The 288,358-nt window shown below is 34.9% G+C and overlaps 1 long non-coding RNA gene across 3 annotated transcripts; it reads left to right on the forward strand.

Moving 5' to 3' along the window:
- The first annotated feature begins 11,314 nt into the window (after window positions 1–11,314).
- LOC105482711 (uncharacterized) lies at window positions 11,315–210,039 on the forward strand. Of its 3 annotated transcripts, XR_011619537.1 has the most exons (4): window positions 11,319–11,392; window positions 18,149–18,244; window positions 91,446–91,649; window positions 207,714–210,039. It is a non-coding gene; the product is annotated as an uncharacterized lncRNA (long non-coding RNA). The 3 variants fall into 3 exon arrangements; XR_011619533.1 differs by lacking the exon at window positions 18,149–18,244 and having other exon boundaries at window positions 11,315–11,392; XR_987797.3 differs by lacking the exon at window positions 11,319–11,392 and having other exon boundaries at window positions 14,594–18,244.
- The last annotated feature ends 78,319 nt before the right edge of the window (window positions 210,040–288,358 follow it).

Consider the following 288,358-nt stretch of genomic DNA (forward strand, 5'->3'; position numbering starts at 1 on the left):
GCTGGGAGGTGTCTCCCAGTCAGGAGGCATGGGGGTCAGGGACCCACTTGAGGAGGCAGTCTGTCTCTTAGCAGAGTTCGAGTGCTGTGCTGGAAGATCATCTGCTCTCTTCAGAGCAGGCAGGCAGGAATGTTTAAGTCAGCCAAACTGTGCCCACAGCTGCTACTTCCCCCCAGGTGCTCTGTCCCAGGGAGATACGAGTTTCATCTATCAGCTCTTGACTGACTGAGGCTGCTGCCTTTCTTTCAGAGATGCCCTGCTCAGAGAGGAGATATCTAGAGGGGCAGTCTGGCTACAGTGGCTTTGTCAAGCTGTGGTATGCTCTGCCCAGTTTGAACTTCCTGGTGGCTTTATTTACACTGTGAGGGGAAAGCCTCAGTAATGGTGGATGCCCCTCCTCACCGAGCTGAAGTGTCCCAGGTTAACTTCAGACTGTTGTCCTGGCAGTGAGAATTTCAAGCCAGTGGATCTTAGCTTGCTGGGCTCCATGGTGGTGGAATCCACTGAGCTAGACCACTTGGCTCCCTGGTTTCAGCCCCTTTTCCAGGGGAGTGAATGGTTCTGTCTCGCTGGTGTTCCAGGTGCCACAGAGGTATGAAAAAAACTCCTTCAGCTAGCTCGGTGTCTGCCCAAATGGCCACCCAGTTTTGTGCTTGAAACCCAGAGCCCTGGTGGTGTAGGCACCCAAGGGAATCTCCTGGTCTGTAGGTTGCAAAGACTGTGGGAAAAGCATTGTATCTGGACTGGAATGCACTGTTCCTCATGGCACAGTCCTTCACGGCATCCCTTGGCTAGGGGAGGGAGTTCCCTGACCCCTTGTGCTTCGGCTCACCCTCCGTGGGCTGCACCCACTGTCTAACCAGTCCCAATGAGATGAGCCAGGTACCTCGGTTGGAAATGCAGAAATCACCTGCCTTCTGCATTGATCTTGCTGGGAGCTACAGACTGGAGTAGTTCCTATTCAGTCATCTTGCCAGCCACCACATTTTATCGTTTCTAATGGCAATTGTGAATGGGCTTTCATTTTAGATTTGACCCTCAACTTGGGCACTATTGGTGTATAGAAATACTACTGATTTGTGCACATTGATATTGTAGCACAAACTTTGCTGAAGTTGTTTATCAGATCAAGGAGCTTTGGGGCAGATACTATACGATTTTCTAGGTAAAAAATTATATTGTCTTCAAATGCAGACAGTTTGACTTCTTCTCTTCCTCTTTGAATGCCTTTTATTTATTTCTCTTGACTGATTGCTCTGGGTAAGACTTCTAGTACTATGTTGAATAGGAGTGGTGAGAGTGGGCTTCTTTGTCTTGTTCTGGCTCTCAAAGGGAATGCTTCCAGGTTTTACCCATTCAGTTTGATGTTGGCTGTGGGTTTGTCATAGACAAGTTTTATTCTTTTGAGATATGTTTCTTCAATGCTTAGTTTGTTAAGGGTTTTTAATATGAGGTAATACTGAATTTTATCAAAAGCCTTTTATGTATCTATTGAGATAATAATGTGGTTTTTGTTTTTGCTTATGAGATTAATCACATTTATTGGTTTGCATATGTTGAACCAATCTTGCATCCCAGAGATAAAGCCTACTTGATTGTGATGGATTAGCTTTTTGATGTGCTACTAGATTTTGTTTGCTGGTCTATTGTCAAGGATTTTTGCATCTATTTTAATCAACGATACTGGCCTAAAGTTTTTTTTGTTGTTGTGTCTTTTATAGGTTTTGGTATCAGGATGATGCTGGCCTCATAGACTGAGTTAGGGAAGAGTCCCTCCTCTTCAATTTTTTGGTAGTTTCAGTAGAAATGGTATCAGTTCTTCCTCATATGTCTGGTAAAATTCATCTCAAATTTTCTTGTTGGTAGTGTTTTTATTACTGATTAAAATTCAGAACTTGTTATTGGTCTAAGAGTTTGAATTTATTCCTAGTTCAGTTTTGAGAGGGTGTATTTTTCAAAAAATGTATCCATTTCTTCTGGGTTTTCTAGTTTGTATGCATAGAGGTGTTTATAATAGTCTCTGATGATTTGTGTGAGTGTGTATTTCTGTGAGGTCAGTGGTAATGTCCCCTTTGTCATTTCTGATTGTGTTTGGATCTTCTGTCTTCTTTTGTTAGTCTAGCTGGTAGTATATGTATCTTATTTATTCTTTCAAATAACCAACTTCTAGTTTCCTTGATCTTTTCTATGGGTTTTGTGGTCTCAATTTCTTTAAATTCAGGTCTGATTTTGGTTATTTCTTGTCTTTTACTAGCTTTGGGGTTAGTTTGCTCTTGTTTTTCTAGTTTCTCTAGGTGTGATATTAGGTTGTTAATTTGAGATCTTTCGAACTTTTTAATGTAGGCACTTAGCACTATAAGCTTTCTTCTTAATGCCGCCTCGTGTCCCAGAGATTCTGGTATGTTGTATCTTTGTTTTCATTAGATTCAATGAATTTCTTGATTACTGACTCAATTTCATTGTTTACTCCGAAGTCACTCAGAAGTAGGTTGTTTAATTTCCGTGTACTCATATGGTTATAAATGATCTTGACATTTCTTTCTATTTTTATTGTGCTGTCATCCAGGAGGGAGTGTGGTCGGTATGATTTTGATATTTGGAATTAGCTTAGAATTGTTTTGTGGTTAATTGTGTGTTCAATTTTAGAAAATGTGCCACGTAGCAATGAGAATAATGTATATTCTGCTGTTTTGGGGCATAGAGTTCTGTAGATATTTGTTAGGTCCATTTGGTCAAGTATTGAGTTCAGGTCCCAAATATCTTTATTAGTTTCCAGCTTTGATCATTTGTCTAATACTGTCACTGGGGTGCTGAAGTCTCCCACTATAATTGTATGGTTATCTAAGTATCTTTATTGGTCTCTAAAATCTTTTTTTATAAATCTGGATGCTCCTGTTCTCCTGGGTGCATATATATTTAGGATAGTTAAATCTTGTTGAATTGAACATTTACTATTATGTAATGCCTTTCTTTGTCTTTTTTAATCATTGCTGGTTTAATGTGTTTTATCTAAAATTAGAATAGTAAATCCTGCTTTTTTTGTTTTCTGTCTGCCTGGTAGAGTTTTCAACATTTCTTTATTTTGAGCCTGTGGGTGTCATTTCATGTGAGATGGGTCACTAGAAGACAGCATAGAGTTGGGTCTTATTTCTCAAACCAACTTTCCACTTTGTGCCTTTTAATTGGGGCGTTTAGCTTGTTTACAATCACAGTTAATATTGATCCTGTCATTGTGTTGTTAACTGGTTATTTTTATGCAGACTTGATTGTATGGTTACTTTACAGTGTCAATAGTTTATGCACCTAATTATTATTATTATTATTTTTTGTGGTGGCCAGTAACAGTCTTTCATTTCCATATTCAACACTCCATTAAGAACCTCTTGTAAAGCAGGTCTGGTGGTAATGAATTTCCTTAGCACTTGTTTGTCTAAAAAGGATCTTATTTCTCCTTCACTTATTAAGCTTAGTTTGGGTGGATATAAAATGCTTTGTTGGAATTTTATTTATGAATACTGAATATAGGCCCCCAAACTCTTCTGTCTCGTATGGTTTCTGCTGAAATGTCTGCTGTTGCCTGCTGGGGTTTCCTTTGTAGGTGACCTGCCCCTTCCCTCTAGATGCCTTTAACATTTTTTCTTTCATATTAACCTTGGAGAACCTGAAGACTATATGTCTTGGGGATGGTCATCTTCAATAGTATATTGCAGGGGTTTGCTTCATTTCCTGGGTTTGAATGATGTTGGCCTCTGGAAAAAGGTTGGGGACATTTTCATAAATGATATCCTCAAATACGTTTTATAAGTTGCTCATTTTCTCTCCCTGTTTTCCAAGGATAGCAATGAGTCTTAGATTTGGTCTCTTTACATAATCCCATATTTCTCAGAGGTTTTGTTTATTCTTTTATTTTATTTTATTTTACTTTTATCTGACTGGTTTGGCAAACCAGTCTTTAAGCTCTGAGATTTTTTTCCTCAGCTTGGTCTATTTTGCTTTAATACTTGTGATTGCATTATGAAATTCTTACACCAAGTTTTTCAACTATATCAGATGAGCTTGGATTTTTCTTAAAGTGGCTATTTCATCTTTGAGCTCCTATATCATTGTATTGTAGTCCTTGGATTCCTTGAATTGGGTTTCAACTTTCTTCTGAATCTCAATGATCTTCATTCCTATTCATAATTTGAATTCTATGTTTGTCATTCCAGCCATTTCAGCCTGGTTAAGAACCATTGTTGGGGGACATTCTGGTTTTCTGAGTTGCCAGAGATTTTGCTGATTCTTTCCCATCTATGTAGGGTGATGTTCCTTTAACGGTGGCGTGATTTGAGTATAGCCAGTTGACTGCATTTCTGGATGTTTTCAGAGGGCAGAGTCTTTATGCAGGGTCTCTATTTGTAGTTGAATTATTACCCTTGGTTTCACTGGGGGTGGATATTAGCAAAGTATTTTTGGTGTTGATATTTGGGCTGTGATTTGGTAGATGGGTCTTAGGTGTAATGGCCAGTAGGTAGACTCTTGTTTAGCCATGTGGTTCTTTTGTATTTCCTCACAATTGCACATTGTTTCCTCTCAGTTGTCTGATGGTGTGCGTTCTTCTCCCATTGGAGTTCTTACTGCAGATCTCAGCTTGTCACTACTGGTCTACACACAACACTCCTGGAGTGAACTCAGGCTTTATGTTTCCTCCCCAGTTTGCGGGCTGCAGGGGCCTTGACCTTGGCAGTGGCAATGGCAGAGGGCCTTTCACTTGTTTCTTGAGGCTCCACCCCATAGAAACACAGAGTCACTACCAATCAGAATGACCAGCCAGGGCTGGGGTGACTGCATTGTAGGCTCAAGCTGAGATGCCATGCTTGGTGATAAGCAGGGGAGTCGGGGGCTCACAGGGAAGACAGGCTGGTCTCTTCTACTTAGGGTGACTTCAATGCGATGGTGGTCTAAGTAAAGCACTCAGGGTCTTTGTTACTTCCCCAGTCCAGGGGCAGCAAGGGCAGACCCAGTGCAGTGCCAGTGACAAAGGGGCTTTCAGTTGCCTTTGGGAGCTCCATCCCAGAGAAATGCAGAGCTGCTACCAGGGGGAAAGTTCCACCATGGGGTGTGGTGGTTGCTCTGCAGGCCTGAACCAGGGGCCCTGCTTTGTGAAGAGCAGGGAGTCAGAGGCTTACAGAGAGGACAGACTGGACTCCTTTCCATATGGCAACTGTGGTGTGCGTGAGTAGAACCCTCAGGCTCTTTTTTCCTACTCCGGTTCAAGGACAGCAAGGGAAGAACGGCTGAAGTGGCAGTGGTAGAGGGTTTGTTGGTTGCCTCTGGAAACTCCACCCCAGGGAATCAGGGAGCTACCACCAGTGGGAATGATCAGATGGGGGTGGGGCAGCTGTTCTGTGGTCCTGAGCCAGGATCCTTACCTGGTGAAGAGTAGGGGATGGAGGCTCACAGGGAAGAGAGACTGGCCTCCTCTCTGTATTGTTGCTGTGCTGTGTTGGAGGTGCCAGTGACGCAGGCAGGCCTTTTGTTCCTTTCCCAGCCTGTGGGCAGTAAGAGTGGTTCCACTGCAGCTGCAATGGGAGAGTGGCTGTAGGTTTTCTCTGGCATTTCCTTTGCAGAGAAATGCAGAGTGTCTACCAACTGAAGTGTTTAGGTAGTGGCAGGATGGTTGTGCTGGGGGCCCAGGTCAAGAGGCCCTGCCCAGCGAAGTTAAAAGGGGCAGGGATACACATGGAATACTGTCTGGCTACCTTTCCGTAAGACAGCTATGCTTGCTGGGGGCCCACTTTAGTTCTGAATCACTTTTCTCCCTCCCAAGACTCAGGGCAGTAGGGAACAAAGCTGAAGAGTAGAAAAAATGGCGGGCCTGTCTGCCACCACTGGGATCTCAGTCCTAGGGAAGTGCGGAGCTGCTGCCAGCCAGGTAGCAGTGGGTGGCTGGGGTGTCAGGTCGGGAGGCCTTGTTTAGTGACAAGTGGCGAGGACGTGAACCTGCATGGAAAACAGTCTGACTGCTTTCTCATAAGGCAGCTGCTCAGTGCTGGTGACCCATGTTAGTCATTAATCGTTTTGCTCCCTCAGGAGCCTGAGAGCAGTAGGGGTGGGAGCTGCAAAGCAGCAAAACTGGCAAGCACGTCTCCTCCGTCTGGGAGCTCCGTCCCAAGGACAGTGCAGGGCTGCTACCGGCGGAGAGCTCAGGAAGGCCTGGGATGGCCAGGCTAGGCTCCCAGGCCAGTGGGCCTTGTCTGGTGAGGTGCAGTGTAGGTGAGGCCTGCCTGTAGTCCGTCTGCTCCTCAGCCCCGTGGATTCAGCCTGTATCCTGGGGGTGTGTGAAAGACCCTGGCCTCATCTATTGCCGAAGCTGCAGCCCTTGGTGCCAGGATGTCCAGGGGTCCAATGACCCCCAGATTCAGTGTGTGCCCGAGAGTAGCTCTGCCCAGACTTTTTGTAGCTGTCTTTGTCAGTCTGGAAGCAACCGGGGTACTACAGGGGATCTCCAAAAGCCAGGGTTGCAAAGGTACTTGGCAGAGTGCCAGAGTATGGGTTCCTGGGGGCTTTCACTCACTCATCGTTTCCCTGCAGTGGGAAGACCCCTGACCCACACCAGTCCTGGGTAGGTTTGTCCTGTCTCATTTTACTCTGGTTTCCATGGTTCACGTTTCTACCTTGATGAATCCCAATGTGTCAAGTTGGAAGATCCAGTTGAAGAGCTGATGGTTTACTCACCACTCTTCCTCCTCTCCACAACAGCGGCACACACTAGCAGCTTCTAGTCAGACATCTGGGTCCCCTCCTTCTCTTTTGTTTATTAATGAAGTTGGTGAGTATTTAGAGGGCATCCCCATGAAGTTTGTAACTGACACATATATTAAAATGATGTCAAATCCAGGATCCAAAAATAAATCACAGCAGGCTGTATATATAGTTTTTACAAATCCCAACTTTTTATATTGGGTTTAAGTAACACAAAATTATGTATTGGATTAGATGTAATCTGAATGCCAAATTATCACAAAAGGTTCTAAGTGCTTGCTCTCAATGTCTTTATTTATCTTACTGTGGTCAAGTTACACATGGTCCATGGACCAACCTTGTTTTAGGAGATACCATTTCTATTTATATTTTTTATGGTAATATACCACTTTATTGGTCTTAGTTGGCTATTAGTTCTTGATTACTTTATATAGTGCCAAGTCCTTTTTGCTTTTTTCAGTCTGTGTTTCTTAAGGGGAAATTTAACAGGAGTGAATCAAATACTCTGCAAATGGACACTAAGGCCAATCATACAAGTAAAGGATAAAAAAAATCACAGTAACTTCTGTAAAAATATGTAAGGGTTTAGTGTATTAAAAGGTCAGTATAAGTCAGTGTGAATCAGTAGGAATAAATAATCAAATAGAAGTGGGAAGTAGATGAATATTTCATTTTGTTTTATTTTTCAGTAATATTTACTCTAGTATCATGTTTGGTTCTGTGTACGTTAAAAAGAAAGAAAGGTGCAGAGTAGAAGAGAAACTCAGCCATTGCAGAACTGAACAGGGTTTAAAATTTTGTAGCATAAATCAGGTAGCGTGATCCCTCCAGCTTTGTTCTTTTGACTTAGTATTGTCTTGGCATTGCGGGCTCTTTTTTGGTTCCATATGAACTTTAAAACAGTTTTTTCCAATTCTGTGAAGAAAGTCATTGGTAACTTGATGGGGATGGCATTGAATCTATAAATTACCTCGGGCAGTATGGCCATTGGCCAAAACAGCATGGTACTGGTACCAAAACAGAGATATAGACCAATGGAACAGAACAGAGTCCTCAGAAATAATACCACACATCTACAGCCATCTGATCTTTGACAAACCTGAGAAAAACAAGAAATGAGGAAAGGATTCCCTATTTAATAAATGGTGCTGGGAAAATTGGCTAGCCATAAGTAGAAAGCTGAAACTGGATCCCTTCCTTATTCCTTATACAAAAATTAATTCAAGATGGATTAGAGACTTAAATGTTAGACCTAATACCATAAAAACCCTAGAAGAAAACCTAGGTAGTACCATTCAGGACATAGGCATGGGCAAGGACTTCATGTCTAAAACACCAAAAGCAACGGCAACAAAAGCCAAAATTGACAAATGGGATCTAATTAAACTAAAGAGCTTCTGCACAGCAAAAGAAACTACCATCAGAGTGAACAGGCAACCTACAGAATGGGAGAAAGTTTTTGCAATCTACCCATCTGACAAAGGACTAATATCCAAAACCTACAAAGAACTCAAACAAATTTACAAGAAAAAAACAAACAACCCCATCAAAAAGTGGGCAAAGGATATGAATAGACACTTCTCAGAACAAGACATTCGTACAGCCAACAGACACATGCAAAAATGCTCATCATCACTGGCCATCAGAGAAATGCAAATCAAAACCGCAATGAGATACCATCTCACACCAGTTAGAATGGCGATCTTTAAAAAGTCAGGAAACAACAGGTGCTGGAGAGGATGTGGAGAAATAGGAACACTTTTACACTGTTGGGGGGATTGTAAACTAGTTCAACCATTGTGGAAAACAGTGCAGCGATTCCTCAAGGATCTAGAACTAGAAATACCATTTGACCCAGCCATCCCATTACTGGGTATATACCCAAAGGATTATAAATCATGCTGCTATAAAGACACATGCATACGTATGTTTATTGCGGCACTATTCACAATAGCAAAGACTTGGAATCAACCCAAATGTCCATCAGTGACATACTAGATTAAGAAAATGTGGCACATATACACCATGGAATACTATGCAGCCATAAAAAAGGATGAGTTTGTGTCCTTTGTAGGAACATGGATGCAGCTGGAAACCATCATTCTCAGCAAACTATCACAAGAACAGAAAACCAAACACCGCATGTTCTCACTCATAGGTGGGAATTGAACAATGAGATCACCTGGACTTGGGAAGGAGAACATCACACACCGGGGCCCATTATGGGGAGGGAGGAGGGATGGCATTGGGAGTTATACCTGATGTAAATGATGAGTTGATGGGTGCTGATGAGTTGATGGGTGCAGCACAGCAACATGGCACAAGTATACATATTTAACAAACCAGCACATTGTGTACATGTTCCCTAGAACTTAAACTATAATAATAATAATAATAATAATAATAATAATAAAAATTTGTAGCCTAAAATGCATGGATGGGTCTAGGGGAAAATAGAAACCAGATCAGAATGACATGATTAGTGTTTTCTTTTTTAAAAAATATTTTAGAACAATGACTCTTGGAGCCGTGGGCTAGAGGCTTGCAAGCAGGGAAACCTGTCTGCAGTCTGAGACAGATGATGGAGCAACTAACCGTGGAGAAGGAGAAGTGGAGACAAATCTGAGAGTAAGAAAAAAGCAAAATCTGCAGGACTTGGCTAGTTATATATGAAGTGAGAGTTATACTTAATTTTCCCCTTTCCCCAGGAAGAAAAATAGGAAAAAGTTGTTGATAAGCAACTCCAAGAAGAGTAAACACACATAGCTATTAATTACATTTAGTCATTATGTTTAAGCTTAGTTTTAATAAAAATAAGTGCAAATTAAAATAAGATACCAATTTTTCCAGCCATGAGAGTTCAGCAAGTACTGGAATCTGGTCAAATCTCAACTTGCAGATGACAGTATAAAGGTAAGAAACAGGAAATGCCTGGGCTGATTAGTAAATATGGCCCCTTTTAATTACCTAGACAAGATAGATAACAGCACCACTATACCTATTGCCAAACATTTGTAAAGTTCATGCTGAGTTTGAGATTAACTGCAGTGCTGAATCTAGACAAGCTGCCTCAGCTAGAGACAAATTGGACTAAAAATATGCATGCCATTGAAGAGATCTTTGGCTCATCTGGAGCATCTGGGGGAAATTTCCAACTTTTTTTCTCATGGTCTTCAGACAGTTTGAGACCTGGCTACGTGATGTATTACTCCCAGGGACAGACAACTTTTAGTAGTATGGTATTCCTGGCCTCAGTCTCAGAAAACCTCTATAAATGCTGACTCCTTGATCCCATTTCCTAAAAATGATCATAATCCATGCTAGGCAGCTGTGGGGATATGAGCATTCATGTACACTGATGAAGGAAGTAAACATTCAAACCAACTTTCTGCAAAGCACTGGTTTAATATGTGGAAGATACTTAAAAATAATATTCATTCCCTTATTCCCGGTGATTCCTCTTCTGGAAATCTATCTTGTGGCAATAAGCAGGAATGCAGTGATAAATGTTCAAAGATGCTCATTGGAGTTTTATTTATAATTATAGCTGAATATATAAAATATTATAAATAACCTACAATAGAGGAATGGTTAAAATGTCATGCACACTAATTTTTCAAGATGAGTATAATACATTAAAATATTAACAACATTTATCTCTGTTATAACTTTTTTATGTTTTGTATTCACTACACTGAGAATGCATTGCTTATATAATCAAGAAAAAAAAACCATATTTAAAAATTCCTTTAGATCAAGCTTTATTATCTTAGACTGTAATTCTCTATTTAACAAAATATTGTTAATCCATTTCAATTTTAAAACTTGTTTTTACATAGAGAAGACAGAAGCCAAAGGATGTGATAAGTTTAGCCTTGACTTTGTTGTTGGTAAATACTTCAGAATCTGTCCAAAATAAATTCTCTCTTGCAGCAGCTGCAATAGTGACTTGTAAGAAAGAAAAAAGAAAGTGATCTTGACTTGTATCATTTGCTGATTTTTCATGTTGTAAATGCTCTATGGTGGAAATGCAACCCTCAACATTTTAACACCCATCTTTCAAATTATCTGATGTTTAACAATTGGCCCTCCCAAGCAGTGCAAATCAGCTCCAGTGGTCCACTCACTCACATTTGATGTTCTGTCAAGTTTGTTGAGCTAAATGAGGATTGTTTTGGTTGCTTTCTTTCTATATCAAAAGCTTTTTTCCTGGTAGGCTTAACTTTCCTCATGCTGTTGTTACAATTTTGTGTCATTTATGTCATTTAAAAAATTTGTCTTTCATTAAGTGCCCTCTCCTTCAATATCTGTTTACCTGCAATTTAAAGTACATTCCATCTATTTCAGTATTAGTCATATTTAAAATTACTTATTTTTCATTGTGTCTTATTTCAAACTCTAAGCCGAGTGCTCACTTTCTCCAGGTTATTTATTTGTCATCAAACAGTTCTTTCCTTTTGGTCAGTTACACACCAGAGAAAAGATTTACTTGATCTGCCAATTATTCACCTCCCTTTTAAAGCTTCTTTACTGCATATTACTTATCCCTCCTAATCATCGATGCCTATTAACTTCTTCATGATTATTTAAAAGACAGTAGTTCATCAGTTATGCTCAATATTCCTCAGTGTTCATGGATTCAAGTACAGTAAGTCTGCTCACTTATACACGATTTTCAAAATTTCTCATACCTGCTCAGCAAGGAAAAGATCAGGGACATTTTTATTTATTTATTTATTTTGCATTCTTCATTATCCCTTGACTGTTTACATTTCTTTTCTCCATTTTTTTTTCTGTTGAAGTCTGATAAAGGGAAAGAATCAATATTTCAAGTGTGTTACAGCATCATTAATCTTGTTTCTCTACTTATTATTATAGAATTTATTTTCTCTTTGCTTTTTGCTTTTCGTTCTATATATTCGTGAAAATCATTCAATTTTAATTCACTTCTATAACTTTAATTATCTCATTTATCTTATTGATTTTTGGTTATGTTTTAACTGTGGAGATTGAGTTAAAAACTATTGGTTTTGTTTTCCTCTTTATTTTAAAATATAATATTTCACTATTAGTTTTAAAGGCAATATCTCTAGCTATTTTGAAGTTATTTTAAAAGTGATTATTTTAAAAAAGAATAATCAAAAGGAAATCAGCCCACAATAACTGTGACAAAAGTTACGTGCAAAATGTTTATTTTTATCTGTGTAAAGAAGCAGAGGATATAAAGGGGATGCGAAGAGTTGGACTTGCTTAGAATTTCAGGTGACTTCTCATCTTTAGAACAATGTTATTTAATGCTTCTTTTCTCTGAAAGGATATATAAACATTCTGAACTTATTTTTAGAAAGATTGTCAATCCCTTATTAAAATCACATTTTAGCTTCTCAAGTTTATATAAATAAGCTCTATATCTAACGAATAATAGTGATATTTCCCTTGGGGAAGTCTTCCAATGTCTTCTACATCATTGAGAGATAATTATCCATGGGTATCGCCTGTTTCTGCATATCTCGTGAGTACAGGCACTTATCGTCCTTTATTCTGAACTATCTTTTCAAGAATGTTTGTACAAAGTAAATCCTTAGATGACAGAGACAGTATCTTCCTATGGTGCAAAAAGAGGTTAGGTATTCTTACTGGTCATTATAAAACATCTGGGTTCCCTATGCTTAGTATTCTTCTCCTGTAATAAGATCTACTGTATGTGCGGGTAAATACCTGTCCATCTTTACACCTCCCCATGAGAACTGGGGCTCAGGGAGTCAACACAAAAATGCTGTTAACCTTATTACTGCTATTGATGTAATAAAATGTATGTTTTATCTCTTCCCTAGGAATCTTGTTTTTTTGACCCATATTCACGAAACTATGGAAGGTCAACTTTGTAACATGCAAGTTGGGTTAAAATCTGAGACCTTTTGCCATGCTTGACACAAATAATAGACCCTCATTGGCTATGAAATAAAATGATTTATTGTAACAAAAGTTCCAAACTTCCTAAATCACCTCATTACCTTCTTATCACTCCATTCCTGCTCTGTGATTAACCCAAATTTGATTTCATCCATAAAGAGTGAGATACTAAAAACTAACTGCAGTCAGTTGCTGCTATACAAGAGCAGGTGATCAGGTAAGTGTTGGATTGAGAACTACAAAACTAAATGATTTAAGAGGAAACTAAAGTCTCAGCTGTGTGCTAGTAAATAAAAATGGCACATGGAAACCCATGGTAATTTATAAATCAGAAATGGGGCAACTTCTTTGACTTCAGATGCAGAGTGGTTTACCAGGTTGAGAAACATTGCTATAATCAACGCTGCAATTGGAAAGACAGCTGGTGATCAGGACTGAGACAATACAGAACCTTTGTGAGAATCAGAACTCTACCTACCTAGGCAGATGCAGCTTGCCAGTTTGAATTGCTGAAGGTGCCTTTGTGTAGGCACATAGTGCTGCTCCAGGACTCAGAGTGTGATAACTCTGTAAGCAAATCTTGGTGATTTCAGCCAACACTCAGTTTCTCAGCTGAGAAACTGAGCATCATAGGGAAGATCACAGAAACCACACAGTCTCAAGCAGGAGCCATGTAATTTTCACTTTCTGTGTCTCTGTGACTTACTAATAACAATAGCTATATTTTATTTAGCATATGCTATGTGCCAGGCACTATTTAATTTTAGCCTCAAAACAACGGTATAAAAGAAGTATTGTTATTAACTTTATTTTACAAATGAAGAAAATGAGATTTCCAGTGACCACTTAGACTATAAGTAGCAAAGGCACCGCTAAACTCAGGTCTGTCTGACTCCAAAGTCCTTGTGAATAACGATCACACTCTACTGCCTTTAGTATCTACACCATCCAACCTGAAATAAAAAGCTTTTTTTGATTGTGGCTTTTTTGTGAACTTTTTTCTCCCCTTTCTCTTGCTCTCGAGTCTCTCTTTAATTAATACTTGTAAAGTAGTCCTTTATTGCCTTTTATTATCAATATAATGATGGTAGAATCCAACCAGCAGAGTTTAATTGTACTGCTAATCCCTTTGTTTTGTGCTGTTTGCTTTGTTATGCCTTTTTTTCCTGCTAGAATAAAAAGTTTGGCTGTTTCTAAAATTTAACATGTTTAAAAATTTTTATAGTTCCATTTGATATAACCACCTAGTATTTTGAAAATGACAAAATTCTTTATATAAATACTAATATTCTTAATTTTATGCTATTTTTTGTCAGTCTTTTTCTGTGCTTAGCATTTCTGACTTTTAATAATAAAACCAAATTGTCTCAATTAATTCTTTTGATTTTCTATTCTCATGTCTGGAAAAAACATACCTTTTTGAATTCTCTGCTTCCCAGAATTCAGTAAAAGCTCATTAAGTTTTGGTCTCTTGAATAAAGAATTAATAATAACTTGAAATTAAATAGGCTCAAATGATCTATATTTTAAAGTTAGGGCATGTGTCATGGGTGCAACTTGATTCTCCTAAATCCACCGAGTTTTTTTCTTATCCTCTCTATTTACATCCACTTGCTTCTGTGAAAAAGAATGAGGACGTCTTTTGAGGGAGTTTGTCCAATGTAGCTCTTTCTGCAACTAAAGGAAATTCAGCTACTACTGATGGACAAACCAAGCATAGACAGACATAAAGAATGAAACTCTACTACAGGGGTCTCTAGGGACATGTCCTTTTATGTTTATCAATAATCAGTATTGCTTTCTTTCCTTTGTAGAAAGAATCAGCTTTTCTTTTGACATTATATTTTTAGAACTTCAAAAGAAAAACCCTCTGTGTGTCTTTCTCTCTCTCCATCTCTCGTTCTCTCTATATATATATATATGTGTGTGTGTGTGTATGTATGTATGTATGTATAAAATGATTATTAGGATATTATGATTAATAAAGGTACTTTCACTTAAAAATGTATTTGAAAAGACTTTAGATTAATGAGCTCCTAACATTTTTATCTCTAGTGGCTGAATTCATATTCCAAATAATACATTTTTTACTCCTCTAATTAGTTTTTGGATCATCGTTAATAATGGACTATGGGAAAATTCAGAAATGAAATGCTAAGGGAACATTTTTAATCAGACAACAAAAGTCAAACATTCTTTTTGATCTCATAGTATTAAATGGTAAAATAAGCCATAATTTTCATTATTTACATTGACATTTTTGTTATTGAATGTCTAAGTTTCATTCACAGTGATTACTTTCTGTACTCTTTTATCAATATCTAAGTATTGTCTCATTAGATGCAATTGGCATAAAATTTATAAAAATGGAGCATTACTGCAGTACTTAAAATTATGACGTTCTAATAATAGTGGTATAATTAAGCCATCACATTCCAGATATTTACTGCTGCATCAAATTCTGTTAGCTTGATATATTAATAAAATTACTCCGCTTTGTGAGAAGGATACATATAAAATAAGCCTCAAAAGATTTTCACGTGAAAAGAATTTGATTCACATTTATTAGCTTTATGAGGCATAATAACCTCTAATGGTACAAGAAACCAAAAATATGCAATATTGCCATGGAGTTAAGAATCTTCTAGTTGTGACAGCAACCAACTTAACGAGCCGATTCTAGCAATAATTGAGTTTCTGTGCTTTTCTTTTAATTTCACTACCTGATGATACCTGAGAGCAGTAGACTTTATTTCAGAATCCCATTAGGTACCATTATGAGATCCTATTTCCTGGGGTTTTAAAATCTAATTGTCAGTCAATGTGTTACAGTAAGCCAAGCTTTCATTTGATTCTCATGGCTCTACACAGTGGGAAAAAAACAAAAGAAGTATGTTCCATCATCCTGTCAAGGAGGTTTCTTAACAAATTACCTTTCCCCTCAAAAGAAAACACAGAGAGACTTTTCTGTTGCTTTAACAATTCTCATAGTTCGTATCTTCCTTTCTAAGCTATTAAAGGGAACAAAAACTGAAAACCCATACACTAGCACAGACATCCTCACAACTGATGTCCTTAAGATATATGAAGAAATTTAAGTATTCAATAACTGTATGAGACTAAGCTGTGCTTCTTAAAAATATTTTAGATCTATTCATAAACCTATGCTTCATCTAAAAAAAGTATCCAACACATATTTTATTTGACCTGGAAGAACATTTGATTTAAAGTTTAAAAATAATTATTTCCTTTTCTTGTAGATATTTTGTGATGAACGATGTCTTCTGTATCTTTTTTGGGGGAAGAGTTTATCACTATTTTCTAGTTCTAGCACATTGCTGGATTTTGAAATTCACACATTTTGAGTGCAGTCCAATTAATGTTGTATTTCCATAAGTCTCACCATTGCTACAAATCCAGAGTAAGCGACTCAAAGTTAGGGGCAGATTAAGTTATATACTAAATTAGCTGGATATTTTTGTAAACCCTGGGTAGATATATTTAGGCTACAATTATTTCACATAAAAATAATTTTTACAAAGGTAAAAATTTATCTGCGGGCTGGTATAATTCATAGATTTCTTACTGCTTTTTCATTGCATGTAGAAACACTCCTCCAGTGGTTTTAAACAAAAGCCTTTCAAAGATTGCAGAAAGAACAAACTACTGCTTAAACATTATGACAGCAATTGCTTATTTATCACAATCCCCATTGGACTAAGAAATAAGGAATGAAGACATGCCTGTCTTCCTTCAAAATCTTAAAGATCTTGGTCATTTGCTTTTAGCTTGATGGGGAGAATTGGTTTATAAGAGGCCTCAAATTGATCTGTCAAAACATACTGAAGAGGCCCTGGGTTCTGGTGGAGGAGTCAGCACAGCATGTGTGTTTGTTTGTCATGTATGCAGCTGTCCTGCTGTGATTTCTCCAGGTTTCGTTGAATGCATTAAGTTATATAAGTATGAGCTCAGCACTCAGGTCCCTCAGACAGTCTGTCATAGACTCTCATGATCTATAGTTATAGTTCCCCTCCAGCAGCAGTAGGAACAGCAACACGCAAAAGCAAGATATGATGTGCACTCCGGGCAGGAGCTAGCCTTAACACAGGACTTTCAGTTACTGCATTTCCCATTTATCCACACAGATTTCTTAAGCCATTAAAGAGCTCAGACCAGTGAATTTTTTCCCAATGAATACATAAATAGAAGGGGAAAAAAAAAAACAAAAACCCAAACTTATAACACCAACAGAGCAACAGACCTTTGGAAATGGGAAATCTGGAGTGAAAGCAGTAACAGAGTAACTCCTAAAATAAACCTTCAGGCTTTCAGTAATTCTTAGATGTTAGGAATAAGGGTTAGTCATAGAGAAAAATGTTAATTTTTGAACAATCACTTGTATCAAGCACTGTGTTTTCTATTTTTTTTCGTTAACTATTTGCAATAGTCTAATGAGTGGACATTCCTTCTCCATGACACAAATAAAAAAGCTGTCATTGCCAGAGATTTTCAAGGTTACCTAGTCGGTAAATAGTTAACATGGTTTTAAACTCAGATCTTCAAGATTCCAAAGTCTGTGCTCACTATACCCAATGGCCCATTAAAACTCATATTCCTAAATCCATGAAAAATATAAGTACTATAAACCGTGGGGAAAGAAAAAAAAATTACATTTTATTATAATGCTTTTCTTCAGGTTTTAATACATCTCTGCTTACAGCACTTTTCATTGACTTCTTTGACTCCAAAGGCATTGATAAATGCTTAACCACAAGCATTTTATTTTGTATACTGTGCTGAACTCACTGTACTTTGGGCTGATGTCTTTGAAATATAAATAAAGTATAAATAGACTTGAAATATGCTGTGAGTCCCTGCTATACAAACAAAGATTTAGAACATCAGCATATCACATTATAAGAAAAACCAGACATGAATATCAGATCAGACTCTGTCCTTTAAAAGGCAGAAGGCAAATGGATGTTTAGTCACCACTTTTCTTACATTATTAGGCCGAATATAAGAATTCATGACAAGATGATACATTGATATTAACACTTGTTAGTTTACATCTACACATTTAATTCCATTGGGATGGTGATAGTATACACATAACTTTTTCTAAGCATCATTTTTGTCATTTGGCAGTGATTTATTAATTGATTGACCAAATAATTTACTATCCAAACTGGGACATTTTAAGAATTAACAAGGCTATTAATAGTATTCTGGAACAAAAGCCGTAAATGAGAATGTCCCAGGAAAACCGTGGTATATGGTTATTCTGTTTATGAAATGCCTATTTTGTGTTTAGGTTTATTTTAGGGATTGTGGAAGGACATAAAGAAATTGAAGAATGACCTCAGAAGTTAACCATATTGTTAGAGAAGCAAAATTTACCAATGGTATATCTAGAAGATGATCTAAAAGAGGATACGACTAACTGCTAAACACAAAGTACTTTCTAAAAGTACTGTTTTAATTTCAATAGAGGAAAGTTCCCCGTGGAAAGAATTCATGCCGGAAAAAAAAAGTGAATTTTGCTGAGTTTAGGAATCTGGATTAATACACAGAGAAAAGCTAAAATGTAAGTAGTATTAATTGAATACAGTTAACCTCTTTTTTATTTCCACAGCCTGATTAATAATTCCACTAGACCACAAAAGGGTTATGAATAGATATGAAAGGTGACAGTAATAGAAGAAAACTGGATTATTGTCCATGGTTGAAAATACGTTGGACTTAAGTGAGAGAACAGATTAATATCTTCTAACACTGTATCATAACTCTAAGTTTTTCAAAATGTTTCTTTTTGTATTCAATGAATTCACCCCAGAAGAGGCATATAAAAAACCTGGTGCCACAACTTGTTACATAAAAAAAATCACCCCAAAACTCAGTCTTTGAAACCGGAATGTGTTTTCATTGCCACAAAGTCTATGGAGTGACAGTGGTTCAGCCGATGTCGATAGGGCTTGCCTGTATGGTTCTGCTTCAGGTTGTGTATTGGTTACACTTGGATCCAGTCTGTGGTTCAATTCAGGTCTCACCTATGTTTGCTTGTTCTATGACCCAGAGGCACAGCAGCTACCTCGGGCATGTTATTTTCAAGGCAAGACACCGGAATAGATTGAACAAAACCACACACAAGTTTTTAAAACTTCTACTTGTGTCATGTCCACTAAGAATTCATCGGTTTAAACTAGTTACATAGTCTGGCCTAACAACATGGGATGGGAAAATATATGCCATCTACAGAGTAGTGTAATTCTTATTGAGCAAAAATTTAAATGATCACAGGAACTATCTATAGAATGGGATAGAATTATCCCTCATTCTATGTATATTATCTTTAAATAGAGTTTCCATCTTGCCATTTCTGATTCTGTTGTTGATTCTCCAGAACTAATTATTTTAGATACCTAATGATTACGTAAAGGACAGAAGAGTATCAATCAGAGGCTCCATATGTAAACAGGTTTTACATTTGGAGAAAGAATAAAAACTAATATTTACTATCTCCATCATATTGGAGAGTATGGGGAAACACTTTTCTGTTTAAATAAACATTTATTTATTCAAAACATTTTCTTTGAGCATCTACTCAATGCTGGACACTGTTACTAGTACCAGACTCTAAGAACAGAAACATAAAAGTTGCCCTGGAACAGCCCAGTCTATATCAGGAGGCAATGTATGAGCAAGCACAACCTCATGATATAAGTTTAACTTAGCTGTAGTGATATTGATAATGTTATTAGTAACTGCAAACCCACAGAGGGAGTACCATGGACATGACACTTTCTGGAACTAAAGTGAACCAGTTAAGTAATAGTGATACAGTTTGTAATAAAGCAGGCTCCAGGACAAGAGCTACAGATCCTCATTCTTCTTTTCAGTCACAGTACTAGAACTTTAAAAGAACTGATTATTTAATAATACCATTCAATCTGAAGAGTGATTTATTAAATATGTTTTTATTCTGTTTTAATGATTTGCCTGGTGTCCAGTGGTTATTTAAGATAGAAACGATAGGTTTTGTATTAACATTTTTATACAAAGGGGCTGAATGATTTAGGACACTGGTTGTCAAAGCTTAATGTAATTTTTATAAAATCACCCAGGGTAGCTTGTGAACAAATATAATGTTAAAGGCAAGTTCAAGGCTTACATTCCCATATTCCAGTATGGTATTATGGAGTGAGGCCAAGTACATTGCACTGTTAATAATCAATCCCTCCCTTCTCATTCCCCACGTCATTCTGAGGGAGAAAGAACTTGTTTCAAATGTGGATACATTACTTTATTCCAAGGCATTAGTGTTAATATTGGCAATGGAATTTGCAAAATTCTGCCTTATTATTATCCAGTATAATGATTTAGAATCACATGTTCGGTGTTGTAAATGAAGGTTCAGTTTCACAGGGGCCAGGAGGACCCATTAAAGGTTAAATGAAAAGTAAAAAATGACAACTGACCTTGCCTAGAGCAGAGAGTCTCCTTAATTGAATGGCATATGTGTAACTTCTTCTCACATTTAAATATATTTAAGAGTAATTAAAAGAAATCCAATTAAAATACATAGACACAAGTTAAGAAAATTTGACAAAATACATTTTAAATAGAAAATATTTAAGAGAATAAAAATAGTACAATGTAATAAAAGACAAATTTATTAAGAATGAGAGACAGGAAAATCTAAAAGTATAAGTAAACACCACAAGATAACACTTATACTGGTGAAAGTTTTAGGGAAAAAACTAGGTAAATGATGTATGCAAAACTAAGTATAAGGAAAAAAAGATAAATGGAAAAATAAGTTACTGAGAAAAGACAAAGCAGGCTAAGAAGTTTTAAGATATGGTAGAACAGTTAAGGCAATAAAATATGTTATTAAAAAAACACAGAATGACTAAGAGATTTAAAAAAAACATAATTGCAAAGGTAACCAAGATAATAAAATGGAAATATAAAAATATTGAGTGCAAAGAAAAAAAAAGCTAAAGGAGAAAAACATAAAAGCTAAAGAAGGCAATAATAGTAAATCTAAGACCCACTGTCTGCGTGAAGCGGCAACAGGGTGTTATATACCCGCTGAAGAAGCTTGCACATTTACAGTCACTGTTTGGGCCATTGTTTCAGAACCTAGAAACCTGTCTTCAGGGCCAGGGGTCAGAAAGCAAAACTCTGTTTTTTGTCTTTGCCCTCACACTCCTGGCATTCAGCTTGCTACATTATCTGTGGAGAAAGCTCAAGAACCAAACGCTTTCTGGGCCACAATTTTTAACCCCCTGCAGCAACTCCATACATTCCCTTCCGCTATTAAGCAGCGTGGTCCTTTGAGAAAGTCGTTTTGCTTTGTGTGCAAAATACCCAGTTTGTTGATGAGAATGGGAGAAGAGTACTTTCCTCTGCCAACTGGATAGCTTACTTATATCCCACCTACTCTATAGAGCTTATATGTATCTGAAAAATAAAAGGGTCTTATTGGTTTTCAGAAAAGAATTAAAAAGCTTTAGGTAACAATCTTAAATATTAATTGATAATAATTTTTTATTATTAATATGAAAAGACCCCTGAAGTAGCTCAGATAATCTCTGACAATATGGGTATAGAGGTTGTCTTGTACTTTGTCACTCAGAGTTATTTAGCTTACTTTAATATTCCTGACACTTAATAAATATTAGTTTTTTTCTTTCTTCCTTCGTTCAGTCACTGACTTGACAGATATTCACTGAGCACCAACCATGTGTCAGGAAATGTACTAAGTGCTGATATATAAAGGTAAACAGGATAAACCAGGGGATTATTTTAATGAAGCTAATATCTTGAAAGATGACTCAGATAACAAAAAACAATAAACAGCCACAATGGAGAGATTTAATTGTGTTGCTATGCTAGTGAGCAGCTGCTCTGCTGTAAGGTACAGAGTAGATACCTGTGAGAATACGATTTTGAGGCTGAGCTGTGAATCTCAAAACTATGCCACCCATTTGTAACTAAAGGAAAAAAGTTGTAAAAGGGGAATGAGCTCACCGTGCTCTAGGAACTGAAGGACAGCCAATGCGGCCGGAGCAGAGTGGGAAAAGAGAGGGGTACAAAATGACATTGGCAATGTATGCAGAGGCCAAATCAGAAAGGTCTTTCTGAATCTGATGAAAAGGCTGCATTTTATTTAAATGCAACAGGAAGTTGTTGGGGGGTTTTAAACAGGGGATTGCCATGACCCTTATTCACATGATTACGGCAATCTCGCTCTTGCTGCTGTGTGGGAATGACTCTGACAAGGACAGGAATGGAATCAGGAGATTAGTTCACTTTGAGACCTGTGGTAGCAGTTTCCTCAAAGAGATCATGTGGGGTGGAAAAGGTTGTGATGGGGAGAAGTGGTATGATCTGCATACATCTCAGATGGCAAAGTCCACAGGGCTTTCTGCTGGCTGGTATAGATAAACAGGAACTTAAAGTATTATTTTTTTAAGCAACCAAATGGATGATTGCTATTCTTGAGAGTGGGGAGCATTGGGAAAGGGAGAAGACTTGGTGGGAATCAAAGTGAGGTAAACAGGAAATTTCCCTTGGGCAGGTTGTGTTTAATATGCCTGAGTAGTTACATCTACCTAGTGATATGGGGTTCTGGGCAGAGAGAAACTATAGCTTAAATCATAACTGTGGGAACGTGTTAATTTGTTGATTGATTAGAAACTTCAGTTACTTTTTCGTCTCCTCTGATGTCACTGTTTTCTAAACAACTTCTAGTAGAATACATTCTTTGTAGTGATATTTCTGAAGAGTTAGGCCACACCTCTGTGTCTTCATTGTAATAACTCATTTTTGCCAATGAAGTTTGCTCATCTGTGTGACTCCCAAGGACATATCCAACTACTCTACATGACTTGTGCTCCAGAAACCTGGTTAATAATATTTCATGAATACTCTGCATCTTGCCTAGTCTAGCACATATTTTAGGTCTTCCTTTGTCTGTAAAAGTTTACAGTTTTCTGAAAGCTTCAGTTCTTCGCAACGGGTCCCCTTCCTAAAATTTAAATACAACAGTAAATTTCTTATCACAGTTTTTCTCTTTCTAAAAAGAGGACAAAATTATTATTGACCTCTTAGGATTATTATGAGATATGGTATTTTAATGCAACTTCAATATATATAGATTATTATTTTCAGTGTCACTGCTACTGCCAAAAACAGTCCCTGCTATCCATTTTATCGATATAAGAAAAAATAAAACATAAACAATATTATAAAGAGCTTTACCTTCAGTGATGTAATCATGTTTGTGTTTACCTTGGTTTGAGATCCTTTTTGTTGAGCTCATCTTAGCAAGAGGAAATTTAATGAAAGAATATTAGGGACTCTTACATAATTGACAGCCACCTGGGAGACAAATCTTGGGGGATGAGCAGGAATCAAAGGGGCTCTGATGGGAAGAAGACTCAGACAGCAGGGAGCTCAACAAATATCCTGAAGTTAATTGGGCCTTTCCCATGACTGCTGCTGCTGCTGCTGCTGAGCTATAATAAATACTTCCAAGGGCACTTGCTTGTCCTATTTTGGCTAGGTCAACTTCAAAAATTCTGGGAGGGAACTCTTTGCCTGAGCTCCTCTGGAGTATAGAACAGAGATATCGGGCTCTTCTTGTCACCTTCAACAATACAAATAAAGAACATGTCACTTCCAATAGAAAAGAAAGTTATTAAAGAAGGAGAACAAATGCTGGACTACTAAAACCTTACCAAATACTACCGTAGTCTCTTGTAAATAAAACCTTACCAAATACTACCGTAGTCTCTTGTAAATAGTGTCTTCTTCTCAACTATCAGTCCTTTACAAATATACATTATATATATATTTAAAAATATGTAAAATACATATATGTGTGTGTATAATAAATAATATGGGATATATAAAATATTAATAAATACAGTGCTTGAATAGTGTTTGGTAGACATAATGATTATCAATATTATTGCCAATATAAATATGACACAGGAAGTTTTTATCATCTATATAAAGTAAAACATTCACAATTTATTTTAGATTATATAGTAGCTTATTACCCTATTTTAAAAAAGTAACCCATGGCTATTGTAAACCCAATATCTTTCAATACATATTTGTTTAAATATATAGAATTAACTTTTTAATAAATGCAATTGAATTTTTAAGGAACCAAATATCTGAAATATAATTTGAAACATTTGTTCAAAGTGCAATAGTTCATTTCACCCTAATAACTCCCCCTTCTAGTTATTGCATTTTTATTTTAGTGCACTGTCAGTACCATAAAGTACTGTTCTCACAATTTCCCCAGCTAAGTAATGTACAGAAAGAGGAATACATTCTTATTAATCAACAAAAGTTTCTGTCAGTCTCAGCCCTCAAATGTTAAATTGTATTCTCTTTAACAAGCCACAAAGCCCTTTTTGATATTAAAATATCTTTAATCTCATCACGGCCTGTTACACAGTCCATTCCTTTAAGCTATTAATCTCATTATATAACCTCCCTGACCAAGTCACTCACTTTAAAAGGACTTCCCTTTTGCCATCAATTGTAAAGGCCCAAGGAAAAGAAGATAGCTCTTTCCAAACCTCAAAAGGGAAGAAAGTGATCTATTCTTTATTACACTTTATTATGTCCTTAAAAATCTTATCATGTATTAGCAGTAATATTCATGACACTGGAGTACACTTACAATAGTCAGCTCTCATGGTTATCAAAAAGCTTCACTTTAGCATTTAATCAACTCTAAAAGCCATTCATTGCTTTGGATATTCCCAGTGCAATGCACATTATCCATAAGCTTCGGGGGGGGGTGTGTGTGTGTGTGTGTGTGAGCGCATAGAGAAGCAAGATGGCATAGGGGATGAAACGAAACTCTAGTAGGGACTTATCTGGTTTTTAAAAGGGCATTTTAATTTCCATAATAGTTGCTCCAAAGAGACAACTGAGTGGCTGTTTAATCTACCGAGTTTAGAAAAACTTGAAAGCCGTCTTGCTTTCTGTATTTAGGGATCTTTCCAGGAAATGAGCATCTTGGTATAACCTCCAACAAAGCAGCACCCCAAAGGCTGAATTTTGTAGCTGTAGTAGAATCTTCTTCCTCTTATGATGGGTATTGAGACACAGACAGTTCTGTCAAATCCAAATGATCTTTTCTTTCAGTGGTGATGATATCTGTTGTTCTTCCAAAATGGAGTAGCTTCTTAGAAGCATATTCATTGAATCTAGGTTAGGAGATTTGAATTTCTGAAAGAGAATGAGACCTTTGAACCTCTACTTTTCACTTACTTCGTGAAACGTCTCTGAGGGCTTTGGGGAACAGATAAGCTGCTACTATTGTCTTGTTATTATTACCATATTTTTATTAGCCTAAATAAGAACTCAGTCCATAAAACTAACCCATGTATCAGCCTAGAGCTAACATCACTGAAGGAAAAAGGAGTCTTGGCTCTCTAAGCAACTCAACCCCAAATCCACAGTTGCTTTTTCTTTCTGTGTTTATTATATGTGACCTCTATGATGTGTTTAATACTTGATTAAACTGTATTCTTACCCTTTTTATTGTCTGTATTGCCTTTCTATATTTGTGACCACTCATTACATACTTCACTAATTCTATTTGTTCTTCTGAAATCTGTCTTGTGAATGTTTACCAAGCTCACAGTCTGAAAAATGAGCAAAACCTTTATTTTCTTGCTCTATGGACCTCAATTATTGCCTTTATGTCTGAGCTCTAATCTGAGATCATATTACTATTTTGATCATTATGCTTGAAATTCCTTTAAGAATATCCTATTAGCACTTTATATACAATATTTAAAATGCATATCCACACACAATTTTTAGTGTATGTATGTTTGCCTCTGCTTACATTATAAAATCTTTGAGAGAATAGACAATTTCTCTACTTCAGTTACCCCATTATAATTCCTCATTAGTTTTACATTACAGGTGCCATATAAAGATGCTATATACTCATAGTGAAGAAAATTACTCATTATAAAATAAAGTTTTGCAGCAAGCTTTGTGTTTATTTTATAATGATCTATGTCAATATCTTCTAAGAACTAATGCTGATAATGTTAAGAAAAGCAGGAGCTGCATAGTAGTTAAAACAGTAAAAATAAATTTTACTCAGGAGCTATTACAGTAGAGGCAGAGCTATCTGAATATATAATTGGGCTCAATTCTAAATACAACAAGGAAAAGTGGGGATGAATAACAAAGGAGCAAGTTTGTGGTAGTGGTAGAAGTGGTGGATGGAAAATGATTAAGAGGGAACATGGGAGATGAGGGTGGAATATTTGCTGAAGGCAGGTCAGAGTGATCAGATGTTGAGGGTAGGGGATGTGGAATTTCATTAGATATTGAGAGGATCAGATATCAAAAGTGGGGAATTCTCTCTAAACTGACTTGGCAGAATTCTTACTGAAACTGGACAATGAAGGCCAGATAAGGATGGACACTAAAGCCCAAGATTGAAGCGTAGTTGAGAAGAGGGCTTGGAGGAGCCTGACTAAGGTTTGATGAAGGAGAGAGTATTTGTCAGCAAATACACTTGTAGCTACCAAATAGCTAAAATTCATATGAATGTGCTTGACAGCATGTTAGGTCATTTGTATACATTATCTTATTTCAGTGTCACAACATTATCTTATTCAGGGCTCAGTCAGTCTGGTAATTTTCTTTATTATCTATATTAGAGTTGAAGAAATTCAGGCTCAGAATGATTAAGCCACTTGCACAAGGTCTGGCCACTAATAAGCAGTAGAGTGAAGGGTCAAACCCAGGTCTGGCTGACTCCAGAATTTTACTTCCTAACAACTTGTCAAGGAGATATCAAAGCTTCAGGGAGAAGAGCCCTAGTAATGTGGCATGATAAATTCATTGCTATCAGACCTGAAGGGAACATGTCAACTGGGATAATAATATTCATGAAACCCAGACAATATAGAGAATGGATGACACAGATGAAGAGAGGGCTTCCCCAGTATGTTGGCTTTGGATGTGGCCCAAGTGCTTTGCCTTCACTAGAGGATGGGCACTTTTGAAATGGCTAAGGCTAAATTTTCTCCAGCACTATGGGCTGGGGACTCAGTCTAAATTAATGTCATTTATATATGAAATGAGACATGTGTCATTTTTACCCATAGGTTTAGAAGGATAAAATTTTTGTATTTTCCCCTTTGTGTTATAGCATTGTTGTATTTAAAAAAAAAGCATCTATATATAGTCTTCAAATTTACAGAAAAATTTTGCAAAGTTGTACGTGTTAAAATTTGCAAATTCAGAGCTTCAATTAAAATGAAAGATTGCATATTTTCTTCTTTTTGTCTTACCATTTTGTTCTTCTGGTATAGAGGCTAAAAATCAGGAGTTGTATTCTACAAAGTTGTAAACATGCAAGCATTAACCTCATTTAAATTTCTGAATGATTTGGTGGTTGAATTTCCCAACAGTGAAGTTGCACCTAAAATTGATCGATTTCAGTGTCATCAACAGATGTCCCTAAAACCGTTAGCGACTAATGAATTGCTTAAAGGACCTTAATAGCTCATTTGTCTAGTCAAAACCCCATCAACTCAACCTTTGAAAACGTATTTTTTTGTCATTAGAAAATTGAGTCCATTGTCCTTTAATTTTTAAATGACATGTATTTCAAATCAATTAAGGCAGAAAGACCAATTATCTGGTGAATTTGTGACAAGCAAAGTGTTTTGAATAGCTGATGTAAAAAGATAGTTACAATACATAGCCAACCATGTACTGATGAATCAGGTAGAGAAAACAAAAAGGAGATACAAATATGTTAGTTCCTAAAGGCCTGTTAAGTAAGATGTGTGTGTCTTCTTCCAACAGTTCCAAGTGTTTTGTTTGTTTGTTTGTTTTGTTTTGTTTTGTTTTAAATAATGAAAGCTTTTATTTAAAGACGTCATCTTTTCTATACCTCTTTGAGGGATTTGAAAATATTCATGGCTTAAACGTTCTCAGTTGTAATTTATTGTTAAATACATTTTTTCTTTTTCATCCTTATCTTCCAATATCTTGGATTATAATCTGCAATTTATTCTGTAATTGAAACATAACACTTTAATTTATAAAATTCATTCTTAGAAAAAGGAACCAGAGATGTTTTCCTTTCGTGTTTCTGTATTATCTATACATCTGATCCAAATTATGGGTCAGATAAATACATAGCTATGCAAAATTTCAGTATGTTTATTGTAATTTTTGTAAAGGCTACCATCAAGGGATTTTAATGCACTTTTAATTGTCATAGTGGCACTGAAAAAGTGGATATATTTAGCAAGTTAAGAATAAGCCCTTTGCTTTCATTCTTGCAAAACAGTTACATGAATGCAAACATGTAGTGAGGAAACGTATATGTACTTGTAAGATACTCCAATTACATGATATATTATTGATAACATTTCCTTATTTTTATTCGTACTGACTTCATGTAATATATCTTATTGAAGAAAAACAAGATTTTTACTTAGAAATTATCTCATTTAGCAACAAAATAGATGAAAAATATCCTAGATTTAATTTATACCGCCAAGTTGTTTTACTCTTAATTTAATTAAGCCATTTTTTTGTTGGAGAGTAATCAAAAGGGCGATACGGTGGGAAATGCCTTGCTGAATAAAAGGCATTTTTTTTTTATCCTTGCTCCAATGTTAAAAGATATATATATAGTTTAAACATAGGAAAATAACATTTTTAATGTCCAATTGTGCAAGTTTTGACAAATGCATATGCTTGTGTCACTATCACCAAGATAAAAATATAGAATATTTCCATTGCACCACAAAATTTTCCTTGAGTCACTTTGTAGTCAACCTCCTATCTAATCCTTAGCTCCTGGACAGCACTAATCTATAATCTGTCCGTACAGTATAGCCCCTTCCAGATAGTATTATACAGGGAATTATTTAATATGTAGCATTTGGAGTCTTCTTGTAAATTGCATAATGCACTTTAGAATCACCTGTATTGTTGGGTTGATCAGTAGTTTGTTCCTCTTTACAGCTCAGTAGAATTCCATTTTCTAGATGCACTATGGTTTGTTCATCTTTTCCTCAATTGAGAGAAATTTAGATTGTTTCTAGGTTGGAACAATTCTGAATAAATCTGCTCTAAATATTCACATAAAGGTTTTTGTGGGAACATAGATTTTTCTTTACTTGTGTGAATACCTATGACTATGACGGTTGAGTCTTATAGTAAGGGTAAGTTTAATTTTATAAGAAAATGTCAAACTGTTTCCACAGTGGTTGTATAATTTGTCATTTCATACAAGCAATATATGAGAATTCAGATTGTGCTACCTCTTTGTCAGCTCTTGGTGGTCTCAAATAGGTCTGTTGTGGTATCTAGTTGCAATGTTAATTTGCACTTCTCTAGGGCTAATGGTGTTGGGCATCTTTTCATGTCTTGATTTGCTTTTCTTTTGTGGGTGATTTACTTATTTGTTTTTTAGTTATTAGTTTTCTTACTAAGTTTTAGAAGATGTTTATATATTCTGGATATGTGCTTGTTTTGTTTTGTTTGTTTGTTTATTTGTTTTTTGAGACGGAGTCTTGCTCTGTCGCCCAGGCTGGAGTGCAGTGGCGGGATCTCGGCTCGCTGCAAGCTCCGTCTCCTGGGTTCACGCCATTTTCTCGTCACAGCCTCCCGAGTAGCTGGGACTACAGGCGCCCACCACCACGCCCGGCTAATTTTTTGTATTTTTAGTAGAGACGGGGTTTCACCGTGTTAGCCAGGATGGTCTCCATCTCCTGACCTCGTGATCCGCGCACCTTGGCCTTCCAAAGTGCTGGGATTACAAGCGTGAGCCACCGCGCCCAGCCTGTGGTTCGTTGTATATGTGCTTTGAACTTATTTTCTCCTAGTCTGTCACTTTTACTTCTTTCAATAGTGTCTTTGAAAGAGCAAATGTTAATTTTTACGAAGTCCAACTTATTCATATTTTTTTGTTTTGATTCGTTCTTTTGATGTTCTATCCAAGAAGATCTCACATTAACTAGGCTCATAAATATATACTTCTTTGTCTTCTTTTAGATGTTTTATGGTTTTATGTATTGTGTTTAGGCGAGTGATAGATTTTGAGTTAAACTTTGTATGTGACGTGAGGCAGGAATAATGAGTAGATTTTTTGTATATGAATGCATACCTTTTTATCATTTTTCACTGAAGACTACCCTTTCTCCATTGAATTGCTGTTGTAACTTTGTCAAAAAATTGACCGTATATGTGTGGCTTCATGTTTAGGCTTTCAATTCTGTTCCATTGATCTATGGGTTTATCTTTTCTCTAATAAAATACTGTCTTGATTTCTGTAACTTTATCACAGGTCCAGATTTTTGGTAGTATGAGTCCTCTAACTTTGTTCTTATTTTTTGTTTTTCTAGTTCTTCTGCATTTTCATATATAATTCAGAACAGCTTATCAATATCTATGCAAAAAATCTGTTCAAATTTGGATTGGAATTGTGTCAAATCTATAGAACACTTTAGTAACTCACATATTAACTATATCGAGTCTTCCAATTCATAAATATAGTAAATCCCTCCATTAGGTCATTTTTATTTATTTAATCTGTATTTTGTTTAATCAGCAGATAGATCAGACATATATTTTTATTAGTTTTATGCATCAGTATTTCCTGTATTTTGCTCCTATTGTAAACGGTACGTTTAAATTTGAATTTTCAGTCGATCATTCCTTTTATACTTTATTGCAGCACTATTCACAATAACAAAGATGGAATCAACCTGTGTCCATCAATGAATGACTACATGAAGAAAATGTGCTATATATAAAATGTACTCATATACTATTCAGCCATTAAAAAAAATGAAATCGTGTCTTTTGCAGCAACATGTATGGGAATGGAAGTTATTACCTAAAGTGGAACAACTCAGAAACAGAAAATCAAATATCACATATTCTTACTTATAAGTGGTGGCTAAATAATGTGTATGCATGGATATAGGATGTGGAATAATAGACATTGGAGACTCAGGAGGTTGGGCGAGGGTTAGGGATGAGGAGTTACTCAATGGTACAATGTACATTATTTAGATGATGGTTGCATTAAAAGCCCAGACTTAGCCACTACACAATATAACCATGTAAAAAAACTTCACTTGTACTCATTACATTTATGCAAATAAAAAATAAAATGGGAAATATATTTATTTTGTGTATTGACCTTATATGTTACAGCCTTGCTAAACCCACTACTAGTTCTAATATACATTTCGTTCATTTCTTTTATTTTTGTAGATTCCCTAGAAATTTCTACAGAGGCAATCTTCTATTCTAATTTATATACATTTTAGTTATTCGTATTGCCTTATTGAACTCATATAGCCTCTGCTGTGATATTGAATAAGAATGGCACAGCAAATATTCTTGCTTTCTTTTTGGTCTTGGATCACTGAGCATTAAGTATGATGTCAGCTTGTATGTTGTTTTATAGATCACCTTTATTGATTTGGAGATGTTTGCTTCTCCTCCTAGTTTACTTAGACTCTTTATCATGCATGTGTGCTGAAATTTGTCTAGTGCTTTTTCCTAATTGCCTATGTTAAAATGATTATATAATTTTTTTCATCTTTTGTCTGTTCATCTGGTGAATTACCCTGATTACTAAGTTAAATGAATCTTGTATTCTTGGGGTAAACTTTATGCAGTCATATGTTTTATTCTTTTTAAAGATTGTTGTATTCAATTTGCTAATATTTTCTTTACGTTTTTTTTTTCCTCATGTACCTGAGCGATATGTGACTTTTGTTTGTCTTTAACGTCTTTGTCTTTAATGTCTTTGGTTTAGGTATGGGAGTAATGCTGGCCAAATAAAATGAGTTGAGAAGTATTAACACCTCTTTATATTCTGGGAGAATTTGTGTACAATTGAAATTACTGTATCCTTGAATATTTGCTATAATTCACTTAGATCAGAACATTTTATTTTTGTAATGTTTCCAATTGCAAATACAGTCTTTAATAGATACAAAAATAGTTAGATTGTTTATTTCTTCTAAACTGAACTTTAGCAGTTTGCATTTTTCAAGGTATTTGTCTATTTTATATAAATTGTCAACTTTGTGGGTGTAAAGTTGCTGTAGAATTCCAATGTCCGTTTTGCTTTTTGCAGGGTGTGTGTGATGAAGTGATGTCCCCTTTTTCTTTTCTGAAATTTGGAATTTGTGTCTCCTCCCCTGTCCCCTTTCTCCCACCCACATACCTCCTTTTAATTTTGTCAGTCTAGCTAGAATTTCATCAATCTTACTGATCTTCACAAAGAACCAGCTTTTCATTTGGTTTATATTTTTTGTTCTTAATTTCTCTAACTTCTGATTATTGTAATTTTTACCTTCTGATTGCTTTGGATTGAATTGCTCTTTTTTTTCTTGTTTCTAAACCTCAGCTATTTTATTTGTTATCTACCTTCTTTTTGAATACAGTCCTGTGCCACATAATGACGTTTTCAGTCAACAACAGATTGTATATAATACATCAGTGGTCCCAAAGATTATAATAGAACTAAAAAATTCCTATTAATTAGTGATATAATATCTGTTGTAACATCACACCACAATGTATTACTCATGTTTGTGGTGATGCTGATGTCAGCAGACCTCCTGGGCTGCTAGTCCTGTAAAAGTATAGCATATACATAGTACATAATACTTGATAAACTTCTATGTTACCAATTTATGTATTTACTATACTATACTTTTAGCAATTATTTTGGAGTCTACTGCTTCTGCACATAAAAAAAATTAATCATAAAACAGTCACAGGCAGGCCTTTCAGGAAGTATTTTAGAAGGCATTGTTGTCATAGAAGATGACAACTCCATGTATATTGCCCCTGAGGACTTTCCAGTGAGGTAAGAAGTGGAGGTAGAAGAAAGTAAAATTAATGATCCTGAACCCATGTAGGCCTAGGCTAATGTACATGTTTATGTCTTAGTTTATGACAAAAATGTTTAAAAAGTAAAAAAAAAAGAAAATTTCAAAAACAGAAAAACCTTATGAAATGAAGATATAAAAAAGAAATGTGTTTGTACAATGTGTACTCTAAGTGTTATTACAAAAGACTCAAAAATTTAAAAATTAAAAGTTTATAAAATAAAAAAGTTACAATAAGCTAAGGGTAATTACTGAAGAAATTTATAAATAAATTTAATATAGCCTCATCGTACAGTGTTTTTAAAGTCCATAGTAGTGCACAGTAATGTCCTAGGCCTCCACATTCACTCACTACTTAGTCACGGACTCATCCAGGGCAATTTCCAATCCTGATAGCTCCATTCATGAAACATGCCCTATATGAGTGTACCATTTTTTATCTTTTATTCCATATTTTGACTGTATCATTTTCTGTGCTTAGATGTGTTTAGATACACAAATAATACCATTGGGTTATAATTATCTACAGTATTCAGTACAGTACCATGGTGTACAGGTTTGTAACCTAGGAATAGGTTATACCATGTAGCCTAGGTGTATAGTGAGCTATACCACCAAGCTTAAGTAAATTGTATGATGTTTGCACAATGACAAAATCACCTAATGATGTTGATATGGTTTGGCTGTGTCCTCACCCAAATCTTATCTTCAATTGTAGCTCCCATAATCCCCATGTGTCATGGGAAGGGCCCAGTGTGAGGTAATTGAATTATGCGGGTGGGTTTTTCCCGTGCTGTTCTTGTGATTGTGAATAAGTCTCAGAAAATCTGACAGTTTTATAAAGGGCAGTTCCCCTGTACGTGCTCTCTTGCTTGTTGCCATGTAAGTCTTGCTTTTGCTCCTCCTTCGCCTTCCACGATGATCGTGAGGCCTCCCCACACATGTGGAACTGTGAGTCCAGTAAACCTCTTTCCTTTATAAATTACTGAGTTTCAAATATGTCTTCATTAGCAGTGTGAGAACAGGCTAATACAGGTGCATTTCTCAGAATATCCCCCTCATTAATCAACACTTGGTTGTATCAACATAAACTTTTTTTTGTTAACACTGCTTTAGTAGCACCCCTGGATTTTCTTCTCTTTTATTTTATTTTATTTTTTGTATAGAGACAGGGCCTCGCTCTGTTGTTCAGGCTGAATTGTAGTGACATAACCACAGCTCACTATATCCTCAAACTTTTGTGCTCAAGGGATCCTCCTGCCTCAGCCTCCCAAGTAGATAGGACTACAGGTGCATGCTACCATGACTAATTTTTTTTTTATTTAATTTTTTTTTGTAGAGACAGATCTTACTATGTTGCCCAGGCTGGTCTTAAACTCCTGGTCTCATGCTTCCTTCCACCTCAGCTTCCAAAGCACTGGAATTACAGGCAGGAGCTACTGTTCCCAGACTGAAATTTTTATATATACTATATTAATCATCATTTAATTAAATATTTTATGATTTAACTTTCTCATTTTTTTATCATGGTAAAATTTACATATAAAATTTACCATCTTCAGCATTTGAAAGTTTACAGTTTAGTGGTAATAAATACATTTATATTCTATTTTTCCTTTCATCTCCCCCTCCCTCCTCCCCTTCCTAGACTCTGGTAATCACCAGCCTACTCTCTATTTTCATGAAATCCAATTGTTTCAGCTTTCACATAGGAGTGAGAACACATGATATTTGTCTTTCTGTGTCTGACTTCCCCTTTCCCCACATCTTCACCAGCAACTGTTATTACCAGTCTTTTTGATACAAACTGTTTTTAACTAGTGTGAAATGGTATCTCATTGTGGTTTTAATGTGCATTTATCTGATGATTAGTGATGTCGAGCATTTCTTCATAAACTTGTTTCTAAGCCATTTGCTTAGAAATGGCTTCTACTTTTAAGAAAGTGTTTTACCACAGTATCTTCCCAATTTCCCTATTCTATTATTTGTGCTATTTTTATTACGCATTTAGCTCTTACGTATGCCATAAATGTGTGGTACATTGCTGTAATTTTCATTCTAAGCAGTCATTTACTGGAGCAATTACAAGAAGAAAATATTTATCTTTATTCTACTTTTAATATTCTTCATTTCTTTGTGTAGATACAGGGTTTTGCCTGATAGTACATTTTTTACGTCTGAAGAACTTCCATTAAAATTTCTTGTATTTAGATTTGCAGGTAAAGAACTCTGCTTTTCCATGTTTGGAAAAAAAATGTTTTATTCTCTTTCATTTTTGAAAAGTATGTTCACAGGTCTAGAATTTTGAGTTGACAATTTTTAATTTATTTTTAGCATATCAGGATGTTATTCTTCTGCATTTTCACTTTCATAGTTTCCAACAAAAAATTCAGATGTGACTCTTACCTTTGTTCCCCTGTATGTATTGTGTTGTGTTTGTGGCTGTCTTCAAGATTTCGTCTTACATTTGTAGCTATTTGAAAAGATATATGCTGCTTTCGTTTTTCTGTTTGCTTTTGTTTGTCCTGAAGGGTGTCCTCTCCAAGCTTATTGAAACTGTGCTTTTATTTTTTATTAATTTTACAAACTTATTGTACATTCTCATTTTTGAATATTTCTTTTGCCCCATTCTTTCACTCTTCTCCTTCAATTGATCCATTTGCATGCTTGTTAGACTCATATTGCCCCACAGTCCTTAGCTGCTCTGTTTTGTCCTAGATATTTTGTTTGGTTGGATTTTTTGTCTTTCAATCTCACTTTTCTTTTGCTATTTGTGAAATTTCTATTGATGTGTCTCCAATTCAGTGCTTATTTTCTTGTTCGTGTCACCTACTGAGAAGTCCATCAGAGACATCCTTCACTTGTTACTGTATTTCTTCTGTAGCATTTCTATTATATCCTTTATTTCAGTTGACCATCTGATAATGCATGTTGCTTACCATTTCCTCTACAGGCTTCAATTTATTAACTATATTTATTTTGAATTCCACACCTGGTAGTTCCCAAAGTTTTCTCATATCTAAATCTGGTTCTGTTGATTGCTTTGTCTCCTCTGAAACATGTCTTGTTTTTCTTGCTGCTTTATGTCTTTTAAAATTTGAATAAAAGTCAGACATCTTATTAGACTAGTAGAAACTGAGGCAAATAATATTTATTCCTAGAGATGCACATGTCTTTTTTCTAAATCTTTAGTGTCCGAGACTGAGTAAAGTTAATCAGAAACTGGGCTAGGTTTTCTGGACTTGTTTTGTTGTTGGTATGACTGCCTTTAGTGCACTACAGGCAACAACTGCCTCCTGAATTTCCTTGTGTTTAGGCCAACAACTTATCTTTCAGAACATTTTACACTGCTTATTCTACCTTTAGCTTTGGGTCTTCCCATTGCACCTATACTTCAGTGGCAGTCTCTCCTCCTTTGATATTTTTTCCAGATTAAATGGCTATTACTCATTGCATGACACTTGCTATGCTGGTAGTAGTGAATGGTGGAGAAAATCTCAGCTGTTCTGGTTCAGCCTCAGTATTAGGCAGGTATTAACATCCCTGGTTCTCAGGAATGGGGACTTCTCAGTGATCCTATCCCTCATCAAGCTGTAGGAGAACTCTCACGGCCTGGGCTCAAACTGTGTTTCTGCCCTTACCTCAGAAGTAGAGGGTGTTTTTCAGGTTCTCTTCCTTTTAGCTTTAATGGGTTTTTATCTATGGTCCAAGGATGATCGTTTTTCTTGCCATTCCTCTGGAAGCTTTAGTCTTTTTCTCCATGAGGAATATAAAAGGAGGATCCTGATGGTGATTTATGTGTTTTCTACAGTGGCTATTATTCTCTTCCCCAGACTTGCATTACAAATAATACTTTCTCCAGACACCTGTCCTGCAACCAGTCTTTCTTATGACACAATAAAGTCCCTAGAAAAGAGCCTTCAAGAAAGTGTCAATTCCTCTTGTGTCTGAAGCATCCCAAGTTTCTATACTCACGTGAACTGTCACACACAGTTTTGTAATTACAAGTAGTATAACATGAGTTAGAAATGTGGGTGAATCCATGTTAAAAAACATGTTAAGACAATTAGGGTTGTGTTATTTTATTTGGTGTGTATCTATTTCTGTGTGTATATGTAAAGAAGTATATGTGTTTATAATGTAATATGAAGTATAGAAAATATTGATAAATTTATAAAGTAAGAACATAGTGATATGTCTTTATTATTAAAGAGAGGCAATTCAATGATTCCCTGTCATCTAACCTAACAAAGCTCCTAGTTTACATACCAGAACAATAATTTTCTTATAAATACAAAAAGTGAGATTTCAGTACAGCAAGCATTGAACACTTGTAATCCATGGGAACAAGAGCTGCCGAGAATTTTAAATAAAAATCACTATGAAAATCCTAATCTGAGTATTTATAATGAAGCATATGTAGGTGATCCTGTATTTACAATGGGGTTACATGCTGGAAAACCCATCATAAGCTGAAAATATTGTAAGTCAAAAATGCATTTAATACATGTAACCTACTGTACATCATAGTTTAACTTATCCTGCCTTAAACATTACCATAATGGTTACATTAGCCTATAGTTAGTCAAAATTATTTAACACAAAGCCTATCTTACAATAAAGTGTTGAATATCTCATGTGCTGCATATCACTGACATGGCAAAAGATCAAAATTCAAAGTTTATTTAGATGATTTTGCGCCATCAAAAAGCTAAAAAAATCACTAAGTTAAACTGTCATAAGTTGGAGACCATCTGTACTGATATGTTTATATGGCCTCTCTGTTTTGAATATGATGGTTTTTCCTTTCTTTCAAAGAAGGTTCACTTGGTTGTTAGAAATTTAGTGTAAAATTTCCATTAAAGAAACATGCATAGTGTTTTCCAAGATGGGGCTTTGCTTTAAATATTTAAGAAGATTTTTAAAGGCTGTAGAATTACAAAAATTAATGTATTTTATCATTAAAATAAAAGATTATATGTTGTTACTCTGCTGAAAATACTGGTGACTGGATTGATTTGGGGTACACGTGTTGGACCTGCTTTTCTTGCTATGGGTGGTTCAAATTAGAAAATTTTAAACCTGAACCTTCTGGTTTTTATTCCAGAAATGGAAATATCAGAAATTAAATAGCTGTACTCCTTCCCTCATGTTACATAATACAAGATGTGTATAATGGGGCACAGCTTGGACTAGAATTTTGTTTATTGATAAAAACAAAGCCTTGTTATTCAAAGAGAAACAATAAAATAGCATAAAAGAGAGATATGGTATACAATAAAAATTATGAATGCTGGTGAGAAAAATAAAACCTCTCCCTCCGTACTCTTTTTAAAAGTTTTCTTTGAAGTGTAATAACCATGTAGAAAGCATCACATGTCATGAGTGTACATCTTGAAGAATTTTCACAGATAAACACCCTGGTCTGATCAGCTCTGAGATAAATTAAAAAACGAAACAAAGTCCTCAGATCATCCAACACCACAGAAGCCCCAATTCTTTTCCTTTCAGTTACTACTTCTGTGAGAGTAACGCCTTACTCTGACTTCTAACAGCATAGAGAGGCAATTAGGATTGTGTTATTTTATTTGGTGTATATCTATTTGTATGCTTTTGTGTTTTATATGTATGACATTTTCCTGCATCTCTTCCGTTCTTTCTGACTTCTTCTGCCCCACATCATGTTTGTTAGATTTATCCATGTTTTTCTATGTAGTTGAAAATCATCCATTCTCATTTTTGTAGGATGGCATTTCATTGTGTGAATATAATACACTTTATCTGATGTTAGGCATTTGGGTGATTGCCATTTATAAGGAATTATCATTAAGTGCTGCTATGAACATTCCAATACATATCTTTGGAAAGCAAATGCGTATTGTGTAGGTATACACCTGGAAGTGGAATTGCTCTCTTATCAGGTATACGTAGTTTTAACTTTGGTTGATCCTGTCATGCAGACTTAAGAAGTGGTTTCACCAATTTTTGCACCCACCAGTAGTTTATAAGTCTCAAGAACTCCATCTTCTTGCTAACCCTTTACCTTTTCCATCATTTTTACTTTAATAATTCTTTTGGGTATTTTATGGTATCATATTGTTATTTGATTTAAATTTTCTTAATATATAATGAAAGTAAGCATATTTTTGCATATTTATTGGTAATTTGTATATCCTCTGTTCTGAAATGTTTGTCCAAATTACTACCCATATCTATTGGATACTATGTTTTTCTTATTGAGGTATTGAAGAATTTGAGTTATTCAGAAATTTGTCCTTAATCAGTTATATTTAGTGAATATCTTCTTTCAATCTATGAAAATTCTTTACATTATTGAAGATGACTTCAAAAAGAAAGATGGTGTCAGATAAGCAGTTCTTAATTTAACATCATTTATTTTTTATTTCATGATTAGGACGTTTTGTGTCCAATTTGAGAAATTTTTTCCAATTCACTTTATAAATTTTTCTTCTATTCATCTCCCTAAAAGCTTTATTGATTTACCTTTCACATTTTGATCTGCTATCAATCTTTAATTGATTTTTCATAACATATGAGGTAGGAATCCATATACGTTTTGTTTTGCCTTATAATGGACTCAGCACCGTTTATTGAAAAGATCATTCATTCCTCAGAGAACCACAGTGTCACCTTTCTCATAAATCAGGTGAACACTGATATGTGGGTCTATTTCTTAACTTTTTATTCTATTCTCATGGTAAACTAGTCTATTGTGTCAATATCCCATTGTTCAAATTACTATAACTTTATATTACATATTGATATGTGAAGTAAGTTTTTTAACTTTGCTTTCTTCAGGATTGCTTTGAGTATTTTTATCACTGTCTTGATATGGATGTTAGAATCTGTCAATTTACACACACACACACACACACACATACACACCTTTGCTGGTATTTTAATTGAAACTACACTTAATCTATAAATCAATTTAGGAAGAATTGACATCTTTATAATTTTGAGTTTCCAAACCATGGGCATTTATTTTTAAATCTTTTTTTAATATCTCTCTTACTCTCTTCTACTTTTTAAACTAAAGTTATTGCACACCTTCTGTTATACATATTTAAGCATTTGATATATTTTGCTGTCACTGTAGTTAATATATTCTAAACTCCAATTTTACCTGTTCTGCTAATATACATAAATATAATTTAATTACGTTTAGCTCTACATACAGTCTCCGTGCTAAAATCTTTATTGATTCTAAAATTTAACTTTATATTCTTCTGAATTTTTAATGTAAACAATCATGTATTCAGATAATACAGTTTTATTTCTTTTTTTCAAACCTTATGCTGTCCCTGTCCTTTTTGCCCTTGCTTTATTGTACTGGCTAGTTATAGAACAAATAAAATTTTGAATAGGAGTGATGATAATATGCATCCTTGTTTCATTTCAAATGCCAGGGAGAAAAGCTTACAATAATTGAGTGTGATGATTGAATTTATATTTTCTATAATTTCAATTTCTTTGGCTTAATATTTTTACTCCACCAGGATATATTGAAATATTCAGTGGATCCATCAGACAAAGTTGGAAAGAGAGAAGGAAAAGCAATTCTGGAGAAAATGGACAAAGGAATTATAATGGTTTCTTTCACTGGTCCTTATTCTGCCTGTCTAGAGAATAAAAATATTTAAAGAAAACAGGAAAGAAGAAAAACAAATATGAGAATTCTGGAAAGCTGACATCCTCTCAGAACGGTGGTGTTAGGATGTGTAAAAGAAAATGTCAAAGGAAACCTGATTATATGACTTCCCCGTATCTAAAATACTTTTGAAATGGCTTCTATAATTGTTACTAAAAATTACAGTGGAGCAGTTTAATGCACAGTAAAGAGATGACATATTTTAAATAGTCTGTGTCTGTTGCAAAGTGAGATCATTCTCTAAATCCCCTATTTATTTATAATATTTCTATTCATCTGCCTAAAAGCTTTATTAGGGCATGTATTAATGTCTTGAGACTTTAAAAAAATATTTTCAGGGCTTAGAATAATTAGACAGCAACTTAGATACTGTATATTTATTAGAAAAACACAACATTTTTGGTTATTGTGGTATAACCCATGGGTTATATTATGATATAATCCAAAGGTGTATGTACATTCATTAATGCAAAAATATGTATTGAAATACGTACAAAATACTGTGATGTTCTATGGGAATACAAACATAAAGAAAACATACCAGCTTTCTATTCACATGGAGCTTATTTGATAGCACAGACATCATAATGTAATTTAATTTCAAGATTTTGTTCAAAACATTGTCGCAAATCAAGCAATTGTGTACTAGTAAATATTTAGCATCTGCATCTCTAGAGACAAAAGTCCTAATTTGTAGCATTTACCAATTCCCATAGTGTAAATACTCTCCCAATAGCCAATTTCGTGCTACCAGTGCTTCAAAAACTTGCTGATAAGATATCTGAAAATTTAAAAATTGGCTCTCTCAAATCAATATGATTTGACTTCAGCACATCACTAGATTTATCAGGTAACATAAAGTCACAAGTGAGAACGAAGCATAATGCCTAAGTTTCATACACAGGATTTTGACCTTGACAGTGTTGCAAATTGTGTTTTAGAAATGTCATCTAGTGGAATGGGAGGTGGTACGGCAAATTTCACATAAAACGCTACATTAGATTTTAAATAATAATACCTCCTTGCCCAAACACAATCTTTCTTTAGAGACTAGATAATATTGAGGATATTTGGGAGAGAGTTTTAGCCTAAATTTCATGTGTGTCATGTTAATTTATGTCCTTTATTAATAAAACTCCTTTGGGTGGCACCTGACCTAGATGAAAAAGAAGCAAAGGACACTGAAAAGAAATGGACATTGAAAAGGAATAGTCACAGAAAAAGTTAGAAAACCAACTTGGTATCCAGGTTAAAATATTTAAGGAGTATATGACCGACTATGTCAACTGTTGCTGATGGGACAAGTTGACTGAAGTTAACCATTACATTCAACAAGGTGGATCATTGGTGCCCTTAACAAGAACAACTTCAGAGTGAAGGCCTGACTCAGGAGGGTTTAAAAGATAAGAGTTAAGTTTCTAAAAGTGAGATTACAATCATGTGGAGATTTCCTATAAAAAGGAGAAAAAAAAATGTGACAGTAGCTAGAAAGAGAAGGGTGATAAAGAACTTTTATGATGGAAAAAATAACAGTATGTCAATGGGTTGATGATGATAATAAATAGCAAAGAAACATTGATGGTGTGGAAGAAATGGGTAGAAGAGCTAGAGAGATGTGCTTGAACAGATGAAAGGCATCTAGTTCAGGAGTTGTGGATCATAGAGAAACATGGAAATTGATCTATGGGCAACAGGAATGAAGGCCTATGATGTGGGTACAGATACTGCTAAACATGTCAATATGGTCTTGGGACTCTGTGAACATTGTTTTCTGAAAGTTTTGGTTTTCTCAGTGAAATCAAGGTCAGCTGCGTAAGGAAAAAGGAGAGACTGTAGAGTATAAGGAAGAAGAAAGTATCAAATACTACTCATCAATAATACTGGAAAAGGTTGTGGACTATGTTCTTATAATATACCGGGTCACAGCCAATGGGAGGCACCAGCAGATCAGTGGAGGGAGAGAGAGGGCTGAAGTTTTAGTCCACTAATTGACTTCTGCCAGGCTGCAGGTTGGCAGGGATTATGTTTCTAGTGGGTAGTCTTTTCCTAAAACTATAGCTTTCTCCAAAACTTAGTAGTTGTTCCTCTCTCTTGCCACTTTAAGCCTAAAGATGATAACAAGTTACCACTGCCTGGTAGCCCTGGGGTGCTTCATAGTCCCTGTTGGTTTACTTACCAAAAATGGTGTCCATATTAATCTTTCCTCAATTACCCCATTAGGATGTGCCATCTGTTTTCTGACTAAAAGAGTGACTGATACCAGGAGTAGCCCCCCCAGGAAGAACCATAAAATTAAGATTCCAGGATTCGGTTGTTTACATGTTTTAGAAGCACATGTATAACCTTATAGCCTCATCCAGGGTGAGGATGGTAATAAACAAATGTTGCCATCATATTCCAAAAAATGACCACCAGCAAAGACACATGAGAAAGTGATGAAAGAAGACATGGTTTTGTGACGAAGTGTCTATATAGTAACAATAGTGCTTACAAAGTTTGAAACAGGGATAGCTCCTCTGAGGGTCCTTGAGAATAATGAGGAAACAAAATGCTGATTGTCGTGGATGCCAATTGCAGTGTTCAGATGGAAATTTATTTATTTATTTATTTATTTATTCATTTATTTATTTATTTGAGACGGAGTCTCACACTGTTGCCAAGGCTAGAGTGCAGTGGCGTGATCTCAGCTCACTGCAAGCTCTGCCTCTTGGGTTCACGCCATTCTCCTGCCTCAGCCTCCAGAGTAGCTGGGACTATAGGTGCCGCCACCATGTCTGGCTAATTTTTTGTATTTTTAATAGAGACGGGGTTTCACCATGGTAGCCAGGATAGTCTCGATCTCCTGACCTTATGATTCACCTGCCTCGCACTCCCAAAGTGCTGGGATTACAGGCGTGAGCCACCGCACTCAGCTGGAAATTTGTTTTTAAAAGGTAATTATAATAGTTTCTTATGTCCTATAGACGTAGAGTCAAGCACAGAGCCTGATTATAATCACAGTAGAATTACAAACCAAACTAATATAATGTACAATTCTACTAGATCTTTATTCTAAGAAAAGGTCCTGGTTAGGAAAGAGTGGAAGAATGAGGTATGACATGAGCACATTAGAGAAGAAACAGATAAAACTGAGGAATTTGAATTCCCATATACACCTAAAACTTTGTTAATGGATGCAGCTTCTTTATTTATAAACTGGAACAGTTGCCTCTCTATGGAATTTCAGTTGTTCTCAGGACTCACTCCACCAGCCTACATGTCCTGCAGGTCTATAAGAAGAGTTCGATGCCAGCAGAGTTCAGATGGAGAAGTACAAATACTAACCTGAAATGAAATAGCCTATCTGCCGAAAGAAATGTAGTATCTTGCCGATCAGTGTCAGTAAAAGTCCAAAGAGCATGAGTGAGAGGGATTCTAAGATTGTTAGGTCCAGGAGCATGGAATATAAGACCAATATGGGTTTAATTTATTGAAATAAATCCACTCACTCAGCATCCAGGATCTGTGTTGGTTTAAACACACTGAAAGTAAACAGTAATAGTTTGCTTGGATGGAGAATTGAAGGCAGACCTATAGTCAATGAAATTGAGATGCTGGAATTTGCAGAGCATACTGAACAGGAAAGTTGCCTGAAGGCTTAGAAAATGTTGGAATGAATGTCTTATGTGCAATCTGCTTAACCAGTCCCTAACTTCAACTCTAGGGAAGCCTGAGGGATACATGTTTCTCTAAGCCTTCTTAGCAAATGTGGTGACTGTCTTTTTGCAAGCTAGAGATAAATTCTGCCATGGAATTGAGCTCCCCAATTTCTATGAGAGCAGTGGAATCTTGAGATCCTAGAGTTATAAAGGTACTTACCTGTGAGCACAAAAATAAGCACAATTATCATAATACACTTTAGAGAGACATCACAATCAGAGTACGCTCCCAAGCAGAAATATAGTTAATTGACCACAGGATCTCTAGAAATTAAATGGGTGAGGGGACTATTAAGAGGCTGTTTAAAATATGTAAGAGGGAAAATTCTAGGTCTGGAGAGCAGAAAGCACAATTCAAGTTGATATAGGGTATTTATGGTCTCTTACTCAAGTTCCAGCTAAAATCATTTCACAGAATTCAAGCTATTTGTTTATGGAGAAAGCCAGCTCTCTTTAAGTAACATTCTTCAATGAAGCCACAAGTGAATTTTTTAAAAATAATTTCTCTCAGAGAGACTAGCAGCATTTCTGAGAGTAAGTGTATAGTAGATAAAGAATACAACTCAGCCCTTAGATTTTTTTATACACTGGCTTTAGACTGATACTAATGCTCAGAGACTTGAGATAAACTGGAGATTGGGATTTATCGAGATCAGAAGACAAATGGAATCTTGCCCCAAGTCAGATTCATGGTGATTATTTTCTCAGTCACAGATTAAACAGTGAAAATAGTTATATTTAATAAATAACAAAATATATTATTTCCTTGACTGGTAGAATGTGGACTACTTTGGTGGAAATAACCTAGTAGAACCTGCTGGAACATCCCACCTCCCCCTTACATACTAAAGGCAAAATTACAATCTAGGGAAATTTTAGAGATTAGCTTCACTATCAAGGATTTGAAAAAAACAGGAATAATCATTCCTAGTACATTCCCATTTAACTCTCCTACTTGGCCAGCACAAAAGCCAGATAGATGCATCTTGAAGCATGATTGAATATTTGTATATTTAAAGAGTAAAGCCAAAAATACCTAAATATAATTATTGTATCCGATTGAAGCAAGTCAGTATGGCAACTGGCCCTACCAGGCAGCTTTTTTTTTCTTTTTCATTTCAATTTTTATAGGTACATAGTAGGCATATGAATTTATGGGGTACATTAGACACTTCGATACAGGCAGAAAATGTGTAATAATCACATCAGGAAAATAGGATATTTGTCACCTAAAGCATTCATCATTTCTTTGTTTTACAAACATTCCAATCATAGTCTTTCAGCTATTTTTAGATGTGCAATAAATTATTGTTGACTGTATTTGCTCTGTTGTGCTATCAAATACTAGATCTTACTCATTCCATCCAATATATGTTTTGTATCCATTAACCATTTCCACTTCCCCATCAGACCCCCATTACCTTTCCCAGGCTCAATCCACTCTCTATCTCCATGAGTTCATGGAGATGAACAATCATTCCACTCTCTATCTCCATGAATTCAATTGTTTTAATTTTTAGATTCCACCAGCAGATGAGAACGTGCAAAGTTTGTTTTTCTGTGCCTGGCTTATTTCCCTTAACATAATTTCTTCCAGTTACATCCATGTTGTTGCAAATGACAGCATCTCATTCTTTTTTATGGCCAATAGTACTTCATTGTGTATATGTCCCACGTTTTCTTTATCCAATCATCTGTTTATGAACACTTAGGTTGCTTCCAAATCTTGCCTACTGTGAACAGTGCTGCACCAAACATGGGAGTACAGATATTTCTTCAAAATACTGACTTCATGTCCTTTAGATACAGGAACATTAATGGAATTTCTGGATCATATGATAGTTCTATCTTTAGTTTTTTGAGGAACCTCCACACTGTTCTTCATAGTAGAAACAGTAATTCACATTCCCACTAACAATGTAAGAGGGTTCCTTTTGTATCCACATGTATGCTGGCATTCATTATTGCCTGTCTTTTGGATAAAAGCCATTTTTGTTGGGGTGAGATAATACCTCATTGTAGTTTTTATTTGCATTTCTCTGATGATGAGTGATGTTAAGTGCATTTTCACAAACCGATTTGCCATTTGTATGTCTTCTTTTGAGAAATGTCTATCCAGATGTTTTGCCCATTTTTAAATTGGGTTACTAGCTTTTTCCTATTTAGTGGTTTAAGCTCCTTATATACATCCTGGTTATAAATCCCTTGTCAGATGAATAATTTGCAAATATTTTCTCCCATTCTGTGAGTTTTCTTTTGACTTTGTTATTATTTCCTTTGCTGTGCCGAAGTTTTTAATTCTATATGATTCCCATTTGTCCATTTCTTTTTTTGGTTGCCTATGCTTTTGGGATATTACTCAAGAAATATTTGCCAAAACCAATGCTATAGTCTCTTTCTTCTGCATATGAATAAGTAGTTTTCTCAGTAACATTTATTGAAGAGAGTGTTTTTTCCTCCAATATATATTCTTGGCACCTTTGTTGAAAATGAGATCATCGTATGATATGGTTTGGCTGTGTGCCCACACAAATCTCATCTTGAATTGTAGCTCCCGTAATACCCATGTGTCAAGGGAGGGACTCCGTGGGAGGTAATTGAATCATGGGGGTGAGTTTTTCCCTGTTGTTCTCATGATAGTGAATAAGTCTCACTAGATCTATGGTTTTATAAAGGGGAGTTCCCCTGCATACAATCTCTTGCCTGGTGTTGTGTAAGACTTGCCTTGTTCTTCCTTCACCTTCTGCCATGATTGTGAGGCCTCCCAGCCATGTGGAACTATGAGTCCATTAAACCTCTTTCCTTTATAAATTACCCGGTCTCGGATATGTCTTTATTAGCAGTATGAGAACAGACTAATACACTGTAGATGTATGAAAATATTTCAAGATACTTCAGTCTGTTCCATTGTTCTATATGTATGATTTTATGCCAGTACCATACTGTTTTGGTTACTATATAGTATAGTACCTAAAGTTAGGTAATGTGATTCCTCCAATTTTGTTCTTTTTGTTCAGGATGGCGTTGAGTATTCTGGAGTTTTTGTGGTTCCATATAAATTTTAGGATTTTTTTTTTTTCATTTTAGTGAAGAAATGTCATTGGTGTTTTGAAAGGGATTACATTGAATCTGAAGATTGCTTTGGGTAGTATGGGCATTTTAATATTAATTTGTCCAATCCATGAACTCTATTCACAGTTTAAAAGCTATGGGTGTTTTATTGTCTTACATATTTCTTCTATACCAATTTTTTAGAGTTTATGATGAATGCATATTGAATTTTATCAAATGTTTTTTCAGCATCAATTGACATGATCATATGGTTTTTGCCTCTAATTCTGTTGATATGATGTATCATATTGATTGATTTGCATAGGCTGAACCATCCTTGCATCTCTGCAATGAATTCCACTTGGTCAAAATGAATGCTGTTTGTTTTTGATGAGTTGATGAGTTCAGTTTGCTATTCTTTTGTTGAGGATTTTTTTTATCAATATTTATCAGATATAGTTTTATTTTTTTGTTGTATCTTTGTCCAGTTTGGGGACCAGGGTAATACCGGTCTCATAAAATTGGTTTGGAAGTACTCCTCTCTCCTCTATTTTTAGAAATTGTTTGAGTGAGTTTGGTATTAATTCTTCTTTAAATATTTGGTAGAATGCAGTAGTGAAGGCAGAGATTCCCAGGCTTTGCTGGGAGACTTGATTATGGCTTTGATCTTGTTACTTGTTAATAGTCTGTTCATTTTTAAATTTCTTCATGGTTCAATCTTGGTAGGTTGTATGTATCTAGGAATTTATTTATTCTAGATTTTCCAATTTATTGGCATATAGTTGCTAACAGTAGCCTCTAATGATCCTTTACATTTCTGCAATAACATTTGTAATGTCTCCTTTTTCATCTTTTATTTTATTTATTTGAGTTCTTTCTGTTTTTTACTTAGTTAACCTAGCTAAAAAGTTGTCGGTTTTGTTTATCTTTTCAAAAACCACCTTTTCATATTGTTGATCCTTTGTATTTTTAAAATTTCAATTTTATTTATTTCTGCTCTACTCTTTATTATTTATTTAACTAATTTTGGATTTGGTTTGCTCTTGCTTTTCTAGTTCCTTAACATGTATTACTGAGTTGTTTATTTGAAGGTTTTTTTCTATTTTTTTTTTTAATGTAAGTGCTTACTGCTATAAACTTTACTCTTAATACTGCTTTCACTGTATTCCATAGGTCTTGGTATGTTGTGTTTTATTGTTTATTTCAAGAAAATTTTCAATTTTCCTAATTTCTTCATTTACCTACTGGTCATTCATGAGCACATTGATTAATTTTCATATAGTTTCCAAGTTTTCTCTTGTTGTTGATGTCTAGTTTTATTCCACTATGCTCAGAGAAGTTACTTGATATAATTTCATGCAAATGGAAGCCAAAAAAGAGCAGGAGTAGATATACTTCTATCAAACAAAGTAGATTTTAAGACAAAAAAAATCAAAAGATATGAAGAATGTCATTTCTGAAAAAAACTCTTGTTGAATGGACACTACTGAATGGATGTCCCATAAGCATCCCAATCTCAAGATGCTTAAAACTGGCCAGGTGTTGAGGCTCACACCTGTATTTCCAGCACTTTGGGAGACCAAGACAGATGAATCAATTGAGCCCATGAGTTCAAGATCAGCCTGGGCAACATGACAAAACTCCATCTCTACTAAAAATACAAAAGTTAGCAGGGTGTGGTGGCACACACCTGCAGTTCCAGCTACTTGGGAGGCAGAGGTGGGAGGATTGCTTAAGGCTGGGAGGTTAAGGCTGCAGTGAGCTGAGATCGTACCACTACACTCCAGCCTGGGTGACAGAGTGAGACCCTATCTTAATAATAATAGTGTCAAGTCAGCAAGAGGATACAACAATTTTAAATACATGTATACCCAACACTAGAGCATCCAGATATATAAAACAAATATTAGAGTTATTGAGATATATAGACCCCAAGACAATAATAACTGGAGATGTCAACACCCCACTTTCAGCATTAGACAGATCACCTAGACAGAAAATCAACAAAGAAACACCCAGACAGAAAATCAGCAAAGAAACTTCAGACTTAATGTGAACTATAGAACAAATGAACCTAATAAATATTTACAGAGTATTTCATGCAATGACTGAAAAGTACACATTCTTCTGCTCAGCACAAGGATCATTCTCAAGGACAGACCATATGTTAGTTCACAAAACACGACTTAAAAAATTCAAGAAAATTAAAATTCTACCTATTTATGTTACTATATATTCTTTATGTCTTAGAAAGTTTTATAGTTATTAGTTTTGATAGAGTCATATATTAATCTTTCTACTCAAGTTATGAGTAGTTTACACACCACAATTACTGTGTTATAATATTATGTATTTGTCTGTGCCTTTACTATTACCAGTGAGTTTTGTACCTTCAGACTTTTTAATTTATTTTTATTTATTTATTTATTTTTTATATTTTTTTCTCTCTTTTTTTGTATTTATTATTATTATTATACTTTAAGTTCTAGGGTACATGTGCATAATGTGTAGGTTTGTTACATATGTATATTTGTGCCATGTTGGTGTGCTGCACCCATCAACTCGTCAGCACCCATCAACTCGTCATTTACATCAGGTATAACTCCCAATGCAATCCCTCCCCTCTCCCCCCTCCCCATGATAGGCCCCAGTGTGTGATGTTCCCCTTCCCGAGTCCAAGTGATCTCATTGTTCAGTTCCCACCTATGAGTGAGAACATGTGGTGTTTGGTTTTCTGTTCTTGTGATAGTTTGCTAAGAATGATGGTTTCCAGCTGCATCCATGTCCCTACAAAGGACACAAACTCATCCTTTTTTATGGCTGCATAGTATTCCATGGTGTATATGTGCCACATTTTCTTAATCCAATCTGTCACTGATGGACATTTGGGTTGATTCCAAGTCTTTGCTATTGTGAATAGTGCCGCAATAAACATACATGTGCATGTGTCTTTATAGCAGCATGATTTATAGTCCTTTGGGTATATACCCAGTAATGGGATGGCTGGGTCATATGGTACATCTAGTTCTAGATCCTTGAGGAATCGCCATACTGTTTTCCATAATGGTTGAACTAGTTTACAATCCCACCAACAGTGTAAAAGTGTTCCTATTTCTCCACATCCTCTCCAGCACCTGTTGTTTCCTGACTTTTTAATGATCGTCATTCTAACTGGTGTGAGATGGTATCTCATTGTGGTTTTGATTTGCATTTCTCTGATGGCCAGTGATGATGAGTATTTTTTCATGTGTCTGTTGGCTGTATGAATGTCTTCTTTTGAGAAATGTCTGTTCATATCCTTTGCCCACTTTTTGACGGGGTTGTTTGTTTTTTTCTTGTAAATTTTTTTTCAGTTCTTTGTAGGTTCTGGATATTAGCCCTTTGTCAGATGAGTAGATTGCAAAAATTTTCTCCCATTCTGTAGGTTGCCTTTTCACTCTGATGGTAGTTTCTTTTGCTGTGCAGAAGCTCTTTAGTTTAATGAGATTCCATTTGTCAATTTTGGCTTTTGCTGCCGTTGCTTTTGGTGTTTTAGACATGAAGTCTTTGCCCATGCCTATGTCCTGAATGGTACTACCTAGCAGAGACACAACAAAAAAAGAGAATTTTAGACCAATATCCCTGATGAACATCGATGCAAAAATCCTCCATAAAATACTGGCAAACCGGATTCAGCAGCACATCAAAAAGCTTATCCACCATGATCAAGTGGGCTTCATCCCTGGGATGCAAGGCTGGTTCAACATTCGCAAATCAATAAGCATAATCCAGCATATAAACAGAACCAAAGACAAGAACCACATGATTATCTCAATAGATGCAGAAAAGGCTTTTGACAAAATTCAACAGCCCTTCATGCTAAAAACGCTCAATAAATTCGGTATTGATGGAACGTACCTCAAAATAATAAGAGCTATTTATGACAAACCCACAGCCAATATCATACTGAATGGGCAAAAACTGGAAAAATTCCCTTTGAAAACTGGCACAAGACAGGGATGCCCTCTCTCACCACTCCTATTCAACATAGTGTTGGAAGTTCTGGCTAGGGAAATCAGGCAAGAGAAAGAAATCAAGGGTATTCAGTTAGGAAAAGAAGAAGTCAAATTGTCCCTCTTTGCAGATGACATCATTGTATATTTAGAAAACCCCATCGTCTCAGCCCAAAATCTCCTTAAGCTGATAAGCAACTTCAGCAAAGTCTCAGGATACAAAATTAATGTACAAAAATCACAAGCATTCTTATACACCAGTAACAGACAAACAGAGAGCCAAATCAGGAATGAACTTCCATTCACAATAGCTTCAAAGAGAATAAAATATCTAGGAATCCAACTTACAAGGGATGTAAAGGACCTCTTCAAGGAGAACTACAAACCACTGCTCAGTGAAATAAAAGAGGACACAAACAAATGGAAGAACATACCATGCTCATGGATAGGAAGAATCAATATCGTGAAAATGGCCATACTGCCCAAGGTAATTTATAGATTCAATGCCATCCCCATCAAGCTACCAATGAGTTTCTTCACAGAATTGTAAAAAACTGCTTTATAGTTCATATGGAACCAAAAAAGAGCCCGCATCTCCAAGACAATCCTAAGTCAAAAGAACAAAGCTGGAGGCATCACGCTACCTGACTTCAAACTATACTACAAGGCTACAGTAACCAAAACAGCATGGTACTGGTACCAAAACAGAGATATTGACCAATGGAACAGAACAGAGTCCTCAGAAATAATACCACACATCTACAGCCATCTGATCTTTGACAAACCTGAGAGAAACAAGAAATGGGGAAAGGATTCCCTATTTAATAAATGGTGCTGGGAAAATTGGCTAGCCATAAGTAGAAAGCTGAAACTGGATCCTTTCCTTACTCCTTATACGAAAATTAATTCAAGATGGATTAGAGACTTAAATGTTAGACCTAATACCATAAAAATCCTAGAAGAAAACCTTCAGATTGTTTTATGGCTTCTTAATATCTTTTTCTTTCAGATTTAAGAATTCCCTTTAGCATTTCTTGTAGGACAGATATGGTAGTGACAATATTTCTCAGCTTTTGTTTGCCTGGGAAAGTATGTATCCTTCATGTTGGATGGATATTTGTGCTGGATGTAATTTTCTAGGGTAAAAGTATTTTTCTTTGAGTACTTGATATCGTCCCTTTCTCTCCTGACCTGCAAGGTGTCCACTGAGAAGTCTGTTGCCAGATGTATTGAAACTCCAGTGTATGTTTGTATTGTTTTTTTGTTTGTTTTTTTCTGTTGCTGTTCTTAAGATCATTTATTTATCCTTGATCTTTAGGAGATTGATTATTGAATGCCTTGAGGATGTCTTCTATGGGTCTAATCTGCTTGGTGTTCTATAATATTCTTATACTTGGATACTGATACCTTGCTCTAAGTTTAGGAATTTCTTTGTTATCCCTTTGTATAAACTTTCTACCTCTTTCACATTCTCTACTTCCTCTTTAAGGCCAATAACTGTTAGTTGAGGGTATTTTCTAGATCTGTAAGTATGCTTCATTGTTTCTTGTTCTTTTACCTTTTGTCTCTTCTGACTGTGTATTTTCAAGTATTTTCAAGTAGCCTGTCTTCAGGCTCACTAATTCTTTTTTTCTGGTTGATCAATTCTATTATTAAAAGACTCTGATGCATTCTTCAGTTTGTCAATTGAATTTTTTGCCTCTAAAATTTCTCCCTGATTCTTTTAAGTTATTTCAGTCTCTTTGTTATATTTCTCTGATAGGATTCTGAATTCCCTCTTTGTGTTATCTTGGATTTCATTGAACTTTAAAACAGCTTATTTTGAAATTTCTATCTGAAAGTTCACATATCTCTGTCACTCTGTAATTGGTAACTCTTGCCTTATTTAGTTCATTTGGTTGAGGTAATGTTTTCCTGGATGGTCTTGATGCTCTTGGATGTTAGTGTATGGGCATCAAAGAGTTAGGTATTCTAATCTTTCCAACCTGGGCTTGTTTGTACCTATCCAAGGAAATTTAGTATTGTGATCTAAGTATTTGGTCACTGCAGCCATATGTGCATTAGGAAGCACTTCAATCTCAGTAACACTGTGACTCTAGCAGACTCATAGACGCATTGCCCTGGTGGTCTTTGGTAAGATCAGGGAAAATTCCTTGGATTACCAGGCAGGGACTCTTGTTCTCACACTTTGCTTTTTCCCAAGCAAACAGTGTCTCTGTGCTGAGTAGCCTGGAGTTAGAGAAGCAGTGATGCAAGCACTCCTGTGGCCACCACCACTGGAACTCTGCTGGGTCACACCTGAATCCAGCACAGTACTGGGTCTTGCCCAAAGTCTATGGTGACTATTTCCTGGCTACTGCTGATGTTTTTTCAAGACCGAAGTGTTCTTTAGTCAGCAGATGATGAATTCTGCCAGAATTGAGTCTTTCTCTTTAGGGCTGTGGGTTCCCTTCTAGCCCATGGTGAGTCTAGAAATGTCATCCAGGAGCTAAGCACTCCTTTGTATGCCCTAGCACATGTTTCACTGGGTCATGTGCATGCCAAGTCCACTGGCTCTGAGCCCAGCACAGCACCTGGATTTGCCAAGAAATTGCAGGCCTTGTGGACTACCCTGCCTTTCAAGTTTCTTTAGGACCCCAGAGTACTTTGGCCCTAGGTAACAACGCTTTGCAGAACTCAGGTCCCAATTCTGGTATGGACGATTCTCCTCTAGCAGAGACTGGTTTAAATACTCCTACCAAATGGATGCCAGTGGAATTCTGTCCTGTTTTGCTTTTCACTATGACACAGCATCACTGAGTTCCAAGGCAAAGTCCCACAATCACTTTGCTCTTCCTACCTTATCCACCAAGATTCTCTCTCAATACACATGGCTGCAGGTAGTGGATGGAGGAGGCGTGACATAGGCAATTTAAGACTGCCTTTTCTACCTTCTTCAATGCCTCTTTCTTTGATATAAGATTAAAACCAGGTACTGTGATTGCTCAACCTAATTTTTGGTTCTATGAAAGTATTTTTGTGTGGATACTTGCTCAATTTGGTGTTGCTTTGTGTGCATGGGGGGAAATTCCTGGAGAGTTCTATTCAGCTATCTTGCTCTGCAGCTTTTGATAGAGCATTTTTCTCTTTAATTTCTATTAGTAAACATAATTAGAAGCAATTTTCTTTTTTATAGCAAGGGCAAAAGTACATTTTCACTATCTTACATGAGGATTTTTTTTTCTGATTTCCTGCCTTATAATAGACCAGCCACATCTTGATATTTTTGTGATTATACAAAATATCACATTTGACTTTATTATTTTGATGATATTATGCTAACTGGATATACCAGGCAGGTCATAGAAAAAAATTTTAATTGACTTAAACACATGATTGGTAGATGCCGGGAGAGTAACTCCAAACACCGCCTGCCAAATCAGTGAGATTTCTGGGAACACAGTGCTCTTGGCCATGTTAAAAGAGCCCCTGAAAAGTAAGAGATAAGTTGTGGAGCCATTTACAGCCCACAAAACAAGTGTCACATACTTGAAGAAACTCTGAGTGTTAGAGATAATATACATCACATCTAAGTATGCAGCTTCAGATATTTTGCTACGTAATCTAAAAGACAGTTTTAAATTGGACACAAATAAATAAAAGGTCTATACTACTCTAAAGCTGCCATACAAGTTAGCCCTGCAGTTGGACCTCATACTCAGCAAACCAAATAAAATAGAACATATCTGTAGCAGATTGAAATACTGAATGGATCTTCTGACAAATTCCCACAGGGGATTCTGTTATGGCAACAACTATTCTCCATTTCAAAACTAGACTTTAGATTTCTTCTACCTGATTGAATCTGAACACTTTAACATGGGGCATCATGTTACTATGCGACTTGAACTTCCAATTAAAAAGGATGTTATTTAATGTAAAGAATCAAAAAAGTGAATGTATATTACCGCATTTCATGCTATGTCAAGCATGTCTGCAAAGTATAGTTTCATAAACAGATGGTTCTGACTTCTGGAATGTGTTCTTTATTCCTACATCTTTATTTAGGAGCAAAGGAAAAGAAGGGAAGGGAAGGGAAGTGAAGGAAGAAGCCAGTGGCAAAGGAATAATCTTTCCTATGTTGACAACCTAATCGCCGATCTGATGGCATTAGGAGGTGGGACCTTAAAGAGGTGCTATGTTTTGAATATTTTTCCTCCAAAATTCAGGTGTTGCCAATGTGATGGTATTAAGAGGTGGGGCTTTTAACAGGTGATTAGGCCATACTAATTAATGAGGGCTTCTCCATCATTAATGGGATTAAGAGGCTTCATTCAATGTTTGCCTAGCTTGCTCCTCGCCCTTCTATCATCCATCATGTGAGGATGCAACAAGTAGGCCCTCACCAGGCACCAGATGCTGGCATACTGATGATCAACCTTCCTGCCTCCAGAACTGTGAGAAATAAATTTCTGTTCTTTGTAAATTACCCAGTTTTAGGTATTCTGTTAGAGCAGCACAAAATGATCTAAGGCAGGAGGTGATCAGATAATGAGGGCAGAGCCCTCATGAATGACGTTACTGCCCTTAGAAAAGAGGCCTCAGACAGCTGTCCTGACCCTTGCACTAGGTGAGAACAAAGCTAGAAGGTGCCATCTAGGAGGAACAGGCCCTCATTTGACAACGAATCTGTTGTACAAAATAATATTCTGTTGTTTAAAAGCTACACAGTACATACTGTTTTATTATAGCATATCAAATGGGCTAAGATAGATTGGCTAAAAAGAACAGGACTAGAAGAATTGTAATAAGGAAGTTGAAATTATGAAAATGTGAATGGACCTTTCTGAAACAACAGAATGTGAAGATATTCCCATGGAAATAGTCTCACGAAATATCTACTGCAGGGATACTTTTCAAACATTCATTTGATATCACAGCCCTTCCTCTGGATGCCAGCCGGTTTTCTCCTTTCATTCCCTATTCCCTTGCTTGCTCGATAGTCCTATTTACAAATTGGTAAAGATGGTGGCTATGCATTCGTTCAACAAAATAGACTTCTTACAATGGCTGGTTGGAATACCACCACTGCTTATTGCCCAATCTGCCAACAGCACAGGCCAATACTGAGCCTCGGATATAGAACTGTTTCCCTGGCTGACCAGCCAGCCATCAGATGAAAGTGTTAATACTTTCCATAATGAAGGAGAGAACAATTTGTCCTCATAAAAAAAATATGTATTTTCACATTAAATATGCTTTACCTTCAGCAGCATGTAGCTAGATAGAACATTGGAATGGCCTGCTGAAGGCTCAGTTAAGGTACCACTCGAGAGATAATGCCCTGCAATGCTATGGAACTTTCCTATAGGATGCAGCATATGCATGAAATCAAGGACCAAGATATGGTGTCTCCTTCCTCATAATTCATGAATTTAGGAATGAATGAGTAGAGGTAAAGTGGTCTCTATCTCACTATTATATACAATAACTATATTAAGGGGCACTATGAATTGTGTCCCCCCAAAATTTATATTTTGAAGACCTAACCCCCAATGTGACTGTATTTGGAGATAGGGCTTTTAGGAGGTAATTAATGTTAAGTGAGTGCATAGGGTGGCGCTCTAAGTTGATATGATTGGTGGTTTTGTAGGAAGAGGAAAAGAAAAATATCACTCTCTGTTTATACACGCTCCCCACCACACACACACACTGGGGAAAGGCCATGTGAGCACAAAACAAGAAGTCAGCTTTCTGCAAGCCAGAAAGACAGCCCTCACCAGAACCCAACAATGCTGGTATCCTGATCTTAGACGTCCGACTTTCATAACTATGAGAAAATAAATTTCTGTTGTTGAAGCCACCCAGTCTTTGTATTTATTTTTATGACACCCCAAGCAAACTAAGACAAGGAGATTTTGCTTCCATCTCATCATCTTTTACTATATGCACTTAGAGGTTTTAGTGTTTGTGGTAGAACACAGTACTTGTTTGATTAGATTGGAAGCTGGGACTGCTCCATAATCATTTTTGATGCTGCAAGCTGCTGAACAGGGAGAGAAAGAGTTCATTATATTGTTAGCCTGGTTGAGCTTAATTACATAGTGAAAATGAGTTGTTTCTATAGAATGTAAGCAAGAAAAACACAGAATTGAAGGGGGTTATTGGGTTTACTGAAGTTTTAGTACTTCACTGTGTAACAATTAGGTCAATGGGAAAAAAAAAGAAAAATAAAGGCAAGATCACAAAGCACTTAGATTTTGTGAGAATTAAAAATTGCATAATCCCACCAGTAAATAAATCCATCCATTTGGGATGCTGGTAGAGAGTAAAAGGAACATAGAATTGGAGGAGGACAAAGACAGGTATGATACCTACTGAGGCTTGCCTATGGTCAGCTACAGAGACAAGAACTAGAAAAACATAAATATATGTTATCAATTTTCTACTCATTTTTTCTTGATATCTTTAAAAAATAAAAGCACAGAGACATTAGCTAACATTTTAGGTTTGAAGTACAAGTGTGACTGAATTGATACCATGACATGCCAACCTGATAGGAAAGCTGAGGGTGTTTTATGCATTCCTTCTCTGGCGAACAGGAGGAAGAAACACAAGAGTAGGAGCTGAAGGGCAAAGAGGTAGATTGTCATTTGTCTTTCCATTTTCACTATTTCCATTCAATAGTTAACAGAACCCTATTGCTATTAACATTCGTTTTGCATCCCTCCTCACTCCTTGTTGACCCTGGGAGCCTTGCCTGTGCAGACAGGGTTCCCACAACCTTTGGTACTAATTGGAAATGACCAATGGAAAGCCTTGACAGTGTAGCCGTCAGAGGCAGGGAAGTGGGGTCAAGAGTTTCATTTGGTGTTCCACCACCTCCTAGTTCCACTTTTGAAAGTGTCTAGCATTCCACACACATGCTGTGTATTCTCTGTGCCTATTTATATAATATCTGAAATTTTCTTTCCTCTTTTGCCTTGGAAAATCATCCATCAGAGTAGATTCACATGTAGCCTTTTCAAAGAAACCTTCCCTGACCGTTCAAGTCATTCTTGCCACTCTTCTTTTGTACTTTCATTTTATTTTTGTATATATCAAGGTCATTGTTCTAAAGTAATATATTGTAACCACCAGCCTATGAAGCTCTCTCTTCCCCAAGACTGATGATCATGTTTTATTTATATTTGTATTACAAGCTATAAACACAATATCTGGCATTTAGTAGGTTCTCAAGAATACATGTTAAATTAAAGTGTCAATAAGAGAACAGAAGGAAAAGGGCACAGCATCACATTGGGAGATATTGGAAGGTGATTTACTAAGGTAGGCCTCAGGATATTGGGATGCTGCTGGTAAGTGCAAGGACAGATGTACAATAAAATATGTTGAAAACAAACTTCTTGAGTCATATGTTTTGTTTATAAATAGTTTTAAGTTCTAACACAAAGCCTTTGATGCAGTTGAGGTTTTTTTTTAAATATTCATCAGTTGAAGGTAAATAGAACAACAATAACAACAAAAAAAATGAGACAATGTCAATAAGCAATGGAATCCCAGAAATGTCCATACAGATCCAACACACATTTTGCCGCTGTGACTAGCTACTTCTAAGCCTGGAGCAAAACTGTTTTCCAAGGCATACTCCCAGTTGTAAATGCCCTAGCTAAATGCTGAAGGCGGTTTAAAATTGAACAATTAAGGGCTCAAGAGAAATTCTCATAAATACTTTAAAGACACTTACTGACTGAGCTGTCCTTAATTCTATTAAGCTCCTGATTTCATCTGTTCCCATTCTAAGCTATGACTGTAACTCTAGTACTTCACCACATACATTTTGGACAGCAGATATAATGAGCTCTCTTGATTTAAAATTATGTTATGAGTCAAATTTGCATATATAAATTTATCCTGAAAAATTAAGAAAAAGACATTGTTTCTAGGGAAGTGTTTTTTTTCTTCTTAAAAATTCTCTATGATGATCTAATTTAAGAAGTACTCATAAAGTGGTAGAATATTGAAAAAAATTCAAAATATAACATATTTCTAAAATAAATGTATATCTTAAAAATTGGCATGTAGAACACATTTAAAAAGGATTTGTTAAGTGCCTGAATCCTGGATTAAGTTTACTGAAATTGAAAATTAATGTAACTATTACTATTACCCATATTAACTAAAACCAGAAGCTTTTCTCTTACTCTGCCTTCTCCAGGTATCTAGAGCAGCATGTGGTAATGTGCTGTACATATACAGGTAAATATGGTGTAGTAGTCACTGCCTATAATTAACTATGAAACTACAAGTCATATGTATATGCCTGAAGTATTTTTAAGTACTTCCTTTCTGGGTGTTATAGTTCTGGTGTCTCTTTCAGCTAATGTGGTAAATTGGATTTGTTCTAAGATTACCATGTTCTGAAGATTTTTTCCTATACTCTGCTTGGAAGTAAGCACACTGTTGCAAGAAATATAGTGAGACATGTTTACTGAAAGCTTATCAATTTTCCACTTATTCCAATAGATAATGAGCCGTTCATTGTCTTCCATTTTGGCAACCTCTACAACCACGTAAGGAAATTATACCTTCAGATACTTCATAATGCATACATTTCTTTAAAAAAAACAATAAAAACAGTGAAACTTCAGCAAATAAGCATATTTTTACACTGGAAGAGTTGAAGAGCTACTGTCAAAACCATACTTAAGAGTCCTCCAGTCTCACAGCTATTAGTGATGTACAGTGAAGAAAAAAGATGTGTAATATGTGAATAATTGAAATGCCAGTTTATCTGCTTCTTTTTGGGGTTGGATGTTGGTTGTTATTTACTCCTCCAGATTTTCTTTCTTTTTTTCTTTTTTTATATTCCCGAGAATTTCCGTTGCTTCTTTACACAATTGAAAACTAGAGTAGCTGTTTTTTTTTTTTTTTGAAATATAATGAAAATACAAACACTGATTTTATATCAGACCAGTTTCAGATATGTGATTTACATATGGGTCAGTACAAAAAGATGTGCATTTTATTTCTCTTTGTAATTTCTGCACATTTTCACTGAATTCTTGAATATCATGACATCAGGAAAAGTATGTTTTATTTCTGTGTAAAGAAATTTGTTATTACTTCTTTGTCACTTTTTCTCCATCAAAACGAGAATTTCAAAATTGTCATGCCAGCAGGTCTGATGAGATGGAACAAATGAACTGACAAGTGAAATAGAAGTTTAAATACATCTTACATTTGTCTCATTAACCTCTTCCTCTCTATAGTCTAATTTATTCTTACAGAGAGAGTACAAGTTTTAAAATAACCTTGTAGTTCAATTTCAATGTCAAAAGCATTTGTAAATTGCCTTGTAAATAGTTACCTAAAGTTTTACATATACTCCTTGTTAGGGAGTAAGAAGACTACAGGAGAAATAAAGCAAAAAAAAAAAAATGTATTTGCTAACTCTATATGGGATATCCAATTTTTGAATAGGTAAATGTCACTTCTCAAAACTTTCATAAATGAGGAATAGTGTGGACCTTGCCTTAAATTTTATGACCAAATTATTATAACCATCGAGTCTAAAATTATGTACTATTTTAAAATCATCGTCAATTAAATCACAATTTATTATATAATTTTTCTTTGACTATTTTGAAATCAAAATCATCACATCTTATGTTGACATTTTAATCATGTGTCAAAACTATGCATACTGATAAAGGAAAATAAGCAAAATAAATTGGTTAGGATATCCTTAGAGTGATGTCAGCAAAATGACATCTAGAGACACTTGACATCTATCCCCCAACAAGAAAGGACCAAGGTAATGAATAAACAGGAAAGGTTTATCTGCAGTGGCAAAGGGGGATTGTTAGAATGCATTTAGGAAGTGGAGAGGCACCTCTGGTGACTGGAAGTTCAGGAAGACAGAGTGGAGGTATGCAGCCCCTGCAGCACCATCTTCCCCACATGGATTGAATTTGCCTGGAATCAGGAGTTACTTCCTGTTGGGAGAAAAAAAGTGTGCCCTCCTTGGGGGAGGCAGGAGCCACTGAACCTTTCCAGCACTGGGGCACCATCTTCATTATGCCAAGTCCACATTGGTAGTTGAATGCCACAACCTCAGAACTACAGAGCTTGGGCCCAGGATCAGCTGTGACTTTGAGTTGTGCATAGTAGGGAAACCAACTACTACTCCTCTTACTTCCAGCCAGAGGAACAGTCTGGTAGTCCTGCCCATTGGGAAACTGCCCTTAGTCAACCAAACCACTTCATACTCTTCTCTATGTGGGGGAAGGCCCTCAAGTCTCTGAGCAGCTGACATGGTCCTCAGCTGGTGAAGTGGCAACACACTTTTACCCGGGGTCTAAGAAATAGCCCCATGGTTATAGCCCCACCCCACTACTGATAAGTCCCTGGCCTGCCCAATGGCCCTGTACCTGCTTTAGGACTTGAGAAACAACTGTAAGGTCCCTTTGGCTGACCACCCCAGGCCAATCAAGCATCTGTGCACCCACAACCTTGGAGTGAGAAACAGCTCCACAAGCTGCCCCTGGAAGGCAAGTCCATAGCCAGTCAAGCAGCTGTGTCTGCTGGGCCCAAGAAACGGCCATAGAGCTGCCCCTGGCATGTCAGCCTCCAGGCCAGCTGAGTAGCACTGCACCCACTTCCTGCTCCTGAGAAACTTCCATATGGGCCACTCCAGCAGACACATTCCGGGGCCAGGTGAGCAGTTATGTGTCCATGTCCTGGGTCTGAGAAACATCCCCATGGGCTGTCCCTGGCAGATATGCCTCCAGGCCAGTCAAGCAACCATGTGCATGTGATCTTGGCCAGAGGAACAGACCCAATACCAGCCCCAAGTAGATTGAACCAGGGCAGGTCCATACCTCTGACCTGAAAAACAGCCTGGTGAGCCTACCCACAGCAAAGTCACACCATGGCCACTATAGCCTTTGTCTTTGAGATACTTGCAAACATCACTAGCATAGATTACAGCTGAAGAAATAACATAGAGATGATACTACTGCATCCACTTATAACCAAAGCCAATGCACCCCAGCAAACTGGTACTCCAAGACGTATTCTTAAAAATATCTTTCCCTAAGAAATTTACTCCATAAAACTGGAAGAGATGACTGTTACATCAGATGTATAGAAATCAGTGTAAGGACACATCAAACCTGAAACAGCAAAGAAATGTGACAACTCCAAAGGAACACAATAATTATCCAGCAACAGACACCAATAATGAGCAAATATACAAAATGCCAGAAAAAGAATTTAAAATAATAATCTTAATGAAATTCACTTAGATAGAAGAGAATACAGATAGATAATTGAGTGAAATCAGTAATATAATTCATAATTTAAATGAGAAATTCAACAAAAAATAGATATTATTAAAAAAAAATGAGAAACAGAAAAGAAGTCACCATAATGGATACCCCAGGATTACAAAGAATTATTAGAGACTACTATAAACAACTATAAGGAAACAAATTTGACAACCTAGAGGAAGTGAATAAATTCCTGAAAACATATTACTTACCAATAGTGAACAAAAAGAAATAGAAAACATCAACACAATAATAACAAGTAATGAGATTGAATCAGCAATAAAAAATTTCTCAACAATTAAATGTCCAGAAGCAGATGGCTTCAGCACTGAATTCTATTGAACCTTAAAAGAAAAATTAATGCCATTTTTCCTTAAACTATTCCAAAACATTGAAGGTGAAGGCATTTTTATAACTTATTTTATGAGGCCAGCATTATCCTGACAGCAAATCCAGACAAAGAAAACACAAGGAAACTGTAGGCCAATATCCCTGATTAACATAGATGCAAAAACCCTTGATAAGATACTAGCAAATTGAATCCAACAGAACATCAAAAGTTAGTACACTGTGATCAAGTGGGATTTATGTCAGAAATGCAAGTGTGACTTAACCCACACAAATCAATAAACATAATACATCACAGAATGAAGAACAAAAACCATATGATCTTCTCAATAGATACAGAAGAAAGCATTTGATAAAATTTAATATCCCTTTATGATACAAACTGTCAATAAATTAGGTGTAGAGGGAAAGTACCTTGACACAATAAAGGTTATATATGACAAAGTCACAGCTAATATACTGAACTGGGAAAAGCTTTTAGTTCTAAGAACTGAAAGAAGACAATGATGTGCACTCTAACCACGCTTATTCAGTATGGTACTGGAAGCCCTAGCTAGAGAAATTAAGCAAAACAAGAAAATAAAGGGAATTTAAATGGGAAAGCAAAAAGCTCAAATTGTCCCTATTTGCTGGTGACATGATCTTATGTGTAGAAAAACCTAGTCTCCACCAATCAACCATTAGAACTGATAGAAAAAAATACGGTAAAGCTGCAGGATACAAAATTCACATACAAAAAATCAATAGTGCTCCTCTACCCAAACCACAAACTACCTGAAAAAGAAATTAAGAAGTCAATCGCACTTACAATAGCTACAAAAAAAAAAAATAAAATATCTAGAAATAAATTTAACCAAGGAGGTGAAAAATCGCTACAAAATAAACTAAAAAACTCTAATGAAAGTAATTGAAGATACAAATAAATGAAAAAAAAACCATGTTTATTTATCAAAAGAATATTGTTAAAACAACCATACTAGCCAAGCTATCTACAGATTCAATGCAATCCTTATCAAAATACCAATGACATTCTTTACAGAAAAATAAAAAAAATCTAAAATTTGTGTGTTACCAGAAAAGACCCTGAATAGTCAAAACAATCTTAAACGAAGAAACAAACCTGGGGTCATGACACTATCAGACTTTGACATATATACTACAAAACTCTATTAACAGAACCATCATGGTGCTGGCATAAAAATGATCACTCACATTGATGGAACAGAATAGAGAATGCAGAAATAAATTCACATGTCTACAGCCAACTGATTTTTGACAAAGTCACTAAGAACATATGTTGGGGGAAAGGAGAGTCTCTTCAATAAATGATCTGGGGAAAAACTGGACATCTCACCCTGTACAAAAATTAATTCAAAATGAATTAAATGTAAGGTCCAAGACTATTAAGCTACTAGAAGGAAATACAGGGAAAACATTTTCAGACATTGGTATGGGAAAAGATTATATGAATGAGACCTCAAAAGCATAGGCAACAAAAGCAAAAATAAACAAATGGAATTATATCAAACCTAAAAGCTTGTGCACAGCAAGTGAAATAATCAAGAGAAAAGAAAGCCAACAGAATGGAAGAAAATACAAGCAAACTATTCATCCAACAGGGGATTAATATTCAGAATATACAAGTAATTTGAACATCTCAACAGAAAAGAAGAAAGAAGGAACGAGGAGGAATGGAAGGGAGGGAGAAAGGGAAGGAAGGAATAAGGAAAGGGAGGGAGGGAGGGAAGGAAGGTAGGAAGGAGAAACTATTCAATTTAAAAATGGACAGGCCAGGGGTGGTGGCTTACACCTGTAATCCCAACACTTTGGGAGGCCGAGATGGGCAAATCACTTGAGGTCAGGGATTCCAGACCAGCCTGTCCAACATGGTGAAACCCCATTTCTACTAAAAATACAAAAATTAGCCGGGTGTGTGGCATACCCCTGTAATCCCAGCTACTCAGGAGGCTGAGACATGAGAATCTCTTGAACCTGGGAGGAGGAGGTTGCAGTGAGCTCAGATCATGCCACTGGATTACAACCTGGGCAAGAGAATGAGACTCTGTCTCGGAAAAAAAAAAAAAAAAAAAGTCAACAAATATCAAAAGAATACATACAAATGTCCAAGAAATGAGTGAAAAAAATGCCCATTACTAATGATCAGGGAAATGCAAGTCAAAACCACAATGAGGTATTATGTTACCCAGTTAGAATGCCTGTTAACAATATAAAACAAAGCAAATGCTGGTGAAGATGTAGAGAAAAGAGAACTCTTTCACACTGTTGGTGGGAATATAAACTAGTCCAGTTTCTATGGAGAGGAGCATGGGGGTTTCTCAAAAAAACTACATATAGAACTACAATATGATCCAGCACTCCCACTACCGGGCATTTATCCAAAGGAAATGAAATCAGAATATCAAACAGACATTTGTATTCCCATGTTCACTGAAGTACTATTCACAATAGCCAAGATAGGGAATCAATCTACGTGTCCAACAACAGATGAATAAAGAAAGAAACTGTGTCTCATATACAAAATTGAATACTATTCAGCCATAAAAAAGATTAAATCCTGTCATTCACGGCAACATGGATGGAACTGGAGGACATCATGTCAAATAAAATAAGCCAGAAACCAGAAAGCTAAACAATGCATGTTCTCACTCATATGTGGAAGCTAAAAAAAGTTGATCTCATGGAAGTCAAAAGTAGAATGGAGGATATGAGAGGCCAGGAAGGATAGGGGAAAAGGGGAGATGGGGAGAGATTTGTTAAGGGATACAAAATTACAGCTACATAAGAAAAATAAATTCTATTTCTCTATAGCAATATAGAATGACTATAGTTAATAATATATAGTTTCAAATAGCTAGAAGGAGGTTATTGAATGTTTCCAACACAAAGAAATAATAGGTATTTGAATGATAGATATGATAACAACCCTGATCTAATCACTATATATTATATGTATCACAACATCACTATGTACCCCATAAATATGTACAATTATTATGGTCGTTTATAAAACCTAAAAAAGCCAAGTCACTTCACAACACTTTAAAATTCAGTGAATTGGCCAGACGCAGTGGCTCACGCCTGTAATCCTAGCACTTTGTGAGGCCAAGGTGGGCAGATCACAAGGTCAGGAGATTGAGACCATCCTGACTAACACAGTGAAACCCCATCTCTACTAAAAATACAAATAATTAGCCAGGCATGGTGGGGGTCGCCTGTAGTCCCAGCTACTAGGGAGACTGAGGCAAGAGTATCATTTGAACCTGGGAGGCGGAGGTTGCAGTGAACCAAGATGGCACCACTGCAGTCCAGTCTGGGTGACAGAGTGAGACTCTGTCTCTAAGAAAGAAAAATAACATACAATAAAAAATAAAATTCGGTGAATTATAGTTATTTCCAAGTGGAAGCTGTATATCAAACATAGGCACAAGGCAAAAAATATTTCTAAAATTTCTTCACATTCAAATTCTGACACTCCTGAATTACTTCTTAACTTGGAGTTGCAAAATTTTTGTCTACATAGTATCATTCTTTGTGTTTCTCTTAAGTACTGCTCTAGTGTTATTGCCAGAATTTTCTTCCAAGTTACTGATCCCCATTCTGTAAGCTTTGAGGCACATGCACAAAAAAAATGACAGCTGCAACATCATAGCATTCACCTGCTTTACAGTCTTTGTAATATACATCCTAATTTCAGACATACAGAAATATGAAAAAAAGTGACTTTGAATCAGCTACGTTAGAATAATAGCACAAGAGTATCTTATCTGTCCTGAACAATAAAATAATCATTGTGGCAAGGTCAGCTGCATTATTCCAAACATCCTGCAATTACATTATATCCTGGAAAATTAAGAGAGTTAAAAGTGATTCAAGGTAGAAGATGAAGTTTGGGAAAATGAAGTGAAATATTTAGTTTTTCTTTTAAAAAATATCTGTTGGACTGTTAAAAATACTATAGGCTATTCTACGATTCTGTGCCACTAAATTTGTAATTCCATAGATGTCATTCCAAAATGTTCTACTTCTATTTATCAAAATGTTAAATTGATCACGCTGCAGCTAATTCATTACAATTGCTTAATTACATCATAACTCATAAATAGCAATGTTTAAAATAATAAATTGTATGAACTTCTCTGAGAAATCCTTGTAATAGTCTGAAACAATGTTATGAACTTTTTAACTTTCATTTTTTAATCCTAAAACTGAGTACATTATTGCCAATAATCCAAAAAAAAATTAGTTGGATTTTGTTTGTCTTACTCAAGAATATCTATACCGTCATAAATATAAGACCTGGCATGATCATATATCTTAATAAGGTGGTTTGTGAATATCTGAAAAAAAAATCTTTCCACCAAATTGCCTGAGATCATCATATTTAATGTTTAATACTTCCAACACCATTATGATCAAATATTCACTTTGTCCATTTTTAAAAATCAAATTTAATTGCATTCGAATACATCCATCGTACTATGACATTATGTCTTCATTTGTATCACTTCAAAAATGTTTATTTACAAATACATTGTGTATCACTACGAATTAAGACAGTCACTGCATCATTTTTTCATTTTGTAGAGAAATGCAAATATAAAATATTCCCTTTATATGTTTAGATAACACAAAATGTGGTCAAGCTTCAGACTTTATTCAGGAAACAGCTTTTAAACTCAGAAAATCACAAAGCAACAGTACATTGGATGAATAAAAGAGAAAGAACAATGTGAACACACAAAAAAGGAGGAGTTGTTAGACTCATTGATATTTGAGAAAAACCAAAAAAACCCAAGCTTAAAAATTGGCTTCAAAATGTCGAGTGTCTGCCTGATATATTACAACTAAAGATCTTTGCTAAGAATTTTCCTGGTAAGTTTCAGACTTGAACTTAAATATGGACTGAAGTTAGCTACTCCATCCAAATGCTTAGCCTTCTTAAGGAAAGAAGATTGAAGACTTAGGTAAATGGAAAATAATGAAAGCATTTTAAAATTCCTTTATTTAACTGTATTTCCTTTTTAGAGTAGATTTAATAATGAAATGACAATATTTCTACACAAAACATCTAATATTTAGTAGCCTTTGTTTTCTTTGTGAATTAAAAGTTGTGTTCTAGGAAGAAAAAGACACAATCTGCAATATTACCAATAAAAGTAAATGACAGATGATTAATATCACAGTAACAGAATTTTAAGCTTTTAAATGATGCTGAATTATATTTAGACAATGTACTAAACAGAGAGTTTACATTTAAAATTTCCAAAGGGGCAAAATGTCATTCTGCCAGCTGTTTAAAGTTATTCAGAAAAAGAGATAGCATTTACACTTTCAGCAATTCCTCCAAATTAAAAACATCTTATGAAAAGTCAAACACTGGACTTTATGCTGTGGTTTGAGCTATTTTTCAGTGCCTTTATTAAAAATACCAAAAAATGTTTAATTACTCTTCTCAGTACAATGAAGATTGGAATCCTCATTTTAGAAACTCAATATTTTTGCTCATAGCATCTCATTTAATCCTTACCAAGTGGTCACATATACACAAACCCATACATATATACATACATATATGCAAGAATAATTTATGTTAGAGATAGAATTAAGGTTGCCAATTAGTTGATCTTAAAATAGGAAGATTATTCTGAATTGTCCGGTCAGGTTCAATGTAATAGCATTGGACCTTAAAAGTGAGACAAGAAAGCGGAAGAGTGGATCAGAGAGATGGGAGAAAAGAAGAAAGAGCAATTGCAAGTGTGAGAGGTACTTACCTACTGACTCTGCTGAAGGAATTGGACCATGAGCCAAGGATTACAGGTGGCCTTTAGAAGCCAGTAAAAGCCCTCAGACAGCCAGAAAGAAAACAGGATCCCAGTCCTATTAGGAAAACAAAACTGGATTCTGCTAACCACCTGCATGAACAAGGAGAGGAATCCTCCCAGAACGTCCAGAAAGGAACTCGGTCCTATCTACACCTCAAATTAATATTAACAAAAGAATTAACACATAAGTGTTTCATATGCAATTAAATATGTAGGTATATATAGATTATATATGATTATATTTAATGCCTCCTCATAGAAATGTATTTTGGAAATTGAGAATTGAATTAAGTATTAAGGAAGATTTCACATGTTATAGTGGACAGGAATACAAGCAATTTTGTTTAGCTTCTGGTTGCCTTGTCCATGAAATGAAATGAATTGCATTTTGAACTGGTAGAGAAGTGATAGTGGCACATTTTTCTCTGTAAGTGTCAATTTCTTCTAAATACAGGACATATAGCTTGTGTTAAATTCAGGAAATACCAACCTTTATTTCTTCCCTTTTTAAATGGACTCTTCTGTCACATTATTATGTAAATTTACACTGTTTTCAGCTTGGCTGCTCGCTATACTGCACCCGTCATTGAGTGAATATAAAATGGACAATATAAGAGACAAGTTTCTAAGCTGCAAGAAACATTATCTCTTCATTTCTGTTATATCTTCCTGTATCCTCTAGGATCGCTATGCTCATTGCTGTGCTGAAACATTTTCATATACCATAACCCTCTTTATTATCATCTTTACATCTACCATAGATCTAAGTTTTATTCAAATGTTGAGGTTGTAGTACTATAGTATGTAATGAATTGCTTTATTCTTCTATAATGTCTTAATTTGGTGGGTTAAAATATATCAAATCTTTCTCTCTGGGCAAAGTAATAGATATTTCATTTCATTACTTCTCCAATAATCTACCTTTACAACAAAGCACTAAAGCTCAGTTTTGACAAGATATCAACACAACATTATCATTTCCATTTTCATACATTTTCTGTTCAACATCATTTGTGAATTCTTATCTCCTCATTCATTGACCTAAACTTGGGACTTGCAATATAATTCTGTGTCTGAAATGTCAAACAACCAAAAAAAAGAGAATCCCCAAAAGAAATGTGGTCATAGCCACTTCTTTGGGTGCTTTTCTCTAGGCTCCAGCTCATCCCTGTAAACCTAAGCTAGACGTAACTATCCTCTTTCTTACTGCTGTCATAGGACAATCAAAACAATATTCTTTGAAAGTTTGCGTGGGGTATGAGTTAGCTCCCCATCTGGGAGTAACCGTAATCCACAGTCTAACTGCTCCATCTAATTTACCTTTCACCCTAGTCCTCACTTCTGTATTCCACTACTTCAAAGAATTCATTTCACATGCTAAGACAGCTACACAAATAAGAGCTGAGGACTTTGGAGGTAGATAAAATGCCACAGTTAGCGTTAAGAACAAATAATCCTCCTTTGGAGGGCACCTTCATTTTCTATGTTGCTTAATTAATAGTAAATTTAATTGCAACATGGAAACTTTAAATTTTGTAGATGTTTTTAAAATTTTTAGATGTTTCTATCTTGAAACATACAAAATTCTATATACTATAACCAATAATTTGAAGCCTCATATAAGAAACATTTTTTCCAGATCACAAACTCTTCTTTAATCAGAAAGTAGCAAAAGCTAAGTAAACAATATGATGTGTGAAGCAACTAAACAAAAAAACACCAACACGTATCACAAGACCAATTTTCAGACTATATAACTATCACATATCCATCCAGATCTCAGGCTGCTTTAGATAAATGGGGATTTTACTTCAGTCAGACCATATTTGGAAAACGCCCTTTAACAGGTGCCATATTTTAAGTTACTGTAATTCTTTATTACTCCATATCCTAAAAGAGTTTTGTGAATCATGCATTGACTATAAGGCCATATATATTAAATTATTCACTTACTGAATAAATATGTACTGATTACATAGTAGGACTATGTAGATATTAAGGCCATGTGACAAGTAAACCATAGATACTGCCATCAAGGAGCTTTGGGCATTGTTGTCAAACTGGAAATTGCTAGCCCTGCGATGGTGAGATTTATAAAAGGCAAAATAGCTGAATTCAACATTTGAAATGTTTTACAGCAAAGTAAGGTCGTGGTTGGGTGTACTGATAAGTCAAAAATAGCTATTGAAGATGAAATCAAATTGCTACATAAAATAAACCTGGAAAAATCACCAATATTTTAAAAATATTAAGTTAAACCCATATTTAAGAATATTTAAATGCATAAGATTTAGTGTTTCATTTTTTTGATTTTCTGAAAACTAAAATAAAAACCACTCTAAGAAAAGCGTATCTGCAGTAAAATGGGTATAATTCTAGATATTGGTTGAGCATCTTATTTATAGACCAAAGAGAAGAAATGAAATTTGTTAAATCAAAGCAAAAATATGTGAACAAATAGGATTTTATGATTATATTTTTAAATTTAATAACCTCATTACCTTATAGTTGAAAGTCAATAAAATATGTGTGTGTGTGTGTGTGTGTGTGTGTATATATATATATAGTACAATTTGATGTTATGATGTAGATATATAACCATGAAATCATTTATGTAATCAAGGTAAGATCCCAGTTTTCTTGTGTCTATCTAATCCTTTTATCTAACTCCTTTCCTCTCCATCCCATCCCCAAGCAACACTGATATTATTTCTGCCAATATATATTTGTCTGCATTTTCTAAAATGTAGTGAAATTGGAATCATTCAGTATGTACTCAGTTTTGATAGCTTCTTTCACTCAGCATAATTATTTTGAGACTCATCCATGTCCTCACACACATCATCTGTTCATTTCTTTCTATTGCAGAGAAGTGTTTTATTGCATAGAAACACCATTTGTATGGGAATAACATGGGAATAACTCATTTTGATGAAAATTTGGGTTGTTTCCAATTTTTGGCTATTACAAATAGAGCTATGAACATTCACTGGTGTGTTGATGTACATTTTCATTTCCCTGGGATAATTACTTAGATGTGGAATGGCTGGATATCTGATAGTGTAGGTTTGCAGTAAGGAACTGCAAAAACCATTTTCCAAAGCAATTGTACTGTTTTCCAGTTGCACCAGCTTTAAGAGAATTGTGGTTCTTCTATATCCTTATCAACACTTGGCATGGCCAGTCTGTAATTTTAGCTATTCTAATGACTGTGTAGTAATTTCTAATTGTGTTTCTAATTTGCATTTCCCTAATGATTAACAAGGTTGAGCATTATCTCATGGGCTTTTCATCTGTATATCTTTGGTGAAGGGTCTATTCAAACATTTTAATCATTTATATTGGGTTGTTTGTTTTCTTATTGTTGAACATAGAGAGTATTAGATATACTCTAGAAATGAGTTCTTCATCAGATACCTAATTTGCAAATGTTTTCTTTCAATCCATAGCTTCTTTTCATTCTCTTTAATAGTGACTTTTGAAACAGTGATTTTTTTATGAACACTAATTTATCTCTTTTTTTCTGGAATATACTTTTGATAGCATATCTAAGAAATATGTGCACAATTCAAAGTAAAGTTTTTCTATTTTTTTTCTGAAAGTGTTATGGTTTTAGGTTTTACATTTAGATCTGTGATCCATTTTCAATTGAGTTTTGTATATGATATTATAAAATAGTGATCAAAGTTCAATTTTTTTCTTTTTACATATGGACATCCAATATTTGCAAATTTGAAATGATTATCCTTTCTCTACTGAATTTCTTTTGCACTTGTGTCCAAAAAGGCTTTCCATATACATGTGGGTCTATTTCTGGACACTCTTTTATACCATTGTTCTATTTATCTGTCTAAAGCCAGTAGTACACTTATTTTAGCTTTATAATGAGTCTTAAAATCAGGGTGTATTAGTTCCCCTATTTTGTTCTTCCTCTTTCAAAGTTGTTTGGATTTTTCTAGTTCATTTGAATTCCCATATAAACTTTAGCTTGAGATGATGTCAAGTTTGACATAAACAACAACAACAACAACAAAAAGAACAACCTACTGCAGTCTTCACTGGTATCACACATAATTAAATTAGGGGAAATTAACATCTTAACAATAAAGAGTCTTTTTAAGCCATAAAAACAGTATATAACTTCATTTTTTTAGGCCTTCCTTAATTTCTCAATAATGTTCTGAAAGTTTCATTGTTCAAATCTTGCATATATTTTCTCAGATTTAGGTTTAAGTATTTTATATTAGAGAAAATGATATTTAAGCATTTTTTATTATTCCTAAGATATAAAAATAGAATTAATTTTTATATTGATTTTGTACCCTGAAGTCTTGCTAAACTCATTTATTAATTCTGTTAGCTTTTTTGTGGAGTCTTTTAAATTTTCTCTTTAGATGATCATGTTATCCTTGAATAAAGAAACTTTAATTTCTTTTCTATACTGGATGTATTTTATTTCTTTATTTCTTGCCATAATGCACAGGGTGGAAAAAAAAAGAACTCATTTCTAGAATGTATAAAGAACCTTCAATACTCAACAATATGAAAACAAACAGTTCCTTCCTATTAAGTATGACATAACTGCAGGTTTTTCATAGAATCCTTTTTTAAGGTTTAGGAAGTTCCCTTATATTCCTAGTTTTTAAAGTTTGTATAATGCATAGAATTAGATTTTGTCAGCTGCTTTCTCTGCTTCTATTGAGATGCTCATCTGATATAAAATTTTAGTTTATTGGTATGGTGATTTCTGAATATTAAATAAATCTTTCATTCCTGGGATAAATCCCACTTTGTTATGGTGAATTATCCCTTTAATATATTGCATTTGCTTTGCTAATATGTTGTTTATAATTCTTGGATTCTCTGTTCATGCAATGCATTGTTATAATTTGTTTGTCAGGTTTTAGTATTAGGATAATGCTGGCCTCATAGAATAAACTGGAAAGTATTATATACATTCAGTTTTTTGGAAGAGTTTTTAGATAGCTGATACAATTTATTTATTCTGTATTTTGTAGAATTTTCCAATTAAACCACTGGGGCCTAGAGTTTTCTTTGTGGAAATCTTATAACTGCATATTCAGTTTCTTTCATAGGTAGGGGGTTATTTAGACTACCTGTTTTTCTAAGAGTAAGTTTGTAAACTGTGTCTTTCAGGAAATCTAGTCATTTTATCTAAGTTGTCAAATCTACTAGCATAACATTTTAAAATAATATTCAGTTAGTAACCATTTAATATCTGTAGAATCTGTAGTAGCATCATTTATCTCAATCCACACATTAGCAATTTGTGGCTTCTCTCTATTTTTGTTAGTCAGCCTGGCTGAAGATTTGTTGACTTTTTGATTTTTCTCAAAGAACAAGTTTGTTTTCATTGATATTCCGTATTGTTTTCTGTCGTATTTCTTTCATTTTTCTTCTTTCTTCTGCTTACTTTGATTTTAATTTGCTGTTCTTTCTTCAGTTTTGAAGGTAGAATCAGGTCATTGATGTGGGACTTCTATTATCTCCTAATATAGAAATTGAAGGCGACAAATCCACCCCTCCTACCAGGTACTGCTTTATTAGCACCATTCAAATTTGGATGCCTGATATTAATTCTATTCAAAATATTTTAACTTTCTCTTTGATTTATGTTTTGAAATATGGGTTATAGCCTTTATATAGATACACTTTCTATCTGGAATCATTTTTCATCTCCTGAAGGACTTCCTTGGCGTTTCTTGTTTTAGTCTTCTGGCCAGGAATTCTTTCAGCTTTTGTATGTCAACAAGTCAATATTTTGCCTTCATTTTGAAGAGATGTTTTTTGGTATACAATTCTACATTGATATAATTTTCTTTTCATATTTGAAGGATGTTTTTCTACTATTTTCCTATTTACATCATGTCCACAAGAAAATAAATCTTAAGTCATCCTCTGTAGATAGTATGTTCTCTCTGCCTCTTTACTTTTAAGGTTTTCTCGCTATCACTGTTTTTGATAAATTAGATTATAGATATATCTTAGTGTAGTTTTCCTCAGGGTGTGTGTGTGTGTGTGTGTGTGTGTGTGTGTGTGTATTTCTGTGTGTGTTCTTGAGGTTCATTGGGCTTCTTGAATATGTGGATTTTCTAATTTTTGAAATCAAAATAATATTTTAGGCCATTATTTCTTTAACCTCATTCCTTCAGAGTTTAAAATTACACATAATTAGGCTGTATGAAATTGTTCTACAGCTCACTGACCCTCTTTTCATTGTTTCAGCTATTTTTTCCCTTCATGTGTTTCATTTGGATAGATTCTATTATTACACCAGACTTATTACTCTTTCTGTAGTCAATGTTTAATCTGAAATGACCTTAATCTACTTAGTGTTGCCATAACACAATAACACAGACTGGGAAATTATAAAGAAAATACATTTATTTCTCATGGTTCTGGAGGATGGGAAGTCCAACATCAAGATGCCAGCATCTGATGATGGCTTTGTTGATGCATCATCCCATGACAGATGATGAAAGAACAAGAGAGTGTGCATAAAACGGAGGTAGGGGGCCAAACTCAATCTCATTGTCAGAAGCCCACTCTTGCAATAATGACATTAATCTATTCATTAAAAAGTGATCTAGCCACCTCTTAAAAGTCTCACCTAGCCACATTGTTGCATTGGGAATTAAGTTTCTAACACATGAATTTAAGGGATACATTCAAACCATAGCAGTCATTAATCTCATCTGGTTTATTGTTTCATTCATTTTAATTATTATCTGTAGAAGTTTGATTTAGATCTTTTATAATATCTTTTATTCTCTACCTGAATTTTTTAACACGTGGAATATAGTATAATGACTTTCTTCATTTCCTTGTCTACTAATTCTAACCACTGTGTCTGTTCTGAGTTGTTTGATTGATTTTCTCCTCATCATAGAAGGTCATGTTTTCTTGCTTTGCATGCCTGGTAACATTTCATTGGATTGTAGTTATTGTACAACTGTACAATTTTGAGTACTGAATATTTTTGAATTCCTATGAATACTATTGAGTATTGTTTTAGGATACAGTTAAATTATTTGGAAACTGTTCAATACTCTAGGGTTTCACTTTGAAAATTTGTTAGATTACACCAGAGATATGTCCCACCTAATATGCAGAGCTAATTATGTCCACTACTGAGTATTCTGTGTGCACACTCCTGACTATCCTATATGATGCCCTGTGAATTATGAGGTTTTCTAGTTTGCTTGATAGAAACAGGGGCTATTCTCAATGCCCCGTGTGAGCATTGGATATTCCATGTAATCCTTTTGGATTGTTTTTCTCCAAGACTGGATAATTTCCTCACACACATGAGCTAATCAGTATTCTGCTGAATATACAAGGGAAATCTTCTGTAATTATCTGGCCTTCTTCCTCTCTGCAGCGGTCTCTCCCCTCAGTAGTTTGTCCTGTAATCTCTGGGTACTTTGTCCTTTCCAGATTCTCAGCTGCATCAATAGAATTCAGACAGCCTTCTGCTTGAGTTTTTCCTCCCTGCACATGATCTGGACATTCTCTTGAAGCAATACAATGGGAAATCATAGCCTCATCTGACATTTTTCCCATTTCTCTGGGATCACCATCTTGTATTGCCTGTCAAACCATTGTTAGATATATTTTCCTTGATTTTTGTTTGTTTCAGGCAGGAAACTATTACTGTATCCTGGATAGAAGTATAAGTCTGCATTAATTTTATAAACCCCACTGTGGATCATTTAATTCCGTCTCATCATAGAATATACCTTTGTGATGAATTATGTTTTCAATTTTCAATTCAAGGGAGATAATTTTCATAGCTTTCACTTTTGTGTACAAGTCATTATCATTGAAGATGGATTTCTTAAGGATTCATGACTTGCTTTTTTGTTTTTCTCCCTAGGAACTAGCAAAATGCCTAGAATATGGTAGATTGATTGATGGCCTAGATGAATAGAAGGCCGATTGAAAGCATGTTAAGATGAAAATAAAAAGTAGAGTGTGGTGTTGAATGTATATCTGTTATGAACTGAATGTTTGTCTTGTGTCCAAATTTACATGTCGAAACCCCATTCATTATAGCCAATACCTTTGTGTAAACTTCTTTTGGGTTACAAAGCACTCAGAGTTCACAAAGCCCTATCAAATCAACCTTCACATTAACTCTCAAATATACATGGCAAGTAACAGCCTCATTTTCCAAATAAGAGAACAGAAACTGACAGACAATAAATGACTTTCTCTGGCAACCCCATTAAAAAGTGGTGAGGTTAGGTTATAACTGAGATCGTGCTCAGGTCTTAGGAGTAGACCATCGACTTCTTAATTAGTATTTATCTTCTGGTTAAAGTGGCCAATTGGTGGTTTGTATAGTTACAAATCTAGGCTTAAGGTTTAATGCGTAATGTGAAAGGAGCCTATCATTCTTCATCTGACATTAAGAACATCATCCGAAGTAAACTCAATAATCTTTAGCATATTAATTTAAAACCAGAAAGGCAGAATTTTTTTGTCAGAATATTGGAACTGTGGTCTCACACAGATAGATATGTGCCAGAAATAAGACTTCAGTCCCTTATAACTGATTTGGTGAAGTTTTAAAAAACTTAAAAGTAGCTGAAAATAATAAAAATTATAGTATTTTGGAACAACTCTATTTCAGAAAATTTTCTGAAAGAAATCCCATTACTAATGGACAAATATAACAAATGGTTAGTGATACAAATAGGAGAAGATGGAAGGAATAATGAGATATCCTAGAGGAATCTTCTTTTAGTTATTAGTTTAAGCTGGTTGTAGACTTCAAACTCAGTTCTTGGCAGAGAGAAAAAAGATAAATCCTCTTTAATTCCCATAATGCTATTGTGACACTGGGTACTGTTTCTCTAAAAAAATATATAATGCAATATATCAAAGCTACATAGTATGTGGTTTGAAGTAAATGGAAGAATTGTCTAATGTAGAAAAAATAATTGGTTTAAAAGTTATGTTCACTTCTCCCCCTTCCCCCAAATCATTATATCTTCAAACAGTGATGGGTACCGAGTTACATAATATTTTTCATTTTATTTAAGGTAAGATTATTATTCTTAAGTGCTAGTTACAAATAAGGGCCATGTTTTAGAGCACATAAAGCATACACCGTGTGGTACTTTATCAATATCAACTCAAATGAAAGTTTCTCCTTTTTTCGTTGACTAGTACCTGGTTGGGACACTGTCTAGCACATGATTAACACTAAGGAAATGGTTGCAATTATTGTTATTATTTACTTTTCCTAAATGAGATTTTGGTCAATTTAGCACTTCACACAACTGCTAATCTGCAGTTTCTCAATTTTGTGAAACCTTCAATTTCATGTTCCCTGAAAAACACTCCTTTCAGAACTAGACAAGACACATGGCCACTAGAAAAATGTCATTCTTCTTGTAGCCAAGTGGAAAAATTTGTGACATTGTCTACCCATAAAGCTTAGGGACAAATGATGAAAGACTGGCCAATGTATTATAGAAAGGATTACTAGTCACATCTTCAATCTCTAACATTATTTCTCTAAAAAGCATAGAGTTTTCATGATTCAAATTTATTTACTATTTACCACAGTCCTTCATATTACGGTGTTATAACATTTTTGAGATTATTTTCTGAAAAACACCCCATCACGTTGTTTAAAACAATTTCTCTGAAAATTAGGTCTCTCTAGATCACATAGCATGAATGTAGGAAATGAGGTATTCAGGTTCTCAGTACCTGTGTCTGATGGACTGTTGATTCACCATATTGGCATGGTGGAGTATAAAAACAGTGTTCTATGTTCAAATTAAATGGAGATTGGTGTGTTAAACAAAGCAAAACAAGTTTCTATACTCCAGAATGTTTTAAAGCCTTGGCTATTCAAATACATTTGTAAATCTCCTAGAGGGAGCTACAGAACAGGCAGCATCTGCCAAACGTATTTGCCTGTGGGATCTATTTTTTAGGCACATTAGCAGAATCTCCCTAAGAAAAAACTATTAAGGATTTGCTGTTGCAGGAGTCAATTTTAGTGAACTTTTGTGACTAAATTATAGCTCAGATATAGAAATATTTTAACCAATCAATCAATACTAATAGGGATACAACTGAGAGGAAAATGCATTTCATTAATTCTTATTAGATCCCATCATTAGGTCTAAAAGGATCTAATAAATAGCTTTATTCAATTTTAATTTTTCATAGAAAGGCCATAAAATTGAAGGTAAATATTTTACATTCTATATTTGATTTATAAAATATAAATCATATTTTATTATAATAAATAAATGAGTTTTGATATATTCAAAGTGTATTTCAGTTTGGAAAGAGTCTGAATTATGGGTGAGATCCACAAGAAAGTAATGAAAATGATAAATGATGAGGGTATAGTCACCATTCACTATATTTCTTACTCTCTTGTAAAAGTTGTCAAAATGAACAATAGGAATTCAATAAGTGTACTATTCTCCAGAAAAAAAAAAAAACAATGAAAAATTGAATGAAATATCATAAAATAAAAGGGGTCTTGTGACCGAAAAGTGAACATGTATAAATGCGAGCTGGAGTCTTTTGTATTCAGGGTAAAATAATTCGTCATGATGAATTTTCCATGGGAAAGATTAGTATTAAGGAACTGGTTTTAGTTAGATATTTCAAAATTTAAGAAGATATGGAGATGTTGGTACTAAGTAATTCATAGGTTAAAAGTTTGAAAATAAGACCTAACAACAAAATATTAAGAAAACATAGTTGATTAACTTTGGGAACAGAAGAACCAAGGTAGAGTATCCGCAGGATGAGTTTCACAATCATGTTAAGGAATTAGAAATATAACCATTACCAACATTGGTAAAACAATAAGAATACAGCTTGGGACAATTTTTTTTTGATAGAAAAGAATACCATGAACTGTTACTTAACAGAAAGCTTAAGACATGGAAAGCAATTATTTATTACATTGAAATTATATACTGTTATGTTTTTTAAATATGAAGAAATTATATACATGAAATTATATTATATATTATATATCACATTAAAATGATATACCATTATGTTTTTTAACTATGAAGAAATTATATATATGAAATTATATATATTCTATATTATATATAATTATATACTCTATATTATGTATATATTATACATAATTATATATTCTATATTATGTATATATAATATATAATAGTGAAATTATATATTTCTGATTTTTACATATTATGAAATTATATATTACATATTATATATAATCACATATTATATATTATATATTTTATATATAAAACAGAAATTATATGCTGATCTGTTTTATAAATAAGAAATATGAAATTATATATAATGTATTAATATATAATATATAACATATAATATATAAATATATAATATATATTAATATATAACATATAACATTGAAATTATATACTGTTGTTTTTAAATATGAAGAAATTATATATATGAAATTATATATATTATATATAATTTATTATATATATATGGAAATTAGGATTTCCTTACACAAAGTGCTATTTTAAAGTTATTAAGGACCCTGCACAAATGAGAATGCTTGATAATCTAACGTATGGACAACTCAACCAGCCAAAGTTTTAATGATTTATTTGATAGTGGAAAATTAGATGAACCAGAGAAGCAAAGTTGTAATAAATAAAAACAGTAGCAGTTATGAACTTTAATGTATATTTTGCAGTGTGGGGTGATGCGTGGGTTAAGCATCAGATAAATTTGATTTCTAATTCTACTTTAGGCACTTATTGGTGGTCAGTTAAAAAGGTGAGGATTGTTGAGGATTTATATTTTTATCTATTATGTTTATTAATATAAGTTTTAAAGCCCATGCTTATTTATATCCCTCAATTTATTTCAAAACTACTTAATATAGCACAGATGTTTCCAAATGCTTACTGAATGAATAACAATGAATTAGGAATAGCTACAATAATTAAATTCCCTTACCATGGATCCAAGAACTCACTTAATTCTGGATTCTTCTTTGGTGAATACTACAGTGGTGTGAGGATGCAGCATTTAAAGCTCATTAAGAGTACTCCAACTTGGCCGGGCGCGGTGGCTCATGCCTGTAATCCCAGCACTTTGGGAGGCCAATGCAGGCGAACCACAAGGTCAGGAAATCGACACCACCCTGGCTAACACGGTGAAACCCTGTCTCTACTAAAAATACAAAAAAAATTAGCCGGGCGTGATAGTAGGTGCCTGTAGTCCCAGCTACTCAGGAGGCTGAGGCAGGAGAATGGCGTGAACCCAGGAGGCGGAGCTTGCAGTGAGCGGAGGCGGCGCCCCCGCACTCCAGCCTGGGCGACAGAGGGAGACCCAGTCTCAAACAAGCAAACAAACAAACAAAAACAAAAAAAAAGTACCCCAACTTTACCTTCTTTGGGCAAAACACTAGTAAGGTGTATCATCATGATGTTAATTTGAACTTTACATTTAATGTTTCTCAATAATTTTATTGCCGTGATAACTGCTCTAGTGTTTTCACACTACTTGTAAGTCTAAAACCTTTGTGAGTACTTAAAAATATTCACAGAAATAATTCAGTTTCATCTTTTTAGCATGATTTCATGCAGTTAGTTAATAAAATGCTGAAAACTATACTAAATGACATTTTGAAACAGAAATTAAAGGAATTTCTGTATGGACACATATTGCATATTTGGAAACCTAATTGAGATATTTAAAGTTGATCACTAAATGCAATAGAAAGACTAGAAAGTCATCTCTGGTTAGTAAGGAGATTGGTTTTCCGAAGGAGTTTGATATTATAATTTGCTCTTATGCTAGAAATAATAAATTACAAGTTTCAAACGACACCATTTAAGAAATAAACTTTAGAGTTTTGGAGAACTATTTTAAAGATGAGACAGAAAACAAAGTTTGCTTCTGATTTGTCAAAAGTTGCAAAATGCAAAGAAAGGAATCAGGCTAAATCATGTCTCTAACCTGCAATCTAAGGCTTGATGAGAAGCAGCTGAGTGATGAGATGACACCAAATGAAATGGACACATGAAAATACTGAAGCTCACACTGCAAAATGGTGGCATATGTAAATTCTACTGGAATCCTTGAAAGCTTATGATTAAGTGCTCAACCAGCACAGTAGCAAATGTTTTCCCCTCCTATAGTCCATGTTGAAATCCTCATTCTAATTAGTATTATGGACAAATGTCACATATGGGTTTAAGTGGAAATTTCTGAAAGCTATAAAATATAGATTCTGTATTTGTTTGAAAATAGTTGAAGAAAACCATGAGGAAATAAATTGCTGTATATGGAGATTATTAAGACAAAGTCAGTGGTCCTTTGGGGGACCTTATTAATTTTATTTTATCCAAGCTCATCTATAATACCTGGCGTTTTTGTGAAACTGCAGTCCTAACAATATATTAACAGAACCAATCAGTACATATGGGTGAAATATCGAATTTGAGAAGCCAGGCAGTTTCAAAATAAATTGTTATAACCAAATTCTCCCTAAGGGAGCCAACCAATATAAACATAATCAGGTTTTCCTTTAGCTACCTTTGTTATCCTTATGTATCTCCATTTACTTTTTAATTCCTTCAATTACAAAAAGTGCTTTAATAATTGTTCAATTTTTAGCTATTACTTTTTATTTGAGGGCAGAAATGCTAGCTCACGGAAGCTCAGAGAAGGTATTTTTTTTTTAAAAACTCAGGACTATCAGAATAAATGAGATATATTTAATCCATATGTAAGTATTATTCTATAACCAACAAAACATTCTATCTTAGGAATTGTGTGACTTTGAAGGGAGTATAATACAAAGCTTGCAACTATAAAGTGCTTGCAATTCTGTTAAGTATATGAGATCAAATGAGTCCTTCATCTAATAGTTCTAGCCAACAATTTTATCTACTCACTCTGCTTATCCACTCTATAGGTAAGGTCTCTTGGCATGACCTCCAAAATCCATTTCAAATCTTTTAATATATTTGCCAATAGTTCACTCTGAGTTTCCATCACTTTCTCCAGGACAAATGTAATAGCTTTCTAAAGGATGTCTATATCAACTGTCCCTCTTCTCCTTGTGTCCCTCTCTGTAGAATGTATTCTCTAAAAACAGCAAGAGTAAAAACTTTTAAGACAAACTCCTTGACTACAGAAAATCCATCACTGACTTTCCATCAAACTTGGAATAAATCAAAATTTGTGACAAATCTTTACAACTTTAAATAAATTGTCCTCTCTCTACTATTCAAATTCACTTTATACCACTTTTACTTTCTTCCACTCTGTGGAAGAAAGTAACACATAGGCCTTCTTTCTGGTTCTGAATACCATGTGCTGTGAGTACTTGAGTATATTTCCATCAGCTCTAAGCACTGTCTAGAATGTTCTTCACTTGATGTGTGTTTGGATGTCTCCTTATAATGTATGTCTCAGCTTAAACATTTTCTCAGGTAAGCTACATTATTACTATATTGCTGTGCAACAAATTATTCCATAACTCAGTGACTTAAAACAACAAACATTTATTGTATCACAAGTTCTGTGGGTCAGGAATAACTTACAATGACTTAGTCAAATACCCTTGGCTCAAGGTCTCCTACAAGATTATAATCAAAGTATCAGCCAATGCCACAGTGATCTCAAAGCTCCACTGGGGGAGGATTCACTTCCCAGCTCACGTATATGTCTGTTGACAGCCTTTAGACACTGATGGATATTGTTTTTTGATACTTGGGCCTCTTCATGGGGCTGCTTACAATATGGCAATTGGTTATCTTCAGAGTGAGCCAGCAAGAGAAGGAGAAAGGCTGCCTGACATAGAAATCATGGTCTTTTTATAAATACATTTCAGAAGTGACAACTTAGGGCTTCTTTTGTATTTTATTCATTAGAAACTGGTCAGTAAGTTTAAGGAACACACAATAAGAAGAAATTACACAAGGATGGGAACACTAGAAGGTGGGGATCAACCATCTTAAAGGCTGCCAAGATCAGTCTGTCCCAAGGTGTCCAATGATTCATGTCTGCTGCCCGTGCAAAACATACACCATCTCAAAGTTTTTCAGAAGTCTAATTCTACCATAATGGGAGTTGAAAATCTAGAGTTTCATCATTTAAATCAGGTCTAGATGTAGGTGAGGCCCCTCGAGCATAGTTTGTTAAGTATAACTAAGTAAGTATGCTTCTCCTTGATCCATAGAACTATGAACCTATGGAGGGAATATCTGCTTCCCCCACCCAAACACATTTAAAATGCAGTGATGAGGCAGGCATAGGACAATCACTACAGATCATCTTTAAAACTGAGACATAGAGAAGTCATTGATATAGTACTTCAAAAATCCAGCTAGGTGTAAATGTTGGAAGTTTCTGGATTAATTAATTTCAAGGCCTGAGAAATAATTCTTCAGGTTCTTAGCTCTATCCTGTGAGTATTCCTCCTTTTTCATGAAAAGTAGAATATGTTTTCAGATAAGTAGTTTTCTCAGTCCACTTTTGGCCAGTAGACTTGTGAAAGTCTAACTACCTCTTTGCCTTTTGTACTGTCTGTCTCTGTCACTCCATGCTAGTAGTTTTTCTGCTGCCGTAATAATTCTTTGAAAAACTTTGTGAGCCACTTGTGTATTTCATTGGAGTTTACTCAAAAATCACTTCTACAGATCTCTTCTAGGTGAGCCCTCTTGTACCTTGGGCTCCTCCTAAGATGACTGAAGGACAATGCCCTTAAACTTAGTTCAACCATTGTGGAAGACAGTGTGGCAATTCTTCAAGGATCTAGAACCAGAAATTCCATTTGATCCAGCAATCCCATTATTGGGTATACACCCAAAGGATTATAAATCACTCTACTTAAAGACACATGCAGATGTGAGTTTATTGCTATTGCAGTCGCAAAGACTTGGAACCAATTCAAAAGCCCATCAGTGATTGACTGGATAAAGAAAATGTAACTCCTATGCACAATGGACTACTACCCAGTCATAAAAAAGAGTGAGTTCATGTCCTTTGCAGGGACATGGATGAAGCTGGCAACCATCAAACTAACAAAGCAAATGAACACAGCAACAGAAAACCAAACACTGTGTGGTCTCACTCATAACTGAACAATGAGAACACATGGACACAGAGACATAGGGAGGGGAACATCACACACTGGGGTCTGTCAGGGGATCGGGGTAAAGGGGAAGGAGAGCATTTAGGACAAATACGTAAGGCATGTGGTGCTTAAAACGTAGATGATGGATTAATAGATGCAGCAAACCACCATGGCACATGTATACCTTTGTAACAAACCTGCACGTTCAGCACATGTATCCCAGAAGTTAAAGTAAAATTAAAAAAAATTCCTGGTGACCCTGTTGCTTAATTGAAAGAATCTGTGAGGCACATATTTAGTCTCTCTGCTGGTCTTTTGTGTGACTGAGTAGTACACTGAGCAAAACCTTTGATCTTTCTGAGGTCTTAACAAAAGTTTGAGAGTCACATCATCAACTTCATTGTTACATCATAATTTTCTGTCAGAACCATGGATTTCATGTTAGCTCAGAAGCCATTTCTTTACTTTTAGCATCATTTACTGTGGAGAGAGGCTAAGAATCTTCATAACCATCAAGTCCTGGCTTTTTATTTTTATTTTTATGTATTTTTTTTTTTTTGAGATGGAGTCTTGCTCTGTTGCCCAGGCTGGAGTGCGGTGGCGCGATCTCAGCTCACTGCAACCTCCACTTCCCGGGTTCAAGCAATTCTCCTGCCTCTGCCTCCCAGGTGACTGGGATTACAAGCACTCACCAGCACGCCAGGCTAATTTTTAGTATTTTTAGTTGAGACAGGGTTTCACCTTGTTAGCCAGGATGTTCCTGATCTCCTGGCCTTGTGATCTGCCCACCTTGGCCTCCCAAAGTGCTGGGATTATAGACGTGAGCCATTGCACCCAGCCAAGTCCTAACTCTTTTTTGTTTACTAGTCCTCACCTCTAGCTGTCTCATCTTGCATATTACTGTAAGTAGCAAGAAGAAACCAGGTGGCATCTTCAACATGTATTTTCAAAATGTCCTTAACCACATCACTCATCACAGTTCTTTAGGCATACTTTCTACATTATGTATAACTTCTCCCAGCAATGTTGCTAAATATTCTGCCAACACCTATCAAGTATCTGCTTTCCTTAACTTTTCAGTAAGGTTTTCCTTACTTTTATGCAAGCCCTCACCTGCAGTATTCTTAATGCCTAAAATCCTATGAACAGTGTGTTCAAGGCATTTTAAGCTTTTATTAAAACTCTTCTCAATACCTTCTCCTCAGCCCAAAGGTACTCTCACATTTTTGGTATTTGTTATGTTAGTATTCCAGTAGCAGCTACCCAAATATGAATTAGTTATCTATTGTTATATAACAAACACTCAAAACAACGCAGCTTAAAATAACAAACACTATCTGTAGTTTCTGTAAATCAGGAATCCAGGCACAGCTAACTGGATGCCTCTGGGTGAGTGTCTCTCAAAACTACAACCAAGCTGTTGGTCAGGACTGCAATCATCTCAGCATTTGGCTAGAGAAGAATCCTCTTACAAGCTCATCCATGTGCTTTTGTCAGGTTTCAGGTCCTCAATGGTTGTTGGCTAGAGACCTTGCCATGTTTGCTTCTCCATAGCTAGCTCCCCTAAAAGTGAGCTTAGCAAAAGAGCAACAGAAGAAGTCTAAGACAGAGCCACGGTCTTTTTGTAACCTAATCTCAGAAGTGGTATCCCACCACTTTTGCTGTACTCTGTTTATTATAAGTTAGTCCATAAGTCCAGCTCACATTCAAGGAGGGGCATTGTGTAAGGTTATGAATACTATGAGGTGGAGATCATTGGGAGACATCTTAGAGATAGTCACTCAGGGTCAGCTATAACTACTCACTCACTGCTCATACCACACTATGTTAATTCCACATGTAGTAATTTTTATGTGATAGTTTTGATGTTCCATTAAGGTCTGCACTCATTGTCACAAATTAGAAGCACAAGACACGACTTCCACAACAAACAAGAGCAAATTAATGTAAAACTTATAAAGTATATCAAAGGAAATGACATGATCAGATCTGCATTTTGGACTCAGAAAAGAAGGGCTAAGATATGTGCCAATTTAGACTGGCACCAAAGAGAGCTCATCAAAGATAAGGGTGGTTTGGCATAAAAGATAGAAATTAGGCCACACTTTATAAATGTGGATATCTAGATTTTAGAAGACATAGCAGTAGAAGAAAATTTTAGGTGAAGGAAATAATATGACAGAGGTTTGGAAAGCAGAAAGTCTCTTCCTGGATTTGTAAAGAGTTTGACAGGAGGAAGAATATTGGGAGACAAGATCTTAAATACAAAATTGATACATTAAATTTTAATTTCATAAGCAATTGGTATGAACATTTGGAAAACAGCTGATCAGCCTATCTATTCTCTTCAAAGCCACCCTGCCAAATTATCTCTAAATATGACTTGAAACATTATGATCTTGATTGGAATCCTTTTTCATATTCTGAAGGGCAAAGGTCCACGGCAAATCCAGATAACAAAGCACTCTAGGATTTACTCTGTGTGTCTACTTTTAATAAGTGTATCATAGAGAATTTTGGGAGGATTAGAAAAGACTCTTCGAACAAAATAAGAAGAGAAAGACATAGGTTATTTTGAGTGGTTTTAGAGCCGGCAATCCAACACCTTGAGAATATTGGAAAATATGGTCAGATAATCACCTTGGAAACCACAGAAAAGGTAAACCTTTTTGCCCTTAGTCCCACCTAAATGGAACCCAAGCTGTCTACAACTTGTTCTCAACAGCTCAACAATTCCCTTAATTTGTTCATATTAAAATCTCAGCACACATTTGTTAAACAGAATTAAGTTGTGCCTCTAGTTCCATAATGGATTCTTCAGTGTGACTGAAAGAGTTCTGCTGGGTACTATGATGTGACATATAATGTGACATGGAGGACTGACTTTAGTATTTCCTGAGTTGCAAAGTCATTCCTCTGTGCTCAATGTATAAAGAAAAGCAGGCCATTTAAAAAATTATCCCACAGACTGCTGTTTAGTCAAAACCACTGGCATCAATGAATTTTTTACCTTTTCTTCTAGCCCACAACACTTTGACATTATTACAAATCTGCATGAACAATTAAGAATATTCTAAAATTTATGCTGTTATAATGATATCTTAAATTGATACAGACTCAGTTGATAACATGTTCAATCTATAGAGTGAAAGATTGCTTTAGCAATACTTGTCACCCCATGTTTATCAACACGTATCATTTATAACATGGTAAAATTAAAAAATTCAGTAAATCATATAAGTTGAGTGAACAATGTGTGCAATGAATGAAGCATGTATCTACTTTTAGTGGTGACATTTTTGCACAGAAAATAAAATCAATATTTCATTCAAGTGTTAAATGTGTTAGTATTTTAAATACTCACTAAAATTTATATGTATACATTTGTAACAAGTATTCCATTGAGGAAGAATATTCTACTCCATCTCAGGTTTACTATTTGTAGAAACTTTAAAAAAGTTCATATATGCTGCATTTAAAAATATGTTGTTTAAGCAGACTGAAATAAGCTAAAAATAATATAAGAACAAGATTCCATAGAAAGTATAGTTGAGTATGATTAAAACAAACACAAAAATGCCCTAAGATATGTGTGTGAAGAATTTGAACAAACAAAAGCTCATAAAACAGATGCTTTTTAGACATACGTGTCTTGTAGAAATGAGAGATTTTTTAGTGAAACTGTAAAAGAGATTTTGTTCTATATATATTTTTTCTAAATATTATTAAAGATGTTAAAAGAATTTTTTAACGTGACAATTATCTATACATTACTTTAGAATAGTTTTAGGCATAACAGAAGACCAATATGTTCTTCCATAAATTCAGTCTTACAGATCTAGTTGTAACTATATCCACATTGGTAGATGCTATCAAATTGCAGTTATCAAAATAATCTTTAGTATTGTATCTTTGCTTAAAAGTAAAAATTTTTAAAAAGCACAGTAAGTTTGGTCAAGGACATGTCATATTGACTCATGTGATTACTTTCTCCACACTGTATTCTGAATTGTGTTACCATCATACTGTTCACAATTTTCTTCTTATATATAGGTGTGCAAACTCAGACTTACAATGAATCTAAAGAAATAATGTCAACCAAAACCACTTTGTACTGCTTTTCTGTGTAATTTATCTTTTCAGTTTCAAATAAAACTCTCTAACATTGTCAATATCACTCAGAAGATTTGGACAAAGACCCCGATGGGTACCATTACCTTATAGCTAAAGGAATCATCAGCGATCTTTGCTGACACTTCACTACTCTGGCCTTCTTCCCTCCTAACCACCTGTAAATCCCAATTTATTTGAAGTACCACCCTGCCTTTTGAGTTTTTAGCTTGGGCTCTGTCTATTTCTGTAATGAATTTATGAAGGATGTGTTGACATGATCTTAACAAAAACTGTGTTGTAGCAAGGGAGAAACTAAGAAGAAAAAAATAAGTTTCTTTGTTCAAAACAGGTCAAACCAGATGGTTTTACAAAGAACAGTAGCTAAATAGTATATCATTGATTTCAACATGAATAATAAAGGGGTTCAGAGGCTGCTCCTCTCATACATGAGGTTTTGGCTTCCAATATCTAACAATCTGGACACTTGCCATGGTAATGATTACTTCATGTGGGTCACAAACCCCACTTCAAAGTAAAGAAACAGTATAATGAAAAAGATTTTGAAGAGCAGATGATAAAACTGAGTAAATAAAATATGAATGTGTATCCTTTATCTTATAACTTTGAAGATCATGATTATTCTTTACAATTTCAGTGAACTGAACACTTCTGTTTTCAGCGTATCTTATCAAATTTATAGTGAGTAGTACTATTTTGCAATAGATTCCGCCATAATCACTTGTTGGACTGTCACTCGAGTAAAGTAGGTTTTGAAATTACCCATGAAACACATTTTGGTAGTTTATATAAAGGTGCATTTATTGTTCATTACTGAATGTTAAGCTGAAAGCTTTAAAGCATTCATTTAATTTTTTCTTCTGGAAATCATTTTTCAGTTTAGAGTCTGTCCTTATTGGAAATACTCCAGAAAATCCAATGCTATTATTTTCTTTAAATATCTCAGGCCAGTCATGGTGGCTTATGCCTGTAATCCTAACATTTTGGGAAGCTGAGATGGAAGGATCACTTGAGCTCAGGAATTCAAAACCAGCCTGGGCAACAGAGTGAGACCTCATCTCTAAAAAAATTTTTTTAAATGCTTTTTCAATACTTATATTGTCAACAATAATAAAGACTTCCCAATCTCTAACCAACATTGTTTGAATGTAATCATGCATTTCAAACTCAATGATGGCATGGTCGTACAGGTTACTTAAATGAGCAGAGCAAACTAGACATGCTAGGGAGTATAGAAATCCAAAAACCATGTCTTACCCAAAAGAAATTGAATTAACTTTTAAGAAAAAAAGAAGAAAAAAAAAAAAAACAGAAAAAAAGAAACCCCAGGTGGCCAAAGAGAATCAATCTAGGGGTTTAGTTGTGACTGGGGTGGGGGTCACCATGTTTTTACCCCTTATGTCTAGGAGAACTGTTTATGCCAGATTTAAAAGCAGACAAAGCTCTGAATAGCTATTTCTTATTATTCATGCACTTGAAGAAATGTTATATGTTACATTATAATGCTTTAATTAAAATATGAGATGTTTGGTTAATGCAGTATTTCTCAGCTCTCTTTTTTCTCAGTTCTTACTTGGAATTTATCATTTTATGGTGATAGATGGGAGATTTGTGAGAATAACATCTATTTTATCCATTTTTAAATTATAGACAAGGAAAAAACAAGACCCACAGAGGTTAAATACTTTACTCACATACCCTAGCCAGTTATAAGATTCAGAGACTTTAATTTACACATACTTCATGAATATATGTGAAGAATAAGGAGAAAACAGGCACAGAACATACATTCATGTGTCACATTAATTACTGTAAATCTCTCTCAGTCTACATCATACCTTAATCAATGTTTGAACTCTACATGCTATACTGAGCCTGACTAGTATTTATCAGGTAAACTCCAGATAAATTTTAATTGTATTTGAATTTTGTTTGAGTAAGTGACATTTTCAAAGAAATCAGAAGAGCTATTGGCAAAAATGAATTCCTTGGGATTGAAATTTTACTGCCTGAGTTATATAGTGATCTCTATAACCTAGCTCAAAGTAAAGTTAGTTTAACTTTTCTTCTTCCTTTTTTTATAACAGGCTTTGTTTCAATATGCAGGAGATAAAAGTTGTTCTGAAAACATCTGTAAATGCTTATAGTTTCATCAAACAAGCAGGATGGTCTAAGAGTTGATTCTATCTTTGGTGTTTAGAATAGCAGAAAGATGTTAAAGAGGAAATTAACACATTTATCCTAGGTAACAAGGGCTGTTCACTTCAACAGATGTTCCAGAGACCTTTATAATGATCTAGGGAAGCTTGTAAGTACAGGGAAATATAAGGCGATATTTATAGAGGTAGAGCTTAAACAATGGAATTAAAGCATGATTTAACTGAAATAGCACAAAACAGTATTTAAACAAGTGTTCAAATTCTGGCTCCATCTTGTGCCTCAGTTTCCTTATCTGAAAAAATGGCAATAATGACAGAACCTATCTATATTGGCCAAAATTCTAAGAATTGTCCCTGATGACTCTCACCCTTGTATAATGTCTTCTCTGCATATGAGTGGAACCTGTGAATATGATGAAATATCATTCTTACGATTACGTTAAGCTATACGGCAAAAGAAAGATTATTTGTTTGGGCTTAATCTAGTCATATGAGATAATAAATGCAGTTTTCTTCATCTGATGACAGAAAAGGAAATCAGAGATTCTGAACATGGAGGGATTTGATGAACCTTTGCTGGTTTTGAAAGAGGATGAAGCCACATGTAAAGAAATGTGAGAGGTGGGAGTAGCCCCCAGCTGACAGCCAGCAAGAAAAGGGAATCAACCACAAGAAACTGAATTTGTTCAGACTTGAATGATCTCAGAAGTGAATTCTTCCCCAGAGCCCCAGGTAAGAGCCTAGCCCAGCTGACACTTGATTTTGGCCTTGTGGGGCCCCAAGCAAAGTTTCTAGGTGAGCCAGCCAAGACTTCTGATCCTTCAATCTGTAAGATAGTAAATGAGTATTATTAAACACCAAATATGTTGTGCAACAATAGAAAATTAACACACTATCTCACAGGGTTGATATGTGGATTAAATACTATAATATCTGCAGAGTTCTTAATATATGTAACTTCTTGTCAAGTTGTAAACACTCAATAAGTGATAGCTGTTTTGTTCTTGTTGTTATTAGATACGTTATTCGGAGCAAACCTCAGAAACCCATAGACACTGGAAAACCTCAGACTTCTTTTTTTAAGATGATAATTGTTCTAGTCCACAAAATTCTTTAATGATAAATGATAAAGCATATTCAGGTGCTTGTACAGATTAATATGCTAATATTATCCTAAGAATCATTGCCTTAATTTCATAAGAGAGAAGGATTACAATAGAATAACCAGTGAAGATTTAACTTAAAAATCAAGACCTGAACTTGAAAAATGAGTTGGATTTATATGAGTGGGGAAGACAAAGAAAAGGGCTTGGGAGGAAGATGATATGGTTTGGCTCTGTGTCCCCACTCAGATCTCATGTTGAAATGTAATCCCCACGTGTCAGGGGAGGGAGCTACAGTGAGGTGATTGGATCTTGGAGGCAGATTTTCCTCCTTCTGTTATCATATTGAGTGAGTTATGAGTCCTGATGATTTAAAAGTGTGGCACTTTCTCCTTTGCTCTCTCTCCCCTGCTGCCATGTAAGAGATGCCTTTCTTCTCTTTTTCCTTACACCATGATTGTAAGTTTTCTGAGGTCTCCCCAGCCATGTGAAACTGTGCGTCAATTAAACTTATTTTTTTAAACAAATTACCCAGTTTTAAGTAGTTCTTTATAGCAGTGTGAAAAAAGACTAAAACAGAAAATTGGTACTCATGGTGGAGTATACTGCTATAAAGATACCTGAAAATGTGGGAGGACCTTTAGAACTGTGTAACAGGCAGAACTGGGAACAGTTTTGAGGGCTCAGAAGAAGACAGGGAGATGTGGGAAAGTTTGGAACTTCCTAGACACTTGCTGAGTGGTTTTGACCAAAATGCTAGCAGTGATATGAACAATGAAGTCCAGGCAGGGGTGGTCTCAGATGTAGATAAGGAAGTTATTGGAAACTGGAGTAAAGGCCCCTTTTGCTATGTTTTAGCAAAGGGACTAGCAGCATTTTTCCCCTACCCTATAGATCTGTGGGACTTTGAAATTGAGAGAGATGATTTAGAGTATCTGGCAGAAGAAATTTCTAAGCAACAAAGCATTGAAGAAGTGACGTGGGTTTTTCTAAAAGTTTAGGCTCATATATGTGAAGAAAGAGATGGTCCAAAATTGGAACTTACTTTTTAAAGGGAAGCAGAGCATAAAAGTTTGGAAAACGTGCAGCCTGATCCTGTGGTAGAAAAAAAATATATTTCTGGGGAGCAAGTCAAGCCAGCTGCAGAAATTTGCATCAAGAACAAGGAGATGCATGTTAATCACTAAGACAATGGAGAAAATGTCTCCAGGGCATATCACAGATCTTCACAGCAGTCCATCCCATCACAGGCATGGAGGCCTAAGAGGGAAAAATGGTTTCATGGGCCAGGTCCAGGGCCCTACTGGTCTGTGCAGTCTCAGGGTTTGGTGTCCTGCATCCCAGCCACTCCAGCTCCAGCTATGGCTAAAAGGGGCCAAGGTACAGCTTGAGCTGTTGCTTCAGAGGATGCAAACCCCAAGCCTGGCAGTTTCCACATGGTCCTGGGCCTACAGTTGTGCAGAAGGCAAGAATTGATGTTTGAGAACCTTCACCTAGATCTTAGAAGTATGGAAATGCCTGGATGTCCAGGCAGAAGTCTGCTGCAGGGGTGGAGCCCTCGTGGAGAACCTCTGCTAAGGTAGTGCAAAGGGGAAATGTGGATTTGGAGCTACCACACAGAGTCCCCACTGGGGCACTGCCTAGTGCAGCTGTGAGAAGAGGGCTGCTATCCTCCAAACCCCAGAATGGTAGATGCACTGACAGCTTTCACAGTGCCTTTGGAAAAGCTGCAAGACCCAACACCAACCAGTGAAAGTAGCTACAGGGGCTGTACCCTGCAGAGCTACAGGGGCAGAATTGCCCAAGCCTGTGGGAGCCCACCCCTTGCATCAGTGTTCCCTGGATGTGAGACACGGAGTCTGAGGAGATTTTAGAGCTTTAAGATTTAATGGCTGCCCTGCTAGGTTTTCGACTTGCATGAGGTCTGTAGCCTCTTTGTTTGGCCAATTTCTCCCTTTTGGAATGGAAGCATTTACCCAATGCCTGTACTTCCATTGTATCTTGGAAGTAATTAACTTGTTTTTGATTTTACAAGCTCATAGGCAGGAGGGACTTGTCTCAGATGAAACTTTGGACTTGGACTTTTCAGTTAATACTGCAATGAGTTAAGACTCCAAGGGATTGTTGAGAAGGCATGTTTGGTTTTGCAATGTGAAAAGGATAAAAGATTTGGGAGGGACTGGGGAAGATTGATATCATTTGGCTCTGTGTCTCCCAAATGTCATGTCAAATTGTAATCCCCATGTGTCAGGGGAGAGACCTTGAGGGAAGTGATTGGATCATGGGGACAGACTTCCCCCATGCTGTTCTTGTGACAGTGAGTGATTTCTCATGAGATCTGATAGTTTAATCTGATGGTTTAAAAGTGTAGCACCTCCCTCTTTGCTCTCTCTCTCTCTCCTGCTGCATTGTAAGACACACCTTGCTTCCCCTTTGCCTTCCGTCATTATTGTAAGTTTCCTGAGGCCTCCCAAGCCATGTGGAACTGTGAGTTAATTAAACCTCTTTTCTTTCTAAATTACCCACTCTCAGGTAGTTATTTATAGCAGTGTGACAATGAACTCATACAGTGGGGGACCAGAAGAATCAAGGCCTAAAGCAATATGGGCATTATTTTATTTTCTATTGCCAGCAAAAGAATGGTTGGACTTAACCAAATATTATCTTTATTGTTATTATTACTTACCAGAGGTCTTCTAGGAGATTATAATATGCTAAGTATGGTTAATGTGCAATTGGGAGTGAAGTTGTTTTGGTAAACTTATTTGATTATGAACCCCTCTATTTCTCTCTCTTCTTCTAATATCACCTCATTACTTTCTTTCATTCATTTAGCTTTTTTTTTTCTTTTAAATTTATGAGGCTCTAGGCACCATGCCAGGGCTGAAGATACAAAGACATGCAAAATCCATATAATTCTAATCTAAATAAAGAAAGTATATTTTTAGCTCTGTGGAGAAAACATGGACCAGGAGATCTCACTAGTTCTTTTGAGCTCTTCACGTCCAAAGTAGTTTTCTTATTTTAAGACTGTGTGTTAAGTTTGCTCTCTATCTAAAGCTTTTAGCAGAATTTGAATGTTTAATGAACCTGATATGTCTTCTAATAGCTGTGCCACTTACTGCCAGCAATGGGAGATATGGACTATTATTTCTGGATTCAGAAAAGTTTCCTTAGTAATTATATCCTTGTACAATACCTCAATATTCTGAACATAAATAAAGAGTTTTCTAGTCAACATTGTAGATTTTCTAGTAGCACAACTACAAGTGGATATCTTTTAGTCATTGTTTAAAACACAAATCTCTGCTATGAGTTTTGGCAGCTAGAAGTAATACCAATCAAAAAGAAATGTGGATATTTCTCTCCTGTCTAGTTTAAAGTTTATCAGTTATGAGCTTTATCAATAAAAGAGTTCATTGGAGGAAAATTACTTTTCTTGAAATGTGAGCATACATTGTGAACTAAGAATTGTTTATAAGCATTCCTAGAAGAAATTAGCTGATTATTTTCACTTTTTGATCAGTCATTTTACAGTTCTCATTTAGCAATATTTGCACTATAAAATATAGTAAAACTTGAAGTCTTAGTTTCAGAAAATTACTGAAAACATAAATAAATTCTTTTACAAAAGAATAATAAAAATGACCTCTAGCTTTGTTTCTATTTCCATGTGATTATTCATTATCTCCTACACCCATAAAGGTATATGGATGGTAGGATGTCTAAATTGTGTATATATCTTTTCATTTCAATGATATTTCACCATAATATTTGTGATAGTTTGAATTTCAGTTGGAAATAGCTCTTCTTTGAAAATTTTGGAAGGACTTTGTTAAACATGTTAATCATAGGATGTTTCTAAGATTAACCAGGTTGAAAGAACAAACACCTCAATGCTAGTAAATTCCTTAAGGGCATACCTTTATTTAAGACCAAATTAGGTCTGTTCCAAGAGAGCCAAATAGAAACAGCTCCAGTCTGCAGACTGCAGCTCCAGTCCCAGTGTGATTGATGCAGAAGACAGGTGATTTCTGCATTTCCAACTGAGTTATCTGGTTCATCTCATTGGGACTGATTGGACAGTGGGTTCAGCTGACAGAGGGTGAGCTGAAGCAGGGTGGGGCATCCCCTCACCTGGGAAGCACAAGAGGTCAGGGGATTTCCCTTTCCTAGTCAAGGGAAGCTGTGACAGACTGTACTGGGAAAATCAGGACTCTGCCATCTAAATACTGTGCATTTCCAATGGTCTTAGCAAATAGAACACCAGGAGATTATACCCCGTGCCTGGCTTAGCAGGTCACACACCCACGGAGCCTTGCTCACAGCTAGCGCAGCAGTCTGAGATTGAGCTGCAAGATGGCAAGCCTGGCTGGGGGAGGGGTGTCCACCATTGCTGAGGCTTGAGTAGGTAAACAAAGTGGCTAGGAAGCTCAAACTGGGTGGAGCCCACCACAGCTCAATAAGGCCTGCGTGCCTGCCTCTGTAGACTCCACCTCTGGGGACAGGGCATAGCTGAACAAAAGGCAGCAGAAACTTCTGCAGACTTAAATGTCCCTGTCTGACAGCTCTGAAGACAGCAGTGGTTCTCCCAGCATGGTGTTTGAGCTCTGAGAATGGACAGACTGCTGCCTCAAGTGGGTCCCCGACCCCCATGTAGCCTAACTTGGAAACACATCCCAGTAGGGGCCGAATGACACTTTATACAGCTGGGTGCCCCTCTGAGACGAAGCCTCCAGAGGAAGGATCAGGCAGCAATATTTGCTGTTCTGCAGCCTCCGCTGTTGATACCCAGGCAAACATGGTCTGGAGTGGACCTCCAGCAAACTCCAACAGACCTGGAGGGACCTGTTAGAAGGAAAACTAATGAACAGAAAGGAATAGCATCAACATCAACAAAAAGGACATCCACACCAAAACCTCATCTGTATGTTACCATTATCAAAGACCAAAGGTAGATATAACCACAAAGATGGGGAGAAATCAGAGCAGAAAAGCTGAAAATTCTGAAAAGCAGCGTGCCACTTCTCCTTAAAAGAATCACAGCTCCTCGCCAGCAATGGAACAAAGCTGGATGGAGAATGACTAGGACAAGTTGACAGAAGTAGGCTTCAGAAAGTCGGTAATAACAAACTTCTCCAACCTAAAGGAGGATGTTTGAACCCATTGCAAGGAAGCAAAAAACCTTGAAAAAAGATTAGATGAATAGCTAACTAGAATAAACAGTGTAGAGAAGACCTTTAATGAACCTGATGGAAATGAAAACCATGGCATGAGAACTACATGACACATGCACAAGTTTCAGTAGCTGATTCGATCAAGTGGAAGAAACGGTATCAGTGATCAAAGATCAAATTAATGAAATGAAGTGAGAGGAGAAGTTTAGAGAAGAAAAGAGTAAAAAGAAACGTACAAAGCCTTCAAAAAACATAAGACTATGTGAAAAGAGCAAACCTACGTTTGATTGGTGTACCCGAAAGTGACAGGGAGAATGGAACCAAGCTGGAAAAAACTCTTTAGGATATTATCCAGGAGAAATACCCCAACCTAGCAAGGCAGGCCAAAATTCAAATTCAGGAAATACAGAGAACACCACAAAGATACTCCACTGGAAGAGCAACCACAAGACTCATAATTGTTAGATTCACCAAGGTTGAAATGAAGGAAAAAATGTTAAGAGCAACCAGAGAGAAAGGTCGGCTTACCCACAAGGGAAGTCCATCAGACTGATAGCAGATCTCTCAGCAGAAACTCTACAAGCCAAAAGAGAGTGGGAGCCAATGTTCAACATTCTTAAAGAAAATAATTTTCATCACAGAATTTCATATCCAGCCAAACTAAGTTTCATAAGTGAAGGAGAAATAAAATCCTTCGCAGAGAAGCATATGCTGAGAGATTTTGTCACCACCAGGCCTGCCCTACAAGAGCTCCTGAAGGAAGCACTAAACATGGAAAGGAACAACCGGTACCAGCCACTGCAAAAACATGCCAAATTGTAAAGATCATTGATGTTAGACAGAAACTGCATCAACTAACGGGCAAAATCACCAGCCAACATCATAATTACAGGATCAAATTCACACATAATAATATTAACCTTAAATGTAAATGGGCAAAATGCCCCAATTAAAAGACACAGACTGGCAAATTGCATAAAGAGTTAAGACCCTTTGGTGCGCTGTATTTAGGAGACCTATCTCACATGCAGACACACACATAAGCTCAAAATAAAGAGATGGAGGAAGATCTACCAAGCAAATGGAAAGCAAAAAAAAACAGGGCTTGCAATCCTAGTCTCTGATAAAACAGACTTTAAACCAACAAAGGTCAAAAGAAACGAAGAAGGGTATTACATAATGGTAAAGTGATCAATTCAAGAAGAAGAGCCAACTATCCTAAATATATATGCACCCATACAGAAGCACCCAGATTCATAAAGCAAGTCCTTAGAGACTTACAAAGAGACTTAGACTCCCATACAATAATAATGGGAGACTTTAACACCCCACTGTCAATATTAGACAGATCAATGAGACAGAATGTTAACAAGGATATTCAGGACTTGAACTCAGATCTGCACCAAGCCAACCTGATAGACATCTACAGAAGTCTCCACCCCAAATCAACAGAATATACATTCTTCTCAGCACCATATCACGCTTATTCCAAAACTGACCACATAGTTGGAAGTAAAGTACTCCTCAGAAAATGTAAAAGAACAGAAATTACAACAAACGGTCTTGCAGACCACAGTGCAGTCAAACTAGAACTCAGGACCAAGAAACTCACTCAAAACCGCTCAACTACATGGAAACTGAACAACCTGCTCCTGAATGACTACTGGGTACATAATGAAATGAAGGCAGAAATAAAGATGTTCTTTGAAACCAATGAGAACAAAGACACAATGTACCAGAATCTCTGGGATACGTTTAAAGCAGTGTGTAGAGGGAAATTTATAGCACTAAATGCACACAAGAGAAAGCAGGAAAGATCTAAAATCAACACCCTAATATCACAGTTAAAATAACTAGAGAAGCAAGAGCAAACACATTCAAAGTTAGCAGAAGGCAATAAATCACTAAGATCAGAGAAGAACTGAAGGAGATAGAAACACAAAAAAACCCTTCAAAAAATCAATGAATCCAGGAGCTGGTTTTTTGAAAAGACCAACAAAATTGATAGACCACTAGCAAGACTAATAAAGAAGAAAAGAGAGAAGAATCAAATAGACACAATAAAAAATGATAAAAGCAATATCACCACTGAACCCACAGAAATGCCAAGTACTACCATCAGAGAATATTATAAACATCTCTATGCAAAGAAACTAGAAAATCTAGAAGAAATGGACAAATTCCTGGACACATACACCCTCCCAAGACTAAACCAGGAAGAAGTTGAATCTCTGAATAAACCAATAACAGGCTCTGAAATAGAGGCAATAATTAACAGCTTACCAACAAAAAAAAAGTTCAGGACCAAACAGATTCACAGCCGAATCCTACCAGAGGTACAAAGAGGAACTGGTGCCATTCCTTCTGAAACTATTACAATCAATAGAAAAAGAGGAAATCTTCCCTAACTCATTTTATGAGGCCAGCATCATCCTGATAATAAAACCTGGCAGAGACGCAACAAAAAAAGAATAATTTTAGACCAATATATCTGATGAACATTGATGTAAAAATCCTCAATAAAATACTGGCAAACCAAATCCACCAGCACATCAAAAAGCTTATCCACCAAGATCAAGTTGGCTTCATCCCTGGGATGCAAAGTTGGTTCATCATTGGCAAATCAATAAATGTAATCCATCACATAAACAGAACCAAAGACAAAAACCACATGATTATCTCAATAGATGCAGAAAAGGCCTTCAACAAAATCCAACAGCCCTTCATGCTAAAAACTCTCAGTAAACCAGGTATTGATGGAATGTATCTCGAAATATTAAGAGCTGTTTATGACAAACCCACAGCTAGTATCATACTGAATGGACAAAAACTGGAAGCATTCCTTTCGAAACTGGCACAAGACAGGGATGCCCTCTCTCACCACTCCTATTCAACATAGTGTTGGAATTTCTGGCCAGGGCAATCAGGCAAGAGAAAGAAATAAAGGGTATTCAATTTAGGAAAAGAGAAAGTCAAATTGTCCCTGTTTGCAGATGACATCATTGTATATTTAGAAAACCCCATCATCTCAGCCCCAATCTCCTTAAGCTGATAAGCAACTTCCGCAAAGTCTCAGGATACAAAATCAATGTGCAGAAATCACAAGCATCCCTGTACACCAGTAAAAGACAAACAGAGAGCCAAATCATGAGTGAACTCCCATTCACAATTGCTGCAAAGAGAATAAAATACCGAGGAATTCAACTTACAAGGGATGTGAAGGATCTATTCAAGGAGAACTACAAACCACTGCTTAATGAAATAAAAGAGGGCACAAACAAATAGAAGAACATTCCATGCTCATGGATAGGAAGAATCAATATCATGAAAATGGCCATACTGCCCAAGGTAATTTATAGATTCAATGCCATCCCCATCAAGTGACCAGTGACTTTCTTCACAGAATTGGAAAAAAAAAAAAACTACTTTAAAGTTCATATGGAACTAAAAAAGAGCCCATATTGCCAATACAATCCTAACCAAAAAGAACAAAGCTGGAGGCATCATGCTACCTGACTTCAAACTATACTACAAGGCTATAGTGACAAAAACAGCATATGCAGAGAACTGAAACTAGACCCCTTCCTTACACCTTATACAAAAAATAACTCAAGGTGAATTAAAGACTTAAACGTAAGACCTAAAACCATAAAAACTCTAGAAGAAAACCTAGCCAGTACCATTCAGGACATAGGCATGGTCAAAGACTTCGTGACTAAAACACCAGAAGCAATGGCAACAAAAGCCAAAATAGACAAATGGGATATAATTAAACTAAAGAGCTTCTGTACAGCAAAAGAAATTACCATCAGAGTGAACAGGCAACCTATGGAATGGGAGAAAATTTTTGCAATCTACCCATCTGACAAAGTGCTAGTATCCAGAATCTACAAATAACTTAAGCAAATTTTCAAGAAAAAAAATCAAACAACCCCATCAAAAAGTGGGCAAAGGATATGAACAGACACTTCTCAAAAGAAGATATTTATGCAGCCAACAGACACATGAAAAAATACTCATCATCACTGGCCATCAGAGAAATGCAAATCAAAACTACAATGAGATACCATCTTACACCAGTTAGAATGGCGATCATTAAAAAGTCAGGAAACAACAGATGCTGGAGAGGATGTGGAGAAATAGGAACGCTTTTACGCTGTTGGTGGGAATGTGAACTAGTTCATCCATTGTGAAAGACAGTGTGACGATTCCTCAAGGATCTCGAACTAGAAATACCATTTGACCCAGTGATCACATTACTAGGTATATACCCAAAGGATTATAAATCATGCTACTATAAAGACACATGCACATATATGTTTATTATGGCACTATTCACAATAGCAAAGACTTGGAATCAACTCAAATGTCCATCAATGATAGACTGGTTTAGGAAAATGTGGCACATATACAGCCGTGAATATGAATACTTTGCAGCCATAAAAAAGGATGAATTCATGTCCTTTGCAGGGACATGGATGAAGCTGGAAACCGTAATTCTGAGCAAACTATCGCAAGGACAGAAAACCAAACACCGCATGTTCTCACTCAGGTGAAAACTGAACAGTGAGAACACTTAGACACAGGGCAGGGAACGTCACACCACTGGGGCCTGTCATGGGGTGAGGGGGGGATAGCATTAGGAGATATACCTAACGTAAATGACGAGTTAATGGGTGTAGCACACCAACATGGCACATGTATACATATGTAATAAACATGCACGTTGTGCACATGTACCCTAGAACTTAAAGTGTAATTTTTTAAAAACCAAAGTAGTAATTTTGATTTATAAAGTGTGTATTAAAGCATTTTTCCATGACTTTATAAACAAATTTTTGATACACACAAGCTCTCTAGTGTATTTTCTTGTAAGAATATTAATTCTATCATATCATGGTCCTACTCTTTTAACCTCATTTAAAACTTAATTTCCTCCTTTATAGGGCCCATCTCCATATACAGTTTTCAAGTAATAAATTTGGCAAACAAAACAGAAGATTTTATTATCTTCTGTGAGTCACATCAGTCATCAAGCACTGGTTGTAAGAAAGACACTTGTTGAGATTCAATGGAATTTAGGTGAATAAGATTCTAACTACCTAACTAGAAAAGCAAATCTTCTAAACATTGAAATACTAACTAAATAAAACCAAAGGTGATAGGTGCTTACTTATACCAAAGAAAGGGTAAAGTGAGGGTAGATGTTTAAAAAACACACAGTCACATTCTTTAGATCAATCTTAAAGAAATCAGTATATCTATCATATAAAGTATGGCTTTATAATTTCTTAAAAAGATAACATACTACTTGATATATTTGACAGAAGTCAAATAAATATACACTTGTCAGTTCTTACGAAGTTGAAATTTTCATTAAAATTGTGGTAGACCATGTTATATTCCATGACTTAAAATGTATCTACATATGCAATTTATTTTTGCCTGTGATGTGTCTTTGCATTTTCTTCACTAATGTTCATTCCCTCTGCCAACTATCTACACCTTATCTGGGATATTGCAATAGTCTTCTATTGAATTTTCTCATCCCTTGCACACCAAGTCAAGAAAAACTCTATGCAATTAGTGCTTAAATTGAGATCTTTGGATTAGAAAAGCCTGAGTTTATATTCTGGATCTATCATTAGTTAGCCCTGTGGTATCAGGCAAATTACATAATATCTGCAAATTGAGGGTTGAGTATATTGCATATGTCATATAATTATGAATATTAAATGTCATGATGCAAGTTGAGTGCTTCATGCATGGCATGTAATAATGATTTATTCACTATCATTACTGTGTCATATGAAAATGAGAATATAATAAGCACATATGAGTAGGAGAGTAACATAGTCAGTGCTGTGCCTTGGAGTATCTGATCCCAATACCCTAAATAGATTGGTATAAAGAGGCCTGGTTATAATCCCAGTAGTTAAGCTCTATGCAAAGGATAATTGTCTTACCCAGGGCTGCCATAACAAAACAAAGCACTACAGGCTGGGTGGCCTAAGCGGCAGACATTCATTTTCTCACAATTCTGGAGGTTGGGAGTCTGAGACCAAAATGCCAGCATGGTTGGTTTCTGGTGTGGTTGTTCTCCCTGGCTTGCAGGCAGCCACAGTCTCCCTGTGTGTTCACATGATCTCTTTTTGTGTGTGTGTGTGCGCACACAGTGGTGGAGGAGGAAAGAAGGCAAGTGAGCTTTCTCATGTTTCTTCTTCTAAGAACATTAATCCTATTATATCAGGCCCTACTCTTATGACCTTATTTAACCTTAGTTACCTTCTATAGGCCCGATCTCCAAATATAATCACATTGTGGGCGAGAGTATCAACAAGTGAATTTTGGGGGAACACAATTCAGTGCATAGCATTAATGAAGACCTAAAATAGCATACTGACCATGAGAATGCCATGAAAGGATCAATGGAATTTGTGAGTCAGTTCTGTTAAAGATGGACAGAATTTGACATGTTTTTGGCAGAGATGAAGACAGATGTAGAATCTAGCTCACATAGGTGACTACAGAAAAGTAACACACTAACAAATATTTAAAAGGGAAAGAAGCAAATGAAAAATGAAAAGATGTAAGAAGGTGATGATTACAGTTATAGTTTTTCAGAAGTCAGTTGAAAATTCAGTCAATAATTCTTGTGTGCACTGATCCCTAATCATAAGCATTCTACTGAGGACTTACAAATGAACTGTGAATAAGCATTAGTCCTGTACTCAAGGACATCCTAGTCTGGTGAAATGTTAGAATAGAACCCAGTGACAAGGCCAGTGCCAGACTTTAGGGGCTATTACACATTAAAGTGTTCTTGGAAATTATATGTTTGGCAATGAACAAGTATCAGGATGAAACATGGGAGAATAATTAGTTTAACTATTTTACGTGTCACTGATCCACAGTAATTTTTACTACATAAAAAGTGTGTGTGTGCCAGGGCCTATCATGGGGAGGGGGGAGGGGGGAGGGATTGCATTGGGAGTTATACCTGATGTAAATGACGAGTTGATGGGTGCAGCACACCAACATGGCACAAGTATACATATGTAACAAACCTGCACGTTATGCACATGTACCCTACAACTTAAAGTATAATAATAATAATAATAATAACAAAATACATTAAAATAGCAATATTTATTTTTTTAAAAAAGTGTGTGTGTGTTTACCTAAAACTTTTTTTAAATTAACTATTTTTGTCTAATAAAAAGATTCCAAACAACTGTACTTAGAGGTCAGTGTAGAGATTTCACCCTTAGCAAAATAAAACAAAAACCCACAGTCCGTCCTGATTAACATTTATTCATAAAGGGTAGTGATGAGTGTTACACACTTCAGGAATGTTGTATATTGTGTGACTGTTAAATATCTGGTTAAACAATAATGAAGTAAATATTCTGCCACCTCTTCTTACACATGGCTTATATGTTCTTTGTCTTTTACCAATTAAGATGAAATTCACCCAACTATTGCCACAGACATGAAACAAAATAAAACTCCCCAGCGTGATCTCAGAAAATCTTGATTAGCACTTTGTGCAAAGTGGCATTCAAAGCAGTTCATGGGCACTTTTGGTTTTACTTAGCTTTCCAATAAAAATTCTTTGTGACCCTGGGCTTAAAAGAGAGGAAAACTGGAATTTTACAGCAAAGGGCAGAGAGAGCTCAGGGAGAGCAGGTCATAACTTTGTTTAAAATGAACTTGTCAATGGGAAGAGGAGGGGGCCGGTTTATACAGCTGCAATGGACACTGTGAGAAAGTCTCTAGCAACTTAATAAACATACTGTCTTCATACACAGTTTAATGAAAATTAGAACGTAGTTTAAAACATTCCTTTCCTCGTTCTCTTCTTCCTAAATGAAGAAAACAGTAACACATCTCTTCTAGTCACAGATCTGTGAGAATTTTCTCTTTTGGTCATGAAGGAAAAACATAGACAATCTTTCTTGCCATCTGCTTCATACACACAATAAAAAGAAGATATTAGACGTACGTTGTTTTGCTCAATGCTTTATAACTTAGGAGTTTTGACAGTTCAATGGTTTTATTAATGACTTCATTTTGTACTAACTTAAAAATTTATGATTTTCATTTAAATAGGTTCTATGAGTACCAAGGAATATTTTTAACAGGAAATTTAACCAAAACCTTTGGGAAAATTAAAATTTTTTCCAATTACAAAGGGCCTCAGTGCTGTTTTTGTGTGTGTGTGTGCATATTTCAAATAAACAAAAGGATTTAGTGATAATTTAAAATACATACATTCCAAACTAAAAGATAAATGATTACTTTGAATACTGTAGATCTGTGCTGCCCAGTACAGTAAACCACTAGTCATATGTGACTAAGTTGAAATGCTGTTTTTTTAAATTAAAAATTTAGGTCGTCCACTGCACTAGCTACATTTCATGCTCACACTAGCCATACCTATCTAGTGGCTTCTATACAGGACAACAGAATTTATACAGTATTTACATTGTCACAAGGAGTTATATTAAAGAGTGCTATGATTGTATAAACTTTATTTTAGACAAAGCCCTACCTTCCATCTGTTGACTGCCTAATAGGGATAACTGAGATTAACCAATTAACTAAAATATTTATGAAAAACTTTAAGACAGAGTAGGTGCTAGATTTCTAGGAGAAAATGAGAAAGGTAAGTTTTCTGTTCTTTCTGTGTTCACAATTCTCAAACTTAAATTTTTCTAAACATCTGAGTCTTTTAGGAATGTTTCTTCCTTAGAATTCATTATGACACATTAATTTTAATCTTGTTAAACTGTGGGTTTGTGGATAGGATTCTACATAGCCACATTAATCTGTTAAGGGTATTCCTCTAAACATAAAAAACCACAAGTATCTAAATAATTATCAAGCTATAATTTTTTAATAGATCTTGTTCTCTGTTTCCAAACCCTTATATAAAATCTATTTATGAGCCATAAATAAAACCAAGAAGAAAGATAAAATGATTCACACCTCGTGACGAACAGGGCACTCTGTGCTCCGTATACTGTTTGTTTAGACACTGAGTATTGGGTGACTGTAGAATTCCAAATAATTGAGGACAGAGGAATTGCTGTGAAGAAGACTCCAACTGAGTAGACAGAAGAAATGTTAACATGTTGCAACATAACTATCCACAGTCCCAAATTTGACAGCAGTAGACAGATTCACCTGGCATGTAACAAGACAACATCAGGTGGCTCTGTTTGAGGTAAGCCTCCATGCAGTCAGAGAGATGAAGAGACTAAGCCACAGAATGTGACGAGTCTTAAGTATGAGTGTCTGGCTAGGCTTCTATTTGTTGGCGCAAGGATTATCTGAAACACCCAAGGATTTTAGTTCCACCTTTATATATGCATCATGATACTGTCAATGACATTTAGAGACAACTTATGAACACTTGAAAGAGAGTGCACTTAATTACTGATTTGATAGAATCATTTTTCTTGTCCTTTAATTACAGTTATTTTATAGATTGTGGAAATAATGTAGAACATTATGAAGGGTCACAATCAAGTTGTAATTCTACTCAGTTGCTTCATTTTAGTTGATCCAGAGTTCCTGTATAAATAAGATTTGCATGATTATCTGAATCTTTGTGATGATTCCAGAAAGGCTCTATCCGCTGAGACTTACTAACCATTCATGAATGCTCTGTGCTATTTACACCTCCATGCACTTACCTACAGTACATTTCTGGAATGTCATTCATCCACTAAGTATTTTTTATTCGTCTTTCATGATAAACTCAGGAATCAACTCCTCTTTCATTCGTATGTCCCAAAAATGTTTATTGGGTGCTCATTGTGTTTCAAGCAAATTTCTAGGCTTGAGGAAACAGCAGTGAAAATAAGAAAGAAACAAATCCTTGCCCTTATGAAGCTTAATGTCTCTGGAAGAGGCAATAAAAATATAAAATAAATATATACTATTAAAGCCAAGACTGTGTTATATGAAGAAAACTAATACAGGATATAGAATGTGAGTGGGTTATCTTAGATAGGCAGTCAGGGATGCATCTCTGTGGAGAGGACCCTTTGGGAAATTTCTCAGTGGAATGAGGGAGTGAGCTCTATGACCGCCATGAGCAGAGCATGCCTGGCAAATGGAACAGCAAAACTTAAGCCTCTAAGTTAGCGCAAACACACAAGAGCAATAAAAGGTAGAAGTGGTGAAGAGGACAGAAGTGAGAGAGGAGTTTAGAGAGTGAGCCAGAAGTCAGATGAAGAGGGCACTGTAGGGCCATAGTGTTGAGTTTAACTTTGTGTAACCAGAAAGTATCACAAATGTTGAAAAGTCAAGTCACAAGATCTGTTTTGAGATTACTTGACTGCCAAGTTGGGGCTAAAGGGTCGGGAAGAGAAGCCTGAGACCAGCTGGAAGGTTATTGAAGTGGATGGGTGAAAAATAATGAAAGTTTAAACAAAAGTGAGAGCAGTAGATATTATAAAAACTGGTCAAGTTCAAGATCAATTTTAAAGGTATAGGCTACAGTATTTGCTGATATATTGAACATGAGCATATGAGGGGAAAAAAAAAAAAAAAAAAAGCAGCAAAGAAAATCTCTTAAATTTTTGGCCTGAGAAACCAGGTGAATGCAGACGATTAAGAAAGGAGCAGTTTGCATGTGTGTGTCAGTCGGGGGGCGGGATTCATATATTGAAAGTTGTTTTAGTTATGAAAAGCTTGAGACACTTACTAAGCATACAGGAGGAAATGTCAAGTTGTTGATTGAACACATACATTTGGAGGTTGCGAGTCATCAATGTATTGATGACCCTGAGAAGCCAAGGAATAAACTGAGGACCTATAAAAAGAATATTGAGAAGAGGGGAAGTTCAAGGACTATATCGTTGAGCCCTAAATCATTTAGAAATTGGCAAGAAAAGGACCTGGCATAGAAGTAATCACTTTCTCCACTGACTTACCCCCAAAATAGCTCTATTATAGTAGCAAGCCACATCACGCTGTGTTTATTTTACTTTTATTACTTACATCCACTTAATAGTTTTCTTAATTATTTATTTTTCTATCAAAAATGTCCCTCCCTGAGTTTAACACATAGTAACACTCAAATGTATTTGTGGAATTAATATATATTTGAATAAATTTTTCATAACTTGGCCAAGAAAATTTTGAAATATTTTTATGGGAAAAATATAAATGTTACAAAGCAACACTTTGTACCAACACTACTATTCTTGGAAAACAGTAATAGTGAATTCTTCTGCAAATCAGATACTTTGTTTCTTTTCTCTAAATTCCCTCTATTTGCTATAGACATCTCAACTACCTTTCGATTTGCTTTTACCTCATTGATTCCGTATTTATAATTCCTTCATATCCTGTTACTAATTATTTTTTTTTTTAGACACCATGCTCCTTTTCCATCATCAACTTGATTTCTATCACTGAGTGTGATAGAAATTCATCCACTGCAAATAAAGGCCAGTTTCCATTAAGGACTTGCAGTCATAAGTCCATTGGATCAGTGAGTCATGCTTTATGTTGTACACCACATATATGACTAAACACAGCAGCTAGAGAGTCTACAGGCTCTCTGGTAGCACACCTATGCCTGTAGGCAGGTATCTGCAGATGATTGGCTTCAGGTGTTTGCCTGCAGGAGCTTATTGAAAGTCAATGCAAATGAGGCCATTTTCTCTAGCAGAAGACATTAACCTGCAGGAACCTTGTAGGCATGGATGTATTTTGGGACCATAACAGTGCACTTCTTAAATGTATGTTTAACATTATACATTAATCATGAATACCAGGTCAATAAAGTGAAGAGCACTTCATAAAATAGGTGAAAGAGGAAATAATACAATAAGTGGCATGGTACAATTGGAAATAATGCTTTTATATACCTCTTTGCATTGTATATTTCATGTCTGCCGCCATTCTAGCTCTCATTCTGCCATGATTTTGAGAAAAATAATTTAAAAACAATCTTGAGGCCTGTTGATAAAAGGACATTGAAAGAGAACCAAATGAAACTTATTTGGAATTACGCTGTGTTTTAATACAGAAAATTCATTAAGTTTAAGCTAAGCCACATAAGGTTCAAAAGTTTTTCCTGTTTTTAGATGAGACTAAGTATTCAATGCTAAAGCTTAGTAATTCTGTAAGGTCACGTCGAGCGACATAACTGGATAGTAATTGAAAGGATATTCTAGATTTTCTGCTTTTGAAAATCGTTAAAACTTTTAGACACATTTTATCAGTGAAAGCATAAAAGAAACTCACCACCTTCTCTAACTAACAACCTCCTGGTGATCTTTTCCTAACCAAGAATCTCTTTAGTATTTTCACAGTTTGCACTTCTTCATTACAGACATGCTGAAATGTTGCCCTAGGAACCAACGATTTTACTTATGTAAGTTCTTTCCCCGTCATCACTTACATTCTAACTTTCCTCAAATTAAGATATGTATTCTCCATTTATTACACATCTTCCCATCCCTGCCTCCACAAGATGTGTTCTTAACTGAATTGAATTGTATAGCAAATTCTTTAAAATAAACTGTTTCTTTGAATGTATAATGGAGTTGAATTACTGGGATGCAAGACAGTTTTGGTGGGGATGGAAGGGAAGTTTCAATGCTTTATGTGTATCATGCAACATTCAAATTAAAACATATATTTGACATTTACAGGGGATTTAGTTCTGCTATAATTTCGTGTGCAGGTGGGTTCTTAATAAATAGTTTTTGGTGACAAGCCAATAATGTGCTGTATATAGGATTTGAACATATGCTCTATGATATTAATGATAAAACATATGTTTAAAAACATTTTTATCCAAGCCTGGGACATATTGCCTCCATCCTTTACTGAACATCTCCTCCAAAAAGGCCTCCTCGTCTTGAAATAAAAATGCTTTAAAATCTAGGAACATTCCCCTGCTCTAGTTCTTCTTACTGTTTGCCAATAACGTGACCTTCAAACATGTAAGTCTGAGATTGCCTGCCTTGCTTAGAAACTATATAATCTACAGCATGGCACCTGGGACCCTTCACACACTTACAGTCTGATCCTTACATGCTTTCTCTGTCTTGTTTTTCACTATGCTCCCACCCACCCTATTAAACAGCTATATTTTTCACCGTTCTCTGAACACATCATGAAGTTTCACACTTCTGTGCTCTTTTTCACTATGTTGTAATCATCCTGGAATGTGTTTTCCAACCAACTCTGCGTGGTAAGCTCAACTCAAACTCTTACTCCTTTCTAAAAGTTTTCTCCTCTGAGAATCCTTCCGGTATTTCCTGATCTTTCTCTGCCCTGTCCTATTTCACCTCTCAGCTAACTTTTCCAAATGGTGGCTCTCTTGTCTGTATGTTCACACTCCCTGTGGCTTATCTTTACTGGGTATGGGGAATAGCTCAGGCAACAAGAATAACCATGGTTAAATAACATTCTTTAGGAGATTCTTCCAATCTATTTGATTCATTCTAAATACTTCATTTTACTGATGTTTTTAGTAAATAGCTTTTAAATTTTAGAAACCATATGTTTTTGTAGAAAGAATTTAAACATTAAAGTTGTACATGATAAAGATCGTGTTGTACATGTAAAGATGTAGAAAATATATAAAGTAAAAATTATTTAATTCCCCTAGTTTCCTAGTTCAGAAGTAAACATTTTAAACAGCTTGATGTACATTCTGTCAGAGCTCTTTTGCTACACATAGTCTCAGATATAGAAAGTCAGTTGGAATTTTTTAGAAAAATCATATTTTTTAATATACGGCTTTATTTTATCTAGTTGTAATTCTTTTTGCACATCAGAACAGTCAGATCTGCCCTATATCTTTATAACTTATCTTATATCTTAAACCTCTAATGTCTGCACAGATGATCTATAGATTACTTATTTATTGTTTTTTATTGACATTTAGACTGTTTTCAATAGCCAAAATATGCTTCAGTGTACTTCCTTGGATATATGTCTTTCTCTGTATAGGACACCAAAACATAGGGTCCCTCTTGTTGAGCTCCCTACCCATAAGAATATTAAGAGTCATGGCCAGGCGCGGTGGCTCAAGCCTGTAATCCCAGCACTTTGGGAGGCCAAGACGGGTGGATCATGAGGTCAGGAGATCGAGACCATCCTGGCTAACATGATGAAACCCTGTCTCTACTAAAAAAAATACAAAAAAAAAAACTAGCCGGGTGAGGTGGCAGGCACCTGTAGTCCTGGCTACTCGGAAGGCTGAGGCAGGAGAATGGCGTAAACCCAGGAGATGGAGCTGCAGTGAGCTGAGATACGGCCACTGCACTCTAGCCTGGGCGACAGAGCAAGACTCTGTCTCAAAAAAAAAAAAAAAAAAAAAAAGAATATTAAGAGTTATACGTAAGGAAAAATTAAGTGCAAAAGGGGATTGGTTAGTCACATAGTATGAAACAAAAGTTGCATATATGACTTATTCATTTAAGCATGATTATATATAACAAAGCATACATATTAAGTAGCAGAGTTCTCATTCTATTTTCCAATACCCCCTAACTTAATCTTTGAAACTGTTAGCCTGTGTGACTGAAGTAACTGTCTTTGATCTAATTTGGAGCATTTCTTTTCCTTAACAATCAACAATCAATAGTCTCCCCCAGTCCTCCTGTTTTGTTTTGTTTTCAATTCCATGAGATACTTATTCTGCACCCTTCCAAACTGGGGTAATCTTTATAAAAAAATATTTAGGTTATTACTTATTAAAGATTATTCCCAGTTCCTGCATCACTACTGCCAGGGGCTAAATGCATAGTTTCCAGTCACTGCATATAACAGGAGTTACCTTCCTATGCTGCATTGCAAATTGCTAGTTTATTTTCATCAGATTATGAAGGTCGTAACTATTTGCAGGACTCTGAGGCATTCTGCTTTGGTTTTTAGCTGTATTTATGTCTTTAAACAGTTGTATCTTTGGGTGGACAGCTACTTTTAGTTTCTTTGTTGCTGATATTTGCCACTGTTCGGGCAGAGAAAATCTTGCTATTTTTCAGAGGAAAGAAAAACTCCCAGAGTGGGGATTCTCCATGAGACAGATCCTTGTGGAGAAACACTATTCTACACCCCTCTGACTACAGCAGCCTCTGTTTTTACTATTTAACCATTTCTTACCACCCTATTCTAGGCTTTAATATGACATATATCAGAGTGTATTGTGTCTATGTGAACATGTCTTTCTCCCCAGCAGAAATGTGAGCTACTTGTAGAAACGGTGAATTCATCATTGTTCCCCTCTCCTGGGCAGAGTATCTGACCCAAATTATTCAATCATTCTTTGATGAAAGAAAAAAAAAAGTATATACAAATGAATAGGGTTAGTTTTTATTAAGGATGGGATTTTAAACACAGTGCATTTTTATGTTAGAGGTATCGATAAGATTGATTCAGTTGGAATTGTATGTGTTATTTGGCAAGAAAACAGTAACCATAGCTCAGAATTTTTAGTCTAAAATACAATGTTTAAAGTTTCTCCTAAGCATTGAACAACCTTTTTTGGGGGTGTGTCTTTTTTAAGAATAAAGAAGAGAAGAAAAAGAAAAAGAAGGAAGAGAAGAAAGGAGAAAAACTTCTTGCAATGATATACTGAAAATCCAAGGGCAGATTTTTTTTTAACCTCTTGCACAGAAGCAAGATGTTATTTTCTGAAGGAGAAAGAAGATGTGCATGAAAAAAAGTTACAGGCAAATTAATATTTGGAGGAAATAATGCTTATTTGGAAAAAGAAGACTTTTTATGCTTATGCTTCAAGTTGAGGAATAATTTCCCTCCTCATAATTAGAGCTTATTCTTTACAGTTATGTTCTTCATCTTTATCTTAGAAGACAAATTAGAGGGCGACTAGAAGGGGCAATCTACAATTTTGTCAAAACCAGCTGTTCAGCCATGTTCTCTGTGAATATGTTGACCATCTGATGATAGAATGAACACATAATGGAGGCAGCAAACCAGGAAGGCTATTCAAATCCGTTATTTTCATTTGTGCTAGTTTCCTCAGCCATCCTTCTGCAAATAATTATATTTTTCTGTAGGAACAATTTTGACTGTCATTGCTCCTAGATGCTTTCTTTAAATGTACTCTTTGAAAAACATGACTGGAAATGATTTCTGAAGCCATGTATACAATGCCTTAACCTCAGAGCTTGAATGTGCTGATGGCTCTCTTTAATGAGTGTAGAAACTAGCAAATGATGTTTCCCCTGAATTCAGTCTCCTGTATAAGTTTGAGAATAATCCATATTTAACTTCCCAGAATTTATTTCTGGTTACCAGTAGTAGTTTGTACCACATACAAATTCTATACATATCTACTGACTTTTGGAAAACACTCTCCAATTAGCTTGTATATTTTAACATTTTCTATTAAATGTATAAGTAGCTATTTGTATGGTTTCATACAGTCATAAGGAATTATGAAATTACTTTCATAATTTTTTTTGTGGTATGCTTTCTCGATCTAATTTTTTGGGTAAGTAAACTGTAGAAATGTAAACAATAACCTCCAAATCAATTAGGTAGAAAATGTTATAGGTAAGTTTCTTTTATGATTTCTTTGTCCAGAGGGCTACTAATGTTTTATTATTTATTTTGAATCATTTCCCCACCATGCTAATTTTGAGTAAAAGACAGTCAGAATCCTCTATGTCTGCTTAAAGACATATGGCCCACTGAAATTTGTAATACTCTATAACTGGCATTTTATAGTGATATATTTATAGCATTTTCCTTCCCCTGTCTCTTTCCATACTGGAAAATGAACACATGTAGGAATACAGTAGATTCACCACACAGTAATAGGTTGAAAAATATGTAAATAACACATTTGGATAATACCAAACTTTTTAGCCTTTATGATAAGCATTTTATCAGTATGCATAAATCTTCAGAATAGAAAGCAATTATATATCTTTAGTGAAGCATTTTTTTTATTATACTTTAAGTTCTAGGGTACATGTGCATAACGTGCAGGTTTGTTATATATGTATACTTGTGCCATGTTGGTGTGCTGCACCCATCAACTCGTCAACACCCATCAACTCGTCATTTACATCAGGTATAACTCCCAATGCAATCCCTCCCCCGCCCCCCACCCCATGATAGGCCCCAGTGTGTGATGTTCCCCTTCCCAAGTCCAAGTGATCTCATTGTTCAGTTCCCACCTATGAGTGAAAACATGCAGTGTTTAGTTTTCTGTTCTTGTGATAGTTTGCTAAGAATGATGGTTTCCAGCTGCATCCATGTCCCTACAAAGGACACAAACTCATCCTTTTTTATGGCTGCATAGTATTCCATGGTGTATATGTGCTACATTTTCTTAATCCAATCTGCCACTGATGAACATTTGGGTTGATTACAAGTCTTTGCTATTGTGAATAGTGCCACAATAAACATACATGTGCATGTGTCTTTATAGCAGCATGATTTATAATCCTTTGGGTATATACCCAGTAATGGGATGGCTGGGTCAAATGGTACATCTAGTTCTAGATCCTTGAGGAATCGCCATACTGTTTTCCATAATGGTTGAACTAGTTTACAATCCCACCAACAGTGTAAAAGTGTTCCAATTTCTCCACATCCTCTCCAGCACCTATTGTTTCCTGACTTTTTAATGTTGCCATTCTAACTGGTGTGAGATGGTATCTCATTGTGGTTTTGATTTGCATTTCTCTGATGGCCAGTGATGATGAGCATTTTTTCATGTGTCTGTTGGCTGTATGAATGTCTTCTTTTGAGAAATGTCTCTTCATATCCTTTGCCCACTTTTTGACGGGGTTGTTTGTTTTTTTCTTGTAAATTTTTTTCAGTTCTTTGTAGGTTCTGGATATTAGCCCTTTGTCAGATGAGTAGATTGCAAAAATTTTCTCCCCTTCTGTAGGTTGCCTGTTCACTCTGATGGTAGTTTCTTTTGCTGTGCAGAAGCTCATTAGTTTAATGAGATCCCATTTGTCAATTTTGGCTTTTGCTGCCGCTGCTTTTGGTGTTTTAGACATGAAGTCTTTGCCCATGCCTATGTCCTGAATGGTACTACCTAGGTTTTCTTCTAGGGTTTTTATGGTATTAGGTCTAACATTTAAGTCTCTAATCCATCTTGAATTAATTTTTGTATAAGGAGTAAGGAAGGGATCCAATTTCAGCTTTCTACTTATGGCTAGCCAATTTTCCCAGCACCATTTATTAAATAGGGAATCCTTTCCCCATTTCTTGTTTCTCTCAGGTTTGTCAAAGATCACATGGCTGTAGATGTGTGGTATTATTTCTGAGGACTCTGTTCTGTTCCATTGGTCAATATCTCTGTTTTGGTACCAGTACCATGCTGTTTTGGTTACTGTAGCCTTGTAGTATAGTTTGAAGTCAGGTAGCATGATGCCTCCAGCTTTGTTCTTTTGACTTAGGATTGTCTTGGCAATGCGGGCTCTTTTTTGGTTCCATATGAACTTTAAAGCAGTTTTTTCCAATTCTGTGAAAAAACTCATTGGTAGCTTGATGGGGATGGCATTGAATCTATAAATAACCTTGGGCAGTATGGCCATTTTCACGATATTGATTCTTCCTATCCATGAGCATGGTATGTTCTTCCTTTTGTTTGTGTCCTCTTTTATTTCACTGAGCAGTGGTTTGTAGTTCTCCTTGAAGAGGTCCTTTACATCCCTTGTAAGTTGGATTCCTAGATATTTTATTCTCTTTGAAGCAACTGTGAATGGAAGTTCATTCCTGATTTGGCTCTCTGTTTGTCTGTTACTGGTGTATAAGAATGCTTGTGATTTTTGTACATTAATTTTGTATCCTGAGACTTTGCTGAAGTTGCTTATCAGCTTAAGGAGATTTTGGGCTGAGACAATGGGGTTTTCTAAATATACAATCATGTCATCTGCAAAGAGGGACAATTTGACTTCTTCTTTTCCTAACTGAATACTCTTGATTTCTTTCTCTTGCCTGATTGCCCTAACCAGAACTTCCAACACTATGTTGAATAGGAGTGGTGAGAGAGGGCATCCCTGTCTTGTGCTAGTTTTGAAAGGGAATTTTTACAGTATTTGCCCATTCAGTATGATATTGGCTGTGGGTTTGTCATAAATAGCTCTTATTATTTTGAGGTACGTTCCATCAATACCGAATTTATTGAGCGTTTTTAGCATGAAGGGCTGTTGAATTTTGTCAAAAGCCTTTTCTGCATCTATTGAGATAATCATGTGGTTCTTGTCTTTGGTTCTGTTTATATGCTGGATTATGTTTATTGATTTGCGAATGTTGAACCAGCCTTGCATCCCAGGGATGAAGCCCACTGGATCATAGTGGATAAGCTTTTTGATGTGCTGCTGAATCCGGTTTGCCAGTATTTTATGGAGGATTTTTGCATCGATGTTCATCAGGAATATTGGTCTAAAATTCTCTTTTTTTGTTGTGTCTCTGCCAGGCTTTGATATCAGGATGATGTTGGCCTCATAAAATGAGTTAGGGAGGATTCCCTCTTTTTCTATTGATTGGAATAGTTTCAGAAGGAATGGTACCAGCTCTTCCTTGTACCTCTGATAGAATTCAGCTGTGAATCCATCTGGTCCTGGACTGTTTTTGGTTGGTAGGCTATTAATTATTGCCTCAATTTCAGAGCCTGCTATTGGTCTATTCAGGGAATCAACTTCTTCCTGGTTTAGTCTTGGGAGAGTGTAAGTGTCCAGGAAATTATCCATTTCTTCTAGATTTTCTAGTTTATTTGCGTAGAGGTGTTTATAGTATTCTCTGATGGTAGTTTGTATTTCTGTGGGATCAGTGGTGATATCCCCTTTATCATTTTTTATTACATGTATTTAATTCTTCTCTCTTTTCTTGTTTTTTAGTCTTGCTAGTGTTCTATCAATTTTGTTGATCTTTTCAAAAAACCAGCTCCTGGATTCATTGATTTCTTGAAGGGTTTTTTGTGTCGCTATCTCCTTCAGTTCTGCTCTGATCTTAGTTATTTCTTGCCTTCTGCTAGCTTTTGAATGTGTTTGCTCTTGCTTCCCTAGTTCTTTTAATTGTGATGTTAGAGTGTCAATTTTAGATCTTTCCAGCTTTCTCTTATGGGCATTTAGTGCTATAAATATCCCTCTACACACTGCTTTAAACGTGTCCCAGAGATTCTGGTATGTTGTATCTTTGTTCTCATTGGTTTCAAAGAACATCTTTATTTCTGCCTTCATTTCGTTATGTACCCAGTAGTCATTCAGGAGCAGGTTGTTCAGTTTCCATGTAGTTGAGCGGTTTTGATTGAGTTTCTGAGTTCTAGTTTGATTGCACTTTGGTCTGAGAGACAGTTTGTTACAATTTCTGTTCTTGTACATTTGCTGAGGAGTGCTCTACTTCCAATTATGTGGTCAATTTTGGAATAAGTGTGATGTGGTGCTGAGAAGAATGTATATTCTGTTGATTTGGGGTGGAGAATTCTATAGAGGTCTATTAGGTCTGCTTGCTGCAGAGATGAGTTCAATTCCTGGATATCCTTGTTAACTTTCTGTCTCGTTGATCTGTCTAATGTTGACAGTGGAGTGTTGAAGTCTCCCATTATTATTGTATGGGAGTCTAAGTCTCTTTGTAAGTCTCTAAGGACTTGCTTTATGAATCTGGGTGCTTCTGTATTGGGTGCATATATATTTAGGATAGTTAGCTCTTCCTGTTGAATTGATCCCTTTACCATTATGTAATGGCCTTCTTTGTCTCTTTTGATCTTTGATGGTTTAAAGTCTGTTTTATCAGAGACTAGTATTGCAACCCTGCTTTTTTTTGTTCTCCATTTGCTTGGTAGATCTTCCTCCATCCCTTTATTTTGAGCCTATGTATGTCTCTGCATGTGAGATGGGTCTCCTGAATACAGCAGACTGATGGGTCTTGACTCTTTATCCAGTTTGCCAGTCTGTGTCTTTTAATTGGAGCATTTAGTCCATTTACATTTAAGGTTAAGATTGTTATGTGTGAACTTGATCCTGCCATTATGATATTAACTGGTTATTTTGCTCGTTAGTTGATGCAGTTTCTTCCTAGCCTTGATGGTCTTTACATTTTGGCATGTTTTTGCAATGGCTGGTACCGGTTGTTCCTTTCCATGTTTAGTGCTTCCTTCAGGGTCTCTTGTAAGGCAGGCCTGGTGGTGACAAAATCTCTAAGCATTTGCTTATCTGTAAAGGATTTTATTTCTCCTTCACTTATGAAACTTAGTTTGGCTGGATATGAAATTCTGGGTTTAAAATTCTTTTCTTTAGGAATGTTGAATATTGGCCCCCACTCTCTTCTGGCTTGGAGAGTTTCTGCCTAGAGATCTGCTGTTAGTCTGATGGGCTTCCCTTTGTGGGTAACCCGACCTTTCTCTCTGGCTGCCCTTAAGATTTTTTCCTTCATTTCAACTTTGGTGAATCTAGCAATTATGTGCCTTGGAGTTGCTCTTCTCGAGGAGTATCTTTGTGGCATTCTCTGTATTTCCTGGGTTTGAATGTTGGCCTGCCCTACTAGGTTGGGGAAGTTCTCCTGGATGATATCCTGAAGAGTGTTTTCCAACTTGGTTCCATTTTCCCCCTCACTTTCAGGCACCCCAATCAGACGTAGATTTGGTCTTTTTACATAATCCCGTACTTCTTGCAGGCTTTGTTCATTTCTTTTTCTTCTTTTTTCTTTTGGTTTCTCTTCTCGCTTCATTTCATTCATTTGATCCTCAATCGCTGATACTCTTTCTTCCAGTTGATCGAGTCGGTTACTGAAGCTTGTGCATTTGTCACGTATTTCTCGTGTCATGGTTTTCATCTCTGTCATTTCGTTTATGACCTTCTCTGCATTAATTACTCTAGCTATCAATTCTTCCACTCTTTTTTCAAGATTTTTAGTTTCTTTGCGCTGGGTACGTAATTCCTCCTTTAGCTCTGAGAAGTTTGATGGACTGAAGCCTTCTTCTCTCATCTCATCAAAGTCATTCTCCATCAAGCTTTGATCCGTTGCTGGCAATGAGCTGCGCTCCTTTGCCGGGGGAGATGTGCTCTTATTTTTTGAATTTCCAGCTTTTCTGCCCTGCTTTTTCCCCATCTTTGTGATTTTATCTGCCTCTGGTCTTTGATGATGGTGACGTACTGATGGGGTTTTGGTGTAGGTGTCCTTCCTGTTTGATAGTTTTCCTTCTAACAGTCAGGACCCTCAGCTGTAGGTCTGTTGCAGATTGCTTGAGGTCCACTCCAGAACCTGTTTGCCTGGGTATCAGCAGCAGAGGCTGCAGAAGATAGAATATTGCTGAACAGCGAGTGTACCTGTCTGATTCTTACTTTGGAAGCTTCCTCTCAGGGGTGTACTCCACCCTGTGAGGTGTGGGGTGTCAGACTGCCCCTAGTGGGGGATGTCTCCCAGTTAGGCTACTCAGGGGTCAGGGACCCACTTGAGCAGGCAGTCTGTCCCTTCTCAGATCTCAGCCTCCGTGTTGGGAGATCCACTGCTCTCTTCAAAGCTGTCAGAGAGAGTTGTTTGTCGAAGCATTTTTTTTTTACTGACTAAAGTAATTCACCTAGTGGTCCTAAAACCCCATGGAATTATATCAAACTGGCGCAAGACATCCAATCGTCAATTTTAGTTGACGTATTAATCCATCTATCCCTTGGGTATGCTTTGGTAAGTGTACTGCATTGTATTAATCTGAAGGCTAGTGGGTGGAATTGAATAACAACTGTGTAAAAGGGGAAAGTGTGGGAAAATTGCATAAATTCATGTCTGTCTTAGGACTGAAGTACAAATGTATAAATAAATCTATGAGTTGGTTATTAATTTAAATGGATTAATATCAGAAAGCAACACTCTATGAAGATACTAGCTAAATGAATTAATATATTTTCAAAAAATCTGGAAATGTAACAGGAACTTATGAACTGACATTTCATATCTATGCACAGTCTTATATATTACATAAAAACAATAAAAATTGTCTGCACTTTCATTCGTTAGGGTGGCCAATGTGAAACTGGTCAGTCGTTCTAAGCTAAACCCAAACTCTACTGGTTGCTTATTACTGAATGTGATTTGGGAATCTATTTGCTAACATATTATTATGTTCTGGTTTATAGCATATTTCCAGAGGGTTAACACTTTTCATGTCATTATTAATTCAAAACATTTATTAATTCTAGTTAAGAATTTAGTAGTGCTTTCACTAGCTTTGCCTCTCTAACTCCCAAAAGAGAGGTATTGTGTGGATTTATCAGATAAGTGCATGTTTATGACTTATTCATTCTGAAGTGATAGAACATTCAAATTATGTTTAAGAAAATGACAACAGTAAGAAATTTTATATATTTTTCTCTTTTTCTAGTCTCCTGGTATTGTTTTCTAATCTTGTTCTCTCCAAGAAGTTTTAAAGTATAGACCAGGTTAAATGATACATTAAAATTCGCAAGGTTTTTTTTATCCCTGATAATAACTTGTGGTGAGAAATGAATTTGGGATGGATATGAAAAGATGTAAGGAGAACTTGACACACTAGTATGGTTGAAACTTACATTATAATTGCTCTTCATAAAGGTACTTTAAAATGACTTTTAAGGTTTGGGATCTGAGTTTTACCCAAGAGTATTTTTTACTCAGAAGACAGAAAACAATTTAACTTATGATAATTGTACCTAATTAGAAGACATTTAGCCATTTAAATTTTACAAATGGATTTTCCAGAATGATATGTTTAGAATCTTTCTATATGTCTGTAAAAAAGAAAGAAAATAGAAGTAGTCAGAGCTCAATTATAAGCTATATTTGTCACCATGTAATCATAAACCTTCTCATTTATGTTTCAATTGCAAATGTCATTTCCACTCTTTAGAGATTTTTATGAAGTTGTTAATAACATCACATCTAGAATTTAGGCCTGGAAAGCAGAGGAACATATTGAATAAATGGAAAGGAATATCTCTGTAAACCATGGCCACTAAAATGCACATATATTGCTCAAATTCTAAGAATGCTGTCTTTAATCAAATTTTATGGTACAACAATATTATTGATAAATTCTAGAATAAAGTTTACAAAACAGCAGCCCTTATACGTGTAGCATTTGAAAGTTCTGTGTTTGCAGATATAGAGTTTGTGCATTTTTATGTGACAGGGAAAGCTTTTCAGCAACAAAGTAATGGTGGATGGAAACAGTCTAGCTCATTAAGAGGCTTCAAGACTCTGAGGAGGGGGTGGTTAGAGCCAATTCCAAATGGACAGTAGAGTATCTCTTAAAAATAAAGCTCTAAAATTGTTGTGAACTTAGAAGTGGATGCCATAGGCTATTATCATCTTGCAAATAAACACTTGTCTTTGAGGACACTATTATTTTACAGTGAGCAAATAATCCACAATTTAGATAGATAAAAAGAGAGATACATAATATTCTCTGATGCTTGAAGGGAAATTTAAAACAATCTTATTGGTAATTTTTTTGTGTCTATGTGCAGGACTTCAACATTCCTTGGCTTTAGATAAAGCATTAACATCAGTCCAAATCACTAAGGAAAGTCTAATTTTCAACAGGGATTTTAAACCACATGATAGTTTTAAACCTCAGGATTAGCCCATATTCAACAGTATACCTAAAGTGTCTGCAGGGATTGTTTTGGATGTTTACATAGTAGCTGTGTCTTCACTTTTCAAGGTAGTGTTTCACACTACATTGATTTAAATAATATGTCTCATCCAAAATAAAATTGAATTCAGCTTTTTTGTTCTTTTCACCATATAACTTTAAATAGTGTATCGGAAATGATTGGTCACTTGATTTCAAATTTTGTATATTTCATTTCAGAGGGAAATCAAATTCCTTCTTGTTGAACCATGCATTTTCCATGAACTTATGCATTTAATTTGTTAGATCCTTTTCCTTCTGCTGCGACACATAGATTTTGGTTTTCTTTTCTTGATTGTTGTTAATGTTGCTCTGATTTTTTTTTTCCTCTCAATTACTGATACCTCATAATAGGACAACCAATACCATTATCAGGATACGTAAGATGTGTTACAGCCACAGACAATGTTTTTAGAATGATAAAATCAGTAAAAAGAATGCCAGAGTGAGAGAGGAGTGACCATCCAAAAAAAAAAGAAAAAATACACACACACAAGTTAAATAAAGTAGTGCTATTGGACACTTATTGCACGTAATGTACAAAATTTAAGATGCTTGTATTCAAATATCCATACTTTATTCCTTAGAAAGGAAATGAAAGTAAATATAATGCAGTTAGGAAAGCAGGTTACATGATTATAAAAGTGAATCCATTTAAACATTTTCAGGCTACTCACTGGTTGTCATACTTGTGAAATACCAATCCAGCCAAACAAAATGACCAATCACCAAGGCTTTGCTTCCTATGCTTCTTGTCTCAGAGTACTTTATGATTTCATTTGGATTTTCTTTGCTTATCTTTCCCTTGCTCTTCTCAGAATATAAGTTGTCTAAGTTCTATTCGGTTACAATTACATAAAGAAAAAATCAGTGCTAAGTAAGGATTTTTAATAATTACCTGTGAGCTTAATCTCAACCATGTAATTCATAGTACATAAAACCTGAGTTTAAATTAAATAATATGGTTTCATAAAGGATATTCTGTGAGGCTTTTGTCTTTCAGGTACTTTATAACAATTAAATTAGATAGCACAAAAAATTAAAAGAAGCATTTTCCATAAAGTCTATGATCAAATTAAGAAAACTAGCTCTTATTATGTTTTTAAAATCAAATTGTATTACAGCTAATTTTCTTTGTTCTTATTTATTCAATGACTATATGATTAAATCCAGCCTTCTCTATTGTGCCATTAATTATTCATAATAAATACTGTCACAGTAACATTTTTGTAACATCCAACTAAAATGTCTAAGAAAAGATGTATTCTGAGACTGAATTGACAGAGATTGTAAAGCTATTGCTGAATCAGCTAAACATGCCATACTGATTAAAGTAAGCATTTAGGTTTCACACACACAAAAAAACCTCTAGTTTTCTTTTTTCAAGTTACTGTCATTTTTTTTAAAATGACATGTTTAACTGCTGCCTCTGCTCTTTTAAAAAAAATGTTTATAGGAGAATGATTGAGTATTGCTAATTAAAATTTTTCAGGGAAAAACTTTACCTATGAAAAATACTATGCTATTATATTAATTTGTACCTAACATTTTAAAATCTTACATTATCATATATGTTTAAAGATTTGCTGCTGATAGATGATCATTATAATGAATGCATATGGGACTCTATAGACTTTAGGAAAGTAAATTTACTATGATCATAAAAATGGACTTTGCTTTCTGACTGTTTTGGGCTCTTTCACTTCAATAACCACTAGATAGGGCTAACCTGGAATTTATTTATCATATTAGGTTCCAATGTGCCTCCAAAGCACATGCTGTTTCCTACTGATTTCCACTGACTTCCTTTCCAACTTTTCTTTTTCCAATATCTTTCTGTCTCAGTTCCAATTCCTAGGCATACCCTAAACATGCTCCTTTGCCTGAATATTTCCATCTCTGGTATTTCCATCTCATCTCTATTCCTCTAAAATATCCAAAGTTATATTCTGCATAAGTCATCCAGAAGATCAGATACACATGCAAGGAACCTACTCTACTCTTCATTGTTTCTGGCCCTTCAAACCATCAAATTTAGTAATAAACATGAAAATTTCCAAGTTTTCTATTAGGACTCTTATTGCTATGCTTAACATTTTAATATTGCATATAAAGTTTCTGACATTTTAGTTCCATTTATTTCAAAAAGTCTAAATTAATTTTGCTTTACTTTAAACAGATTTGACTAGTCTATCACATCTATAGCCAATGTAGGATTATAACAGTCTTTAAAATTAGAGACACTATGAATGTTTGAGGCATGTCAACTCTATGGTACACAGCAATGGGTGTCCAGCTGAGGTTTTTATAAATATCGGATTCATACTTTACTATAATTTTAAAGTTTAGATGGGCTTTCTAAAATCCTATAAATTATTCACGAGAGTGATTAAAACCTTGAAGTAGAAAAACTATAAGGAAACAGAGAAAGGATCATTTGTAATATATTAGTACCTATTCACACACTTCTTTTCAGTCCTTCTTTTATGTGTTTTTAGTATCGTAAGGTAATGAATGCTGAATACGCAAGCTAGTATCTTGCCTTTAAAAATTTATTTTTATTCATGTAGTTTTATATCACAGGCACTTCTTTACATTCTATATAGATATTTTCTGTAATATTTAGAATTTTGACTCCAGAGGCTACCAACTTAAACTTCATTACTGGCTTTGCTCCTTGTAGCTGCATAACTTTGTACAAACTCAAGTTCTATGAACCTCTGTTCTTATATATATGCCATGGAGGTAATTATAAGACTATGATGGCTAATTTTATATGTCTATTTGAAGGGCATTTTGGATGAGATTAACATTTATATCAGTGAACTTTGAGAAATCAAATCGCCCTCCAAGGTGTGAATGGACCTCATCTAATCAGCTGGAGAACTGAAAAGAAACAAAAAAACAGACCACCCCAAGTGAGAGGGAATCCCCCCATAGAATATCTTTGGACTGGGTCTGCAACATTGGCTCTCCTGGGTCCTCAGCCTACTGGCTCTCACTGCAGATGTTAGAGTTGTCAGCCTTCATAATTGTGCAAGTTATTTTTTTATAGTCAATCTCCGTGTGTGTGTGTGTGTGTGTGTGTGTGTGTGTGTGTGTACATGTGTATCTTAATGATTCTGTTTCTCTGGAGAACCCTGAATAATACGAGTGCCTACTACTTTGAGTTCTAAAAATTAAATGAAATAATAAAGGTAAAGTGCTGAGTTCTTGTCATGTAATTAATGCTATATAAGAATAAGCTAGTTTTCCTTATAATGCTTTTCACAATATTTAAAAGGCTATATATACATTTATATTACAAATCATGCTGCAATGAACATCTGAAGGCATCTTTTTTTATTTTTCTAAATTTTTTGTTGTTTCCCTATGAAAAGATTCATAGATGTGGAATTATTGAGTCAATAGAAGCAGCTATTTAAATTCTCCTGCAACAGTTTGGCAAATTAATTTCTAGAGAAGTCGCCACATTATTCTCAAGCCATATATGAAGGGGCCGCACTCACTGCACTCATGTCACATGCTGTTGTTTTGAAGTGATGCTCTTTCCTGTTTCTGTATTGACATAAATTATGCTTCTCAGATTTAGAAAGGGTTTTCAGGAAATAACTATGTGTTACTGTATCATATACAGCATACAGTGTGCTGGTCCTGCATCTGGAAATCCTCTGGTAAGCTTGCGTTGCTTCCCACATTACAAACAAAAAGCTCTTATTACTATGCATGGTTGCTCACATGAATAAATAAAGCATATTTCTACATCAGAAGTACTTGGAGGTATGCAGGGCAATAGTTCTGTCCCATATACCCATTTCACAATTACATGGTTAACCTTAACAGTTCTTCTTACTTGCCAAACTTCTGCTTCTCATTGAAGATTCATCTTCCTCATAAACCATTAGTTGAGTTTACCAAACACTTTGATCAGGATTTTCTTATTGTGTGCTCTCTCTCTCTCTCTGTGTGTGTGTGTGTGTGTGTGTGTATGTGAACATGTTTTGTGGTAAGATCAGTTCCCTGTGATCTAACCTCCAGCTTCTGCTGGAAAGTAAGCTACTCAAATACTCAAAGGCAGATATGAGATCACATTTATTTTACATTAGAACATGATTAAAATAAAAAATATACAGGTGTTTACAAGTAAGTATGGACTAAAATTGTCAATACTTTCTACATTCTCAGCAGGCACTGAAACATGCTGATGGGTGAATTGATTGTTTCAAGGATTATCTTATGAATTGGCAGACATTTGAAACCAAAGAAAGATTAAGGTCTCTAAAGTAATGTCCTGACCGCAGGAAAGAATGACTAAAGAGATCTTTTTCTTAATTTACTACTGATTTTATCTTCCATGATTTTAGAGACCGTTACTTCTCTGAGCATTAAAACAAAGCAATAGAAAAAGCCAAAAAAAAAAAAAAATAGCAAGGAGTATAGACAAGCAGATTTGAGAATTCTAAAAATTAACTTGACGTTCATTTCTTTAGCTTTAGCTTATAAAGTATATTTCTAGACATAAGTTGCAGGTAATGGAGCTCCATATTCCCCAAAGTTTTTGTTGCTTTCTAGAAACATTTTTGACTTTAGAAATGTTTAATGTTCAGCAGAATTTTTTTTAAGATTACAAACAAAAATTCCAAAGGAGAGTTCGTTGTTTTAAATGACAACTAAGTTAGCTTAGAAAAAAAAAAAAAAATGAAGAAAGTTGGTGTAGGGGATGCTTCTGGATAACCATTGCTGTATAATGAGTCGAGCCAGGATGAGGCAACAAAATATTGCAGGATTCAGGTAATGGAAGAATGGGAGTTGGCTGTGTGTGTCTTTCAGCTTATTCATGTCAAAGAATATTACCTTTATTGGTCCACCTCTCTTTATTCCAAGAGCAGTACCAGGTTTTCTGACTCCTTAGTAAATTTTAATTAAATCACAGTAAAAGAAAACAAATTTAACTGAGTGAAAGAATCTTTGTAGTTTCTTCTACTGTATTGTTTATAAGGTACATCATTGTCTCAATTAAGAAACATATCACTGTGAATCATAATGTAGTAACTAGCAATATTTTAGTGTTTTCTAGGTGTCATGCACAATAGTCAGCATTTTATGTAGATTATTTTTTAATCATCTCTCTCTCAATGATCCCATGAAGTAGGCTGTTATGATATAAATGAGAAAATTGTGTTTAACTTGCACATAGCAGAACTGGGTTGCAAAAATATGCAATAAAAGCTAGCAAAAGTTATTTTAAATTATCTTGTAAAAATACGTGTTTAGGATAAAAGTCCACTTTCAGTGTTAAGAAGCATTCCTTTGTTCTCTGCATTTCTTCACAGAACACTGTTTTTAGGTAAAATTTTCTCCATCTTCACTTGCAGGCGGTCACTTGATCTGTCCAAATTAGAAAAGAATGGCACCTATATGGTCTCTAGACTTTCTAAGTTGATGGTACTCTTGATATTTCAATAACTATTTCACACACCCTGAGGCCAAAATACATATTTGTTTCATTTATTAAGTAATTAAGTTCAAACAATTTAATAAGCATTTGAAAAAATGCACAGAATTTGGAAGAAAACATATTATTTTATTTTAGATGAATACAATTCCATCCAAATGGGATGCCTATGTCTACTGAGTACTGCACACTCAAACAGTATAATTTGATCAAATACCACCATCTTAATTTCCTGTGACACATTGTTTTTTGCATGAGACTTGTTTTTTTATCACAGCAATTGCCAAAATCCTAGCTTTGCAAATACACAACACCACTACAAATAATGTAACAATCTAATGTTGAAATTTTGAACTACCTCTAAATAGCAATTCGGATTATATTTGACAGAAATTGAATAGAATATTTCAAAATTTAAACATTTCTTACAGTGGTTCTGTGAGTTTCTCATAGCACCCAAGGCACCTAAGAGAAAGTTTGGAAACCATGGGGCTATATATTTTGTACTGGCCTCCAAAGCACATTATTTACATGGGAACCTTTTTTTTTTTTTTTTGTATTGGCAGAGAATGTTCAGCAATTGACATTTTTATATATAAATATTTCCAATTATGGCTGAGAGAAAAAAAGTCATTAAATCTTGACTCTATCACAAATTTCTAACTCTCAGTTGTTTTCTTTGAAATTAAGAGAGAAAAGCAGACAATAAATACTGACCTGTATAGGTTATTATAAGTTCTCAATTAAGTAGTAGATCCACTCTTATTTCTTCCATCTGACACTAATAGCCATAAAACCACGGGCAATCACTTTGCCTGTCTAGCATTAAGTTTCCTCATGAATGAAATGAGGGGATTGAGCTATGTTGCCTCTGAGAAAAGTTCTAGCTCTAAAAGCCTTTTTTTCAGGACACTAAGTAGATTTCTTTGACTTTGTTCTTCTAACACAAAGTACTTTGCTAGTATTCTGTACCTACTGTATTTACTATATATTGGCATTTAATTAAAAGCACACCCACAACACTGATTCATATTATCATATTTTATTTTTTGATAACACTCATTAATTGTTTTCCTTTCTTTGCAATTTCTTTTGATTGGAATATTATCACAGGTAGCAGTTGTATGTGAGTGGTGTGTTTATCTATTGAACTGCTATACACACACAAAAAACTATCAAAATCTTCAATGACAGAAAAATCAACAGTTTGGAACTATGATTTTTCTTTTCACAGTAAGTTATGTGGATCAAATTTCTTTTTGAATAAAAATTTCAAAGCTTAGTGTTAACTCATATGTGAGTAAATCATCAGACAATTTTGTCTTCAAAATTTTGTTGTTTGACTGTGTTTTCTTTGGAATGTTTATGAAGGAGCAACTGAGAAACATAATCTCAGTCTATTTTATCAAGAAATGAAGAGGAAGAGATAAAAGAGCAGATGTATCTTAGGGAAGAGAAAAAAAAGATGGGTATCTCTAAAGAGGATGGGTTGTAACAAGATTTACTTTCTAGCATAACCAAATTGGAAGAAGCGATTTAAATGTATATGGCAATGTGAGTTTACTACCATTTCAAAAATCCTATCAATTTTGTAAGCTTGATGAAATCCATTGGCTTATTCAGAATGAGAACGTGTTTAGGAGAAAAAAATTGCCCATAAAAAATTTTTAAGTAAGACTTTTTGATATTTAATACTTTGAGTTTTCCAAACCTCCTCAAGTATTAAGTAAAAAGAGGTTGATATTAACAGGAATAACTAAATTTTTTTCTGACCTTCCCCTAAATCTCAACCAATATAGAGTAGGAGTCCCCAGGAGCATCTCGGTGAGCTAAAAAAAAAATACTTTGTTCATACTTATCAACTTACCATTTTAGAAGCTACGTAGATGTCATTCCTAACTGTTGCAAAAATTGCTGGTGCAGTATGAGGCCCACTGTGACAAACAGCAATAGTGGGGATTGGCATTATTTAACGCCACCTCGAATTCCTAAATATGGCTCTGAAATCTGCGTCTATAATCTTTGCTTCAATTTTAACTTCAAGACTTTAACAATCTGCAAGGCATCTCTGGCTAGATTGTATAAACTATACTAATTTCTAGTGCAACAAACCAGAAGAGAAGTCTATAAATTTCCAGTCACACCCACATGGCCCTGCCCCTCATGGCCTTGCCCCTGTGCTTCCCATTGCAGCCACCAGCATCTTCATGCCTCCCGGGATTCAAAAAGCCATTTTCAAGTCCAAATATTTCATCAACGTTCACATTTAATAGGAAACCAAGCCCTGTTCATTTTTGTTCCATGATATTTATAAAGTCTATCTGCTAGTCTTCATTCCCACATTATTGCCTTAGTTATATCCTTTTTTTTTTTTTTCTTTTTTTTTTTTTCTTTTTTTGAGACGGAGTGTCTCTCTGTCGCCCAGGCTGGAGTGCGGTGGCGCAATCTCGGCTCACTGCATGCTCCACCTCCCAGGTTCACGCCATTCTCCTGCCTCAGCCTCCCGAGTAGCTGGAACTACAGGCGCCCGCCACCTTGCCCGGCTAATTTTTTGTATATTTAGTAGAGACGGGGTTTCACCGTGTTAGCTAGGATGGTGTCAATCTCCTGACCTCGTGATCTGCCCGCCTCGGCCTCCCAAAGTGTTGGGATTACAGGCGTGAGCCACAGCGCCCCGCCTGTCTTAGTTATATCCTTTCCTATTGTGATAATGTCCTAATTAGTCTCCTCAATACTCCTCTCCTTTTCACATTTAATTTAATCTATATGGTAGCTCCATAATTTCCTTTCTGCAACTGAGCTTTGTAATTTTTGTTGCCTACAAAATAAACCAAAAAAATACCCCCACTCCACAAAACAAAATGTAAACTCCCATTGCATTTAAGACTCAATGCAACCTGATCTCCAGCCTATTTTTCTGGATTTATTCCCCTAGATCTCCCATTCACGCTCACACTTTGGGTTTTCCAGTAATAGAAAAACTCACTTTTCATCTGTATTCGTCTGATGGTCACTTAGCCTAACCACGGAATTCCAGTACCTGAGCCTGAAATGCTGTACCACCTAAATTCTTTGTTAAAATTCTGCTCAGTTTACTCTAATTAGGGCCCAAAGAGTATGGAACCTTAACCAATAACAAACAGAACTACTTGCAATGTTCCTATAGCATGTAATTTTTAATTCTATTATATTACAGTCTGATTTGCAACATAGTGACTGTATCTCTTCCTATGAGAGTGTGAGTTCCTTGAACAGAGGAATCACATCATCTTCATCTTTGTATTAATATTTCAATTTCATGGGGGCAGATGCAGAATGAATAGTTGTTATGATGAAGTTAATTAAATTATAGATTGACCATATAGAATTATTTTAAGATTGAGTGAGTGGATCAAGCTCAGAGAGGACAAATATTCCCCCCAGATCCTTTGATCACAGTGCCAATGACATCAGCAGGAAAGCTGTTCCCACAACTATAAGAAGCCACTGAATCTGGAAGGGGCAGAACACAGAGCCCCACTGTTTTTGCCCCAATGGGGAATTCTTCCCACACCACGGCACGGAGTCATCTAGTTAGGATCCTTGATGCTTCTGCTACAAACTTTATCATCAAAAATGATTGTATCAGGTTCTTTATCTCTTACCATAACTCAGTTTCAAATCTAAAACTTACAAAATGTGTTTGGCAGACACTACATTACAACAGAACTCCCGAGATGAGAATATTGGGAAATACAGTTTGGATTTTCTAGCCTCTTCAGTACAGGATAGCACACAAAAAGTGATTGGAATGGAGATTCTGTGGGAGCCAAGGCACAGTATCTACAAATCTTCTGTTGGAAATATTTATCATCCATACACACCCTTCATCCCAAATTTAAGCTTCCAAACAGGAGCATTTGGAAACACAATATGATGCCAGCTAACATGATGCAACATCTCTCTATAAATTAAAATGAGTTCTATCAAGCACTGATTTCATCTCTGTGTGATCATTTCTCCTCTAATTCTGTCACAACCCTGAACCAAGGATAAAATTTTAAAGTTAACCACCACCCACACTGAATATAAAATTATAGGAGAAAAAAAGAGATGAAGGAAAAAAGTAAAGTTAGCTAATAAAAATATACACATAACAGAACAAGGAACAATATGTTAGCTACTGAAGACCTCATTTGTACAGCTGGTAGTGATATCATAGTTGGTATTTATAATTTTGGTCCTGCTCCTTCAAGTCCATTTTCTACTTGCTTCTCATCCAGTGCCTAACAGGATTTTTTATTTGGGTGGGTGATTCAAACATTCATATCTGAATGGTCTGAGTTCTTAGAAGACCTCCTTATATTGAAATGCTATAGTTTTTCCATTATTATTATTATTTGCAATGGATATGGCAGTTCTATCAGGCACACAAAAGAATGCACTGGGTTCCAAATCTTTCCTATGTCCCTAATGCACAATGGTCACCTTATTTTCCCTGATTAATGAGGATCAATCACACTCACCCACCCTGTAACATTCTTTGTAAATATTGAATAAATATCACGAGAAACCTGCAATGGCCAGGTGGCAAGCTCAAGTCTGACTCCAATTGAGCTATCATTGTGTTCCCTGATGGAACAATTTCTTCCTTGAGTACTAAGATCTCCAAGCCAGGAGAGGTCAAGATCACAGGTATTGAAAGCAGCATTTTGTAAATGGGTCATAAAGTGGAATAGTGAGAGGTGCCCCTCCTACCCCATTCTTACCTCCCAGACTCATGTATTTCACCTGTGACAAAAACAAACAAGTAAAAAACACCATTATGCTTGTTAGTTAAGAAGATAATTCGTATGTACACATCAACAAATCATATGAGATTATTTTCTAGTTAGTAACATTACTGAGCAGAGTCTTCCACTCTCTTAAAGGCCTCCCTGACTCTGGATGATGGAGTACATGATATGACTCTTTAGTGTAGTGACAATTATCCCCTTGCTCTGCTTCTTTTGCTGTAAAGCAAAATTCTCCGTCAGAAGGAATCATATGCGGATATATTAGGGTGAAGAATGAATGCAGTAAACATAGGAATGTTGTTTGTAGAATCACTGTGGGCAAAGAAGACAAATCTGTATTCAGAATAAGTGTGTATTTCACTATGGGCAAATTGTTACTTATTCCATTATCCAAAAAAAAAAAAAAAATACACGTAAGCAACATTTTACCGGGAGGTAGGTGTTTTTTCCAAGTTATGGTGTTATAGTAGAGGTTCAACATTACTTTCTCTGCTAGTAAACAGGGTACTTAGGCCATGAAATATAACATTTATTCCAGATGTCCATGTGGCTAGCTAAAAATCAGGAGTTCTATTACTAAGAAAGGGAGAAACAGATGTCAGGAAGAAACTCATAGGCTCTGCCAAAACACCCAATCCAATGATGCAGATGTGAGTCTCGTCTCAGTTTAAATTCGGGTTATTTTAAAATTGTTACTATAGTTTAAAAATAACCTGAATTTAAACTGAGGCTAGACACAACGTTGATAAAGCATTACAAATTCAATTTTAAATAACTTTATTGAGAAATGGTGCTAGGTCATCTCACATTTTCATAATTCAAAGAACCTATTTTAATATAAGCATTTAAAATATTTGCTTTAATATAGGCCTTTAAAAGACTAAGATATTTTAAGGATGTTGCCTGGGATCAGAGAGTCAGAACGAGAAGATAAGCCCAACAATTTTCAAACTCTACAGCCATTTCTTAGGCTGAGATACTGTTTGACTTGTTATGTGATTGGATGGAGTAGCTAAAATTTTGTAAATGTTTGCAATGTACTCAGTACTGTGGTGCCAGGCACTGTGTTAGTACATCATATATTTTCTTATTTAGTCATATTGACCAAATGAAACAGATATTGTTGTCATCATCTCCATTTTATAGTTGAGGAAATTAAATAATTTAAAAATTTAAATTTACCCAAGATCATATAGCTAATATGCAGGACTCATACCAAGACCATAGGATATCAGAGTATGTATGGCTAAATACACACAACTCCACTTTTGGAGGTAAGATTAGATGGCACCAGTAACAGCTGAAATACTGGAATAATTTAAGAGTTAGGAGAATGTAAATCTGGACTATTATCATAAAGAAATACCTATTTCTCATGAATAATTGGATGAATAGTATAAAAATAGTCTAAACACAAATTCAATGTAATTTATATCCTGCAGAAGTATTGAAGCATGAATTTCAATAAATTCTTTTAAAATCGAATTATAGTGAAAGCGAGCACTAGACATCATGTGGATCGTGACCCTAAAGAGGAAAGGCATTCACTTTTCTATAAATATATCTTTATAAATTATTCTTTTTAATAGCCAATTTGTGAACTAGATTTGTACTTGGCAAACAATTGAGAATTGGCATTTAAATCAGACATTTGTGTTTAGAATTACAATTTTTAAAAATAATTCAACATCATTTCTGTGCAATAAAACTCTAAATAAATATTCTGACTCATTCCAGGGGTTTTTAAAAGATTAAGGAGATCTTATTGTACTCTAAATGTAGAATAGACTCATGTACAACACAGATCAGAGCAAATATTTTATATAAAAAAAAAAGTCAGTGAAGCAGCACTCTAAGAATAGTAAAATGCTTAGTTTCCATGGAATGTGTTTGACAGTAAGATTTTTAAAAGATCTAAGAGGCTGACCTTTCTCCCCCACAAACTAAGTAGACTTTTTAAAATGAGCACATCTGGTTTATGTTCCTAAACCTCTGGCCTTTAAAAGCTTTGTTCCCAATTCACACAAAATACCATTCAGGATTGCTTGACATAGTGACCCTTCCCTGTAGGTGGTTAGGCGAATAAAGTGATTAAGTTGATTCAGGAATTTAGCATATACGTAGCAAGTTAACATTTGCATCCTGAAGTGATTACTAAACAGTACTGTTCATTGGTGTATTTTAAGCAATTTTATTTTTTGAAGTTCTAATTATAAAATATTATTGTTTCTCAAAAACCAAATTTATCTTTCTTGTAAACAGTTATACTGGTGCTATTATCTGGTAATTTAGAACAAAGCACATACTGTTATAAACTAAAGGTATTTTGTTTTATTTCAAAGCTCCAATGCTGTTACTAGAAAAAAAAAATACTGAAAGGGTGGTCAGGTTGGATCCATAAATCTAGATCGCCATTCAACATTTAACCAATTCTTTGGTACTCAATTGAGTTAAGCATTAAATGGTGCATTGGCAAGGAAGATTTTATTTCTATGAGGCCCACTAATAAAATTTGTGTAGAATGTAATTCCTTCTGACTTTGCCTTCCATTTGCCTTGAGGATATACCAGTTTAAAAGTGTTCAGCACACTACACCATGCATAACAGGTAATCTGCCTAATTAAATCCTATAAGGATGTTCTCAGTAAAATGCTGAAGAGCTCCCATAACCTCTGCTTCACCCTCCCCATGCACCAGAGCTTCTGAGATTGAGAAACCCCAGCCATTAACTGAAGTGTTTACACTTGAAGCTCAAAGTCTACTTTGCCAGAATGGCTCATTTCACATTTTACAAATCTGTTTTCTCATTTATAAGCAGAAAGTAATTTGTCAATTTTTTAATATTATAATTCTCAACTTGTTCTGAGAGAAAATGATCTAACATACAACTGCAATTCATATTGCAAAAATCATACTGTGACTGGGACTGCTATATTCAGAGATCTAATAAGATTTACATCTATATTTTGAGTGCATTCATTTGGTATATTTCAATGAATTATTAATTATGACCAACAATAAAATATTATTTTGCTCAGATGCACAGCAATAGGAAAGATGCCCAAGAGAAATTTATCTGACAGCTCAAAACAAAATGGCCAAAATTCACTCATAGGTTACTCATCCAACGCAGCATGATGCATATTTGCCCATCAAAAGCACTCAGGGTGTGTTTTTCTCAGCTTGTCAATGTTTTGTCAAGAGAATAAAAGACAAACTTTAGCCTTCAGATAAAAAAAAAAAAAATTAAATTTAATGATTAAAATAAGATAGATGAATAATTTTTTGGAAAGCTCTTCAATTATACTGGAAATTGATAACAATGATTTTTATTCAACTAGCATCAATATGGCCAGAATCAGCACCCCATATAACCAAACTACAGGTTATAGCTTTTATTGACCTGTTTCTGTTGACACAAAAATACTACCTCTTATTATATTCCCTTCTAATCATCCTTTCTATTCTACTGAGTAAAATCCTAAGAGAGAAACCTCATGCAAATTACTGATTCATCTTTTTTCTTTTATTGTACACATTGGACTGAGTGCCAAACCAGTCCGACATATTTACTCAGTGTACCTCTTTCAAGTTTGTTCCTTCTTTTTTAATCCTTAGGCTGTTTCAGACTGGGCTTTTGGCAGTATCTTTGTTCTCAACTGTACAAACAGCACACTAATAAATCCTCCAGTCTGTTGCCTGGCAGGTATTTTAGGGATATTTCAGAGATGGCCACTAGGGCAATGGCTAGTTCCTGGTAAGCTTCTTCAAACCACTTCAGCAGAGTTGCCAGCATCTAGCTACTAGTCACTAGTTTCTCGATCCCAGAAAAAAGTTAATCATAAACCTCAAGAGATAATGAACTCTGTGAAGGGCAGATGCCAGCTGAACATACATATACCTGATTTTAAATCCAAATAATTGGAGAAAGATTAGTGTGTTTGCTAGGAACACTAACATTCTAGTACAAAAGAGCTGGGTTTAATTTCCTGCCATGCAAGGATCTCAGAGAAGTTGCTTAATTTTGTGTCTCAGTTTCTTCATCTGAAATAATGATACCATTAGGCTTTATACAGAAGACTTACAAAATGTTTGTACAACGTTCACAATGCTAACAAAGATCAACTCTCAAAAGTTATAATTAGATCAACTCTCAAAAGTCAGAAATCAACCTTTTATGTCAATATAGTTATCTCATGTCATTAGACTATCTCTGCTATTATTCTGTATTTAACTTTTCACAAATCACTCATGATCTTCAACCTGTACTTCAAAACAGGTATACTAGATTTTCCACTTCTCTCTAACTGCTGCATTTAATTTTGCTTGTCTCTCTCTCTTCAATCACCTTTTATAAGAGCCTTTGAACAGAAGTCACAGACTGCTAATTAATTATGAGATTCTTTGAATCTTTAGATTTTTTCAAGAGAAGGTAAAAACCCAGAGTTTTGTGTGAAAACTCATGTAAAAATGGACAAATAATGCAAAAAAAAAAAAAAAAGATTAAGTTTGGTACTATTGGCCCACATTAGCTCATGGCAAAACTCAATTTATTCCCTTTATTAGCAGGTTACCCATCATAACTCAAATTGCATACACATCTCTGTCACCTATGTACCTCTTAGAGGCATTTAACTTTGTGTTGTTTGCTTCAGAACCTTGTCCTAAGGCTAAATTACATGTCTAAAATGCCTGTATATTAGGTTTCTTCTCCTGTTTTTCTGCCTACTTTGAAAATATATATTGGCATAGCTTAGCATAGTCCTATTTAGGTATGAAATATTCACAAATATCCTGCCTTAATTCCCTAATAAAGATTTTTGTTTTAACCTCAATATCTAATATATGCATATTCATATTCAACACAAATCAACAGACTTGGTCTGATAGTGAATGATCTATGCAATATGAACTGCAATTCATATTGCAAAAATCACACGGCAACTGGATCTGGGTCTGCTATAGTCAGAGATCTAATAAAACCTGCAAGTGTATTTTGTATGCATTCATTTGGTATATTTCAATGAATTATTAATTTTGACCAACAATAAAACATTATTTTCTTCAGAAGTACGATAGGAAAAACACAATGTGAAAGGTAATACAATTTATAGAAATATAAACACAACACAAGCCCTAATAATAATGGGGAGAAGGGCAGTTTAAACTACAATTTGAATACAAGGCTAAATATACTGAGATATAATAGTCATGGGAACAAGAACACTGGAAGAACAGAGGAAAAAAGAGAAAAACCTGGGAAGACACCTGGAGAAAGTGACATTTGAGCCAGGCCTTGAAAAGTGGTGTTAATTTGGAGAAGACAATACAGAAGGGGAATGGTAATAGGAGGTCATGTGGTTTATCTGTGCCTGCACCCAAATCTCATCTTGAATTATAGCTCCCATAATCCCCATATTTCGTGGGAGGGACCCAATGGGAGGTAATTGAATCATGGAGGCGTGTTTTTCCCTTGCTGTTCTCATGATAGTGAGTAAGTCTCATGAGATCTGATGGTTTTATAAGGGGCAGTTTCCCTGCACATGCTCTCTTGCCTGCTGCCATGTAAGACATGCGTTTGTTTGTCTTCACCTTCCACCACGATTGTGAGGCCTCCCCAGCCATGTGGAACTGTGAGTTCATTAAACCTCTTTTTCTTTATAAACTACCCAGCCTCAGATATGTCTTTATTAGCAGCGTGAGAACAGAATAATACAGCTGGATACATGTGGAGAAAGGCATACATGCAAGATATACATGAAAGTCAGGAGAATCAGATGTTGATGAGGAGGTAGGTTGAGGAGAGTAGAAGATAACTGTGTTAAGAAGATGGCCACTAGAAATACCATGTGCTTGACTGTGGCCAAAGTTAAAGAACTTCATTTTGAAGGCAAGTAGGAAATCACTGCAGGTTTCTGAACAAAATAGCCAAGAGACATGATTTTATTACAGAGTGGTACAGTAAAATTCCATAGGCATAAGGTAACAATGAACAGGATGAAGGTACTTGAACCCTTTCCAGTACAAATGTCCACTGATTTAGAAACAAATATGTATCTGCCAGCATTGACAAGATAGCCATTCTTCACCAGCTGTGAGAAATATAAAAAAGTAAAAATGTTGTAGTGTCAGGACCTGGCATAATAATTGAATGCCATTTTCCCGTTATGTTACATAATTTGAAAATTTTGTAATGAGAATCCATTCTCCTCAATGTTTGTTAATGATATAAGTGTGCCAAGGTACAGTACCACATTAAACATTAGCCTTTCTGTGCACTACAAAAATGTCCACGGCTGTTCAACAGCCTTTCCAAATCTGATCATTTGTCTTCTATTTTTAATTGTGAATATCTGACTTTTAATTCATACTGTTTACAAAACTTTTTAAATGTTGTGATAATATATTAATATGCATCTCTCTTTATTATGTTAAAACTATTTCTTTTATCAAGATCACAGAAAATATTATTATTCATATAGTTTATCTCTTTGACATTAACATTTGCAGGATCAACATAACTAATAAATGTTCCATCAAAAATAAACAGACTTTCTTACTTTCAAGGTTACTATAAGAGGTGTTTTCCAACTTGCTATGTACAAGTAATACTAGCCAAAGGGTTTGAAGCTTTTCTTATTACAGGTAAAAAAGACAAAAGCAAAAACCAGGGAAGTGAGATATTCTAAAGATGGGTCATATGTGTAGCTCCAAATGTCTACCTTTGATATAGATCAGTTTTTAAAAAAATTATTTCAGAATGTAAAATAACTTTTACTCCTATTTTTTAATTACTCAAAAACTAATTACATGCTCTTGATATCTTTGTTTGATATCATCCTCATAATCCATGTGCTAGTTCTGCTTTACATTTGAACTAATTTTATAATAAATCCTCATGGTTGGGATCTTAAAGAGACACATCTTGTATCAAAATTTAATGAAAAAATGTGTTATGATTTTTCTACAGTTCAAAATTTTAAGATATTTGGTCCTGTTTATCCTTAATTTCCACCATTGACCAGTCATGGTTTAACATAAACCTCATCCACAAGAAAATCTGTGGCATAGTTAAAGCTGTTAGAATTATGGGAAGAGTAGGCTCATCTAAATTAACTAAATTAACATCTAAATCAGAATATATCAGTCATTAATATCACCCATTCATTATTCAGCTGCTCTGCATCTTCAAAAGGTGTGTTTTCTTTTGCCTTATGCTATGTAAGTACTCCATAAACATATATGTTCCTAGGCATAATTAAATGAAATATTTTCTATAAGGACAGATAGTCATCAGTCTTTATCAAGACATGTGGATACCTCATGGTCATCTAAGTTGCTTCAGTATGTACTACTTGTCTCTTGCCTTGCTTCTTCATCTTGGCACATAAGACATTTTTTGTTCAGTTGTCTGTTTTTAGCTATAGGCACTACCTTTGGTTTATACATCTGTAGCAAGAGACACAGTCATTCTTTAACATACATTAACCTAATACTACAGTGTTTAATATTAGAAACTTTGGACCCAGATCTCCACTAAAATATTCACTTCAGGAGAGAGAAAAAGTCATAACCTATCTTGCTTATTGCTGTATCTTCAGCATTTTAGCTGGCTTTCATTGACACCACCCCAATAGAAGAAGTGGGTGTATTCCCTCATTTCTTCCCTGTATGTATGAAAGTCTAGGTTCTTCAGTCAGCCTCCAGTAATACTTGAAACCTTTATATAACACCACATTGGAGAGGGTACTGGGGTACCTCATTATAGCCTGAAGAGTGTCAAAATCTCAGCTCACCATTCAGCCTTTGCTGTCATGGGTGATGGGGGAGCCATATTTTTTCTGTGGTGTTTGACTGAAGTAGAGTGGTCTAAAATTTATGTCATTCTGGGTTGCCCAATTCCTAGTTATTTGGTTAGAGAGAGAGAGAGAACATACTTTTGACGGCGATGGTGGGTTTTTTGTTTGTTAAGTGTGCATTTTTTTGTTTGTTTGTTTTTTGTTTTTGTTTTTTCTTTTTGTTCTGCACGGATTGGTGTTTCAGGGTTGCCAACTTCTTCTGCTCTAAGCCTGGGATATAGGAAGGAAGAGGAAAACAGAGCAAAATCACCACTCTGCTGTTTCCTTGGTCCCAAAGTCCACAGCCAATCTGCCTTCTTATCTTCACTTTGTAGAACTTTCTTATGTTCTATATATATATAATGTCTTGATTTTAAGCTATACGTAGATGAAGGAATAGGAAAAAAGTGTGTCTACTCCATCTTCTACATACTTGGGAACTAACACAGTCCTAAACAATCCATGGATGAAAGAGGAAATCTCAAGGATAATTTTAAAATATGCATTAAGACATGAATAAACCTACCTGAGTCAAATGACAGGGCAATGTATGAGAATTGTTGTCTCAATGGCATCTGAGGCTGCCAAGAGTGGACTAATAGCTAAACTACATATGGGACTTCAACTAAGAGATGTTGTTGCTAATAAGACTATCGAAAGCAGCCTGTCAGTCATCGCCAAGATGTGCCCAGAAGCTCCCAGAAGTTGGAGCCAACAGAAAACACCATGGAGAATCACAAATTGAAACATAATGGAAGAGAATATAATAATATATTTCTTAAAGAAAGTTCTAATTTTCTACCATAACCACAATAGGGTAGCTATTATGGATTTTTTGGGGATCAAGTATGCTTTTCACCGAAGAAAAAGAATATACTTTTGGCAGTGCTATAGTCTCAGTGTTAAAGATAACCCTTGGTAGTGTCTAAGGCCCAGTATTTATTCAGTGCACAAATTATACATATTAAAAGTTTAATATACAATTTCTACATAATTTACACATTGATCAATAATATATAAAATAAAATAGAGATTATATGCCTCCAAAAGTAATTTGATATTAAAATTTAATTTTTTGTTTTATGCATTTTACATTTTATTTTTTGTTTTAAAGTTGGTTTATAAATGCTAAGATCACTTTCCAATGATTGTTATATAATAAGATTTCTTTCTCAACTGATATGCCTTTAAGCTTTCTTTTCTATAGATTCACATACAGCAAAGGAATCCACTATGCTCCAAGTCCTAGAAATGGCCTGAACTGCTTCTGAGGAAAACGGTCTTGCCTAAAGTCATGAGGATTGGAACAATTTCTCTAGTCAGCTCTTTACGTACTTTCTCTACCAAATCACCCTGTCTGTACTCATAGCTGTTTGGACCAAGAATAGAGGCTGATTAACAAAAGTAGGAAATTTGATGGTTCATGACTTCAAAACCAGCAAGAGATAAGGTTTAATTGCTTGAGAATGTAATTTTCTGGCTGATATACTAACAGAAAATTGTCAATATATTAAGCTGCTATTGGATTTCCAGAACCATTGCTGTGTCCTGATGATGCTATTCACTATTAAACTTCTTCTATCTGAACAGGCCTAAACTCCAGGGCTTATGGCCAGGGAAGTGCTATGACTATTTGGATCACTATAATTCCAGAAAATAAGAAAGAAAAGGCTATGCTTATTTTCACAGTCTATAGTTTCTTTTATGCAACTAAGCAGATAGGTAAGGCAAAATGGAATTATAATGACATCAATTATAAACATATTGACTTGTCCAAATCCAGCCATCAAAGCAAGTCATTTGTAGATATCGCCAGAGTTGTTAAATGTATATATTTGAATTTAGATATTTGTGTAAAACTCAAAATCATGCCTTTATTTCTACCTTTAACTACATATAGCTTTTTTTTTTTTTTTTTTTTTAGTGCCTGTCTGTGTGCCTTCTCAGTACGATCTCCGTGTGGCCCACATTGCTCATTATTTCTATATCAAAATTAGGCCTATACATATAATATGCATGGTATCACAATGTAGGAGGTGAAGGAGTGTCCTGGGTCACCTTATTTGACATGGCTTATATGGTACTTCCTTAATGCTAACTCTAAAGCTAATTGCCTTTATTTTCAAATATATGCAAATTATAACATTCTTTTTGTAAAAAAGCAAACTTTCACTTTCAATTATATGTTATGGAGAGCCCTGAAATTAAAATGAACTATTATTTTTTCTCTTGCTGTCTTTGGGCTATTGATTCTGTTTCAGTTTTACACCTGTTTTTCTTCAAAAAGTCAACTACTTATTTCTCTTATTCTATTTGGATGTTGTATTAACCCATAGTCACGCTGCTGATAAAGAAATACCTGAGACTGGGAAGAAAAGGAGGTTTAATTGGACTTACAGTTCCAGATGGCTGGGGAGCCCTCGGAATAATGGTGGAAGGTGAAAGGCACTTCTTACATGGTGGCAGCAAGAGAAAAGTGAGAAAGAAGCAAAAACAGAAACCTCTGATAAACCCATCAGATCTTGTGAGACGTATTCATTATCACGAGAATAGCTTGAGAAAGACAGGCCCCCATGATTCAATTACCTACCCCTGGGTTTCTCCCACAACACAGGGGAATTCTGGGAGACACAATTCAAGTTGAGATTTGGGTGAGGACACAGCCAAACCATATTAGATGTCAACATGCTAATATATGTTATTATTAATTTTCTGCTCTATCAGTGGGATGAAAGAGTTCAAACAATGTAAGTAAAAGCAATGACTATGTTATAGAAGGAAAATATGAGACCACTTACTTAGCTCTTCTTTCCAACAAGATATCCCATCACAAACTCCTGCAATATGAAAATTCTGGTGATCTTTAAAATGGAGTATTAAAACTCCATTACTTAAGGTAACCTAAGGAAAGCTTTTATTTCTTGTACCCCAAAGTTCTTAACCTATGCAATTTTTAATTCCAGAAAGATCCTTTCTTGCTAGAACTTTACTATTATTTTTATAAAACTTATAGACTTGCTGGGAAAGATTCTAGCGGTAAAATTCTTCCTTAAATCATTAGTAATACCTACATTTTATATGTATAAGATTAATGTTTGCCTTTGAAATTTCTAGTACTTAGCTGATACTAGAAATAATTCGTGTTGTTTTTAACATTTTCAAAATAATCATCAAAACATTTCATATAACCTATGTCTTGACTTCTCAAAATATTGATTCTATAATTATACCTGGATAATACTTTGGGATGTTAACTTATGTTTAATTCTTCTGCTTTTAATTTTTTTTCCCTTCACTCCACTAAGATAGTTGGTTAGCTCTGTGCTTTAGTGCCTCAAAAGAGGTATGTGGTAAATCTGAACACAGTAGTAATTTATAAAATGTCCTGTAATTTGTCTTCTAATAATTTTAGTATATGACAAAGATAGGCATCTTAGGTGAAACAGGAAGGAGAAAGGGCTCCTTCAGGCTCAAAAGACATTCTCTTAGCTGTCAAGAGGAGAGAGTTATATATGCTCTGGAGTGATAGAAGCTGAGGTCCTATTTTCTGACAATGTTCTGGTGAAGACAGTAAGATCCCAGAAAGATACACTCCAAAAGACACCTCAGGCTGTAGTAATGGAAGCACCAATGATTCTGTCTCATATATTGTCATCATAGCTTAAGGGCCACTGTATGAAGTCAGCAAGTCTCCCAGACCTGATGAACAGGCACAAATAAGTGAATGGAAGATTTTCACAGTCAAGTTGGTAAACTGTTGACTGATGAACACAGACTGCGACACACGACCCAATTGTTTTGATGCTGTGTAAGATCCAAGAACCTGGAACATGTTGTCAAGTGGAGGACTGGATAGAAGTTCAAATAATAATTAAGGTTAATTATATTCTTAGGGACATAGAATAAACAGCAGAAGACAACTTGCTTTAAAAAATCAAGAAAATGCATTTTCCACATATCTTAGTTTGCGAACTGAGATTTACTTTGTCTGCAAACTTTCATGCACTAGTCACATTCATACCATAAAACATGACTCTATTTGATATTACACTATTTTAAATTTTCAATTATTTAATAATATTTTAGGAGGATAGTAGCATTTAAAATACTATTCACATTTTATCTTTTTATCCAGGTTCACAGGGAGATCACCACTTTAAAGATAAAATTTATGTCTTATTAAAAATAAGAGTATTGTTTTGTTACATAGTATGAGTTGCTGTAAAACTTAGGATTTAGACCTAAATCCACTAATTAATTCTATAAAAATGAGATCTTAAGAAATTTACACTTAAAGTGCCAAAGGATTTCAAGGAGAATCTTAGATTCTTTTCTTGATTTCAAAGTGTCAACCGTTGATGGTCTCCCATATTCCTTTCTCATGAGACCAAATGCTTCAGAGGAGTGACCTTCTAATGTGGTAAGTGGAGATCTAACTACTAATTACTAATTGTTATTGCAATTTTTGACCTGATCTCCAGAGCTGGAAATCAAATCCCTATCTCTGGAGTGTAACTAGATCTAATAGGCAGCCTCTGAGTTGACATAGAGAGAGCTTATTAGCAACTGAGTGACTTTCAAAGTGTTACCTTAATAAACACCATTGGATGTAATGTTTTGAAGCAAACTAGGTGAATGTACTTTCCTTTTCTCTGACAGTAGTTAAGTATAAAATTTCTCTATTCCTTTATTTAGAGTGAAGAAGCACATTCGTGAAAAAAGTATAAGAAAGTTTTCCACTGGTACATTTTTAATAGCTTCAAGCTGTTAACAGTTACATTGGCCCTAGGTATGGGGTGGCACATGTTATGGTTAACTGATTAGTACAGAGTCTCTTGACATACAGACATTTTTCTGTTACTTGTATCAGCCATGAAAATGTATTTCCAAGCAATTAAGCCTTAACTCCTGCTGGTTTGGAAGCCATGAACCTTCAAATTCCCATTCAAATTATTCAACACCTACCACGGGTAGAAAAAAATACAACTTCATTAGTAAAAGCCACAAAGAAATCTATTGATAAGTTTTTAAAATTTCTTTAACATGAGAAAAATGCAAAAACGTTCAGATTGTAAATTAGCCACACAACTTTAAAATGACCTCAGTTTCTTTTTTCATAACTCCAAGGATTTACTTTATGAGGTCTTAGGTTTAACAACATACTTCAAAAAGAATGTGGATAACAAAATAAACACGTGAAAGGTTACATGTAGGGGAGCAGGGAGAAAGGGCAAAGAAAGCAGGATCATAACTGTGTGGTTTTCGCTCATTTCCAATTCTTATCTGAACTAGATATCAACTTTGGCAATTCTAAAATTAGAACAACTGGATACTGGACAAGTAGATTGAGTAATTGCCAAGTGATCCCCATTATGTTTATGAACAATTTCTTCTTCCCTCTCTCACTCTCACAAAAGTTTCATAAGCCCTGAGGAGACATTTTTATAGAAGGTCTATTTTCTTATCTCTAAATGGAATAGAGCAGGAGAGCAATATAAGACAGGAATGAAGAGGCATTCTCATCAGTAATAGTTTTGCATAATATTGCGGGTTGTTTTGTATGTTTTATTCTAGAGGGTTGGATTATCATTTTCAGTGCCTTATGAATCAACTTGTTCCAATATCTCATAAGCAGAGTTGCCTCTACAAAGGTAGCATTATACTTTCAAAACGTTTATGATAATGAGAATTAGACTTCACACATGTCAGTTAGTGGAAACTGGAGTATGTAACTTTACCAAACTATTTAAAGTGGAAAGCTCTGTTATGGCTCTGTTACTGATTTCCCTTGTATTTTGTTCATACTATACTTCTTAAGAGTAGTTTACTATTTTCGTTCCAAATGTAAACTCAGAAAGTTTCCATTGTTAAAAGAAGTTAAATCTATCATTATAATGCAAAGCTCTACATAGATAAGTGACCTCCTTTTTTTTTTTTTTTTTTTTTTTTTTTTTTTTTTTTTTTTTTGCCTCTGCAGCATATTACTAGGCAATCTAGGGTCATTCTGTTAAATATTCTCTCATCTGGTTTTAACTTTGGATTTTTAATTGTTAGTTGTTCTAACAAGAATTAGATGTTATGTTTTGAGCTTTTCAGATGGAAGTTATTACATATATGCTACCAAATTATCTTGAGAACTTTGTGGGATTTAATGGGTCAATCTTTCTAGGGTAAGAAAGGACAATGAGCCAAGTAGAAGATCTAAGATGAAACGAACTACAACAATGGAATTATATCTGGAGAAGTAAATTTCTATTTCAAGTGTGTGTTTTCAGCTCACTATCAGGAATTACATTATTACATCAGCATGAAGATAAACCTCACTAGTGAGTTAATTGATTTTTATTAGGGTTCATCAGAGCAGATTTAGAAAATGGTCAAGGTTTGTCATCTGTTGCCACTTTTCTTGTTGTTGCTTTTATTCCTGCTCTTTTAAATGTTTTATAAAAATGTTTATTGAAATCTACCAATGGTACTTTGTAGAATTTAATATAAAAAAGAAAGGAGGCCGGGCGCGGTGGCTCAAGCCTGTAATCCCAGCACTTTGGGAGGCCGAGACGGGCGGATCACGAGTTCAGGAGATTGAGACCATCCTGGCTAATACGGTGAAACCTCGTCTCTACTAAAAATACAAAAAAAAAAAAAAAAAATAGCAGGGCGAGGTAGTGGGCGCCTATAGTCCCAGCTACTCTGGAGGCTGAGGCAGGAGAATGGCCTAAACCCGGGAGGTGGAGCTTGCAGTGCGCTGAGATGCCTGAGTGACAGAGCGAGACTCCATCTCAAAAAAAAAAAAAAAAAAAAAAAAAAAAAAGAAAAGAGTATTCTTCTCCAGGACCTTAAAGTCTCCTTGGGGAGATTAAGAAGGTTTACTAAATTTTAAGTAATAGCAACCCACCAAATGGAAACTGTAAGTATGAGTGGTAAGAACAGTGAAGACTTAAAAGAAGAACTAACTTATAGATCAGTTGTTGGAGTGACAGTTCACCAGGCAAATGGGATTTGAGCTGTGTTTTGGATGGTGGATATAATTGCCCCCCTGAGAATGATTAAGTCTAAGGATGTAGGGGGAGGTGGTAAGGAGCACACAAATTATTTGAGATACATTTTTTACTCTAGTAATAAATGAGTAGTTCACTGAAGCCTGATTATGGCAGGAACTGAATATCAGTTTAAAGCATTTGACTTTATTCTTATAAACAAAGGAGAGCATTTAATTATTTTGAGCCTGGTCAAATATTTTGGCTCACCAGATTAATCTTCTGGAGGACACATACGAAGGCAAGACTATGGTAGTAGGAAAGGCTATGAAGGTATTCTAGATACAAAATAATAAGGTTCTGAACTAAAACAATGGCAGGGAGAATGGAAAAGATGAGATATTTGGAAGATGACTTATCTGAAAAGAGTCTACAATACTTAGTAATTGATTTTATAGAAGAGTTAGAGAAACTAGCCAACATGATTTTAAATTTATGATTTTTTTGCAACTGAGGGAAAACTAGTACCTTTAGAGATATAGAGGCCAGGAATGGTGGCTCACACTTGTAATCCCAGCACTTTGGGAGGCTGAGGCAGGTGAATCGCTTGAGCTCACGAGTTCAAGACCAGCCTGGGCTACATGGCAAAACCCCATCTCTACAAAAAAGACAAAAATCAGCCTAACACGGTGATGCATGCCTGTAGTTCCAGCTACTGTGGAGGCTGGGGTGGGAAAATGACTTGAGCTGAGGAGGCGGAGGTTGCAGTGAGCTGAGATGATGCCACTGCACTTCAGCCTGGGCAAGAGTCAGACCCTTGTCTCAAAAAAAAAAAGAAAGAAAGAAAAGAAAAAATATTCATTATTAAATGTGCATTGGCTCCAGAACACCAACCTAGCACGCTGTAGAAAGATATAAAACCATCCGTCATTGGGTGTGCTGTTAAAAACAGCATATATTTTTTTTAAGCAAAATATCAAGGTAATGTTCCTGTAGGTGGTAGGTGTATGTCAAACCTATTGACAAACATTTCCATTTCATTATGGGAGGAACATTAGCCCTGTTCACTTGTGTGTCACCAGATGTGATAGCAAACAATACTCCATTTCCTTCTCAAATTATGACAAATTCATTTGCACTCTCTGTCTCTCCATAGGTATTTCAAATTAGTTTGGAATCATTATCTTTAGTTGCCTGGAAGTATACATGCAGGAAAAGAAAGTTTTATGTTGGTGAGACTTTTTTTAACCTGTTTTACTATGTGTCTTTTAGAAAGCAATATACCGCCATCATTACTGCAACAATAAAAACAGTAGAGTACAAATATGAACACTTTTATTCTATGAAGGTCATCATGAAGTTGCATTTGAAATTTCAGAGAGAAGTAATGTATGAGAAACATTTTACAACTTCTTTCTATAGGTCACATCTCTTTTGGAAAGTGATCACAATATCACAAAGTGTCATGTAGAAATAACTTTGAAAAAACTGAATACAACAAAAAAATGTTGCACAAGTTATTTTGTATACCTTACTCCCTCTTTATATGGTTCTTGGAAGCACCTTGTAGCCTCTATCATTCTTGAAGCTCTTTGGAAAATTTTAAGGAAAAAACTGGGGTAAGTAGTAGAGGACGTATGACCAAGATACACCTGACTCAAGAACATAAAACTATCTGAGGTTACAGTTTGCGAAAATAAGTAATAGTCTGGTTTTTAAAGTAGCTTTAGTCATAAAACAAAATTATGTGATTGGTAAAGCAGCAATTTTTCCTTCAATTTTAAAGATCCAAGACAAACATATGTGTTATTTCAGTTGATGTCTTTTCAAATTTCTACTGTAACCTAGGTTTTATATTTGTCTAGGGAGAGAATAGTTTTGCTATGTACTAAGTAGTTCTCCAGAAAAATAAAATAAATAAAAACTCTCTGTTACACTATATGACATGAAATGAATATATACCCAATCACTCACTCATTGTTCTGGGAAGAAATAGAAAAAAAAAAAATGAAGAAAAAGCACAAAAATTTCCAATATTCATTCCTACAATCATTCCATTTAAACATTTCATTAACAATAGTCAACTTTGGTACTCAGAATTTGAGACATAAAATACTTTGTTATAAAATTGATTATTTCTTGCTCTTCACATTTATATTTACATATGGTACTGAGAAATTTCCGAGCTTTCTGGAATTTCTCTGAAAATTTTAGATATTATAGTAAAATTTCAGGTTGCTAAAATGTCTGATAATAAAGCAAGCTTGAATAAAAAAGGTAACAGACTAAACCATTTAAAAATTTCCATTTGGTTCATAATGCTTTATTTTCAAGGGTCATGTACACACTCTCTTTTTCCATGAATATTTAAATTTCCTTTATTTTCTAAAATGGCCTGAATAACCAAATTTCCCTAATAAGCTTTAGTGAGAAATAGCTAATGAAATTAGACAGTACACTGCTACACAATTGCTTAAGAGAAACATTTTTCTTGTTAAAACATCTATATTGAATTCTCTTTAATGTTCTAGAATTCTTGCCTCATTCTGTCAAACTACACCACACTATTCTCATTATTTCTCAGAGCAACCCTATGAGACTTTAAAGTGGCAACCATTATAATTTTATTTCAGTAATGGGAGAAACTGAGGCAAAGAGAATATAAGGGCATCACACAGCATACCAGTGGCAGGCTGAGAACAAAACAAGTATCTTTAATTTTTCTGCCAAAAGCATGCTCTAAAACACTGAAGAAATTTCTTTTTTCTTAAGAAAAAAAAAAGGGGAGTAGATGGGAGACAAAAAAAATCCTACAGTAGTAGAATATCACAATTGCTGGATGTTATTAGGCCTAATTAATGTTTCTGAAAAATGTCTATGAGGTTTATTCTTTGCAAATAATACATTTATTATTTCACAACTTTGTAGAAAGTTCAAGAGCTTAGATGTAAAACAACTACAGAGAGAAAAGCACATATAGAATGAATTCATTATCTTGAGCTACTTAAGTCTTTACGCCTCAATCTAGAAATTATCACTTTATATAATAATTGCATTATTTTCCCCAATCCCTCTCAAATACGCGCGCGCGCACACACACACACACACACACACCCCTAATTACTTTGCTTAAAACATATGGTAGTTGTCAACAATGAAGAGTTTTAAAATAAAAATTAAATCATTAATTTTGCTTATCGCTTATGGACAAGCAGGAAGATGTCTTTGCAAACTGATTAACATACAGTAATGAATAAGCTTAATATAATTTCTATTTAAGTGAAAAATAAAATGTTTGAAGTGTACAGTTTGGGGTTAATGCTATATGTGAAATATTTCCAAAGATTGATCTTTAGTAAAGATATGTTAATAAAGCATTACTGGCTGCTCACTTAATAGAAGTTGCCTTGCCCTGCTGGGCATTAATAACATATGGATGGTAAAAGAGTTCCTTTCTTCAGAGAGTAATTGCCTATATTTCTCATATTTTCCAGAGCCGAAAGTCAAAATTCTCATAATTGATAAGCATATGGACTGCCATAGCATATTGCAGAAACTCTCCGTCAATAAACGTACACAATTCTTTTCAATTTCATTCTACTTCTTTATTTATGCAAAACTCAACATTGTTTCTTCAAAACATCTTGGTTTCATTTCCTCCTCCCTGAAAAGCAGTTACACTTTAATCAGCATCACTGAAGCATTTGTACTCCCTCACTCTTGTTATTTCGTTATGAGACTCTATTTTTGGCATATCAAATAATTATATTACTTATGAGCTTACTATTTTAATGTTTATCAAACATTTTGTTATTATCTATGAAAACTTAAATATGATAGAATACTTTATTTTTAGTTGAACTTTTAATATTCTTCATACAAATGTTAGCTGCATGTTGTGAGTAATGATATCACCAAATATGAATTCTTGGTGAGATTTCACATTCACTTTTCATTATTTTTGTTTACTTGTTTAACAATTAAAACTAATAACTAACAATTATTTTGTTTACTTGTTTAACAATTACAACTAATTCGCACTTAAATAATTCAGGTTATGAGAAAATTCAACATATAACTTAGAATTTAATTTGTACTTACATGAAGTTTTCTTTCTTACTTAATAGCAAAAACTTGTTTCCATAACCTTGTCTGTGATATTGTAGAGACTTCAAGCATCAGACAGGGGGTTATCCTCAATTACTTTCAGAGTCACTTTCAACCCTGATATTCTCTGATATCACGATGCTATCTATAGAATAATAATATAGACACCTTTTATAGATCCTCATAGATAGTTTTATGAAACTAATATTACTCAAACTAGAACTCCTTGGAATAACCGAAATTTTATCAAGTATTATTCCCAAAAAGTTATGTTGAGATTTAACCAAAAAAACATAATAATAATAATAATATATCACATGCACAATCATTGTTAAACAGAGAGAATACCATAGGCACTGAACAATTCTGGGAAACCTCAGGCTGTGGACATTTACACTGGTTTCTTTGATCAGTCACCCTTAATACATTAAACATCATTGCCCCAAACAAAATACCTAGCTTGACTGATATCCAGGTTTATTTCCTGGTTTGCTGCAGGCAAACAAGCTTTCACCAAAGGAACTAACTTAGCTTCTTTGACTAGTGATTTCCATCTTTTTTCTTAAGTTTTTATTTCCATTGTTTTGAAATGGTGTGTAAATAGCTGATCCAAATCTGTATTCCCTTGACCCCTTTTCATGCCACAGTGATTTTTTTCATTGTGGTTAAAAAAATATACAGCATGAGAACTACCCTCTTAGCAAATTTTTAAGCGTGTAATAATTGTCAACTATAAGCATCATATTGTACTGTAGATCTATAGAACTGTTTTTATTTTGCATGTCTGAAACCTTATGCCCATTAAACTGCATCTCTTCAGTTTGACTTCCCCACTATTGGTTTAAACCCCCTTTTATGTCCTCTTCTTTACTTTTTTTCTTCCACTGTCGTTTCTCGTTAGGTCTTTCAGTACTTTTTGTGTCTTCAGTCTTCCAATGCTTATACACCACTGCTGCTGATTTGTTTAACATAATGAAGAAAACACAGTGTTATCATGTATTGTAAGATCCTTAGATATTAATGCACAAGTGGTCACAGCATCTTCTCATGTAGTATTGGGATTCCAAACCCAATCCCTGTTTTGCCACCATTATTCTATGAAGGATTTGTCAAGCCCCGTTTCCCCTGAATATTATTATGAAGTTCAAGGTTAATGTGTGAGAACAAAAACCAGAAGAGATGAAAGTCTATGATTTGCAACTGAAAAGAACAATTAGGAAACACATCTAGAAACAGGAGAGAAATTGGTCAGGAGTGCCAAAAGGTAAAGTGGACTTAGTAACAGTAGAGTTTTTGAGATGTTTAGAGAGAGTCTTAAGACGGGAGTTAAAAATATTTTGTCATCAACTCATATTTGAATTTTTTCAAGAGAGATGAAAATAAAAATTCAAATTGCTTTCATTTAGTTTTGGTTGATAGACTATTGTCTAATGGATTTGAATAGGTGTCTAAATTTGGGGAATAATTATTTGGGATTTAACAAATAAGATAATTACTGTACACCATATATGTTTAAATGAAGCAAAAACTTACTTTCACAATGACTACCAAACTGCTAGTAACCAGAGTGCAAGTTGATTTTTAAAAACAGCCATAATCTCACGCCTGTAATCTCAGCACTTTGGGAGGCCAAGACAGGCAGCTCATGAGGTCAGGAGTTCAAGACCAGCCTGACCAACATGGTGAAACCCCGTTTCTACTAAAAAACACAAAAATTAGAAAGGCGTGATGGCACACGCCTGTAATCACAGCTACTAAGGAGACTGAGGCAGGAGAATAGCTTGAACCTGGTAGGGCAAAGTTGCAGTGAGTTGAGATGCTGCCACTGCACTCCAGCCTGGCGACAGAGCAAGACTGCATCTCAAAAAGCAAAACAAAACAAAACGAAACAAAAACAAAACAGCCATAATGTTTCTTGGAATATGACAGCATTTTCAGAAGAAATTTCAGAAATTTGAATAAAATCAACATTAGTTTTTAACTCATCCTCAACAGACCCTAACCTTCATAGAAGGTAGATCCTACTGGATGTGTTGCACGACTTTTCCTTAGTTCAGCTAAAGCAGGGTTCTTGTCCATCCCACGGCCACAAAAATTTAAGCTCACAGATAGTTGCAGAGGGTGAGTAAAGCAGGATTTTACTGGGTGAAAAAGAAGAAAAGCAGGATTTTATTGGGTAAGCAGGCAATCTCTACAAGGCTAGAGTCCCATGCTCGAGTGCTTCCAACCCTCAGCTTGAATCCCAAGTTCCACACAGGAAGAGGAGGGGCCAGGCTCTGCCCTGCTGCAAATGTCCTGGAACCTTCCTGAGGCTCCACCTCAGTGGGCAGGCTGGAAGGAGTTTCTCCAGGGACGCTCACCCATCTAGCTGTCTCATTCGCCCCTCTAAAGAAGTACATCTAACTGCCCTTAGCATAAGGATACGGCCAAAGACCAGTATTAACTGCTTCCTGCTGCCAGGGAGTGTTTTGGGGAAACAACAGTCAGAGCTCTTTCAGAGGCCGATCTAAGAGTTCCCAGCAGAAGGGGCCATCATCAGAAGTTCCAGTTGCATGACTGGAATTTGATGACCTGAAGGCAAGAACAGACGGGGTTATTAGGAAACATGTATCAAAACAAAACAAGCACTAGGGCAAGGACAGCTCAAAAATTCTGAAGCCTTTTACCAGTTTGCACTGGGAGAGGGAGGCCAAAAGCCCAACTGGTTAAAAAAACTTTGAAGGCACGTCAGGCTTCTGGGTTCCTTTCCCCTGAGCCCTATCCTAAGCCAACCAGTTTAAGGTTTGGGAAATTAACTCTTACCAGTTTGGAAGATGCATGTGAGGGGAGTGTCCCATAGTACTAAGACGGTTACCTATTAGTGAAGAGAGAATAGAGGAGGAGAAAGGAATACAAAAAAAGTCATTTTTTCAAAGGAGTTCCATGGGTTCAGGATGCATTCAAAAGGGGTACAGACTGAAGATGAGAAAGAGGGGAGCAGGCATCCCTGATTCCCTTCTCTTCCTAGCAGATACCCGGGTGAGGGGGAGAGAGAAGAGCGTCCTCTTTCCCTCTTCTGTCCTTGCATCCCCGAGTTCCGTCGACCTTGGCGGGTGCCACCATAGGTGTCAAAGCGACTTGCACCCATGAAGCAGGGGGGCCTAGAGAATAGGAATCATCTGTTCTCACCTATGTCTCTTTCTCACCTACTGTCAGTAGCCTTAGAGTTCCCTAGACCTGGTTTATGCCATTGATATTAATGTGGTCTTCATTCGTGAAACAGGAGGCTTGGGGTTGGCTTCATCGGCAGTGCTGAGCTGTGCCTTTTAACCTCTGTTGTCACCTGTGCTGTGCCTTTTAATCTCTGTCGTCATTTGCCTCTGGATCCCTCAGATCCAGTTTTCCTTCCTAGGGCTTTGACCTGAAGTGTGGAATTGAGTTTGGGACAAAAATGTGTCCTGAGGGGTTACATGGACTCATTATAAGCTGAATGCTAAAGTGAAACTGTGGAACTGAGTCCTCCTCCACCAAGGAAGAGGAAGGAATGTCTTGTGACACATCCAGAAAACTGCTAGCTAGAGTTATGCTTGCTAGAATTCTGGTGCATGGTGCTTGGCTTTGGTTGGTTCCCTTGGTTTTACATTCCCAAAAAGGAAACCTCTGGGTGGTGGGCACCGTATTTATTCCCTATTTATTCTATCACCTGGCAGGATTTGCAGGATAATTGCTCAGAACTAGAGTATTGCCGAGACCAGCTCAGTCAGACGATAGCGGAATTAATGACACACACACACAAATATAGAGGTGTGAAGTGGGGAATCAGGGGTCTCACAGCCTTCAGAGCTGAAAGCCCCAAACAGAGATTTACCCACATGTTTATTAACAGCAAACCAGTCTATAGATATAGATATAACCAGTCTATAGCATTGTTTCTATAGATATTAAATTAACTAAAAGTATCCCTTAAGCTAAACCAAGGGATGGGCCGAATTAATTGCAGCAGGAACATGCCCTTAAGACACAGATCGCTCAGGCTTTTGTTTGTGGCTTAAGAATGCCTTTAAGCAATTTTCCACCCTGGGCTGGCCAGGTGTTCCTTGCCCTCATTCCCTTAAACCCACAACCTTCCAGCTTGGGCGTTACTGCTGTTATGGACATGTTACATTGCTGCAGAGATTTTATTTATGGCCAGTCTTGGGGACAGTTTATGGCCAGACTTTGGGGGGCTTGCTCCCAACAGAATATCTATCCAGATTTCTACATTGCCCATCTCTTTTGTTCTTTCTGAGCTGCAGCCAGGGATTGCTGGTTGGTTCACAGAATCAAGCAGGGTTACTCTAAAATGTAGATGAAAACTTAAAAACAACCAGTGAGTTTAGAATTGAATGACAAAGATATAAGTTTTGAACATAATTTCTCTCTCTCCAGTCCTCACGTCTGTTAAAAAATAAATCATTGTAGGACTGAGTTGTTTGCAAAATAGACTTTAGTTTTATACTTGACCTGATTATTTGCATAAAGTGCAGCAAAAATAATGATTTCTACATAGGCCTTTTGGATTGGCTTTGATGGAATTCTGTTCCACAAGGAGTCTCAGATAAGACCTTTTAAAGCTGAGCCCAGCCATGGGTTAGTATCCTCAAACACCTGTGAGTTGGGTAATCCTCTCCTCTTAAGGTCTCAAGATAAACATGGAGGTCCTAGACCAGTTAGAAAGTACACTCTTTACTAAATACAGGTCAGGAACCCTCTACAGGGACTGTGTAGGCAAAGGTATGAGGCCAGTTTGCCCACTGGGGTTTTATTGACTTTGCAAGTAGAGATTGACTCCTTAAAGGGAAGCATACCCTTGCAGTCAAAGCCTTGGTAAAATTACCAGATTCTCCAATTGTGTCCTGTGGCAAAAGAAAAATGAATTCTTCTTGCACTGATGCAAACAACTATATTGCCATAAGTTAAGAATACTCACAGTTTCCAAAGTTCAGAGGAATCAGGCAGAAAAAAAACAAACATGCTCCAAATTTTGATCCCAAGAGTAAAACTTACATAATTATTAAAGGCCATAAATAGTTTAAATAAATAGCTTAAGTAAATAGTGTAAATTTCCTTGACTCTGAAAAAAAAAAAAAAAAAAAGATCAGCAATATTCCAAACAAAGGTTAAAAGGTTGCTTCAGTTTTCTGAGTTCAGTCCATTTGCTTAACTCTTGTTTTGCTTGATATTCATGGACATTTTAGCTCTTCATGAGTCCTGTACATTTTCCTTTAACATCATAGTCTCTAAAGGTACCAGAAGCCTGCATTTGAGAGAACCTGTTTGAGCCCTACAGCTTATTATAAACCATATTCTTGAAAAGGATTAACATAATACAACAATTTTCTGTGAATAGCAAAACATCCAGGTTAGTTACAGTTAGAAACACAATTGAGAAAGAAGTTTGGTTATCTCTGTGGTTTACAATAACTTAAACATAGCAACCTTAATTAGGATTGATAGCATATACTCAGACATTAGAATTTGAGACATCCCATAAATTTTGGAACATATATTAGCATTATTCACCAAGACATAACCTAAAGAAGATTGAGCATCATGTTGGCAATCCCATGTACCTAAATATGTGAAATAATCCTGTTTACCTCTCCTTTCTGGACATTTCAGGGACCCTATGAAGTATTCGAAAAGCCAGATGCCAGGGAAGACAATTTTGAAACTGAAGTTTGATTTGGGGAAGGCTGTCAAATACGTTCGATAAACACTTGATATTATGAAATAGAATTCCAGATTACCATAAGTTATTTATTTTGCCAAAATCATGACTCGGGAAATTTTAAAGAAGTAGAAAGCTTTTATAATCCTTTACAAATTGTGTGAAAGAGCAGATTAGCACCTTAAGAAAACTTTGTTATGCTTTTATTTCAATGCTCAATTTACAGAAAAACCATATAATACTTTTTTGAATTTAGCTAGTATGTTCACATAGATAACCTCTTCTGCAAGACGAATTCCCACAATTCTTCCACTGCTTCTTTGAACTTTCAGCTTTTTTCTAATTTAACTCAAAACAATCTTTGAACCCCAGCAAAAGTTTACATTTCCATGCCTTCTTATAACCTTTTACTAAAAAACACACTGTACTGTTCTTACACACCTTTCGTGGAAATCTATTTCTAGTAGTTTCAATTAGCTCCTAGCAATTTTTAACTTTAAGGAAAACTTGGTAAGTTGTTTAAGTTGTGTGATAAGTGCAGCCAAGGTTTGCCTTCTTAATTAAGGGCGTGGTTAGTTCCATATGGCCCCAGGCCCTAGCAATTGTGAAGCTGGCAGGTGAAATAGTTCTCAAAACCCTAAAAGCAGTTTGCGCCCTCAAAACACTTAGCAAACCTTGTATCTGACCTGCATTTTACTAATAATCTTTAAGGCTCTTTTTATTTCTTAAAGATTAAAGTCACATGAACTGAAAGTTCCCACAGCTTTTAACTTCCCTTTAAAAAATATTAGATCCAAGTGCTTGTCTTTCTTTAGGCCAAATTAATTAGAGGTCTTTTGACAGACATTACATACAGTATAGACACCGACAGGCAGAGGAAAACCCAGTCGCTGGGTAAGACCCTTGAAGACACAGGGCTAGGAAAATGTGCAGATATGGAGTCTGAGAGGGCTCATCCCCTAAGGTAAGGTTGCCCAACAAAGCCTTGCCAAGGGTTACCACCCATGACCTCAGGATGTAAAACAAGATGGAGGCTTGATTTCACAACCAAAACTTTGCAGAGCGTACAAACGGTGATAGTTGCCAGGGAGAGCTGGCCTAGTAAAACATCTTATAAAGGGGGGAAAAAAAAATGTCAAACTTAGCTCTTGACAAAGTGGAGAAGGGGAAAGAAAAAAAAAAAAAAAAAAAAAAAAAACAGTTTAAAAATGCCTAGGGAAGAACTTCTAATTCTTAGGCAAGTGGTTCCTCCACCAGGAGAAAAGTTTAATTATTGTCCGGTAGAGCTGAACCCCTTGGCGAGAGAAAGGGAAGGTTGCAGCAGTGCCTGACTGGGAACCAGCCACCTGGCTGTGCAGGATTCTTGGGCCATGTATCCCAGCCCTAGGCAGGGAGGGAGGAACTCACAAGTGGGTCCCAAAAAAGGAAGGAAAAGGCCATGAAAAGGCCAAGGAGCGATGGGAGTTGGGGGCATGGTTTCCCCCACCCTCAGAAGTCCGAGGATGAAAAGGCTCAGAAGCAACAGTGAGAGGTTTTGAGTCCCCATTTCACTCACCACCTCTCAAATCCTGACGTTGTGCACCAAAAATGTTTCAGGAATTTTCCTTAGTTCAGCTAAATGCGGAGTTCTTGTCAGTCCCATGGCTATGAAAATTTAGGCTTGCAGACTATTAGAGAGGGTGAATAAAGCAGGGATTTTTTTGGATGAAAAAGAAGAAAAGGGGGAAACAGGGAGTCTCCGCAAATCAAAATGACTGTGTCTTTTCCCACAGTTCTTGAACTAACTTCAATGATACATGAGGCAGCCCTAGTAAACTGCCTATCCTTTGATTATTAATAGCTTCTTCCTTGCTAACAATATTCCATTATTGTTCTACATAGCATATGTCCATGCCTGGGTGAAATGGTCTAAATAAAAATGACAATCACATTACCAATTTGTCAACTTTGCTGTCTATTTTACCAAGTATCTCTAAAGAGGGGTAATGGCATATTTTTCTGTGAGGCTCACAGCTTGAATCCCAGGCCCCACACAGGAAGAAGAGGGGCCAGGCTCCTCCCTGCTGCAAAAGTCATGAACTTCCCTGGGCTCCACCTCAGTGGGCAGGCTGGTTGGAGTTTCTCCAGGGACCTCCTCCCACCTGGCTGGCTCAGATGTACAGAGTTCAAAGTTGGATGCTTTTTACTACATTTCTTCAGAGAGCGGATACATTGAGTACTTACCTGTTACTGTAGGACGACTAACTAACTTCAACCAGAAGGCGGTAATAATGCAGTCACAACATTAAGAAAGAAAGACGTTCTGGGAAGAGAAAAATGAAAGGTCACTAGTAGGCCTGTGACATTCACCAATATTTTATTCTTTCTCTCATGTACATGCACACACACACACACACACACACACACACACACACACACAAACACACACGGCAGAATTCTTTAAATTGTCTAATTATTTAATCTGTATTGAAAGGGGAAAGGTTCCCTTGTCCCCCTCTCAGGGCATGTGATGGAGGGTGTGGCTCTCTTCTTCCATGCCCCATTGCTCAAACCTCTAGGGGAAGATACAGACAAGCAGGCTGTGGGGCTCCAACCCCACGGCAGTGTCTAGGGTTTAATGTTTATAGCTAAAGCCCAGTGGGCATGTGTTACATGTGCTGTTTTAGTTTAGCTGTCTATAGATGGTTTGGATTAGGTCAATTAGACCCCTGCCTTATCGCAAGGACAGAGGGCTTTCTGTATCATGAGGTTCTTGCCTTGGTATACCAAAAAAATCAGATCACACATGGGCTTGGAGAATGAGTGTGAGGATTTATTGAGTGGAAGTAGCTCTCAGGAGATGGGGAGCCAGAGGGGAGATGGTTTCCCCTCGAGTCAGGCTGCTAGGCAGCCCTGGCTCTCCTCCAACTGACCTGCCAAACTCAGCCTCATTCCGCTAGTCAATGGCCTGTTTGCCGGAATGCCGGCATCTGTCGTGTGGTCTTCCACAGGCGTGCACCTCTCAACATCCTCTCAATGTCCAGCCGCTTGTGTGGTGCCTGCTAGGGTCTCAGGGTTTTTGTAGACACAGGATGGGAGCCTGGTAGGCCAGGGTGGCCTTGAGAAATGCAACATTTGGGCGTGAAGGCAGGAGTGCCTCTCCTCACCTAGGTCCGTGAGCACAGGCCAGGGGTGGAGCATCACACCATTGCCTTCCCAGCACTTCCCTTCTCCCCTTCCATATCAATATTACTCAACTCCACATCTGGTCTGTATCTTTCCCCACAGTTCTTGAATTAAATTCATTGATATATGTGGCAGGACTTGTAAACTACCTATCCTTTGAGTATTAATAATGTCTTCCCTCCTAACAAGATTCCATTATTGTTCTATATAGCTTATGTCTGTGCCTAAGTAAAGTGGGGTCTAAACCAAAATGACAATTTGGTTTAGACCAATTGACAATTTAAACCAAAATGACAATTTGTCATTTGGTCTAAACCAAAATGACAATCGCATTACCAATTTGTCAACTTTGCTGTCTATTTTCCCAAGTATCTCTAAAGAGGGGTAAATGGCATATTTTTCCATGAAGCTTTTACTTTACTAATAAAAGGGGCTGGTTGCTGCTGGCACTGAGCTTCCTAATATAATTCTATATTAAATCTAGATATGACAATGTGCTGTCTGACAATAGAGCACTCATTGCACAACCACAAGGTGACAAACATGAGAAAGCCAATGAATTAATGACAGTCTAGCAGAAAAATAGAAAGGGCTTGGTTCCTTGATTGTATCTGTGATCAGTTAAAGTAATGCTAAGACCTACCTACTTCTACAATTCTTACTATGTGAGAAACATGAACTCCAATTTATTTCTTCTACCCTTTTGGGAGTTTGTGTAACATGCAGTTGAAAACACTATTAACTTATACTTTATAGCTTGTAGAATAACCGTCAAAGCCTCAGATCAAAGATCAGATGAAATATGAAACTATAATCTGGAATATGTTGTAATGGCTTTTTAAAAATTATTTACATGGTGAAGCAGATATTTTTACTCTGAAATAACAGATAAGTATATTAATACTTTAAGGAGTTAGTTAATTTTGCATATATAGCCAAAAAAAAAAAAAAGACAAATCACATTCTTTCTGTGCCGTTTTAACTCTACCATTTTTTCTATATCCAATTAGAAATACTGACTGAATACTTTATTGATTGTTTTGTTTGCAACGAAATGGTGTTGGGTATAAAATTCTACAAGCCCTTAAAGCCACACAAGGAGAAATATTAGACTGTGACTTCCTTGAAAGCAGTTACTGGATTATACTTAGTTACTTGAAACAACACAAATTTATTATTTTAAATTCCTGGAAGTCAAAAGTCCAAAAGAAGATTTACTGAGTGGAAACCAAAGAGTCAGTAGAGGTATTTTTTCTGTAGGCTCTGATGGGAGAATCCATTTATTTGCCTTTTTCAGTTTCTCGAGGCTGTTTGCATTCATTGGTTCATGATCACTGTCTTGATCACTCCAATCTCTTGCTTTCATCATCGTGTCTCTTACTACTAACTCTGATTCTCCTGCTTTCCTTTCATAAGAACACTGGTGATTACATTGAGCCCACGAAAATAATCCAGGATAATCTTCCCATCTCAAAATCCTGAATTTGATAACATCTGAAAAGGCTCTTCCACCAAGTAGGGTAACATAGTCATAGGTTCTAGGGATTAAGATTTGAATATCTTTGGAGGATCTTTATTCAGCCTAGCACAAATAGATAAGGGCACAAATGAATATAAAAGTAAATTAATACTGTGAGATAAAATGACCCTATTCATAGTACATTGACATAATAGCCTCTTCTGTTTATTAACATATGGCTTTAATTCAACTCTTGCTCTTCACTATGCTATATGATCTCACTAAGGTAGTGAGAGGCTGAGATACTGAAATGAAGGTCCTGCTGACTTGAAGCTCATGCATGAACTGTAATGGATTTCGTCTACACAGAGTATAGTCTGTGATTATCCAGTGTGATGCCATCCAGTCTTAGTTCTCTGCCCTTCAATTGAAATATTTAGATCATCAACATTATTGTAATAATTAATTTTAGGTGAGTTAATTCTTTCTATTTTCTACTCTTTCTTTTTTCATCTCTTCCTGCTTTTTGAGCTTTATTATTGCAATTTATATATATATACACATATATGATATTATATAGATATACAGATACATATGTTTTCATCCACAGTTCCTGGCTTATAACTCCTGTAGCCCTTGTTACTTCCTAGGTGACTAAAACAATGAACATATCTTTTGTTAAAGTATTTGTCCTTTTGTCATTGGTACCTGAAGCAGATCTGGAACAGCTTCAGAATGATAAAGATGAAAGACAGTATTTTGTTATAATGTCAGGATGCTTTAGACCTCAGAAGCAAATCTCCTGCCCTCCTTTCACCTGCTCCTTTTTCTCCCCAAGGCAGACCATAGAAACTAAAAGTGTTCTCTGATCTTCTCCTGCCTTTCTGTCTTGGAGCTGACCATAAAGAAATTCTCTGACCTACTTTGTCTGACTGTAGGTCATAAGATTTCAGATACAATTTCAGAAGGGATTCTTCCTCATACCCAGGAGGAAGGAATACTGCACAGAGAGACTGAGAAGTGTCTGAACAGACAAGACTTATTAAGTTCCTTCACTCAATCTATCAGTATTAGATCATACTCTTTTGGTCCAATCACATTTCTACATGGTTGTCCATGATTCAGTTATGCTTATCCAATGATGAAGTCTCCATAAAACATTCAATAGGACTGGTTGAGAGAGTTTACCAAAAGCTAAACACGTGGAAGTTTTTCGAGAGTGACAACCCCGGAGAGCACACGGAAGTTTCGTGCCCCTTCCCCCATACCTAGTCCTACATATCTCCTCATCTATATCTTTTGATATATCATAATGATTTCTTGTCCTAATGCCTCAAAATGGAGTCACTCATGTCAAGTAGCATTGAGCCCACAGTGAAGTTATTTCCCCCCTCAAAGCAATAAACATATATGTAATAGATTGAAGTGATAAGATACACCTGCTATTGCCTGTATGACCTGAGATCTGAAACAAATGGACAGAAAGTGAAAGGTGGTTGAGAAAATGAAAATGCACATATCTGTGGAAGATCACAAAAGCAGCAAGGACCCCGTCTTATTTGACACACCTTCAGAGGCTCTGCTGGTGAGAACTCTAAGGCCTTCTCCTGACTTGGCAGCTGCTGCAGGAGGCTCTTCCTGAAAGAAGTAGTAACTCCCCACCTCAAGATTATGTCTCCAAGGTATGGACCCATCTTGTCAAAGATGTTTGAATAGACTTTAAAAAATTATATTGTCTCCTTCTGAAATAGCAGGTTTAATTTCTGTCCAGTATAATAAAGATAATATTTTCTTCCATGGCAAAATTGGGGCAGGATTTCTTACAACCCATTATGAAAGATTGAGATTTCTTTACCTTTAGGTGGCTGGTTTTTAATACAGACACACTGGGTATGCAGCTTCTATGTAGTCCCATCAGTATCACCCCTGAGAGACTGGAGAGGCAGAGGAAACGTGTGAACATGAAAGTCATGCTACTTGCTTTATCGTTGTGAATAAATTATTTGTCTCTTACTGAGGAGTCTCATATTTTCTGCTAGTTTGCAGGAAACTGTGGCAAACTAACCTGTTAATTTGAAAACAGGGTAAAATGGCAGGCACTCACAGTGTGGTTTTCTTATGTTGCCATGTATATACCCAATTCATTATTTCCAATGGTTGCATAATAGCTCATGGTGTACCTCCCCTCCATTTTACTCCTTAAGTTTCTCAGTAATGAAGACCCAGGTCTTTTTTCAATTCCTTGACAAATAACACTGTATTAACAACTTTGTATATGTCTCTTTGTGAATTTGTGAGAGAATAATTGCTTGTCTGATGGGGGGTGTAACCTATCTAAGAGTAGGACTGCTATAAATATACATACACTTAATTTGTGTACTGGTGCCAGATTGCTCTCCAGAAGGGCTGCATCAATCCATACACCCACCTGCAATTCACGTACATAACACCTTCAACCTTTTGTATTATTTTGTTTTCAATTTTTTGCCAATATAACAACAGTAAAGCTATATATCATTTTAGCTCCAATTTGCATTTCTTATTACTAATGATAAGTATGCTAATATATTTGAGCATCTCTTCATCTGTTTCTTAGGTTTTCAAGTTGACTCTGTAAATTGCCTAGACACATATTTTTCTCATGTTCTTATAAATTTTCTCTCCTCTGCTTTTAACTTTTAGAAATTTAAACTATATTTTTGGTATTAATATCTTGTATGTTCTAAAATTTTCAAATATCTTAGAATCACTAAACTGTCTGCTGTTCATATCCTTAATTTTAGATTTATGATATTGATTAACATAAAATTCATCAAAAATTTTGCTTTCTGAACCTACCAACCAAAACAAAACAAAACAACTCAGACCAGATGGATTCACAGCCAAATTCTACCAGACATGTAAAGAAGAACTAGTACCAATCCTACTGAAATTATTCCAAAAAATTGAGAAGGAGGTATTCCTCCTTATTCTACAAATCTAGCATGATTCTGATATGAAAATTTATCAAAGACACGATGAAAAAAGAAAACTTCAGGTCAATATCCTTGATGAACACAGATGCAAAAATTGTCAACAAAATACTAGCAAACTGAAGCCAGCAAACACTAAAAAGTTAATTCACCACAATCAAGTAGGTTTTATTCCTAAGATTCAAGGTTGATTCAACATATGCAAATCAATAAATGTGACTCACCACATAAACAGAATTAAAAACAAAAAACATCCAGTCATCTCAATAGATGCAGAAAAGGCTTTCAATAAAATTCAACATCTCTGCATGGTAAAAGCCCTCAATAAATTAGGCATCAAAGCATCATACTTTGAAATAATGAGACATCTATGATAATCTCATAGCCAACATCATACTGATGAGGGAAATCTGGAAGCATGCCTCTTGAGAACTGGAACAAGACAAGGATGCCCACTTTCACCACTCCTATTCAACAGCGTGCTGAAAGTCCTAGCCAGAGCAGTCTGGCAAGAGAAAGAAATAAAAGGCACCCAAAAAAGAAAAGAGAAAATCAAATTATCTCTCTTCATAGTTGATAGGATAGTATATATAAAAAACCTTAACAACTCCACCAAAAGACACCTAGAACTGATAAATGACTTCGGTAAAATTTCAGGATACAAAAATTAACATATAAAAATTAATAGCATTTCCATACACCACTAACGTTTACACTGAGCACCAGATCAAGAACACAATCCAAATAGCCACAAAAAGAATAAAATGCCTACAACTACAGCTAACCAAGGAGGTGAAAGATCTCTACAACAAACACTACAAAACACTGCTGAGAAATCAGAGGCAACATAAACAAACGGCAAAACATTCCATGTTCATGGATAGGAAGAATCAATATTGTTAAAATGGCCATACTGCCCAAAGCAACTTATAGATTCAATGCTATGTCTATCAAACTACCAATGTCATTTTCCACATATTTAGAAAAAACTATTCTAATATTTATAGAGAAGCAAAAAAGAGCCCAAATAAAGAAATCTTAAGCAAAAAGAGCAAAGCTGGGGGCATCACACTACCCAATTTTAAACTATGCTGTAAGACTGCAGTAACCAAAACAGCATGATACTGGTACAAATATAGACACAGAGACCAAATAAACAGGATAGAAGATTGAGGAAAAAAAGCCGCACACGTATAGCCATCTGATCAAAGTCAACAATAACAAGCAAAGGGGAAAGGACTTATTATTCAATAAATGGTGCTAAGATAAGTGCAGAAGATTGAAACCTGACTCCTACCTTTCACCATATACAGAAATTAACTCAAGATATAATAAAGACTTAAATGAAGACCTACAACTATAAAAATCCTAGAAGAAAATGTAGGAAATACCATTCTGGGCATCAGCCTTGACAAAAAAAGTATGACTAAGTCCCCAAAAGCAATTGCAACTGAAAGAAAAATTGACAAGTGGGATCTGATTAAACTAAAGCACTTCTGCTCAGCAAAAGAAACTATCAACAGAGTGATAGACAAACTATGAAATGAGTGAAGATATTTTCAAGCCATGCATCTAATAAAGGTCTAATATTCAGAATCTAGAAGAAAATTAAACAAGTCAACAAGAAAAATGCAAATAACCCCATTAAAAATGTGCAAAGGACATGAACAGACACTTGTCAAAGAATACAAACTCATGGCCGACAAAAATATAAAATGATGCTTAACATCAGTAGTAATTACAAAAATTCAAATCAAAACCACAATGAAATACTATCTCACCCCAGTCAGAATGACTACTATTAAAAAGTCAAAAAATATGCTGGCAACGTTGAGGAGAAAAAGGAATGCTTATACAGTGTTAGTAAGTATGTAAATTAGTTCAGCCACTGTGGAAAGCAGTTTGAAAATTTCTCAAAGAACTGAAAAAAGAACTATCATTTGACCCAGGGATTTCATTCCTAAGTATAGCCCCAAAAGAAAATAAATCATTCCACCAAAAGACAAATGCACTCATATGTTCATTGCAGCACTGTTCACAATAGCAAAAACAAAGAATCAACCTAGATGCCCATCAATGGTGGACTGGTTAAAAAAAAATGTGGTAAATATATATCATGAAATACTAAGTAGCCATAAAAATAGAACAAACCCATGTCTGTTGCAGCAACATGGATGCAGCTGTAGGCCATTATCTTAAGCAAATTACCACAAGAACAGAAAACTAAATACAGCATCTTTTCACTTATAATTGGGAGCTAGACATTGAGTACACAGGGATACAAAGAAGAGAATATACAGTGGGGACTACTAGATGGGGGAGGGTGGAAGGAGGGAGAGGGTTGAAAAACTATTGGGTATATGCTCACTATCTGGGTGACAGAACCATTTGTACATCAAACCCCAGTGACACACAATTTACCATTGTATCAAACCTGCATATGAACCTAAGATAAAAGTTGAAAGCAAAATATTAAAAATAATAATGTTGTCTTCTGGTTTTGCTTTTGATGTTTGAAACATTCCATCCTTATCTTTAAGTCATAAAGATTTTTAAATATAATTCTACATGCATCCCTTAAACTGTAGCTGCTTCTGCAGATTGTACTATTTTCTCCATAATGTGCATTCAAATTTCTGTAAGTGAAAATTAGACTGGGCATGGTGGCTCATGTCTGTAATCCCAGTATTTGGGAGGCCAATGTGGGAGGATCACTTGAGACCAGGAGTTCAAGAAAACATTGAGCAACGTAACAAGACCCTGTCTCTATTTCTTTTTTAAATTTAAAAACAAAAGAGAAAATTAAATTGTTCAGGTTTACTCCTGTGTAGGTACAGTTTTGGTGACAGGTCATTCTTCAGTGCACATTTGTTCTTAGTATCTTAATATTATGATCTCAGTATTTTAACAAATAATGTATGCAAATACCTACCTTCAACTTATCCCTACATTTATTTGTTTAGAAATCATCCTTAGTTCATTTGACTTGATAAATATATTAGACACAAATTTGTCTCTTTCTTATCAAGTAAGGCAAAGTCATTTTTGACTGAATATTTCTATGGACATACCATAATTGATGATTCAATGAATGTATTACAAAAGATCCTAAAACTTTTCTGGAAACCTCCTCATGAAGCCTTGGCTTCAGACTGTAGGTAAAATTCCTAAGGTCTCCCTTCAACCATGAGCAAGTAGACTATGCCAAGACTGGGGCAATGCAGATAGTATCAGTATTGGTTTACACAAATTTGTTACAGGATTACTACATGCAATGGTTCGGTTTGCCTTTGTCTCTTGGTGTTCTAAAATTTTTGTCAAATGTAATCAAAAGTATCAAAATATAAACTGTTACAATAGGGAGGCATCCCGTTTCTTTAAAACCCTAACCTGATCACATTTTCATATGCTGCTAGAAAACACATTAAAGATCTTTCTTCTCTGAATATGTCCCCTCATTTAATAACTCTGCCTAGAGTGTACTTGGCTTATATTATCCTTCAGATCTAACTTAAATTTCACTTTTCACCTAGGCAGAATTTTTTCAGGGGGCTGGAAGTCAGGGAGAGTACTGCAATATCACTTATTAGATTGTACATGCCTATATCTTGAAATGATTATTAGTCCCTAATAACAAGAACCATTCCTTAAAAGGAAAAAAACAAAACACATTCAATTGACTTGAAACAGACAAGGAGTAGTATTCCACAACAACTGCTTGGGTTGGATTTCTGTTCTCCTTTGGTTTGGTCAACTCCTATACTAGCAGCCATTCCCTCTTGCAAGAAGAACTAGGGAACCAGAGAGAAATGTGATTCCCTTAAGCCATTTCCATTTACTTGAACTGTAGTACTATCAGCGATAGTAAAGACTGGCTATTTAATAGAAATAAACTAACAATGGACAGAAGGAACTTAACTAGCAACATATGTTGGGGCCAGCTTACTTTGGGGAACTTCTCAGGCAAGTATATTTGTATTCAGCTTTGTTCACTCTGAAGCCACATTGCTTGGCATCAGAATGGATGTGTATATAAATCAAATAATCTATTGATATTGCTTAGGGAAGTTTTTAGGAGTTTTACTTCTTAGGTGTAACCTTACAGCAGTTCTTTCAAAAGCAGTGAGGTCTGAAGGTTGGACTATGCTGCAAAGCATACTGCTGGGTAGTTGCTTATTTGTGATATTACAGAATATTATAGAGCTTACTGGAATTTTAGAGATAGGCAAGGTTAAATATTAAGGTCTAGAATTGTTCTCTATAAATTAGGATGTTTTACAAAGAGCTAAGCCCCTCCTTCTACCCACTTCTGATGAAACCTCCATATTCCACATTGAAAGTAATGTTCCTACTTATCTGTTGGTGTGTTTTGTTAGGCAGTTGAATTGAAACCTGAAGAGAAACAGAATATTCTGGTTGTGGCTACAGGGAAGAATGGAGGGGATAGGGTAGGTATAATAATTTACATATCTTGACCAGAGTTTAGGGTATGTTTAGAAGAGTGGTAGAAGATAAACTTAGAATATTATCTTTTGGAAGTATCCTAGATAAGTAAAAATGAAGTAGGACCTGAAGAATAACTGTACAAATTTGAGCAGTCAAGGACTTTTTTAAAAAAGAGTTGGATTTGAGAGGCTTAATTTGGCAGTTTACTGTTGCATGAGTTTATCTAGAATAAAACAGGAAGCAACAAGACCCTTTGGCAGTCAATCGGAGTTGTCCAGCTGGAAGGGCAGAGTAGTGATGGTAGTGAAAATGGAAATTAAGGGATGACAGATGCTCTGGAATCTGGAAATTCTTAGATGAAGGCAAAAGGAGAGAAGAATTTCTAATGACTTCTAGTTTTTAAGACTGAGTTTCTGAAAATACAGTGGGTCTATAAAAAAAGAATCAGGAAGTCAAAACTATGTTCATAAGTAAATGGTTAAGTCTGGTTTTAGTATCCACAGCCTTTATTGTGGTGGTAAAATATCTGAACGTAAGTGTTTCAATAGCCTCTAAAGACAAGGACAATAGGAAAATAGAATGTTTGGGGTAGGTTTACAAACAAAATAAACATTAGTTAAGAACTGATTATTAATATAGGAACAAGGGTAAATTTGTTAAGGAAAAGAGTAGAAGGAAAGAAAAGAAGCTCTTTGGGAAATGCCTTTATTTAGGGAGCAAAACATCTCTTTGTTCCATGATATAGTTTGTCTATGTCCCCACCCAAATTGCATCTTCAGTTCCCACATATTGTGGGAGTGACCTGGTGGGAGGTAATTGAATCACAGGAGTAAGTCTTTCCCATGCTGTTATTGTGATAGTGAATAAGTCTCATGAGACCTGATGGTTTTAAAAAGAGGAGTTGACCTGCACAAGCTCTCTCTTTGCCTACTGATATCCGTGTAAGATGTGACTTGCTCCTCCTTGCCTTCTGCCATGATTGTGAGGGTTCCCCAGCCACATGGAACTCTAAGTCCAATGAAACCTCTTTATTTGTAAATTGCCCAGTCTCCAGTATGTCTTTATCAGCAGCATGAAAACAGACTAATATATCCCATTCTTTGATAGAGATAGTCTTATAAAGTCCTTTGTCACTGAACATGAGAGGAAAGTTATATTTACCAATGACAAGACTTTCTACTGCTCAAGTCCAGTGAGTTTTCAGTGGAGGACCCTATCAGTCTTTAGCCATGGAAACGAAATTTAATATTAGTATCCCTTTAGAGTGAGGGATATTCTGCATTTTTTAATGAGAAAGAGAAATCAAATGATTGGCTTATTTTGAAACAAATTTAAACCATCATAAAAATTGGTAGAATCAAAGCTATAAATTAATCTATTTTTATTTTTGGAAACTTGATAAGCTCTAATAGATGAGACAGTAGTTGTGCAGTAGTGGGCTACCTACCAGTAATAACAGAATATGTTATTCAGCAATCTTGTATCTTTTTATCTAGAACTAGGCATATGAAATTCAATTTCAACAAGAACAAGGCCATTTGGCACTAAGAGTGAATAGTCAAGGCCAATTGCAGTGGTTGCTTCTGCTAATTTAATCAATGCACATTCCCTAATTAAACACTTGTTGTATTCCAAAGACTCTTATAGGCAATTAGCAATAATTCTAAAACTTTTGTTGGTGGAAAAACACCTGCTTTGCTCCTTGAAAATTCAGGATTATGGTATAAACACTATTTGGCTGATCCAAAATTGTGATTGATACATCAGAGTGGTACCCACAATTTTGTGTGTGTGTGTGTGTGTGTATAATATATATATATATATTATTTTTTTTTGAGACGGAGTCTCACTCTGTCGCCCAGGCTGGAGAGCACAGAACAGATCTCAGCTGACTGCAAGCTCCGCCTTCCGGGTTTACGCCATTCTCCTGCCTCAGCCTCCCGAGTAGCTGGGACTACAGGCGCCCGCCACCTCGCCCGGCTAGTTTTTTGTATTTTTTAGTAGAGACGGGGTTTCACAGTGTTAGCCAGGATGGTCTTGATCTCCTGACCTCATGATCTGCCCATCTCGGTCTCCCAAAGTGCTGGGATTACAGGCTTGAGCCACCACACCTGGCCCACAATTGTATATTTTTAATCCCCAGCTGATTCCAATAGAGGTTATCTACAGAAAGCACTGACTGAAGATGAGAACAAATAAGGCTCAAACTCTGCCTTGGGTAACCAGAATGGAGGGCACACATAGTCTAAGTTCTATAGAATGTGATTCTATAGAAATAAGTGTGTAGAGGTATGTGAATAGTATGAGTAGAAATATATACAATCTTTATCAGGAGGAACAAAAGGAGGGTATTACCAATGATATTCAGTGCTATCTCAGAAGTGATTCCCTTGCTTGTTCTTATATGCATATCTGTACTGATGGTCAACAGGAAAAATACTCTAAACAATGTAACCAGCATGACCAAAAACAGGAAAACACACATTAGTATAATATAGTCATTAAACATCTATTGTGGGCTTTTAATATGAATTGAGGTAAAAGATAAAATATGTCATAAGAAGTTTACATTCATCCTGTATGCATTGGAAGCAATTGAAGAATTGAAACATTACAATGTACTAATGTCATCCGGGCTGTCTGTATTTCCAAAAGTTCACTGGCAAAATAATGGAAGAAGTTTCACTGGAAGGTGGCTTAGTTAAGTGCTGAGTAATCTAGACAAGAGCAGTTTAAAAATCTGAATGCCATGACTCAATTTTTGCCGAGACCCAACATAAGGTTATAAGAATGTCTGTGTCTGCAAGAAGATAAAATAACAAATAATTTACATTAGGACCGTCAATTTAGAAAATACTTTTCAAACTTATTTAAAAATTTGTTTTCAAGCTTATTTCCCAATAAAGTTTTATACAGAATCATAAAAGTTACAACAGATAACAATGGAGCCACTCTGCTCCAAGTGGGTATAGTAAGAAATAGAGGAAATCCTCTGTCCCCATGGACTTCTTTTCATTTTGTATCCTGACACAGCTCTTTAGAAAACTCTAGGATTTTGAAAGAGTGTGAAAATCACTAAATTAGAATCTTCTGTAGGTATTTTAAGATTTTATTATTTAGATTATTATGTGGATCATAAATTAAGGTGATCACAGTAGTATTGTTTTAAGAATGGAACCTTAAAGGTGTATGTGAGAGAAATCTGTTTCTACAGATTTTCCTTATGTGTATATATATAGATGTAACACATAAGGTTGATAGCAGTAGTAGGGTATTAACAGTTTTTATGAAATTTAGACATTACCACTTTTAGACCAACTTATTTTACATTTAAAATTGTACTGAATTGTGCATGAAATATCCTGTGTATTTCCAGGATTTGTCTTTATGTCTTGTCTTTATTTGATAAATATGAATTCCATTAGCTCCAATCTCAGAAACAAATCACTACTCTTTTCTTTTAAGCCTCTGTCTTTTTTGTCTTTCTATGTAACACTTTACAATAATAGCCTAATCATCCTCAACTCCTTTGGTATTTATTGCAAATACATTAATTCTGATGGGCTCATTTAGTATTAATGTGAATGTCATAAGTACTTCAGTAAGGAATAGGATTTTTACTGGAATTCAGCATTAATTAGCCAGGTCATTACTTCAAAGTGTTACTCTTTCCTTTTAAAACAGCTCCACTTCAGCATACTTCTTCCTGTAGAGTACATCCAGGCTCTTTCTGTTAGAAGGGGTACTTATAAGTACTTGAATCTATTGAGAGAAAGTTGTGGAAGTGAACAGGATACAATAGACAAGGTGTGGTAATTAATAGACAACTGATTAATAGAAAGCTGATGTTTTAATTGAGCTTCTGTGGTCCCTACAATAGCTTGAATTGAATAAGGGACTTGATTGCACTTTAAATCTCTCTGGAGCATAAAGAAGCAATAGCATTAAATAAAAGGTTCAAATAAGCCTTCGATTTTTTTGTGGAAAACACACACACACACACACACACACACACACACACACACACACACACACCAATCACACATCTAAGACCATAGCAATTGGTACATTAATCAGGGACTTTCTTGGACTGGAAACACTTGTATATTTATAACTGAAGGTATTTTTAATGCTAAATATGTGTTTTTGAGTTTTATGGTGCTCATCTGAAGAAATATCAATGGCTTATGTTGTGATTTTAATCCATTATTATGCTTTTCAGCATGTAAGCATACTTATTTTTATGTGCATCCACAGTGCCAAGGTCAACTAATTATTCATTAAATAATAAGAAAGTTTAAGTGTCTTAACTATAGTACTGGGATATCTACCATATCACATATCTTTATAAAAAGATTGACTTGATAAGATGGAAATTATTTTAGATTAATTTAAATAGAAGAATCAATTCATTCTTTCCCCCACTGACTTCTCAGTAACTCATTCTGTAAGCATTTCAGCATTGCAGAAAATCTCTTTTTATTCTAGGTTTTGTTCAAAGCTAAGACAACTATTTCACTTCCACTTAAAAATTATACTTTATTATTTTAATTTTATGTTAGGGTTGGGGGTACATATGCAGATTTGTTACATGGATATATTGCATAATGGTGAGGTTTGGACTTCTACTGTAGCCATAACCCAATTAGTGAACAGTGTATCCAATATGTAATTTTTTAACCCTCACTCCCACCCACCCTCTCCACTTTCAGAGACCTCAGGATCTATTATTTTTATCTTTATGTACATGTGCACACATTGTTTAGCATCACTTTTAAGTGAGAACATGCAATGTTTGATTTTCTGTTTCTGAGTGATTTCACATAGGATGATGGCCTCCATTTGTATGTACGTTGTTGGAAAGAACATAATTTAATTTTTTTCATGGCTATGTAGTATTCCACAGTGTATATATACCATATTTTCTTTATCCAGTCAACTGTTGATAAACACTTAAGTTGATTCCATGACTTTGCTACTGTGAATAGTGCTGCAATAAACATATGACTGCAGGTGTTTTCTTTGTACAGTGATTTATTTTCCTTTGGGTAGATATGCAGTGGTAAGATTGTTGGATTGAATGTTAGTTCTATCTTTTACTTATTTGGGAAATCTCAATGCTATTTTTCATACAGTTTATATTAACATACATTCCCATCAACAGTGTATAAACATTTTATTTTCTTTGCATCTTTGCCAAGATCTGTTATTTTGTGACTTTTTAATGATAACCATTCTGACTGGTGTAAAATGGTATTGCATTTATTTGATGATTAGTGATATTGAGCATTTTTCATGTTTTCACCCACTTGTATAACTTCTTTTGAGAATTATCTGTTAATGCCCTTTTCCCACTTTTTAACAGGATGTTTATTTTTTTCTTGTTAGTTATTTGAGTTCATTGTAGACTCTAAATATTCGTCCTTTGTCAGAGACATAATTTGAAAATATTTTCTCCCATTTTGTAAGTTACTTACTTTATTGATTACTTGTTTTGTTCTTCAAAAACTTTTTAGTTTAATGAAGTCCCATTTGTCTATATTTGGTTTTGTTGCATTTGCTTTTTGTGTCTTAGCTATAAATTCTTTGCCTAGGCCAATAACCAGAAGAGGTTTTCCTGGGTTTTCTTCTAGCATTTTTATGATTTCAGGTATTACATTTGGGAAGTGAGTTAGTTTTTGTAAATAGTGAAAAATAGAAATCCAGTTTTAGTCTTCTACGTATGGCTAGCCAATTTTCCAAGCATCATTTATTGTATAAAGTGTCCTTTCCCCATTGTTTATTTTTATGGACTTTATGAAAGATCAGTCGATTTTAGGTATATGGCTTTATTTATTGGTTCTTCATTCTGTTCCATTGATCTATGTGTGTGTGTGTGTGTGTGTGTGTGTGTGTGTATATATATATATATATATATATATTTGTACCAGTACCTTGCTATAACTTATAGTATAATTTGAAGTCAGGTAAGATGATGTCTCCAGCTTTGTTCTTTTTGCTTAGGTTTTCTTTCTCTATTCACGCTCTTTTTTAAATTATTATTCCTTATGACCTTTAGATTGATTTAAACGAATTTTATGAAGAATGATGCTGGCAGACTGATAGAAATTCTGCTGAATTTGTAGATTGCTTTGGTTAGTGTGGTCATTATAATGATATTGATTCTTCCAATCCATGAACATGGTTTGTTTTTCCATTTGTTTGTGTCATCTGTGATTTCTTTCATCAATGTTTTGTAGTTCTCCTTGTAGAGATCCTTCACCTCCTTGGTTAAATGTATTCCTAGAGATTTTATTTTTGTGTGACTATTGTAAATGGGATTGAGTTCTTCATTTGGTTCTCAACTTGAACATCATTGTTGTATAGAAATGCTAGTGCTTTTCATATGTTAATTTTGTATCTTGCAACTTTACTGAAGCTGTTTATCATGTCTAGGAGCCTTTGAAAGTCTTTATAATTTTCTAGGTATAAGATTCTGTCATCAGCCAACAGAGATAATTTGATTCTCTCTTTTTCAAATTGGATGTACTTTATTTCTCTCTATCTTGCCTATTGCTCTGGCTGGGACTTCCAGCACTATGTTGAATAGGAGTGGTGAGAGTTGACATCATTGTCTTGTTCTTAGAGGGAATGCTTTCAACTTTTCCCTATTCAGTATGATGTTGGCTATGGGTTTGTCATATATGGCTTCCACTATTTTGTGGTCAGTTCTTTCAATGCTTCATTTGTTGAGGGTTTTACCATGAAGAGATGTGAATTTTATCAAATGCTTTTTCTGCATTTATTATTTATGGTTTTTATGTTTAATTCTGTTGATGTGGTGAATCACATTTACTAATTTCCAAATGTAGAAACATCTTCGCACCCCTGAAATAAAATGCACTTGATCATGATTAATTATATTTTTGATGTTCTGTTGTATTTTGTTTGCAGGATTTTGTTAAGAATTTTTGCATCTATGTTCATCAGGAATATTGTCCTATAGTTTTATTTGTTGTTGTTGTTATTGTGTCCTTGCCTCATTTTGGTATCAAGGTAATACTAGTTTCATATAATGAGTTAGGGAGGAATCCCTCCTATGTGGATTGTAAGGAAGAACAGTGAGATCCAAAAGAAAGTTGAAAACCAACACAAAGAAACCAGAAAATCTATTCAGGAGATGAAAGATGAGATAAATATATTTAATGAAAACAAAGATATCTTCTATAAATAAAAAATTAACTGAAGGAATTTTAAAACACAGCTGAAAGCTTCAACAATAGACTAGACTAAGGAAAAGAAAGAATTTTGGAACTTAAAGACTGGTCTTTTAAATTAACGTGGTCATGCAACAACAACAACAAAAATCTAAAAAATAAATGAAGCTTTCAGAAACCATTGGATTATATAAAGCCACCAAAACTTTAACATATAGGCATTCCTAAGGAAAAAGAAGGAAAAGTAAGAAGTTTGGAAAACATATTTGAAGGAATAATTGAGAAAAATTTCCCCAGTATTACTGTTGATATAGACATACAGATATAAAAAATTTAGAGAACACCTGGAAGATACTATACAAGATGAAGATCACCAAGGCATATAGTCATGAGACTATCCAAGGTCAATATGAAAGAGTAAATCTTAAAGTCAGCTAGAAAGAAACATCAACTCAACTGTAAGGAAAACTCCCTCAGACTATCAGTAGAAACTTTACAAACTAAAGAAGAATCAGGACCTATTTTTACCCTTCTTAAAGGAAAAACATCGCAGTCAGGAATTTTATATCCTACCAAACACAGATTCATAAATGAAGGAGAAATAAAATATTTTCCAGACTAGCAAACACCAAAGGAGTTTGTCACCAATAAACTGGTCCTATAGAAAACATTCAAAAGAATTCTAAACATGGAAATGAAGTGGGAAAATACACTCTCTCATAAATACACACATAAGTAGATAGCTCAAAAATCATATAAAGCAATTCAATGATTGAGACTCCAGGACAACTAGCTAACAAAACTATGACAGGAGCAAAGCCTCAAATAGCGAAATTGATTTTGACTGTGAAGGCCTAAATATTCCACTTAAAAGACATAGACTGTCAAATTGGATTAAAAAACAAGACTTAACCATCTGCTGCCTATAAGAGACTCACCTATGTTTAAAATATAATGAAAATTAAATCTACTTTACAAGTGATATCAAAAAAAAAAAAGATACTTACAGACTCAAAGTAAGGTGCTGCAAAAACATCATGCGAACAGAAAGAAAAAATGAGCATGAGTCGCCATTCTTCTATCAGATAAAAGAAATTTTAAACCAACAACAGTAAAAAAAAAAAAAAAAAAAAAAAAAAGACAACGAAGGGCATTATATAGTGATAACAGGTTCAACACAACAAGAAGTTTTAACTATTCTAAATGTATTTGCACCCAATACTGGAGCACCGAGATTCATAAAACAAATACTACTAGACCTACAAAACGAAATTGATGACAATGCAATTAGAGTGGGAGACTTCAAAACTCCAACAGTAACACTAGACAGGTCATTAAGGCAGGTAGTTGAAAAATAAATTCTAGACTTAAACTGGACTTTAGACCAAATGGACCTAATAGACATTTATAGAACATTCTATCCAGAAACTGCAGAATATACATTTTTCTCATCTCTACATGGAATATTTTCCAAAATTGATCATATGCTTGGCCAGAAAGCAAGTCTCAATAGATTTTTTAAAAAATTGAAATCATATTGAATGTCTTGTCAGACCACAGTGGAATAAAATTAGAAATCAGTACCAAGAGAAACTCTTAGAACAACACAAGCTCATGGAAACTAAACAAATTTCTATTTAATGACTTTTTATGGTAAAAAAGTAACCATTTTTACTTTTTGCTAAGCAAGAAAATTAAGGCAGAAATCAACATGTCCTCAACATAAATAAAAATAGAGATACAGCATACCTAAATCCCTGGTATACAACAAAAGTAGTGTTAAGAGGAAAATTTATAGCATGAAGTGCCTACATTAAAAAAAAGGCAGAAAGGTCTCATATTAACAACCAAATGTCACATCTCAAGAAACTAGAAAAATCAAGAACAAATCATACCCAAAGCCAAGAGAAGAAAAGCTATAACAAAGATCAGAGCAGAGTTAAATAAAATTGAGACCAATAAATGAAACAAAGGATCCATAAAGCAAACGTTGGTTATTTGACAAGATAAATAGACTGCTAGCTAGTTTAACCAAGATAAAAAAGAGAGAATATGCAATAAGCACAGTTAGAAATGTTAAAAAGTGATATTACAACTGATACCACAGAAATGCAAATGACCATTAGAGATTACTATGAACATCTCTATGTACACAGTACAAACTAGAAAACCTAGAGAAAATAAATTCCTGGAAAAATAAAACCTCTCAATATTGAATAAGGAAGAAATAGAAATCCTGAACAGACCAATAATGAGCAATAAAATTGGATTAGTAATTTAAGATCTTTCAACAACAAAAAAAGTGCTCAGGGCTAGTTTCATTCACAGTCAAATTTTACCAGAAGTACAAAGGAGAGCTGGAACCTATCTTACTAAAACTATTCTAAGAATGACATCTAGATTCCTAATTTAACCATAGGGAATACAGTTTTAGCTTTAAAATAATTCTGGCTATTCTCTGTGAAGTCATCTGGATCAGGCTTACTTTCAAGTTTTTTATGAGTTATCAGTGAATATGATTAAAGGAACTCATAAGAAGTGGTGGTTTCTTTTGTGTTACAAAAATATCAGAATAAATGTCTAAATCAACTGAAGACAGTTTTTAAACTTTCTAACAAATTTCCTAATGGGTAGATTAAATATTATCTGATATTTTTAGGACAACGGAAATATTTTTATTGAAACACTATAATTTAGAAATGTAGCTTGGATGGTATAGTGAAAACAATGCTAGAGTGAGTATCAGAATTGCTAGATTCTAAATCTGGATCTACCTCTAATTGCTTAAGTTTGAGGTTCAGCATTAACTATAATTAAACTTCATCTCTCCTATTGTTAATACAGAGTGATTTGAGAGTCTAGGATTTACTCTGTAGTAAATGTTATGACGCATATTATCAGTGGCAATTTTATTTTGGCAATCTAATATTTACATATATTATAAACCATTTTATAATATTTGTTTCTGCATATTTGGAAGTTGAATACTTCCTTTGTTTCTCAAAAATATGGAAAGACTTCTCCATAAAACCATTATAATTCAAAGCATTTGGGGAGGTAATTGTTTGTCAGCTTTCTGATTTATTTAAGTTATTGATCTCTTCAGGTTTTTAATTGAATCCTTCTCATCTTTCTTATTTCTAAATGCTAAATGCCTCAGGTCTGCCTCCAAGAACCTCTTCTCTTTTCTTTTTGCATTTTTGTATCAGTTGTAGTGTCACTTTTTAACATTTCTAACTGTGCTTATTGCATATTCTCTCTTTTTTATCTTGGTTAAAATAGCTATGTACTCCCAGGGAAATGACTACATTTCCAGGTTGGTGGTCACCAAACATTTCTCAAATGTCAAACATTTTTAAAAATTGCTTTATATCCAGCTATTTTCTTTACGTCTCCAGTGGAAGACTTAACAGTGATCTCAAATTAATATGACTCAAACCAAACTCGTAACTCCCCTTACCCCAACAAAACGAGTTCTACTCTAGGATTTTCTCTCCCATGAAGTGATAACTCCATTCATACAGCTATACTCGTATTCTCATGCCACATTTTCTTTCTTTCTTTCTTTCTTTCTTTCTTTCTTTCTTTCTTTCTTTCTTTCTTTCTTTCTTTCTTTCTTTCTCTTTCTCTTTCTTTCTCTCCTTCTCTCCTTCCTTCCTTCCTTCCTTCCTTTTCTTCTTTCTTTCTTTCTTTCTTTCTTTCTTTCTTTCTTTCTTTCTTTCTTTCTTTCTTTCTTTCTTTCTTTCTTTCTTTCTTTCTTTTTCTTTCTTTCCTCTCTCTCTTTCTCTCTCTTTTTCTTTCTTTCTTCTTCTTCTTCTTTTTTTTTGAGATGGATTCTCACTCTGTTGCCCAGGCTACCAGTCAGTGGCAAGATAGTGGCATACTGCAACCTCCTGACAGGTTCAAGCAATTCTCCTGCCTCAGCCTCCCAAGTAGCTGGAATTACGGGTGCTTGCCACCGCACCCAGCTAATTTTTGTATTTTTAGTAGAGAAGGGGTTTCGCCATGTTGGCCAGACTGAGTTCCAACTCCTAACCTCAAGTGATCCATCTGCCTCAGACTCCCAAAGTGCTGGGATTACAGGCGTGAGCCACTCCGCTTGGCTCATGGCACATTTTCAATTCATTATCTGATACTGAATGGAGTAGTAAATGATAAGAGACCAATACTGAAGCCGACAAAAACTAAAACATTCAGATCAATTTGAAAAATCACGTATTTAAAACCTTTAAATATCTGTTGAGATAGTGAGAAAAGGATAGCTAAATTTCTCAACAAGAATGACCTGTTTAAATGATCAGGGCTTGGCTAATGCAGAAGGCTGCTATAGTGTGTGTGGCAAGATGCTGGGAGTTAGTAGAGGGGAATATTGAAAAATCCGATGAGTTTTACCAGTCTGATATGGTTTGGATCTGTGTCCCTAGCCAAACCTCAATTTGAATTATAATCCCTAGTATTGAAGGTGGGGCCTGGTGGGAGGTGATTGGATCATATGGCGAAGTTCTTATGAGTGGGTTAACACCATCCCCTTGGTGCTATTCTCTTCATAGTGAGTGAATGAGTTATCATGAGATCTGGTTGTTTAAAAGTGTATAGCACCTCCCCACCTTCCTCCTGCTCCAGCCTTGTGAAGTGCTGCTCCTCATTTGACTTCTTCCATGATTGTAAGTTTCCTGAGCACTCATCAAAAGCTGAGCTAATGCTGCCATTCTTTCTGCATAGCCTGTGGAACTATGAGCCAATTAAACCTCTTTTCTTTATAAAATACCCAGTTTCAGGTATTTATTTATAGCACTGTGAGAACGAACTTATACACAGTCCTACAAGGCTGGTAAAACAAGTTTGGAAAGCTGAGAGGGCTTTGGACACCTGGCTAATTTTTCCCTTTAGCACATTTGCTGAAATCTGAGATTGAAGAGGCTGAAGAGGCTAAAAAGTCAGGCAGAAATGTTCAAAAGTGAGAAAAATATGTCCCAAAGTTTCATGCTATTAAGAAACACATACTCACCCAGAAGCAATAGCCTTCTAAATATAACAGGCAAATAATTAAAACCCTGGTGAAAGTGACGAATTTCAACTAAGGTCTGTAACCACTTTTTACTGAGACACTTACAGCATCTGGTGCAACTACGGGTAAATATTCAGGCTTGGCTCTAATCAAAGGCCTTTATGGAGACAGATAAACAAATAATGACCTTGACATTCACAGAAGGCTGGAGTGACCTTGAAATGGCTTAAATCATATGACTTATCTCCTTATCAATACATCTCCAAAGTTTGAAGATACATGAGGAAGAATTATAAACAGCTGAGCTAGACATAATGCCTCTGAAAAAAGAGAACTTAATATTCTATAGCCAAAGACTCAGCTCTTCCTTCCACCTTATACAAAAATTAACTCAAGATGGATTAAAGACTGAAATGTAAGGATCTAGAACTAGATGTACCATATGACCCAGCCATCCCATTACTGGGTATATACCCAAAGGATTATAAATCATGCTGCTATAAAGACACATGCACACGTATGTTTATTGCGGCACTATTCACAATAGCAAAGACTTGGAATCAACCCAAATGTCCATCAGTGACAGACTGGATTAAGAAAATGTGGCACATATACACCATGGAATACTATGCAGCCATAAAAAAGGATGAGTTTGTGTCCTTTGTAGGGACATGGATGCAGCTGGAAACCATCATTCTCAGCAAACTATTGCAAGAACAGAAAACCAAACACCGCATGTTCTCACTCATAGGTGGGAACTGAACAATGAGATCACTTGGACTCGGGAAGGGGAACATCACACACCGGGACCTATCATGGGGAGGGAGGAGGGGGGAGGGATTGCACTGGGAGTTATACCTGATGTAAATGACGAGTTGATGGGTGCTGACGAGTTGATGGGCGCAGCACAGCAACATGGCACAAGTATACATATGTAACAAACCTGGACGTTATGCACATGTACCCTAGAACTTAAAGTATAATAATAATAATAAATAAATTTTAAAAAAAAGACTGAAATGTAAGATGTAAAACCATAAAAACTCTAGAAGAAAACCGAGGCAATACCATTTGGGACATAGGCATGGGCAAAGACTTCATGACTAAAACATAAAAAGCAATTGCAACAAAAGCCAAAATTGACAAATAACTAAAGAGCTTCTGCACAGCAAAATAAACTATCATCAGAGTAAACAGGAAACCTACAGAATGGGAGAAAATTTTTGCAATCTATCCATCTGACAAAGGGCTAATATCCAGAATCTACAAGGAACTTAAACAAATTTATAATTTAAAAAAATCAAAAAGTGGGTGAAGGATATGAATAGACACTTCTCAAAAGATGACATTTATGCAGCCAACAAACATATGAAAAAAGCTCATCATCACTGGTCATTAGAGAAATACAAATCAAAACCACAATGAGATACCACCATCTCATGCCAATCAGAATGGCAATCATTAAAAAGTCAGGAAACAATAGATGCTGGAGAGGATGTGGAGAAATAGGAATGCTTTTACACTGTTGGTTGGAGTGTAAGTTAGTTCATTTCAACCATTGTGGAAGACAGTGTGGCAATTCCTCAAGGATCTAGAACTAGAAATACTATTTGACGTAGCAATCCCATTACTGGATATGTACCCAAAGGATTATAAATCATTCTACTATAAAGACACATGCACACGTATGTTTACTGCAGCAGTACTTACAATAGTAAATACTTGGAACCAACCCAAATGCTCATCCATGATAGATTGGATACAGAAAAAGTGGCACATATACACCATGGAATACTATGCAGCCATAAAAAAGAATGAATTTATGTCCTTTGAAGGGACATGGATGAAGCTGGAAACCATCATTCTCAGCAAACTATCACAAGAACAGAAAACCAAACACTGCATGTTCTTACTCATAAGTGGGAGTTGAACAATGAGAACACATGGACACAGGGAGGAGAACATCACACACCGGGGGGTGGAGGGCAAGGGGAGGGATAGCATTAGGAGAAATACCTAATGCATGCAGGGCTTAAAACCTAGATGATGAGTTGATGGGTTCAGCAAACCACCATGGAACATGCATACCTATGGAACAAACCTGCACATTCTGCTCAAGTATCGCAGAACTTAAAGTACAATAATAATAATAAAATAAGAAACCAGAGACTTAAAAAGCCCACAATTAAAAGACCTAAAGGATCAATCTCTAGGAAAAAAATATAATGTAGAGGTAGACTAAGTTTTATACAATCTGCAGCCCAAGTCCAGCAAACTTCAATCACTGATTGGGTTGTGGAAATAAGTCTTCTACCCTAAATACCCCAATAAAGAGAAAAGCAACTTGCTGTAGTGAACAGTTTCATCTCAAAGATCTACACCCTTATAATATACAATGTCTGAGATTAAATCAAGAATTAGTAGACAGTCAAGTTGATTTTATAATTATTATAAGAGAAATGAATAAAATAGAAACCGAATATGCAATGTAGAAAATCAACAGATCTAAAAGTTTTTTTTAAGATTAATAAAATTGGTTAGCTCAAAGCAAGACTAAATAATAAGGGAGAAAACATAAATTTCCAATGCCAGAAGTTAAAATAAGCATATCACTATAGATTCTATAGACATTAAAAATATATTATGGAAAACTATATATTTGGATATTCAGAAGATATTATAAACTAATTTACAACTATAAATTTGATAAATTATATACAATGGATAAATTTTTCAAAAATACATTTTAGCAAAATTAAAAATAATTACACATCTGAATAGTTTAATGCCTATTAAAATTTTGAAGTTTTTATTGAAAAAGTTTCTGACAAAGACCCTGGGACCAGATAAATTTATTAATAAATTATTTAAAAATATTTAAGAAATAAATGACCAGCTTTACCAATACTTTTCTGTGTAACAGAAAAACAACACAAAATTTTCAATGTGTATTATGAGACAGACACAAAGCCATCATAAGAGCATTCTAAGAATAAAAATATTGGCCGGGCATGGTGGCTTACGCCTGTAATCCCAGCACTTTGGGAGGCTGAGGCAGGAGGATCACAAGATCAGGAGATGGAGACCATCCTGACTAACACGGTGAAACCCCGTCTCTACTAAAAATACAAAAAATTAGCCGGGCGTGGTGGCGGGTGCCTATAGTCCTAGCTACTCGGGAGGCTGAGGCAGGAGAATGGCGTGAACCCGGAAGGCAGAGCTTGCAGTGAGCCCAAATCGCACCACTGCACTCACTCCAGTGTGGATGACAGAGCGAGACTCCATCTTAAAAAAAAAAAAAAAAAAAAAAAAAAGGGATAAAAAATTACACACCAGTTACTCTAATGAAAAATTGTAAACAAAATACTAGCAAAACGGGTCTGGTAACACATAAAAAATGAAGATACGTAAAACCAGGTGGAAATTGTTCCAAGAATACAAGAGTAGTTTAATACTCATATATAATTAGTGTAATTAATCACATAGGTGGAATAAAAGAGAAATAGTTGATTATTTTGATAGATATAAAGCATCTGATAAAGTTAAAAAACATTTATGAAAGTAATTCTTAGCAAACTAATGGCAGAATATAAGCTGTTAATCAGTAAAAAAAAATCTACATATATCTACAGCAAATAACTTTCTTAATAAGTGTTTCCCTTAGAAACTGGATACTTGCTATCACCACTCCTACTCAATACTATGCTTACAGTTTTAGCTAGTGAAATTATGAAAGAAAATAAAAAAGATTTTTAAGGAAAATATTGTCATTTTCCACAGACAATCTGGTTGTGTGTATATATCTTAGTCAGTTTGTGATGCTATAACAAACACCAAAGTCTATATAATTTATAAGGAACACACAGTTTTTGGTTGACAGTTTTGGGGATGAGGAAGTCCAATATCAATATGCCAACATTTGGCAAGGACCTTCTTGCTGCATCATCCCATGGTAAAAGAAAGTCTAAAAGGGTAAAGAGAGGGTAAGAGGAAGCCAAACTCATCTTTTCATAAGAAAGCTACTCCCATTATAATAATCCCACTTCCACAATTACAGCATTAATCGATTTATGAGAGCATTGGCCCCATAACCCAAACACCTCTTAAAGGTCTTATCTCTTAATACTTTCACAATGGCAATTACATTGTAATATAAGTTTGGGAGTAGACATTCAACAAATCATAGCATTATGACTCTGGCCCCCTAAAGTCTTTTTCTTCTCACATAAAAAGTAAATTAATTTCATTCCTATAGCCTCAGAAGTCTTAATTTGTTCCAGCACCAACTCAGAAGTCCAAAGCCCAAAGTCTCATGTAAATCTTATAGGGATGAGTCACACGGCAGAAGTCACCTGAAATAAATTCTTCTTCAGTTGTAAGTCTGTGAAATCAAAACAAGTTATCTACTTCACAAATATAACATTGGGACAGGCATAGAATGAACATTCCCATGTAAAAAGGGAACAACTAGAAATAAAGGATTAACAGGTTCCAAGTAAATACAAAAGCTAACAGAACAAGCAACATTAAATCTTAAGACTTCAGAATAATCTTTGGCTCCATGTGCCACCTTCTGGACATGCTGGGGTGAAGGAGGGTGGGCCTACAACGCCTTAAACAGTTCTACCCCCATGGCTTTACTGGACTTAGCTCATGCAGCAGCTCTCATAGGTAGGAGTCTCCTGCCTGCAGCTCTTCTAGGCTGGGGCTACACACTGGTGTATCTACAGTTACGGGGTTGTGGGGATACCCCTACTCTTATGGCTCCACTAGGTTTGCTCTCGTGAGAACTCTCTATGGTGGCTCAATCCCTATGAAAGATTTCTGCCTGGATCCCCAGGCTGTTCAGTACATTATTCAGGTGAAGGTTGCCATGGCCCCACAGCCCAAGCATTCTGTCCATTTGTAGAATTAGAACCATATGGATGCTGCCAAGACTTATTGCTTGTGCCTTCCAGTGCAGCAGCATGAGCAGCACCTGGGCCAGCTTGAGCCATGGCTGGGGTGGCTGGAGGTGCTGCATTGAAATGCAGGGAGCAGAGACTCCAGGCAGCACCAGGCAGTGAGCCCTTTCTACCCTCAAGGTTCTAACATTCTGTGCCTGTGATGGGAGGGACAACCTTGAAGATCTCTGAAATGCCTTCAGGGCTATTCTCTCATTATTTTGATGAACAGTACCTGGTTTCTTCTAACCATGCTAATCTCCTTAAATAGTCACTAGGCCACACCACTGATAATTTCTCTCAAAATGCTTTTTTATTTCTTTACATGGCCAGACTGGGAATGTTCTGTATGTTTACATTCTGCTTCCCTTTTAATTATAAATTCTGTATTTAAATCATTTCGGTATTCTCTTATTGTACTGTATGCAGACAAAAGAGATATGTGCTTTCCTCAATATTTTGCTTAAGAATTTTCCCCCAGATATGTTTGTTCATTGCCCTTAAGTTCTACCTTCCTGAAAGCCCTAGGTCATGGGCACAGTTCAGTCAAGTTTTTTGCCACTTCATAACAAGGATGGCCTTTACTTCAGTGTCCAATAAAATATTCCTCATTGTCATCTAAGATCTCATCACAATGGCCTTTAACATCTCTATTTCTATCACCATTCTGATCATAATCACTGAAGTAATCTGTAAGAAGTTCCATCTTTCTTTTCAGTTCCTCTCTTCTTCTGAGCCTTCACCAAAATCACCCATAACACTTCTTTGTTCATGGCATCAGACGTTTTATAGACTGCTCCTCCAAACTCTTCCCGCCTCTGCCCACTACTCAGTTCCAAAGATGCTTCCAAATTTTCAGGTATTTTTTATAGCAACACTCATTCCTCTGATACCATTTTACTGTCTTAGCCCATTTTGTGCTGCTATAGCAAAATATCATAGACTATATTTTAAAAATATGAATTTATTAATTTATAGTGAATAGAAATATATTGACTGACAGTTCTGAAAGACAGAAAGTACAATATCAAGGTGCCATCATGTAGTAAGGACCTTCTTGATGCATCGTCTTATGATGAAAGAGTGGAAGGACAAAGAGCGGGCAATAGAGAAGAAGAGCAAGTGGGGGCTCAAACTCATCCTTTCAGAAGGAACCCACTCCTTCAATGATGAATAACATTAATCTATTCATGAAGGAAGTACCCATATGACCTGAATATCATATAAAAGTCTTACTTCTTAATACTCTTTCAATGACATTCCAACATGAGTTTGGGAAGAGACATTCAAACCATAGTAATGTAGAAAATGTAAAAATATCTACAGAAAAACTACTAGATTTGTTAAGTAAGTTTATTAAGCACACTGGTCACTATGAAAGCAAAATTGTGTATTTCTGTAACTGCAATACATAGAAAATAAAAATGTTAAAATATATTACTTACAATTGATTTAAAACCCACCACACACCAAGAAATAAATCTAACAAAATATGTGCAAGGAGTCTACCTGGAAAACTGAAAATTATTGAAAGAGAATAAAGAAGTAAATATAGTAAAGATGTCATGTTGAATTTTACTATGTTAATCTGTAGATTTAATGCAATCTAAAGGGATAGAGCCACAAGCCACAAAAGATTTTTCCCCTGGCCTTGAAACCTGATGCCTGACTAGATTTTAAAATTGTTTGGAACTGGTGAATTACTTTTCCTTCAATTTTCTCCCCTTTTGAATGAAAATGTTTACAACTGTGATTTTATGCTGATCTCATCATTGTATTTTGGGGAAAAGATAACTTGTTTCTTGAGGTTAATAGGTCCACAAGTAAATAAAAACTTCTCCCAGGATGGATTCATTTGAATACTCACCAACACCTAATATATATGATGAAACGAGGGTTGTAAAAATCAGTAATTCATAATTCAAGCTGTTGGAACTCTAAATTATTTTAAGCCTTAAAGGAATGTGATTATGATTCTTGGGTCACATGACAGCCACCTGTAATCTAGGCAGCTCTAATGTAGGTAGCTGTAAACTTTGTTTCTGTTATAGATTAGCCTTCTTCCTTACTTACTTTGTTTTATAAAATGTAAATAACTAAAGGGCACGAGGGAGGACCCCTTCACACTTCATTGTTGATCTTTATTATAGATTACATTCCCTTTTACCTTTTTCACACAATGACATCATGGCTGTTATATTGCCTTGCGATGGAATGTTAAGTACAATCTTTTAAATCAGAAAGGAAATGAAAACTAGCTGTAAAGAAAACAAAACAAGCTGTATGAAAGAGAAAAGAAGCTGTATCTAAATAACTTACTGTAACACATAAACTAGCCTTGTATAGAAAATGTTGCAATCTTGGCCGGGCGCGGTGGCTCAAGCCTGTAATCCCAGCACTTTGGGAAGCCTAGACGGGCGGATCACGAGGTCAGGAGATCGAGACCATCCTGGCTAACACAATGAAACCCCGTCTCCACTAAAAATACAAAAAAATTAGCCGGGCGTGGTGGCGGCGCCTGTAGTCCCAGCTACTCGGGAGGCTGAGGCAGGAGAATGGCGGGAACCCGGGAGGCGGAGCTTGCAGTGAGCCGAGATCGCGCCACTGCACTCCAGCCTGGGCGACAGAGCGAGACTCTGCCTCAAAAAAAAAAAAAAAAAAAAAAAAAAAGAAAATGTTGCAATCTTATCATTATTATTTTTTCTGCCTATATAAGCAACAACTTAACTTTTAACGTCAGGACACTGAACCATTTTTCTGGAGTCTGTGTCTCCTGGATTGGCCATTCCCAACCTTTTGCTTGAATAAACTCTTTAAAACTGTATTCTGATCCATTTGATTATTTCCAATTGTTAAGTTTTTTTAGCTGATTTATATGAAATCATGGACTTCTAGTTGATGTAATATTTTGAGGCATTGGGTATGTTGGAGTAGGATTAAAGTATTAATATTAATATTCTGGTGAACAGATTCTTTGATGGTTAGAGAGTAGACTAAGGTAAACCAAATAATGCCCTCTCCCCAAAGCTCTTTATCAATTAATCCTTGAAGCCTTTTAATATGTTATCTTGCATGCAATAGAGACTATGAAGATATGACTAAGGATTTTGAGGTGAGAAAATTATGTCTGGGTAGATCCAATGTAATCACAAGGGATCTAACAGGAAACAAGAGTATCAGAAAAAGAGAGCTATCTAAGGATGCTGGAGTTGAAGATGGAGAAAGAGCCACAAGCCATGTAATGCAGGTGCCTTCTAGAAGCTGAAAAAGATAAGAAAACAGGTCCTTCCCAAGAGTTTCCAGATGAAATACAGTTCTGCTGATGTGCTGATTTTAATTCAGTGAACCCTATTTCAGACTTCTGACTCAAAACTACACAATAATAACTTTATGTTTTTTAATTTTTTTATTGTAGTGAAAAGCAAATATATTTGTCAGGGCTTTCTAGAGAGACAGAACCAATAAGATAGATAGATAGATAGATAGATAGATAGATAGATAGATAGATAGATAGATAGATAGATAGACAGACAGAGAGACAGACAGACAGACAGACAGACAGACAGACAGACAGACAGATAGATAGATAGATAGATAGATAGATAGATAGATAGATAGATAGATAGATGAGAGAGAGAGAGAGAGAGAGAGTAGATTTATTAGAGGAATTGGCTGACACAATTATGAAGGCTGAGAAGGCCCTTGATAGGGTGTCTGCAAACTGGAGAGCTCAGTCCAAGTCTAAAAGCATCAGAACCAGAGAAGCTGATAGTGTAGTTCTCAGTCTGCGGCCAAAGCCCTAGGAACCCAGGGAAGGAAATGAGGATGCTCCTCCAAGTCCCAAAGTTCAAAAGCCAGAGAATCTGGAGGTCTGATGTCCAAGGAGAAGGACATCCTAACTGTAAGAGAAAAAAAGAGAGAGAATTTGCCATGACTTTGTGTCGTTGTTTCATCCAGGCCCCCGGTCAATTGAGTGGTGTCCATCTACACTGATGGTGAATCTTCTCTACTGAGTCTGCTGACTCACATGCTATTCTCCTCCGGAAATACTCTCACAGACATACCTGAAAGTAATGCTTTACCAGCTATCTAGATGTTTCTTAATCCAATCAAGTTGACACCTAAAATTAACTATCACAAAGCATAATGTGAAATCTCCTCTCTTAACAAGCTTTTAAGTGTGGAGTACGATATTAACTATAAGCACAATGTTGCACAGCACATATCTATGACTTTCTTTTACTTTGCATCACTGAAACTTAATACCTAAAAAACACCAATACTCCATTGCCTTCTCTCCCTAGGCCCTGGAAACTGCAATTTATTTTCTGCTTCCATGAGTTTGACTACTTTAGACACCTCAAATATAAGTGAGATCATACAGAATTTGTCCTTCTGTGACTGGCCTGTTTCACTTAGAATCATGTCCCCAAGATTCATCCATGTTGTCACATGATAATATTTATTTATCTTCTAAGGCTGAGAATATTACATTTTATGTGTATATCAAATTTTATTTATTCATTCATCTCTCAATGGACATTTATGTTGCTTCCATATCTTAGCAGTTGTGAATAATAGTGAAATGAGCATGAGACTGCAAATATCTCTTTGAGATACTGATTTTTTTTTTTTTTTTATGATAAATACCTGGAAGTGGGGTTGCTGGAACAACATGGTGGTTCTACTTTAAGTGTTGGAGGAATCTCCATACTGTTTTCCATAATGTCTGCACCATTTTAATTTCTACCAAGAGGACACAGGTTTCACTTTTCTTCACAGCCTTGCCAACATTGCATATTTCCTTTTCTGTATTTGGTAATGGCCACCATAACAGGTGTGAGATGATATCTCATTGTGGTTTTAATTTCCATTTCCTTGTTTATTAGTGATTGATAGGGTTTGAATGTTCGTTCCTTCCAAATCTCATGCTGAAATGTGATTTTCGATGTTGGATATGGGGCCTAGTGGAAGGTGCTTGGATCATGGGGGCAGATATTTTATGAATGGTTTAGCACCATCCCCTTGGTGAAAAGTGAGTTCTTGCTCAGTTAGTTCATGCGCAATCTTGATTGTTTAAAAGAGTTTCAGACCTCGCACTTATCTATATCGTGCTACCTCTCTTGCCATATGACATTCCAGCTCTCACTTCAGCTTCCACATGAGTAAACACTCCTGGAGACCTCATCAGAAGATGCCAGAGCCATCATGCTTCCTGTACACCCTGCAAAACCATGGACCAATTAAACCTCTTTTCTTTATAAACTACCCAGTTTCAAGTATATCTTTATAGCAATGCAAGAAGGGACTAACACTGTGATGTTGATCATTTTTATATAACTATTGGACATTTGTTTGTTTGTTTGTTTATTTATTTATTTTTGAGACGGAGTTTCACTCTGGTTGCCCAGGCTGGAGTGCAATGGCGTGATCTCGGTTCACGGCAACCTCCACCTCCCAGGTTCTAGTGAGTCTCCTGCCTCAGTCTCCCAAGTAGCTGGGATTACAGGTGTCCACCACCACACCCGGCTAATTTTTGTATTTTTAGTAGAGACATGGTTTCACCATGTTGGCCAGGCTGGTCTTGAACTCCTGACCTCAGGTAATACACCTGCCTTGGCCTCCCAAAGTGCTGGGATTACAAACTTTGTGTGAGCCACTGCAACCAGCCTGACCATTTGTATGTTGTCTTTGAAGAAAAGTCTTTTGAAGTTCTATGTTCATTTGTTAATTTGATTATTTGTTTTTGCTATTGAGTTGTAAGAGTTTCTTATATATTTTGGATATTAATCCTTTATCAGATATGTGGTTTGCAAATTTTTCCCATTCTGTAGGTTGCCTTTTAACTCTCATGATTGTTTTCCTTGCTGTACATAAAGAAAATTTTTAGTTAGATATAGTTGCACTTGTTTATATTTAATTGTGTTGCCTTTACTTTTTGTGTCATGTTCGGAAAATCATTGCCAAGAACAATTAAATGAAACTTTTCACATATATTTTCTTTTAGTTCTACAGTTTCAGGTATTAGGTTTGAGTATTTAATTCATTTTGAGTTAATTTTAAAATATAGTTTAAGATAACAATTCTGTTTAATTTCTTTGCATTTGTACATCCAGTTTTTCAACACAATTTTTTGAAGAGATAATCCTTTTCCTAGTGTGTATTTTTGGCAAACCTGTTGAAGATCAATTGACCATTTATGCATGGGTTTATTTTTGGACTCTCTTCAGCTCCATTGGTCTATATGCTTGCTTTTATGCCAGTACCATACTGTTTTGATTACTGTAGCTTTCTGACATATTTGGAAATCAGGAAGTGTGAATGATTCAGCTTTTTTTTCTTTCTCAAGATCGTTTTGTCTATTCAGAGTTCCTTGTGTTCTAAGTAAAGTTTAGAACCTTTTACTATTTCTATAAAACAGTAATATGAACATGGGATACCTTTGTATTTATCTGTGTCTTCTTTTTTTTTTAATATAATGTTTTGTTGTTTTCAACTATTTCTTCTCCCTATTTTTATTCCTAAGTATTTTATATTATTGTAAATGGAATAGTTTTCTTAATTTTCTTTTCAGACAGTTGCAAGTGTATACAAATAAAACATTTTTGTGAGTTGATTTTGTATATGACAATTTTACTGAATTTACTTATTGGTTCTAACAGGTTAATTTTAATGAAATTATTAGGGATTCTATGCATAATATCATATCATGGGTAAACATATTATTTTATTTGTTACTTTCTGATTTGTACGTCTTTTATTTATTTATTTTTTTTATTGACTATTGCTCTGGCCAGGACTTTCAGTACTATGTTGAATAGAAGTTGCTAGAGTAGACATTTTTGCTTTGTTTCTGGTCTTAGAAGAAAAGCTTTTGGTTTTTCACTTTTGACACTAGCTATGAATTTTTCGTAGACTTTATTAGGTTGAAGTAGTTTCCTTCTATTTCTACTTTGTTTAATGTTTTTATCACAATGGGTATTGAATCTTGTCAAACAACTTTTCTGCATCTATTGGAGTGACCATATGATATTTATCCTTCATTCTCTTAATATGATGTATCACGTTTATTTATTTATTGGAAGTTGATTTTTATTTAGTTTTTATCTTTTTTTTAAGTTTTTAAGTTTTAGTTTTTGTTTTAAGTTTTTTATTGGAAGTTGATTTTTACTTAGTTTTTGTCTTAAGTTTGTTTGTTTGTTTTTTTTTTAATTTCAGTAGGTGTTGGGGGAACAGGTAGTGTTTGGTTACATGAATAATTTCTACACTGGTTATTGCTGAGATTTTGGTGTACCCATCACCCAAGCAGTGTAGTCTTTTATCCTTCACCCCCCTCCCACCCTTTCCCTCAAGTCCCCAAAGTCTATTGTATTCTTATGTCTTTGCATTCTCATAGCTTAGCTCCCACTTATGAGTGAGAACATACGGTGTTTGGTTTTCCATTCCCGAGTTACTTCACTTAGAATAATCGTCTCCAACTATCCTGATGTGAATGCCATTATTTCATTCCTTTTCATGACTGAATAGTATTCCATGGGGTGTGTGTGTGTGTGTGTGTGTGTGTGTGTGTGTATCACATATTCTTTATCCACTCATTGATTGATAGGTGTTTGGGCTGGTTCCATATTTTTGCAACTGCAAATTGTGCTGCTATAAACATGCGTGTGCAAATATTAGGGTGGTGCAAAAGTAATTGTGGTTTTGCCATTAAAAGTAGTGGCCAAAACCACAAGTACTTTTGCACCAACCTAACATCTTTTTTGTATAATGACTTCTTTTCCTCTGGGTAGATACCCAGCAGTAGAATTGCTACTACTAATCAAATGGTAGATCTACTTTTAGTTCTTTAAGGAATCTCCACACTGTTTTCCATAGTGGTTTAACTAGTTTATATTCCCACCAGCAGTGTAAAAGTATTCTCTTTTCACCACATCTACAATAACATCTATTATTTCTTCATTTTTTGATTATGGCCATACTTGGAGCAGTAAGGTGGTATCACATTGTGGTTTTAATTTACATTTCCCTGATTATTAGTGATGTTGAGCATTTTTCCATGTGTTTGTTGGCTGTTAGTGTATCTTCTTTGAGAATTGTCTATTCATGTCCTTAGCCCACTTTTTTTGTGGGATTGTTTGTATTTTTTCTTGCTGATTTGTTTCAGTTTGTTGTAGATTCTGGATATTTGTCCTTTGTTGGATGTACAGATCATGAAGATTTTCTCCCATTCTGTGGGTTGTCTGTTTACTCTGCTGATTGTTTCTTTTGCTGTGCAAAGTTTTTTGGTTTAACTAAGTCTCATCTATTTATCTTTGTTTTTGTTGCATTTGCTTTTGGGTTCTTGGTCATGAAAAGTTTACCTAAGCCAATGTCTACAAAAGTTTTTTATGATACTAAATTATAGAATTTTTATGGTTTTAGGTCTTAGATTTAAGTCTTTTATCAATCTTGAGTTGATTGTTATATAAGGTGAGAGATGAAGATCCAGTTTTATTTTTTAACTTGTGGCTTGCCAATTATCCCAGCACCATTTGTTGAATAGGGTGTCCTTTCCTCACTTTATGCTTTTGTTTGCTTTGTTGAAGATCAGTTGGCAGTAAATATTTGACTTTATTTAAGGGTTCTGTATCCTGTTCCATTGGCCTATGTGCCTATTTTTATATCAGTCCTATGCTATTTGGGTGATTATGGTCTTAGAGTATAGTTTGAAGTCAGGTAATATGATGCTTCCAGATTTGCTCTTTTTGCTTAGTCTTGCTTTGACTATGTGGGCTCTCTTTTGGTTCCATATGAATTGTAGGATATTTTTTTTCTAATTCCGTGAAAAATTATGGTGGTATTTTGATGAGAATTGCATTGAATTTGTAGATTGCTTTTGGAAGTATGTTCATTTTCACAATATTGATTCTACCCATCCATGAGCATGGGATGTGTTTCCATTTGTTTGTGTCTTTTATGATTTTTTTCAGCAGTGTTTTGTAGTTTTCCTTGTAGAGTTCTTTCACTTCCTTGATTAGATACATTCCTAAGTATTGTATTTTATTTTTTTGGAGCTATTGTTAAAGGGTCTGAGTTATTGATTTGATTGTCAACTTGGTCACTGTTGGTGCATACCAGTGCTACTCATTTACGTACCTAAATTTTGTATCCTGAAACTTTGCTGAATGTATTCATCAGTTCTAGAAGGTTTTTTGATGAGTCTTTAGGGTTTTCTAGATATATAGTAATATCATCAGCAAACAGTGACAGTTTGACTTCCTCTTTACCAATTCAGATGCAATTTATTCTTTCTCTTGTCTGATTGCTCTGGCTAGGACTTATAGTAGTATATTGGATAGAAGTGGTGAAAGTTGGCATCCTTGTCTTGGTCCAGTTCTCATAGAGAATGCTTTCATCTTTTTCCCATTCAGTATAACGTTGGACGTAGGTTTTTCATGGACGGCTTTTATAAAGATATGCCCCTTCTATGCTGATTTTGTGGAGAGTTTTAATCATAAAGGGATACTGCATTTTATCAAATGCTTTGAGGCTGTTGAGATGAACATGGAATTTTTGTTTATAATTCTGTTTATGTGGCATATCACATTTATTGACTTGCATATATTAACCCATCCCTGCATCCCTGGTATGAAACCCACTTGATCATTGTGGATTATCTTTTTGATACACTGTTGGATTTAGTTAGCTAGTATTTTGTTGAGGATTTTTGCATCTATGTTCATCAGGGATCTTGGTCTGCAGTATTCCTTTTTTTTGTTATGTACTTTCCCGGTTTTGGTATTAGGATGATACTGGCTTCATAGAATAATTTAGGGAGTATTCCCTCTTCTTCTATCTTTTGGAATAGTGTCAATAGGATAGGTATGAATTCTTTGAATGTCTGAAAGAATTCAGCTGTGAATCCATCTGGTCCTAGGTTTTTTTGTGGCTGACAATGTTTTAGTCACCATTTCAATCTCACTGCTTGTTATTGCACTGTTCAGAGTTTCTTTTCTTTCCTTTCCTTTTTTTTTTTTTTTCCTGGAGTCTTACTGTGAAGCCTAGGCTGGAGTTCAATGGTATGATCTCTGCTCACTGCAACCTCTGCTCCCCAGGTTCAAGTGATCCTCCTGCCTCAGCCTCCTGAGTAAGTGGGACTACAGGCATGCACCACTAGGCACAGCTAATTTTTGTATTTTTAGTAGAGATGGGGTTTCACCATGTTGCACAGGCTGGTCTCAAACTCCTGAACTCAAGTGATCCTCCTGCCTCTACCTCTCAAAGTGCTGGGATTACAGGTGTGAGCCATGTCATGAGGCCTTGTTCAGAGGTTCCATTTCTTTCTGGTTTAATTTAGGAAGGTTGTATATTTCTAGGAATTTATTTATCTCCTCTAGGTTTTCTAGTTTGTGCATGTAAAGGTGTTCATATTGGCCTTAAATAACTTGAATAATCTTTTGTATTTCTGTGGTACCAGTTGTGATATCTCCCATTTCATTTATAATTGAGTTTATTTGGATGTTTCCTCTTCTTGGTTAATCTCACTAATGGTGTATCAATTTTACTTATCTTTTCAAAGAACCAGTTTTTGTTTCATTTATATTTTGTTTTGTGTGTTTGTTTGTTTCAATTTCATTTAGTTCTGCTCTAATCGTTATTATTTCTTTTTTTCTACTGGGTTTGGGTTTTACTTCTCTAGTTCCTTGAGGTATGACCTTAGTTTGTCTATTTGTTCTCCTTCAGGCTTTTTTATATAAGCATTTATTACTATTGACTTTCCTATTAGCACCATCCTTGCTATATCCCAGAGGTTTTGATAGGTTGTGTCAGTATTATCATTCAGTTCAAAGCATTTTTAAATTTCAGTCTTGATCTAATTGTTGGCCCAACAATTATTCAGGAGCAGGTTATTTTATTTACATGTATTTGCATGGTTTTGAGGTTTCCTTACGGAGATGATTTCCAATTTTATTCCAATGTGGTCTGAGAGAGTACTTGATATGATTTTTATTTTCTTATTAAAACTTGTTCTATGGTATTTCATACAGTCTACCTTGGAGAATGTTCCATGTGCTAATGAATAGAATGTATATTCAGCAGTTGTGTAGAATGTTCTGTAAATTTGTGTTAAGTCCATTTGTTCTAGGGTATAGTTCATTGTTTCTCTGTTGACTTTCTGTCTTGATGACCTGTCTAGTGCTGTCAGTGGAGTATTGAAATCCCCTACTATTATTGTGTTGCTGTCTACCTCATTTCTTAGGTCTAGTAGTAATTGTTCTATACATTTGGGAGCACCAGTGTTAGGTGCATACATATTTAGGATTGTGATATTTTCCTGTTGAATAAGTCCTTTTATCATTTTATAATGTCCGTCTTTATCTTTTTTAACTGTTGCTGCTTTAAAGTTTGTTTTGTGTAATATAAGAAGAGATATTCCTGTTTGCTTTTGATGTTCATTTGCATGGAATATCATTTTCCACCCCTTTATCTTAAGTTTATGTGAGTCCTTATGTGGCAGGTGAGTCTCTTGAAGACAGCAGATACTTGGTTGGTGAATTCTTGTCAATTGTGCTGTCCTGTATTTTTTAAGTGGAGAATTTAGGCTATTTACATTCAATGTTAGTATTGAGATGTGAGGTACTAGTCTGATCATGTGCTATTTGTTGCCTGAATACTTTGTTTTTTTTTCCATTGTGTATTTGTTTTATAGGTCCTGTGAGATTTGTGCTTTAAGAAGCTTTTATTTTGGTGTATTTTGAGGATCTTTTTCCAAGATTTAGAGGTCCTTTTAGCAGTTCTTTTAGTGCTGGCTTAGTAGTGCAAATTCTGTCAGCATTTGTTTGTCTGAAAAAGGCTGTATTTTTTCTTCATTTATGAAGCTTAGTTTTGCTGAATACGAAATTCTTGACTGATAATTGTTTTGTTTTAATGAGGCTAAAAATAGAACCCCTATCCCTTCTAGTTTGTAGGGTTTCTGCCAAGAAATCTACTAAACCTAATCTGAGATTTTTTTTTATAGGTTACGTAATGCTTTTGTCTCATAGCTTTTAAGATTCTTTCCTTCATCTTGACTTTAGATAACCTGATGACTATGTGCTTAGGCAATGATATTTTGTATTGAATTTCCCAGGAGTTCTTTGAACTTCTTTCATTTGGATGTCCAGATCTCTAGTAAGGCCAGGGAAGTTTTCCTCAATTATTCTCTCAAATATATTTTCCAAAGTGTTGGATTTCTCTTCTTCCTTGGGAACACCAATGATTCTTAGAGTTTGGTCATTTAATAGAATTCCATACTTCTTGGAGGCTTTGTTCTTTTTTGTTGTTGTTCTTTTTTCTTTATCTTTGTTGGATTGGGTTAATTCAAAAGGTCTGTTTTCAGGCTCTAAATTACTTTCTTCTACTCGTATAATTCTATTGCTGAAACTTTCCAGTGTATTTTATGTTTCTCTAAGTGTGTCTTTTATTTCCAGAAGTTGTGTTTGTTTTTTATTTATGCTATCTATTTCTCTGAAGAATTTTCCATCCATATCCTGTAACATTTAAAAAATTTCTTTAAGTTCATGTTTACCTTTCTCTGGTGCTTCCTTAAGTAGCTTAATAGTTGACCTTCTGAATTTTTTTTCTGAGAATTCAGAGATTTCTTCTTGGTTCAATCCATTGCTGATGAGCTAGTATGTTTTGGGGTATTAAAGAATGAAAGAATGTTGTTTTGTTGTGTTACCAGAATTGCTTTTCTGGTTCCTTCTTATTTGGGTAGACTATGTCAGAGGGAAGATCTGGGAAGATCTTGGGTTTCTCAGGTGGCAGGCAGGGCCATAGAGCTTCCAAAAGATTGTGTCTTTGTCTTCAGCTATCAGAGCTGGTAGAGAAGGACCATCTGGTTGGGGCATGCTTAAGTGTGTCTGAGCTCAGACTCTTCTTGGGTGGTGCTTACCATGGCTGCTGTGGGCCATGGAGGGGGGTGTGGTTCTCAGGTCAATTGAGTTGTGTTCCCAGGGAGATTATGGCTGCCTCTGCTGCATCATGCATGCCACCAGGGAAATGGGAAAAAGCCAGGCCTCATCGAGTTCCCATGCAGTTGTAAAGACTGGTCTCACGCTCATCATGTCCCCCTCCCCCTCACCACTCCCCAGCAGCACAGAGTTTATTTCAAGGCAGCCAGTGAGCAGGGCTGAGACCTTGCTTTAGGCTACCAGCCTCCCCACTGGGAAAGCAATCAGGACTTTCCAGTTGCACATCTCCCCTCCCACAGTTTCTGTGCTCATGTCTGCAAAACTGGTTTGCCCCCTTTCCTGAGTTCTGCCCAGGAAACTTCACATTCCATTGAAATTGTTACAAAGTTCAACTGGAAGTTTCCTTCTCCTTGTGGTCTTTCTCCAATTCCACTTGCAGCCCTCCCCAAGGACCCATTTTGAGACAAAGTCAGAAATAGTTTCCCTGGGGACTAGGAATGTCCACGCTGCTCCTCCCACTGCTTTCTCTATGCCTGTATTTCACTTGGCTCTCTAAATTTATCTCAGCTCCAGGTAAGATCAAATCCTTCTTTCATGATCTGGACTTTCAGGTTCCCTCATGATGATGTGTGTTCAGGGGTGGACAATCCTCCTTTCACGCTTTCCACACTTTGAGCACTCACAGCTTTTCAGCTGTCTCCTGGAGACTGCAGCAGCAATCCACTTCCTTCAAAGGGTCTGTGGATTCTCTCAGCTTTCTTGGTGTGTTCCTGTGGGAGTTCTTGGAGCAGAAGTTCGTGATCTGAGTCTCCACAGGCTGCTCTATTCATCCAAATGGGAACTGCAAGTTAGTCTTGCCTTCTATCTGTCATTTTCTCCAATTCTCACATTGATTTATTTTTGTATGTTGAACCACCTTTTCATCCCAAGGAAAATTCCATGACAAAAGTGAAATATTGGATGCAAACTCTACTCCTCATCCTCTTTCCCTGGGTAGACTCCTCCCGTGTTGTTCCTTCTTTCAGTTGCACAAAGCTCTGCCAACCACAGTAAGCCGCTGTTGCTTTCTTTTGTTCTCAGTGGCCCCCAGGCATTTGAACTATTCCAGTTTGGTTAGCTTCAAGTGAGGTGAGACAAAAACTAGTCCCTAAGGCAGTGCTCTAATAGGCAAGAGGTTGGACAGATGACCCTCCCGCCCCCGCCCTGGGGAGTGGTTACTGCTAGGGCATTCTCTCTCAGCACTGAGGTATTTCACCTTGGGGAACGGGCTGAGGTGAGTAATGTGAAATTGCTTTTCCACCCATTTTAGTTCTATTGTTTTCTATTTGTTCTTGCCTACGGTACTGCAAATTCTTAACTAGGTTATGGAATTCTCATCAAGGTATTTTGGTTCATATGCTGTTGTTAAATCAGTATTTCTATAAGGGAAAAGGGCTGCAATTTTTTGCTCTGTCATCTTGCTGATGTCCCTCCCAAACTTGTGTTATTTTAAGCTACTACATTTGTGGTACTTTTTTACAGCAGCAATAGGAAATTGATACATGAAATATTTAAAATGCTATATAAGAAGACATATAAAACATATTTATGATTAATAATACAGTGTGGAGTCAGTTTTTAAAATAGAAAAATAGATCACTAGAACAAATAGAGAATCCAAAAACAGATTACATATAGTCACCTAATTTGTGAGAAAAAGACTACTCCACTGAAGTAGGGAAAATAATGACCTTCTCAATGAATTGTACATGATAAATTAGATATCCATATGGAATCTTTCTACCCCTACCTCATACCATACACAAAAATCAATTCCAGATATATTTCAGATGCAAATATGCAAAGTAAAACAAATAAAGTTGTAGAAGGAAACACTGACAGATATCTTTGTGATAGGAAAAGCAAATATTTTTTAATCATGACATGAGATTGCTAAATATGACTGAAAATTGGTAAATGAGACTGCTTTAAAATTGGAAACCTGTTTATTAAAGCACATCCTTGCAAGAATGAAAAAGCAATTCACTGAATATGAGAAAACATTATCAATGCACATGTACAACAAAAGACAAATAATGTACTGAACCTACTATGAATCAGTAAGATAAAATCATCCAACACAATTTTTTTAAGTGCAAAAGATTTGAATGTACACTTCATAAAAGAGGTTAGGCCAATAAATATCTGAAAAGCTACCTCACATTAATCATCTTTAGGGAAATGCAAATTAAAATCAGAACGTGATATTATACTTCCATGGAAACAATTTAGAAAGATGAAAAATGTCACATGTAGGTGAGAATTTGGAAACTCATTGAGAGTTAGCAGGGTATAAAATATTACATCCACTCATACAACTATTGGGCAGTATCTATTAAGACTGAGCCTATATATCTACCCTATGATTCAAGAATTCTACCCCATAGTATATGTCCCACAAAATTGCATGCATATGTTCTCCAAAAGTCATATATTGGAATCTTCATGCCATCACCCTTTCCAGCAAATGCTTCCTTTCCTTAAACTTGAGGGTGGAATGTTCTAGATAAGAATTTCTTACTGGGAGAGTCAGAATTAAAAGAATTGAAAAAGACCAGTAGCCAACCATGATGAATACAAAGTGAGAAAGACATAAATCTTTGTTGTCTTAAGTCATTGATATTTGGAGCTTGTTACTACAGCTGACAAATATTGGCAATAGTATTAGTAATATTATTATTTATTATGATGATTATTATTATATGTTGGGAGTAATTGAGACCATGAATAATCTAAAAGCAAAATCAGTGTGTCCCACTCACAGCAAAGTAGTAAGTGGTGTTTTCAGTAAGCGAAAAAGCTAAATTGTTTAGTAAGACAACTGGAAATCAGAAAACATCTATCAAAGGAAATAATTGATCTTGATATATGTAACCTTAGTTGAATTTAGGCCTTTGGTTATAATTTGTTCTTAAATTTGAAGTGAAAATCAAATCCAAATATAATCTTAAATATTGTGATAGTGAATATCTGGAAAACTCATTGACTCTTGTAATATGATTTTCTCTTATAGAATTTTAGTTATATTTTCAGGTGTTACTAAAATAAGTTTTATTTATAGAATTCTCAATGAATAGAATTAGTGTGAATTAATACTGGTTATAGCATCTTTTTATGTCATATGTCTTTCGTAGTTGGGGTGTAGCATAATTAAAATGTTTGTTTATATTATAAATATTATTAATATTGTTTCTTTGCTCGATTATTTAACTGAGGTTTTCAAATACTGAAGAACTTTCTAGTTAAATTCCAGCATTTCTAGCTACTACAAATGAACTCTTAATGAAAGTATGATGTACTAATCTCCTAGAATTAGAAATGATGAAAATCACGGAATAAGACTTTTTAAACAGCAGAAAATTACATATCTAAGCATATTGCCATAAAACTGTAAACCAATGAAAGTATGAACAAAAATCAACCAACTAAAATTTAAAAATATACTTTCAAATATTTATTTAACAAAAATATCACAAAGTTGCAAATGTAGAATAGTTGGCCAACAATAATTGCAGGAAACTCATTTGTCTTTAAAGGTTTCTAATATGTATTTTTTTAGGGAGGCAAAGTCATAAATTATTTGTGTAAACTTACCACATTCTGCCTTGCAGGTTCTATGCAACTGCACCTGCATTTGTCTTTTCATTCTGTGGGCTTCTGCCTGGGTTTTTCACAGTTGGAACTGTTTAAGAAGTCAGAATGTTAATGGGATTAGCTTGTTAAACAGTACAATGTTATTTTTGTATAGGATTGTGCTGGATTGCCATTCATGACCTGTTTCTCAGAATTTCTGTGAACTGAAAAAGCATGAAGTAATTTCATTTTGTTTGAGAAACTGGATGATGCTGTTTTAATAAAACACATTCTATATAACTTTCCTTTCAAAGAACACATCTCTATATACATTGAATAGATCTCTGTATAATTAAAATGAATGATATATTCTTAAATTTAATTAAGCCTTAAATTAAGTAAGCCTACAATTCTTTTCCCTTTTAATTAGCAGAGTCAATACATTTCACAGTCAACATTAATGAGGAAACAGCAAAATAGAAAAGATAGACAGGGAAACACCATGAAGAATTAAGTTTTATGTTATTTTTTTAACTAAATGAGAATTACACTGTCCTGTTCCCTGAAAATGCCTCTTCTCAGTTCCTCTCAGATTTGGGCTAATGAGAAGAACGTTTCCTTAACTGAAAACTGCTGTTGGTACACATTTGGTACTTCTCTTTTCTCAAACAAAAATCATGGAGACTATGGAGTGAATGCCATCATTATCATCACCAGTAATAGGGAGAGTATATCATGATGACAATATTAGCAACATGTGGGGTTTCTTTAAATCCATTTTTTCCATAAATAGAAATAAAGATATTGTGTTAATGTAGTTTGCACATTCATTAATAGATATCGTTTTAATTGATTTACGAATTAAAATTTTAAAATTAATATCACCTATCTAACAAAGGGAATATGAATAATTAAACCTAATAGCACGTTCAAGAATTAGTGTATCTGGCTTCTTAAAAAGTTTAAGAGAGTACTGGAACAGCTACATTAGACAAATTCATATAGGACAAATGATGACACTCTGGGAGATTAATAACCATTGTCTACTTCTTTAAGGCCATGCAAAAAATGACACCTGAAGAGCATTTTCTGATCTCCGCAGAGAAGCATATGCTAAATGTTTGGGCAGTACCTATCTGCCCATCTGTTTCTGCAAAATGGCATCTTTAGGGGCCTTGGCTTGCTCCAGAAAGCCCACTGTTAAGCTGCTGAATGTTCAGCTGAGAATGTTTGTAGGGCTGTTGACCTAAATCCATTTATCAAAACAACTCCCTGAAGTATTGTCTTTTCATTTATTTAGTTGTTATAATTTTTAAAAATTACAGAACATAACAAAGACCAATGTAACAAATACCTCAATATCTACCATTCAGAATTAACAAATGCTAATATATGATGTTTTTGCCTCAGAATGAATAGTAATTTTTTTTTTTTTTTTTTTTTTTTGAGATGGAGTTTTCCTCTTGTAGCTCAGGCTGGCATGCAATGGCATGATCTTGGTTCACTGCAACCTCCACCTCCCGGGTTCAAGCGATTCTCCTGCCTCAACCTCCCGAGTAGCTGGTATTACAGGCACCCACCACCATGCCCAGCTAATTTTTTGTATCTTTAGTGGAGACAGAGTTTCACCATGTTGGCCAGGCTTGTCTTGGACTCTTGACCTCAGGTGATCCGCCCACCTTGGCCTCCCAAAGTGCTGGGATTACAGGCATGAGCCACTGCACCCAGCCCTGAATAGTAAGTTTGTTAAAAGACTCAGATAAAAGTAAACACCTTTAAAAAATACCATCCCTTTTTCCATTTCCCATCCAAATATTTACCACAAATATAATTCTGTTATAAATTCAATGTGTGTACTTCTTGCCAATGTTTTTATTTCACTGCATATCTATTATCCAACAAAAATATACCATTGCTTAATGAGTATATTAACTTTTTCACAGATGCTATTATACGAGATTATCTAGGGTAGATCTCTGAATAAATCTCACATCTAATGGAATGAATCTTTGTGACATACATGGGAGAGCTACAAGGTTCTTGAAAATTTTATATCAGCAGGAACATGGCCAACTTAGACTGAAAGAAACAAAGAAACGTCAAATTAATCAAGGGTATTAAATTCCCAAAATTCTTACAGCAAGGAACAGGTTGATAAAACTACTCAGTTGCAAAGGCCAGCTACCTTTCATGAAAAAAGGGTGATTCTGAAGGCAGATCCTTAAAACCAGAAGGCAGACATATAAGCTGCAGAGGGTTATTCTTAATGGAAATTGTGCGGCTCAAGCAATTTCAAATTTGCTAGATATGTTTCTGCAGTTTCACAGGCCCACACGCGGAAAGAAATTGTGCCTAATGATAGATTATACTGCAACTCACCTGTACCTAACTTAGATGATGAGATTTCAGGCTTTTAGGTGATGAAATTTCATTGAGATTGTTGGAGTTTGTGTTGATGCTATAATGGGTTGAGATGTGGGGAACCTTGGAATGGGGTAATTATATTTGGGATGGACATGAATCGTTGAGGGCCAGAGGTTGAACTTGGGTAGACAGAATAATGGCCCCCAAAGATGTCCGTGTCATATTCATTGGAACCTATGGATATGTTACTGTATAGCACAAAAGGGATTTTGCAGTGGTGATGAAGGTTATAGACTTTAAAATGGGGAGGTTATCCAGGCTCACTCTGGTGGTCACAATCTAATCACATGAGTCCTTAAATTTAGAGGATATTACTGGCTGCAATCTGAGAGATGCAGTGATAGAAGGCAAAAGAATGAGAATGATGTAGTACTGTGAGAAGGATTTGAAAGTGTTTTGCTGGTTCTGCAATGTGGACACTAGGTGTGAAGACCAGATAGGGGCCACTAAACACCCACGAGAGCCCCCAGGCTGATAGGCAGCAAGGAATTAGACAACTCAGATCTACGACTATATGGAGCTGAAGTTTTTCAGTGCCTAAGTGAGTAAGAAGGAGATTCTCCTCTAGAACCTAAAGAAAGGAAGACACATTAACACCATGTTAATCTTAGCCTGATGAGATCTATGTCAAATTCCTGACCCAAATAACTATAACACAATACATTTATCTCATTTACTACCTAAGTTTATGGTAAGTTTTATGGCAGCATAGAAAACCAATACGTTTATGGCTAACTCAACTTTGTATTTTCAGATATAACTATAGGTTTATATTCACAGATTAAATTTGTTCATTTTAATTGCTATATTATATTTTAACGTACAAATACACCACACTTTATACATTTCTGTTGTGACAAATATTTGTGTTGTTTCCATTTCTTTCTATAAGAAACAATGACTAGGTGTGGTGGCTCATGCCTGTAATCCCAGCAGTTTGGGAGGCCAGGGCGGGCAGATCACCTGAGGTCAGTTGTTCGAGACCAGGTTGGCCAACATGACGAAACCCCATCTCTACTAAAAATACAAAAAATTAGCAGGGAGTGGTGGTGCTGAGGCAGGAGAATTCTTGAACCCAGGAGGTGGAGGTTGCAGTGAGCAGAGATCATGTCACTACACTCTAGCCCAGGAGACAGAACAAGACTTCATCTCAAAAAAATAAACACACAAACAAAAATAAATATAATAAACAATGTAGTAATAAATATCTTTATGTCTGTTAGTATTCAAACCAAAGGTTTCTGTAATACATATAGAGAATTAGTGTATTGAGTCATTAATTATGTGCATTTTAAACATTATTAGATATTTCCAATGCATATTAGAATGATTACATTAGTTTTAGTTTATGATGATAACTGAGATATTTGATCCTCCTGATTATTTTGCTGCTGTTCTTGGGCTCACCAGTTTTAATTTTACCCACTCTGCTCTATTGAACTTTAAAAGATTTGCATTTTATTTCTAATCTTTTAGTGGTTACTCTTAAATTTTAACATATATGCTTAATTTAACAAAATATCTTTTGTTTTAACTGCTTTTCGAATAATATTAGGATATTAGTTCACTTTAAATCTCCCTCCCTCCCCATCTCATTTTTCCTGAAATCTAAATTTAGTTTCATTTTGTTTTTAAGCACCCCATTGCTCATTATTACAAAATTTTCAGTTACTTTTTATTTAAACATACCTGTATTTTAATAACTACTAGTAGTAGTTACTACTACTTCTTGCATAACTACTTTCTTTTGAGTTCAACTATCTATTTATCAAAGTAAATTCTTTAGTAATTTTGTAAGGGATGGTCTGTGATCATTCATTTAAAATTGACATTTCCTTTACCTCACTATACTAAAGTTATCTACCACATTCTGATTTTTATTTTCCAAATGAGATCTATGCTATAATTCTAATTATTGTTTTTCTATAAGAAATCTTTTTTATCTTTTGGTGGATTTTTAAAGTTTTTGAGGTCTTGCAATTTCACGTTTATATTTTAAGAAGTAGAATATTTTTGACATTTTGAGTTATGGCCAGAATTTGGTAGAATTTTGCAATCTGATAATTCATGGATTTCTTTTTTAAATTTTTTAAAAAATTATTTAGAAAATTTTTGTGGGTACATACTAGGTGTATATATTTATGGGGTACATGAGATGTTTTGATAATGCATGCAATGTGAAGTAAGTACATCATGGAAAATAGGATATTTATCTCCTTAAGCATTTATTCTTTGAGTTAAAAACAATCCAATTACCTTCTTTAAGTTATTTTTAAAAACACAATTGTTATTGACTATAGTCACCCAATTGTGCTATTAGATAGTAAGTCGTATCCGTTCTATTTTTTTTTTTTTTTTTAAATATCCATTAACCATCCCCACCTTCCTCTCATCCCTCCCCAACAACTTCCCTTTCCAGCTTCTGGAAACCATTCTTCTACTCTCTATGTCCATGAGTGAGAACTCATGCATTTTTTAACTCTTGAAAAGGAAATAGTCCTCTATTATTATCCCTTTAAACTCTACTTCTTTACCATTTTTTTCACTTTTACCTTCTGAAATGCCTATTGACATGGAAGCCCTTCCCAATATATATACCACGTTCATTTTATCTTTTATATTTTGCATCTCTTTATTTCTCTTCATTGCATTCCAGATGATCTTCTCAGGTCTACATTTAAATTACTCAATATTCTTCTCAACGGCTTTATCATATTAAATAAACCCTTCAACTGTGTTCTTTTTTGTTTTTTAAATGTAATTCCATTATTCTAATTTAATTGTGTTTTTCATTTCTAGAGTTTCTTTTTTTATTCTTTATTAAATTGTTGTATTTTTTCTATGTGCAGCTAATCTTATGCTTTTCATTTCTTTCTTTTACTCCTAGGTAATTTTAAGCATACTTTTCTGAAAGTCGTTTCTACTGTGGTTTATGAAATATCATATAAGTTCATTTGCAGTGACCTTGCTTTCCATCAAACCCTTTGTTGTGAAATTGTTCGTATGAGGTATGTTTTGTTGGCGCCCTGCCCGGGGTCCTATGTCTTTCACTGTTTCCAAACTGCATTTTAATTTGCCTTTGGGTTTCTGCATTGTCCTTCCAGAGGAATGTATATCCTACACATGAGTAAAAGTGGGCTTAATTTTTTTGTATTTTTTCTCACCAATCCAGGTAGATGAAAACTCTCCTCACTGCTGCCCAAGGCTTATGTCTAGAGTCCATAGTCTGAGCCCATTCCAGAAGCAAATGTTAAGTCTTCAGACTAACTATTAAAGTTGATGTGCAATTCAGGCATCACTGGGATCCCCCAAAGTCATCCTTTGTTTATTCTTTTAATTTTGCATTTCCTTTTATTTCTAGCACTTGATAATTCTCTTTCTTTGATTTAAGTTGGGTTATGCATTTCATCCATTATTTTTTATGTATTGATTCTGGAATTGATTCATTTTGAGTCAGATTGTGAGCAGTTTTTCATGTCATAATTTTCATGCTTTTCTCAGGCAAACAATGATGGAATAAAGGAGACAATCTATTTTTTAAATGAGCATGCTATTTGTTCACCCACTTTGAATTGTTTATTTAGGAGGAAAGCTGGCTGTGGCATTTCATCACCCTGAGTTGCTAGTGCTCGTATAGACATCTGTGCCTCATGGCAGCAAACCAGAAATGTTGGTACCACTGCTGGCATTCTTAAAGGTGATGAAGAATTTTGGTCTGGAATGTATTCAACTCCTCCCACATAGAACATCTCATGTGAATGATCGTGAGGAGGAAATGAGGACTAGTTTTAGAAACAAATATGAAATGACTATAAGATTTATGGAAGGAAAGGAGAGTGGAAGAAATAATAATTGTGAAAAACAATTTAATTCATGTGTACTAGGCTATTCTAGGGTTAAAATAAACACAAAACAGTGTTTCTTTGATTTTGCCTCTAGTGATATTGCATGACTTCCAACCATTTTTCCCTAGATAGTTGGTAGATTTCTTAAAGGGTATTAACATGCACCATTGAGTGGTTTTCCTTGATGGCCGCATGATTTCTAGCATTTTTTATTTTATTGATTTTTTTGCGGGGGTGACATGATGTTTTGACATCTCTGTGTTGTGCCGGTGCTGAAACCACCAGTGTCACCAAGGCCCACTGAAGGCACAAGAATAAGCCAACATAGAATATCCTCTTCTGCTTTTCCAGTATTCCAGATGTAGGCAAGTCCAACTTTTAGCTAAACCTGTTAAACATACTTTGTGCTCTAACACACTTTAACGTGTCCTCAAATAAGAAACATACATTTCAATAGCTTACAGCAGCAGCAGGAATAATTTAAGTAATATTTTGTGAAGAACTTAATGTGTGTCAGGAATAGGAGTACATTACTTATATTATTGCATCCAAATATATCTTTAATGTAGGTACTATTACTTATCTGTTTTTCTATTATGAGGAAAGTTAAATAAAATTTTGAAGAAATTTCCCAAGGTCTTTTGGCCAGTAACACAGCGTAGATCAAAAATAAAATTTACCGGAAAGCAGAGCTCAAGCTCTTAAACAATATACTATATTATATATTTAGAAAAACAGTTTATTAATAACTTAATTGTGACTGCCACTGTGCTAATGCTTTATATATGGTATTTTACTTTTCCTTGAGAGTAACCAAAAACATAGCTACTATTATTATAATTCTAATTATATAAATCTAAATTAGTGTAATTTAGATACTGAACTCAGCCTCAGAAACAGTAACTGACTCATGATCACATATCTAAAGTAACAGAGGTTGATTCAAATCAAAATTTGTCGGGAGTTTTCAGTTATAACCACTGTTCTGCTACATATTCTCCAGAATAATAGTGTTTTGAATTCTCAATAACTTGCTCAATTTTAAGTAAATTTTGTGCATTATTATTTGTATTTATTTCAGACTCTTAAAAGACTGAAGCTGAGAGATAAGCATTGGTGCTACATTTAGAATTGATCTTCCTTACTTCTTCTTACCCTTAATCCTTGAAATGGAATTTTTGTCCTTTGTAAGTTTTGCAAAGAATAAGTTATTTACCTCCGAAATTAATGTAAATGAATTCCCATTGCACTGAACATTAAGATTGAGGCATGACCACAGTTTAGGATCAGTTTTGGAAACGATAATATGAAATCCTGCTCTTTAGCGTAATACTTAAACAAAACAAAACAGAAGTTGAAAATGTGCATTATCATAGCAAAAATATCAGTTATTTCACATATGTTTTTTCCTTTAGAAGTAATACAACTTTTACAAGTTAATGTCCATCCTATTTGCCATTTTGTGGAACAGCTAAAACTACAATGTCATCTACATGTCTTTATTTCAGTAGGCTTGAACTGTTTCTAAGAAGAAATTTGGAGAATCTAGCTTATGTTTTATGATTTGACACAGGCATAGCAAAATAGTGAGCAATAAACTATTCATTTGAAGAAATGTTGATGGTTTAAAATGAATATTATTATTGATGTTGTTTGCCTTTGTCAATACCTATGTTGTCCAAAATATGCAAAAGAAGTTCACTAAATCAAAAGTAGTCTCAGTAATATTAAGTCAAAAGTAGTTCTCAAATGTGATTAAAATGAAGTAACAGTTCAATATATTTTTTCTTTACTACTTTACAATATAGCAATGAAAAATCCCTGGAGGAAGTTATAAATGTTTCCAACAAACAAACTGAAGAGAAACATTAGTCAGTTTCAAGCCTCATTTACTCAATGATGTGTGGTAACAGTGTCATAAATCACTGACTACCTTTTAAGTCATATGATATTTTGTGCCATGGGCCTTTCAATATTTTTTTTTGTTTAACCAACATGGAAAAATGTAAAAAATAAGTATTTTTAAGAGAATAGGAACATGGAATATGAACAACACATTTGAGTAATGAAGAATTTTAATTAACAATCCAAGGCAGTTGGTGGCCCACAGTTTATAAATGTCATGTATTAACAATATTTGATAAAATTATATTTATAAGGAAAAATCTGTATCAGAGAAATGCATATTTAGTAATCATTATAAAATATATGCTGCAGTATTTTAAGAGATAATTTCAGCATTTCCAAAATGAAATACACCTTCATTTTGTCTAAACAATGTACTATTATTGCTTAGCTAATTAACAACATATGTTTTACATCATATCTTAAGGATCTGTTCTAATATTTAGGATGGAAACAAGACATTTTAATGGAGATGCAAGATTATGAACAATGGCTTATACTTGAAACCTAAACCATGTAATGAGAGAATATATTTTGAATTGCGTATCCCTATTTAAATGCCAGATTGGAAATTGTAAATTATATGCAATTTATTTAAAGCTTATATTCATTCCTCATTTCAAAATGTCACTTCTTTTGGGAAACAAAAAAAAGTTTTCCATTTTTTATTAAGGGGAAACAATGTTTTAAAACCAAAGACATTACTTAAAAAAAATAGTACGTCTGGAAGAATCATAACTCTAAGCATATTTCATGTTAAATCTACTAGAAATTACAAAATAATTGCATAGAAGTACTATTTAATGCACATTAAACTTTTGAATCATGCTACCGATACTTTTTAAAACTTTAAAAACAACTTTGAAAAAATTTTATAGCATTTTGTGCCTCAGTATTGAGTAAAGATTAAAACAATATTTGCATTCCAAAATGGAGCTACATAAAATAGATTGACACATTCACGTAGTATTAGTAAAAAAGTAATCACATAATGACCGTATCTATATCTATGAATATCTATTAGATACATGGATGTATAAACTTTTAATACCTATGTATTCTTCCTATATTTCCCTCTATCTCTTTCATATGTAATCTGTGCTAATTTTCCCCTCTTTTTCAATATCTTCATATTGCTTTTTGTCAGACTCTTCATATTGCTTTTGTTGCCCAGTATATATTCTACAAGTGTAGGGCCTCTAAGAGCAGAAATAAATGAAATTTTGTTTCTTTGAAGACGTTACAGAAGTAATATCTTTCATAGAAAAAGAAGGTTTTAGACTTTCTGAATATCTTTGGCAAAACCTATTGCAATAGGTTTTATACTTCTGTAGTGTTGCATTTAGGGAATAAATAATGGCTTTTGTATGAAATGTTCACTTATCCTTTTTTATTCTCTTCTGAGGAGGAAGTGAAAAAAAGTGCTCTCAAAACTAAACCTCTCTGGTTTTTGTTGAATATAGATACACCTTTTTTTTTCCATTCAATATGTTACAAGGAAAACTTTAGACAAATTAAATTTGGTAAAGATTATTTCAGCAAAGAAACAATTCATGAATTGGGCAGCACCCTTGACTAGTGACAGTTCAGAGAGCTCTGCCCAGCAGTGAGGACGGAGCATATTTACAGATAGAAAAAGAAAGTGACAGACAGAAACAGTGTTATTGGTTAGAGCTGGGTTTTTGCCATATTTGGACATGTCTAAGCAGTTTACAGCCTGTGATTGGCTCCAAGTTTGGCTGGTATGATTGGCTGAGACTCAACTACTTATTACAAGTTGTCACTTAAGTTAGGATACTGTTTGTTTAAACATTAAGTTAAAGTTTCCTGCTTATGGAGGAAGCTTTAGGCAAAATGTAACTTAATATATCATAAATAGTCAGGACTTTGTATACATGGATTCAATCAACAATGGTTCAAAAATATTAGGATTAATAAAATAAAAATAAGTTGACAATAAACAGAATGCAAAAGAAAAACAGTATAATAGCTATTTACATGGTATTTACATTGTAGTTTATATTATAAATAATCTGGAGATGATCTAAAGTATGTGAATGTGAATAGGTTATATGCAAATAATATAACATTCAAGGACTTGAGCATCCTTGAATTTTGGTATCCAAGCAGAGTCCTGGAATCAGTTCTCCACAGGTTACTAAGGAACAACTGTATAACCAACTTACTCAATACACATTCTAAAAATATGGTTTGCTTAAAAACTGTTTCAGTCTTTATTTTTTGAAATTATCATAAAGTTTCAAAGTTCCTTTATAATGATATTTTACAAAAAAATCACTTTCTAATATACCAAGCCACCTACAATTTGCCCAATGAAATAGAAAATATAACTTGGCAGAAAAATAATTACTATTTTACAAAACAAATATTTTTATGTGACATTTTACTCTTTTTATTAGACTTGTAAACATAATATTGCTAGTCAGAACAAATGTTTAGCAATAGTCAATGAAGGACCAAATTCAATTAAAGTTTTAATTTGAAAAATAAGGAGTAGGTGCCTTACAGTGTGCATTCATTCTAGTAATGAGTGTTTCACAACTGAAAGGAGAAAAGCAAAATTTAACAGAAAGTACTTTTGCTATATATTTACTTATGTAATTGATAAAGTTAGAAAATAGAGTTGAGAATGTCATTTTTAACTATGTATCATAATAGTACCATTAGCATCATCATCAAAGTGAAAGCAATTCCCTTTAGATAATTTATATATATATATAATGTATATGTATATATACAAATAACAAAAATTATATAACAATAAATTTATTGTGTGTATGCATATATATATATATAAAATAGATCATATAGATATAATATAAGAGATGTTTAAGTGCCCTTGGAAGTAAGTAATTTGAGGTTCAATCTTCTGCTCTACATCGTGAAGTATTTGGATGAGTTGGAGCAATCTACTTAATTTCTCACTTTGAGTAAGGTGTTTAAAACACTGCCTAGTACTTAATGAGAAATAAATAAGTGCTATCATTATTACTTTGACTATTATTATTAATAATAGATTTTGTTGCCCAAATAACTCTATAAGACAAGTATCAAAATTATTCTCCCTTTTTTAGATAACTAAACTACTTAAAGTTGCCTTAAGTGGTGTATCTAGAAACAAATAAGGTAGGAATATAAACACAGGCAGTCAGACTCCATACCCTAAGCTACCTATATGTGGTTACCTAAATGGAAAAATAACAATGCTAATTTATCTTTCTTAGTGAAGAATTCATGTTTGAAAAATGGGATATTATCAATAAATATCTTTTGGATGAGCAACTCCTTACAAAGCATATATGAATTCAAATGCATTGCAAACATACAATTTTATGTGTGTTTATATAATTCTATCTGATTAATATGAATACGTAAATTTGATTAAAACAAAATAAAATTGATCAAAATTAAATTATAGTTTAAAATAAAATCTGATTAAAATATTTTGTCAAAAAAAGTTAAGGTTTTCAGTCATACACAGTGTTTCATTTTCTAGAATAATTTAGATATAAACAAATCAAAATTAATTACCTACCATCGTTTGTAAAGTAGCAAACAATACAGCTAAAATCCAATCATATGATAAATAGTGAATATTTTAGCCTGGGTTTTAAAGGAAACCAAATAAAATAATAAAAATCAAGAACATTCACTGTCAGAAATTATTGCAATCTACTCCAGTGGAAATATTAAAACAAAGCAAAACAAAATGTAAGGGCTAAACTGCTGGTTAACATTCTGCTAGAGAAAGAACAGAAGTCTAACTGAGATTAAGTTAGTGAGAGAGAAAGATAAAATACTAAATTGCTCAGAGCAAATCTTTGGAAAGGAGTTGTTTACAATGAATTGGAAATACAGCATTAAGACACAATAGGCTGTATTTATTGGTCCATTATTATATGCCTAAGGTATATTCTAAGGCAGAAGGTTGTAGGCTCTTACTTGTAATATTTTTAAATGAAATCATTTCACAGAATCAAAGAAATAATATTAACCACATATATTCTGAGCTAAAATATACCTTACAAATAAAATCAATCAATCAATTAATTTTATTGAGAAGCTCTCCATTTGATCAAAGTAAAATTTCACTAAGTATACAAATTAATCTCTGAGGAGCAAATTTAGTTTGATTAAGAAAGATGCTTCACTGAGAATTAGTAAAGAATATTTTGGCCTTATGCATATGCATTAAATGGCAATTTTCCAGAAAATTCTTAGGAGTCTAATTACACACTCAATTAAAAATAGTTTATTTTTTAAAGCCACATGGGATGCTTAAGTAAAGAACGAGAAAAAATAATGAAGAAAATACACACAACTTGATAGAGAAGGGAAAAATGGTAGTTATAAAACATGAGTGTCAGCATGTGATGGTTAATATTGAATGTCAACTTGATTGGATTGGAGGATGCAAAATATTGTTCCTGGGTGTGTCTGTGAGGGTGACTTATTTTGTGGCCACCACTCAGCCTCTTTCCCCAGTCACTCCTGTATTTGCCCAATGGGCCTATGAACAAAATGGCCATGGTGGCAGGGATGGAGGTAACACATGGGTTCAGTGATGTGGACTTCCACTAACCAAGGCTGGCCTGACTACAGCTACTGCTGAATGTCCAATTTGTCAGCAGCAGAGACCAACACTGTTCTCTTCATATGGCACCATTCCTTGAGGTGATAGGATAGCTACTTGGTGGCAGGTTGATTATATTGGATCTCTTCTAACATGGAAAGGGCAGCAGTTTGTCCTCACTGGAATAGACACTATGAATATGGGTTTGCCTATCCTGTATGCAATGCTTCCGCCAAGACTACCATCTGTGGACTCACAGAATGCTTTATCAACTGTCATGGTATTCCACGTAGCATTGCCTCTGACCAAGGCACTCGCTTCATGGCTAAAGAAGAGCAGCAGTGGGCACATGCTCATGGAATTTGCTGATTTTACCATGTTCCCCATCATCTTGAAGCACCTGGATTGACAGAATGGTGGAATGGCCTTTTGAAGTTACAATTACAATGCCAACTAGGTGACAATACTTTGCGGGGCTGGGGCAAAGTTTTTCAGAAGGCGTATGTGCTCTGAATTATGTCCAATATATGTAATTGTTTCTCCCATAACCAGGATTTGTGGTTCCAGGAATCAGGGGGTCACCGTCACCCCTAGTGACCCACTAGCAAAATTTTTGCTTCCTGTTCCTTTGATGTCATGTTTTGCTGGCCTAGAGGTCTTAGTTCCAGAGGGAGGAATGCCACCACCAGGAAACACAGCAATGATTCCATTTAACTGGAAGTTAAGATTGCCACCTGGCCACTTAGGGCTTCTTCTACCTGTAAGCCAACAAGCTAAGAAGGAAGTTACAGTGTTGGCTGGGGTGACTGACCTGGACCGTCAAGATGAAATCAGTGTACTACTCCACAATGGAGGTACAGAAGAGTATGTGTGGAATACAAGAGACCCCTTAGGGCGTCTCTTAGTGTTACCATGCCCAGTGTGATTAATATCCATGGGAAACTTCAACAACCCAATCCAGGAAAGACTACAAATGGCCCAGACCCTTCAGGAATGAAGGTTTCAGTCACCCCACCAGGTAAAAAACTACAACCTGCTGAGGTGCTTGCTGAAGGCAAAGGGAATACAGAATGAGTAGTAGAAGAGAGTAGTCATCAATACCAGCTACACCCACATGACCAGTTGCAGAAATGAGGACTGTAATTGTCATGAGTATTTCCTCTGTATTTTGTTAAGAACATGTTGGTGCATTTATACATTTGTACTAAGAAAATATCTTCATTTTATTTTTTTTCTTTTTCCTTTGTCATGTGACATAAAATTTATTGAATTCATATTAGCATTTTAGTGTTGTTAACTTTATGTAATAGCATTTGGGTTGGGGATTGGTACATTTCCAGTTGTAAGAACGATAACATAATTATGGCCTTATTATTGTCTTTATTTGGAGATTATATATGATCTCAAGAGATGTGTATGGGTTCAAGTTGACAAGAGATGGACTTATGATGGTTAATATTGTCAACTTGATTAGATTGAAGGATGTAAAGTATTGTTCCTGAGTGTGTCTCTGAAGGTGTCTCCAAAGAAGATTAACATTTGAGTCAGTGAACTGGGAGAGGCAGACCCACCCTCAAACTGGGTGGGCACCATCTAATCAGCTGCCAGTGTGGCTAGGATAAAAGCAGACAGAGGAACATGGAAGGACTAGATTGGCTAAGTCTTCTGGCCTCCATCTTTCTCTGGTGCTGGATGGTTCCTGCCCTCGAATATCAGACTCCAAGTTCTTTAATTTTTGGACTCTTGAACTTACACCAGTGTTTTGCCAGGGGCTCTCAGTTCTTCAGCCACAGACTGAAGGCTGCACTGTCAGCTTCCCTACTTCTGAGCTTTTGGAACTTGAACTGGCCCTTGCTCCTCAGCTTGCAGGTGGCCTATTGTGGGATTTCACCTTGTGATCTTGTGAGTCAATACCCCTTAATAAACTCCTTTTCATATATACATCTATCCTGTTAGTCCTGTCCCTCTAGATAACTCTATTACACAGCATAAAATAAATATTATAACAAAATACTTTATAAAATTTGATTGATGTTTATACCATTGAATAATGGTAGGATCTAACCTAAATGAATTCCAAAAGTATTGATGATTATAATCAATGTATTTGTTGGATTCTCCAGTGAATGAAATCAAGAACTATTTTGAACCTGTTGATATTCTGCCCTAAACTCTCTGATGAAATTCTGTAGCTCTCTGCCTAATATTCTAGATACTTTCACTGTCTCAAGTGCCCCCTAGGCACTCAGAAACTACTTTCTTGTCAGAAAGCATTGGTAGGTCTTGCTTGACATGGCTTTATCTAATTAATACAGATAAAGTTCAGAAAGAATGCAGATACAGGTAACTAATTTAGTCAAACCCCAATACAATATTGATTAACAGAATAACAAGATCCACACAGGAGAGAGAAAGAGCGAAGGAGAGAGAGATATTGAGAGGGAGAGAAAGACAAAAAAAGCCATAGCAGAGGAGCTGGCGGCTGGAAAGTAGAGGGGGAGACTATATATAGCTGCATGAATCCACTGCATTGCTTACAGCCCACCTCCCATTTTTGCTATTAGAGTTTCTCTACATATAGGCCCCATCAGCGTACAGAGTGTTCTATCTATAGTTATGGTTTTGTTTGACAGAGTTCTGACTCCAGTGTTTTTTCCTGGAAGAAATTCTCAGTGGAGAATTCATTCAAGTTTCTTCTAGTTAATCATCATTATCTTCAACTACATTAAGCAAAGAATTAGAGTTTTAAATGAGGTCTAACCCATCCTCTTCCTCTGAAGAATATTACAATATACCAAGGTGAAATTGTTGCACATATTATTCTGTGTTGCATATCCCTCTAGGCTAAGAGTTTCTGCATGATCTTATTATTGAAATTCTGCATCAAATGGTCCTTTGGGAAAGTTTTTCCCCATATAAAACCTTAAAGGCTTCTGGTTTAAAAAAAAAAAAAATCTCCTTTTTTATTATTTTTCAATCACAAAGAATCACTAGACAATCTCTGCACCCTTAGCATGCTTACCATTGTAATGATTATAATAGCAACAGTGATTATGGCAATGTCTGTATTAGTTTTCTATTGCTGCTATAACAAATTACTACAAACTCAGTGGCTTAAAACAGCACACATAGCTCTAGAGATCAGGTTTTAAAATTAAGATGTCAGCAGGGTAGCATTCCTTCTAGAAGCTCTGGAGAAGCATTTGTTTCCTTGCCTTTTCTAGCTCGTAGATGTCATCGATATTCATTAGCCTATGATCTCTTTGTCAATCTCCAAAGTCAGTGGCTTAGCATTTTTACATTTCTCTCTACCACTGACTTTTACTATTCTGCCTCTCTCTTTCACATGTTAGGGCACTTGTGATTTCATTGGGCCCACATGGATAATCCAGAATAATCTCCTAATTGCAAGGACGACTGATTAGTAACCTTAATTCCATTTTGCAACATTAAACATCCCTCTCACTTATATTATATTCACAGGGTCTAGAGATGAGGATAGAAATATTTTGAGGAAAGTATTTTTCTATCTACCACAATATCTAACGTGTATTGAGCAATTACTACATGATAGGCACCATGTTAAGAATTTTACTACTGTCTTATTTTATACATTGTTCTTGTGAATAATAAATCCTTTAACAGGTTCAAAAATAAGGAGTTTTTATATCTTCAGTTGCTTCTTTGCTGTCTTTGACTGTTTTCCCAACTGTCCATGCCTTACCCTATGACATAATTGTATTTGACAGGGTTTCCTAACTGGTGTATGAATATAATTGTATTTGACAGGGTTTCCTAACTGGTGTATGAATAGTGAACAAACTACACAATGGAATGAGTGCTAAAATTACTATTTGAATGTATAAGAATAAAAGCCAATGCTTATTGACCATTTGCTGTCATTATTTGCACTACTTCATAGGACTAATCTTAACTCATACTACTACTACCTTCTACTGCTATAAATGAATGCATGTATACATCCAAAATTCATGTGTTGCAATCCTAATTTCCAATGCAATGTGATGGTATTAGCAGGTGGGGCCTTCACATGTGGTTAGGTTGTGAAGGTCGGCCCCTGATGAATGGGACTGTGCCCTTATCAAAGGGACCTCAGAGAGCTCACTCATTCTTTCCAACATGTGAGGACACAGCAAGAAAGTGGTCATCTATGAACCAAGGAGCAGGCCCTCACCAGACACCAAATCTGCTAGCACATTGATCTCAGACTTCTTAGCCTCCAGGTCTCTGAGAAATTCTCATTGTTTATAAACCATATAGTCTGTGGTATTCTGTTATACCACCCTGAACTAAAACGAGTGCTTAATAATAAGTACTATTATTATCACCTTTTATAGATACAGAAACTGAAGAAAACTGATTATATAACCTACCTAAAATCATGAAGCTAGTAAGTCATAAAAGGTAAAATTCAAATTCAGGCAGGCTTGAACTAGAGATAATTTTTGGTATGAACAAATGCTGCTGTGTCGATTAGCAGGAACAGCAGTATATTTAATGATTTATTTTATGATTTTCATTTATTTTATGATATTCCTGGCCACAACAAACTTTCATGCTATGAAGATAATAATTTATGTAATTGCCCCAAAGTATATGTTAAAATTGTTTAATTGATTTCCAAATTTGGGATTATTCTTGTCCCTTGAACCATAATTCCCACATTATATGAAACCTATATCCCACTTACACGTGTCAGTGAAGAAAGTATGCTTCTCTAAGCCAGAGGCTCAGTGCCCTGGACTTTGAGAGAACAACCATGTTGCTATCCTTCACATAATTCATATATACCCACTTACCATATGCCCCGATATAAACCAGAAAATCAGAACTTCTTTGATTTCACGAAATGTAAGTTATGCCCATGATTTTCGCCACCACCCAGTGGATGTTCAGTACGTGATAGATAGCATGGTAACTCCCTATATACTCTTTGACACACTCATAATCCAGTTTGGAGATGAGGACAAATATGCAAACAATGCCAAAGAGATTATTAAGTGAATTAACTTTATAGAATTATTCACTCTCTCTTACTGTAAAAAATGCTAGGATACTTTCTCTTCTTTTGTAAGATAAAAGCAATGAGGCAGATATAAAATGACAGAGTTCAGGGAACAAAGAGACCATTCACTACTTTGAGTATCTGTGAGTTTCATAAAATAAAAATCATTTGAGCTAAACCTTAAATAAGTCTTGCTATTCTGATTTGTGGAGGAAAAGCTATGAAAATTCTACAAAAGGGAGAAAAAGGGAGATATTGAGAAGTGGTCAATAGCCCTTTGTGACTGTGAACTCATGTGAAGGGTCAGAGTAGAAAGAAGGGCAGAATTGGTGTTTATGATGGATCACAGAAGCCACAAGCACCAGTTAAGATGACTTTGACTTTCCTCTTCAGGCAATGAGGAGCCCCTGAGAGCTTTTGAGCAGGTGAGCGACACGATCAGAGATGTGTTTTAGTGCAATTCATTCATCAGAGGTGTACAGAATGGATTGAATGAAGTGTGTTTGAAAGACTGCAAAAACATCTGAAAGACTTATTGAAGACTGATACATATTACATAACACGGACGCTCATTCTCTAGATCTTCACGTGACTGGCTTCCTAATCGGATTCCATTTTTTTCTCAATTTCTACCTCCTCAGAAAGACTGTTCCTGATTACCTATCTCCTTCTTGAAATACAAGACTTTAGTTACTCTCTTACTTTCCCTTATTCTTCTTCATAGCACTTACTGTTGCCTATTTACATTTTTAACTTGCTTTGTTTGTCTTCCCATTATAAATGGAGAAACGATAAAGACAGTGACATTGTCTTTTTTGTTCAGCACAGTAACCCTAACCTAAAAGAGTTTTGACACATAGGACACCATATATTGTCATTAAAATGAATGAATGACTTGAAGACTAAGAATCCACATCAAGGTGACAGTGTCATTAACAGAAAATAGGGCACCAAGAATACCTATTATTACCTGGAAATGAAAAATGGTTCAAAATTTCTACCTGTCCTATAAGTATAAGAAATTATAGATCTAAACAAATATATTCAAATGTGTTTGAAGATAATCTCAAAATTTAGGGGCACACATCTCCCAAACTGATTTGATCCTAACATATTTCCCCTTTGATTCGCCAGCCATGAATTTTTAAATTGCTTGTTTCCAAATTCAGCTTGCCACACTCATTCTTGTTGGGCATTCATCTTAACTCATATTTTTAATTTAGATTTAAGAGGGTGTATGCTCTTTAATTTAATAGACCCTTGCTCTGAATTCTATTCTTCCCCCAGAAACCTAAACCTCTTTCTAATCTCTTGATACCCCTGCACAGGTAGGGATAATTTGGATCACAATTCAATGAACTATGAGTCTTCAGATTCAGGGATGTGCGCAGTGGTGCTGGTGTCATTTTTGCCGCTATTGACAATTTCAACATTCAAGCTCTACTCAACAAGTGTTTAATTAATACCTACTGCGAGCAGAATCTAACCAACTCAGATTTGACCTGAAAATTTTCCTTTCAAATGCAAATTAGACAAAAGCTACTACCCCCCATTTAGAGTTAAAGGACTCAGTCCATTTAAACTTTATAAATAAGTCCATATCAGAAAAAGGAACACGAAGCTATATCGTATGAAGCTCAGTGTGTTGAAGTGCTCCTGTTTATACACAATGGCAATATTAATTAACTAATACATTCAAAATATGTGATCTGTATTGCTTTTCAGTTTTTTTGTTGTCACTGCGAAAAAATTGGGATTGTTCTTTATTTCTAATGTAATCGTTCTAATGTAGCTTTAAAGCATGCCCTTAGATACATATAATGATGTAAACTGTATACTTCTTCTCATAGTTTTATTTCATCCATGGCCTTATATTATATTGCAGCTCTTTGTACCTTAAAAAATAAATGCAAGCTATTAGATTCATAAAATTCATGTATTTTGACATAATAAAATAAAATAATTTTTAGTCAATAACATGACATATGTTAGAATAAGAAACAGTAGAACCAAAGGAATTATCTAGATAAGAAATGTTGATTAACATGATGAAAACATAATGTAACTTCTTTTCTATTGTTAAACAATATATTTACCATAATTTTGAGGTTTTAGTGCTATAAACTGCCTGTGATATCTGATAAATGTATTAAACAAGGAAGAAATTTGATCAAAGGAATCATTCTCATATTTTTCATATCCTGCAAACCTCAAAATAGAAGCTGAGAAAGAATTTAAGCCATTAGCTCAGATTTTGAAGTATTTGTTTTGTTTGTTTGTTTGTTTGCTATTTAAAAGTATCTATGTATAAAAAAGGCAAGAAGCCTTTTAGCCATAGTAGTCTTTCCTTCTCATGAACAATTAAATCTCAAGGAGCATTTCATTATTGGACGCTGCCTTCTTTTGAGATCTTCCAAACTCCTCACGAGTAAAAATGCCGATGTGTTTCTAACTTAAATATTTTGAGAAAACACAGACTTTGGAACCTATCTACATAGCTACAAGCTTTTCTTAAAAAATTTTTTCTGAGCAAAATATCTATTTAATTAAATCCTTTTGTATTCTGGATATAGATCAATATAGCCTGCCTTCCAGTTAATGTATTTACGCAGAGATCATTTCTCTACTAAGACCTGGCTAAGTGTTTTTTTTTTTTTTTTTCACAAGAATCGGTTAGTTCAAGTTACTAGCTGATTACTATTATATGTGGGATCCTAGAAAAGAATGAGAAAAAAGTAATTGTTTCATTTTCTGTATAAAGAAAGCAAATTCATTACTACATTATACTGAAATTATTTGTTTCACATCTTTCTTTCTCCTACTATTATTTTTTCAGCTTTGTCTCCAGTGCATAGTACAGAACATGGCATACAATAATTGCATATTAAATGCTATTTGAACAAGCCTAGCAACCACAAATGATAGAATAATTGTTTGAATGTAATGAAAAAGTTTAATATAAAGGAGAAAAGTTTAACTGTTTCATAGTATTCTTTAAGTGTTTAAATTTAGTTATTAAAATCCTTAATATTACCATCATCATTAACCCTACGGAGCTGATAATTTTGGACTTGTGTTTTCCAAATGAGAAAACTTAGGTTGAAAGAGGTTATGTAATTTTTTCAAGTTTATAAACCTAGTAAGTAGGTGCTAATGAACCTCAGATATATACTGAGGACTATCTCTAATTGCAAGTCTGAACTACTATATTGCATTTATTGCTACACAGAAGAGTAACTAAAGAAGGGTTGACCTTGGTTCAATGTGCTGAGTGAGAAAACACACAGCATCTTTGTATGTGCTGGCATAAAATCAACGTTTTTCTACCAGATTTCTAGGCAAGTTTATTCAGTTGTTTTTGGTCTATTTTCCATACAATGTTAACTCCTCAAAGGTAAGAAACCTGTCTGCCTTTTTCACTGTCGTATCTTGTACTCAGAAGTAGACTAAATTTTATTATTGTACTAGAATTTTACCTAGTAAGAACTAAACACATCTTTATTCAATAAATGAATGTGTGATAATATAAGAAATAACACTGTCAGTAATAATCTAAATTCATTGCTGATTTGCAGTGAAACTCTTATTATAATATTGCTTCTCAGTTATTGGCCTAAGATCAAGTGTAATATTGCCATATGGTTAGAACAGAAGACGAAGAGCAAAAAAAGTTTTTTATGCTCTTAACATCTTTAATATTTAAAAGGCCAAACAAATGCTAGTAGCTTAATATAGGGTAGTTTTCTGTGGTGTAGTGGAGACAAGGAATCGAGAAGGCCAACCACCTAGGTTTAAAACAGAGCTCATGCGCAATGACAAACATGAAAAACAAATACCACTCAAACATGTATTTGTTATGTGGCTTTTTATAAATTACTCAGTCCCAACTGTATATGGCAATAATAACAGTATCTGATTCTTAGCTTTGCTGTGAGACTAATATATTTTTAGAAAATAAATCCCTTAGCTCAGTGTCTAGCATATAATAAGCACTTTTAAAAATTTATTATTGTTTGAGTATAAGCTCTACCTTTCAATTACATCCAATTAGCTAGTAAATTCTAAGTCAAAAACAAAAGATAATTTACATATTCAGTAACAGGTTTTTAACCTCTTTATAACTTAAAGAAGTTTTTCTTTTGTTTTATTATTTCTAAAAGAGTGATTTGCAAGTTTTGAGTTCATTTTTCTTATTGGGCATTGCTAAACGACTAAATGTAAACTGCTCATTTATAGCTTCTAATTTTAGTAGTAGTAATAAGTATGAATAATTGCAACAAACTGCTAATCCAAGTAATAGAAAGTGACATTATTATAGTCAGTTTTTAAGTGTGCTTATTATGTCTTATTTTTGATAAGCCTTTCCTTCAAACTCCAGCTTTCCTGGACAGAATACAGCTATGCAGAGTTATCTAGCATACCAAGGGAAACTTTGAAACGGGAAAACAAACAAAGCTTTACTTCTTTAAACCACTTGTTTAATGTGTTAACACACTTATCAAAGCTATCTGACCAAGAGTAATTCTAACTAAAGTACCCCAAGGTGTTAACATTTGTTTCAAGGGATCTAGCAATGAGTTAACTACCTTAGTGGGATAAGTGCATTTATTCACTGAATATTTTTATTTGTTAATGTAAAAGAAGGAACATCGTTGACTTAACTTCCTGTGTCAATATTGATTTCCTAATTGAATCATGTTAAAATTTCAATTTCAAAATTGTTTTTATTTTTTCACAGAAAGTTTCTCTTTACAATCTTATTTCTTGAATTATATACTTATCAATGTGTTCAAACTTAGTAACTAGAAATAAAAAGTTAGATTGCATTAATTCATTGCCACTGTCACTGCTGATCACTGACTAATATTCACATGGAACTTGACAATAGTGGAATGACTGCTTTAAAGAATTCAGTAATTGTTGAAGTCTAAATTGTTGTATACCATTGGAAAGATTTGTGTTATCAAATATATTAGGTAATTTTTTTTGTCACTATCAGTTCTCTTGTAGGTGCAGAGGTCTTACTCTTCCTTATCACATTCTTGTCAATAGGGAAAAAAGAGAAAGCTTCAGAAACCTTTGCTCTTATGGATTTCTGCCAATCAAGGTAATCCAGGAGATAAATGCAACAATAAGAAAAGACCCTATTCCTTTGTTCACCACTAATTCATCACACTTTTCACAGCTGGATCTTAACTGAAGCAACACAGATTTGACCTTTAAATCTTAGCTAGGCTGCATTTGATCCTATCTCCCACAGGTATAACTTCATTGAATACAGTACTTCCATTGCCCTTTTTCTGTAATTTGACTTTGATTTATCTTTTAACTATCAGCAGTCAACATTAACACTCTAAGCCGTAGGTGTGAAAATCAAGTGGAACATTATCAGGCCTGTAATCATATATATCTATTCAGTACCATTCTATTAACTGCGAGGCAAAATTACAATTTGATTTTATTGATGTAGCAACAGAACAAATGTGCACAATTAGTTATCTCTTGTTGTAACTACTTTATCTGCCTTGGAATTTTGAGGTTGAGGTACAATTACAGGAAGAAAATACAAAGTCATTAATAAGATCAAAATATGGTAATAGTTCAGGTACAATATTTGGTTGTTTCTATGATTTCACATAAAGCACATTTGTCAATGTATTTCTTTATTTTTCCCCTTCGACAGATACATGGTGCATTCTAAAACTGCACCGAAAGTTAATTCAAGGAGGTTTACTGAACAATAAAAACTTAAATCCTTAGGACCATTCCTCCTTAATAATTGTTTCTTTTAAACTGGTATAAACCTACCTGACCCTCCAGTAATTTTTTACTTCTAGCCAACTGAAAGTTAATGAACCACAAATTACACTGGGGAAGAGAACTGGCTTTTTACAAGGAGCTGGAATGTGTTGAATGTGGTGAGAGAACATTAACAAATCTGTCAATTATCCTACAAGGTGTTTTGAATTTTATGTGTTCTGTTTTCTTGCACAATATAGCAAATGTAATTCCCTTCATTTTATTTAGTATTATTTCTGATAATAACGACATCCAAACAGTCTTTTTCTCAATCTGTAATGTAACCTTCATGGCAGGTTTCTCAGAAGTTTCAACTCAAGCGTTGTACCTAAGTGAAAGCTTTTCAGGCTGCAGTGTAACTGTTATAGTTGTGATCGTACTTCATAACTCATAGTCCAGTAATCTTTGAGAGTAGATAAGGTTACTTTTTCATAAATTTCTTATCTGTTCATGCTAGTAACAGATCTTAATTTGAATCAGGGTCCTAACCATCTTATTTTAAGAATCTCAAGTGGAGAGCACTACATTATACATTTCCTCAAATTTTCAAAGACATTTTAATAATACATCTATTCTAATACCTAGAATAGACTATCCATTCATTGATAACTTAGGACATCATTAATATTCAGTCTTTCATGGTTTCATTAACAATTTCTCCAAGTGTAAATCGAAGAAAGTTTATCTACTAAAACTATCCACTACGTTTTAAGCCAAAGGTTTCCAATCCTCTTAAAACTGAAAGCCTAAATTTAAAACAAATTTGAAATTGTTAAAATCAAAATAACTAAAATTGTTTCAAAAAGAAAAAGCAAGAAAGAAATGACATTTTTCTATAGTGGGAGAGGATCTTTATTTCCATTTATTTAACTTTCTAGGGCTCAATAATTTTTTAAAAAAATTATTGTCTAAAATATCATGAGCTAACATAAAAATTAATTATTCCATCTTTGGGGAAATAATAAAAAATTGAAGTATCAGGATTCTTCTTCTTTCACCATAGGTATATAAAGTTAAAGGGAAATTAGGATTATAAATTTTTAGTCTATAATTTTGTTAATTGCTTTCCACCAGGGTTTTTAGGTCTAGGAGTCAGATTACAATATAAAAGAAGATAACACTTAAGGTTAGAGGTTACCTATGTTGATAGTGAAGGAATTATATTACATTTGGTATTTCTCAGTGCTCTCAATACCCAATTTATACTTCAGTATCATAACAGCCAAAGAATGACACTTTAATATTTTATGAATTCAGTTGTGGAAATTATGCACAAAACAATTTATTGGCCAAATGGGTACCTATAGTGGTTATTAAATTACAAAGATATGTATGTTGTATGCAGTCATACAAATAGATTGGAAAATAAGAAATTTTTTCTCTGAATTATTCCACTGCTAAGTAGAACAACAACAACAACAAAACATAGGTACCAAACACTTCTGTTCCGTAAATAATTTTTTAGATGCTATGATTCTTATACAATTATTTTGAGAACTCCATTTATTTATAATACAGTAATTAAAAACACATTCCATAAAAAAATCTTATCTTTATTGATGATTTTAAATATAATTGCCTGAGAGAGCAGTACTACTATAGAGCTTAAGGTTTAGCAATTAATTTTTTAAAAAAATTTGTATTGACAACATTCTTTGGATTTGTGGAGTATTCTGTTTGACTATGATTTTAGCTACATAATCGATGTCATATGACATTCCAATTAATAAAACATAAATTATTTTCAGAAATAAAAAGTTAAATTGCCTTAATTCTTCTTTTTTTTTTTTTAACAAGTAGGCCATAAATAATCAAACAAAATTATTCTCAAAAAAAGAATGTTTATATGATGATAGATCTCTCATTTAAACTATGTGAACAAAATTCTGACTTTAAATTCATTAATCCAACTTTAATATTATATTTAAATTCTAGAGATAATGGACAGTGTATTTCCTTGCATGTTAGAAAATATTTATGGATAAATTAATAAAGAGATTGAAGTTATCAACATTTACCAAATGTGAAAACCTCTTGTTTATCTTTGACTCCTCCCTCTCTTTCAGTCCAATGTATCAGTTATCTATTGATAAAATAATACCATAAACAAACACACAGCACACCAAACACACACACACACACACACGTGTGCACACACACACACACACACACAGTTCTCACTGGCATAAAACATCTATTTATTATTTTGGGGGAAACAGTGGGTCATCAGAATCATTCTATTGCCTTGCATCAGGCTTGACAGATCTGCTATGGGTTCACACATGTGGCAACAAGGAGGCGACAGTTCGGCTAGGGGCTGACTGGCTTATTATGGCCTCAACTGGGACCACTCACCCTTGCTTTTTACCATTTTTTATCCTAGAGTAAGCTGGCTTGAGCTTGTTTTCATGTTGGTTGCAGTGTTTTGAGTAAGAAAATGGTAATTAGAAAGCATTTCTCAAATTTTTATTTGTGTCAAATTTATTATTGTCATAGTGGACAAAATAAGTCATATGGCAAATGTTAGAGTTAATTTGGGAAAGGGGACACCACTTCTTCATGGAAATAGCTACAAAGTCAAATGGCAATGAGCTTAGACGTTTGTATAGGTAGAATGTTGATAGAACTTTGACCAACAATGCATTACCTCCTACATCTAGTCGTTACTAGTTTTCCTCAGAATGTGAAACCATGTGTTTCTGCCCTGTTTCTAACATTACCACTCTTATGGAAAATCTTCTAACTCCTACTTGAATTATAGTATTGATCTTGTAACTAGATTTCATGTCTTCTAAGTCTTACTCCTCCTCAATGTTTGCTATACACATTTAATGGGTTTTCTTCTATGTTATTTAATGATGATAACTTGAGAATAGGATTGCATTCTTCTTTATATATTCAATAGTGTTGTACCTATTAGACACAAAATATACATACTTTCTTTTAATTAGTGAAATATGTTAATGAATACAAGAAAAACCACACAAGAAGCAAACCTAAAAATTCAACCTTAAGCGTATTCATATATAATCATTTCATTGGAAACCCTATGAATTCAGGTCACTTTCCCAAAAATTCTTAAAGTGTGACAGTTTTACTCAAGTATTAATTATATGCTTTGTTTATTGTTACATATGGGATACCAATTTTGTGATATTCTGAAACCTTCCAAATTCAGTTATACTCATTTGTTTATTCATTATGATTTTACATTTATGAAATACAATAGGATATTTAAAGTAGAAGTGGTGGTGTGTTTCATGTTACATTTGCATTTGAAAAGGTATAGTTTTGAGATAACTCTTACATGATCAAAGGAACAATATTAGAACAAATGCTTAACTCTTCATTTGATTGATTATCATCATAATTGTTGTTCTATATCCTCTCAGTATATATATCAGAACTGAGGGGTAAATTAGTTTTATCAACTTGGGAAGTTTTATCAACTCTTTAAAATATATGTTTCATAATTATTGCTTTAAGGAACTGATTGACAACAGTGTGGCTTGGAAATTTTTATAATGTTTTCTAAAGGCTTAACTACATCCACTAATAATATATTCACGGTATTTTATGGCTCATTGCAGGTTCTAAATGCATAGTTTATATCAGATAGCTGATAGAAGATAATAATTTTTTTCAAAATAACTACAACATAATAAATCAAACCTCAGTAGAATGAGCATATAATTTATCCAAATCAGCCACTGTTTGGAGTGAAAACAATGCTATTAATACCTATCATAAGAAATAAAGAAGTTTCTGAGGCAAAATGAGACATATGATTACCAAAGATATTAGCAACTTTTGATAATAAGATTACCTGATCAAACTGGGTGTGCAAATGTGTGTATTTCTCAGGGCACATATTTGGAGAGTAATACTAAGATCATGTGGATAAATTTTCTTAATGAAGTTTATGGATAGTGGTAAGAATATGGGTGTAGAATGGAGAAACGGTATATTCAGTGTTGTAGAATAAGTAGCTAGTTGGCAAACAGCTACAGCTGCCTTTCAGTTTTCTTCCTTTCTTCCAAAATTATTTATTATGTAGGTATAAAGGAAAGTTAAAAAATCTCAGGACCTCCAAACTCCTTATGCAAAAGAGAAGGTCAAACTTGGAAGCTGAGCCATGTAATGCCCTCCTCCAAATGAATAACTGTCACTAGGATTATGTGTCAGCTAGATTCCCACAAGATAGAGGGCCTTGGGCATCTATAAAGGACTGCCCCCACAGATCAATCCTAAATAAATTCTTTGCTGGCCTCTCATAGACAAGGGCCTGACAATTGTAACTTTAGGTCTGCACTGTAAATCTGGCTCCTAAAACCAGTGACTGTTTTATTCCACACTGATGATGTCCATTACAAGCTGATCATCCCAGGTGCAGAACAAAGACAAGATGGACCAATCATTCCTCCACCTACCTGGAGACATCTGCATAACTGATTTTTTCTTTACTCCTTTTTTGTCTTCAAGCATTCACTTTAGGTTGTATAAAATGTAGATTTACTAGGGGGCAGTAACTAAAGTCTCAATTTAAGAAATGTATTGATTCACCTTACTGCCTACCTGCTCTCTTCCTACGTGCCTTCCCCCACCTTTAAGGAAATGAATAAATACTAAACCTCCTGAAAAACCTCTTCAGAAAAATAGCCCCAAATGTGTCTGTGGCTTGTGTTTTTTCCAGACACTTCCTAAAGTTGGCTTAATAAACCTTGATTAATTGAGACTTTTTGTCTCAGTCAGTAATTTTAGTTGTCGCAGGCTCTGGGGGTATAACAATAATAAGTATATATTTAGTCCTTGTCTTCATGCAATTCACATTTTAATGGGTGAGGCATGTGTTTAATTAAAAATTACACGATTAAAATTTACTTATTTTTAAGACCACAGACTACAGCGTGACAAAAGGCCCGATAGAAATCTAACATTTTGGACTGCAGATGGATTTTATCAGAAAACTATTTTCTGAGGAGGTAAAGTTTACAGTGTCATCTGTTCAATAATTTGAATTCTGATAGCCAAATGAAGAGGAAAAAATTGACTTTCAGTCAAAGGACCAAGACAAGGCTACTGAGGTGAAAACAAGACAAAACAACAACAACAACAAAATAAATGAACAAAAAGTATTCTTAAAATGACTGGGAATAATAACTGGGAAGTTACTGAGAATGAGGGAAGAGGCTAGATTATGGAGAAAATTATAGCCAATTTAAGAATTTTAATTAAATACAAAGATCATGGTAAGTTGGGGGTGTGTCTTATTCCATTTTTGTCGCTATAAAAGAATACCTGAGATCGAGTAATTTATAAAGAGAAGATGTTTATTTAATTTCCAGTTCTGCAAGCTGAGAAGTTTAAAGGCATGGCCCTGTCTACTGGTGAGGACTTTCATGTTACATCAAAACAAAATGGAACAGGTCAAAGCAGAAATAAACACATATGAAAAAGGGAAAACCTGAGGGATGTTCTGGGTTTATAACGACCTACTTTCTCAAGAGAACAAATCCCTCCTCATGAGAACTTATTCAGAGTCTTGAGAGCGAGAACTCGCTTACTACTATGAACACAGAGCCAAACTGTTTATGAGGGATTATCCCTCATAATCCAAACACTTCTCCTCAGGCCCCACCTTGCAACACCATCATGTTGAGGATGAAATTTCAACATGAGTTTTGGTGGGATGAACAAACCATATTCAAACAATAAGGGTAAATCAGATAAATTCCCCCAGTTCAGCAACTTAATGGAATTAAATATTATTTTTTGATATCAGAATATTATATGTGATTGACAGATGTTGTGGCATTGTTAGGGGAGGGAGTGGGGCAGAGATAGGAACTCTGAGCCATATACATTCACTCAAGAATTCAAGCTTCCTCAATTTCAGAGCTCTGCCACATTGTACTCATATCTCCAACTGTTACAGTAGGCCTTCTTATTCAGCCACTAGATGAGGAACAATAGATATTTTAAAGACCAGTGTACATTTCTGTCTCATTATATTGGCCAGAACTTAGTTACTGAGCCTTACCTTACTGGAGAGAAAGCTGAGAATTGTAATTTTTCTGTATTGCTAGTGTGCAAGGGAAAAACAAAATAAGTTTGATAGGCACACGGCATTTTTGTGAGGACTAAAATCATTTACTCCCTCATTTATTCTGAATACTGCAGATAATAACACTACCCACTGTCTACATTAAAATGATTTTGCCTTTCCACTGTCTTTTATAACATTACTTTGCTTTTCCATGAGTTTCCTTCCTAGGCAAATGGTTTGGTTTTTCATTCTAGGAACTTTCTGAAAGATCCATCAGCTCTTCAGCGGAAAGCAGTAAGAGAGTTGTGTTAAAGGATTATTTCACCTCAAAATTCATTCTGCTGTTCCCACTAACCCTTACCAATTGGTAGGCAATTCTTATCAATTCTTAATCAATCCCTGCATTGAAAGACTCATCTTAAATTCTTCCTTAATAAATTCCGACTTTACAACCCCTCCTCTAGAATATGGTTATAGCTTAAAAGAGGTGGACTTCTCATTTTTACTGTAATAACAAATAAATTAAGACTTGTGTTATTAACAGTTTATGTTGGTGGTATTTGGAGAAGTCAGCATTCAAACATTTTTTACATTAAAGCTTTTATTTACTTAGGATATGCAGATTTGTTTTTGCTAAAAAGCCCTTGTGATATACTTTAGAATTTCCCTACGATTTGCACATGATTGTGCAGCCAGTAGTAGCTAGAAATAAATAAATGACCAAATCTCAAGAGATTAGGACTAAATCAAAAGGGCGTATCTTATATTCAGTTGAGATGATTTATAGTGTTAAACAAGAGATGTTATAGAATCAAAATATACCTAAGTTGAGGGAGAGAGAGAAAACATTTACAGATTATGGTAATTCTGACAAATGCTCCTGTTTCATAAAAATTCAGTGTGAATAAGTAAAACCATTTTATAACTCAGGTGAATTTTATAACTGAGATAGAACCGACAAAATAAAACAGACATACAAAAACCCAGAGTAATAGCATAAATAGAGATAATTCATTCCCTAAGCTATTTTTTTCTAAAACATTACCACTTGAAGGATGAATTATGTAGGGAATCTAATGAAAAAAAAAAAAGCCATTTTATACACCTGCATAGATTTCTGTGGTAGCTGTACAATAGTGATACCTAAAATTACAGAAATAGCACTGTTAATGAATCTTGGTCAAATTCTCGACATTAAACAAAGGTGGATGTTGAGGCAAAGATTGTTTTGCAGTTATTTTTGCAAAAAACCTATTGTTTTAGTGGAACTATTGAAAGCAATCTTATTGAACATATTTCTATTCAATTACATAATTTCTACAAGTTATGTGCTTCAGATCCTAGGACATACATAAGACAAAAGTGAGAGATGGAAAAATATGTTTTATTCAAACATAAAATTGTGTAAAAGAGAGCATCAGTGACTATAACAATACAAGATAAAGTAGACTTGCAGTCAAAAACTATTACAGAAGACAAAGAAAAACAATATATAATGATAAATATGAATTCACCAAGAAAATATAACAATTATATATGCACCAAATAACAGAGCTCCTAAATATATAATGCAAACATTGACAGAATTGAAAGTAGAAACAGACAGATATAAAATATGAGGAGACTTCAATATGCCATTTTCAATAAGGAATAAAACACTAGACATAATATCAGTAGGTAAATAAAAAGTTTGAACCATGATATATATCCAGTAGTCATAGCAAAATATACAGCACAGTTCACCAAACAAAAGCAGAATATATATTATCAAGTGCCCATGGAACACTCTTGAGAATAGGCCATAGGGTAGGCCATAAAACAAGTATTAATGAACTTCATAAGACTGGAATTATACAAAATATCATTTCTGATTATAATGGAATGAAATTATAAATCAATAGCAGAAAACTGAAAAGATCAAGTATGTGCAAACTAAACAACACAGTATTAAACCAATAAGTCAGAAAAGAAGTCACAGGAAATTAGAAAATACTTCGAGACAAATGAAAGTGAAAACAAAGCATATCAAAACTTATTAAACACAGGGAAAGCAGTGCTGAGAGGAAAAATTATAGCTGCAACTGTTTACAGTATAAAAAAGCAAAATTCCAAATAAACAATGTAACTTTGTATCTGAAGGAACTAGAAAAAGAACAATCTAAACCTGAAGCTAACAGAAGGAAAAAAATAATAAAGATTAGAACAAAGATAAATGAAATGCAAAATAGAAAAAGAGGAAATTAAGGAAACAAAGAGCTGGTTCTTTGAAAATATCAACAAAACTGATAAACCTTTTAGTTAGACTATAATTTATACACTGCTATTTAGGAAATAGAATCTGGAAGTGTCTCATTTTCCAAAAGTACTCATTTGAAGTTGGCTTTGTGGGTCCATCAGTAAAATTTTTTATAATATTTTTATTCACAATTATTAGCATAGACAAATGTATATATTTTTCTAATACAAGTCGAGTACTTTTTTTCTTTCTCAAATCACCAATTAAAGTTCAAAAGCGTTAAAATATTTAGTGAAATAAAAGTTTGATTTTCACCTGAAACAGGCCTCAAAATAAAAACCTGATGACCTGTATTTTACTGAGAATGTGATTGATGCCAAGAAATAGAAGGGAGTCATTGAGGAAAGTGGGACAGAGAAAGAAGTAAAAAGTGTTTTACTTTGTTTACTAAAAGAGTGTTTTAATGAACTGTTTACTGCTGAGGGTTACTGGAGCTCAATCCTGCTGGGGACCTTCTAAGGAAATATGTAGAATGTACTTCAAATTTCCTCATTAGTCTATGTTAAAGCTGAGGTTTTCATTCACAATTCCTATGTCCTATAGGTTGATTACCCTGATAGATATTAACTTCCTCACAGTTTGTTGCCTACTGCTGCTTTGAGGAAACTGAACTAAGATATGCTAAGGTGTATTCTTAATTGCTTGGTCTAGGATATTAGCAATGATGCATTGGAATTGTTCCTTACAAAACTGCTGCAAATGGATGAGGGCACCAGATATGGTACTGTGCAACAAAAGTGTCTCAGTTCATGCTTTGCATCACTCTGATATGCTCCGTGCTGTACATAATTCCACTCTGTCACTATCTCTTCAAAGTGGTGGATGATCAAAATATCAGAAAATTTAAACAAAGACTTAATTATCTTTAAGAAGAGAATTTAGTTTCATACTTCTAATTATAACCTATTTTAATGTGAAAATGTTAACTTATATGAGTAAAATATACAAAAATGCCCTCAAAAATATTTCTAAGATAAAGTAAAATTTTACCATTTCATTACAGCGTTATTTAAAGTGATGTATTTCTCTAATAATGAAGACCAAAAAGTGGCTATATATATGGTAACATTTTAATTGAAACTTCTAAGATGATTTAGAAAATTGGCAGATTAAAAGGAGATAATTTAATCATTAAATGTGTTTGTTGTGTGAATAGAATGAATTTTGATAACTTTATCAAAATATTTATTTCACTTTTTCATTCCTCATATACCAAAAAAAAATATGGATAATATAAACCTAATATAAAATTCCAAATGTCTTGCTTTTGGTGAACAGTGATTTCATGTCACAGAAGTACAGATACTAAGAGATTATTTTTAGTATGCATAAAATTGTACATATTATTCAATATCAGTTTGATAATTTATTAATTTGACATTTATGCCTCTCCTACATCACAAACTAATTTGAAGCTACTACTGAATGAGAGAGATTAAACCATTTTTAAATAATTTTTTCCTTGATGCTTCAATTTCAAACATTAGACACCAATTGAAAAATGCCATCTCAATATCATGTAAAGTTGTTTTGTTAAATGTCTTTCTTTCCTTTCCACTGTATGTTGTAATTTTTTAAATTTATGAATAAAATTTGGAATTAAAGACATAGTGATTCAACATTAACTTTCAATTATGTAATAAGCTAAAGGAGTTGGGAGAAAAACTTCTCTTTCTTTACTCAAAAAATATGTATCTTTGCAAGAGACAAATAGGTATAGCAAGTATTTTTGAAATAGAATCTCAAATGAATAACAAATAAGAAAACAATATCAATCAAAAGAGAAAGTAAAAATCAAACCACTTGTAAAATAAAGTTTTTTTTTAGTTATTCTTGAGCCAAAGACAAATAGAAACTTAATGCTTTACTAAGAAAACAAGTATATCTATCAAAACATTGATATCAAAGATACATTAGAAAAAAACATATACCATAAAGTGTTTAGAAAAAACTGAAAACAGAAAAATGAATAATAAGCACATTTTCCTTTAAAAAGTCCTAAAAAGATAAAATATAAAATAATAAATTATAAAAATTCTACTTAGTAAAAATACAAAATTTATTTATTTGAAGAACAAATACAAAATGCAAGCTGATGTCAAAAGATAAAATAAATACAGAATATGACAAATGCTAAAGATGATAGTACAAAGATTTTTAAATATATGATAGTTAAAATATATGATTTTATGGTAATAAATTTAAAAAATTTTTAATAATTATATTATTGGTCAATGTTAGCTTTAAGACATATAATAATTGAAAAACATGTCCACAAATTGACAAATTTTTAAAACGCTAACTCCCAAATAGATGGTTTCAGGAAATTTTGTAAGCCAGTTTTTCAAGGGATAGATCACAAATGAGTAGACAGCATTGCTCTTAGTTTTGAAATACTAGAATGCTAATATAAATAACTAAAAGAAATCAATGATGCCCAATATTACTAATTTATTTGTCATTCTTCATTACCTATAAAACTAAAATGAAATATAAAGTATAAAATATTTTATGTAGGACTTTACTGGGAAAACAAAAAAATTAAAATATTTTTAATCAACACAAATATTCAACACAGCATCTAGTTACAAAAAAAAATTGAAGACAGATATTATCAGGAAGAGAGTAAATATATGTATTATCCTGTAAACCAATTTCTTAATATGTATCAAAAGACTTAAATCGCACGTATCTTTTGAATTAGCAAATAGTCTCCTAGGAATTTATAATAATGAAATATTGACACCAGTGTGCTAGAACCGATGCACACATATGCGTATTACAACTTAGTTTATAAGAGAGAGCAAAATATGAAAAATACATTAAATGTGTAATTATAATACATTAATGATATGCAATGTTATATAATTTATATTAGTAATTTCAATTCAGGTTTTGATAACTTAGGTTTGATAGCTATTGAAAATGAAAATATGTGTTTTTACAAACCAACTGGTACGTGTTACATTAAATGATTTATAATATACTAAGTGTACTGTTTGGAACCACATACACCAAAATCTTAAATGTGATTATTTATTGTGGGATTGTTTACTGTTTTCTTCTACTTCATTACTGTATTCAAATAAGAAAAAGGGAAAAAAGAAAGAAAGAAATAGCTTTTTCTTAAGGGGGAGAGGAAAACTAAAACTTACATGAGGATAACTCGTCCAACTAATGCAGTCGGGCCACATTGGAGAATTAGGATAATGACACAAAGCTGACAGCCACAGTTCTGAACGTAAGTACCATTCACTGAATAAAAGCCACATCAGCCAGCATTATGCAGAGCACAATAAAAGCAAACTGCTTATTTGAAAATAGTGTTCCATTAATAAGTGATTTTTTTAAATTTCTAGACAGAAATATTAGATGTTCTCTGCAATTAGTACTAAACAACTATATATGAAGACATTTTTATTATGATGCAATCATGAGACATGGACAAGGTCAATAAGAAATCTTAAGAACAGGATGGAGACATATTTCATAGTTATACTTGGGTAAGATACCCACCTATTAGTTGGTGAGAATGATTTGGAAACTAATGTTACAACAACACTCCAACTTTTTAAAAACCTGTGTATTTATTCCTTACTTAACTATTTAGTTGTAAAGGGTTTTCCTTCTGTATTAGGATTTCTGCTATCTTAATATTTTTGCTTTTATTATCAAGTACTGAAAAAGGATCTTTGACCCCAGGCCAAATTATTATATCAAGGCCTAGATCCAGACTGCTACAACCAATTGGCTTTTTGGTATTCATTAAATACTAGTCTTTAATACATATGTTTTGAACACCTATTACATGCCATTTATATGTCTCCATGACATTATCACGTCGTAAAAATGAACCCAAATCTTTTCCCACAAACTCAGTTGTGAAGTCAAGACACATTTCTAGGAACTTTCTATCATTTCCCAAATACCATGTGTAATCCATCACTAAGTCTTGTCCCTTTTGCCACCTAAATTGTTCTTGGATTCATTTACCTTTCCACTATTCCAGTGTCCTTGTAATTGTAGCAGTTCAAGTCTCCATCATTTATCTTCGGGATGACTACAATGTTTTCCTACTTGGCTTTCTTCCTTTCACTGTTGCTTTTCTCTCCTGCATTTCTTAAACCTTCCTTCTATTCATACAGTTATGATCATAGTACTCCATCTCTTCTACTAAAAATTCTAGAATGGCTTTCTTTCCCTTTGCTCAGCAGATAAATATGAAAATCTTAACAAGGTTCTTCAAGGCCTTTCTGATTGTATAGATTCATCTCTCTTCATTCAGTGTGTCATTCTGTGTGCTCAAAATTTATTTTCTTAAGGTTCTTGAAAAAGTTATGCCCCTTGTAGTCATCCCTAGCATCAGCTCCCACAGTTCTTGTACCTATGCTTCATAATACCAGCATTTTTGTTGATACATTTTTAATATAATTCTCTCACATATGTCTGTCTTACATTACACTATAAACTGAGGGTTAAAAAATGTGTATCTTTATCCATCACATATCTCATTCTTGGCACTTATTAAACATTAAATATTTTTCTTACTGTAATGAAGCCACACAAATATTAGCACTTCTTATAGAAGTGTTTTATTTTATTTTATTTTGAAATAATTCTGCAGCCATCATCACTGTCTAATTTCTGGAATTAGATACCCCTCAGAGAAACACTCACTGGCAGTAACTCCTCACTGCGTCCTCCCTCTAGCCCCTTGAAAATAATAATCTACTTTCTGTCTGTATAAACTCACCTATTCTGTGCATTTCATATAATATCAATAATATAGTACATGGCTTTTCTGTTTGGCTTCTTTGACATAGAATACATAATGTTTCGATGTTCATCCATGCTGTAGCATGTATCTGTACTTTATTCTTTTATATTCTTTTATATGTACTTTATTCTTTTATATGTACTTTAATATTTTATGGTATAGACATACCACATTTTGTTTATTCTTTCCTCAATTAAACAATTTGTGTTGTTTCCAGATTTTGGCAACTGTGAATAATGCTACAAACAATTGCATACACCTTTTGGGTGCACTTATGTTTTTATTTCTGTTGGATACATATCTAGCAGTGGAGTTTCCAGGTAACACAACATTTTTAATTTTGAGGAATTGACAAACTATTTTCCAAAGCAGCTGCACCATTTTATGTTCCCAGAAACAATGTAAGGGTGTTCCATTTTTCTATATCTTTGGCAACATCCTCATCCTTTTAATTGTAACAATATTATTAGTGGGTATGAAGTGTTATTGCATTGTGATTTTAATTGGCATTTCTCTAAAGATTATTTATAGTGAACATCTTTCTGGGTTCTTTGGCTCTTTGTATATCTCATTTGAAAAAATGTCTGTTTAAATTTCTTACCCATTTTAAGTTTGGTTACTTGTCTTTTTGTTGTTGATTTGTAACAGTTCGAATATACAGTCTCAATACTAGAACCTTATCAGAATAATATTTACAAATATTTTATTCCATTCCTTGAGGTGTCTTTCCATATTTTTTTCTTGATAGTATTCTCTATAACAGTTTTAATTTTGACCACATTCAATTTACTCTTTATTTTTCTTTTTGTTGTATGTGCTTTTGGTGTCATATCTGAAAAACCATTGCTTAATCTAAAGTCACTGAGATTTATGACTATGTTTTCTAAGGAAAGTTTTACAGTTTTGCCTCTCTTATTTAGGTAGTTGGTATATTTTGAGTAAATATATATAGTGTGAGGTAAGGTTCCTGTTTCATTTTTTTGTATGTGAATATTCAGTTGTCTCCAACTCATTTATTGGAAAGACTATTTTTTTCTTATTGAATTGTCATGGCACCCTTATTAAAAATTATTTCACCATAAATGTAAAGATTTATTTCTGAATGTTCAGTTCTACTCCATTGTTATATGTGCCTATTCTTATACAGGTACCACAATGTCTTCATTAAATTTTGAAATGTGAATTCAAGAGTTATTACAAATTTAATTTCAAAAGTGTGAATCCTGCAACTTTGTTTTATTTTATTTCTTAATATTTTTCTCCAAGACAGTTTTGGCTATTCTGGATCTCTTGCCTTTTCATATGAATGTTGGAATCAGGTTGTCAATGTCTACAAAATACAGTTGGAATATTTATAGAGATTGCATTAAATCTGTAGATAAATTTGGGGAATATTGGCATCATAATAATAAGTCTTCCAATTCATGAACTCAACAATGTCTTTTCATTACCTTAAGCTTTTCATAAAATTTATTTCAATAATGTTTGTCATTTTCACTGTATAGTATTTGTACTTATTTTGTTCAATTTATTTCTAAGTATTTTATTTTTTATTGCAGTTGTAAATGAAATTGTTTTCTTATTTTGGTTTTTGTATTATCCACTGCTAATTATTGAAAATATAATTTATTTTTCTGTATTTGTCTTCTACCCTGCATTATGGCCAAACATGTTCATTAGCTATAATAAATAGGTTTTTTGTTTTTTTTTTTGCTTTGTTTTGTTTTCTTGAGACGGAGTCTCGCTCTGTCACCCAAGCTGGAGTGCAGTGGTGTGATCTCAGCTCACTGCAACCTCTGCCTCCCGGGTTCAAGTGATTCTCCTGCCTCAGCCTGCTAAGTAGCTGAGATTATAGGCATGCAGCTAGTATTTTTGTATTTTTAGTAATTACGGGGTTTCACCATGTTGGCCAGGCTGGTCTCAAACTCCTGATGTCATGATCCCCCTGAGCTGGCCTCCCAAAGTGCTGGGATTACAGACTTGAGCCACTGCACCCAGCCAATAAATAGCGTTTTTGTGGATTTCTTAGCATTTTCAAATTTGCAAGATCATGTCCTCTACAAATAGAGATAGCTGTGCTTTTTCCTTTTCAATTTGATACTTTAAATTTATTTTTGTTGCCCAATTGCCCTGGTTAGAAACCCCAGCACAACACTGAAGTGTCAAGAGTGTATATCCTTGGCTTGTTCCTTGCCGTAGAGGGAAATCTTGTGTTTCACCATTAAGTAGGGTGTTAGTTGAGAGTTTTTCGTAGATGACCTTACTTGGTTGAGGAAGTTTTAATCTATTTTTAGTTTGTAAAATATTTTTATATATAGACAAATTCCCTCTACTCTAGTCTATGGAATTAATTTTATAAATTACCACTTTATACATATGTCCATCAATCCAGAATTATAACTATTATTCTACAAGTTGTATTTTAAATCAGATGTAAAAGTTACAGATAAAAACACATTAATGCTATCTTAATTTTTATTCATGTAGTTAACTTTGTGCTCTTTTGTTTCTTCATGTGAATTAAAGTTACCATCTAGTAGTCTTTCGTTTTAGCCTGTAGGATTATCTTTAATATTTTTTCTAGGGAAGGCCTACTACTGACAAATTCTCTCAGTTTTTGTTTATTTAGAATGTCTTAATTCCTTTTCATTTTTTTGTTGAATAACATTGCTGGGTATAGAATTCTTGGCTGATATCTTCATTTGATGCTTCAAATGTGTCATCCCACTGCCTTCTGGATTTCTTTTTTTTTTTTTTTTCCTAATTAGAAATCACCTGCAATTTTACTAATGATTTCCTATACATGATGAGCATCTTCTCTCTTACTGCTTTTAAAATTCAACCTTTGTGTTTTGCTTTTGACAGGTTGATTATGACATGTCTAGATATGGATCTCTATGTTTTTTCTAGTTTATTGAGTTTTTTGGATTTGTAGATTAATATGTTTCATCAAGTGTAGGAGTTTTGGGGTCATTATTTCTTCAATTATATTTCCTGCTTTTTGCTGTCTCTCCTTAACTTCTGAAACTCTTATTGTGTGTGTTGGTAGGCTTAAATGTTATATGTCATAGGTCTCTGAGGCTCTACTCATTTTTCTTAATTATTTTTCTTTCTTTTCCCATGACTGGATAATGGTTATTGACCTATCTTAAAGTCTAAGATTCTTTCTTCTGCCAGCTCAAATGCTCTGTTGAGCCCCTCTAGTAATTTTTTATTCCAATTATTATACTTCTCAACACCAGAATTTGTACTTGATTCCTGTTAAAAATTATTTTATTATAGTAGTGTTTTCTATATGCTAGCTGGTGAGGTACTGTTTTATAATTTCCTTTAGTTCTCTTAACATGAGATTCCTTTTTATTTGTATTTATTTATTTTTCCTGTACAGGCCATACTTGTTTATTTTTATGTCTTGTATTTTTTAAAAAACTGGACATCTTAAATAATATTGTGTGGCATCTCTGGAAATCAAGTTTTCTCTTTGACCCAGAGCTTGCTGTTGTTGCTATTTGTTTCATGACTTTCCTGAGCTAAATCTTTATGGTTTGTATTGTTTGTAATATGTGCCCATTGAAGCTTCTGTTTAATTAGCTTAGTGGTTAGTTAATAATTAGACAGAGATTTTCTTTTTTTTTTAAATTTATTTATTATTATTATACTTTAAGTTGTAGGGTACATGTGCATAACGTGCAGGTTTGTTACATATGTACACTTGTGCCATGTTGGTGTGCTGCACCCATCAACTCATCATTTACATCAGGTATAACTCCCAATGCAATCCCTCCCCTCTCCCCCCTCCCCATGATAGGCCCCTGTGTGTGATGTTCCCCTTCCTGAGTCCAAGTGATCTCATTGTTCAGTTCCCACCTATGAGTGAGAACATGCGGTGTTTGGTTTTCTGTTCTTGTGATAGTTTTTCACAATAGCAAAGACTTGGAATCAACCCAGATGTCCATCAGTGACAGATTGGATTAAGAAAATGTGGCACATATACACCATGGAATACTATGCAGCCATCAAAAAGGATGAGTTTGTGTCCTTTGTAGGGACATGGATGCAGCTGGAAACCATCATTCTTAGACAGAGATTTTCTTAAATGACTGAAAGACAACAAGTGTCCTAGCCTTTGGCAAGGGGATCCAGTGATTTAGGATATGCCTTCAATGCTCAGGTAGGCTGTTTAAACTCTTCCTTAATCAGTACCATTTGCTTTCATAAAGCAACAAGGTCAGCCAGAGGTGAAATCTTAAAAACTTCTCAGGTGTTTAGTTGGTGTATGAACAGCCATAGTAATTAATGTGTCTTTTAAGATTCCCAGGAATTTGTCAGAACTTTTCAAAACTCCCTATGGAAATCTCATTCTCTGCTTTTCCTTTTAAGTTTTTGTTCAGCTTCTTGTTAGCCTCAACTGCTATCACTGCCCCAGGCACGTGTGATGTTAAACAATTGCTACCGATTTTTTTTTTTTTACAATTGTCCCTTGGGAAAGGACTGATTATATTAGGACATCTCTAAGACAGGCCAAATAAAGGCAAATACTGAGATTTGGGTTTTCCAGGGAATTTAGGAGAGCTACAAATCTGTTAAGTCACCCCCAGTGGCTGCTAAGCTGCTCATTGTTAACATAATTGTGAACTATTGGCTTTCACGTGTACCATGAAGTTGGAAAGAGGAGGATAAAAATAAGGTAAGTTAAAGTACCACAAAATTCACTATTTTAAATTTAGATTAAACTACTTTTCTTGATTAAATGGTCATCAGATTGTTGCACATGTTAGGTTATTTTCTATAGCTTTAATAAAATTTTTTTTGCCAGTGTTTTCATGGTTTTTATGAAACAGAAAATTTTGGGAGATCTTAGAGATCTTTTTCCTACAATATTCATTCTTATTACTCATAACAGTGGCTTTTAACCTTTGTTGTGTAGACAAAACGAGTCAAACTGTGAAATATTTGAAGAGATTTATTCTGAGCCAAATATGGGTGACCATGGCCCATGACACAGCCCTCGGGAGGTCCTGAGAACATGTGCCCAAGGTGGTTGGGGTGCAGCTTGGTTTTACACATTTTAGAGAGGCGTGGGACATCAAGCAAATACATTTGAGAAATACATTGGTTTGGTCCATGTTAGAAATGTTTGTTCTTTGATGTCACGAAGAAATAGCACTTGAACATAAATTTAATTTTTTCAGCAAGGCTATTTTTTTTTTTTTTTACTTTCTGCAGAAAGGGTACACTTGCTAGCAGTTTTGTCATGAGAGTACACTGAAGAAAGGAGACAGGGTCATTTATAACCTGATGTGTCCAACTTACTGCTGTGTCTGGTTTTTATTGGCTGGAACGAGACTTTACATTTTGTATTTGTCCTGATTGGCTAGCAACTTAGAACTGTTTAAAAGACGCAAAGGCAGAGGAGAACAAAGGAAGGAGAAAGTAACTTGTGGAATGCTGAGAAAGGTAGAAACATCTTCAAATAAGGAAGAGGAAAGGAACAGGCTATGACCTAATGCCCGCTTGGAGTAGTATAAGTATGTTAGGCTGAATGTTAGTACTGGTCTTTGAATTAATTTTGCTTCTAAGAGAAGTTACTGTGTATTCCTAATTAGACAGGAGGAAAGTCTCTTTGAAGAGGAACCTCTACTTTACTTTTTACAGTCCAGAAAGTGGAATAGGTGGGCGTCCAGGCTAACATTTTCTTGTTGACTATTGGTTGAGTTTTCTAAAGACCTGAGATTAATAGAAAGGAAATGTTCAGGTTAACATAAAAGATTGTGGAGAACAATGTTCTTTAAAGTCTCATAGTGGCTGACCTTAGAGATGATAGATGACAAAAATTTCTTATTCAGACCTATAAAAAGTGCTAGACTCTCTCAGTTAATCTCCTCAGGATTGAGAAGGCCTAGAAGAAAAAGATCTAGCTATATTAATAGAGATTCTTTACAGATGATAATTTTCTCCCACAAAGGACAGCTTTGCAGGGCATTTAAAAATATGGCAAGTAAACATGTTTTGACATAAGCTATTTGGATTTTCTTCTTTGTCATGTAATGTTATGCCAGAGTCAGATTGGAAAGTAAATCATGACATATAGGGTTAAATAAAACCCATCTGATGAAAATTTGTAGTTTGTAGGGCATGACTCCCCAGACTCCTTAGGTAGGAATTTGGGCAAGATAAAAAAAAATCAGAGCTTAATCCTCAGTTGATTCACCAACATTTAATGGTAATCTAATATATATTATACTCCTGATATGCTAAGCATTACATTTCCTTATACTTGTAAATTAATTATTGATAAAAATAATAAGTGTATGGTAATGATGATAGACATTTATTGTGGCTTTGTTACAGGAAAGGGGTTCAGATCCAGGCCCCAAGAGAGGGTTCTTGGATCTTGCACAACAAAGAATTCAGGGCGAGTCCGTAAAGTGAAAGCAAATTTGTTAAGAAAGTAAAGAAATAAGAAAATGCCTACTCCATAGACAGAGCAGCCCCAAGGGCTGCTGGTTACTCATTTTTATGATTATTTCTTGATGATATGCTAAACAAGGGGTGGATTATTCATGCCTCCCCTTTTTAGACCATATAGGGTAACTTCCTGACATTGCCATGGCATTTGTAAATTGTCATGGTGCTGGTGGGAGTGTAGCAGTAAGGATGACCGGGGGACACTCTCATTGCCATCTTAGTTTCGGTGGGTTTTAGCCTGCTTCTTTACTGCAACCTCTTTTATCAGCAAGGTCTTTACGACCTGTATCTTATGCTAACATTTTTTTTTTTTTTTTTTTTGAGATGGAGTCTTGCTCTGTCACCCAGGCTGGAGTGCAGTGGCGTGATCTCTGCCCACTGCAACCTCCACCTCCCAGGTTCACGCCATTCTCCTGCCTCAGCCTTCCGAGTAGCTGCAGGTGCCCACCACCTCGCCCTGCTAGTATTTTGTATATTTAGTAGAGACGGGGTTTCACCGTGTTAGCCAGGATGGTCTCCATCTCCTGACCTTGTGATCCGCTTGCCTCCACCGCCCAATGGTGCTGGGATTACAGGCCTGAGCCACCGCGCTTGTGCTGACATTCTATCTCATTCTGTGATATAGGATGCCTTAACCATCTGGGAATGCATCCCAGTAGGTTTCAGCCTCATTTTACCCGGTTCCTACTCAAGATGATGTTGTTTTGGTTCACATGCCTCTGACACCTTTACTATATGCCAGTCATTGTTTAAGTACTCTACGTATATTACTTCATGTAATTTCTCATTCATTCTATAATTATCAAGTTTATGTAACTGAAGCACAAAGAAGTTCAGCAAGTTAATGGAAAAGGTTTGAAACAGGGTATCTCAATAAAGAATGAAGTTGTAAAACTCTAGAAAATTTACACAGAAAGTATAAATTTACATAGCATGTAAATTTTACATAAAAGTGTTAGAGATTCCCTGAAGCGTCCTGAAGGACCAAATGTCAAGTACAGCATTACAGAAGCCTGTTTCCCAAAGATTTCTATCATTTTTGCTTCATATTAAACATTAATAGAGTTGATATATGATTTAAAGGATAGGATTTCATGTTATTGCATGCCAGGAATAAGTTTTCAGTGAGAACCTAGCATGTGTCAGACACTAACATATGTTGCAGGCATTATCAGCTTTGAATAAAACAGACATGCTGATGAATAATGTATTGCATGTTACAGAACTTTAAAGGCCAGTCCACACATTAATGATAGAGTGAGAATTTGAACTAAGATATATTTGATTCAATGTGTCTTGTTCTACTCTGCTGCACTTAAGATCATAACCATTCCTTGAGTTAATAATTACATTAAAAATGCCCATTACAGTACAAATAAAGTGGCCGCATATCAACACCTATCTCCGGGTGTGGACATAAAGTTGTATCTACTCTGATAGGAGTAACTTAGATGCTTTTAATAGGTAAAATGTTGAGTTGAGTAAAAGAGATAAATTCTGTACCAGTAATAAGGTTTAACTCATCTAATTATAACTGTAGGCAAGAGTCCAGCAAAACCTGGCCTGATTCCATCAGCCCCTCACCACTTCCCACACAATCCTTCACCTTTTTCAACTGCTTCAAACATAATTCAAAAATGTAGCTCCTAACCTGTATCACTGGTTTTTATACTGATTTATAGTGGTTCATAATGCTTTCATATTCTAATAGTACATACCTAAACATGGGCGAAGAAAGTGAGAAAGAGTTGAATACTACTTTTTCAAACTTTAAATTGTTTTTAATTTAAAAACTGCTTTTGCATTTATTTTCTCATTTTATTTGTTTTGTTGAAATAGGTTTACTTTTAAAGTATCAATTAATTAGAAAATACTCTTAAATTTTACATTGTCTTTTGACTCTAATTCTTGGATTTATCATACAATATTGAGCTACGCATAGTATATTGAAGTTAATTATTTTGCATTGTATAATCCTTAAAAAATCTCAATTTAGAATGTATGACATTAACTTACAGGAAACACAGATTGTATGATAGTTTAGAAACTCTACAATAGCCAATCACCTTCTCAGGTTTCACAGTACACTGAGATCACATTTTATATGTTACAGCCAGGAGCAATGTAATGTGTTTGATATTTATTTTTCAAATATTAGAACATATTTCTTTGTCTTCCAGGAAAGTCATTTATTTTGATTTTCTTTTATTTTCACAGAAGTACTTACTTTGGGTTTGATATTTTTAAAAATAATGTTTGCTCAAGGAATTCCAGTTAGCTCTTTCAGGGGATGAATTGGCAAATATGAGTTTCTTGCATATTGTGCTATTTCATTTAAAATCCATTAGAACTATACTAATAAATATATTTACAATTATTTTTCATGGAAATAGGTATTTTCAATTGCTTTGTAGTGTAGTAATGATTGTTCATAAATGATACAAGATTACTTTGTGAGCAGTCCTTTATTTTGATGAATAATAAAAACTAAAATTATAGTAGTTAACAAATATTTTTCAATTACTGTTTTAATGACTTAGGATGGGCATTACTAAGATAACAACTGCCAGAACTAGAAGAGGTAATATTTGGTTTCATCATAAACAGTGTAGTATTGAGCTCAGAAGTACGTTTGTTTGATATTGACTTCTCAACACAAGACAAATTATGACATTACAAAATAAATTCGATTGCACACCGTTTATCCTCATGTGTGCATAGCAGAGAGGTTTGATTAAGAAAAGTCACAATTTTCCTAGACTTTTACTGATTTAATAACCAAGTGAAACTGTTACATCAGGCCCAGTGTGGTGGCTCACCCCTGTAACCCCAGCACTTTTGGAGCCCAAGGCGGGCAGATCACCTGAGATCAGGAGTTCAAGACCAGCCTGGCCAACATGGTGAAAACTCGTCTCTACTAAAAATACAAAAATTAGTCAGGCATGGTGTGGCAGGGGCCTGTAATCCCATCTATTTTGGAGGCCAAGGCATGAAAATTGCTTGAACCAGGGAGATGGAGGTTGAAGTGAGCTGAGATTGGGCCACTACCCTCCAGCCTTTGTGACAGAGTGAGACTCCATATCAAAAAAAAAAAAAAAAAAAAAAAAAAAGAAACTGCTACATCACAAGAATTATACAACACGTAAAATGCTTTGCCACTGTAATTTTGATGTCTCAGTGAATTAGTCTGCCATCCATAACTCATATAGTAACATTATATTTCAATAATATTCTAGTTACATATTGGTAGAGTACATTTTACTATAAGTAAATGTGACCATAAAAATTTATTATGTTAGGTGATTGAGACCTCCAAGGGTTTTTTCCATGGCTAGTCCTCTAATAGGGAATAATTGACTGACACTTTTGACTTTCTATAGGGTTAATGATGACCAATGACTAACACATTAATAAATCATAATAAGTTTTTACAGATATGATGCCATAATATGAATACTGTCTGTGACTTAATCTTTTATAATTTGAGAACTGACAAATTCAACACTTGGCAATATAACCCTCCATGGTTCAAGTGTTGTTGGGTTGGCAAATTTTTGCCATCAGTGCTCTTTCCATTTGCACATAATTAATTAGTAATAAGAGTGGAGATTGTATTATGACCTAGTTATATATCTCTGTGGAAATCTGTGTATTGAGATAAAATGATAATACTAGACAGAATGCATGAAACTAATCTCAAATGCCATTTAAATTTTGCTTTTCCATTTATAAATGTACTTGTTGGTGAGATGTATCTCATTAGAATTTTTTAAAACTGTTGCTACTGAATATGCTTTAAATATTATGCAACATATTGATATTTTGAACATGTATCTCAATATCGTAACATGTGAAATATCACCTCTGGTGAGATTATTATTCATCTAAACAGTTATCAAAAACGACTTGGATCTTTAGGAAAGCATTTTTTTTTTTTTTTGCCTACTCTTGTCTACTTTAATGCATATCAAGTTTATTAGAAGTCTCTAAACCACATATCTTAAAAAAAAATTATAGACATGATATTTGATCCTTCCACCCAGACAAACTGACTAAATTTATGAACACAAATGGTATTCTTCCTCATTATTTGTGGAACACCCCTGGTAAATTTATCTGATGACTTGTGGACATATAAGAAGAAAGTCAAAGCATTTGTCATTGGAAAGGTTCACATTATTAAAACTGTTTCTAGTAGCATTTTGTAAAAAGTTTGTTACAGATGGGACTGCGTATATGTGTATATTTTATAATTTATATATGTAAATTAATGAAATGCTGTGATTGCATTTAAAGATGATTTCACTGAAGCTCATCCTATGGAGAGGTAGCCTACACCAAAGTCTTAACTAAGAGCACCTAAACTAATGAAAATAAACATAATTACTTTCACTTTTTTCTTTAAAATCAGCCAATGTCTCTTCTTTCAGGCATAGAAAAGCCCCATATGATCTATAAACTATATTTATTTTATTAAATACCTATTCCCCGTGTCAGGAACATGCGCTCAATTTCTTTTCTTTACACTCATCTAAAAATGTTTCAAAAATTCCATCCTCTGATTGCTGCATAATTCCAACACTTGCTATACCTGATATTCTACAAGATATCCCAGTGTCACCTTATAAAAAGTGTGCTGAGGGAAATATATTCATTTTTGTTATTGTTTTGAAAAGAGGATCTTACTAAATTTCAACAGAAACAGCTTCTAAGAAAAAAATAAGAAATTATGCTGCAATGAAACTTATCACTTAATGAGAATTACTAATTAAAAGATCATCAGCATTTTTTTAATGGTTCACTCAATTTTAGCACTCATTCATCTGTTCATTTGCTTCAAAAATAGGTGTCTACAGGTGCACGTTGTGGTGTTTGTTGCTGGGAATATAGAGGAAAGAAGTACCTGCTCTCTTAGAACTCAGTCTTTCAGGATGTTGGATATTAAACAAATAATAACTCTGCAAAATGTTTAGTTACAATTACGATTTGTGTTACAAATGGGAAACACAGAGTGCTGTGAAACATACAAAAGGGAAACTTACTAGATCTATAAGAGGGGCTCAGAAAGACTCCCCTGAAGAAGTAACATTTCAACTAAGATTTGATGAATAATAGTTATTCAGGCAAAAAGAACAAGGGAGTGGATGCTCCAGGGAGATGCAACATAGATAGAAGCCTTGGACTTTCTCCCTCCACATAGCAAAAATAAGCATAGCATCTTAAAAGTTCAATAATAACTACTACTATATGAATAGCTTTAACTTTAACACAAGAAGATTTTATAATAGCTGTACATGCAATATGAAGGAAGCCATAATGGCATATAATTTATTCGTCTTTGAAATAACTGGATTCAAAGAATATTTTCAAAGAAACATATTTCACATGCAAACACATATTCAATTGTGGAACAATAAATATGTATTACCTCAGTGCTCAAAATTTAGAACTTCTTTGCAAGTTCCAAGATGTATGTGACTCATATATACATCTACTATGAAAAAAAAATACACTCTGCTCCATGGAATGTCATTTAAGATAGAGTAGAATGAATGAACACTTGTAAGCAAGTTAGAAAGTACAGGTCCAAGTTGCAGTTTTACTGTGACCAGCCTAAGTTTTCGTTTCTTTTTGCAGTGTAGGTAACATTATTTCCTTCCAGGGGCATTATGAGAATAAAATGTGTAATGTTTGTTTTGAATGTTGAAAATTGGTATAAACTATACAAATGGAACATTTTATCATTTGTTTCTCCTGAAAATTCCACACATATTTGGGTTTTTCTTATCTTTCATCAAACGTCTTCCCTTTATTGGAATATTTGCAACATGTACTCTTCTTCTTTTCCCCTAAACGTCCAATTAAAATCCCATTACTTTTTAGAGGCTTTTTTCCACCATAGAAGTTATTTTCTCTCCCGTCTCTAAACTCTCTTAGCACTTACAAATTATTTGGTGACTGGCATTTATTGACTTGTATGCTTATTTTAATGTGCATTTCAAAAGCATAGTATTTTGATGTTGAAAGGGAAATTAAAGTTCATTTGGTCCCACAGATTTCAGAGGTCGGTCTTTCCTTTGAATCATTTCAACCCACTTGTCAAATAAATTTTGCTTGAACAGCTCCTCTGACAGATAGCTTACCCTTTGATTAAGTATATTTTACTTCTTGACATCTCTAAGAGAAAGTTATTTTTTTTTTAATTGAGACTAAACATGTCAAATTGCTTTCATACCTGGCAACTATTTCCTCATCCTTTCTACCATCACCTTCCTTTTTCTGGGCAAAGCAAGCTTTCAGAGTTTCAGGTATTTTCGTTATACTGATTATTCTTGCCTAAAAATATTCCAGGAGAATATCTATCTATCTATCTATCTATCTATCTATCTATCTATCTATCTATCTATCTGTCTATCTATCCATCCATCCATCTCTGTGTGTGTGTGTCTTATAGAGTGTTTAGAACTAAATGTATTATTTAACTATAATAAAATGATTATCTTTTGTTTTAAATATTATAATTCTGGCATTTCAGCCTCAAACTTCATTACATTGTTGATGATCATATCAAGTTTATCTTGCTTTATATTAAATTGCATGTTTTGGTCTCAGATGATTCTGCTAAATCATATATATCCATCATAGATTACTGCAATATCTTTTTTAGATATAATTTCCAGGATGCTAAATTATGTTCTATTACTTCTGATGGTGGATAGTAGATAGCCAGCCAGTAAACTATAAAATAAAAATGTATGTTTTCTTTTTTTAAACATACTTCAAGCTGGTTACAATGAGAAGCCATTTGCTTTTTTATCTGAATTCCATTACATAATGAAATTAAAAGCAAATAGGTGCCCATTAAAAACCTAAGGAAGATATGATGATGATGATGATGATAATGATGATTTGTTTATATGTATGTTTTGTTCATATGTATGTATGTATAACTAAATTTGCATATCCATTGTGAAAATAAACAAAATCATTGTCCAAATGATGACCTGCTCAAGATTTTATTTGCACGTATGTGAAGATGCATTTGACATACTCATAATATTGAGAAATAACAAGACATGCCCTTTCTGTAAATGGCAACGAACACATACTTATTTGAGTCACTAGCAAGGATGAAAATATTTTATCATATTGTGAAACACTTGATGTTTTGTGTTTCCAGCACAATAGTATATTTTAATCTTAACATAGTATAGTTAACTGAATATGTTTGACACATTTTCCTCTTTCTAATGTTGTGCGTAGTTTTTTCATGACATGTAGCCATGAGACCTACTTTATTTATCGTGTGTTTCCATCAGTGCTTTATTTTTTACCTTTCCTTCTGCAAAAGCAGAAAAGAATCAAAGAGGTTACAAAAGGTAGTACTCCTTTATGCTCTATAAACTTGAACCAATCTAGTGGATTTCTACTCTACTAGTACATCACCTTATCCTTTTATCTTGGTAGAGGGTTAGTTTAAATGTCATGATTAAACAATAATGTTTTTGTATGCTGGCATGTTCCCAAAGTTCTGTATCATGTTCAGATCACAAAGATTAAGTCATATTTTAACAGATAATACAATCTTCTGCACTTTAAGAAAAAAATTTTAAAAAACACACCAACTGTTTCAGTCAGTAGTGTCACAGGGAACAAAATCTGTTCTACTTTAAAGACAAAGGGACTCATCACAGGCAATTAGTCACAAAGCCACACTTTAGAACTTGACCATCAAGGAAACTGCTGCCTCAGCCAACTATGATTAGGCAAGATGTGGAATCAGAAGGCTGACTATAGAATTGGGACATTGTAACTATATTTGCTACTTCAGAATTGCACACCAATATTTCACTCTCCAGCAGCAAAATGGACACTTCCTCTCCTGCCTCTCATTCTATGAAGCTCCAAATCAAAGTCTTACTTCCAAAACCATCATTATAAGTGAAACTATACATTGAGTTAAAAAAAATCCTGGCCAGGCACAGTGGCTAATGCCTGTAATCCAGCACTTTGGGAGGCTGAGAGGGATGGATCACTTGAGGTCAGGAGTTCAAGACCAGCTTGGCTAATATGGTGAAACCCCATCACTACTAAAATATACAAAAATTAGTGGCCGGTAGCAGTGGCTCACGCCTATAATCCCAGCACTTTGGGAAGCCAAGGTGGGTGCATCATTTGAGGCCGGGGTTCGAGACCAGCCTGGCCAACATGGTGAAACCCTGTCTCTACCAAAAAAATACAAAAATTAGCCAGGCATGATAGTGCGTGCCTGTAATATTAGCTACTCGGGAGGCTGAGGCAGTAGAAAAGCTTGAACCCAGGAGGCGGGGGTTGCGGTGAGCTGAGATTGCACCACTGCACTCTAATGTGGGCAACAGAGTGAGACTTCATCTAAAAAATAATAATAAAATTTAAAAAAAATAGCCACACTGAGACAGGAGAATTGCTTGAACCCTGGAGGTGGAGGTTGCAGTGAGCTGCAGTGAGCTGCAGTGAGCCGAGATTGCACCACTGCACTCCAGGCTGGGGAAGAGAGCGAGACTCTGTCTCAAAAAAATAAGAATAAAAAAATCTTTCCAGTCTTTACAGCAGAAGAAAACACACTAGAAGGGGATTGGTGTACATATCCAGCAGGATAGTCTGTATTATACATCACATCAAGCATTTATCTTCAAATTTTCATGTTGACTGATATTGAAAATAATCCTATATATTAAGAACTATCTATCGTAATTCAATCCTAGATTATTAAATATTAAATGTTCACTGCTTCTAAAACTAACTTATTTCCAAGTTACCCTTCCTGTTTTTCTCTCTTATCGTGGGAGAGGAAGTGGGCCTTCTGAGGGGAGCAACATTCTACACAGAAAGAAAAACAAGGGAAAAGAATTTTGTCTGTAATTTTTTTTTATTAAAAAAAAAAGAGGAAGACAAAGAAGAAAAGAAAAGGAATAAAAAAATGGCACATGTAAGCCAATGGCACTGGAGAAGAGTAAGTAGGAAATTAGAAGAAGGTGAAGTCAAAGAAGTTACAGAAGAATAGAATAAAAATAATCTTGTCATCAAAAGGAATTTGTCTTTTACTCAGATAGGAAGTCCTTGAGTTTTGAGCAAAGAAGGGATGAACTCACTTGACTTCTATGTTGAAAACAGATTGCAGGGAATACATCATGGGTATAATAAGGCAACTAGTTATCATACTAGTAATATGGGAAAGCAATGATAGTGAAATGGATCAGGTTGCTATCAATGGAGGCAGGTTTTAGAGGTAGTGATGAGCGTTTAATGTACATTTTTAGAGCATTTTACACATTTAGAATTAGAAGTAGTAGACATTGTAAATTGTTTCGAATATCAGAAATAGATTTAACATGGTGGGCATTTAGTTAACAAAATTAACCTTCTTTACTGATCAGAAGATGCATTGTCAGTTCATGTGTAAGAAACAAAATTTCACTCAAAATTACAAATATATTGTTGGTCACGTATAGAGGAATATAATTTCCAACTTTTGAAATATCTTGGCTGAATTAAGCAATCTATACTGTTTTAAAGAACAAGATAAGTCTTCAATGTCTCAAGCAAAATACTTTACTATTGCAAAGATAGTCTGCATCAATATCAGGAATGTGTATATGGACTTCCAAAACTTTTGGTGATACTAAAGAAAAGTTTCCAAGGATTCTGCACTTCCAAATGACACTGTACAACTGAGTGACCCCAGACAATAGAGCCTATTTTATTGGTGGCTGACAGCTAAGATTTTTCATTTAAGTATCTTATTTTGCAAGTCACTTTCATAAAATGTTGAGAGTGATTTACAAAGCCTTTATGATTTGGAGGAGAAAAAATCAGTTAGAACAAAAATACATCTCCCTAAATAACAATATAATTTAAATCTTCTACCACACAGAAACTACAGGTTTCTAAGGGGTATGAAATGCATCTTGATCTATTAGTTACTGAGAGCATAAAACTAATTAAAAAATAGAAAAAATAAATATCCTTGCCACATAAACCACATTTTATTTAAATTTGGCACTGTTAAAAATGGGATCAAGTACACAGAATTTCCAGTGTGTTAGATGCTAAGAAAGCCAGTTATTGATCATCAGAAGTAATATGAGGTAGAAACTCTGTTTGTGAAGAAGACAGGTATAGCCTAGGATAATCCTGCTAATTAAAGCATAACAGATTGCATGTATTCCAGAAAAGAGGGATTCAAAGATCAAATGACTTTGTGAGGAGCTGCTCAATAACTGGAGTTAACTGCAAGTCAGTGGTAGAAAGGAAGAACTGTAGAAGGAACCAATTAACCAGAGGCAGTTCAAGTTTGCAACGACAAATCTGAAGGTTTCTAAAGTAGTCATGGGTTAATCTTAGCAGGAAGAAATTAAGAAACTAATATGTATAATCTGAGCTTTAACCAATTTATTGTGAGAAAAGAACATAATTAAGAGAAAAGAGTTTTCTGACAAATGAATAGGGGCATACATAATAACGAAAATGATTAAGATAGTTCATTTGTATACAGTTCACTTCTCTGGAAGAAAATTAGGAAGAGAAATATAGAATATTAAGGCATAATCAAGATCTCATTGAAATAGTTACTGCATGATAGGTAGTAAAAGGAATGCAAGGGAGGTTTGGTTATTTAGATATATTAAGCAGTTCCTTTACAAATAAAACGTCAGAGGCTTAAAAGTGTTAACACAGTGTCAGTATCACCTCTACCCCTTACTAGATGTTTGACTAAAGACTATGTCCTCAAACTTGCTGTGATCAGTATTCTCCTCTATAAAGATTAAAATAACATTTACCTCTCAGACTTGTGATATTTAATCTGTATAAAATGGTTAGAAAAGTCTGAGATACTTAGGGAAGATTTGATAAATGTTAACTATCATCATCATTATTATTGTTATTTTAAATTATTACTTTATAATTAAGCAGAATGGATTATGTTGAGGATTGATTCTGTTTTCTACATTATGTACAGTCTGAATTAATAAAACAAGTATCTGTTATTCGCCTGCATTATTTGAGACTCTGTGTTAAGTGCCGGAGTAAAAACTGACCAGGATAGACACAGTCATTCTCTTTAGGCAGTCTGACTGGGGACATGTGCAATTAAATGAGTCGAAGTGGAAAAAAACAAATGCCTCGAGAGAGTCAAATGTGGATAAAAGTGCTTTAGAATCAGGTCTTTTCAAGCAGTAACTTCAGAGATCTGGTCTGGTATTTGTAAAACTAAGGAAGCTTTCATTAAGAGGTAGAAGCCTTAGTTACTGCTCTTTTCTTAATCTTATTAAGTCTAAGGAAATATACTTCGAAAAAGTGGCTGTGAGATAACACATTATGATGGGAATTATCACAGGAAAAGAAAGGGTCCTGTGTAAGATTCTAATGGAGCAAGTAAGTGTTCTGGGAAGAGGGAGCGGGGTATGAATAATCACAGCAATGTAGTAAGAAAATTATATTCTCTTAATTAAATATTTTATAGGCCTATAATAGGAGTATTATATTAAAATACACTCTTTAAAACTTGTGATCTAGTAAAGAAATGGAAAGATTGGTTAATAATATTGAAAGCCTTAAGAACATAAACATTGAGATATGATAACTGTTATTGAGACTGCCTTTGACAAAAAGAGGGAAAAACATTTTTAAAACATAAAAATAATTGGGGGAGTGAAAATTGTAGTTTGGTATAAGAAATATCACAATAATGTTTTATCTCATGATTTTTTCATAAACTCCAATCTTATTGGGATTACTATATGACACTACTGTAAGATATCTTTTCTCTTCCTTCCCCACTTTCACCACTCCAGACAAGAAAGTGCCACATGTGGTCATAATCTGAATAAATGATAGAGAAAAAGAGAATCAATTCATAAAACTCAAAAAAATAGAAGTCTTAGAAATAAGCATAATGTAAATTGAAACTAGATGTCCCATTTTAAAGACAGCGCCTTACCGTGACAAATGCTGTCAGGAAACACCACATTTATTTCAGAGAAGAACACTTTTTTCTCTATTCCTTACCCTCCATCCTACCTCATGAGGAGAATATTATACCAGTAAATCTCAAAATCATCTGGAATATAATTTCAATATGTGAAAAAAATCTGTAATTTGTCAATAGTCTATTTAAAACTAACACTCAGAACAAATGGCAACAAACTAAACATTATGTGTCAAGTTAGGAGCACTTAAGACATCATTGTTGGAGTTCTTTCTGTTAACCTTTAACCTCCTGGTGTTTAGATAATAACTTATTCATTAAACCACTAACTCCCTTTCCAGCAGGATTTGCCTATGAATTTTTAACTGGGGCCAAACCTCCAGATGTCTTCCTCCTCCAACTAAATTCTTACCATTTCTTTTCCATGCTGCTCACTTCTTGCTTCCCATAATCAGCGTCTAAGAGAGCCCAGTCTGTATGGCTCCCCAGCTAAATATGGTATCATTCTGAAATTATTCTCTCCACGTAAGTTCAGTACACATTAGAGTTCTAAAAATATTTCAAGTTCTGTATAGGATGTATTCTAGGCCCATATTTACTTATTTTTTTTCCTCCGTGCTAATTACTCTGTTTTTCACATTATTGAAGTAGAGTAAAATGGTCTTTTAACACCCATCTGTAATTCTATTTTCTTTTATGTTCAGATTCCCTAAATAGCCTCACAAGATGATCATTCCTTTCCATAACCTCTAAGAGAAGATCTAAGAAGGAAGTATGAAATCAAAGACCAATGATCTGCCTCTTCTGTGAGTCACTCTGCCCTCTACAGTGACTGTTTATTACTTAATTTTACAGCCTAGTGTTGGGGTCTGCCTTCAAGTGTTCTGTGTTGTGTCCAACACACTTTGCCATTTTCTTTCTAATCTTTGTGATTATTGTTGTTGTTATTGTTAGCTTACTATGTAAAACTAGTTCTCAGGTTGATGATATAAAAACTATTTTAGCCGTAACTTTTATCTCTTGTATTTATATAAAAGGTAAAGAAGTATTTAAAACACTTCTGACAATTAATAAAGCCAGGTGTGTGTGTACATGCGTGCATGCGCGCGTGTGTGTGTGTGTGTGTGTGTGTGTGTGTGTGGAGAGAGAGAGAGAGTGAGAGAGTTTAATCTAGGTGTTAACCCTGGGGTCTTGGAAAAGTTCCCATTTGAGTAATTGAATTTTTATTAACTCACTTCCTCTTGCAGTTATTTTTCATTTAATGCAGCACAGTGTTCTGTATTATTTCTGGATGCTAAGTTGTTGCTACATTTCTCCCTGTGGTGACTACATTTCATCAATGAATAAAGCCGTAACTGATACATGAAATCATTTTATTTTGATATATATGCTTTGGAATCCTCCCCTATTTTAAAACAGATACTGGAAAAGAAAAGACAGATGATAGCAATATAGATAGAGGAAATGGAGATATCTGAGGGATTCCTATTGTTTAAAAAATTGTCTTATTTTGTTTTGCTATTATCCCCTAAATTCTGTAGACTTTTGTTTCAGAAAATAAAGAAAATGAATGGATTCACTCATTTATAAGTGATCCATTTGAAGAGTCCTTGGGAAACAATAGCGTAGACTTAAAAAAAAATGTAGTAGGAGATAGATCTGGCTATTTTTTTTTTAATCCTCTGAATAATGGCTGGTGACAACACAGATGTTAAACACAAAATATTACAGGGATTAATTCATAGCGCTCTAGTTTTCATCCAAGGTCATGTGCAGTGCAAACAATAAGTTCCAGCCAGGCAGTCTGTAGTGGCAATTAAGGACCACCTAGGGTGGGGGTGAAGCTGAAGGTGGCTCTGACCCTAGGAGGTCTACAGTCACTTCAGTGTACCTCCTTGGAATGCCTTCTTGTTCATATAAATTAAACAAAAGTGAATTTTCTCCCCTTTAGGGAACAAACAATCCATGCCTCAGATCCTGCAGCCTAAGCATTTCCTCCTTTAGAATTGCAACTGAATCTCCTCTAAACAGCAATTAGCATTTTAATAGTATTAATAACATTCACGATTTTAACAATCTGAAGCTTTCTGCTTTTTATTGATGTCTTTTGTTGCAATTTTTTCTAATAGTGTGCCCAGGGTAGCAAAACATAACCAATTAAAACATTTGCCAAACAGCAAGGAATCTGGATAGTTTCAGTGCTGCTCAACTAAAACATGAAAATGGTTGTATGAAAATAACATTTCCAGCCAACAAGACCAGGGGACATACTGGCAATGTAAGTCAGGCAGTCCTTTATGTTACGATTCTGCTTCAGAACCAGGGTGAATTGGTCAGTGTTACCTTACTAATGTCAGATTAGGAAAACCAAAGCTGGCAGTCTCATATAGAGTCCCTGGAAGCCTCAACTCCACATACTTTACAGAAAGCATAAGTATGCAGAAAACTGGGTAGTTTTAGTTCAGTATCACATTGCACTGTTTGTATGGAATCTTAATTAGATTCCTTGGTTATATATTCTCAAAACACCTTGTGTTTTTCTTTCAATTAAAAAAGTATATCTACTTATACAGTAAAATATTAACATTAAGTACTTACTATGTGCTAGGCAATGAGTCAGCAATTTACCATGAATCATTTAATCTTCACAATAAGTCAAATACTGGGGTCTATTATTATCTTTTTATTATAGACACTGAAGCTTAAAGATGTGATTTGTCCAAGGTTAAAGAGCTAGTCAGTGATAGAGTAAAAATACAAACCCTGGTCCCTCTGCCGTCAGAGTCTATGACCTAGTGTGTACTTTAGAGGTGTAGGGAGGAGGGGTAGAGGTGTAGAGTGTCTGTCTCCTGCCTCAGTGACAAGGCTCTAAAATTGAAGACAGAAAGAATTGTTCCTATTTGCTTCACTGCCTTCTCTCTCTAAATTAGCATGGTGCTGGGTGCATAGTAAGATATTGCTAGATCCTTCCTAAATGAATGAAAAGTATGCATAGATTTGCCTTGTCTAACTAGATTGTCATTGGGCTTTGCTTTCTTGCTTGGTGTCATTTAGATCTTCTATGTTCCTGATTCCTAAAGGAAGTATACAGAAGTTTGAGTATTTATTGGTGCTTTATCTTCTTGGTAATGTTCATTTGCTTCTAAAGGTGTGTGTTTATATACATGAATAATGTTATATCCTCTATTGGTTCCAAAAAAGCATTTAGGGTATATGGTCCTAACAATTTATTCTGCCATTTGTGAAAGCTCTTACTTTCCACAATTAATCACCCATTTCTCTATTTCCTAAAGTTCTTTTTACTTTTTACTTTTTTTTGGACAAATTATTCCAATTATATTGCTCATCTGGCTATCCTACCATGTCAAAAGACTCTATATAGTTTCCTATATTTGAAATAAACTATACTGCTTTTAATAGGCTTTATATAGTAATATCCTCAGCTGAATTGGGTCAGATTTGGGTAAGAGCAATATTAAAGTGCTCCAAAACCATTTCTTGTAGCTCCGATTCCTTCCAAATAAATACTTGTGCTTGTGCATACACTAGCCTGAGAGAAAAAGGTCACCATAAGAAATGGTTTTGGAGCACTACACACACACACACACACACACACACACACACACACACACACACACACAGAGAGAGAGAGAGAGAGAGAAAGAGAGAGAGTCTTTTGACATGGAGGGGGAGCAAGATGAGTAATAGAATTGGAATAATTCATACAAAAAGAGGAAAAAGTAAAAAGAAATTTAGGGAATAGATAGGGAATAGAGAAATGGATGATTAATTGTGGGGAGCAAGAACTTTCATGAATGACAGAATAAATTCTTAGGATCATATGCCCTTTGATAGTCATGCTTCTCAAATTTAAGGATCAGAATCACCTTGAGGGCTTGTTAAAATTCAAGTTCCAGGGCCCATATAGTAAAGATTCTGATTAAGTCTGGGGTGAGACTTGATTATTTGTATTTCTAACAAGGTCTCTCATGAGGCTGCAAGATCACACTTTAAGTAGCACTGAACTATACAGAACTACATTAGAAGTATATAAACTATATTAGAGCAGTGGAAGGTTCAGAAATCAGATATTGAGAAGAGTCATAGTAATGCTTCTGATTCTCTGCCACCTGATGCCTCAGCCTCAGTAGACCAGTCATTTAGTCCTAGAGGATGCCAATCAAGCAGTGTGATGCTCTTCAGTCTTCAGTGTACCTCTTACAGGAAATGTAGAAAAGTAAAAAAAAAAAAAAAAAAAAAGGCAGCTAGCAACTCTGCATCCAACTCTCATATTCTTTCCACCAATTCTGGATTTGAACACATCTTATTCATGGCCTTGTTATTAAACATATTAAACATGAAACAAATATATTTTTATTATTATTTTATCAGATGGCTATTTAATGTTTTTATTCAGTTTCCTATTCATAGCGGTTGCTATTGCCAAACCTTTGACTCAGCCAACCATGCTCCTTTCTTTGATTTATTAGGCTTTTAAAAAAACTTTGTCTTTGTAAATTATATGATTAGGAACTCCAGGCAGAAACGACAGTCCAACCCATGGCTAAGTATATGCTCCGTACTTGAGTAGTGAAAAGTTAGTCCTCACTAGACTCCCAGCCCAAAGGTCCACATGAAAACAAAAGCAGATGAGAGTGATATCACTCATGCTGATCCAATCTGTGTAGAGGGAAAGAAGTGGGCCTGACTTCCATAATTTCCTTAGTGTAACCACAACACAGCATTTACTTCTTGGCATTAACTCTACTGAGTTATTGAATTTTTCACTTGACAGGAAGCTCTTTGATGGGAGGAAAAAACTTCACCAAACAAAATCACGGTTTCTTTATCATTGCGTCCCTAGTGCATAGCACAGAAATTAACTCATTGTGGGTGCTAAATTTCTATTTACTAAATTAAAACCAATTCCCTCCTTGAATGACAATTTGTATTCTAATAATATTTTAACATGGGATTTGAGTACCTTCAAATTCCAAGTGAAATTGTAGTGGAGAAGAAATAATGAATTTCCACTTTAAAAAGTTCAAAACTTTCCGTGTTTTGTGTGAAAACTTTAAAGGCATTAAAATTTTTGCTATTTATTATAATTATCATGATACAAAACTCCAAAATAATTTTGTTGCTATTCAGCTTTTAAAACAAGCTTCCCTTATTCTTTTTTGATCCATTAAGATCTCCTGAATGAACTCAACACATAACTTTTGTTGTTACTATATGAAGTACTAGGCATTCTGAAGTTTTACATACTTTACATCTAGCTTTTGCTAGCTAGGGAGCTCATTAACAGTTACTTCTTGTTGCAAATAAACTTCCCCATGAGAGTAAAATAACTGCTTGATTCATACATTCACATTCTTCTAAGAGGTCACTTAACCTTCTAAGTCAATTATAGGACATTAACGATGCTCTGCCTCTAACAATTATTTTTCTAGGTTACGTAGATGTAGCTGTTCAAGGCCCGACCAGATATATTCAGGCTCTATCACTCAGGTCCATCTGCAAAGGCAGGGTTAAATCACTTTCTAATGAGAGTCAAGATATCAAGGGAAACACTTCACAGTTATTTTGACTGCTGTAATATCAATATTCAACATGATATATGGAAATAATGAAAAATAACAGTAATAAAATTATTCTTTTGTATTAAACTAACGCAGTGATTGTGATAAGTGCAAGAATACTTCAGGCATCTGGAGTATTCCTTCAAAAGAACAGAAAACATTAATAGCAGATAGGTAAGTTTCCTCTTCCTTTAGAGTATGTCTCAGTCCTTTCAAGAGTGACATGGAAAGAAAGGTGCTGATCTTGGCATAGTGTTGTTGCATTTTAATAGGAGCAGTCATAAAATGACTAATAATAAATGTGGTAAGTATCACAGAAATACAGACATAGGCATGGTCCAAACAGATTAACACCTGCATTCTGAATTAATCCTTTTTCTTTCCAGAGGATTATAAATATGAGCCATTTCAAGTTAGACTTCTGAACGATATAAAGTAAGCTTCAGGAATGTCTTGGAAAATACACGAGTGGGAACCTTGATTACATTTATCCAGCAATGTAGGGAGATGAAAGTAACCAATACCTTAAGCCACCTAGGGTTTCATATTTTGACTAGTGTAACTCTAAAACTTGAAGAAATGTTTGAAATTAATATTTTTAAAAGTTCATATGCATCAAGAAATGTGATTCATCTACTAAAGTTTAATTTAATCTATAATTGAAATATTATTCTTCAAATAAAAACCAAATAGATTTAGGGCATGGTTACTATTTTTTAATATTATTGTTAGAACTTTGAATAATGCTTCAGTAAAGCCACTTAAACATTACAAAAGCACACCACAACTGAGAGTGCGTTGTCAGCCCCGTGTTCTATAATTAGTTGGTATTTTACCTGATACCTTATTAGCTTTCAGAATTGCTATTTAATTCTTTGCTTTGAATTTACAACATTCACAGAGCACTGCTGAGGGATTTGGAGAGTACTTAAGAAATATGAATTATAAATGGACACCCCCGTATCAAATTTTGCCATTTTTACTTGAAACTACAACTCTAAATTGCTTATTTAAATAGTTTTAGCTTATGTTCCAAACAAATGATGCCTTCAAGGGAATGGAGAATGAGAATCTTGCTACTTTAAAAATGTACCCCAGAGGCAGAGACTCCACATATGGTTGTAGTAACCAAGTCAAAGAACCTGGCCCAAGTGGCAAAGAAAAAAGATAGTATTTCACTTCACACTGGCAATGGCTGTGAAAATCTGCACATTGTGCTATCTTTACGGAGTGCATGAACGTAAAGTCAGTCAGGAGATAAGGCAATAATTTGAGGTTATTTCTTTCTGGAAAATATATACTTTTTTGTTGTTGCTTTCTATTTTTTTTATATTAAAACTTTATTTTGAACTTTTGATTTTGACAGATAATTGAGAGATCCATGTTTCCTTTACATACTTTTGCACCTATAATTCCCAATTTCTTGCATAAAGAGCAACCTGCATCACTATGATATTCTTCTAATATTCTCCTGGTAAAGCATCTGCATCATGTGGTGAAAAGTCTGATATCTGTTCCAATTGGTTGGTGTCAGTGCTGTAAGTTTTTTAATATTTTGAAAATCATCCTTGTAATATGAGTATGGTAATACCTAGGCAGAACAGGGGGCCACAGTACTGCTCTTACTTAGTAGTGCTATGTTATAAAATAATGAAATACATTTTTATAAAGTTAAAATCCCTTAGGGCTCTGTGCATTGAGTAGCTCTAGAATTGACAGGAAACAGCATGATGGTTACCACTCTAGTAAGCCCTGCCCTTTCTCATACATTAATCTACATCATATATACACGATTAGTAACATGTCTCCAGTGCAAACCAACTGGCAAGAAACCTAAGGAATAAGAACATGGGGAACAAAAATGTCTTCTAATGCATCTTCTTGGTCAAGACCATTGCACTGTTGATAATGCAGCTATCTTGTTGATAGATCCTTCACGTAATTACATCACTAATTTCCTTTTTTTGTCATCAATAATGAGTCTAGCAGGATTCATATGAATCAGTTGCCTCATTTCAATTTACTGAATACTTGAATGCGTTAGAGTCATACATTTGAAATCAGCTTTATCAAAGACCAAGATTTAGATAATAAAGTAGTTAGATTACATTTGCCCAAAAGTTCTTCTATTACAGCCTCTTTAAATTTCAACAAATGTAGATGCTATGAAGTATTTAGCTTTCTGTAAAATATTTGTATCAGTTTATGCTCACTATGAATGTTTTCATTTCAGTGGGTAAATGAAACCTTTGTAAGGCAAAACAGTGTTCAAATATCAATATATTAAGCAATGTATTATGTAAATTCTTGAGTAAAACATTTTCCTTTCATTATTACAAATATATTCATTTAATGCAATGATATTAATATTGTGTTTATCTTTTTAAAGAAAATGGTAATAAACTGTTGTCACAGGCATATCAAACAAGTTTCTACTGGGCCCAGGTAAATACAACTTAGGCATTATCAATTGAGAATGAAGACATTATTTTCCTTCACTGACTCTTTAAAAGAGTTCTAACCACCATTCTGCTACTCAATGTTTTAGTTTCTTTGTTGATCTAGTGGGAATTAAAAAAAAAAATACCATACACATAGTGATAAAAAGTAAATTATTTATTGTTTAAAAAAGTTCTGAATTTTTATGAACCTTTTAGGTATTAGGACTTATTACTTAAATGGCATTCACTAAATAAATGAAAATGATAAATGTTGAGTCACAATGGACTCAATACTGAACTATTTTTCCAACATGAAAGAATGTTTCTCTATTATTTCCATCAAAGCATTGTTTAAATAATGATCTCTTTTATTTATCCTTGTCTCATTTAAGCTTTGAAATAAAGGAATCTATTAAAAAATCCTTCAATCCTTCAGTTGGAGTTAAATTATTTCTCAAGTGAGAAAAAATGATGATAGTGTTCACATATAGACATAATCATTAACAGGCAATCTTGGTACTTATTTTGCCAATATAACTGCTAAAAGCCAAAGTTCCTTAAATCTAAATGAGTCTTTCCAACCCATGCACTCTGGTGATTAAAGCACAGAATTTTTAGAAGCAGGCAGATCACAGAAAGAAATATCAAAAGCTAAGGTTGATGTCAAATCAATGCCCAGCTTTAGTTGATTTTTGTTATATTTGGTTTCAGCATTGATCTAATCTAGAAAATGCTGGACTCACTATGAACTCCAAACAATGTACTTTTTAAAGTGTAATGGTATATTTCATAATAAAGCATAACATAACATATGAAACTGCAAAATAAAATACCATCAAAATACATACAAACAAAAAGGTATCTTCCTGAGTATTTAAAAAGAAGGTAAAAATTACTGTCTTTTTTTGTTGTTGTTGTTATCTGTCTATAGTGCTTATCACTAAGGAGTCTAGCAATCAGCTCCTTAAAAAATATCATCTTTCTAGTCCTCCTCGGGACCAAAATCTGTATTCCATTATAATTTTATCACATTTTAGATACTCAACATATTTTGTACCTTTTAGCAGCAAAGCTTTATAAATGAGGAGATATGTTTTTTTTTTTTTTTTTTTTTTTTTTTTTTTTTTTTTTTTTTTTTTTTTTTTTTGAGACGGAGTCTCGCTCTGTCCCCGGGCTGGAGTGCAGTGGCCGGATCTCAGCTCACTGCAAGCTCCGCCTCCCGGGTTTACGCCATTCTCCTGCCTCAGCCTCCCGAGTAGCTGGGACTACAGGCGCCCGCCACGTCGTCCGGCTAGCTTTTTGTATTTTTTAGTAGAGACGGGGTTTCACCCTGTTAGCCAGGATGGTCTCGATCTCCTGACCTAGTGATCCGCCCGTCTCGGCCTCCCAAAGTGCTGGGATTACAGGCTTGAGCCACCGCGCCCGGCCGAGGAGATATGTTGATCTGACATAGATTTCACTGCCAACTATGTTTATATGAGGGATGATATTTCAGCTAGTCCGTCTCTCCTCTATAAACAGATACTTATACTGATTGGATTTTGGTCTTTGGTATTAATAACAACAAGGTTATCAGAGTTAGGCTCTTAGCTCATGAACAGGTTAAAACGTCTACTATTTGGTGGTCAGAGTACTAAGATCACAGATGGATTATCTGTTTTGTTGTTTATTTCTAAAGAAAAAATAATAATCTGGTAGACCTTCTGCTTCCTAATTGAGGTGAAGCTGTTTTGGAAACCTATTTGTTTTTGTTTTGGACATCTGAATTACTTGCATGTAATGTATTTTATAATTAACAAAAGCAAGGTGATCAATAAATATGCACAGGGGTTGGGAAATCAGAGTTTGTAGCTTTAATAACAATACTTGTGAGAACAACAATATGAAGTGTAACCTATTCAGTAAAGAACTTTTCTCTCCTTCCCCTCCAATTCAATACAATAGCCTAAGGATTGATTTTGAATGTAAAGTTAAATTTTTTGCTAAGTCCATTAGTTACTAACTTTTACATGCTATAGCAAATTTAATAAACCCTGTATTAATACAGTTTATATTTTCTTGAAATCATTATTTATATGAGTGAATTTTATATCCTGGACATTTAGAACTAAACTTTATCATAATTGGCCTTGCTTTCATGAACTAGTGTGAATATTCTTTCTGGGTAAGTGCATGAAGATTGACAATATACAAATAAATAGATTTATAAGTCCGGCGATCTACATATCTATGCATATCTCTATTCCAGTTAAATTTAATATTAAAATCAGTTCTATCTGTAAAGGTCAGAATATACTGCATTCTACCACTGTGGCAGAAAAGATTCTCAATTTTAAGGATAATTCCATCTCTACTAAACAGTTGCATTCACTGTAAAACAAACAGTACTCTGATTCAGGGGTAACAATGAGTATTAAATTAAGCTCAGTCTTATTTTGGTGCAGTTTACTTGACTCAAGCCTCTTGTAGTTACACTATCCAGGTGAAAACTTCTCAGGTGTAGTAAATTCATCAAAGTTCACAGAAAAACAACCTATTAATTACTTAAATGCCATTGCAACATCTTCAGAAAGGTAACGGAAAAATCATTCCATATTAAAGCAAAGCATGAATACAGCCCTCAGTGTAGTAAGTGTGCAGTTTAGAAGCCTGGGAGCCCTGGGAACCCTGGGAAGCTTAACGATATCTCTGGATGCCAGATCATATTCCTGGTAGTTGTCTTGCTTCTGTGTAGTATGTTTTGACAAATGAAATTTCATATTCCCATCAAACAAGAGGTCCTTTCAAGGATTACAGTGATTAGCGCAATTTGTAGAAAAGGAAAATCATATTCACAAAGAGAATGGTAATGAATCAACATCAGAGCATATGATATTTGGAGAGCAGATTATGAAACTTAAATAATTGTTGATTCAGGTAAATGGTAAAAGAGTAATTGAGAAAGGAAAATAGAGCAGCCTTGTATAAAGTGTTTGTACATAACCTTTTAGAGGCACAATGAATGTGTGATTCATAGAATTTAGTAAAAAGGCAGACTTGGTGGCAAACTCAACTTCAATCATGAAATTAAAGCTTCAAATTCAATAAACTAAAATTTCAAAATGTTTTATACTATTGGTCAGGTATTCAGGAATGTGTGAAGAAGTGACAATGACAGTCTTCATTAATTATTAATATAAAAACAAACTAAAATGTGGAAACATAAATTAGTTGAAAATTAATAAAAATATTACTTATTTTTTTGCCACTGAATGAGTAATAACTATTATTTGTTGTTGGATCGCTCTCTCTCCCTCGATATATATATGTGTGTGTATACATATATATACGTATATATATATCTCCCAACTGCTTTTCATGCATGCAAAATAAGTAAAACACTCTCAATTATAGAGGTAATTGATTAGATGAATTTTTGATTATTTTCTATCATCATTTCATATACACATTTTCCAAAGGCATGTATGAAAGCGGAGAGGATTATCTATTTTTGCTTCATCACTGGTCAACATTTACTTTCTTCATTTCAGACTGACAACAAGATACAAAAAATGAAGGTCATGTTTTTCCAAAGCACAACACTGATCTACTCCTTAGACCAACATTGTTGCTGCCCATTTATGACTTATTATTGCCCTGAGCTATGTACTGCTGTCTTCCAGCGCTGTATTTCTTGAAAATTTGACATAGAAATCTATGACACAATCTGTCAGCTTGGTATGGAAAAATTCAGGTTCTCTCATTAATATTAAACTTCTTAGGGAAAATATGTTGCTGAAACAAGCATTTCTTTTAAGGATGAAGGAATTTATATTTTACTATTGACGTGATAATTGAAATCATATTCAACAAAATGAATGATGAAGAAATTATACCCATGTATTCTAAAAGAAGGGACAAAGATGGATCAGAAGAAGGAAAACTGTGTTATCACAAAATATGCAAGCACTCAGACATCCTTTCCAAAGTAATGAAATAATGAAAAGGAAAGTTATTGTGACCATCTATTATTATTTCTAATGAGCATCAAAGGGATTGTGATAAAGAAAAAATATTGTCAGTCATTGCAACAGAATATAGCTGAATTGCTACATCTTTTTATGGCAATGCAGCCAAGTATAATTTGGATGTAAATCATGTCTCTTATCCCCCACTTTATAATGGACTTTCATTATACTGTACACAAAATTTGGAATAGGAAGTGACAAAAAGTCAGATACTTGTCTCTGGCTTCCCCTCTAAGGACTCCTTATACAGAACTCCTGGTGACTTCAGAGGACACAAAAACTGTGCACAGTTCAAGACCTGCTCTTGGGAGCTAAAGAGAAATGGCACTGCCATTTCTGCCTTTTTTTTTTTTCTTTTTCATGTGGCATAAAAACTAGAGGCAATTTTCATTTTTCTCTATATCTCAACTGAAATATATTCCTTTGATGACACACATTGCTATAGGGTTTTTTCCCCCATTTTAATGTGCCAGTTTTTCCTTCCCTGTTCCCTTTGGATATATTCTGTCCATTTGAATTAAGAGATTTTTATTTTGGAGAGAAATTTGGGAGCCAAAGAAAATAAAACCTTAGTCTTGTTAGACAACCGACTAAAGGAATTGGACCCTACTATGTTAACGTACAATTGTTCCCATTATAATGAAATTATATGAATGTCAAGGTAAATTTATCTTCTAAATACATTGAATAATAACACATATTTAAACAATGTTTTAAAGTTCACAGACATTAACACACATTGCTTCTTATGATCCTGATAACAATGTGTTATTTTACTGTAACTTCAAATATAAGGAAATTGAATGTCAGACATACATTAACTTTCTTGATGTCATGCATGTAGCAGGAACAAAGTTGTATGTCCTAAACACAACATTTCTAACTTAATTTTGGGGTTCTCTCTACTATATCACATAACCTCAATTGACTATTTATTTATTTATTTATTTTCTGAGATGGAGTCTCCCTCTGTTGCCCAGGCTGGAGTGCAGTGGTGCCATCTCAGCTTACTGTAACCTCTGCCTCCCAGGTTCAAGCCATTCTCCTGCCTCAGCCTCCTGAGTAGCTGGGATTACAGGTGTGTGCCACCACATCCAGCTAATTTTTGTATTTTTAGTAGAGACCAGGTTTCACTATGTTGGCCAGGCTGGTCTCAAACTCCTGACCTCGTGATCCACCCGCCTCAGCCTCCCAAAGTGATGGGATTACAGGCCTGAGCCACCACACCTGGCCGATTTTTAAATATATATTACATTTTATTTTTTATTTTTGTGGGTACAAAATAGGTTTATGTGTTTGTGGGGGACATGAGATGCTCTGATACAGGCAGGCAATGCTTAATAAATCATCACATCATGAAAAATGGGCTGTCCATCTCCTCAGGCATTTATCTTTTGTGTTACAAATAATGCAATTATGCTTTCAGTTATTTTTTAAAAGTTCAGTTGAATTATTATCAACTATAATCACTCACTTGTGCTACTAAATACTAGACCTTATTCATTATTCTGAAGATTTTTTTTTTTTTTTTTTACCCATTAACCATCCCCACCATCCCCTCTACCCTCCCACTACCCTTCTCAGCCTCTGGTAACCATCCTTCTACTCTCTATCTTCATTGGTAAAATTGTTTTGATTTATAGATCCCACAAATAAGTGAGAACATACAATGTTTGTCTGCCTGTGCCTGGCTTATTTCACTTAACATAACAACCTTCAGTTCCATCCACGTTCTTGCAAATCACTAAATCTTATTCTTTTTTTTTTATGGCTGAATAGCATTCAATTGTGTATATGTACCACATTTTCTTTATCTATATCTATTAATCTATTGATGGACACTTAGATTGCTTCCAAATCTTAGTTATTGTGAACAGAGCTGCAACAAACATGTGAGTGCAGCTATCTCTTCATCACACTGATTTTGATTCTTCTGGGTATATACTCAGCAGTGAGATTGCTTCATCATACGGTAACTCTATTTTCAGTTTTTTAGGAACCTCCAAACTGCTCTCCATAGCAATTGTACTAATTTACATTCCCACAAAGAGTGTACGAGGATTCCCTTTTTCTCATCCTCACCAGCATTTGTAATTGCCTGTGTTTTGGATACAAGCAATTTTAACTGCAGTGAGATGATATCTCATGGTAGTTTTGATTTACATTTCTCTGGTAATCAATGATGTTGAACATCTTTCCATATGTCTATTTGGCATTTGTATGTCTTCTTTCGAGAAATATCAATTCAAATATTTTGTTCATTTTGTAATCAGATTATTGGATTTTTTCCTATAGAGCTGTTTGAGCTCCTTATATATTCTGGTTATTAATTCCTTGTCAGATAGTTAGTTTGCAAATATCCTGTGAGTTGTGTCTTTACTTGGCTGATTGTTTCCTTTTCTGTGCAGAAGCTTTTTAACTTGATGTAATCTCATTTGTCCATATTTGCTTTGGTTGCCTGTGCTTGTGGGGTATTACTCAAAAATATTTTGCCCAGACTAATGTCTTGGAGAGTTTCACCGATGTTTTCTTGGAGCAATTTCATAGTTTGAAGTCTTAGGTTTTATTATTTAATCCATTTTGATTTTATTTTTATATGTGGTAAGATAGGGGTCTAATTTCATTCTTGGTATGTGGATATCCGGTTTTCCCAGCATCCTCAACTGATTTTGTTTTATCATATAGTTTTTAAAATTACCAAGTGAGGCAGGAATTAAAATTTTGGTGATTGCCAATTTTTTTTAGGGCCTAGTATTACATAAAAGGATAAGTATTTTTTTCATAATGAATAAATAATTTGTTTTGGAGAATTGAAGGGAACCTGAATTCAAGATGTACAGAATTAGCTGGGGTGTTTTTAAAAAATGTACAATCCTGATTTTAACACTCAAAGATTCTGATTTAGTACATTTCAGTGAGACTTTATATTCTGAGTTTTTTTTTTTTTAACCCGCATTTGGAAAAACTCTGATGTAGAACACTGTTTGCTAATTCAATGTCATAGGTCAATACGCTATATTTTCATCCACAGACCACACTTTTTTTTTTCATCTTTTCCTTTCCATTCCTTCCCTTCCCCTTCCCTTCTCTAACCCTCCCCTCCCCTCCCATCCCCTAACCCTCCCTTCCTCTCCCCTCCCCTTACATTCCCCCCGACTCTGTCCTTTCCTTCCTTTTTTCCTTTCTCTTTGTTTTTCGTACATTTATTTATCAACTTCATGTTCCCCAGTTGTATTGTTTCTCTTCATTCGTTTTCAATTTACCTGTTAAGGAAACATTTTAGACTGTTTACATGTACATTAAAATGTGTGTAATTCAGCCAAGATTCCTGTAGAAGTTAGCTATCTCATGGATTCATTATTTCTTGATTGAAAATGAATACATGTGTCTTGGAACTAGGCGAGGAGGTGGCAAGGGTCTAGGGTCAGATAACATCGTTTCAAACATTCTCTGCCTTTGCTACTCTGAAAAAATTTTAATCTCTCTATTTCTAAATTTCCACATCCATAAAATGAGAATCATAGAATTTTATGTCATGAAGATTTGATGAAGATTAAATAAGATAATTGTTGCCATTTCCTCAATGCCTAGCACTGTCCCCAGAACATGGAGACTGCTCAATGAAAGCAGCTATTATTGTAGTTGTCATGTTTTTACTAAAGTTGTTACTGTTATTAATTAGCTAACTTTATAATTAGGAAAAAAATTAATGTTACTACTGACCATCTGTTTTTGATTTTTGGAATGTCTCTCAGGAACATCTAAATGAATTAATTTTCACAACAGAGTTTCTTGATACAACTATTGGTCTTTAGAGAATGATGGCCCAAGGCAAAGATTGCCTTTTGGACAGTTGCTACAAAACAATCCTCCTAGTTTGCTATCATGATCAGTCATATATCGAGCCATTTTTGTCCACCATATATTTTTATATTATTTGATTTTTTTTAATTGTGGTTGTTGGTTTTGTTTTTAGTAAATTGTATAAACTCTCTGGGTTATATACACTTGTACAGTTTCAAAATTTGAAACGTGGTTGGTACTTAGTGATGGGGAAGAAAATCTACCTGAAATACAATATATGAAATTCTCAGATATATTTTCTCAAAGTGCAGTTGGTAAATGATAACTTCAGCAAATGAGTGTGCAAGTATCCAATGACTGCATAAAAATGTCATTCATTAACATATAGATGTTAGCATTTATAGATGACAGATAGGTGGATGATAATTTTAGGAATTCTATACCTTTCTTACAAATTTTCTTAATTTATATTAAATTAAGTCATCTCATATTAAACATGTGCTACCTATGTTGATCTGAGTGCATGCAATAAGAACTGTAACCTCCTCTGCTCATTTATTTATGTAGTCAATGTTGCTTAGGCATGCATCTACTTTTTAAAGTTATAAAAGTTCTAAGAAGTATAAAATTGACTGAACCAAGTTTAAAAACAATGAGGACCCTTAAAGGAAACACACATGAAGCATTAAAAAAAAAAAAAAAAAAAAAAAGTAAATAGAAGAAGAGAGAGAACACCAAAAATAAATTATAAATAAAATATAATGACATACCATAGGACAAATAAAAGAAAAATAAATATATTGAATTTAAAAAATAAACTTATTTCATCCTCAGGGTATTTTTATTTGCCATTGCATTCACCTCAATTGTTTTTTTTCTTTTTTTTTTTTTTTTGGTCTAGATAAATTTATAATTGCTTCTTTTTCATTACATTATCTTATCTCAGATACTCTCCATTAAATGAGACCTCCCTAGGCCATGGCACTAGTAGTAACACAAATCTCAGTCACTATCTACTTCATTATTTTTCTCCTATATTCTGAAAATATCTTCCCTCTATTTTCCCCATTAAATGTAAGGAATATGAAAACGGATCCACTTACCCCAAGCAACATGGACTGCACACTGTATATGGATATATGTGCACACATGCAAACACACGCTTACACTTACTGCTTGATCACTGTGATGCAGGATATTGAACAAAAGCATAAAACATCAAAAAAATACATTATTGATTGTCACAATATAATGATGGAACAGTTCACTTGATTCATTTTCTGAAACACTTCCTCTATTATGAGAACTGGTATTTACAGGGCACATAGTTGAAAACATACACACAGAGAATGTTTGATTCTATGTTTGATTCTTGGACCATTAAATCTTTTTAAGAGAAATAATATTGTTTACTATAATTTAAATTTTATAAACTTGTAATACCTAATAAATTTAATAGTAACATATAATAATTTGACACTAGTGTTACAGTTTCCATAAATTTTCTCATTTAATCCTCAATCCATCTTGTAATAGGTTAAAGGGAAGAGGTGTGCCGGCTAAGGGATAGAAAAGGCAATAAAATAAACAGGTTCTAAACCCAATACTATTCTGAACTTCAATAACTTAGATTTAGATATGACATAAATGAAAATCTTTAGTAAATGACATTTAAAAGCAAATTTATTAAATTTATGCCATTAAAAACAAACAATGTATTACAATATACTAAAATGGTTTCTTTTAGTAGAAATATAACTTTTAAATGGCAAGTGGGACTAACGCCTTGAGTGCTATGAGAAGAAAATAATTTATCACTCGTAGATTAATTATGTCAACATATGTCCTAAATTATAAGCCTAAAAACTATACAAGCCATTTTATAAAAAATTTGTATGTATACACAATATACAAAATAATATCACATATGTATTTTATTAATATGACACTAATATTACTTTTTCTCATGTTTTATTATCTTTTAAATTAATTATATAGGATATTATTTTGGAGGCCTAGTCTCAAATATTTTTCACATATTCCTTATCATTTATTGATTTTTCCAGATTATAAAGTATTGACATAAAAATATATCAGATTCTTTGCACTTAGGGCTGGCTGAAAAAGGATGCCTTTAAAAACTTACGTATTTCTAAGAAAACTTGCTATATGTGTAATTAATATTACTATTTTGAATTACGTTTTTATACACATAATATTTCAGCAATTATAATAGGACATGCTGTTATTTTAAATACATAGTGTCCTTGAAAATAATAGGAACTTGGAAAAAATCACTTGTCTCATGAAGATCAAGCCCTGTCTAACTAAATTAATTTTCTACTGAGTGAAAGACTCATCAGATTGAATAAATGAAAGAAAAAGAATAGAAACAATCTATCTGATTTTGATTTTTTATTTTATGAATTAATTTTCTTAACACTAAATAGAGAAATACAGGCTTGATAGTGTAAAAATTAAGGAGTGATTACGTTAAGTGTTGTGCCATGTCCACTATAGCAACTACCATATTATGGTTAAAGGGGCATAATTTACACATGAATTCCTTTTACAAATATATATTGAATATCTATGTATGGAAACGGACTTCCTTATTAAAAGAGATTCCCTCCAAGATACGAGTGGAAAATTGTTTCGGAAAGACAATATCAAGCTTCGAAGGGGATGAAGATTAATTTAACCCTAAGCCATTCTTTGTCCTTGATGTTCTCTTATATTGATCTCTACCACTACAGAGCGTGAACCCTTCTCTTTAACAACTAGCCAAGAATAGATGAAACAATATCAGCGTTTCCCTCTCTTTCAACATGGTCACAGAAACAGGATGGGAACAAATGTTAAGCATAAAAAATGTGCCCACCCTCAATGAGTGTATCTTCTAGTTCTGAACTGACTATATACACAAAGACAATTGATACATAAAAGAGGAATTGGTAGTGCCATAACAGAGAAACCTGCAGAACTTCACTGAACTGCAAAAGAGACTGAGTTAGTTCTGTTTCAGGGCTGTAGAATGCTGAGAAAGTGGACCAAGAATATAGGTTTTGGAATAAGGTATTTTTTTAATTGTACATAAATTATGGATGGGGTCTTACAGGAATAGCTACAGGATCTTGATTATTTCAGGCAGTGGAAAGATGTTGAACAAATACTCATATATGAGAAGATATGGGGCACTTTTGGAGAACTGTGGTAAGTTCAATTTGAGTAGTGGGTAGAGGGTATGAAGAAATATAGTAGGAGGAAGGAGGAAGGGCTTCCTTTCAGAGGAAGAAAGATCTGTCAGGTTTTCAACACAAAAAGAAAAAAGGTATATGTATTTATTGAATGCTTCATTCTGGACCCACAATTAAATACATAACATCTTATTTGATGCTCACAACATTTTATGAGGCAAGAGATAAGATGTTCATTTGATATATGAAAACAGTGACTATACTAACAGGCAACCTACAGAATGGGAGAAAATTTTTGCAATCTACCCATCTGACAAGGGTCTAGTATCCAGAATTTACAAGAAACTTAAACAAATTTACAAGAAAAAGACAACCCCATCAAAATGGGCAAATGATATGAACAGACACTTCTCAAAATAAGACATTTACATGGACAGGAAGCATATGAAAAAAGCTTAACATCACTGATCCTCATAGAAATGCAAATCAAAATGACAAGAAGATACTATCTCATGCCAGTTAAGAATGGCGATTATTAAAAAGTTAGGAAGCAATAGATGCTGGCAAGGCTGTGGAGAAATAGGAACTCTTTTACACTGTTGGTGGAAATGTAAACTAGTTCAACCACTGTGGAAAACAGTATGGTGATTCCTCAAGAATCTAGAACCAGAAATACCATTTGACCCAACAGTCCCATTACCAGCTGTATACCCAAAGGAATATTAATCATTCTACTATAAAGACACATGCACACATATGTTTATTGTAGCAATATTTACAATAGCAAAGACAAGGAACCAACCCAAATGCCCATCGATAACAGACTGGATAAACAAAATGTGGTACATATACACCATGGTATACTATTCAGCCATAAAAAGGAATGAAATCATGTCCTTTGCAGGGACATGAATGAAAGTGGAAGCCATCATAGTCAGCAAACTAACACAGGAACAAAAAAAACAAACACTGTATGTTCTCACTCATAAGTGGGAGTTGAACATTGATAACACATAGACACAGAGAGGGGAACAACACACACCAGGTCCTGTATGGGGTATTAGGGATGAGGGGAGGGAACTTAGAGGATAGGTCAATAGGTGCAGCAAACCACCATGGCACACATATACCTATGTGACAAACCTGGATGTTCTGCACATGTATCCTTTTTTTTTTTTTTTTTTTTTTTTTTAATTTTAGAACAAATAAAGAAAAAAGAAAAATAAAAGAAAACAGTGACTCTAAAAAAGTTATTCTAGAACTTTCCTTAGATAGCACAGCATCAGTGTTGGTATTTAAAGCTAGTTTCTAACCCTAGCTACTTGTTAGAACCATCTAAAGTGCTTCTTAATCAGTATTTAAAAATGCTGATGCCTAAACCCAACCTAAGAAATTGCAATTTAATTGACCAGTGTTCTAGACCATAGTTTCTCATGAAGATAAGGCTAAAACTCACTGATTTTTTTTTTAATTGAAGGAGTGGTGATGAATAGAAATTTAGTTATTCAATAAAGTTGGATAAAGAGTAAAATAGAGCTTGGAATTAAGAAGAAAAAATAAAACTGTGACAAAATAATTAAAAGATTAATATTCAAGTTTTCTTCCAAATGGATATTATGCATAAAAGCAAAACAAATTTCCAGTTAAAGGTATTTGTATTGGAATATATGTACACATAGGCACACACACACATACACACACACAGAATTGCTTATTATTCACAGATTCCATATTTGTAAATTTTTCAACTTGCCAAAATTCATTTTTACTCACAAAATTAATACTCATGGTGCTTTTGCAATTTTTTATGGACATTCACATAGTAGGAGCAAAAATTTGAGTCATCCAACACATATGTTCTGAGCTTAGATCTAATCCCAGTTTAGATCAAATAAGGTGATATTCTGCTTTCTTTTTCACCTCTCATATTGTAAATAAATGTTCTTTTTACCATCTATGCAGTGTTATGCTTTCCCCATTTTTGTGAGATTTTTAAAAGTCTATTTTAAATGGCCCAAAATGTATTGCTAAAGGGTTGTCTAGAGTCTCCTAGCACAAGAAGGCTATGATTACGTGTCTTATGAAGAAAACATATGTGTTAGATGAGCTACATTCAGGCATGAGTTATGGTACTGTTGGCCATGAGATCAGTGTTAATGAGTCAACAGTTATATTAAATAAGGTGTCTTTAAACAGAAACACATAAAAAAGGAAGTTATATATGATTGGTTGATAAACAATGTTGTGATAAGAGCTCCACAGAACCTAACCCTGTATTTCATCTGTGAGCAATGCATCAGCATTCTTTAATTTAGTGTTCACAATGACTTTATAGAATAGAATGATCATGAGTAACAAGAAATGGCTGTATATATAATGATATGATTTGGCTGTGTCCCCAGGCAAATCTCATCTTGAATTGTAGTTCCCATAACCCCTACGTGTAGAAGGAGGGACTCCGTGGGAGGTAATTGAATCATAGGGGTGGTTCCCTCATGCTATTCTCATGATAGTAAGTTCTCATGAGATCTGATGGTTTTATAAGGGGCTTTGCCCTTTGATCAGCTCTCCTTCTTCTCCTTGCTGCCGCCATGTGAAGAAGGATGTGCTTGCTTCCCCTTCTGCCATGATTGTAAGTTTTCCAAGGCCTCCCCAGCCATGCTGAACTGTGAGTCAATTAAACCTCTTTCCTTTATAAATTACCCAGTTTCCAGTATGTCTTTATTAGCAGCGTGAGAACGGACTGACATATATAATTTAAATGTGACAATAAAGGTACAATGCTTGGTGTAGTGATAGTATGTGCTCCATAGATAAATAGTATTTATTTCATTTGTTGTTATTCTTATCATTACTAAAATTTTCTAGGTATGTTAGTTGATCAACAGATGGGTTGGACAGTAACAAGCTAGGATAATTTGCTTTGAAATATAAAGCTGAGATCTAGCTTGGAAGGATACATACACAAGCAATAATAGGGGGAAATAAGAATCACTTTCTAGGAAATAAAAGAATGCAGGCTACTATTTTTTAAAATTTCTTATTGTAAGAAGCAAGTGACTATGTAAAGACTACAAGTCTATTTTCACTGAGTCCATAAAAACACAGACAAAAAGTTTAAACAAAAGCATTTTAATTCACTCTTTGAAAAAGACAGAAATGTTGTTAAGCGTTTACCAGATTTTAATTTGAATATTCATCTTAGTATGTCTTTTAAAAACTTATTTTTGAATGTATTTTTAAAATAGTGGATTGTCCTCGGTTGAAAATGTTTTAAATAAGTGTACTACTGAGGTTAGAACAATGGAATATTTCCCAGGGGTTACCACACAAGCATTTGACTTCAGAGACTCTGAAGTCTGTGTGTTGTGTATTTGTCATATGCGGTCATTAACTAAATGATGAAGAAACTGGGTAATTTTAGGATAATCAAATTATATTACACCGTGTGTACCTGAGAACCAGATTATCAATGTGGAAGAAAATAAACACATGTAATATAGAAGAAAGAAAGAAAAATCCTGCAGTCGAGAATTTTAATTGGATGTCAAGTGTAAATTCAGGAGGTATTTTATCTTCATATATCTAATTTAAAGGGTCTAAAAACAATAACCAACTCAATAACAGTGACTATACAGTAGTTACTCCATATACTCAGGGTATTGGTTCCAGGACCCCCATGTATACCAACTCCATGATAACTTAAGTCCTGCAGCCAGATCAAGTCCTGCAGAACCTGCCTGTAGAAAAGTATGCCCTTCCTATGCAGGTTTCACATCCCATGAATACTGAATTTTCTATATGTGGATGTGGATGCAGAACCCTGGATACAGAGGACCACCTTTATTTATTGAAAAAAATCTGCGTGTAAGTAGACACACGCAATTCAAACCCATATTGTTCTAGGGTCAGTTGTACTTAAAACCTTGATTGTGTTTTTGAAATGCCATTTTTCCACTGAATGAAGGAAATTAGGGCTTCTTAGAGAATGGTTGAATCCAGTTTGGGTCAGGAGACATGCAAAATTAGCACAGAACAAATTTTGTCAATGTGATTAGCAGGACTATCAAAAACTAATAGTCATGAACAAAGATCCCCATTTTTCCCAAATGAAGCAGTCTGAGCTTCAATAAAGTAAAGCATGTTAGTAAATTAAAACCATTGACCAGTTTAAATCCATGAGTTCAGTTTTGTGTATTATATTCGTTACTTATTATTAAGTAACAAATTATCCCCCTCCCCCCATTTAGTAATTAATTCTCTCACAGTTTCAAGACTCTATTGGGACAGAGTCTGCTCTGAATTTTACTCATGTGGCTATTGACAAGCCTTGGGTAGCCACTAGTTGTTGGCTGAAGACATCAGTTCTTTGTCACGTGGGTTTCTCCATAGGGCAATTCATAGCATGGTAGCTGACTTCTATCATGGCTAGTGAGGGAGAGAGCAAGACAGTGTGACGATGTCAGAAGACACAGGCTTTTTGTAACCTAATTTCAAATATGGCCTCCATACTTGGCCATATTCTTTTGTACTAAAAGTGAATCATTTGGGCCAGCCCACAGGTTTAAAACGAGGACGGAATTATTGGGGGCCATCTTAGAAGTTGCCTTCCATGAGCTGAAAATCAATTCATTATCTAAAACCTGGGTAAATATATCAAACTTTTGCGAAGAGAATTAAGTATGTTTTTTTATATAAACTGTGTTACTAAGTAAACTAGTAGATGAGATAAAGTGTCTTTTTATGTAATCATTTCAGTTTAAAATATAAAACATAAATTATAGAATCAAAGTATCAATATTTGAAATTCATATCATATTAACGAACATAGGTATGGAGCATAAACTTATCTTAATATTTTTAAAAAAGTGATTAGGCAATAAGCAAGAAAGATAGCTTCTTCGACAGATTAAAAAAGGGATGGAAGGGAAGCCTGCAGATTAAAAAGATTTAACCAACTAACCAAGTTTAAAAACTAGACAAGGTTAAGCCATAGTATCTAAGGATGTGTGCCGAGTGATTTAAACATAATGAAATGATAACATTATGACTACAAAGGCAAGGTAGTGGTTAAATTTGAGGGAGGGAAGGGACTCTGATTGGGTGGGGTGCATGACGGGACTTCTTGGAAGGTTTTTTCAAGGTGGTTCACCTAATGATAATTTATTAAGCCATTCGTTTGTTTTAAGCAGATTTTCCTATCGGGATTATTACACAGTAAGAAAAAAGTTTAAGAACACCTAATATCTTCATTATTTTAATTCAGTTATTGTATGTGAATACAAGAAATGGCAGGTTAGTACCCCTCGCCAAATTAGAATGACATAATTTGGTCAGTATACAAATCCTGTCTTTTTTAAGAAAGATTAGTTGAGCTTTTTGCGATATTGCCACCATACCAGCACCCTCAATGGGTATTCCTTTTCTTTCTGGTGCACATAGCTAGTGAGGGAGAGAGCAAGTCAGTGTGAGCAAAACATGTACAAAATTTAAGATATTGTACATGTAATATCTTACATTTTCTGAATCATTCTTATGGCCAATCACATTTGTCCAAAATGGCTTCAGTGATAACTCCTATCCCACATGCACTTTGGCAGTAAGATCTTGCTAGTTTCTCATCAACAGGTGGAGTCTGATTCTGTGCCTTAGAAACCGGGTGACTTAGTGACACACTTGATCCATGGAATGAGCACAAGTGACATTTCTCTAAATTCCAAACCTAAGCCCTATGAGAATGGCAGCTTTTGACTGGATCCCTTGGAATACTAACTGTTGTAACATTTCTTGCGACTCAGTAGTCATGGTGTGAGAGGCTCAAGCCACACTAAGATGCCACCCACTGACACTGGGCAAAGTTCTGGCTGAGTTTCCACTCAACAGCCAGCATCAACTGCTTGTCATGTGAGGAAGCCTCTTTATATTCCAGGCTAACTGAACCTGCAGATGACTGCTGTCTTATCCAATATGACATAAAATAGTGGAATCACCATCCAGAGTCTAGTCAACGTAAGAGCAGTAACAGATAATAAATAGCGGTTATAAACCACTAAATTTTAGTGTGGTTTGTTATGCAGAAATAGATACCAAACACAGACATCATCTAAGGCAGATTACTCTTCAAGATCCCTACATAGTAGCATTCAACTCTAATCCAACTATCGCCTTGTCTTTTCCGGGCAGTTGTTATGAATATTATCATTTTTAAAAAATATAATTTGTAAGACTTGCATTACACATATTTTGACAAAAATCAATGTCATAATCTTGTTGTGACATATTATAAACCTATATGTTCCTTTCTGTGAATGATTTAATTCACAATACTAAAAAGACTACTCTTTTTTTTTCTTTCTCACTTTTTTGAGAAAATCTTTAACCGCTGCATAAATATTTATAACCTCTCAAATAATTCCTGACTTTGAATAGATAGGTAGATGACAGATAGATAGATAAACGATGATGATAGATGGATAGATAGATAGATAGATAGATAGATAGATAGATAGATAGATGATAGCAGTATTGGCATTGGATTATTTATTTCCTGAAAGATCTCCTTTTTTTTTTTGTTCCGTTTTGTTTTGTTTTTTCAGCCTCTAAATTTCACTAATATTGTCTTAGTGCTATGTAACTACTTAGTTCATAGGTTATGCTTGTATAATTTTACCCCAACGAAGTATAGGATTTGTACCAAAATTTAACTAGTTACCAATTCAAATTATACTTAAGGGTTTTCCTTGTTTTGATTAAATAGCAAATCAAACTGAGACACTTTCAAATGTCACAAAATGTAAAGAATTGGTGAATTTGCAACTAAAAGTTTGCATAAAGTAACTTTTGTGTTTACTTTGCATCTACTTCTAGCTTAAACTTTATTATTTTAAATATATATCAAGCTAAATATCAGTATCTAAATTGATTTTGTTTATGATCAGTATAAACAAGTTGTAGCCATGTGAGGTATCTGGGGAAGTCTTCAAATGTTAACCTTCACATTTTAACAAAACACATTTCATTATGTTTTATTGTTGTTGCAATCTTTACTACAGAGATGGACTAAGGTTATGCCCTTTCCTTTTCTTCTAATTTTTTACTCATGAAAGAGGAAGGATAATTAATGCTGGTTATAGTCTGAGAAATGCTATCAGCTTTTAGTAGACTTACTAAAGTATGTTTGGTTTTAAAAACATACTGTGTGTTTTAACTGGCTATTGAAACTCTCATGGGTTCATGGGGTCATTTAAACATAAGAGGATGTAAATACTCAGTGAGAATCAAAGTGAAGAAAATGAAGATCAAAGTGATTTAGTTTACAGCTTTCATGAAATGTGAGGCCAGATTTTGACTTTTTTTTTCCCTAATGATACTAACCATGTGTCTATGGTTGTACCCTGCTGAATATGTTAATTTACATATTGAAATATAGGCCTACTCCATTTTTTCTGAAATGATATTAAAACATGAAACTTAAAACTGGAACAAAATGGGAATATTGGAATAAACTGGAGACCTCAGAGTTCACAAGTCTTGGTCAGAGTGAGTAGAGAAATAACAGGGTGGATGTTCAATCCTTAAATTGAGCACAGACTATTTTTTTTCCACAAAAATAATAGAATATAATTAGTGAATTAACATTAATTATGGAACTGTAAGTGGACAGGATATTCAAAAAGGTATAAGTTTGGTATTTTATATATATATTATTATTATTTTTATTTATTTATTTATTTTTTCTAGATGGAGTATTGCTCTGTTGCCCAGGCAAGAGTGCACTGGTGCAATCTCGGCTCACTGCAACCTCTGCCTCCCAGGTTCTAGCAATTCTCCTGCCTTAGCCTACTGAGTAGTTGGGATTACAGGTGTTTGCCACCATGCTTGGCTAATTTTTGTATTTTTAGTAGATACGGGGTTTCACCATATTGGCCAGGCTGATCTTGAACTTTTGACCTCAGATGATCTGCCGGCCTCGCCCTCTTAAAGTGCTGGAATTACAGGCGTGAACCACAGCACCTGGCCTAAGATTTAAAGTATATTTCTAAAATGGATTCAAACACTTTCAAAGTCAAGATATTTCTTTCTGAAAAAAAGATTTTTGTCTACAAACCGGAACTTTTCACATACACCCCAGTGAACACTGCGCAAGATGAAGACATGTGATTGGTTGAAACGCTCATTTACTGCTCTGCTATCATAACTTTCTCCTCTCCCTCAGCTCCACGCCTTACCTTGTATTCAGAGGATTTCAGGGTGTTAAGATTTTAAGTCTTATTTTAAATTCCTACTTGTGCACTCTGCTTGCATGCCCACTGTGTTGTTTCTTATAGTCTTCTCTCAGTTGAGAAAAGAAATAAAGAACTCTCTGTAGTGAAAAACATCATTTCAATAATGCATTTTACTTCATCAATTCAATGGAATTACCTTGGTGATTCTGGAAGAACTCTAATCCTCCAATACCTGTTCCCCCTCCTTCCATTAGAATTGTACTTTAAAAAAATCTGGATATGGTCAAGTGACTGATGACTTAAATGGGGTGTTTTAAATGAGGATGCTCTGGGAACACTCACAGAAAGTTCTCTTAAGAGTAAGCTGGACTATGCCCTTTGGTCTATTGAGAAAAAAAATTTATCTCTCTTTTCATATGCAGCCTGTATGGATACCAGCTTGGAGCATGAGCAGGAAGGACGCACCCAAATATGATGAATGCATGAATTTGAAGGAATCCTAAATTCCTGAGGACTTGATAGAATAGAGCCACCATACTGGTCCTAGACTACCAAGTTCCAGACCCTTATAAAGGAGAGAAATACATTTATGTTTCATTCAGAACAATTACTTTTAAATTTTTTTGAATGGAGACATTTATTTCACTTAGCCAAATATAATTCCGTTAAATTTAGTCATAATCAGATTTTTCTACCAGTCTGTGGATTTGTGACAATATTTAGCCCTTGGTTTGGGATTTACATTCTGGACCATATGTATCAAGAAATTACTGAGCACTTATCAAATGCACAGGATGGTGAGTTGATCTTTATGAAAATAAAGAGGACTCTGTAGGGAGCTATCCACAGCCTGCATGCTGAGACTGAAGCTATCCACAGTTTGCATGCCTGAAGAAAGTGACTTTGGACTTTATAACGAAAGCATTTAAATCTAAATCTGTGCCTCCTCATTCTGCCCCACCCGCATGCTTGCTCATAACTAGAAATGCATGAAAACCGTATTGTCTTGCTAATAAGCATGCCATTTACTGAATATTTTTGCTCTCCATTTCTACCTACGCTAACCTTGTCTAAGGACTGCAAACATAAAATTTAACATTCAGAGCTTTTCACCTGGTACAAACTTTATTTGCCTTAGACATGCAGATAAAGTTGCTTTTGGTAAAAATACAGAATGTTGGTTATTGTTTAGGCTTATACATATCCGTTCAAGTAAGTAATTGCCTTTAGAAGCTAATGACCTTTAGTCATTCTCTTTCTATGCTAAAGTCAAAGACCATGTAATATTTTCTAGAAAGCAACAGTAGAAGTGTAGCTTAAATATCAAATATCTGGTTGGGCATGGTGACTGAGGTCTGTAATACTAGCACTTTGGGAGGCCAAGGAAGACAGAATGCCTGAGCTCAGGAGTTCAAGGCGAGCCTGAGCAACATGGCAAAACCTTGTCTCTACTAAAAATACAAAAAAATCAACCAGGCATGGTGGCTCACACATGTAGTGCTAGCTACTTGGGAGGCTGAGGCAGGAGAATTGCTTGAATTTGGGAGATGGAGGTTGCAGTTAGCTGAGATGGCGCCACTGCACTCCAGCCTGGGTGACAGTGCGAGACTCCATCTCAAAAAAGAAGGGAACAAAGGCATTACAACTATTATAAGATGATCAAATTGTAGCTTGAAATAATTCTAAAAACTAATGGCAATTCTTATTTATGAATTTAATAATAATGGGTGTTCTTGATACTACTATATCAATAACCCCTTTGTTAATTCACGATATTAATAACTGATAATTCAGTTTCATACCTAACTTTCAAGCTTTCATTAAGCAGGAAATCCTAAAATCTCCTCTGGTAGAGATGTCAAAATATTCTAAAGACAGAGGAGATAGGGAGAAGACATGAATGATTCACAGTAGAGATTTTTGATGTTTGAAAATTAAGGAGCCAAGTGAATATAGCAGCAAAGTATATTTCTTGGTTTACTCAAGAAATAACAGGCTTGCTTTTAAGAAATCAAAACAATGTTCTCAATTGTAGTCCATTCCAACATCATATATCAAGTGGTGGTACTGTGGGATCAAGAATAAGGCTCTTCTCCATAGAATCTGCCCCTTCTTCTGCATCTGTGAATCTATAATCTGCACAACTGCACGTGGCTGCCCTGATCCACTATCCACCCTTTCGCCTAAACTAGAAACATGAACTTCATCCTTGATTTCCTCTCATATTTCCCTTATCTACTTCTCTCCCTCCTGACTGCCACCCCCTAGTTCCCAAGCTGCTTCTGGGAGTGTTTTTCTCTTAGCAAAGAGCTCAATAAACATGTGTAAGGATAAATGATTTGATTAGATATGAGCTATGGTTAACCTCTTTCCTCAAGGAGTGCTCTGCCAAGTATGAGAAGATGGACACAGAAGTTCCTTGTTCTTTAGGCTGATCAGGTGTCACCTCCTCCAGGAAGCCTTTGGATCCTCTCCCACCAATCAGATTGGGGTATGTGGCCCTCCTCTGATTTTCCAAAGAACCTCCTCCCCCAAAAATGAAAAGATCAAATATCAAATCTTCTGATACTTGATATCAAATATTTTGATACTTTGATCAAATATCAAAATATCAAATATCAAAAACCTCAGCATATTACCATTTCTTTATGGGGTCAATGTAGGTCTCATTTGCTCCCTAGGAAAACTTTTTCACCTTCAAGATGGCTGCCAGGTAGGACATTTTATAGAGAGCTGGTGTCAGCTTCTCTATAGAGCTTGATTTTTGAACCAGGGCAAACTAGCACCCTCTAGGCTCACAAATACCCCTTAGGCATATCTGGCTGAGAGGCAGCTGCTGCTGACAACGTGTGCTGAGGTCTGGTCCCACAGCTCCTGGGATGAAACAAGCAGGTGGGATCGATGTGAAAGAGCAACCATCACGTGGAAGCACAGGGCGAGGTTGTCTTTTTTATATTTTATATGAAACATTTCTGTGAACTAAGAAAAGAAAAACATAGATTGAGTAGGATTTTACAGCAGGGAGTATTGATGATGTTCAAGCTGATTTTCCCTTTCATCTTTTATTTTAAATTTGACAGTGTCTGCTTATGTATGTGTAAAATGACTCTCCCTGAACAAACTTGAGTAGATGCCCTGAAAAGTTAAAGGAAATATGGATGAAATAATTTCCCAGCTTTTATTACTATATTTAAGTAGTTTTCTACAGGGAAATGAATCTATCATTAAAATACATCTTCCTCTATCTTGTTTCCTTTTCTGAGTAAAATGTGTAATTTATAGAAAGTTTTTAGTGACTGTATTTTAAGTGATCTATTTTTCAAAAAGATTATGGCTCCGGTAAAGGGAAGGGTCTTACTCCCCTTCTCAAATGTATCCTGTGTTCTCATGGGGTGTTTTTGCAAGATCGGAGATAAAATTTCATTCCTTTTCATGACAGATTGAAGAACTATCTCTCCTCAGCAATGTGTTCTATCACATGTGAGAAAGTCTTTGGAGATTGGAAACTATTTTTCAGTTTATTCCCAACTTGATAAACATGTTTCTTTGATG

Source organism: Macaca nemestrina, chromosome 1, assembly GCF_043159975.1.
Source record: "Macaca nemestrina isolate mMacNem1 chromosome 1, mMacNem.hap1, whole genome shotgun sequence".
Classification (NCBI taxonomy): domain Eukaryota; kingdom Metazoa; phylum Chordata; class Mammalia; order Primates; family Cercopithecidae; genus Macaca; species Macaca nemestrina.